This window comes from Pseudochaenichthys georgianus, chromosome 11 (assembly GCF_902827115.2).
Source record: "Pseudochaenichthys georgianus chromosome 11, fPseGeo1.2, whole genome shotgun sequence".
Lineage (NCBI taxonomy): Eukaryota > Metazoa > Chordata > Actinopteri > Perciformes > Channichthyidae > Pseudochaenichthys > Pseudochaenichthys georgianus.
Window position 1 is genome coordinate 27948237 of NC_047513.1, and position 288358 is coordinate 28236594.

The following is a 288358-nucleotide window of genomic DNA, read 5'->3' on the forward strand; positions in this document are numbered from 1 at the left end:
CTTTGGCCGTGCAGAACTACAACAAAAAACTCTCGGGTTTCCACAGCTGCACTCTGCACGGTCCACAACTTGGGAAACCGATTTGGAGGAAGGGATCCTAGATAGAGACACGATCAAGTGGACTTGATGCGACCTGGACTACCTCAGCCGGTGCACACTGACAGTGATGGAGAAGAAAAACAAAGCGCTGGAGGGAGGGAGAGGAATCACAGAGGAAATGAATATCTTACAGTAACACATGGTGTGAAAGAAAGAAATGTCTCTCTCGCTGACCTTGTGTTTTTCATTCCTCCCCTCTCATTCCCTCTCTCCCTTCCCTTCCTCCTCCACCCCTCACTTGCGCTCCATGGTGATTGAAATATGCAAGCATAATAGTCTGGGAATCGAGAGGTTTATGAAGGAAAATGCGTTTGGGCTAGGCCTGCTATGCCGTGTTACATCTGTGTTGAAGACCATGGTTTGGAGAAATATGCTCTCCAAACCATGGCAAAAAATGGAATCATCACTTTGAAACTGTAACACCATGGAGAGAAAAGTATGGAAAGGAGAAGCTGAGTGAGTTGGAGATGTGGAAAGAGCAAGATTTAAAAAAAGCAAATTATGCTGCTAAGAAATGAGTAATGGGAGACTTGCTTTGCTGTGGTTTCTCTACATGTACTGAGTGCAGACCTCAGACCAATTTCACTCAATTTGGCCAAATCATATCTCCTCTAATCGACTTTCTCCCATACCTGATATCTTTAGATAGCCAAAGATCTCCCTGGTATTTGTCTCTCCAGTTTCACTTAGAACGTGGCTACGGTAATCTGGGAAGTGTCATGACCGATGTTCTCCTCCTCTGCAGAAAAAGCTGTGTTACTCATCCAGACAAGAACAATAGAAGCCAATTATCTTGGACCAGCGACTTCATAATTATCTTTGGGATCCGTTCCCACCAAAGAGAAACCAATTTGGACCCTCAATTAATTTAGATTGATGAATCTTAAAATGTATTTTTGTAAAATCAAGAGGAAAAAAGTGTCTCTTGAAGCGAAAATAGTAAAGCCGTCAAAATATTTCAACTCAATATGTACGTTTTATCTAAAAGAGTCTAACAATATGAACGATCTCAAGGCATAGTGTGCTCTACAATTGTCCTAATTTGAAATATGCTGCCATTAATCTAAGATGGCTTTCTAAAAACTCATCATGCAAACCAGTCTTAAGTTGTGCCAACTGTCCAAAGATAACAAGTTGTACCTAGTTAGGCTCCACAATGTATTACTTTAGGTTTGGATCGTTTTTACAAAGTCCTTTTATGCTGTTACGCAATTGGACTGATCTGAATTGACCACACTTCCTACGCCATGTTGACAAGTGCATCCCACTTCCTTTTTCCTACAGTGTCCTCAACTGTCAGCTGTGGCAGGCATCCACAAATCTCCCAGTCCCTCGATGCCCTAAAACAGCAACATTAGACCGGAAACATTGGTACCATCCCACTTTCAAATATGTAAGTGGCTTTTTGAAGGTTAACTGATGCGTGCTTGTTGCAATATACATTCAAATATGAAGATGTTTGATGATTCCATATTACTGAAAAATATGGACACATAAAAAGAGAACAAATATGGATTTGAGATCTATCAAGATTTGGAAAATATTTCCTTGGGCTGCTGGTTAGTGTTACAAGCATACTTGTCCTTTATATCACCAGTAGCAAGGGCGGGGTCTCCAGATGGTGTTGCTCACATCACACCACCATCCTTTTAGTTTCAAGCCCACCACACACTTAACATAAATGCCAAATACGGGAAAATGGAAACATCAGATGCAATTTTCCAAACATGTCACGAGCTCCTATTTTTAGATACAGTGCACCTTTTATAAAGGAGGTAAACAACTATAAAGAGGTGCTAATGAATGACGCACTCTCCGTGAAACCCTCCACTGCACTTGTCATTCTTTCCTTGCTGATTCAAGCACCACACCTTACACTACTGACCACAGTCATTCTGTTATTTATGTAGTAGCCAAACATATTGGTGGTCATGCTTATTCTCAATTTCTAACTTGACAACCCTCTCTTGTTCCACTCTTTGAAGGGTTCCCGGGCATAGACTGGAAAAAAACATTGAATGATTTTGGATTTTTTTGATTATTATAGCAAACACAAAAAACTATTAACCGTATAAGTACCTACAGTTTAATATTTGGACACTATAAAAATATCTTCCTAATATTACACTTGCTTAATATAATCATTCACACTGTGAGCAACATTTTTCAGGTTCTGTTGTAAAAACATGTTCATGTGAGCTCTGTCAAAAAGTAATGTGTCTGCCAAAAAGCATCTTATTAGCAACTGTGTTATCATCGATAAATTGTGAACATTTAGCAAATTTGTTCAAAGCATTTGTGTTGCATTATTAACATCTACAGTGTACAAAGCCTGCTTGCAAATGGCATTATTACACAATGTAAGTTTTTCAACATAAATAAATTAAAAGAGATTTATCATCTCTTTTAATTTATCCACAGTGACAGATGACCATTTCATGTCCATTTTGCAGCCAATGGTAGAAAAATTCAAACTTCACGATGCTCTAAAGTATATGCTACGATTATACAGTATGTTAAATATGAATCTACTGAGGTGCCTCATGTAGAACACAATGTGAGTGTTGTGTTGCATGCAGGGGGGTCAGGGGTCACTGAGGTGTGAAAGGCACTGGTTTAGGGAGGTGAAACTGTAGCACCTTGTTATAATTACACACTTACGTTCAAACACAAATTCCTTCTGAATACATTCACCCCCTGGGTTCTTATTTTATGTTATTTTCCTCTCCTCACCGGTGTCCGCCAAACTCCGTTATATCCCCCCCCACTGACATGTTTTCCCAGATCTGGTGTTGTTGCTAAAACGGTTAGAGCTGGAAAACCAAACAAAGCATGACACAGCACTCCATCACCTGGCCCGATGATGTCATGACATCATAAAAACGCTGCCGAGCCTACAGCCCCACCCTCCTGACAGCACATGTCAAAGATTGGTGAGCCATGTGGGCAGGTGTGTGTGTGTATATGTTAAAATCAGTGACATATTTTGAAGGTTGAGTAGTGACAGGGCATGTTTTTAAGACCCCCCCCTCCCCCCCCTTCGTGTTGTAAAGTTGAACCAGACCATGCAGCACCGGAGCTGGGTGTGAATGGGGGGTTGTGTCTCTGAACAGTCCACTCTTTGAGCCACCATTACCAGGTCCAGCCTAGCGGATCGAGCATTCATAGCGGAGGTGTCGCCATCAGGATGGTAGCGGTCTCTGGCCTCAGGTGTTGGAGTACAATTAGTGTTTCAACTGAATTCTGGTTGCAGGATATTCCATTACTACAGCGCCATCAGTGAGATCACTTATGAATCACTTTTAACCATTAGAGTTTTGAACCTGCTGTCAAGAGGATTTAAGATTTGGGATTTGTTTAGTGTTGCGCAAGTTACTCTGATCAATATACAAACCAAGCAGCTGTTTTAATAGTTTCTATTGGGAAAACGGTGTAAAAGCTGTGGATAAATCCAAACATAAATGTCAAATGTCTCTTTCCGTTAACTGTCAAGTGGGAACTAAATATTTTTTGTAGTAAGTTTTTGTGTTTCTCTTATTTTCCTACGATACTGTTATGTTTGGCTGTGAATAAGAAATATGTAGAACAGACCATCTATTTCTATTTATTTATTTATTTTTTAGAAAGGGGCGGGTCATATAAGATTATTTTCTTCTCCATGCTCCTTTTCGCTCAATGGTGTGTATACAGAGACATGTTTTGTAAACAATTATTAAACATTAAGTTTTGCAAACCATGAACGGAACAAATTAAAATTAAATTAAATGCCAAGTTCCTGCTGCAAACGTTAACATGCTTATGTTTAGCAGATGATGTTTACCATTCTACTTTATGCGAATAACATGATTAAGCTGATTCGCATATAATTTGTTCAACATGTTTTGGTCATATACGGAAATGGTGCTAAATGAAAAGCTAATAGATTCCCAAAATGATTATGAATCATCCTGAGACAATACACGGTCAATTCCATATTTCTTGGCAATCAATCAGCCCCTTGTGCAATCGACAGCAATACATCAACTAGTTGTCAAGGAATCAAATTTGAAACCCACAAAGTGACCATTATGGTGGTATCAAAGTCATGGGATAACGGAAATCAACTAAATATATCCTACAGGGACGACAATGTCTGCACATAATGTTTTGGCAATCCATACAACAGTTGTAGAAAGTGTTTAATCATCTGTTCAATGCTCTGATTTGTGGAAGGAATAGTATGCATAGAAAGGTTTTCTTGGATGCATTACAATGTGGACAAAGACATGAACTGGTTACTCATGCCAGATGAATGCTCTGAGAAACTAAGAAAGTGGCTACGGTAAGTCTTCATTTTTTTACTCACAGCATCATCGATTTGAAGTCATTCACACCTGCCAAGAAGGAAATAAAACAGAGGACAAAAAACAGATAAAAGTGAAGAGAAAAATGTGAATGTTGGATGCTCTCTACAGTTGGAGTCATACTTTTTTCTTCCAAAGCACATCTCTGAGGACATTCGAGTCTCATTCAGTCGGCTCGACTGGTTTTTATATCCACTAAAAATGTCTCCATGGTGCATACCGAGAGCAAAAGAAACCAAATGTGGTATTCTGAAAATGGATTGTTTTCAGTTATCATGTTTCCTCTTTCCTTTGTTTCTTTGGAATATCATTTTGGTTTAACTGATTATAGCTACATTTCTGAATCAAAGGATCGCCTTGATGGAATTACAGACGCGGAAATAGGAAATAATGCCATAGTCTCATAGCATATTACCAACAAAATCGGTTCATAGTTACTCTGAAACATAAACCACATTGTGCTCAGGGGCCTCATTTATAAAGGGATATACGCTCAAAAAATGGCGTACGCCAGCTTCTACGCAATGTTTGCGATTTATAAAATACTAACTTGACGGGAAAACATGCGGTCCTCCACGCAAACTCTGACCCATGCGTACGCACCAAGCACACAAACGGGAGAGACGAGAAACTGCGACGCCGTTGGCAGAAGGAAGAATGGAGAGAAATATGTGGAAATAATACCATAAATAAAATGCTACCTCTCATTTATCATATATGAATAATTCATGTTCAAACATTGATTAAAGCCAATCTTAAAATGATTAAACAAACGCCTGCTTGAGACTCCTCAGTGCACACAAACACATAACTTGGAGAAATAAATAAATACGGATATGTTATTTAAAACCACCTCGAATATGTTGTGCTAATGTTATGAAATGTTTTCTCATAAATGATGCGGTTTTGCATTTCTATAGGTTGTACGAGCATGGTTTTATATACTACCATGTTTAATCATGTTTTATGCCGTTTGCTAAGACTTGATAAGTCGCTCGTAAAACACAGGAGATCTGGACACTAACAACACCATAAGTGGTCAATTATACAGCTAATATAACACAACACATTAGTTGTATTTCCTCTAACTGGTGGATATAGAGTTGCTGCGGGGAGGGGGGGGGGGGGGGTTGAGATGCACAGGCTGCAGTGGAGACGCTGCGCACAGCTGATCGACAGCTGGGACGCAAACCACCAAATACGAAAACATAATTCAGATCCAGTCGTCATGACTCCACCCCGGAGGGATTCCCCGATCACTTCTTACAGTTTCTCATCAAGCGGGGTCTCCTGTCCCCGGTGCAAACACACTGCCTGATGAAGGCTATGATGATGGCCGGAAAGACAAACACAAGGAGAATTTCTCTCAGTGACAGTTAAGGCCCGGACACACCAAGCCGATTTTGGCCGTCGATAGATGTCTGGCCGTCGATGAGCGTCCTGTCGCCCTGCTCAGATTGGTGTGTCCCGCACCGTCATGTCTTTTCGGCCGCGCCGACACCTTCCGCCGTCGATTCGACATGTTGAATTGGGAGGCTGTCGGCTCAAGGCCGTCGGCCAAAGAAATCACTGATGCGGCTTTCACACCAGCGCTTTTCAGTTTCTAGCTCCGAGCGGGAGCTTTTCTGGTTCAGCTCCGGTTTCCCTTTTCAGCTCCCGCTCTGTGCACACCGCCCACTGGCGCCCCAGAGCTGCCCCTGCTGCGTCATGACGTCACCGTTTACATCGCTGATTTGCTCCCCAACGGCAGCTCACAACAACAACAACAACTGCGTCGGGTCGATGATCGTGTTGCTTTTAATCACACGAAGCCAGAATAAATTGAATAACAACTTCTCCAACCTTATGCTTTGCTCCAGAGTGCCGTGGTTCATTGTTTATTCATGTGTTTCTGCGGCATTTACCGACCGCTGCAGTGCAGCTCTTCCACAGGAGTTTATTCTCCCGTTAGCTCCCGGTTAGCTCACACTGCAGCGGCCGCTCTAAAGTATTCACTGTCCGACTCACAAGCAGCTGATGCATATCCCCAGTTCCCCTTAGCCTAAGTGAATGTGTGTCAGTCTGAATTGACGCTGTTTGGTATCACAACGCTGTTATGAAAGTTTCTCTGGTATAAAACGGGTGATGTTGGCATAGCAACCGAAGCTAAACTGACTACTTGCATCCGATAGCTGCAATAATACAAAACAACACGTCTGCCTCTCTCCACAATGATCGATAACAGTGAACGGATGGTCAAAGTAAGGCACAAATAAACAGAATCACACGAAGCCTGGTTAGTGTTGCCTGACTTTATAAAGTGTGTTTATAGGCACTACTGCTTGTAGGCAGGCATAACAGTCGACCCATGGGAGGTGGGTTTAGTTTCCTGCACGCCTCGACGTAAGAGAGACGTAAGCGACGTCGCCTCTTAGCTCCAAAGCTCTTGCCTCTGGACCGACAATTTTTTGGAGCTGGAAATGAAGCGGATTCCGGAGCTAAGAGCCGGCGCCGCTGCGGTGTGAACAGGAAAACCCGGCGCTTTTCAGGCTCTAGCTCCGAGCCGGAGCTGAAAAGGCGCTGGTGTGAAAGGGGCATGATTGGCTGTTCAGCTTTGCGAATTAGTGCATGAGAAGCGAAAAGGAAGTGAGGGACCCAAACAAACAATTAAGAAGGCACACAGACGGCTATTCTTTTTCATTTTCATCTCACCTGGAAGGAAGAGTTTCTTTTTCATCATGGCGATCTGGAAAGAAGAAACCGAAAATGGAACGCACACGCTATTTGTTGTTTGTTTATATCACTGTCTTCCGGTTGTTGCCTCTGACGAATACATTACATTACATTACATGTCATTTGTTAGACGCTTTTACCCAAAGCATTCAGTACTGTGGACAATCCCCACAGGAGCAATTTGGGGTGAAGTGTTTGCCCAGGGACACAACGACATGCTGACTGCAGTGGGACTCGAACTTGCTATCCCCTGATTCGAAGTCCAGCACACTTCTACTGAGCCACAGCCTCCCCCTTAATACACACTACCGCCGCCTGCTGGTAAGGAGAGTTATTGCCACTTACACATGCGCAGTTCGTACGTGCTACTTGGCCGTCGGCTGAAGTTTTTGCGGTGTGTTCCAGTGCCACTGTTGGCCAAGACGCAGGAGACGTGAGGCGACACAACAGTCGTGTTCCGTCGGGACGTGTTCTTTGGTGTCAGTTTGGTGTGTCAGGGCCTTTAGAGACCCACTCATTACAAATAAATGCTAGAGACCTTTATTCTGACATGAGGCCTCCTTCTCGTTAGACCGAATATTTGATATTTGCGTAAGGGACCGTTTGTGGCTGCATGTGGACATGTGTGTGGCTGTAACATGGCCAGAGAGATCCGAATTGGTCTGGCTTTTTAATTGTTCCCTGCATGAAACCATATGGCTGTCCTTAAACTGGCTAATTGATGCAGATGCAGACAGTCAGAGGGCAAGACTCTGACATCTAGCACGAGAGGCCCGGAAACACAGCTTCTGACAGCTTCCTCCCTCTTCCTCTCTGCATCCGTCCCTTTGGAGTAGGACCCAGTCGGGTTGTGTCTGGGTCAGATTTACAGTAGATGTAAGCACCACTGAGCCCAACCTGGCCGCCCTAATTGGAAAAAGGTTTGTGCGTTATGAGGCCCACAGAGAGCGCTTTCAACACCTCTGCACTGAATGAGTTACAAAATCACAAAGGGAGGCACATAGGTTAAGCAGACGAACACGTGTACACATGTAGGGAGAAAACCTTCTACAATATGTAGGCACGCACACAGAGATCACAAATTCCATGCCTTAAAAATTCCATGCCTTAAAAATTAAGACGAACTTTTGGCGTAGTGCTTACAATACTGAATGGCATGAACGAGGAAATGGGAAAGGCAAAAGTTGAACATCCAAGCTACACGTGTTTGGCACGACGAGGCCATTTGAGAATACAATCCCATTATACAGCCAAACATATGTATGCATGTATTTTAAGGTCAATGAATACACGCACATATGTCCCCTTGCACTCTCTCAGACAAAAACACAATACATAGTGAAGTACAAATAATGTCCTGTTTTACCAACATGCTCTCTTATCCAATCCAACTTTATTTATATAGCACTTTAAAACCTCCAGACCAAAGTGCTGTACAGAGAGATAAATTGTGTTACTTATGCTAATGCTGCTCGAAAAACCCACATTATTAGCATAAATCCTACTGCAGTTAGATCCTTTTAAAACTGTGCAGACGTCTTGCCCCCGAGAGCACAGGACAGCTGTACTATGTTGTGTGAGTACTGTACCTTTCACAAGCATTATGGATCACTAAAGAGGCCTGCTCTGTGCATACTGCCCTGTCGGATGAATACGACCCAATCACCCTGAGGCCTTTGTTTCACTGCCGAGCAGGTTATGAAAGGTTTTACTTGGCAACAATAGAAAGACTCTGAAGGCTTTACAGTTGGGTACACAACAGACTCCAGCAATAATGGGATGGAGAAACACTAAACCTGATAATAATAATAATAATAATACCTGGAGTAGCAATGTGAACACTTTGCTGACTTTTTCATCAGGGACAAAAGGTCAAAGAGCAGAAATGATTATGAAGTATGCGATCAGTATAGTTAAAAAGACACTTTTTATTAGCTGAACCAGCCGCAGTCAATCCTCTGCGAAACGTAACCATGGTTGACCATGGTCACTATGGTATTCCATTGCCAACCATGGTAATACCATGGTTGGCAATGGAATACCATGATGGTCACAGTACCATGGGGAAGAAACCATGGTCCACCATGGTCAGCCTGCCATGGTCACAATGTCAACTCCGGAAACCATGGTCCACCATGGTCCACCATGGTCAGCCTGCCATGGTCACAATGTCATCTCAAGAAACCATGGTCTACAGAAACCATGGTCGACAATCATTCTAATGAGGCTCATGCAGGCACCGTCACCTGATGAATGTATATAAAATAGTCTTTACATTTTCACCAACTGTTTAATGAGCATTTAATGAGTGTGTGTGCAACTATAGAGTGACAGTGTACTGTAGATGAAATTAAGTGCAATTAACATGATCTATACAAATATTTTAAAATTAAATGCTTGAAACTATTGAAAAGCTTGTATTAATTTATATTATTTCCAGTCTGGTGGACCATGGTTTATATCAGTGCTCTACCATGGTTGACTGTGGTGCCATATCCCAACCATGGTCTACCATGGTAGACCATGGTTAAATGAACCATGGTAGAACATGGTCTACAATGGTTCATTTCGCAGGGGATGCCCTGTTTTCGTCCAGACTGAAATATTTCAACAAGCAATACCAGCAGATCAAAGTTAACACTTGTTCTTAATTATGTATCCTGATGACCTCCTGATGGCCAAGCAGCATGTTGACATTTCTGCTTATGATTGAACAACTATTAGACAGATTGCAATGAACTGAAAGTCACCTTTGCGGTCCAAAATCCAATAGACTTTTTTGCTATTTAATGTATTTAAATTACATTAGAATGGGTTAAACTATTAGCTTTATAGGAAACACACAAAACAAGGGTTATATTACTAAACATTTCCAAGTGTGCTTAAAAATGTACACCACAGTATGAATCGAAATATATCTAATAATGCCTTTACCACACTGGGAACTTTATCATCGACCTCCAATCAGCATATTACAGTCAGTGTGTCCTTGCAGTCTTTTCCAGTGTGACAGCTTGAGGTGTTTTATATGGAAACTCACACTTATAGTAGCCAGGATAATGGGACACCCAGACCCCTTACAATCACATTGCCTGGTGTGAAAGGTGTTTGAAGTGGGCAGATAAAAAATGATTTGCTGAAGACATAAAAGCTTTGGGGTGCTTTCTTGATTTATGTTGTGATAATAGCTCGGATAACGTTCTCTTAAAGTTAAATGGATGACCTGCTAGGGAGACGTGTGTCATCGGTAGTGCTCTAATCAATGTATGGTGTTTGTTTTGTCACTCCAAACTTTTAATGTGATACACACACTCGCTCGGGTCTTGCTTGGCAGCGGTGAGCGGTGATATCCCGTCGAGTGCAGCTGGTGTGCAGCCTTGAGGCAGCCCTGTGCTCTGGTTGGGAAGCCTGGTTTGATTTTAGTCCAGGGCAAACCAGGACTTTCACATTCCTGCTTTTCAATTGGAGTTAACGTATTTGTTACTGCCTCGGAGAGCGATGTAAATATATGCTTACATATGTGCTTTTAGAAGGAAAGGCCCTGGAATAATGAAGTCTAAGGTGAGGTGCCGTTTGCCTTCAGGACTGGCCAGCGTAATATCACATGACACTTTCTTTTTTTCTTTCTCTCCCCCACTCATTCTCCATCTTCAAGTGAGGCCGTTCCAAGCTGGAAAGTTTGCGGCTGTTACATAAACTCCAGCTCCAAGCGGCTGCAGGGTTCAGGAAAAAGGGAAGAAAAGCGGGAGAAGACAAAAAGCTGAGTGTATTGTGGGAAAATGAGGCTCAAAGATAAAGAGGATCTGGAACGGGTAAAACCTGAATCATCAGGAACGTCTACAAACTCCTCTCCATCAGATCCTGGAGAAAAGAGGAAGAACAAAAGAGCAGGAGGAAATTGGAAGCAGAGTGAAGGCAGCTTAGCAGCTCCCATCCAAAAAGCCTGGAAGAAAGGCAAGGAGAAAAAACTCAAAACAAGGCATTAAATGGCTCGGCGGCGTCCAGTTCACTCCCGAGACACAAACTAGACGATTCTCAAACTGCCATGTCTTCCTGATTTCATGGTTAACACGGTGTCCTTTATGACACTTGCAATCCAGGATTTTGTTTAGCATGTTAGCTGGATTGTGATCCATACTTTTGTCTTTGAAGTCACCCAACACTCCTGATGAACAAAAGACAACTTCAGGAGTCCTAAAAAATGTTTTCACTTTCTATTGGTTGAGCTGTCAATGTTAAAGATTGAGCATGATTTATTAGAGTTATAAGAAGGGCTTAAAGTTTGTCTGTAAGTGGTTGGTGAATCATATTCCAAATGGCTTGCAGATGCTGTGGCAGCTTTCAGTGGGTACATAATGTGACTGGATACCATATCGACTCATAATTACCTCTCAAAACCACTTCCATGTTTATTTGATGAGGTGTTTCTGCACATAAATCCCCAAAGAACATCCCCCTAAAACTCAATTTCACCACAAACAGGATGTTTCATAACAGACAAGTGTGACTTATGTAACAACAAGTCCCATGGTCACGAGAGCATCCGTTCAGGTGCAGAACAGAGACAAGTTCATGAAGTCAAGCACCTTTTTCCCATCGCTTCACTGCCAGAGAGAATTATTAGGTCCATAAAAATGTTTTTCTGATCATGAACAGCCTTGTTTGCTGACTGCATTCTCTGATTTGAGTGAGTGCTGTTCATCCTGCTGTAATGTCTTCCTTTTCCACTGATCTGACACAAAACACACATTCCGGAAACCTCTGGAAACCCGGGGTGAGCGCATCCCCAGTCAGTTCTTACCTCACCTGAGAGACAGCACATTTCCCAACAGGTTTGACTATCACACATCCTTCATTTGATTTAGAGACTGCTAGATTCCCTCAAGTAAATCGGTAAAACATTACGAAGGGTAAGAAAATGGAAAGAAGGAGGAGTGGCTGGAACAATGAACAAGAAAATAAAGTGGGGAAACGGTGAAAATGGAGTGGAGGTAGAAGAAAGGGATGCAGTATTCAATAAGATCAGGTCAACACCAGGCTGTGTGCTGGGCTTTACTGTCACAGCGTGCCGTTCACCATTTGTTTCCTATAAAGACCACATGGAAACGTTTAGCTGACTTAAAGCAGATCGCCGCTCGTTGTCTCGGCTCGCAACATTTGCTACTTGTTTTTCAGGTCCGTCTTAATAGAGTTTTATACTAAATATAAGGCAATAAATATTACTGATGATAAAAACATAAAATACAAAATGATGCTAGTGCCCATGGGAGAAACCAAACTGTATCCACGTGATGAAAACAGTCCTTCTCCCAGAGGGCATGTATGTACACAATAGATAAAAATAGCATCTTCAAAGCAATTCCTCATGGATCAGATAGTCTTAACAATCACTCCTTTTTCTATGGGGTTTTCTTTCTGCCACAACACACATCTGCAGTCTTGCAAAGAGAATGGAAATCACAGAAGGGCATGTTATGAGGAGTGAAGTCATAACAGAGCATTAGCTAGTTTGTCGTCTTCATACGTTCTTGTTTAATGGGTAAAACTGCAGAAACAATCAACAGATCTCTCACCAGTGCTGGGAGACAGTAAAACGGCCTGTTTGGACAAGGTCCTTGTGTGCATTAACACCTATTTGTGAGTAGATAGGTTGTAATAAATTCATCGTGCACTTTAGCCTCTGTGTACACTATGTATGTGTGTTTGTCAAATCAAATTCCTGCGAGCATATGGCAGAGTGATACAGGTTTTCACAAGTACACAAATCCAGCTGTGCGTGCATCCCCTAGATACACGGCTCTAATTCTGCCAAGTAATTTACATTGAGCTTCTGCACAAAAAGCTATTTCCTGCTCGCTTTCCATTCAACATCCACATCAGAGGCCTACAAGGTGCATAGATATGCGTACGTAATGTGTTGAGAGCTCGCCTAATGGCCCACCAGGCTTATTGCAAGCCGCATGCTGTCAGGGCGCTTCCACTTTCCATTTGTTATCCTTTAAAATGAGCACTACCCCAGAAAAGAGTGGGCAGATGCCTAAAAATAGGCAATGGAAGTATGAAATCCTTAAACATTTTCCCTGCCATTTGAAATAAAAAGACAGTTTGTCTAATCTCCAGCCAAAGATATTGGCATCGTCCACTCCATTGCTTAAATACTGCACATTTTCTGCTCCTCCCATATTTAAAATCTGAAAATTAACCTTTTATTTATATTTTCTGGCAGCTCGAGCCTGCACTCCCACATAAAGTGAATGGTTTTTTCCTGCAATGCCCAATTAAGCCTTATTCTGGGAATGATGCTGCCTACAGCTGAATGCAAACAGCGCCCTCTGGTGGCTTTGTGGAGAATTTGCCGGGATACTAAAACAGTGAAAGCAGAAATGGGTTCATTTAATTGCAGCTGTAATATTGGATGTGTAGAGCCCGAATGTTTCCAGCCAGTAATAGCGGACAGGTTTTTGCAAAAAGGAAATCCGTATCTGACAATCTCTTCCTCAAAGTGCTTTCAGCGGATTGATGACTTTGGTTTAGATTTTATTGTTCTGTTACACAATAAAACAAAAAAAAAATAAGAAAAACATTGCTAATGTCCTCAGTGTATTCAGACCAGATTTCTGCTTCTAAAGCAAGGCCAGGGATGATGTAGTGTGTGTGTGTGTGTGTGTGTGTGTGTGTGTGTGTGTGTGTGTGTGTGTGTGTGTGTGTGTGTGTGTGTGTGTGTGTGTGTGTGTGTGTGTGTGTGTGTGTGTGTGTGTGTGTGTGTGTGTGTGTGTGTGTGTGTGTGTGTGTGTGTGTGTGTGTGTGTGTGTGGCTGCCTGTGTTTTCGGTTATTGACGAGGTGTGCAGTAGGTCTAAATGAGAAGTTCTGTTACATTACTTCAGGGTGATGTCAAGCCATTCACAGGTGTGATAACGAGAACCAAGCACAGGGGATACAAACACACATATGCACACACACACAACCACACAGATTACTTCCATGTACCCTGAACAAACATAAGAGAGGCATTAGGTCTGTTATTGTTTGCCTTTGGAAAGCGGCTGCGGTTCTCTCAAGAAATAACGGTCCCACAGTACTGACAGGGTGGTACAGAGGACACAGAGTGTGTGCGTGTGCGTGTGTGTGTGTGTGTGTCATAAAGTCTCTACACTCAAACACACGAGAAAAATCATCATATTAAATACGTCGCTTTTATTTGACATATCCTTCTACATAAATTAATTAACATGCCATATAATTGGCAGCGATATAGTGTGATTTCCTAAAAAAAAAAAGAGAGATAACCAACAAGACAAACATAAAGACATTACGAGGTCAGGCTCTCCAGCCATGCACCAACAAAAGAAAGTCTATACAAATGAAAAGCCATCATTATTTTCAAGAAAGATTCAATATTTTAACATTTAATGAAAAGAAAAAGTGACTTTTCTCGAGGGATGCCGACGGATAAATGGCCCAGCCTTACGAAACTTCTCCCTCAAACTGGAGCACAGATCGGTGCCAAGGAAATGTTAGTTGAGATGTACCACTCATCTTGATGTTCTGAGTTCAGTTCATTGTCTGATTTTGTTCCTTGTATGACTCAGTCCTCCATCTCGACACAAGAAGGGGAGGGAAGGATCTCTTTTCCGATCACTCGTCTCCTGCGGGGAGATTTTCTTCGATCCTTTTTATGAACTTCATGCGGATTTCTGTCACATTGTCTCCTCTCAGAGTGTCCTGAGCAAATCTCACATCCACGGCCATCTGGACCTAAATCAGACAAATAATAGGTCACGTTCTTATGCAAAACATATGTTCTAAATGTGCAAAGGAAATCTATTAGAAATTGAGTTCACAGCTATTCAAAGTCCAATGTGATGACGTCTTTTAATATCTTGTTTGGTCGGTCTTCAAAACTAAAATGTTCAGTTGAATATAAGATTTAAAAATAAGAGAAACAGGGAATTCTTCTGCCATCTCATTGTTGTAGCTCAGAAATCATTGCCTACTTTTTTTTACGACAACTTGATGCATCTGAAGTGTTGTTTAAATCATTGAGTATGTTGACTTTACCATCTCCAAGGCTCCTCTGAGGACTCCACACAGCAGGTTGGAGTAGACCAGCGTGCTGTGGTTATCCGGCAGCTCCACAAAGTCCACCAGCGGGTTGTTCTCCAGGATGAGAGAGAATTCATCTCCTGCCGGGCTCCAGTTGGACACACTGGGGGTGGTTCCCAGATACATCTTAAATGCAACCTGAAAACAACCACAACACGTTCACAAGTGGATGAAGCAAAGACAGAATCTCCAGGGTAACTCAACTGAAAGCAATAATGTTGGATTGCACATTAAATTAACTCGAATGCCTCGTCTTTTTCGCACACACACCTGATATCTGATAACTTGGTCTCTGTTGCTTCTTTTCCTCTGCAGCACTGTCCCTGTGATGTGTCGGCATGCTTCCTCATGCAAGCACAAAGTTTGCTCGCGCTAAAATATTCACTGACACAGGGCGGATGTTTCTTATCTTAAATAGTCTGAGTCCGCAGTGCAGACAACAGTTTCTTTAGACACACTGAAGCTAAAGAAGTAGCAACACAACTTAAGAAACCATTCATGAAATGGAATGAAAATCTGTTTTTGAACAATAATAATAGCTTGGATTTATATAGCGCCTTTCATGAGACCCAAGGTCGCTTTACAAGGAAGAACAGGGCAAAACAAACAAAACAAAAGGCAGTCAGACAACCAGACAGACAAAACAACAAATAGATTAGGGGCCAAAGGCCTTGGTGAACAGATGGGTCTTGAGGGCCCTTTTGAAGGCGTCAAGAGTGGGGATGTTGCGGACCTCCGCAGGGAGAGCGTTCCAGAGGATGGGGGCTGCCACGCTGAAGGCTCTGTCCCCGAAGGTTCGCAGTTTGGTGCGGGGGGTGGTAAGCAGGCCAGAGTCTGAAGACCGCAGACCTCCAGATACATTTCACACAAAGTCTGAGGTGGTTTCAGAGTTTGGCTCGAGCTCATAACATATCCTCGGGCAGGGCTATCGCTGCACGTTGCAAACCACTGTCCCTCAGTGGTCCTCCATTTACAGGCATGACCCTTCTCTTCATGACCAAGAGCCAGGATTAATACAGACAGACATATTAAAGAGCAACATATAACTAGGGATGCTCCGATCGCCAATTTTGGGGCCGATCGCCGGAATCAGTATTGGCCGATACCGATCGCCGATCCGATCGAGTGGGCGGGGCCTATGGGGATCTTCCATTTAAAGTGATGTTTAAAACTCAGTTAATGGGGCTCATTCACTGGCGCTTCCACAAACAACAACCAACATAATTATTACATTCAAATGAAGTGCATTATTCAAGTTTACATTAACTTTGGAGAATAACACGGGAGAAATGAGCGGAAGCGTCTCATGCAGCTCACTGATCCAGTACTGAGTGACCCGACAGTGAAGAGTAAATATATGTATAACTAGTTTAGCTAGTTCCAGAGGTGGATAAAATAGCTAAGTGTGTTAGGTGTAACTCTTAGTGTATGTTTCGCTCTGCTCACCGGTCCGTCACAGCGGGCGGAGCTGCAGGATTTCTGCTTCACACACGTTGCATACCGCTATTTTACTGTCTTTTTCGGACACCTTCAAATCCTGCCAGACTGGTGAAGCCATTTTGGCGAGCTTGTTTTGCCGCGCACAGAGAAAAGTGCATGTATTTTACGTCATTATTTTACGTCATCATTTTACGTCATGCGATCGGCTCTCGCGATCTGCATTTTTAGAGAGCAGCGATCGATCGGCATAGAGTGAGAATCGGCCGATCGATCGTAATACTCATAACAGTACTAAGATCAGCCAGGTTATTCAGTAAGGATTCCTTTCGGCAGAGTTGCGTTGTGTAGCATTGCTGATTCAGAGCTTAACTCAGAGTATGTTGACAGTGTTACTGAGAAAAGGGTGTCACTAAATGTCACCTTTCTGAAGAGTGATATTAAATGTCAGTCCACATGTAAGTGAATCTTGGCCTTCTGAATGTAAAGGATACCATCACCAAAGCAAAGAGGAATGGGATCTTGGCCTCAAGTTTAGAAGGAAGCACACTGGGACTTTAAGTTTTTATGCTCATTCACAACCTTTAGTTTCCTCCAACCTCGAGCAACATCCTTTCCTTCTTTCCCTCATCAATTATTTGGATCTGTCCTCTCTCCTTCCCTCTCTACCTTTGTCTTTGGGTCAAGACCACAGTCTCGATCAGATTGGCCCGAAAACATTTTTGAATTACCTTAGCGATGACATCTGCGGTTTCTCGGAAATCCTGACACCTGCCAATGCTGGAGCGCGCCAGGAAGTCCTCGATCAGACGCACTCCGATGTTATAACCCCTATGAAGACAGAGAGAGATTAGCAAAAGAAACTAATGAAGTCAATTTTCCTTTCCATAGTAGAAGAAAAGTACTGAGGAGATTATAGTAAAAGAGATATTAGACATTTCCAAATGCTCCAAACATTTTAGAGTCATATGCTTGGCAAATGATGATAACCGTGGTAATAGAAGGTCAAGTCAACTTAACATAATATAGAATCTAGAGACAACTGATGCATCCCGATCCTAAAAAGGTCTGAATCTGACCGGTTGGCAGAGTGGGCCGTGCGGACTCACTGCCTTCTAAGGACAGGTAAGACAATCCTCATCATGTATAAGCTTGGGGAGAGCTTAGGGTAGACGCACAACCAACAAGAAAAGTACATCAAGTCCAAAGTCCTGTCAGCTTGACAGACTGTTTTGAATACCTGAATTATAAAACCCATCCATTTTCATTAATCTTATTTTGCGGGATGACAGTATGCAACATTGCCTTCCGGATATTTAGTTCTCTCATAAAAAAAAACATATGAACTTCAAAATGACAAGATCAGAGGGAAACCTTTGACACAGAACTGTGAATGTGCGTGCGTATTATGAATAGAGGGCAGCAGAATTTGTCAGAGCAGTGTTAAGGTGCAACTTAAAGGGAGAGATCCAAGAGGCCAGAAAAATCCCTTCCCTTCTGTTGGTTCAACAAGCAACCGATAAACCTTTACATGTTGAAATAAATTAACTCAGTTTATGTACTCAAGAGGAAGGTTATATCTTGAAATAGTTAACATACACTAGTTCTGTATGTGTCACTGTCTTTGGTATTGGTGTGCTTTAGTATTTTGAAGTTGGTATGTGATATGTATTGTAATGTGAAACCTATTAAATTGACTTTTACTGGCATACACAAATAACTACAACAAAATATATTAAATAAAGTAAGGACAAATGCACTTAATAAAACAATTTGGGATAAGAAAATATAATGCTTTGTTTGTATAAAATATAGCAAAAAGTTATTGTGGTTGCTAACTTGCTAGGCATCTACATCGTTAACTAATGTTGGGTGTGAACAAAACATATCATTAACCCTAATTTACCATTAAAAAGGCTTAAAACACTGGAACACATGACCAACAGAAGTCACAATAATGACACAGAGATGTACACTTTTTTACTACAAAGGTGTATTGCTTGCTGAAAGGCAAAAATAGCAGTAAGCATTTTGTGAAATGTCAAATTAAATGTGGTAACAGTGGAAGTGTGTTGTCTGAGTGTTTTTTATAATGCACATCAGTTCTCTGAATTGAAACAATGTTAAATTGCATTCTCGCTGTCAAGTTACATGAATACAAACACAAGTAAATGACACGCAATGTTGGTACTTACATCTTGTCCAGTTGTTTATTGACTTCCTCGTCGTTCTCGTAGTCTTTACAGAGCTGGGTGACCAGGGCCCCGTAGGTCAGGGTGAACAGCTCAGAGTTCTACAACAGGAAATTAAAAAGGTTCATTTTATTCCTGCTGCTAAAACCAAATGAATCACACTGGAATAAGGGCATAAAGGTTAACTGATCGAGTCTGGCAAAACAGGTTTCCTCCTTGTTGAATGGGGAAAACTACTGGGGCAAACCTTAAATAATACATAGATCTATATTGACGGTGATGTGACAAACAGATAATGATAAAATTAGGTAAGAAAAAATTGTGTAAATACCTCTATTTGATTCTATTTTTATATCATGAGTCATGACACAGCTAAAATTAAACAAGCAAGAAGCATGCTAGTCAATTATAAATAAATGCCTCTAATGTGTAGAGGTGCATTCAAATACAGGGCTACTTCTGCACCATGTCTGCAACAGATCATACTGGGGAAAGCGTCTGGTGCTGAAATGACGTGTGATTGCATAATAAAACAATTGATTAATTAATAATAATTGTACACTTTGAATAATAAACATGACGTATATACATGGGCGTAATTTCCACTGGGGACAGGGGGGACATGTCCCCCCCACATTTCAAAATCCTGTTTGTATCCCCCCCCCCCCACTTTTCAAATGGTTTTTTTTTACGCAAGTGGTCATCGTCACGGAGGAGCGTCTGTGTGTGTGTGTGTGTGTGTGTGGTGTGTGTGTGTGTGTGGTGTGTGTGTGTGTGTGTGTGTGTGTGTGTGTGTGTGTGTGTGTGTGTGTGTGTGTGTGTGTGTGTGTGTGTGTGTGTGTGTGTGTGTGTGTGTGTGTGTGTGTGTGTGTGTGTGTGTGTGTGTGTGTCAGGAGCGCATTTTGTGTGTGTGTGTGTGTGTGTGTCAGGAGCGCATTTTTTGTGTGTGTGTGTGTGTGTCAGGAGCACATTTTGTGTGTGTGAGAGAGAGAGAGAGAGAGAGAGAGAGAGAGAGAGAGAGAGAGAGAGAGAGAGAGAGAGAGAGAGAGTTACAGGGTTGTTGTTAGCATCTGCTGCTAGCTCGGAGCTAACGGAGATTAGAAGCTGTTTCAACAATAAGGAGAGAGAGTCCTATCTATTCGGACTGAGAGGCTGAGATAACATCAGCTCAGGGAGGTAAAGGACTCGCTGAGTGATTATATTGTAAACTTGTCTTAAGTTATCTCAGTGGGTCTCAAACGGTTTGGTCTAAACAAATATTTCCATCTATTTAATATAGTTGTTCAAAATAAGTAAAAAAATAATTCCAATGTCAGTAAAAAATTAAAAACACAGTTTGAAAGGGGAGTGATTAGTAAAATATGCATAAATAAAAGAAAGAATGCAGACTAGGTCAAATAAAGATAGGAGAGAGGAGTATATAAATGATGTGTTATTGGTTGTGAGCATATTCTAATGGCTTTTTGAGTATTGAAATATATACAGTTCTGTTTCATATGAGTGTTGAGAGCTGTATCCATAAATCTCTTCATTTGTGCACCAGATTGATGCCTTCAACTTCAATTTAAAGAAACAAATCTTACCGGGGGTACATGCCCCCGGACCCCCCTGTAGGATGTGAGGTCATCACAAATAAAACAGGTTCATTGATAGATACGTTTGCACACTCATTATATACACTACACATTTTTCTTGGATTAGTTAACACCATAGTCACTAGTATATATTTGTAGAAAGGCAGGACATGGAATTAAATCGAGAACAATGTTTCATTGCGGAGGACGCGCTGTTTTGTGTGTCCCTCACTTCTCAAACCAAAGTTACACCCTTGCATATACATATGTTTAGTCGACTCTTCACACACTTGAGTCTGCACTGCAGCTATAAGACGTTAATGTCAACCCTTTTAACAGTGCAAATAAAACTGAATTGACTGAGCTGAACATGAAAACAGAAATATATACAAGGTTTTGTTAAAAATGTATACGTTTTTTCATTTGGAAAGTTATCGTAAATATTACAATGGCTGCAAAGTGAGCATGAAAGCTAACTTTAGAGAGACTATTTAGCTCGTGCTACAACGAACTAACGTAACACTTCCTGTCAAAGTTAGCAGTACTTAACAATGAATGAAGAACTCATTCACCAGTTTCAAAAGCTTGAAATATATAGAAACATCTGTCAAACAAATACACATGACTGACAGGTTATTTTGCTAGCAGAGTTTGCAGAGAATGGACAGTTGGTGTGTTAGCTACAAGGCTACGGTTAGCATTTTGCTTGCTAGGTTAGCTAGGTTTGGTTGACGTTGAATCTGCGGGAGTCGCCTACCATCTTCTTGCTGTCTGTTGTTCGGTTGGATTGCCTGGACATTGTGGACAGTGATACAGGCTTACACAGATAGCGACTCGAATGTAATCCTTTATTTATTTGATTCTGGCGTAGCAGTTATTTCCGTAATCACCAGAGTAGACGCAAAACCAGAAGTATCAAACTAATCCACAACTTCCGGTCATACTTCAGACTAAAGGATTTATTTAGATATCATGAGTGATACAAAGCACGGATATGAAGGGGAAACGAATTCCATTCAATACAAACAGCAGTTGTTGGTCCAATTTCCTTACATATAGCTATAAAGGTCACTTGTTTTGCTTCCTTTGTCACATTGCTAACTTTATTTTGAAGTCTCAATGAATGTACTTCCGGTAATGCTTTGGTAGCTTTACAAACTTAGTTTTTATGTCAGCTGTCTCACCAAACATTTCCTCGGCTGTTTGCAGGTTGTTCATCGCCGTCCTGCGTCTTGGAGGGGAAAAGAGGCACTCTACTTTTAAAACTATTCTTATAGTTGACCACAGGATGGCAGTATATGTAACTTATTGGCAGTCAAATAAACCAAACGACCTGGTATGTTCTTGATAAAGCGAAAATACAGCTTTTAAATATATTATAGCATGCAAAACATAAAGTAGTGGCTATTCATATCATATACATAAATGATGAGAGAGAGAGAGAGAGAGAGGAGAGAGAGAGAGAGAGAGAGAGAGAGAGAGAGAGAGAGAGAGAGAGAGAGAGAGAGAGAGAGAGAGAGAGAGATAGAGAGAGAGAGAGAGAGAGAGAGGACGGTCTGAGAGCTGGAAGAGAGTCAGATCAGTGTTGGGTTACAGATGCGGTTTAAAGTCGACCTTGCATTACATTTTACAGCTTGGCAATCAGAAGTTGTTTTCTCCAGGTTACGTATTGATTGGTATTAGTAGCCAATTTGCATAACCCGCATGCCGGTTGGCTGAGAGACAATCATCCAATCTTGTGAAACAAACTCGCCCTGCTTTCCGGGGAAGAGGAGGAGGAGTAGGAGGAAGGGAGTGCATCGGCTCTTACACACACTGCTGTGTTGCAATTGATCAAATAAGAAGCTATTTGACAAAAGCCGGCTCGGACCGCAGGGGCTGTGGAGGAGGAGGACCAGTGCAATGATGACGGGCAGATCTGTGAAAGACGTTGACAGATACCAGGCTGTCCTCAACTCTTTGCTGGCGCTGGAAGATAATAAATTCTGCGCTGACTGCGAATCAAAAGGTAAGTGATTGCCGATGCTTCCCAGTCCAGTCCATGCCGGTAAATAGCCAGGGCATAGATCGACTCTCTTGCTCCTTTACTACGCTAGAAAATGCGGCGGTGCATTCATCCTTCCTCGACCAATTACCTTGTACTATGCTGCAAGACACGGCAGCACATCCTCACAAGGCTGGAGCTCAAAGTGTATCCATCACCAAGTCGTTATTATATATGCATATTTAATGTGGAATACCTTTCATATAATAAGGTTTTTGTTAATGATGAGAATTAAGGAACTTTAATACAGGAAGGAACGAGTAAATTAGATCATGTGTACAAATCAGTCTAACTACTAATGGGACCTCTGCAAGACACCTGAGGCTCCCTGAACTCCAGTATGGAAACCACGGGGGTAGAAGGGATGGAAACACAGATAGATACAACATCAGCTGACTTTGAGTCACCCTGAACAGCATGTTCCTGCCATCTGAGGGCAGACAGGTTACAGGGACAATATTAATGTGGATGGATTATAAGCGTGTCATCCTCCTCACTTATTATTATAATGATATTGTAAAGTCATTTGAGTAATTGGTAGTGTGTTAGTGCTTCATATCGTCTTTCATGTTTTACTTTTTGGGAGATTGTTGGTATAGTATCCTTGAATCATTCTAACATGTATTATAGGATTAGTATATAGTTGTTTAACTCGATCACAACCAGTGTTTGTGCAACTTTCAGTCTATGTAGCCTCGTGCTGTTTGATGAACCTGTTTGGCCATGCTGGTCAATAAACACTGATGTTTTGGTCACAAATACACTGAGTTTGAGACGGAGTCAATAAGTTGTTATGAATTGATGATATCTGTGAATGCAAAATGCCACTAGATGTCCATACATTGGCAGATAAATGCACATAAAACCACACTCAGGTGTACGTAAACAACTTAGGCCTACGTCAAAACTTTTAAAGAAAACCTTTAGATGTACCATGCAGTATTCCAAACTGGTTTTGATGCAACTCAGTTAAGCTGTTTAGATTGATAAAACTGACCTGTCCACACCATGTCAGAGAGATGATTGAACAGGGAAGCTACATGTCACGTTTCCACTTCCACACGACTGAAACTGCTCCCGCCTCATTCATAAATTCTCGAGTGAAGGCTTAATGTACGTAAATCACCGCAGGATGTCACACCGGAGACACCCTTGGGATTCCTCATGAAAATGTTGTGAATTATATGAGTATGCTGCTTTCCGTATTCTACGAGGATTATGTTGTATTCTATAGTGCCGCATTCGGGTTTGGATCTGTGCTTGTTTGCTTCACAGTAGACAAATGGACAGGCAAACAACCGCAGAGAAATCGGATGTGTACAAAGCACCCTCAGAGGAAAAATCAATAAGTTATAGTCGCTGTTTTGTGTACCATGGCTGCTCCTAGCGGGAAACATTTCTTATGTTTGGTGCACATATAAGGACAGACGGACAGACCTTTTGACATCCAGTAATTTAGCTGACCTTAGCCTCGGTGCTAACTCAGATTGTGATTGTTATTGGGCCATGACTACCTGTGTGTTTGTTCTGCATCTTTGATTAAATCTCTTTGTCTTCGTCTGCCTCCCCAATACTAAGTCTGTTTGTCTTTTAGGAAATTATCCAGGGTGACGATGCTCGCAGCACAAATGTTTTATTAAAAAATCACATCAGGTGGGTTTCTCTCTGGACTTGCTTTCTTACGTAAACATAATTTCACTGGCACAATTTACGGCCTCAGCCTACAAACAGCCTCAATTAAAAAAGTATTTTGTAAGTCAATAACTTAATCCATCTGTGACAATTGTAAAAGCAATACCTTCTTACATATACCCTTTTTAAAGATTGATTCTCCATGTGTTATCGAAACCTTGCTTCCACACACTTGCACATATCTAGTGGCTATTTTTACAGTTATCTTTTGAGTTGACTTCAAGGTCTTGGTTGGGTTTAAACTGCTTTCGTCAGCAGGACACAGTGCTTGTTTTTTTTAGTATATGGCCTGTGGATGGTATTTTTAATTTGATATAAATAGGATTTCAGGAGCTGTAAGACTTCAGGCGAAGAGACTTGTGACTGTTCAGAAGTCAATTTTAAAAAAGCACGCTGTGATCAGACTCTTGCAGCTTATCTAAAAATGTGACTGCTCGTCTAAAACATCGACAAAAGCAGAGGAACACAGATGATGAGGCATTATTTCTGATTTTGTGCAGTGGTGGACCTTTCTGGACCAAATCAGAGACATGTAAAAAAAACAGACATTTAAAATCTTTAGGTTTGATTGTTGCCATTGATGTATTCAAATAATCAAATGGTGTTTATCAGGCATCGCTTCTTTGATTGGCTTGACCTTAAAGTGCAGCAGACTGGTCCAAATGCAGATGAGATTAGGAGTTAGTGGAGAAAATAGCCACACACGTACACACACACAGACACACACACAGACACACACACAGCTTTATTTTTAGCTTTATCTTGAAGAAAAAATATCTTTTGAACATTCAGGGACCTTTCACTATAATCTGAAGCGAATTTGCTGGCGGGTAGCAGAAGCCTGTTCTGCATTTATTATTTAACCATTTCATTACATGTGGCTCCATACTACAATTGATAAGGTCACACATCACTCTCACTTCCCACCTTTTTTTCACGTAACTCTGCTAATGAGCTGGCACTGTAATGTAGGTTAATGCTTGAAGAGATGTGTTTCATCTCATACCTGATTAGCACACACTCTCACTAAACTACACGCGAGTGCACACATAGTGCACACCCTTAAATCGGTTGTCCCCTCCCTTCCTTCTCCAAAGGCTTTGACCATATGGCCTGTGATGAGGTTCGGTCTAATCTTGTTTGCTTTGACATAGATCTCCGTGGGTTTATCACCCTCCTCCCTCGCTGTGATTCAAGAGGAAGTGGTGAGATGTGTGGAGCCAAGTGTGTGCTTACACCAGTGCATGAAAACACACACAAACACATTAGCAATGCTATTAGATCCTCACTGTCTATGCTTGCTATACAGACTGCAGCAATTAAACCATATCTCTGCCTTTTGACTGCAGCTTACTGCCAGGTCTGCACAACTTCCCGTTTCCAATTTCTCCTATATCGCATGACGTACTGTATTATTAGTTTTTTTATTACTTCCTCAGAATGTGACACTTCATTGTACATACTCAAAACTGCCAGGAAATAATGAAAAGAAGGGAGAGAGAGGGTGAGGCAGGTGCATAATGTAGTCAACACTTCAACCTCTGGCTTCCATCTCAAGAGGCTGGTGTGTGTGTGTGTGTGTGTGTGTGTGTGTGTGTGTGTGTGTGTGTGTGTGTGTGTGTGTGTGTGTGTGTGTGTGTGTGTGTGTGTGTGTGTGTGTGTGTGTGTGTGTGTGTGTGTGTGTGTGTGTGTGTGTGTGTGTGTGTGTGTGTGTGTGTGTGTGTGTGTGTGTGTGTGTGTGTGTGTGTGTGTGTGTGTGTGTGTGTGTGTGTGTGTGTGTGTGTGTGTGTGTGTGTGTATAAAGCCTCCCTCCATTGATGTCCCCATTGTACTTGTGTTTACGTATATACCGGGCCCTGGTTGCCGTGGAGATATCACCTGGTGATATCAAGCTTTATCCCTCCACGAACACTTTAATCTCATCCAATCAGACGCCAGCAGGGATTTACCTTGTAACAATCAGGTGATTGGTTGTTTGTGTGCCCCGGCTGTCATACAGTTCAGACTCAGAGTACCAAGGACAGCGTGTACTGTACAATATATTATGAAGGGCCGTGTAGGCCAAAATTCAAACTCACCTCACACACACACTACTGAAAACATCTGGCCTTGCACACACACTACTGAAATCCTCTCACACACACTACTGAAAATTAAGCCTCACACACACACTACTGAAATCCTCTCACATTCACTACTGAACACCTCACACATACAATACTGAAAATTAACCTCACACACACTCCTGAAAAACATTTTACTGAAAGGTTCTCAGTAGGGAATGTGCATGTGTTTCACCTATGTGTGTGTGAGGGGATTCTTGCTGTAACGGAAGTCATTCTAATGTAACGGGTGTCATTCTAATGTAACGGGAGTCAGTGGTCTCTTTGCTAGCCCCGTTAGCTTCATTAGCTCCAGGCTGCTACTCCGAAGTGTTTGTTGTGTTGATGCCTGGTGGAGTATTCTTCATTGAAATATCGCACTTATCGTATGGCTCTGCGGTTCAAACAGACCGTCCATGAATGCAGTTTATTCGGTAAGTGAAATTCAAGCACTTTATTTCTTACTTGTCTTTTTATTCATCCAACAAGCGAGACGATGCTACATCTGTGCTAACGATGCTATCCGTAGCATACAAGTTAAAACATAAGGGAGAAGTGTAAAACATTAAGAAGGATTATACTGTAAAACATCAGGCTTCTCGGTGAGGTTGGTAAAATAAGGTCATGCTTGTACATTAGTTGGCTTGCTAGTTAGGTAACTATGCATTGTTATTGTTAATTTAAAATAGCTATGCTCGACGATGCAGACAGCTAGCGTCACATTAGTACGGTGGCCCTGAAGTGCAAGACACCACAGCATTTCAGAAAACACAACAGCATTTCAGAAAACACTACAGCATTTCAGAAAACGCCGCAGCATTTCAGAAAACACAACAGCATTTCAGAAAACACCGCAGCATTTCAGAAAACGCCGCAGCATTTCAGAAAACCCTACAGCATTTCAGAAAACGCCGCAGCATTTCACATTGGACGGAAAGGGTATTCCTTTAGGGAGAACACTTCTTGTTTGTGATTGGACAGAGCCAGCCAGAGAAGCACTGCTGTGATTGGTTGTTTTTGCTGCCAGTCAAGAAATGACGCTTCGTGATTGGTCAACACCCGACAGCGAAATATGTCCCAACCATGGTCCCACAATGTATGGTCCCAACACATCAGCCGTTAGCACACACTCAGATCTCACAGCTCCTCATATCTGTTCAGAAACTGGACAAAAGTTAAACATGTACAATCCACAGACTGTCTATGTCATGGCGAATACAGTCGCTGCTTTATTTATGTCTGTATGATGTTGTTGTGAGTGTGGACGGAGCAGCTACAGGTTAGTTTAGCCTGATGAATCAGATTCAGAAAACACGCATTTTAAAAGCTTTTCGCCTGCCGTCTTATCTGCAGACTTGTCAAAGCGTTAATTCATGGTTTTTACTAACCGTTATCAGTATGTAGTTACTTCGGCATCACTTTGAAACGTGTATTACAATTAAATCACGGTCAAATATGTTCATTTTGTTGTAGGATTTACATGGAGATACGCCCCGTCCCCTCTCCAGCGCCTCTTGTTTGAATGACAGCATTGACAGGAGCAAACACAGCTGACAGCCGCGGTGAAACTCGAGCGATTAGAGCGATGCGAATATTGGGTAGTCTACCATAGTATTTACATGGAGATAAGCCCCTTAAAAACCATGAGTTAATAAAGCATTAATTCTGTGTTTACTCCTGTCATTCAAACAAGACGCTGGAGAGGGGGCGGGCCGTATCTCCATGTAAATCCTATCGGAATCGGATCCATCAGGCTAAACTAACCTGTTGCTGCTCCGTCCACACTCACAACAACGTCATACAGACATAAATAAAGCAGCGACTGTATTCACCATGACATAGACAGTCTGTGTTGTGTATATGTTTAACTTTTGTCCAGTTTCTGAACAGATATGAGGAGCTGTGAGCTCTGAGTGTGTGCTAACAGCTAACGGCTGATGTGTTGGGCCAATCACGAAGCGTAATTTCTTGACTGGCAGCAAAAACAACCAATCACAGCAGTGCTTCTCTGGCTGCTCTGTCCAATCACAAACAAGAAGTGTTCTCCCTAAAGGAATACCCTTTCCGTCCAATGTGAAATGCTGCGGCGTTTTCTGAAATGCTGCGGCGTTTTGTGAAATGCTGTGGCGTTTTGTGAAATGCTGTGGTGTCTTGCACTTCAGGGCCACCGTACTTTAGTGTTGAAGAGCAGAGTACTGTATGAGATTAACCTCACTATAAAATCTGTGTATCTGAAACATATGAATCTCACATTTCCAGTTGGTTCCAGAAATAACGTTGACGTAGATATTGCAATATGGTTTGAAAATAGCTGGAAATAAGGTCTGTGGTTGAGACACATTTAAGAGACGGGTCACGTTTTGTTCAGCCGGATAATATCCACATGTCTACCCTACTTTTATAATTTTCAAATCATAAATCTCGTAGCCAGAAGCAAAATGCTAACGGTATGCTTAAAGGAACTGCAGCTGCTTCAACGTCACGCCGATTTAAGATCCATATTCAAACATACAGATTATAAATGGTACAAGTTGAGGCGTTTGTTTGAACAGTTTGCAGGAACTTGCTTTCAAGCAGAACTTGAAAATGTACATAAATAGCTGACGTTAATAATGCTAACTAGCGAGCTATCTGTGTAGATCTGCTGCACTATTTACTACAGCCCGGCTGTCCGCAGCCGACTTTATAACAGTATTAAGTGAAAACCATTCAAAATATGTTATAGAATAAATCCGTTATCCAAATCCCATAAAAACACAAGACAACCAGCAATTAGACAATACCCTGTGTCGTAGTTTTGTCGGATGAATGCAAGCTGATATTGTCACTTTTTAAAAAACCTAAATAAGGGTTGTTCCCTATTGTTTTCTCTTTGTTAGGATAATACTACAGAAAATGGGCTCCGCGGAAGGTGACACCCTTGCAAACCAAAAGAGAAATACAAGTATTTGTATTCCCCCCGATCTGCACGTTTTACGTTGCTTAAGGTAAGTGAACATGAAACTATTCAGCATAACTTTCAATAATAATCTACGGTATTTATTGAGTTTTAGGATATTACTTGCATACAAATCTATAAATGCCTTAAGGTTTCTAAAACATACAATATGTGGTAAATTCAACAGTGGACCCAGCAAAGATTCACATTTTTGCACGATTTGTTATTGATTTGTTGCTGTTACTTAATTATACTTTTAATAAATTCAAGTCAAGCTTAGTTACATGTGATGGTAGCTATATGCTCTTACCTGTGTGCCTCCTCCGCAACCAGACTGTATTCAAACTCTTAAGTACCAGTTCTATCTACTTTAAACAATTAAAAAGACACAATCAACTACATTTATTGATATACCAATCTTTATTTTTGGGGCCTCTTCTTCTTTTAAATTAAACTTTCAGACATGAGATATTGAAATACAGTAATAGTTTTGTCTATTTAAAAAAGAATGAGCCATTCCTTACAGTTAACTTCATATTTCTTATTGTCTAAAGCATTTATGACACACATTTCCCCCTCATATTCACAGTGTGGATCAATTGAGACAGTGTGGAGACTTTGGGAGAAACCTCAGCGTGACGGATGTCCTGTCTGTGGGTTTGGCTGGAGAAGGTGGAGAGGTCTTTCTCTGGGATGAGGACGTGGCCTGATGGAGGAGGACGACCAGGTCTGATGAAGAAACCACCTAACTGCATCTGTGAGCCCATACTGGGCTCAGCTGTCACAAACAAATGATGGTCCTGTTTGACTTTGTGTTCACAATAAAAGTGTAGTTTCTTAGTGAGTATTGGTCTTTAATCTGAAATCAGCTTTTCATTTTCTTCTTGCCCCTCTGAGAAAACGGTGAGGCAGTTGTGTCCTTCAGGTATGTCCTTTCCTAACAGAAATGACAAACATATGACATTATTGCAGAGCAAGTGTGTTATTTATGAAACGTTTGTTTATTTAGCGGCTGTAGAAATAATGTATTTTTTAAATGTGTTTTTTTAATTCATCACTTTGTACTACAAAGATAATCAGATTATGAATGAACAGTCTGCAGTTAATCAACATTAAAATATCGTATTAAATAATATTCAACTGCTCGGTTGTCTCACTGCAAGAACCACTTTTACCACGTCTTTTACAGACAATATGTAGAGACAAATGGTAGCAATTCTCACAATGTAAAATAATAATTGCCTTAAATACATTGAAATGTGAAAGCTGATTATAGTTGTTACTTTATCTATTTAAACCAGAACGTTTCTCGATTCCTTGTACCTTTGAGTCGATGCTGAAGTTCACTGATGTTTGGAATAGGTCTGTCTCTCGTGGTTTAAACTTTAAACAAAACAAAATATATATATATATATATATGTAAAGTAACAATGTGATGGTCACAGACTTTTTTACATGCAAATGTCATGTGCTAATCTTTTTGTTATCCTTAAAGAAAGTGCTGGATATCAAAGCCCTTACTGTATCTTATCAGTTGGATTGTGTATTATTGTATAGTTGTGGTCCTTTTTATTTTAGAATCGTTTTTCATGAGACAGTCAATTTAAATATTTGTCCTATGCCATATTCACATTCATTTGTAACACACACACGTAAGGGTAAAAGACAAACATCTTCAACAAATGTAAAGCAATGAATAAGCTTCATTGTCACAGAAGCACACATAACGTCATATCTAATATTTAAACAAATCATTTCCTTGTCCCTAAAGCATTGACTGAGCTATTTTTCGTCCTCAAATGCAGGCATTAAGTTACATGTTCACGTTCTGCTGCCACAAGCAGCCATAAGTCGGTTTCTCCAGTGTAATGGTAATAAAATGCTAAGTAAGTATTGGTAATAATATTAATAAAAACAACAAAGTTTGGGTTCGTTCGTTTAATATGATGAACGTTAACCAGTAAGCTTCAATAATCAACTCCAGCTCAACAAACCATATTGCAATATCTACGTTAACGTTATTTCTGGAACCAACTGGAAATGTGAGATGCATATGTTGCAGATACACAGATCTTATAGTGAGGTTAATCTCATACAGTACTCTGCTCTTCAACACTAATGTGACGCTAGCTGTCTGCATCGACGAGCATAGCTATTTTAAATTAACAATAACAATGCATACAGTTACCTAACTAGCAAGCCAACTAATGTACAAGCATGACCTTATTTTACCAACCTCACCGAGAAGCCTGATGTTTTACAGTATAATCCTTCTTAATGTTTTACACTTCTCCCTTATGTTTTAACTTGTATGCTACGGATAGCATCGTTAGCACAGATGTAGCTTCGTCTCGCTTGTTAGCTGAATAAAAAGACAAGTAAGAAATAAAGTGCTTGAATTTCACTTACCGAATAAACTGCATTCATGGACGGTCTGTTTGAACCGCAGAGCCATACGATAAGTGCGATATTTCAATGAAGAATACTCCACCAGGCATCAACACAACAAACACTTCGGAGTAGCAGCCTGGAGCTAATGAAGCTAACGGGGCTAGCAAAGAGACCACTGACTTCCGTTACATTAGAATGACATCCGTTACATTAGAATGACTTCCGTTACAGCAAGAATCCCCTCACACACACATAGGTGAAACACATGCACATTCCCTACTGAGAACCTTTCAGTAAAATGTTTTTCAGGAGTGTGTGTGTGAGGTTAATTTTCAGTATTGTGTGTGTGAGGTGTTCAGTAGTGAACGTGAGAGGATTTCAGTAGTGTGTGTGTGAGGCTTAATTTTCAGTAGTGTGTGTGTGTGTGAGGTGTTCAGTAGTGAATGTGAGAGGATTTCAGTAGTGTGTGTGCAAGGCCAGATGTTTTCAGTAGTGTGTGTGTGAGGTGTTCAGTAGTGAATGTGAGAGGATTTCAGTAGTGTGTGTGCAAGGCCAGATGTTTTCAGTAGTGTGTGTGTGAGGCTTATTTTTCAGTAGTGTGTGTGTGTGTGTGTGTGAGGTGTTCAGTAGTGAATGTGAGAGGATTTCAGTAGTGTGTGTGCAAGGCCAGATGTTTTCAGTAGTGTGTGTGTGAGGTGTTCAGCAGTGAATGTGAGAGGATTTCAGTAGTGTGTGTGCAAGGCCAGATGTTTTCAGTAGTGTGTGTGTGAGGCTTAATTTTCAGTAGTGTGTGTGTGAGGTGTTCAGCAGTGAATGTGAGAGGATTTCAGTAGTGTGTGTGCAAGGCCAGATGTTTTCAGTAGTGTGTGTGTGAGGCTTATTTTTCAGTAGTGTGTGTGTGAGGTGTTCAGTAGTGAATGTGAGAGGATTTCAATAGTGTGTGTGTGAGGCTTAATTTTCAGTAGTGTGTGTGTGAGGTGTTCAGTAGTGAATGTGAGAGTATTTCAGTAGTGTGTGTGTGAGGCTTAATTTTCAGTAGTGTGTGTGTGTGAGGTGTTCAGTAGTGAACGTGAGAGTATTTCAGTAGTGTGTGTGCAAGGCCAGATGTTTTCAGTAGTGTGTGCGTGAGGTGTTCAGTAGTGAATGTGAGAGGATTTCAGTAGTGTGTGTGCAAGGCCAGATGTTTTCAGTAGTGTGTGTGCGAGGTGAGTTTGAATTTTGGCCTACACGGCCGCTCATAATATATTACTGCGTGCACTGTATACTGTATATTACTATATTTCCCTCAATCCTCAACTCTGTGTGCAGTTTGGACATTATTTCTGAATTATAACATGGTCCTAACTTTAGGATATATTGATTTAATCATAGTTTAAACCTAAAGTCGTTCAATTACATTTTGAAACAGAGCCCTAAAACTGTGACTGAAGACATTGTAATACAGTAGGAACCCTTTAAAAGAATAGTTTGGATTGATTGAAACCTAATCTATGTATACCGTATAGTAGGCAGAGTGAAAAAGATATGTTTGTGAATCCAAACCAAGTCCAACAATAACAGCCACAAACTTACCGGTCAGGCGTTAGTAAACCAGCAACTATCGTGTTCAGAGAGGTGACATGACTGTTTTGGTCAATGGTGTCTGGTGGGTTTGATAAGAGCATGGCTAACAGCTTCATTCCCCTGTCAGAAAATCATGTCTGAGAGCTGAGTAAAGCGGTGACAATGTTCTAATTATGGTAATTATACCCTAAAAGTTGTATTGTTTTTTCTTGTTCTGGGGCCTTTTCAAAACACAATTTGCTGCTTCCACCGTCGACATCACTACATTGTTTTAATGGCACAATGTCGAATGCAATTGAATATATTGCAAATAATAAGTACCTCGTTCAATCTCACATTAAGGGTTGTCTTACAGTGAAATGTAAACAACAACAATACACCTATTATTATATTGTTCCCTTTTGGTGTCAGTAGCAGTAAAGCGAAAAACAGAGTAAAAGTGTATAGAGTACTGTGGGTAGTGTTTTAGTTGAAGTTGGGCATTGAATTATTTAATCTTTAATGTTTATAGATCAAGGTAAAGGATAGTTAAAACATTTTTATTACAAAGTTCTCTGAGAGTTGTTCAAAATGTATATTCAATACAAGAATGCTCTGTCTTTAACCAAGCAATAAAATAACTACAGAGATTAAAATAACAATAATGTCAGAAAACTGATTAAATGAAGCATAAAATCATGTCTAAGATTTAAAGCTTACAGTGACGGCGTGTTTTACTGAGCAATTCAAACCTCAGTGACTCACCTGCAGAATCACAGTCATGACCCCGCCATTGTAACACAGATGGTGGGTGTGTATTAGTAAATTATCAATAGGGTCCATCTGCGTAGCTCTGACTGGTTCTGGGTCACTGTTTGGCCTCAGGGCTTCTGGATTGTTTTAGATGCTGAGGGGCTTGAGCATGGGACAAGTGTGTGTTAAGATGAGTGTGTGTTTGTGTGCTGGTGTAGGAGGGCGTAGGATTCGCCGATGACTGAGGCTCTGTGGGATTTAACTAGATGCAGCAGAGAGGCTGTTATCCATGTGGGATATAGGTTAATGAGCCATATGCACCTGCTTGTGTGTGTGTGGATGTCAATGGCTGTGTGCATGAATACGTATGTTACCGTGTGACATTTGCAGTCCTATGTGTCATCATAATTGTCGGAGTCGGAGTCAGAGAGCTCATGCTAATTATATGTGTGCAATATTGTAGGATTCTCTTATTTACATCCAACAACAACAATCTCACTTAATGCACAATAATGACAGGAAAGTTATTTCCATGTGGTCCTGGGTTGGGATGATATGCAGATTATAGTATGTACAACTGTTACGTCCCGACTAGGGGGAGAGGAAAGCAACTTACACCAGATTGGAATTGGTAATAATTATAAATGGTTTTATTATAAAGCAAGGTGAAACAAAATGGCAGGCAGGCAGCCTGAAACAACAAAAGGGCACCGGTTGACAAATAACCGAACAAAAGGAGGACTCAAAAGGAGTCTAAAGGCATACAGAAGAAATAAATACTAATATAGAGAACGAAACAAAACCTCACTCTAAAAGTGGTACAACTAAATAAAGGAAGCTGTAAGAAAACACAGCTAAATAAGGTAACTGAACACTCTAAACACATATCAACACGACACTAAGCACATACGAGTTATCCCCTGCTAACAGAATTGATCACAATCAATAAGACCACACAAGTCAAACACAGAACGACGAGCAAATAGCGAGAGGCGTCTGTTCCTCAACAGAGCCTCCAGAGTGAAGATAGTCCGCGGCCTTTGTACTCCTCCCCAGCAGGTGTGCGCCGGCTGTGCTCTGCGATTGGACGACGTCAATCCAATCACCATCTTCAGAGGCGGACCAGAGGATGGGCAGCCAATGATGTTGGAGCAACCACACAGCTCATTTACATAATCACACACACAGCTGAAATCACTCACAGGCAGATTAATGAGCAGACAAACAGCAACCGTAACAACAACTCTGAATCGAACTGTTGGAACTTTTGGCATTTGTTGTTTTTCCAGACATTTAAAGGCATGTGCAGATTGAGTCACAGGGAAGAGGATTACAATGAGAAACGTGATGGGGATGGAAAGAATGAATAGCTTCAGTGGAGACAATTAAAAGCATGAGTGGGAATAAAGAAAGGTGGGATTGCTGAAAACGCCAACAACACACACTGACACTGTATGCACACGATATTGTGTGTGTGTGTGTGTGTGTGTGTGTGTGTGTGTGTGTGTGTGTGTGTGTGTGTGTGTGTGTGTGTGTGTGTGTGTGTGTGTGTGTGTGTGTGTGTGTGTGTGTGTGTGTGTGATTAGATAAATGCTTCCTGGTTTAGGTAATTTATTTCCGTGTATAATCAAAAATGGTAAAATCTATTATCAGGCTGTTGCAATTTGCTTTAGTTGTATCATTTACCAGTGTGAACAGTTAGTCTGTTTTATTTGTTGGACAAGGTGACATTGTCATTATGAAGTATTTAAGTTCACTGTTCCTATTTCCAGTTTTACATCGACCAAAAAGTATGCAGACTTAACATTTACCATGGTGGATTACACGAGTTATAGTTATATATATTCAAGAGTTAATGGTGATTAACTGAATGGAAAAAATGATGGGAATCAATAGCAACCATGAAAGTGGATAACATGCAATCAAAATCCAATATCAATACAAATTTAAATTACACTGGCCATAAAAATGTTACATCATGGATTAAAGTGTAATGGAGGGTTATATACAAAATGGATGGAGTGAGTAAAGGTCCTCACAAGTTTTACAAATACAGATAAATGTGTGTGGGTGAGTGACAGAGAGGTTCATTATAGATCTCAGTGTGCTCTCACTCGCTGCTCGTCCCAGCAGGCCACCAAACGGCTAACGTCCACCATTTGATGGTGGAAATCCCCTCTTGTTCGTCTCTTTTTCTCTCCTCTGCCTTCTCCTCCCCTGATGTGCTTCAAGCTGCATGTTTGACAACCACAACCACACTCGCCCGGATGATTCATCAATGTGCTATTCAAACCCTCTACTTTTGGAGTTTGCCCGATAACAACCGTGGAAAGATGTACAAGTCAAACCTGAAGTGTTTAATTATACCTCAAAAGAAGGTGTTTGTTGGCATGTGTTCTTTTGATTACAAAAGAAGAGAGGAAGTTTACTCACAGCTCTTACTCAACTGTGGAGGAATGTGCATTGCAACATGGTAACAGAGAATCTGATTTGGACATACTGTTTATCCAATCTGTCCTTCCTTTTTTAGAAGTCTATTCCTCCTACTCTCTGTGTCTGTTCAAAGTACCTGTAGGTGTGCATTGATGCTGGACATATGCTGTATGGCTTCTTACTCAGGCACTGCATTGATTAGAACCAAAGAGAGAAGGTGTGTTTCCCTTTTAAAAAACTAGCCTTCAACTCTCTCCTGCTCGCTGTTCCTTGTCGCCACCCTCCTGTGCACACCTGAGCACCAGGACTCCACACATCCATAATACCCTGTTAGGAGATTACATTGATGCTTACACCACTGGACACATGGACACACAAGGTTTCGGAAAGTAAAATATATAACCATGTGTAATTTCATTAGCATTTGTTTGTGGGACTTGACAGACAATCTCATGGTGGCACTAGAGAAACAAAAAGTTCCCTTGGATACATCGTCTACAAACTATGAACATATTCGCCAAGATTTAAGGGCAGTTCATCAAATAGTTGTCAAGCTATTTCACTATTAGCCCAAAATGTCAACTCATGGTGCTAGAGGATAAGCAAGGGGGAGATCCAAGTCAATAGCATTCATCCTCTGGGCCCCACGGATATTTGAACCAAATCCAATAGCTGTTGAGATACTTCAGTCTGGACAAAAGCACTAGACCAACTTTGCCAACACTAGAGCCATGCCACTTGCCTGGCTCAAAAGAGATTTAAAAAAAAGCTACCACAAAATGCAACAAAAAACATTGGCAGCAATCAGTCAAAGCCCCAGAGAGTGAGGGTGGGGAAAGTCTGAGAAAGGGAGAATTTGGACTGTGAGCGAGAGATATGGACAGGCAGGGGAGAGGAGGAGGGAGGCAGCGTTGGTGAATGAGACAGATAAGAAATGGCGGCCAGGACACAGCGGAGCATTCGAGTAAAGACAAACTCATTCCAGCACAACAGGGAGTTTAACACAATTGCAAATCTCACTCTTTCTCTCTGTCGGTGCCAATGTCGACAGCGGCTGAGCAGAGTAATGCTACAGTGATTAGCCGCCGTCAGAGCTAATGCTGCAGCCAGACGCTCAGGCTGATGGACATCCTCTGTCTGTCTGCTGACCTTCTGTCATTGCTTGCTTTCTGTACTTTTGTTTGCATTATATTCCCTTTAACTCATTTAAAAGAAATGTAGCCTGCAAGCTCTGCAAACCAGAAACACTTAAACATGCAGAACACGGCCTACGATAGCCTTCTAATGCTTCAAACAGAATAACCCTTTTAGCCTTTAAAGTGCAGGATGCAGCCAAGACAAGGAGCTATGATTTGACTCACTTGCACCCAGATACAGTGTTTCTGCAGCTGTCTTTAAGAGGAAAGTTTTGCATGTTTTCTCTTCTGAAGTTTCCTCTTTCATTTGCATATAATGGCCTTTCGGTAACACTGCACAGTGACTTTGGCGGCCAGGAGAGGCCAATGAGTGATCCAACTTGCAAGCTGCTCCTCCATCTAGTGGTGTAAAGGCCACAGTGCACCAACTTGTAGCAAGGTTGCAAGCAAGGACTCATAACAGAGATGAGGCAGAGGGTGGCTGGGTTCATCCAGGGAGGGGGAGCAGGAAGAGATGGAGGAAGGAGAAGAGGAGGGGGGGGCAAGAGGAGAGTGAGATGTAAGGAGAGACGGGGAGAGAAGCAGCAGTATTCTCTTTGAAGCTGATTGTATTCTCTGAAGAAGACGGTTGCATAATTTCAGCAGGAAAATAACCTGACGGTGTCGTTTGTATTCCCCCCCCTCTCGGAGTGGTCTGGAAAGCAAAGCACAGACAACATAAGATATATTTGAAACCTATAAATACATGGGGGCACTCAAATGTAACCGTTAAGACAGAAATGGCAGCAATATAGACAAAATGGCCCACTTACTGTAGATGACACACACACACACACACATACACAGGCTCATGGCCATATGAGTAATCATCCCTGCAGGTATCGTGTGTGTGTGTGTGTGTGTGTGTGTGTGTGTGTGTGTGTGTGTGTGTGTGTGTGTGTGTGTGTGTGTGTGGTGTGTGTGTGTGTGTGTGTGTGTGTGTGTGTGTGTGTGTGTGTGTGTGTGTGTGTGTGTGTGTGTGTGTGTGTGTGTGTGTGTGTGTGTGTGTGTGTGTGTGTGTGTGTGTGTGTGTGTGTGTGTGTGTGTGTGTGTGTGTGTGTGTGTGTGTGTGTGTGTGTGTGTGTGTGTGTGTGTGTGTGTGTGCGTGCCGTTCTATTCCCTCTCAGTTATGTAGGCTAACTCTCCTATTGGATCGCATTATCGTGTCACTGCAGGACTTACACTGGATTAGCCGATTCCCACCTGGATTCAAACTAATTATTGAATTTCAGGCTCGTCTCTCTATAATTGGACTTAAATTAATCAGAGTGTTTCTCATCATCCTGCATCCAATCCTCTCGCCTGCTTACTCTCGCTGTCTGTTGTACTTCTAGACGGATTCTACATCTTCATCTCTCTTGTTAGTTCTTGTTCTGCCGCCCAATTACTTTATCAGCCTCCTCTAAAGACTGTTTTCTCTAAATATTAAACATTACCTCACTCTCTCTGCCAGGTCCAAGATGGTCATCCTGGAATTTGGGCATCTTCATCTGTATCCGCTGTGCCGGTATCCATCGAAACCTGGGGGTCCACATCTCCAAGGTCAAGTCGGTCAATCTGGACCAGTGGACACAGGAGCAGGTCCAGGTCAGAGGTCACACTACAGATACGAATACATAGAGAAGATATGTTAATGTCTGACAAATACAAACACATTTCCATGCCCCTGAATGTTTCATACTGGCATCCATAAGCGTCTGTATGAGACACAAGACATTCATCTACCTTTAATGGAACACACTTCCAGAACAACCTGAGCTCTTCACCAAACATGACTTTTTTTCAGCTGCTTACCCAGAAGCCTTTTAACTGGTTTTAGCACCTACCGTATTTACAATGTTGTTTTTAAACTATTCTGTATCTCTTTTATGCATGGTTTTATGAATCTGTTATTCCATTATATTTATTTATTGTATTCCTTTCTGTTGTCTTCTTATTAAGTGTTAATGATGAAGCACTTTGAATTGCCTCTGTGTCTGAAAATGTGCTATATAAATAAACGTACCTTACTTTACCTTTAATGTAAGCCTTTACGTTACAATTATAGATGCTTCAAGTAAATAGGATACAATGTGTTCATTGGTTAGCTTTAGAGGCGCTGATAAGCAGAACTTTAAAGACACATATAAGCTTATTACACATGTATTGATTACATCCCACAATGATAGCGTACTCACCGATACGTGGGTAGATTCATGTAGTTTGAAAGTAGTGTGCTCTTGTAGAAAAGCTGGAAGAATCTTGGATAAATCAGGGATGTGTTAATCATTAATGGATCGATGCATGAACATATTTATTTAGTAAGGGACATTACAGGTTAAACATAAGACCACAGCATATACCAGCTTTGGATAGACATTGTACGTGCTTTTACTTATGGATGAGGTACAATAAAAACGAATGCTTTAGACCAGGGGTGTCAAACTCAAGGCCCGGGGGCCAAATCCGGCCCGTGACTTCATTTTATGCGGCCCCACAAGAGCTTGCAAAGAATATAATATGTTTATTATACGGTTACATGCTACTTTACAGAAGCACGTTGCCCATAAACTACATGTCCCACAATGCATCTCATATTAGACTTTTTTCTCAGAATTAGATTTTTCTTCTTCTAAATATGCCTTTTTTCTTAGAATGTGCCCGTTTCTCAGAATTTGACTCTTTTTTTTAAATGTTACTTTTTTTTAAATGTCACTTTTAAATCATTTTGTGACATGCGTACTGAAGAGACTTGCAATGATTTGCCCCAGACTTCTGCTTTCAGACGTAGTTAATTATGAAGTTATTAGCCTATCCAATAATAATCCAATGCAGAGGCAATAATGTAATATAATACATTATTTTATATATATATTTATATATGTATTTTATATAGTCTTAAACTTACAACCGGCCCTTTGAGTGCAGCCATAATGCTGATGTGGCCCGTGATTAAATTGAGTTTGACACCCCTGCTTTAGACTATGCTTGGTACAGCGCTTTTACATAAGATGCCCAAACAGGAAATCTGCTATAGTTGTATAGTTGTTGTGTACGGAAAGCCTGGTCAGTGGATTTGGTTATTTTATATTTATTTGTATACATATATTCCTCTTTTCGACAGAGTAAACAAACATTTCTGGTGGCTTTAGCTGTGTCTGTCGGGGCTTTTTAAATGTTGCATGCTCACATACAGGAGAGGAAGTACTTTCTCAGAGTATGCAGCTCATCTTGTCTGGGTCTGATGGGCCAGACAGTCAGCATTCATCTCCCTTTTGTGGACGTTTTTCTATAGTCAGCAATCTTTTGTCTCTTTTCTCATGATCCACAAAATGAACTCCTTTCGTTTTATACACTGGACTCTGCCTATATCAGAGAGAGATTAACAATGTTAACATGTTTTCTGTGATTTGGTGTCATCAGTGTGTTCAGGAGATGGGAAATGCCAAAGCCAGACGTCTCTACGAGGCTTTCTTACCTGAGTGCTTCCAGCGCCCCCAGACAGACCATTTAGCAGAGATGTTTATTAGAGACAAGTATGAAAAGAAGAAGTACATCGATAAAGTCATTGACATCCAGATGCTCAGGGTGAGTCCTAACACACACACAAACAAGGCTCTGTGCCTTCGACAGGATCATTACAAAAATTACATCCCTTCTTTTGTCTCTTCCCTGATCATCTACCCCCTCTTGAGCAAGGCCATTTCACCTTTAGTGTCTGTTTGCTAAACAAAACCATTTGTTTCTGTGTACAGAAAGAAAAGAGCTGCGACAATATACCCAAGGAACCAGTTGTGTTTGAGAAGATGAAATTGGTGAGTGCAGCATTGATAGAGAACTGATGTTGTCCCTATGTTGTTAGATTTGTAACATTAAAGGTAGGGTAGGTCATTCACTTCAGAAACACTTTTTGTTATATTCCCGATAGCAATGAATAAATTAAATGCTTTGACAATAAATATATACAAATATGTCATCTGTGGAAGCCGTGGCGCTGTAAAAATCAAGTCCAATTATTTGCCTCGGCCCGCGGCAGATAACTGGATGGCCGACCTGCCTGTCAGCCTTCCATCTCCTGCCCTCATTGGTCATGTGCGCGTTCGTGTGTGTTGGAGGAGGGGCTCTGTGAGGAAGTCTGAAGGAAGGGTTGTGTACTTTCAAATTCGAGCTTACTCAAGCTGGTTTCTCCATTCTTACCTACCCTACCTTTAAACTGATGCTCTGAGTAAATTAGTGCAGTATTCAATTGAGGTATAGAGTGCTAGAGGAAGATTAGGTGCTAAAGAAAAAGTAAAGAGCATGTTAGTGTGTGAGGAGAAGGTGACACGACAGGAAGCACGTCATGAGGATAACAATCTTCAGCCAGTAGAGGGAGATTGGGAGTAACTTTGCTGGTCAGACATAGCAGGAAGGTCATTTCACCACCAAGGACTCTTGATTCAAGCTCATTTTTTCCATGCAGACATATTGCATTACTTGCATCGGCTTTCTCTGTTGTGACAGAAAAAAGACGTCAGCCCCAAGACAAATACCCAGGCTGTCACAGACCTGCTTGGATTAGGTAATGCAGCTCAAACATATGCACACACGAACACCCATTTACAGCAAGAGAAAGAGATAGACATAGATAATAATCGCGTATAATCAGACTATCTACCATCTACCCTTTCTTAGATCTCCCTGCTCAAAGTCCTGCAGTGTCTAACGGAGGAGGATGTGTTTCAGACTTCAGTAATGGGAGGCCAGCGGTGTCCAATCCGGTTCTGGCACACTCCGCTCTGGATCTCTTCAGCTCCCTGCCAGCACCGGCCACTGCTTCCTCTAAAAGAAACACGGTAACACACTGCAAATACATCACAGGGGGCTATTCACAGAATCCCTAATGCTTCTGCTATCAGCGGGCCTCTAGGGACGGCAATTGGTCCACACTGAAAAATGTCCATTACTCTTGGATGGATGCCATAACATTTTGTACAGATATTCATGGTCCCAAAAGCATGCTGAACTAAGTGAACATAGCTGCTACACATTGATGTTAGCATTTTCGTTGTGAGCCCTCGGCCTTATAGAGCCGATAGCGTGAATATGGACTTTTAGGCCTAATTATAATCTTGCCAATGCACCCTCCATGACATAGAGAAATTACACTTCTTTAACATGTATGGTCTAAATATACGTACACATAGATGTACCGACAAGCTTTGAGGTGGACTTGCTTCTTTTTGGAGGAAACCGTCTTCACCCTTTTCTAATTCCTAAGCTTCTTTGGTGGCATTTCTTTTTTGTAAAAGGTTACAATAGAAAGGCACACATTCTAGACTAGACATGTTCTCAGTTTGAGTGGGTTGCGAGATAATATTTGCACAGAAACACCGTGGTTATTGCACCCTTGTACTGTTGATGATACAGGGATCCTCTCTGTCTCTCTATTCCCGCTACCCCTGTCCTCTCCAGCCTGTTTCCAGCTCCATGCCCCAGAGTAGAGTGACTGCCTCTGTGCCTGAAAACCTCAGTCTGTTCCTGGATCGAACACAAACAGCAGAGGGGGGCGCTGTCAAGAAACTGTCCAAGGACTCGATTCTCTCCCTGTACGCCTCCGCCCCATCAGTACACGCCAGTATGTCTGCTCATGGTAAGAACTGGAAAACTTTCTCTTAGATGTTGTTGTCTCCTTAGTGTTCATTTGATATCAAAGGGATTAGAGAATTCCAATTACAGAGTGCTTACCAATGCTAAAATGGCCGCTTTCTCTCTGTGAAAACTGTCAGCAGGCTTGTACATGAACCAAATGGGATACCCGACACATCCATATGGATCGTACCACTCTTTAGCCCAGGCAGGTGGAATGGGAGGCCCCATGATGACGTCACAGATGGCCATGATGGGACAGCCGAATGGCCCAATGGGTGCTCAGGGTGTCATGGCACAGCCTAGTGGCGCACCTTATATGACAGGGATGACCCAGGGTATGATGGGACAGCAAAGCGCAATGGTGATACATCAACAGAATGGGATGATAGGACAGCAGCCGCAGAATGGGATGATGGGACAGCAGCAGAATGGGATGATGGGACAGCCGCAGAATGGGATGATGGGACAGCAGCAGAATGGGATGATGGGACAGCCGCAGAATGGGATGATGGGACATCAGCAGAATGGGATGATGGGACAGCAGCAGAATGGGATGATGGGACAGCCGCAGAATGGGATGATGGGACAGCAGCAGAATGGGATGATGGGACAGCAGCAGAATGGGATGATGGGACATCAACAGAATGGGATGATGGGACAGCAGCAGGTTGGAGGTTTACCTCAACAGCCGGTGTACGGAGGGCAACAAACTCAGCAGCTACAGTGGAACATTACCCAGGTGTGTGTGTGTGTGTGTGTGTGTGTGTGTGTGTGTGTGTGTGTGTGTGTGTGTGTGGTGTGTGTGTGTGTGTGTGGTGTGTGTGTGTGTGTGTGTGTGTGTGTGTGTGTGTGTGTGTGTGTGTGTGTGTGTGTGTGTGTGTGTGTGTGTGTGTTTTTGTTTTGTACTAAATGAATTTCAAGGTAGCAAATGTTCTGTTAACAACATGTGTTTTGTGGTTTATAGATGACTCAGCATGTGGCCGGTGTGAATGTCAGCAACCCCAGTGGCATGATAGGATACAGCAGTCAACAAATGGGGGGCTCGACAACTCAAAGCTCAGCGCACATGACGGCGCATGTTTGGAAATGATCTCATCTATCAAATATGTGATGTCACGACAATAACCCTGGGAAAAGAGGGGGACTGAGTTGTACGAACCTTTCAATCACTCTCCAGGAGACATTTTCGAATGAAAGGGGGAAGAAGAAGATGATGAAGGAGGAGTAGGAGGAGAAGAAGGAGAAAGGTGTGAAATAGCTGAAGGTTTCGAAAACCACAACTACCTCTTTCTCTCTCCTCTCTGCCCAGGCTTCCTATTCTCTCTTCCATCCATGGCCATGTTTTGCATATTCCCATTCTTGCCTTCAGAACAATTTGGCATGATGTCCAAGACAACAGGGTTCAAGGTTAACTGGTTAGGACGACACATCGTTGTGTGTAGCCTGTAGGCTATGCGCCAGCGTTGTACACATCAGCTATGTGTGGGTGTTAACCAACTGCACGACTTAAAAGAACAGATTTGATTTATTTTACAATTGATCATAATCAGAAGAAAATGCAAAACTTACCTAGCTTAAATCCATTGGTTGATGTGCTATTGAATATTGAGGTTATTTTGTAAGAAGACACATTTCCCTGGATGGAGACATACATTATTTCAAGACTAAAAGTGAAGGCTAATATTTAGTTTCATTTGGTAAATAGCCTAATTGCCTCTTTTTGCTGTGAGTGAGACGAATATGAAGCTACCCCCAGCAGCTGGTTAGCTTGTTTTAGCTTAGCCTAAAGACTAGAGACAGGGGAAACAACAAGCATGGCTGTATCTAAAGACTTTGACTTTGTCAGCATTCATTAAATGAGATATAATGTGTTTAACAGTGAGCTTTATATGTACTGTTAGGCAGATTGTTCTACCTTTTAATAGACCGAGAATAGCCACATTTCCAGTCTTGGTGTTAAGCTAATTGACTGCTGTGGTTAGCTTCATAAATACCATGGTATTGATTTTCTAAGCTACATTTTGGCAAGGATAAGCATTCAGGTAATGTCAAACCAAAATGTCAAACTATTGTTTTAACGTTGTATTAACAAATAATTCACATCAGAATCCAACAATTAGCTTAACTTTAGCCGCAACCATTTCCAAGCGCACAGGGGTAAAGATTTTCAAAGTAAGGTAACAAAGGGATTAAAACTAGATTCTTACTAGAAAATAATCAAGCTAGGTTAGGCTACGCTAATCTATTATTCTATCACCCCTCAAGCTGCACGTGGAGGGGTAAATAAACATTAATGAATTAGCTTGGCTTTGCGAAGGAAGAAATACATTTATCAAATCTTTCAAAAAACATTGTATCCCCTTCCTAAACACTCAAGTCGGTTTTTAGATCCTTTGTCTCACAAGTTATAGCAGCTTCAAAACGCCATTTCAATCAGGAGAGACGGTTTTGATGTGATGATACATATTTAATGCGCAGATACACAAATGAATGTGACAGTAGTTTTGGCGATAAGGCCCCGTTGTGCAGGAAGTATCATTCGGGAGGGTAGAACCGATCCGATGAAACCCCCCCGGGGTCTAGACACTGGTGGTGGTGAATGGATGGTCGGGGTCGGTCTGAGGAGGAGTGGTTTGGCTTGACCCTGGATTCGGAGGGACGGGAGGTGAAAAGGGGTGGAGGAGGGTTGCGTTGAGTCACCTGAAATGACAGCTGTCGGGAGTTTAAAGGGTTTGACGGCACGCTATGATAGGCTCTTGGGAATAGAGCGAAGTGATTGGCTAAGCTGAAGAGTGAGGAGAGAGAGTAGAAACATAGAGATAGAAATACATGAATGAGTAAAGACGGTCTTCCTGGTTGAACTTGCGCTAAGCTTCATTATTATGATCTCTTCTACTCTATTTACAGAGGGCTTCTTTGAGAACACATACTGAAACTCCACTTCATTGTCTAAAGTCCTAAACTGGATTTTGGGAGACCAAAGATCAACGCTAGCTTTATTATGGTTGTACAGTATTGCAATGCTTTGCTACATCTGTAGCCACATAACTAATGATAAGTAGAACATTTAAGTCAGCCATCCTTTAACAGTCTGGTCAAACCTGCTCTTAATCAATGAATATCTGGGCATATCAATTCACTGTGCTATTTCCTCAGACAGGGTGGGACACTTAAAAAGTCACTTGCATGCATGTACATGTTGAAGTAACACTCACACACCTCAAGTTAATCTACCTTGTACAATAGAGGCCTCAAAAGTTGTTGTTATATAAGAGAGAAGGCGGTGAAGGACAGAGACAAAAGACGACCGAGGTACAGATCATGTTTCAGATTCTTCCACTGAATTGCATGAGGACAATGTTTATCTAACTCTGATTGTATGTTTTTCTAAATATCTGAATGTGTCTCTACATGTTGATCCGCTTCGACCAAGACCAACGAAAATGTTTAAACGACTGCGCGTCTTGAATGTGTCACAATGTACTTGACTCATTTTGAATACACACCTCAGTAATACTGGCGTGTGTTTGTTTTTGATATTCTACCAATGTACACTTGTGTCTTCTGAATGTCCCGTGGTCAACAGCGTCCTGTCTGTTTTTGGTGAATTGTTGAATTCCAACCAAGGTTTAATGTCCTGTCGTCCAATTAGGATCCAACTGTGACCAGGCTGACACATTATCAGGTCACTCGAGGGAGTGTGAAGCGAAAAGTGATAGCACGACCACTCACTTCTAAGCCATCTCTATGTCCTTGCCGTTTTGTTCATTCTTATAATAACACTTGCATGAAGCCATTAGTGTAAATAATTCTGTTTTGTCATGGAGAAGCACAGACATGCTTCTAATGTGAGAGCTTAAAGAGAATTAAATGAATATACTCTTGTGTAACAAGATTACAATTAAGTGCTGCCACTAAAAAAAAGCAGTACAGCCTTTAAAAAAACTCAGAATTTTGTCTATTCCCTCCGAGCATTTCTTTCAATTGTATCTCCTTTGGTGGCAGTCTGTGTGAGAGCAGCAGTCACTTTCTCTGCTCAGAGCAATATCTGCCATGTCACAGCACATCTGTCAGAGAAGCTTCTTAAAAAGCAGTACAAATACATTCCTGTGGGCTACCGGCTTAGTATGCTTCAGTTCCTTCTTTTGTCTGGTATATTTTCTGTGAAATAAAAGCAAATAAAAGGAATGTATCTTTTGATGTACTTGTTAATCAAGATATTGCGTAGTTTATTCTTTATCAGAATGTCTCTGTATAATAAGTAACACGATTGATAAACATGTGATATATATTAGTTCTGCATTTGTTCCACATGCTTTGCCCCTTTTTGATTTGAGTCACTTTCATTTGAGAATATGTGATACTTGCCTCTGTGAAAATATCAAAAATAAATATTGTTTTGATTAAATTGTATGTATTGTTGAGATTTCAAAGATGTTCAGTTTGACCCAATTGTTTTAAGGTGAATGTATGACATGAGGCAGATTAATAAAAAAATACATTTAACACATTATTTAATCAGAATATCTTAAAATACACAGCTGACAAATATGTGTGATTCAAATAAACTTTATTGACCTTGCGTCCAGATGTCAAAGGGCATGCAAATACAGGCTTCTGATTCAGAAATAGTTTTTTTTTGTTCTCCGTTTGATTCTATTTTCTTACAAAACTACGTGCACCTTAAGTAAATAATTCTGCAGCGTACAAACCACAAAAATACCAGTTTTACATTATCAAATACTGCACATAGAAAACATTTACAAAGCACAGGTATAAAATTACAGCTCCCTTTTTCCTCTTCATAAGCATCCTTTCAATAGACGGTCAGCTATGCGTTGCCCTTTAACATGTACTCTGTGAACGCTCCTCGGTGAAAAGGTTAAGGCCGGTTTAGAAAAGACAACCAATCATCCAGCATCACCCGCAATCCAATTTGAACTGTGCTGAATGTTTTCCCGCAGCTTCAGATTTGTGTTCGAGGCATCTTTTCACAATATGTGCTCCTTTAAAGTCAACGCTCTTCAAAGCGGTTCCCTACGTTTTGGAAGTTCAAAATGTTTGCTGGGCTTTAAGATGAAGGTTGTCTTGATACTGGCGAGGGGGGCTACAGTGGTCTTAATATAGTTTGACAAATATCTAAACAAGGACAGGATGGCTACTAAGGAGACTTGTGCTGTGATCAACAACATGTATAGACGTGGATGAAGACAAACCCATTCGCCCATCAGCTCAGCAGTAATGTCTCGTTGCCCGTTGCTACATCTGTAAACAGATATGTGGAATGCATGCTTCATTAGGAAAGGAAAGGAAATTTAAAAAAAGAATTTGTTACTCATGGCGGCTTTCAGAAAGTTATTCACAATGCGACGCATGCTCTGCTGAGTCGACATTGCTTCTAGTGCTTGAAATTGTGATCTGACTTAAAAATAATATTTGTCATGGTTGTGAGCGGATACAAATTTGGCCTGAGGTTCCCACAACCTTACTCTAATGAGTGACACAAGGCTACAGCCAAATGGTTATTGCAAGAAGTATGTCAGAAAGTGGAAAGCTAACACCATGCTACTTGAAGATACAGCATTTTCTTTTTGCATCTCAATGAATTAACATCGTACTGGGTCTAATTGACTTCCTCAACTTGTGTCATTATCATAGTTATTGTCATCGTAATCAGACCATCGTAAAGATTAAATACAGGAAAAGTGTTAATCATGAAACATGTTCAAGTTCAAAGCACAGACATGATAACTCGATCAGCTTGATAGATACATCGAGTTTCAGTTACAAGGGGAATAGCAATCGTTTCTGTTTTAAACCCATCGTGGCATTTTAAATACATCAAAAGTGCGTTTTGGCCACGCAGAATTCATGCTTGTCCCAACCACAGAGCTGTTCTTTTGAAGTGAGCACACAAAGAAAAGGACACACAGGATACGGTAGAAGGGGCAGCCTGAAACAATGCAGGCGAGATCCCTGGAAAGTCCTCAAAGAGACAGTATAGCCAACAAGATGACAAAAAGGTACACTCAGTTCTGGTGTAAGGATTAAGAAATACATTCATAAAACTATACATATACACATATATAACTTCGGTAGAATATTTCAAGCAAAATACATTTGTCAAAACGTTCAGTTGTGTGCTACAATAGTGAAGCAATGTCTCCTACACAAAATAAGGCCATTGTAAACCGAACAAGCCCTCGTTTTCGCGAAAAGCAGCTTTGTGCCTCTCTGACTCTCTCTCCTCTTCTGAATAATAACGCTCTCCTTACAAAAATAAAACACATTTCCAAACATTGCACTCAAGAGACAATTCAGGTTGATTGAAGATACATTAGAAAAGTTTTGCACAAGACAAAAGTGGTGGGTTTTACAGGGGCAAAAAGCAAGCGTATCATGGGTGTACATTACAATCTTTACATTCAAACCCTAGATCCGGTCTAAATCGAGCTAATGCTATCTTTACCTGTATCTGGAACACCGCGTTATCGAGCTCGACATGCTCCACGCCGTCTCCAATAAACCGCTATAGTCTGTAATGGACACTTTGATCATTCCATCAATATTGCAACCCGCCTGCATCCACATGTACAGAAGTCGAATACTCTCGTACGACCTGCTGATACTCTGCCCTGCCATAGGCAACCCTTTTTAATCTCACTTAAAACAGTTGTCGACATAAGTGAAACATGATGAGACGATGCATTTTAATCACTAGCTCTAATCTAAGTGTTAACGGTCATATCGGAAAACCCTGATCCTTATCTTCTCCTCCTCACTGTTGTCCACGACTTGAGTTAACAAGGGGCTTTTTCATAAATATTTACACGTTTAAATCTCTCCGTCACATGCTCATTATGAAGCATCACGCAACACAGTAAATGCATTGAAAGACACACACCCAAACTACACTTTGAAGAAAGGCAGTATGAAACATGTCCCTTTGGTTACAGGACTCAAAAGATGTGGGCAATGCTCTCCGTTAAAACTCTCCTCAAAGGATCATTCAACTTCCTAATGCATTGTCTCTTACTTTACTTGTACTCTCATAATAACTGCTTATGTTCAGGGCTACTCGGGAAACAGCAAAGGGAAATATAAGTTGTCCTTTAAGATTAAGAATCACATGGGGAAATAAACATTTGTAAGGAGTTCACCAATGACTTAACGTTTAGGAAAGTTATACAGGTCTATAAATGTCTTTTTAAATATTCTTTCCATGTATTTTCCATCTCACAAACAAAGCTGTTTTGTTCACACTGAAGACAATGTGTGCAAATACCAAGAGTATAATCCTCATTTTGACATCATGACAGCCGTTAAGAAAAAAAAAATAGATACAAATTTAAAAAAAAAGGTACATTAAATCAATTACGACACAGTCACAGCTCCAGCACGGACTAGCTGCAAAGGGTTACAAAAAACCTCCCGTTGTGTACATGAAGGGACGGTCAGATTTAATGTCATCCTCCTCCAGAAGAAGAATTCTAAGTTTAAGTGATTAAACAAAATGTGAGCTTGTAAACACGCACAAGCTTTTAGTAGCCTGTAAACTGGGACTATTATCTCTCTTAACACTTCTTAAAAACCTATCCGAGTTGGTCCTGAAACGACAGATTGAAGAAACACTGAAGGGAATGACGACATGTTTTAAGAAACAGTAAACACCTTTTGAACCTGCTACTCCTCAATGAAGACTCAACTATTGTCCATCTTAACTGAACCAGGTCAGACTTGTACTTCTATTTTTTTTATAAAGAAAGTTCACTAGAACAAAGTGGCATTGGTCCTTTTTGGTCATTTTAAATATATCTAATAAACAAAAGCAAACTGTTAGATGTGTTTGGGACCTGTCTTTATCCCGTTAGAGAGCTACTCCAAAATCAGAGTGGATTGATACTCTTGGTTTATTTTCTATTAGCCCGGTTCGGTTTCACGTGCCAAATATAAAAGGATTTGCCTTTAGTATCATTAAAACGTATTAAAAGCTGGCTTGTGAAACACCCTTAAGTTTACCTACGGACAAAATATAAATGCTTTTGAGCAATCCAATGTTGATCAAGAAAACATTATCCTTTTGTTCAGATTTAAAGGTCCCATGTCATGCTTTTCTGGATATCACCCGTCCCCTTGTGTTGTGTAGCTTTTCCTGCATGTAAACGGTCTGCAGGGTCACAAACCCTCAAAGTACCCCCTGTAGCGAGTCAAACTCTAACACAGAAAAGATGCTGCCCCAGAACGCCTCGTTGGGCATTTCTCTTTTTCTTCCTGGGTACAGTGACGTAACGTAACAGCTCCGCGGATTGGTCCATGAGCCGTTACGTTAAGTCAGCGGACTTCCTCACACACACACACTCAATCTTTTCTCAGCTGCAGCTCCGCCGATTTCGCGGTGTCTCGCTGACGGCCACTGGGCTCACAGGGAGGGGGGGGGAGGGGGCAGGAGCTCCAACAAGCCGTTTAGGACAGAGAGTGAATACACATACTATACAGAGATGCTGTTTGAGGAACCAATGTGAGTTTAGAAAATTGCACAGTATAAATCTATTCTACGTCAACAATGGAATTATGATCAGTAGAAGTGGCCATGACGCGGGACCTTTAAGTCATCTGTGGGAAACTGACCTGTTACATGCCCATGCTGGAATTCAGTTCATCGATTCAAAGATGTACACTGGAGTTTGATCAAATAAAATAAATAAACCACTGCATGTAAATCAAACATAATATTACAGTAAAGAACCGTCTTAAACTGGAGAGATATGAAGAGTGACATCTGAAGCGAATGAAACTGGCGCACATGGCAGGTGAACAATCAACCTGCTGGAAAAGTAACTCTGGCATAAACAGTCAGATATCGAAAAGAAGATCCAACAGGTGTAGAAACATGTAGTGAGACAGAGTGTGTGTACCGAAGAGAGGAAGGGTGTGTTGTTACCAGCTGTGTGCGCTCACCACCTTCTCTTTATCAATGAGGAACATCAGAAGGGGGAAATCAACAGGAAGTTCAGACAGTCTGGCTGCTGGTATACAGAGAGAGTGGCACCCCCTGGACGTGGAACACAAGACACCCCAAACTGGAGCTGGACACATTTCCCAGAATGCCTTGTGCTGTACAGTCCTTTCTAAAGATGAAGGCAGGATCATACATCTTGTTCATCAGCTAATGAGTAGCTGGCTGAATCATTTGTTCTCTTCTCCTGCAGATTGTGACGACGCCCCCCCCCCCCCTCTCATCACCACCCTCCTCACTAACTCGGTGCCTTTTCCTCCGGACGGATTGCAAAATAAAGCAGCTCCTGTTACATTGGCCGAAGCAAGCAAAATCAAACATATTGAAGCACTTTAAAATGTCTCTACAAAAGGTTGCAAGCAAACATGCAGAATGCAGCCCATACATACATAAACACAAGTAAGTATATAACTATCTATTTATATATATATGATATATTTATATCTATATATAAACTCTGCCGTGTGAAAATTATAGAATAGCAGTGTTGCTACCTCACATAATAGCCATTATGTGAATATCCAAGCCTGTTGCCCAGGTGTGTGTGTGTGTGGCCCGCCGCTCTCAGCTCATGTGTGTAGAATGTGTGTTTTTTTGCATTACATCTAAGTCATCGACTCTGCTACATTTCCATACTTTATATTATATACTATTTCACCTACGACTTATAGTTATCATAACAACATTACAATTGCTTTGGTTTTTAAAAAATAAAGTGTTTTTCCCCTTAGTTTGGCATAGAGAGTTCAGAAACTGGCATTGGGAGGGGCCTGGGTGAAGTCTGGGAATGCAGAATTGCTGAGTCATGGTAGGAAAGGTTGAAAATGGGAACGGTGGGAAATGCTACATGTTCTGGTAAATTAAGTCTACTTCAAGTTAGATTTGCTCAACTAAAATACTGATCAGTGTGTGTGTGATTATGGACGTACTGAAGGATATGGCGATCAGGTATTTGCACCTATATGTGTGTTCCTGCACAGATGCACATGGGTATATATATATATATATATATATATATGTGTGTGTGTGTGTGTGTGTGTGTGTGTGTGTGTGTGTGTGTGTGTGTGTGTGTGTCTACCTGTCTTGCACTTGGAATACAGTCGTTGTGTATTTACAGTACGTGTGTCCGTGTCTGCATGACTCTCTGTGCCCGTGCATGTGGGGTTCTGCTGGGGGTCTGCTGGGGGTCTAGGTGCACGAGGGGCTGGTGGCGCTCTCCAGGCTGGACTGAGAGAGGCGCCTGGTGAGCGGTCCGATGCTGGGGTCTGCCAGAGAGGAGGTAGGGAACAGCTTGTACCAGCCGCTGACCGTGGCAGACAGGTCCAGGTCCTCCAGAAGGATCTGGGCCATTCCCATGAAGCACTTGTGGTCCATACGCCCGTAATCCCCCCACACGATTACCTTGAGGAGAGGTGAGAATAAGTTATACATAGACTAAGGAGGCGTGTGGCGTAGTGGATTAGTGGGTTGGTGTTCGGATCAGGGGGTCACAGGTTCAAACCCCACTGCAGTCAGCATGTCGTTGTGTCCCTGGGACCCTTCACCCCAAAGTGCTCCCGTGGGGATTGCCCACAGTATTGAGTATGTAAGTCGCTTTGGATAAAAGCGTCTAACAAGTGACATGTAATGTAACTAAGATTTCAGTCTCCCACGAGAAGGAGAAGACTGCGCCACGACTAAACATATTTTTTTAAGTTATACATTCTTAATAAATAATATGGTAAGATATTTTTTTCATTTAGTTCTTTATGCTTACAGATAATACTTCCACACACCTCCAAATGTATCTTTCTGTAAAGTATAACATTGTTTTCTTCTGAATACGCCAAATATAACATTCCTGTCATTTGAAACGTACACATTACTTTTCCTTTTTCATGCAGAGAAAATACAAATGTAATGAGGAACATGGCAAGACTGTGCAGTAGGACATTTTACACTAAATGAGGATAGAAAACAAACTAAAACCCAATAATATTTGAAACCACAGAGGGATTCACGAGTTACAAAAACAAGGAAGAGAATGAAAGAAGTCACATACTTGTAGGACTTTGCCCTGAGGACTCTCATCGAACAACAGAGCCTGCTGGTAGGTGGGGTCCAGATTCTTCTTCACTACTTTGGTTTTCTTTTTGGCCAAGCACATGCCGTTCTCCAGCAGATACACCTTCACGTAGGTAGCTGCAGCAGAGAAACGCAACACATTGAAACCCCCACACGAACACAGCTCGGACAAAGGAGTCAATACATTTGAATGCAGGGGGTGAGGGGAGTACCTGGTGTGTTCTTGGAGCCCGACTTAGGGGTCAACCTTCTGGCCTGGTTGACCTCCACCTCCAGCTGCCCTCCTCTGTCCACCATGCCTACATGGACATCCCCTGTGGAGGGAAAAACACCATCAATCACAACCCAAGAGAAACTTGGGGAACACTTTATATGAAGGTACACTTATTCACCATCAACTAGTTGTTTATTAACATATTAGAGACAAACTACTAGCTTGTTTGTTATGAACAAGACTTTACTTTAAAATAGGGAACATATTCTGAGTTAGAAACAACACGGTTTTTTGTTATTTTGACACAAGTAACACTTGTAGTTTCATTTCTTGTTACATAAGAATTGATCATATTTGTTTGGTCTTATTATGGGAGAATTCATATTCTTGTGGTTCTGCTGCCTTATTAGGCCCATATTGAGCAGCGCCCATACATTTTAAGACCTCATCGCCACTTTGGTTACCTTGGCGACACACTTCACCTCACATTCACTATACACAGTATTGATTGTCCTTCCTCCTTATCTTCCAACCATTTGGACGCAGACTTGCATTTCCCCATAACGATGCTGTTTAACAACCGGCGTAAATGGAGCTTCGCGCTATCAAGCAGTGAGCGTGAGATGTCCTGTTCAGATGACGTCAGATCCAACGGGATGCCATAAATAAACTCCACAGAATCACACTACACACCTACGCCATGATTACATTCAGGCAGACTGTAGAACACAACCTCTTTGGACCATTTATATACTTATTGAAAACAAGCTACAACATTTAATACCTTGGAAAATGCCGTTTAATACTTTTTAATAGCCTTAATTTTCGCTAAATTGATTTATCAACTTGTAATACTTTTTAAGAGCCCGCGGACCCCCTGTATTAAGGACAAAACTCATGTACAACAACTTCCTTACTTACAGTAAATGAGCACTTATGAGAGGGTTATTGAGGAAAAACTCTTAACTAATGGCTTAGTACTGGGAGAATATGGTCATGTAGAATAAGGCATTAATAAGTATTTTATAATGACTAATAAACAGCCAATATACTGCTAATATGCATGTTAATTAACAACTAAATGATGGTGAATATACGTACCTTAATATAAAGTGTTACCGAAACTTGTATAATCAGAACGAGAACATAATCTCACTAAGGTTGCAATGGCCAGAATGTAACTGCAGAGGGCGACACCGAGCTGTGAACGCGCCTGAGCCGCCAGGTATGAGCACAGAACGGTTGTGTTGATTCTCACAAGCAACGACCTTTTGCATGAAAGATTCATACCTCCGTGCTGAATACACTAGTATTGTGCAGTACTTTTAGACGCTGCTGTGCATTTAACAGTTAGTATGCTGGTGTGGCGCGGGAGATATTTGTATCTGATTCTCCGCCGTAGTAGAGTCCAACATAAATGTACTCTTGTCTCACAACTTTATTAACCTATAACCGTTTAATTTCCATTGGTTCAAATAATGAATCCCAGTGCAAAGCATCTCATGAGATCTCAGAAAGAATCAAACGATACCAGATGAGAATGAGACACCGTTATCGATCTTTCTTGTCTTACCCATGGGGGGTGTAGCTAACGTTTGCCGGCCTACGATCTGAGCGGGGCCGAGTCCATCCAGGAAGTCACTGAACTGGCTCTCCGGGCCCAGGCGTGTTGTAGGGAAGACAAACCTGAGAGAGAGCAAAGCGTTATGATGAATATATGTATGCCGTGTGTGCCATGAGGAGATGCCGGGTAAGGCAAGTTTATTTATAGAGCACCTTTCAACGCAAGGCAATTCAAAGTGCCGTGCAACAATGAAAGACATTAAAAGCATATTATATAATAGCATTTAAAAGCAACGATGATTAAACATGAATATCAAAGGTACATGCATTAAAGTAACACTGCAGTGAGATACACACATCTGAAATGTTTAGGTCTGACTCTCAATCATTGCTCACAGTTTTCTTTGACCTCACTTTCTTTCTACTTTCTTCTAAACCTATCCTTTCGTTATTTCAAGTGTGTCATGCTAAACGAACCCCCCTTTTGAAGATTCTAATCTGCAACCCAATATTCCGGATCCGGGCCGTATTTGTGTAGCATATCAAATGTATTTGCTCCCAGACATTCATGTGGCTTGCTAGTTGTGGACCCCATCTGTAACCCCAAGGGTAGATACTCACGTTCCATCGGAGCTGTTGGAGTTGGTGCTGCCGTCGGTCGAGTCCTTGCTTCCTTGCCGCGTCACTCGGTTCCTCATCTCCACGGCGATGCCGGTCTCTGTGCTCCGTCGGATGGTGCTGCGAAGCTTCTTCGTCCCACCTTCTGCAAAGAGTTCATAGATCCAAATAAGTTTCCTTATTTTCAGTGTGATAATACTCTTAGCGTTATAATCAGATGAAGTCGTGGAGCAGTCTGATAAGTAAGACAGGTATTAAACAGGATCAGTGTGGCCTTACCATTAAAGATCACCTATTATGCAAAATCCACTTCTTCATGTCTCTTCTACATCAACATGTGTCCCTTCTGTGTAAAGACACTCAGAAAGTTTCAGGAAAAAAGATTCTCTCTCTTTTTGTCCTGATCCATTTCTATAAAAACCTGTCTGAAAATGAGCTGATCAGATTTTGGCCACTTTATGATGTCATAAGGATGTGTTGTCTTGTGTAACCATTAGCCAATCAGCAACCAAGGTAACCCCCCCCCCTCCTTATCACCTGAATCTCCTCCTAGAGCACCATTGTGTTCTTTGTAACCAAATCTCTCTCAGAGGGGTGTGGGGAGGGGCTCCTTACTTTCATCTAAAGTAACAGACAGAGAATCAGCACTTTGGAAACAGGGCTGAAACAGAGGGGATTATGGGTAATGCTGCAATGCATGTTGGGTATTTCGAGCTAAACACTTCTGAGACATGTTTTGTATATATCTGAGAACTATGTTATATTGATGAAAAACAGTGTAATAGGGGGCCTTTAAGGCACACAAATATGTTATAAATGGATCCTCACATATTTAGTTTTGCAGAGGTTATGATAAAAGCAGATTTTTCCTCAGGCGAGAAGTCGTCATGCTGTTTCTTAGTTACTGTGTTTGCATGAAAACAGACGGAGGATTGATGTCTTTTATGTCAGTGAGACTTGGCTTGACAAGAAATAACAACAGTGTTTTTTGTTTTTTTTAAACTCAAAAGAAATAACGACAAATCCAGGTTTGCCTTGAGCACACCCAGCTCTACAGTATTTATTTTGAAGCAAGTCCACTCGGGCAAGAAGACAATCTGGCCTAATTTCCACTGGGACATTCCCGCACTATTGGAAAATATGTTCAATTCGCAGGTCACGGCCCATTTCAAATATGGGAAGCACGTTTTACAATAGCTGTTTCGAGTACGGTGCAATAAGCTTTTAGGGGGACTTATGAGCCTGTCTCGGGAGGTAGAAGCAAAATGGTAGCTTTAATAATAGTGAGCATAGAGAGAAAGTGGGGAGGCAGAGCTAAGTGGGGCTGAGGGGGAAAGTATTTAGGCTTTACAGCTCTGCAGACGAGGCGAGAAGCTAACCCCACACACAGCTTTAAGGGCGTCATCCCCTTTAAACACTCACTGTATCTCTGTGGGTCTTAACATGCTGAGTTTTAAGTAGTGCGGCACAGTCAAAGTCACTTAGGTTAAGGGTTTGTGACATGTACGTTGATGCAGATTTAGCAGAAAAACCTTCCCTTTAATATCACCTCCTTGTCCTGCTATCCTCACTGCAACATCTCAGCGTCCGCAGGAAAACACATCACTTCAAACAGTCGCACAAAGACTCAAACTGGTGCACGGAAAAGTGACAACTATTGGAGTAGGAGACATCATCTCGGATCCTGCGAAGATTCGAAATATTTTCAGAAGACAAAACAATGAATTGATTGATCAAGAAAATAATCTAAAACCTGAATCTAAATTAAAACAGTTAATTAAATAAAAACCCACACTGTAAACACACACTGCTTGTGAACACTAAAAGAAGATGCTAATTGTTCTACTACCAGCTTCTCACCATTAATAGAAACTCCAAATAACAGAGGAACGAGATGTAAAAGACAAAAAGAGAAACACTTATTCACCCCGAGGTCTACAACTGGAAACAATAAAGCAATATAAAAACTTCAAATTCCCAGAGCTGTTTAACACAAAGCTCGACAGAGACGTGTGCACACATTCCCACACTGACACTAGGAAAGTAGTGTCTGTACAATCACACCTCTGCTTACTCTCTCACAGTGTCAACACGTGTCTGAGCCACATGAGGACAGTTTAGTCTGACAGGAGGATGACAGAGCTGCTCTCAGTCGCTTTAAAAAGACCTCTACATATTTATGTACTTATTTCCCAGACTTCCCTTTGACCGGGGCTTTCTAAGCTGCTTTTTAAAATCCTGCAGTAGGGGGTAAACGCTTGAAAATGTCTTAAAGGTCCCATGTCATGCTTTTCTGGTTGTTACCCGTCCCCTTGTGTTATGTAGCTTTTTCTGCATGTAACCCGTCTGCAGAGTCACAACCCCTCAAAGTACACCCTGTAGCGAGTAAAACTCTAACACAGAAAAGACCTGTCTAGCTGCCCCAGAACGCCTCGTTGGAGATTTCTCTTTTTCCATTGTTTACTTCTTGGGTATAGTGACGAATTTCGGGTATAGTGACGTAACGTAACGGCTCCGCAGATTGGTCGAAATTGACCAATCCACGGAGCCGTTACGTTTGGACCAATCCTCGGACTTCCTCACACACACACACTCGGTGGGACGTTGCAAGGCTCGCTGCTGCGGGGAGCGGGACACTGTGAGCTGGCTCATTGGTGTGGGGTCGGCGAGACAGCGAGACACCGCGGAACTCAGCCTGGGCATACACACAAACTCCCAGCCAGGCTGCGGGGGTGTGTGTGTGTGTGTGTGTGTGTGTGTGTGTGTGTGTGTGTGTGTGTGTGTGTGTGTGTGTGTGTGTGTGCCCAGGCTGAGTTTCGACGGCCACTGGGCTCACAGGGAGAGGGGGGGGGCAGACGCTCCAACAAGCCGTTTAGGACAGAGAGTGAATACACATACTATACAGAGATGCTGTTTGAGAAACCAATGTGAGTTTGGAAAACTGCACAATTTAAATGTATTTTAGTAAACCTCAACAATGGAATTATGATAGAACTTAGACCTTTAAACCTTCTTACAGACATCTATAACTTTACCCCTTTAGTTTTTTAATCTGGAAGTAAATCACTGGTAAAATAAGATAACATAAGAGGTACTTTATTGATCCCAAATCTGGAAATGTTTGCGTTGCAGCAGCATAAAAAACAAAACAAGGCATCCCACATAAGTAATAATAATAGATGACATTTGTATAGTGCCTTTCAAGGGCCCCAAGGCCGGTTTACATGGTGAACAAGCAAACAAACAAAAGGGGCAAATAATAAAGGAAGAAAATGTGTAGAAATTAAAGAGTAGAAATTAAACAATTCTAGAAATTAAATATCTCAAAAAATAGTATTAAAATAGAAAATATACAGTAGACCATGAAGATAAAACATCTATAAACTTTACAACGGTTAACAAAGCACGAGAAAACCAACAGATGTTGAGTGCTTTGTTCCTACAGCTCATTATTTAGCAGTTGCTGTCGGAGCTCGAACTGTATGTCTCTCCTCTATAGGATCCAGGTTAGTTAAATGGGGGGAGGAGACTTTAAACAAGCACTTTCTCCATCTTGCTTTCTGTGAAGCTCACACTCAGGTACAGCCGTCCAACTTCATTAGCATTGTGCAACTCCAAGCTCATTAAGCATCCTCGCTGTTCCCACATCATCACCATCACTACGGAGGATACACAGATTGCAAACAAAGCCACTTGATGAGACTGGAGGAGGGTTGGGGGGGGGGGGGGGGGGTGAGATCTGACAAGAGGAGTGAGGGATGAAGACAGAAGGGAGAGGACAAGTGTTGAGGGGAAATAAGTGAAGAGAAAGATGAGAATGATGGGGGTCCTTTGGGTGGCAGAGAGGAGAGGGGTGCTGCCTTCTATTAATAATCCTGCAGTCAAGAAGATTTCCAAGACTGTGTGTGTGTGTGTGTGTGTGTGTGTGTGTGTGTGTGTGTGTGTGTGTGTGTGTGTGTGTGTGTGTGTGTGTGTGTGTGTGTGTGTGTGTGTGTGTGTGTGTGTGTGTGTGTGTGTGTGTGTGTGTGTGTGTGTGTGTGTGTGTGTGTGTGTGTGCGTGTGTGCGTGTGTGCAGCACACCCAGACAGCCAAATTCCATGCTCTCCAGCTGCCATGGCAACACCCGCCCTCAGATCTGGACCCAGACAATGCCACCTGAGACAAATGGCGCCATGGCGACGGGCTCATAACCCATCACTTTTTTTTCTTCTCACAAATCTTATTTTTAGAGGCAAAATGTTACTAACACTTTTGAACTGTCGTCTGAAACGTGACCTGACATCCTCACAGCAACATTAACATGAACTCTTCCCTGTCAAGTATACAGTGTGTACACTCAAGTATACATCATTTAAAATAGTTAATCAAACATAATTAGCTGTGTACACTCTTAGGGTGCATTCACACCTAATAGTCCGCTCTCTAACAGTTTGTTACATTGTTTCATTTTTCAGAAGGTTCGGTTTGCGTTCACACGGGCAAAACTCAAACGGACTATAAACTTTAAACACAAGTCATGTGCTCGGAAATGCTGTTCAACCATTGGTCAGACATTAAGGGGGTAAAAACGCAAATCCCGGCAATTTCTACCGGAGCCTCCGCCATGGAGCATCGGCACTTTCGGCAGGTTATTCTCATGCTGCTGTTAATCTGGAGATCAACAGACACTAGCGGCCCGCGCATATGATTATATAAATCAGACAACGTCCGTTAAAAAACATTATAGCACATACACAATGAGAGACGTTCTGCAGTAAGGAGGGGCGTTTCACCGACGACAGGTGTTCTTACTGACACATGCATTTCAAAACATTTGGACTACCTATGTTGCAAATGTATTATCTTTTCAATTTACACGCGGACCAGAGTCCGGTTGTTTAGTTCACTAAAGAGGTCTCAGATTGTGTTCACACCGACCCAAATGAACCGCACCAAGCGGCTAAACGCACCAGGTTTCGATTCAACTGGACTATACAAAGCAGGTGTGAACGCACCCTTAGTATGACGGTCGAATGGGTTTATAATGGTGGTAAATCTTCTTTAAATACACATCTAGTGGTTAATTCATCTAACTTCCCATCCACACTTGTTACTCATTTTCTAACCAGCCCATCCCATCTCATCAAATCACCCCCCCCCCCCCCCCCACGGTGCGAAGCAGTGATCTCTTCCTTCCCATTTAATCCCCTCCTCCTCGTCTGCGCTTTCCCTCCATCCGTTTCCATGGCAATGCCGTCTGCATTGCACCAAGAGCCCCGGCTGGTGTGTTCGCTCACAAGCCTTTCCCCTCTCTCTGTCTTTCCTCGCTCGTATTGTCCTCTCTATACGAGCCTCCGTACTTCAACAGACACCACTTGTTTTTCTCTTAGTGTCTTTAAATCAAATGTTAAAACACTCTTCTTGCATTTAGTTCTTCTCGTTGTTTCCCACCCTATTTGAATTACTTCTCATACTCATTTCCCTATACATGCACTCACATAATAAAATGCTAAAGTACAAAATTGTGCAAGAAGTCTACACATAAATCAATATATACAAGAACAGAATGTAAAATTAAGCATTGTACAGTATGATGAAATTAAATACGGTTTATTACGGCGATAACTAACTTTGTTGTATAGTGTTAACATTGAATGCACACACAGTACACACACACCCTGTAAGACATGATTAGAGGTAGTCTGACATGTATGCTGTTTATACAACATTACATAAGCGTGTGTGCTTCAGCATGCTTGAAGAGAGGGGTCTTGGTCTTTGTTCTCCTACGATGCTGTGTAGGGTGTCTGCTGTTTGCTGCACTATGATAAGTAATAACTAGTCCCTAAAGACACACACATGAATATGCAGCCCAGGAATAATTCACAGTCAGAACTTTCTTTTTGTGTGTTCAAATATAACTAGGTAATCATTGAAATTAGCCTTTTGATGCACGCCCCACGTTTCATAGTCATGTCACAGGGGTACACGATATATAGCTTGTGTGTGTGTGTGTGTGTGTGTGTGTGTGTGTGTGTGTGTGTGTGTGTGTGTGTGTGTGTGTGTGTGTGTGTGTGTGTGTGTGTGTGTGTGTGTGTGTGTGTGTGTGTGTGTGTGTGTGTGTGTGTGTGTGTGTGTGTGTGTGTGTGTGTGTGTGTGTGTGTGTGTGTGTGTGTGTGTGTGTGTGTGTGTGTGTGTGTGTGTGTGTGTATTCCTCAGTAGATCATTAAAGCTGCTCTGACATTTGGAGAGAACACTGATGAAGCCCTTCTCATTATCCGCTGTAATATAGAAAGCTGTTTTTAGACTCCCTGGCTGCGACGACATGCCTATTGGATGCACCGGTGACGGCAACGATCCGCCATGCCTAGCAACAGTAACTAAGCAGGTGAGATATATGTTGTGGTATCTTCACCGCCGGACCGCCGGAAGTATCATACAGTTACATAAGAGTTTAGAAAAGTGAGTTGCAGTATGTAAGGACTGCAGTTAAATATACTGAAATGGTACATTTTCTGAATCGTTTGTATATGTATACACCTAGGTACTAAACTATGATTATCATTCAAAGCTTTAGGGAAATTAAAACAGATTTACTGCACTTTCTACGGCAGGTACTACGAAGTTACAGTTTGCAAATAAAATAAACAAGCAGATGGATTTCAATGCTTTTTCCATCCAGGATTCCTCTGGTTAAGAAATGTTATAACACTGTGAACACATAAGTGCCAACAATCGGCAGCCTTACTGTAAGGCAGTAGCGCAGAAATGTACTTTAGGGCGGGCCTGTATAAAATAGGGTGGGCCAGGGGGGAAAATTACTTTAAGGTAGGACTGGCCTATAATAATAATATAATAATGCCCATTGCCAAGCATCGTTGTAGCATTTCCCTCCGAATAATGGTCGAAGACTTGACTGATGATATGAATTCATTGAAATCTCCAATATCAACATAAGAGCTATAAAGACACAAAAATAACAAATACATTTAGGCTCCATCCGTATTAGAATCACTTTAGCATACTACCAAAAGTGAACTGTAAACAGACAGCAAAGCTTTAAAACAGCAAATAAACAAATTAGGACACAACCAACATGTTTATATTATAGTTAATAACAACTTTGTGCCTCTTTGGGGGGTGCTAAACTTAAACATAAACTTTATCCTTTACTTTCTCCGTCTTTATATGTAGATTAAAGGTGGGGTAGGTAAGTTTGAGAAACCGGCTTAAGATACACTTTTTGTTATATTCCATGGAATGCTCTCAACATCCCGATAGCAATGAATATCTGAAGTGCTTTGACAACAAATCCATAAAAAAATGTCATCTCTGGAAGCCGTGGCGCTGTAAAAAGCACGACCAATCATCTGAGCGGGCCGGCTAAAATACCTGGATGGCCTACCTGCCTGTCAGCCTTCCATCCATGGGCGTCACAGCCATTATATGAGGGTGGACACCTTTTAAAATGATTAGTTTAGACCCCCCCACTTTTACCATGTGGAAAGTCCGTGCATCGGTCTATCCACTCGCTCTTTGTAGAGCGCTGTGTCAGTGCTTCATTATCCATTCCACTTGCTTATTGTGAGAATGCCCAAATCAATGAAATTCCGTACCATGTTTTCACTGCTACTTTGCACCAAGGCAGATTCTCAGAGCCGTACACATGCTGCGATTTTTGCGTAGCTGTGTCTTTAGTTGTAAGCCCAGTGGCGATCTGTTCACCTGTCATATCATACAATAAAGCCATCGAAAAGAATAGGATACAGCATTAAAAGTTATTCTGGGTCATTGTGTGTCATAGCTTGGCTGTGTGTGTGGCACGACGAGCGCATTTTGTGTGAGCGAGCGAGCGAGAGAGAGAGTGAACGAGAGAGCACTAACGTAAATAAGGAGTTGTTTCTACAACAAGGAGGAGGAGAGCTCTCTCCTGTCAGACAAATCTTATAACGTCAGCTCAGGGAGGTAAAGGACTCTCTGAGTGTTTCGATCGTTGACTTTAGTCTAAGTTATCTCATGGAAACAAGTATTTCCACGCACACCTTTTATATGATCATTATAAAAACAAGAGAATAACAGGTATGAAATAATTCCAACTCATACTATAGTAAATTGTAAAACAAAAATACAGTTTAAAAGGGGAGTGATTTGTAAAATATGCATATAGATAAAGTAAGTCTGTTTTAAACAGTACTGTTTCACATGGGTGTTGAGAGATGTATTCATAGATTTAGTCCCTAATTTTGCTCTCAAAGTGCACCAGATAGATGCATTTAACTTTTAACTTAATTTTTTCCGGCTGTGTATTTTCAAATTCTAGCGCACTCGAGCTGGTTTCTCCAAAATGACCTACCCCACCTTTAATCTCCGCTCCTTTTCTCCGTCACGTTGTTTCCATAGCAACAACAACTTCCTGTCAACAGCGCAAACTCACCTTCAAAATAAAAGCATCTTAATAACACAGGAAGTTAACCTAAATTACATTTAAGACATACAACTGCAACGAAAGTAACAAAAACAACGTAATATCCTTTTCAGTTTCACAGAACACAAATTGGGTTATTTACAATCGTTATGTAACTCTTTTATTGCACTAGGTAACAGCAACAATAGGTTGTAGCATTCAAACCTGCTCATGGACTTGCAGTGGTCCTCGCTTTTATGTCTCTCCAACGAGTTACGCTGTGCATCCAGTCTACATATCCATCCCTCGTAAATGCACCTTCAGCTCCTGGGCTGGGGGAATGTCTGCACTATTTACAGAAAAGCGCGTCCCTGCAGGCAGCTCTCTGCCTCTCTCACGTTACTATAGATGAGAGTAACACCTACGTCACTTCCGGGCAAAAATTATGGCCCCGTCCACCTTTGGGGGGAAACAACGCTGTCATTTGAATGGCGGTCAATACAAATTCTGAAGTTTTTGCCAATCCGATCAAATTTAGTTTGAAAACCGTGGATTTTTGGATCTTCAAAGAGCTCGATTGCGATGGCCAGTCAGGCAAACAATTACATTCGATCATTGGAAATCGACAATCGGTCTTGATATATGATTAAATTAAAATCAGTAGGCGAGGCCGTAATTTCTCCAGCTGTTACTCTCATGAGTGAGGCAGAACATAATAGTTTTATCATGCCAAAAAGCTGCTGTGTCGTTTATTGCACCTCAAACATTAAAAATAATCCAGAGTTACGTGTTTCTGTACTTCCTCTATGAAGAAAGGACAGTAACAGAAGAGCTCTGTGGCTTCAGGCTCGATCGGCGTTCAAATGACAGCGTTGTTTCCCCCAAAAGTGGGCGGGGCCGTAAAGTCACGTAGATGTTACTCTCATCTATGAAAATCGATAGCCTACTGCTATATTTAACCATATATCGAGCCCGATCGTCGATTTCTAATGGCTTAATGCAATTGTTTGCCTGTCTAGCCATTGGAATCGGGCTCTTTGAAGATCCAAAAATCTTCTTAAATTTCTGATCGGTTTGAAAAAATCTTCGGAATTTGTATTGACCGCCGTTCAACTGACAGCGTTGTTTTCCCCAAAAAGTGGGCGGAGCCGTTATTTTTGCCCGGAAGTGGCTCATTTGTTACTCTCATCTATGGCGCGCCGGAACCAACAACCAGTTTTTACCGTAAATGAGTTCGGTTCAGAGGATAAAACACATACAACATTAATTCAACTCGATATTTGTTCACTTGAATTTCACTTTGAATCCTTGTTTATTCTCAATGGGTGAATGCATTTTTTTATAATAATAATAAAAAATTACACCGAAGCTTTCTCAGGGTGGGCTAATGAGTAAACTGTGTGGGCCTGGGCCCACCCTGGCCCTATGGTGGCTACGCCACTGGCTCAAAGGCACATTGGGAGCCTGAGGAGATTCATTCATGCAGTGTAGCACCAATACCAAACAATGCCTCAACTTATCCCGTCTGTCGACCAAAGTTAATGCAGCTATGATTTTGACATGACAGATGTATGTGTTTCTGTGTTCTGTGTGTTACCCGGGAGAAAATGGACGCCATGTACTTCTGGGCTAGTCTGGCTGGCCTCCTGTCTTTTGCAAAAGTTGACCCTGAGCAGGCTGAGTTTCCCTGATGTAGCATTTGAATCGGAAGCTGATGACTTAGGTTGCTTCACCACTGTCAATCAAATCTGACAAAATCCCCCCCACTGGGTCCTGATGAGGCAGGTTGACTAAGTGCTAAAAGGTGTGATATTTTGGGAAACGTGCTGAAATGTCTTTCTTGCAGAGACTTAGATGAGAAGATCAATACCACTCCTGTACATTACAGATTAGCTTAGCCCAAAAACTGGAAACAGCCAGCCTTGATCTGTTTGAAGGTAAAACTCCCTGTAAAGCTCATCAATAATCAGCAAATACAGAGACACTGGGGGTAGGGTTAGGTTTGTTTCAACGGCTACCATCGCTGGAAGATATATTGTTCCAGAAATAATTGTGATATACAATCCTATTTGATCATTTTATGCCACACATGATCAAGTAATAGCATATTAAACGCTAAAAGCAATTAATTCTTCAGAATACAAATACAAAATAAAATAAAACAACACATCCAAATAAATAAATGAAATACCCTCTTAGCCTTGGTTGACAAAAATCACAAATGAAATATTTATCACATATTGGCACAGAAGCATAGATAAGTAAGTAATTCATAAGAAATTCCGTCTTGAATAGTCTGCCTTGTCACTACTGGTCCAGTTTCTTAAAAGCTAGTATCTTTGTTAACAGTAAGGTAACAACAGTTCAGTGTTAGGGGTTTGCTGCAAATCCATAATGTTCTCACACTAGAGCCCTCAACAATAATTCAATAACAAGGATGATTGAGGTAAAGCTTTTCATCTAATTCTCTGCAAGGCAGCCAAAAAACGATTTCCCAAAATGTGAAACGAATCCTTTGAGGGCAATCTGAAGAAAATTATTAATTATACTAATAAAAAAGAATGCCAACAGTTTAGGGAATAGCTCAAAACCTTTCATTGCTCGACATTAATCTTGCCAGGGGCCAGTAAACTCTGTGTACAGTAAAGTGGATTGCAAGTGTTTTCTTTCTCAGCTGCTTTATTCTCTACAATTCACCCATTTATGGGACACAGGCAGGAACTTAGCGACTTAGACCGTTATTTAACTCCAATAGAGCATGCAAAAACAAATAAGTGTAGCAGAGAGTTAAGTGTAGCTTAGTATGCTAAGTGTTAGGGTCCTTAATGATAATGCTGGGAGGAAAACAGAACTAATCTCACGTGTCGTCTTGATGTGTGCAGCTGTGTGTGTGCGACATTATCACATTAACAGCTGAGGAGGGGACAGAAACCAGGGAGTGGTCAATGAGAGGCGATGAGCCTCTTTAGCACCATGTTGCAAAGGAAATGATTTCTTGAAATCGAAAACCTTCATGTATGGCAGGATGTCTGTCAGAGAGTTAATATGCCACACGGGCTCCTGTCTAATGACAATTCATTACAATGAGGAAAAGAGTAATCTAATTCAGATGCAATTTCCTCTTGATTACTCAACAAGCCGGCTGATGGGCGAAGGATGCAAGATGGCCGAATGATTTGAAGGAGAGAAGAAACAGATGAGTAAAACCTATTAAGCATTTTTACAAAACCACCGGTTACATTTTAAGCTTTGAACATAACGGTACCATCTTGTACACTGCAACAAAAATAATTTAAATTTGGACTCTGTTGCTCTCCCAGAGATTTCTTCCATTTTCCCCATTAAATGTGGGGTTTCTTTGGGAGTGTTTCCTCTCTGATGTGAGGGTCTAAGCACAGAGGGTGTCCTAGTCGTATTCATATTCTGCACAAACTGTAAAGTCCCCTGAGACAAATGTAAAATGTGTGATATTGGGCTATAAAAATACACTTTGATTGATTACATTCTACCAGTCTGATGAGAGATACCAATTCATTTTTTTAAGATGAGGATGGCTTTAGTTCAAAGCTGAATAATGCAGCCAATTCCACTTTTAAAAAAAAGAAAAATACAGGGACTAATCTTAACATGTCAGCAGATTTGTGCTCTCTGATAAGAGACCATATTAACAATCAAAACTAAACAAAATCTCCGTGGTAATATTTCCTGAAGTGCAGCAGCAGCAGCCTACCTGTGACCATAACACCAATTCAGAAATCCCCCTGTGTGTTAAGATTGGCTGAGAAGGAACTGTGTGTGTGTGTGTGTGTGTGTGTGTGTGTGTGTGTGTGTGTGTGTGTGTGTGTGTGTGTGTGTGTGTGTGTGTGTGTGTGTGTGTGTGTGTGTGTGTGTGTGTGTGTGTGTGTGTGTGTGTGTGTGTGTGTGTGTGTGTGTGTGTGTGTGTGTGTGTGTGTGTGTGTGTGTGTGTGTGTGTGGCTCCTATGCACCACAAGCAGCTCTCTCGTCCAGCTTTTCTATAAGAGCACAGCAGGATGTGTACGTTCAGTAAGTGTGTGTTTAGTGCACTGAATGTCGAGAGGAGTGGTAATGACACCCTCATTAGCCTGATTATAAGCCTTTTACACACAGACATCCCCCAACCCCGAGCGTACACACACACATTTATTTTTACAATAAATGTTAAATCATGCCTTTTGAATATTAAGGGCTGCATCAGATTGCAGGTGCAGTATTTTACAAGTGAGAGTAGTTCACACTTTTTTATAAAGGCAGGATTTTACAGGCATAAGCTATATACACACACACACACACACACACACACACACACACACACACACACACACAGGTTTACAAGCAGCACAAAGACAGGGAGAGTAACCGCTGAATGGTTCCCCATCTGCCTCTCTAAGAATAGAGCATGGAGGAGTCGGTGGGCGAGATTGGGATAACGTGATAGTGAAAGCAAAAAAGATAGGGGGGAGAGATTGAGAGAAAATTGAGATGTCAGTGAGCTGGGGGAGACAAAAGAGGGAGATAAGGGAGTAAGTGGAGGGATGAGGAACGGAAAGAGGATGGTGTTTGGTAGCCTCTAAGCACCGGTGGGGAGGGGAGAGCTTTTAGAGACATGAGTAAGGTTTCAGTTTGTGTGTGAGGAGAGCCAGCGACTCTATACGCTTCCAAAGAAAAAAAGACTGGTGGAGCAAGAGGTGGGAGATGCACAGCAGCCGCCTCACCTGAAATAGCAGCTCCAAAGACTCAAGGAGGATTTTTCCATGAGTCATAGTGAATATAAATAGCTGTCGTCGTGTATAAGCTTCTGCAGTGAGGTTCATGGCTGGTGAGGCACTGGAATATTTACAAATATTATATTTCGACCTAAATCAAAATATTCTATTATTTTCAAAAGCTATTTTAGTCTGATGCTTTGATTACTTTTAAACAGACAGTGGAACAAAAGGATACCCAAAAAATGTAACTTTATCATTTACATATTGAATTGTTCTCTCTTAGTAAAATCCCATTTTCAATCAAATTGCAGTCTTACCTTGACTTGAAGATGAAGTCCATTTGCCTATCCTTCTGGACAAAAATCTCTATTACTTTTTTGTAAAAGTCCTCCTTATCTTCTTGTAGTTTCAAAATCATAAATCTAATCGATAGATTTATGATTAGAACATGATAAAAGTAGGGTAGACATGTGGATATTATCCGGCTGAACAAAACGTGCATTTATCTAACAGGTTCGTTTCCCACAGATCTTATTTCGCCTTTTCTAAGCTGTCTTGACTTGTAAGAATTTCTCTTTGGAGGTACATTTCACCTCGGAGGATCGGATCACAGTAAGCTCTCCAATGTAACAATTCCTGAAGTGTGATTTCTAGCTGTGACTCAAACAGACACACCCTGCTTACTCAAAGGTCTGTTCTCTGGTCAGGGGACGAGTGGAGGCTAAATGCTTCCAAACACTGGACAATCTAGTCTGCAGCCTTTTGCTGTATCATTGTTGAGTGTCTCTCTAACCCACACAAAACTCCATCATACATTTCAAATGATTACAAAGCCACTCAAATATTAGGATTGTTGAGATACAGCATTATCAAGACCCAATAGGTCTACAGCTCTCTACTTGTCTGTTAGCAGGAATATAGAAAAACCAAATGCCCCATTTTTATGAAACTCTGAGCTCGGGGGTAGCATGGGTCAAAGAAGAACCCATTACATATTGGTATGGATCCAAAGAGACATGTGCTGTCTTCATGTAGTATTGTAAAGAGCTTGGAAAATGTGCCTGAACTGAACGCATCTGAACTCAAGAACAAGAATACACGTGTTTAAAATGTCCTGCGAAATAAAAAACTAAATATCTTTTAGCAGTTTGGTCGCACCTAAAAGCTCATGAACCCCACACTTTGCAAATGTCATCACCATAGCAGCAAGGGAGTATACCAATAGACTTGTAGGAGGTCTACGAATGCCTTTCTAGTGTTAGGATAGACAGAGTCTCCAAGACTTCCTAGCTATCTACCGTCTACTGTACATAACATCATCGAGCCCTGCAGAGCTATCTCAGTGTGGGAGAGCCTCATGTTCACTTTGAAAAGTATGACAACAAAGGGCTTCTATGTACCCTGTAGTTCAGGTAAACCGACAGCTAAACTCTGTCCTGTCTCGGTATCAGCAGTGCTCTTTTCTTATCTGATATATCTGACATAGTTTTCAAAGCTGTTTAGGAGGCTTTTCTGTAGAAGTCAAAACAGTTTTGATTCGGTAAATTAGCTTTTAAAAGAGAGACAAAGTTCACGATTAAATTTACAGTATTTTGAAAAGCAAACTAAATTCATGGCACCATACTGAAGTTTGTGAAACTGAATTATGCCGTTTTTAACGCCAGGCAAATACGCAAACAGAAAGACCCGTGTTATTTTATCGAGAGGCAAAACAAAACTGAGCCGGAAGAATGGAAAATGGGTTTCATCACATTACTGGCAATGCTGAAAGCTACAGCCCAAATCTTCACTCCCAGGTCGGAGCTTCAGTCACACTTTGCCAACTCGGAAATGATTCGCCTGACGAACGCACACGCAGAAATGTGGCTGCGATTGGTCCCAGAACAAAGTTGGAAGCATTTCAATAAGCAAACTAACAAGTATGCTCTTCCTGTGTCACATGTTTCCTTCTGTGTCTTGTTTCTTTTCCGTCTCTGGTTTCTATCCAACAGCACCACAGAAATAAACACGCAGATGACGGAAAGATTTAAACAAAGGATATTTTAAAAGGAGTTATAAAGTGAGGGTGAGAAACTAAAGAGGATGCGTGTCGAGTGAGATGAGGGATCTAAATAGAGAAGAAAAGGGTGAGGTGATTGAGTGGCAAGCCGCGTCCCACCGTGCAGACTGACAGTTTGCTGGGAGACGCTCACACACACACACACACACACACACACACACACACACACGCTTGGATGGCCCTGTTTTCACGGTCCTGGATAAACCTGCTCAGGAGATAAGACCCAATAAACCTGGAAAACCGTGTGTGAGTTCTATCTCCTCACCAGTACCAATCCAATAATAGCACGTAATAAATAGCACTGACAGAACTAAAATGCCACCCCCAACTCTCGCCTGTTACAAAACCCTCAATGACGCAATGAGACAGTCTATGAAAGGAACTACACGAGGAGAACGATATTAAATACACAATCATTGTACAAATGCACAAAAATAGCCTTTATCAAAAGGATCTATAAGGGGGAACACACCTTCTAATAAAACCCCAGTTCTGTGAAAGTGCACCTCGATACAACATGAAGGAAAGTATATAACCTTTTCTTCTGAGCTACCTCATAGGGTTTGTTCTATCGCCTACGGCTTTGACACCTTTTTTCAAAGAGTTATCTTTGGGATATTACTGCTGAGACAAGCGAAATAGAAAGTCAGGGTATCTGCACATTTTTTAAGCACAAATGTAATGACTTTTAAAACCTTTTTAAGACCTCTCCAAGGAAAAAATAATACCAATACAAAAAAAGGGAAAAGAAAGTTTGGGGCTCTCTGCTGGAACTGCTGCCCCCGCGGCCCGACCACGGATAAGCGGGAGAAGATGGATGGACTGCCTTCGCATTAACAAAAATGTATGGCAGTAGACCAATGGAAACCAATGGAGACCAATGTCACCCCCTGCACACTCATTCATTCTGCCCCAGATACAATGTAATACCTCCCCTCCTAAAATTCCAGACCTTTTTAGACCTTGAATATCAATGTAAGACTTTTAAGACTTTTTAAGGATCTGCAGGGACCCTGAAAGTGTAAAAATATGAGACGCCAAATGGATTTATTATTAATTTAATCTTGGTTATAATTTTTGGGGGCACAATTATGTCATTCATTAACCCTTGTGTTGTGTTCAAAAGCTGTTACCGTTCATGGTGTTCGCGGGTCAATTTTGACCCATGATTTATTTCAGTCCAAAACACAAAAAATGACTATCATCCAATATTGTTTTAACTACATCATAACTAACTTATTATGCATTCATAACCGTACAATCCTGTTGTAATCTTATTGAATGGCCCGAAAACACATTGCACCACATATTGTGTGCATGTTCAGGTTCAGGTTCAGGTTAGTGTACATATTCTTTGTGAAAGGTGGAGTTCCCGTGGGGGGAGGGGGGCAGAGGGAGGGGAGACCAGGTGCATGTTGCGAAAAATTATTGTTACAGTTGATGAAGGGGGGGGGCGTCTAAAGTCAAAGATGAATCTTGATTCGGCCAAATTTGACTTCGAGTCACCCAAAACAAATCTGCTGGGTCTCCCCAGACCCGAACACCAAATGATACACTTTTTTTTTAAGAGACCTTCAGACTTGGCTAAAATTGTCAAAATCTGTTTTGTAGTGTTAATATAGCCTTAGTGGAGGATATCATGAAGCCTTGTTCCGATAAAAAAAACTATATATAATATATTATATCATTTGAACTTGAAACGGGTCACGGGAGACCCGAACACAACATAAGGGTTAACAGTAAGAACTGTGACAGGTCTGAGCGGCTATTTAAAAATGTTAACAACGGCTGGAGGCTGTTAAGAAATCCGTTTGTGTGTGGCCCAGTGAAAGCAGCATGCTGTGTATTAGGTCAGACATTTCCTCTTCTGTTTTTGCGCTTAAACTGAGCGCACACTGTACACTGGGAAATGAAAGATTGATGCTGTGATTATGCAAGTGCTTAATATATTGTTTTCATTCTGGTTATATCCCCAAATGAGGACCACCGTGAAATGCCAGATTATCGGACAATAATCAAGCCAGTTGACAAAAGGTTAAAGCCCACTAAGAACCCCAACCTTTTGGATATCATGATATTTAAAAACATGCAGTTATTGGCCCAGATACGTCTACACTTATCTGATTGAATAAGAATTTACCGAAACAGATTCTGCTGATTGTTGGGAACGGACTGGATCCGATTCACAAAATGGATCACAGCTAGAACGTACCCTGCAGGAACCCTGACGGAATAACAACACCATAACCACATTAGTTCCTAATAGCGCTTTAATAGTGAGATGCTGACTTATTCCCCCACTGTCTCAGTTCACTTTGTTGTTAAAGGTGGGGTAGGTAAGTTTCAGAAACCGGCTCGAGATACACTTTTTGTTATATTCCATGGAATGCTCTTAACATCCCGATAGCAATGAATATCTTAAGTGCTTTGACAAAAAATCCATAAAAAAATGTCATATGTAGAAGCCGTAATACTGTAAAAAGTGGCCCGGCTAAACGGATTGGATGGCCTACCTGCCTGTCAGCCTTCCATCGGGGCACACACTTATCTCGTGCCCTCATTGGTCATGTGCGCGTTCGTGTGTGTTGGAGGAGGGGCTCTATAAGGAAGTGGTAAGTTTTTCTCCGGTTGTGTATTTTCAAATTCTAGCGATCTCGAGCCGGTTTCTCAAACTTACCTACCCCACCTTTAAGTACATATTTTTGTCTCTATAAGCTGCCTAAATGTTTATTCACTTTCTTTATACCTCCCAATTCCTTCTGTGTAATCATCTACAGTAAATCACATTATTAGGAGTAGGACAAACTGACTTTTAATCACTTACTAACAGATTGCTTATGATCTGGTCCTAAAAGTCATAAAACAGATGCAATGCATTTAGAATAATGTCTCGAAAAACTGAATTAAAGCAGTAAATACAATTTGCGGAGTGCTTTCGGTCCTTTTCCCTCAAGGTTCCCATTGCAACCAGATTAATATTCAACACCAAGTTATTCAACAATGAATCTATGGCCACAAGAGATCCAGTTTGTCTCTTACTCTGCAGGATGTACTTTAAAGGTCCCCTATTATACTGTTTTTCATCAATATATTATAGCTCTCAGATATATACAGAACATGTCTCTGAAGTGTTTGGCTCCAAACACCAAACAGATCATTGCAGCATTACCCACAATCCCCTCTGTTTCAGCCCTGTTTCCAAAGTGCTGATTCTCTGTCTGTTACCATCCATCCATCCATCTTCTCCCGCTTATCCGTGGTCGGGTCTCGGGGGTAGCAGTTCCAGCAGAGAGCCCCAAACGTTCCTTTCCCCTCATCAACCAGCTCTGACTGGGGGATCCCAAGGCGCTCCCAGGCCAGCGAAGAGATATAATCCCTCCACCTGGTCCTAGGTCTACCCCTCGGTCTCTTCCCAGCTGGACGTGCCTGGAACACCTCCCTAGGCAACTGGCTCCTTTCGACGCGAAGGAGGAGCGGCTCAACTCCGAGTCCCTCCCGGATGACCGAACTTCTCACCTTATCCCTAAGGGAGACGCCAGCCAGCCCATCTCGGCCGCTTGTATCCGCGATCTCGTTCTTTCGGTCATGACGTCTGTCTGTTACTTTAGATGAAAATAAGGAGCCCCTCCCCACGCCCCTCTGAGAGATATTTGGTTAAAAAGAACACAATGGTGCTCTAGGAGGAGATTCAGGTGATAAGGTGGGGGGGGGGGGGGTTACCTTGGTTGGTGATTGGCTAACGGTACGTCCACACAGCAGCTTTTCGAAAATCTTGGAGCTGGACGTGTCTGACAGCTTGGGGATGCGACCAACAACCAATCACATGAATCTCCCGCCCCCGACATACAAAGCAAAAAACACCGGGGATTTTATGCGAGCAATATATATATATATATTAGTGCTGTCAAAATTATCGCGTTAACGGCGGTAATTAATTTTTTGAATTAATTGCGTTAAAATATTTAACGCATGTGCAGAATGGCCCGCCCCATACGTGCGCCAGGGTATGGCTGGGGTAGGCTACACCCATACCAAGAAATGGCTTAGCCCCACCATGAACAATGATGTTAAAGTAAGCAAAATAAAGTCTGCCAACTCGCGCGGAGTAAATTGCACAGACAGCAGTTAGTAAGACTGATTTCAGTAGCCACGGTTTTGAAAACTTTTGTCACGTAGTGATCGTCTTCTCAATAGAACATCTTTGATAACGGCGTGGTGTTGTTGCAGGAAGTCCCGACGCAGAATACTTTTGCTGGAGTACAGGGCAGAGCCATATAATAGTAATAATATGGCTCTGGTACAGGGGTGCACAAACTGGTACGCAGGTTATGTGCGTAATCTGAAATGCGTACCGTCACTTGTGTCACAAAGCGCATTTGCGTACCGACGTACTTGTGAAGCTTTTCCAGAAGGCGGTTAGATCACCGGACGACAGAGTCGGTCTCCGTGTGCACAGACAGGGCTGCTGTTAACGTCGGTCTGTACAACGGAACTGTGCCAAAACTACGCCAACCGGCTGCGGAGGGAGACTCCCCTCTTCACTGGAGAACTGCGCTAAAACAGCTGATCACAACGTTCACACTCTGTGGTCACGAAGTACTCCACTAGCGCGCCCCCCCCCCCCCCTCTGTCGACTTTCCTGAAGTACTCCCCCGTTGATAGAAATCAACACGTAATGAATTAAGACCCCACGGTTTGATGATTGATAGGTGTGTGGGTTGTCATTCATTTTGACATGCAGAAAAATGTTATAATAAACATAGATACTGTATGTTAAATGGATATATCCGCCTGCTTTCATTTATCTTTCCATTCCCACAACAATATACATAAATAAATGGCATATTTTGGACATAGTTCGAATGGTGATTAATCATGATTAATAAATTTTTAAGCTGTGATTAATCTGATTAAAATTTGTAATCGTTTGACAGCCCTAATATATATATATAAACTCCCCAAACAGGCGAACACCTACCAGTTTCACCCACTGTCTCTGCCACCTCCCTCCATGCCTGGTTCCTCCGGTTTGTATCCCGTTAATAGTTCTGGTCGTAAAGAACCGGGTGATTTGCTACCGTAATTTCTCGTTTGGAATATGAGGAAATTAACTGCGGTCTGGTTCTCCCTGCTTACACGCGGTTTGATTGGCTAGCGCTTCTACTGTCAGATTTGCATAAACGTGTTTGATTGGCTGGCGCTTCCAGCTCAGCTTCAAAAGTTGAACATTGCTCAACTTTTGAATCCTGGAGATCCTGGACATCCTGGAAATCTTCGCTTCGCTCCCCCACAATGCAGTTCGGGGGAAAGCGAGGCAAAGTGACGTCATCCCCATTCAAAGTCAATGGGCGTTGGAAGCAGTGGAAGTTTCTTCTGAAGCTGCTGTGTGGACGTACCGTAATGGTCACACAAGCCAACAAATCGTTATTACATCATATAGTGGCCAAAATCTGATCAGCTCATTTTCAGACAGGTTTTTATATAAATGGATCAGGACAAAAAGGTGAGTGAATCTTTGTTCCTGAAACGTTCAGAGTCTCTTTACACAGATGAGCCACATGTTGATGTAGAAAAGATGTGAAAAAGTGGATTCTGCATAATAGCTAGGTGACCTTTAACTTTAACCATTTCTGCCGCCAAAGTCCAAATGACTTCCCTCAGCCTTCTCTTCTCTGGGAACCAAATCAAACAGTGGCTTATCGGCTATAAGGTGAGAATCCGAGCACCTGGGCCGAGCCGCTCCATCAGCCAATCAATGTCCACGTCACTCTGAACATGGAGCAGTGACAGCTGGCCAGATTGGGCCGGTAACGACCGCCAGGAAGAAACCCAGAGAGGACCTTAATTGAACTCGATCGGGCGAGAAGGAATTTTTACCTGTCGCTCTATTCGTGTCAGTGTGACCTTTTGTCTCTCCGTGCGGGTCATTCAATTACTTACATGCAGCCTTATTTTGTCTCTACCTGGAGTGAATTATGAAGTAGGGAAAACATAGATTAGGGTAGCCCATGTCGGTCTCACTGGGTCATTTAGTAAACAGCCTTGTTTGTCTCCAGGAACAGATTTTCAGGCTTGTGAGGAGATTCATAAAGGAGCATTGGCATAATCGTGTCATTGTTTCTGGATATCGCAATGTGTGGTCTTTTCCTGGTTTAAAAGTCTGTATTACGGTACAATTATGCAACTCTTTTTCTTTCTTATATTTCCTGTTACCCACTAAATCATTACATCTACATTACTGATGATTATTTAATACTTCTAATTGTGTAAATTAAGTTTAAGCATCAATGGTAAACCCTCATACATGTATATACCCTTATTAGTCCCACTGAGGGGAAATGTCCACTACCAGTCAAAAGTTTGGACACACCTTCTCATTCAAAGTTTTTTATTTATTTAAATTGTTTCTACATTGTAGATTTATAAAAGAACTACAAAAGAACACAAATGGAATTATCTAGTAAACAAAAAAGTGTTAACAAATCCAGAATATAATTTATATTTTGCTGGCTACTGCAGAATGCTGAGAAACAAAACCTTGAATGAGAAGGTGTGTCCAAACCTTTGACTGGTACTGTACATTTGTCCCATCCTTGTGTTAGGAGTATATTTACAGTGCCTAGGAAACAGTGCCTTGCTCAGGCATACCTTGGTAGCACTTGGTCTTTCTAGGACTTTCTGTGGCCTTTGGGTCGTCGGAGGAGGTGAGTTAGTAGCTGTCTTATCGTATGTTTTATCCTATGTATTACCTGCTGTTGTTTTATGCCTTTTATTCTACATGTTATCGTTGTACTGTGAAGTGTGTACTGTACTGTAAAGCACTTTGTACATCCGTGTTGAGAAGGGTGCTATATAAATACAGTTTGACTTACTTACTTGAACTGGTGACCTTCCAGTTCCCAACACAAGTCCCTATGGACTTTCCCACCACCGCCCTATCGTCACAATATCGATGGAGGTATTTGGTCAAAGATATTTCGATGTCTAACTTTGTCCATATCGCCCAGCCCTACTGGATTGTGATGAAATGTACACCTGACATCAATTGGAACTTACATTTTAGCCAACATAATAAAAAATCCACACATTTTAAGTCAAGATCCAATACCAGTGTTTCTTATTTTACTAAATTTCACGAGAAAACTATCAACCCACGAGCTGCAGATGATACCTCTCTCCCAAGACGAGGTATAGATGGAAGACAAAGGGAAGCGGTGCATGATTCCGTGATTCTGTTCCAGGAGCGATGTTGTGTTCCTCCCTCGGCTGAGAACATCTAAATTTAGACACACCCTTCGTCTCCCCTTCCTCTTCTCTTCATCGTCAGCCCCTCCTAGCCTCCTCATCCACCCTTTCCCCTCCATTCTGCTCTCCTCATCGACACCAACACAGAGACATGAAAGCCCCCGTGGATACAATATTGACAGCTCTCCCTGCGTCAGACAAGTGTCAGCTGTGCCTCAGTGCACTGTGTGTGCGTGCGTGCGTACGTACGTACGTACGTACGTGCGTACGTGCGTGCGTGCGTGCGTGCGTGCGTGCGTGCGTGCGGTCTAGCATTACTATACTTGTGGGGACCTAAATCTGTTTACATAGTCACGTGTGGGGACTGGCTTCCCTTATGGGGACAAATTGGAGGTCCCCATAAGGGGAATCATTCATTTTAGGGTGAAGACTTGGTAAGGTTTAGGGTTAGGCATGTGTTGGTTATGGTTAAGGTTAGGATAAGTCTCCAGGAAATGCATGTAAGTCAATGTAATGTCCCCTGAAGTGATGTATGCATGGTATGTGTGTGTGTGTGTGTGTGTGTGTGTGTGTGTGTGTGTGTGTGTGTGTGTGTGTGTGTGTGTGTGTGTGTGTGTGTGTGTGTGTGTGTGAGAGAAAGAGTATGTGTGTGTCCCTGTGCTCACTGCCCATTAGCCATATGGCGACCATGTCAGAGCTGGCATGAGAACATATATGGGACCTGCTCTATCAAAATCAGTCGCATTGACCCGAAGACACATTTTCAGTTGTATACACTGTTGGAAAGAGGAGACTCCTAGCTTTCTAATGATATCAGGATTGTTTTTGTACTCCAAATATTAAGCGAAATATGTCCCGTTATATAATGATCAAAGGAGAACGGAGGGAAAATATTTTCGTTTGGATTACTGGTCTGGGGGAAGCTCGCGCGCGTGTGTGTGTGTGTGTGTGTGTGTGTGTGTGTGTGTGTGTGTGTGTGTGTGTGTGTGTGTGTGTGTGTGTGTGTGTGTGTGTTTTGTGTTTGTTTGTGTGTGTGTTTTGTGTTTGTTTCCCGGGGAAAACACTCACGAGAAACACCGGCTGTTGTTATGCCTGCTGTGACCTCAAGTCACTCCGTTCTCCGCTTGTAATTATGCCGAAGCTTCAAAGCTGTATTTATCATCTGAATTTGTCGAAACAAGTTTAATATTCTGAAAGCCAAGACTTTGTTTATTTGAAATCAGATGAAAACAAACTGTAACGGACCCTGCCGTGTTATCTATGATTACTATACGCCTTACATGCATAACTTCAGCCGGAGGGAGGGGGGCGGCGTGTGGAAGAGCAGGGTGCGAGTGAGAGCTGTCTTCGTCCATTTACAAGCTTCAAAAATGTATTTATCGTGTGATTTTGGAAATAAAAGTTTCATATTCTGAAAGCCAAGACTTTGTTTATTTAAAATCAAACAAAACATTCGAACCCCGAAAAACAAAAATCCACGTTGATTTTGAAATGAGTCGTTGCGACTTCCGACGGATTTCGATAGAGCGGGTCACATATGAAGTAATCTCGCATTCTACACTGTCCTTGAAAGCGATCTCTTTCCTCTTGCTTATATTTCTCAAATAAATTTGCATTTGTTTCCCAAAACAGTGTTAGAATCTGTTGTGTGTGTGATTTCGAGCTGCAACTAATGATTATTGTTCCCATTTCTTAACAGTGTAATATGCAAAATATCCCAAAGATAAAGAAAAACGCTCATCAAAAAGTTATTGGAAGGTGACTTCCTCCGAATGTCGCTTTGTCTGACCAACAGTCCGAAACCCAAAGGAATCCCGTAATCTCACCGATGACAAAAACCCTTAGCAAGTATTCCCATTTGAAAAGCTGGAACAAATGAATGTCAAACATTGAAATGACATTTTAAATAAAGAATAATATTTTGTTGATACCTCAAACGTGAACTGTAAGCGAACAAGCAAAGAAAGACAAAAGCAGACTCGTTCGATGTTTCGGGAGGAGAGACCTAGTGTGCTGATAGGATATGGGGAGATGAACACAGCACTCGTTATCAACAAAAACAGAAATAATATAATTCAATTGAAATGAGAAACATTCCCCGTCCCTTTTGGCCCTGCCTCTCAGCCTTTAACAAGCCTTGAGTGCAACCTGTTTTCCCCATTTCCCACCAGGAGTCACTGGCTTTGTGTTTGTTACCGAGGCTCAAAGCAAGAAACACTTCAGCTGCAGCTCTGCAATTATCCTCACAGGAGACTCATAGCAGGACATAGTGCCACCGTCATTGCTATTCAGCTACCATTCAAACAAGCTGCCACTGCTGCAAACCCACTTCAGAGCGCAACACAATGGTGCTTCAGGTTTTAAGAAAGACTCATTACCAAATGCCACAGAAGGTGAAGCCAGTGAGAGCTTGTTTAATTAGATATTACAGGTATAAAGGCAGTGCATCAACTACCCTTTGGGGTATATTAGGCTATTATTATTGTGCTTAAACTGAACCGATCACTGTCCTGCTAGACCAGAGTTGGAACATTTTGTTAGGGCGATTAACATTCAATCTTCATTTAGAAATGTATTTGATTTGCAGTTTTAAATCACAAATTGAAAATGGCTTCAATTTGGGTTAGAGGTTTCGAAGAAAACATAGGCCAAGGAGGGAAGAGAAAGAGAAACAAGGGAGGTAACTGAATGCTGAGAATCAGAAGAATGGAAGTTGGAGGCATGAAGAGGAATTAAATGGGGAAAGGTACAAAAGGAGTGAGAAGTCACACTGACCGAGCTCCAAAGGTCCAAATGTGGGAAATCGGATACAAATTGGATTTGAATGGTTCTCAAAGGTCATGTGGAGAATCCAGGAAACAACACTTTCGCTGGCAGTGAGACTAAGGGCGCGTTCACACCAGCCTTTTAGGGTGCGTTCACACCAGCCTTTTATAGTCCGGTTGAATCGAACCCTGGTGCGTTTAGCCGCTTGGTGCGGTTCATTTGGGTCGGTGTGAACGCAGTCCGAAACCTCTGAAGTGAACTAAACAACCGGACTCTGGTCCGCTAAAATAGGTGGTCTCGGACCGCTTGCTAGTGAACTCTGGAGCGGATCATCGCTGGTGTGAACGCAGTCGGCACCAAAACATAGGAAGCGTAGTATTTATGTGTCACAAGAACGCGGGTGTCTTCATTTCTTTAGCGAAAGAGTGTTGACCAGTGTCGTGTAAAGTAAAAACAACTATCAAACAAAAAACTCTACATACAAGTCAGAGCCACCTGCCGTCGGTGAAACGCCCTCCTTACTGCAGAACGTCTCATTAATATATGTGTTATAATGTTTTGTATCGCACGTTGTCTGATTATATAATCATATGCGCCGTTGCTGTTGATATGCTCTCCAGATTAACAGCAGCATGAAAATAACCTGCCGATGCTCCAAGGCGGAGGCTCCGGTAGAAATTGCCGGGATTTGCGTTTTTACCCCCTTAATGTCTGACCAATGGTTGAACAGCATTTCCGAGCACATGACTTGTGTTTAAAGTGTATAGTCCGTTTTGCCCATGTGAGAAGCGGACTATTAGGTGTGAATGCACCCTAAAGTACAACTGGATTATGTTGTGCAACCCTGTTTTGCATAATGACAACAAATGATAATTGAATACTTAAATGAATTGACTTATGGAGGTTGTCCCAATATTAGAACAGTACATTGAAAACATTTGAAAAGTAAGTAACAACTTCTACTACCAAGCGACATTGGAAGTGGAAGTCATTAAAACTTAGATATTATTTAATTTAAACAAAAGAGAACCAAATGTGGAGTCAACAACTTTTTTACAGCACCCTTTCCCAGAATGCCCTTATGCATCTCGTTAAATAGACCTTGAGAATTAAATTAGAACATCTTATTTAAATATACTTCCCATCCAACACACCGACTGTAAACTGACCTTGCTGGTTGAGCTGCAGTGTGCTCTTGCTCCACTGCGACAACCCCACAATGGCCACCATCTTGGCGCCGAGGCTGGAGCGCCGCTTCTTGTTTCCAGCAATTGAAGTGGAGTCCGCCCCCCCGCCGCCGCCTGGACTCTTCTCCACGTTGTACATCGTCCCCGAGATGCTGGAGGAGCGCACCACGTTACGAGCCGCCGCGCTCAGACCGCTGAGGCCGCTGAGGCCGTTCATCCCACCCGGGCTGGGCACCTCCACAGAGCTGCTGAGCATCATGGTCCTGCTGGAGGGCCGAGAGGCTGGGGGGGAAGGATGTAGAGTTGGAGCGGGGCTGAAGAAGGAGAGAGGATGAAAAAATACGCTTAGGTGAGGGTTGAAGGAGAGAAGAGAGCAGCTCAACTCAAAGGACATCTTGATAAACATGCTAAGAAATAACAATGGGAATCCATGAGAGCGATCTGGTGGAAAGGAAAAGTAAAGTACTTCTTAAACTGCTGTGGCTATGTACACTTTTTAGGATAATGTTGCTACTCCCCAATTGTTTTTTTTAAATTTAATTTAATTTAATGTATTTTATTTGTATTATATATTTAAATTGTAGTTCTTCTGAAATGATGTCGTGTCTTGTCTTTGCCTCTGTTTCTCACATTATTATTTGTTTGTAAGTTTGTGTAAGGAATGGCGTGTTTAAAAGAATGACAAATTAATAAACATATTGTTTAAAAGGAAAAAGGACATCTTGATGTGATGACATACAGGATAATCACTCGTCTTACAGCCGCAGTGACTCCCCGAGGCTGGGGAAGGACACAGTTTACATTTCAACCACAGTTCGGTATCTACTTATTGCACAGACAGCATAAATGACATCCTATATACCATAACATCAAAAGTGAAAAGCTCTGAACAGTCTTAGTTTGTAAACGTAGAAAACAAAGAACCCAAAATCTCAGCCAGTGAGGACAGTGAGGACAGTGAGGACAGTGCAGATGGCAGCGGACTGTTCCAGTGAGTTAAGAAACACACACTAACACAAATGTCAGGGCTGACCTGCTGTTGAGAGGTGACCTTGTCAGCTGGTATTTTTCTTGTGTGGGTTTTTTATATCTTGTTCTGTGTCTGACCTTATAAAGTGACGCACGATAAACTTTACAGCTATGACAACAGAGTCATCACTGGTTGGCTGAATCCATGGAGAATATCAATGTGTGTGTGTGTGTCATCTTCCTAATTCTAACTGACGCACACAGAGTCTCACAACAGGCGTTATTCTCACAGCAGGTATTTTTACATGTCACGGTAGGAAAAGCTAACGGGTTACGTATAACTCGGTGATGGCTTCATTGAACTCAGCAGTAACGGACTGACAGTGCGATAGTTTGAACAAAACCAGGACCCTGAAACTCAAGAACCAAAAATAATTGTATTATTTGCACCGGTGCTTCTGCTAATGTGATCTCCAAGATGTCTTTTGTGAAAAGAAGGACTTCGACACCTCTATCACGCGATATCTCTCTCCTTCACCCTTTTCTCTCCCCTTTACAAAGTGATTATACTGAGGCAGTTAAATATGTAGATTATGCTGGCTCTTTTAACATTTCTCCATTTTTTTCTTTCTGTAAAGAGAAATTACAGCAATGCAGTATTTTGTGCGTTGAGTGTCTCGCACAGTTCAGCTGATTCCAAGATTCACCTCACGTTATATGCATGATCATTTAACAACAATAGGTCCTAGGAGCCACACTATCGGCTCTGTGAGGCCACAGCACTGCCTAGAGCTGCTAACATGCTAACATGCTAACGACAATGCTTACGTTTAGCAGGTATATTGTTGAACAAGTTGTGCTTTCTATTAAAGTGTGCAAGCATGCTAACATTTGCTAATCAACATTAGTTGATACCGCTGAGGCCGATGGGATGTATTCAGTTTTGCATGAGATCGTTGGTCATAAACTGAAGTATTGAAAAAACTCAAATGTGGACTTGATGATGGTTCCACAAGAAAGAGATGCGATCAACAAAGTCATCACAATTCATCCCTACTTTAAAATTATTTGGTACCAAACTTCATGGAAATCTATCTGGTAGTTGCTAAGAATTCCCATTTTGAAACTGTATATGTTAACCTTATGTTGGTAGAATAGGAATTAAGATTACTAAACATATGTAGCATTCATCATTTGGGTTCTATGGATGTCTGTAAATGTCATAGCAGTCCAACAATGCCATCTTCCGAGACTGCGTCTATCTAACGTGACTTCAAAACATAATCTTTACATAATCCGCAACGAATCGCAGGAAATGGAGCACACATTCTTTATGCTACTAAAACACTCACTCCCATGACTGGAAGTCATTAATAATACAAATACAGTACAGGGAAGTTGCCCTTAATGCGTCGTTCCAAATGAGGCTGTAAGTGCGCTGTGCTTCAGATGTCTCTTTGAATCACCATCGGTCCCTGCTTGTCACACCAACACAGACATAATGCTCACAGCCCAAAACATGTTGCTGACTGGCTCTTTTCATCGGGATGCATTTCGCAAAAACAGCAGTGGCTGCTCTTGAGGAACGTTTGACTTCTGAAGCAAAGGGCAGATTTTGGCATTTTGGAAAGAAAGGTATCCTAAAAGCCAAGTGGAAGAATGCATGCTTAGTACAAAGCTACTGCAGTGGCATTTGCTTGGTGTGCAAAAGGGTACTGAGAGAGAGAGAGAGAGAGAGAGAGAGAGAGAGAGAGAGAGAGAGAGAGAGAGAGAGAGAGAGAGAGAGAGAGAGAGAGAGAGAGAGAGAGAGAGAGAGAGAGAGAGAGAGAGAGAGAGAGAGAGAGAGAAGGGGTTTAAAATCGTATGCCCGTTTTTTTATTCTCCTCTCTTTCCTGCACACCCTATCTTTCCTATTGCGGCCCATGCGCACTTCTCTCCTGCTCTCTGGGGGGCGTCTGTACTTTGAACACACATCGTGCTTGAGGGTAGGGGAGGGAACGAGAAGGCTGCAAGAGAAAGGAAGACAGAATAATTCTGCTTTTAGAGAGCCATGAGGACAGAGTTGAACAAGAGAGGGAGGCGAAGGACAGGGAGAGAGAGGGGAGGATGCTTCATAATGAATGGACACACAGAAAAGTCCTGCAGGAAGCCGGGGTCAGATCTGGGAGGAAGGATGGAGTGAAAATGAGAGAAGAAGAAGAGTATGACATTGATTGTGACAATAATGGATTCATCCTCCTCCCCTCTGAATGATGAGATCCTCAGAGTGAGTGAGTGAGTGAGTGAGTGAGTGAGTGAGTGAGTGTGTGTGTGTGTGTGTCTTTGGCTGAAGACGTGCAAAAGTGAAACAGGGTGAACTCAAGTGTACTGCGTATACGCTTTGCCCACAGGACAACAACACGCTTATTAGCCTACGCACGCTATACCATGAAGCGAGGAGAAAGAATGCCACAGAAGAAAATGTAATCTTTTATTAAAGTAGAGAATGGAGTACCCATGAACATAATAACGTAAGTTAGAGGAAACATTTAGTATTACATTTGTGGTAATGATGGATATGAATACTCTTGGAATTCAAACTAAATTCCCAAACTAACAACTGCACTGCGATTCTCAATCTTTGGAGATGCCGCCATGTACCTGTCCCCACATTGTGTTCTGTTGGACCTAAAGGAACATCCCGCAGCCAATCAAACTTCATCTCTGTGCACGACAGCTACCCTGCCGTGTGTCTCTGCTGCCTAACTCCTCATCTCAGAGCTCATTTATTTCTCCTCCCGTCAGCAGTCTGCCCCCCCGACACACCCCGCACCTCCTGCACCGCTCAACATCACTGGTGTCCACCCAACTCTGACCCCTGCTGAGTAAGATCTGGCCTCTTAAAGGTCTCCTATTATTAGGCATATATTATGGGTCTCAGACATATATCAAAAGATAGAGATAAATGCTGCCGTGATTAGACGCCATATCATGTTCCAAACCACATCAAGGATTATCTCTGAAACAGTCTGGAGCTCAAAGGCTTTCTCTCTCGCCGGTTATACCACAAGGTGAGTTCCTTTTTACTTCCTGCTTCTTCACACACATGCTCTCCAGTACAGGTTAGCTCTGAGTGTTAGCGATGCTAATGTAAACATGCACCGACCATATTACGTCCAAAACAGTCGGGCATTGTTTCTGATAGCAACTTTCTGATTGGGCAGTGGGTCCACATTTCAGATATGACGTCATATCGGATGCAAATCTGGATCAGCTCCGTTGTAGTCCCGTTTTTAGAGATTTGCGTACGGAGGAAAAGAGAGAGGGTTTTATTTTCTGACGCTGCGTGAGTTCCCCGACACACCGGGGACACATACTTATGTATAAAAGACATAAAAAAGTGCATTTTGCATGATAGGTCCCCTTTAATATGAATGAATGTTTACATAGGAGCCTTGCATTAGCTGCAACCAAGTCTTCAAGATGCACATATTTAAAGACGGACATGCCATACTTTCAAGTAACTTTTGATAAGAAATGTACGCAACAGATAACTGCTGGTAGATCGATATTTCACAGATTAAATTGGGAAGGGAAAGCCCCAGTGCATTTCATATAAATGAAAAAATGCCCTCAATGGTTGGATCCTTTCCAAAGTTTAATAACACCAACTCTAGCAGAACACTCTGCTGGCAAGCTACAGCGTAGAAGATCACACACCTTGGACTTCAGCCAATAATTACCGCCCGCAGAGAATCAAACAGTAAAAATGAAATATCCTTTCAGTTTCTCCATAAACACAAAGGCCGCAACCCTGTAATTAGATATGGCGGCACGATCCATTAATGGTCTCTTGAGAGTTGCCCTGTATGCAGCCACACTGTTACTGCGGCTTAGTTAATTAACCTACAATTCAGCTGCAAAGTAGATGGTAACGATATACTGCAAGAGTGAGCCAAGGCGAGTAAATCTTATATATCAACATCCATTTGAAACACTCAACAGATACATCTCCTTTGGTGTTATTATTTACTTTGTGTGTTTGCTGTGGGATGATTGGGTTTTGCTGCCAAGACAGTAAAGAGTGAACTGGGCAATTAATCTGGGTAATTAAAGCTAAATCAACAAAAGACCAAAAGTATCCATCAGCAAAACACTGGTCATTTGTTACAATTTTGACATTTGAACATTTTCAGCTTCTTATTATACTGGATTACATCCGTCTGGTCTTATTTCGTTGCCATGCCGTTTCTGACTGTCAGCCAATGAAAAGATCCAGTATGTAACTCTTAATTTAATATGAGCTGTCCTTTTTCAACCCTATTCATATTTTTTGTTCAAATAAGGACCTTATATTTGCCGGCCAAGTTGGCTTCCTATATTTCTCCCAGGTAATTGGTATAAAAATCTGAGCTATGTAATACAATAGATTAAATACTGTTCCAATTTAGAAGAATGACGATGTAAAAACTCAAATCTCAGCTTTCTCTGTGCAGAAGAAAGGCTGTGAGAACATGGCCAATTAACACCTATAATTCGTTATGGGAATTGTACTTCTATGTTTCTGCAAAATGCATTAAACAGATCTTCTTTAACCTTTGATATCCGTCACATGCACCTCACATCGAGTGCAATAGTCAAATATATCTTTAAATAAGAATAAAGTCATGATTAACAAGCACCCCGGGAGTGCACAAGAACAGGCAGTAAGTGTAATGCACTTCCTGTTGAGGTTACCATGGCAATTTCCCAGGTAATGATAGAGAGTGTAAAGTGCGTGTGCGTGCGTGTGTAACCGCACCTGCTGCCATTGAGTTGTGTTTGGGGCTGATGGATCTGTCTGATCAGAAGGTGTCTCTTAAGGTGAGAAATGGGCAGTGAGCACACACACACGAGCACACACACACGCCAGAATGCAAAGGAAGAAAAAAGCAGAAATACTTTAATGACAGGGCTGTTAACACCCAGGTCTTGGCAGACGGATTGGAAAAGGCATCCAAGTGTTCTGTAACACTCTGCTCTGACACATATTGATTTTGTATATTATTGGCTGAGCGAGTGCATCAGGAAAAAACTGACCAGACACATCGCTATAACATATTCACAAATGTCCCATTTCACACTTAGCTGAGCAATAGTACGCATGGTGCACCGTGCACACACTCACAAATCTGAACTGGATGATAAGAGCCGTGAAATGAAGAGAAAAGGAACTCATGAGCAGCTTTGCCTCTCCCATTGGCCCAATCAAATGTTCTATCCAATAAAGTATTTAATGAGGTGAGTCATCGAGTCCCTCTCTCTACATCACCTTGTGACAGCAGACGTACATTCGATCTGTCACACCATGTTTTCACACAAATTGCTTGGATCGTGGTGAATCAGCCGAATTATAGCTGCGATTCAACGGTCAGATGAGTGTGTCTGGGGGGGATTGAAATGCAAGGCTGGTGTTGATATGCTTAATTAAATCTTGCAGCACACATTGATTGCAGTAAACAAGCAGATAGATAAACTGTAATGTCTTCTAATCTGAAGGGAAATAACAGTTCACCATTTGTCATTCAAACAAAATGGATTAAAAACAGATTATTTTTAAGAACATGTGACACTTTAACTACTATTGGTTTACTTGCATAATTCAGCAATGATTAAAATACAAAGCACAGCTGACATTTTAATTGTGTCATTTATTTGGTGTTATCCTATTCAATTATTTATTTATTTACAAGGAGATCAACATATGTTTCGTTCAAAAAAGTAGGTAGTTTAATGTATACATAAAACTCACTTTTGTTAGCATACAAAAACATTAGACATGTGCAGTTTCCAAACTATTATGCTAATATAAACGCATGTGTGGTGGTTAACATGCTAACATATGGTAATTAAAACAATCATGTGTTTAGAAACTGAATATGTAATGCTGTTACACTCACTTAAGTGACTTCAGAGATCTGGGAAGCCAACAACAACAACTACCACAAAATCTGTTGGCACTCAGCCACATGGATAAATCACTACACTGTGGAGTATCATTTTAAAGTTCAATCACTCATCCCAGGACCTCCTCGCCTCGCCACACTAATCCCTCCGAAGCTGAGCCAGCAATACAATGTTTTTGCCAGCAACCTTATAAAGCTTATAGTTAGGGCTGATTAGATTCAGCCCCTAGTTTTGCTGATATAGGCTTAGTTTGTCGGGGGACATCTTCCTTCTTCCTTCTCTCTGTCTATACCCGTGTACACTCATGTTCCGATTAACCCAGCTTCCCCACATGTCTTTCTTTTTGGTGTCTATATACGCCGGGATCCGGAGTCATGGATGATCCTGCGGTCCTGTGTCCTGGATCGCGAGCCCTGGATCTTGAGTCGTGGCTGTGGTCCTGGATGGATATCCTCATGGATTCATCTTCCTATTATACACACATGCATTTCCAAACATTTGGACTACCTATGTTGCAAATGTATTATCTTTTCAATTTACACACGGCATCTATTGCACGTCTGTCCGTCCTGGGAGAGGGATCCCTCCTCTGTTGCTCTCCCTGAGGTTTCTCCCATGTTCCCCTTTAAACTGTGGGTTTTCTCCGGAAGTTTTTCCTTGTACGATGTGAGGGTCTAAGGACAGAGGGTGTCGTATTGTCATACTGATACTCTGTACACACTGTGAAGACCACTGAGACAAATGTAACATGTGTGATATTGGGCTATATAAATAAACATTGATTGATTGATAACCTTTAAGAGAAGTGCGACCTCTCATATCATCACTTATCACCCTCCAGCGGCTCACAGTGTTTCTCTCTACGCAACACTGTCGGGAATCTGTGTGAAAATTAGAAACACTATTTCATCTTTGTCTCCAAAACGGTGATAAAGTTTCAAGTTTCAAGGCTTTTATTGTCATGTGTACATAGCTACAGTGTAGTTATGACAATGAACATCTTAGGTCACAGGCTCCTCCAACAGCGCAACACAATAAAACAAGTAAATAAAATAAAAATTGAATATAATAGAAACAGAATATGATAGAAAGTGTGCAGAATAGACTATACACAGTAACTGGAATATTGATATATGCGAGTTGCAAACAGATGAATGTTATGTATGTTCTTTCAAAAGTTCAGGTGTTCAACAGTATTATGGCCTGTGGGATGAAACTGTCCCTTAGTCTTAGTCTGGTGGTTTTAGAATGAAACAAACTCATATTTGTTTCTAATATATCTCTGTTAAAGTCCATATCCTAGCCGTGTCCCTTGCTGCACTCCAAAAGGTGGCCATTTAATCTCTCCTGGCTCTCATCTCTTCCTGCCACCCGTCCGGCACGGAAGCATTCCCTTTGTGCCCTCTGCTCCTTTTCATCAAAGGGGAAAGTTACTCCGTCAGCAGCAAGGGGGATGGAGAGCTAGCAGAAAATAGCAAAATAAAAAGCCAGAGTGGCTGGACTGGAAGGAAAGTGGGTTAAGGGGGTCGTGATGGATGAGATTGGGAGCTTTCCTGACTCATGGCCTCCTTTCTCTGGTGACTAATGTGGCCAGTGACATCTCTCTCACTGCCCCTCTCACTGCTCCATCTCTCCGTCCCACCTGGGAGGCTTGTAGACGACCGGGAGCGGGAAATGTACATAATCTAACCCCACTCCCCAAGTCCTGGCGGCTTTCACACCAGCGCTTTTCCCTTTCCAGCTCCGAGCGGGAGCTTTTCTGGTTCAGCTCCGGTTTCCCTTTTCTGCTCCCGCTCTGTTCACACCGCCCAGAGCTGCCGCTGCTGCGTCATGACGTCACCGTTTACGTGCCTGTTTCATAAAATCCAAACTGCGCGGAAATCCCTCACATCGACGACAACAACAACAACAATGGCCGATTGTATTGAAGCGCTGTTCGCTTTGGTTATCCTCTTACGAAACGAAATGGAAGGCATCGGACGACTTTACAAGGGTCGACTTTACTTGGAACTTTACAAACATCACATGCGAAATGCAAGACTTCTTTGTGGTCTTCAGCATCTACTTCAACGACGAATCTGCCCCTGCCCCCGCCTCGACGTAAGAGAGACGTAAGCGACGCCGCCTCTTAGCTCCGAAGCTCTTGCCTCTAAACCGACAATTTTTTTCGAGCTGGAAGTGAACCGGATTCCGGAGCTAAGAGGCGGCGCCTCTGCGGTGTGAACAGGAAAAAACGGTACTTTTCAGGCTCCAGCTTCGAGCCGGAGCTGAAAACGCGTTGGTGTGAAAGGGGCTGTGTGCTGAGGTCAAACAAGCCTGTAGGGAGCCAGCAGGGGTCAACCAAAGAACGCTCTGAAGCACGTTACTGCACATAGATCCTAATGGAGGACGAGATAAGAGCTGTACATTTATCTCTCCCCTCGCTTGTGTTTTTAAAAATGATATCATAGGCTTTTAATGCATAGATCTCCCATCTTCTTTTTATATATGACCTGTTTTTTGGGGTTTCTTTCGGTTTCTTACGTGTTTGGTTGATCTGTAAAACTTGATCTTTTGGTACAGTAGCATATTAGCTAGTCTGTGTAATGAAGCTTTTTTTAAATTCTTTATTGTAAAATTAGAGCTGCAATGATTAGTTGTATAATCGAGTAGTTCATGGACAGAACAACAATCGCCATTTTGATAATTGATGATGCAAATATGTATATATTTCCAGTTTTTCTCCTTTTCAAATCTTAGTAAACTTTAGCTTTTTTACTGACAACAAATACCTTTCGAGACACCATATTTTTTCCACTTTGAGATCTTGGATGGACATTTTTCACTTTTCTGTCTGTGGCCAAACCAATCAATAAATTGAGAAAATAATAAGCAAATAATTAGTAAAGAAAAAAATCGTTGCAGCCATATTGTACATTTTCAACGCAGATACCGCTAAATAATGAACAATTACAAAGTAATAAGTAAGTCAAATTTCCTTCAGTAAGTCTTCACTTTAAATTCTTATTGAAGTTAAAGGTAGGGTAGGTAAGAATGGAGAAACCAGCTAGAATTTGAAAATAGGCAGCCGAAAAAAATCTGCCCCTTCCTTCAGACTTCCTCACAGAGCCCCTCCTCCAACACACACAAACACGCACATGACCAATGAGGGCACGAGATAAGTTTGTGCACAGATGGAAGGCTGACAGGCAGGTAGGCCATCCAGTTACTTTAGCCGGGCAGGCTCAGATGATTGGTCGTGCTTTTTACAGCGCCACGGCTTCTTCCACACATTTTTTTAATGTATTTATTGTCAAAGCATTTAATATATTCATTGCTATCGGGACGTTAAGAGCATTCCATGGAATATAACAAAAAGTGTTTCTGAAGTGAATTATCTACCCCACCTTTAAGTCTATTTTGAGAAAAACAACGTAAACAAATTGACAATAAATAAACTTTAGAGATTGTGACGATTCTTGTAATTATTAACATATCATTTTTATTTTTGTAGAATTTATCTTAGGAGAAAGCAAAGCAGACTTTTGTATCAGACAAGATTTTGGTTAACAAGAGAGTAACTGGCGCATCTGATGAAGGTCACCTTTTCTGCTGCAGGAGCAACACGTATCAGTTGTTGAGGGGAATTGATTCTCTGAGGACTGCTGTTGTAAAGTCAGAAATAGCTTGGTGATTTGTACAGTGGAATTCAAGTGGATACTCTCCAGACTGTATTTATAAAGACACACTTTAAAAACATCGGTTAAATCCGAGTGGGCAAAAATAATCTCATAAAAAACTAAAGAAGAAGAAAGAGAAGAATACTAACCAAGCATTCATTTTCTAACAATCCCCGCTTCTCTCCGTCATCATACCAGTCCAGAAGGGAATTGTGCTTTGCAGATGGTTGTCTACAAGTGTACACAGCCACATATGGTGGCAACAGCAACACACGCACATATAAAAAGATGCACCTAGACTCACACACACACGTCTAAGCGTCTTTGGGTTCGAGAAAAGCGCTATAAAAATACAATTTATTATCACACACACACACACACACACACACACACACACAAGCCTGCTTATTATGGCTGTCAGCCCCTCACCTTAGTTGTTTGCATTGTATTATCATTTCAAAGAAGAGCAGGGCCAGCAGCTGCCAGCTACAGATCTTAAGTATGATCAGAGCGGTGTGTGTGTGTGAGTGTGTGTGGGTGCAGCACTTGTCTCGCCTTTGCCCTTTCCAGCTATCAATGTGAAAAGTGTGTGTGTGTACGCATGTGAGCAGAGACTCTTTGATGGAAGGAGATATAGTTCAGGCTGGCCCTTTGAGTGGCTTGCTTATATGGTACAATCTGACTCAAACACATACTTGTAGACACACACATGATATTTCACCCTGGTGATGAATATGTCAAAAGGACAAGGTTTTGTCTGTCCTTTGAACTTGTAAGCTGCACATCTCATATCTGCATGGTAGCCCCACACCCATCTAAAAAAAAGGACTAAACTGCGACACAAAGAGCCATGTGAGCTGTGTGATGGCGCTTTTTAAATATGTCAAATGAGATGACAGATTTTTCACTAGTAACGAGTGCAGACTGTGTAATATGGCCTCTGTTTTCAAATGTTTGAGTAATTCTTAAATTGAGATAAAGAAACATGGTTTTCAACAGAACGAGGTTGAGTCTCTCTCCAGCTTTCACTGTCTCCATTTATAATTCAGAGGATCAAGTTTGACTTAAGCAAGGATTTCAAGAGTAAAGCACATGGATAATTATTCTCTTTCTCCTCAAGACGGGCCAAGGATGGCGCACTTCTTCAGTGCAACTTGATGGACTCACTTTATCCTTCTCACTTTGTGCCTAACAGGTGGGGGAAATGTTCTCATATAGGAATCGACCTTTTTAGGTTACGGATCGCTTCACAAAGGTTTTTTAACAAATAAATAAAACAACATAAGCTAGAGATTGCTACTGATGAACAGAAACACATACATTTGAAGTTGTGCAGTGTTATTTTGTGTACAGTTTTTGAGAAATAAATAAATCAGTTGGCCTTATTTTACAAATGTTATTTATGTAAAAAGCAGCAATTGCATTTTTCAAAAAAATGAAAAATACTAACATCCCTTGTGGAAGAGTCTTTAGCATGAATAAAGTGTGACTTTACTCTGCACCCTTTGTACTGAATCAGGAATCAATGTTGCTTTGAGCATCCTGATTGAATGAAACCAAGAGATACCGAAAGATACTATGAATAACACGCCAGAAACATTAAACAGCTTCCGACAGTTTTTCTGAGAGAAAGACACTTGAATCTCGAGCCCCATCACATGTTTCTGCCTCCATCCACAGATGGGGAGCACAGCTTGAGATCTGGACATTGTTGTGTTTGTGATATAATCTCACACCTCAGCATGCACTTGGCCTGGAAGCTGGCAAAGTACCACTCTCGTAAAATATTCTTGTTTTTTGCCCCACACTCCCTTCCCCCTACTTTTACCATCACCTTCGCTCACATGCACTCACACACAAACGCATCCAAAAAGGTGAGCTGTGCGTAGGTGACTTTATGCTTTTGATCCCAAACAACCATAATACAGATCACCAGCACACAGTGGCCACTGACACGCTGAACTTTGTCCCTATACCTGAATCAACAGGCAAAAAATGTACTTCAGTGACTTTGTTAAAATTCCCAGTGGAGCCTATTTAAATATCTAAAAATCTTTAGGCCTTTCCTGCTTATAAAATGTAAAATAAAAATAATTGAGTATTTAGGTCAGAATAAAATCCCTTACTGATAGGCTTAATCTGCATTATCTATATAATCTTGAATCAATCAATCAATCTCTTTAAACAGTTAAAAAGAGTAGGAAAAATGCATGAAACTGCAACCTGTGCATTGAGTCTTCTACAGCTAAAAATATGAGTGTAAAAGGAAACCAAGACTTCCCAAATGACACTTATCATCTAATCTGTTGCCTCTACAACAGGCATATATGTATTAGCAATACAGACAAATTCACATGACTGCACCCAGTTTGAGCCATGCTTCTCCTATCACTGACCATCTGCTATTAATTGCAATATTCAGAGTACAGTGGTGCTTTCACTGCCCTGTGCAAAAGAGCACTGCGATATGACTGCAATTAAACCTGAATCAGAGCACTTACCGCGTACAGCAAGGAGCGGCGAAGGCAAGATGTGCGGTCGGAAGTTGTCAAATAATTGTTTGCTTTTGTCGTATCTGTAGGAAGGTCATCGTTTGGGTTGTATTTTGGCTGTGCTGGTTGGCTGTTTGCTGGACGGTTCCTCCACTCTCAGTGCTGCTGCTAGTGATCGCACGGTATCCAAGGCGCGGTGATAGACGCTGTGGAGAGGGAGGAGAGGAGAGGGGAAATTGGCTCTGGTAATGGCAAACAGCGACCACGTGTGGCTTGTGGAAACGTGAATACAACCTGTTTCTGTATCGAGAAAGAGAAGAGGGTTCATGTAACATGGATAAAACCAGCAGGTGGATTGCAATGAATGCCTGCGTAATCATAGCTGCAGGTAGTTACGCAACACACCAAACGGTTAATCATCATGTGTGGAAGCTTGGTTAAACACACATCTAACTGTAAATATGCAGAGGTTGAAAGTAACTACATTTACTCAGGGACTTGTACTTTACTTGTATGTCCATGTAATGCTACTTTATACTCCACTATATTTAAAAGGGAAATATTCTGATGTTACTCCACTACATTTAATTAACAGCAAAGCTACTTTTAACAAAATGCATCTCTAAAACATTAACTTTTTTTCAGAACCTTGTTTCAGTAAAATGATACTTGATGAGCGATATTATCTAGAAATGTCACATCAATATAAATTGTCTGCAAAATAATTACTTTAACTTTGTATACTTTAAGTAGCCTATCTAGCTGATAATACTTTTGTGCTTTTGCAAGGAGGACTTTTACAATGATGTAGCCTATTGGTACTTTTACTCAAGTAAATCATCTGAATACTTCTTCCACCACTGTAAATAGGCCTATGTAGAAATGCTCCCTAAAGACACAGCTGTGTAAGTCAAAACTATGTTTAAAAATCAATGTTGACTTTTAGGGAAATATTGTATTCGCCTTTTGCCCAGAGCTAGCTAGTTCAGCTAACTTTCGCTAACGGTTAATGTGAAGCTAAAGCTAGTTAGCAGAGGGCTAGCTTGTTTAAGCATACATACTGAAAGCAGAGATAAACAGCTAACCAGCCGTTGTCCACGGGTTAAAAAATGTATACATGATGTATTACAGGTAAAGCTAAATTAACACTTTACTGTTTCCGGTCACTATCATTGCTCAAGCTATTTTCCACCTGCTGTGCACCAAAAAGCAGACAGATACAGTTGGCAAGATATAGCTAAAATAGAGTTACTTACATTTGCCATGTTGCCAGTAACATGACATCAAATTAATGACAATTCCTTGTTCTGTCAATGTTGTGTTCACAACCTGTTTCCCCTGCAAACAATATTCAGGTTTACTAATTCATTTAACATGCTTTTTCTTTCATCCAATACCTGAAGGACTACTTCTGTACATAGTTGTTTGAGAGATTGAGAATCTGATACCATCGATTTCACAGATTCAGTTAGGATTAATAGTTGTTGACAGTAGTGCTATTTGTAACTCGCTGCAGAAGTAAAAATGTGGTAATAAAAGTATTTTGCAGTTTAATACAGAACAAAGGAAGCTCGCATGGAAGGAGTGCAGCATAGTTTTCTTGCTTAGCCTTTTAGTGCCACTACAGTTCAATTGATTGTGACTCTGGTCTCAATATAGCACATACTTCTGCACTGACAGTATTTACTCACTACAGTATGTTATTACTAACGGTGTGTTGAAGAACTTGGTGCCCTAATCATAATATAAACCCATTACAATCTGCAGCACATAAACCTTGGTAGCGAGCCTTGCACGTGAGGTATTTGCCGGCAAGCCTCTTAAATAGGCATACATCGAAGGCCTTGGATCAATGCCCTGTTTCCCATAGGCGAACCACTGTGACACAACACAATCAATTCATGTTCTCTGCTGCAACAGTAAGGAGGGTTGACTGGGAATTAACAAGACAAACATCCCTGTTGCCCCAATGGAAAATTGTGTTAACTATATTGGAGCACCATATGCAGTGTACTATATGCCTGTAGCTGGAGTCAGGTCACGGTCAATTGAATTACAGCATACAACCGTGGTCATGTGACCGGGTTTGTATAAACTATCATTTGACAGGAGGGTGGGGCAGGTTGGGGATTAAAGGAGGGCAGTGTGTACAGGTCATGACAGGTGTGTATGTGTGTTCATACCAATTTAGATGTTGTCTCTCAAAATCCAGGCTTCCTCTTGGGAATAATGAACAATCCCCAGGAGGGAAGTAGGCAAAAAAGTACTGCATTCATAGATTATATTCATTGCTATTAATCACATAATGTCAAATGACTGGAATTAATCATTTCTTTAGTTACACCATAACCATATACAGGTCGTAATGTTCTCCAAGCTGATAAAATATTATGTGTGTGTACGTAATGTTGCTTTGATCCGCTCTGTGCAGCTCATGCACACCTTACATAAACACCGGCAGGATGCTAATGTGATGCCCATATTTCTCCGTTAGATGTATTTAAGAGTCATTAGATGGCAAATTTCACTGAACAGTGCCTTTTCAATCGTTCATTAATCTGTTGAATTATGTATGTGTTATCTGCTTTCTGGCGGGGGTTGGGAGGTTACTGCTAACAGAAAGAGAAGCAGGGAGAAACAATGCCTATACCTATATGCTAAATGCTTTGAACCCAACCATGAGATATTGATTTAGGATGATTTCACACACACGAACTGACACACACAGTAGGCACTTCCAGCTCAGCTTCACCTCTCGCCAATATAACAAACTCCCTGTCAGCGGAAAACATGCTGCAGTCAGCGGAGTCTTATGGCAGCAGAAGAGCTTATTGCGGTCTCTTTGTCGCTGTATTCCTCTACGTGTGGTCCCATCGGATGTTCAGCACCTAATGAATACATATTGAATGGCTCACTCACTCACTGTCATCTGTGCACTACCACACTTGCCTCTCTTTTATTGGATGTAAGTAAGTTGGTGTTGATGGATTGTTTTTGGACAACATTATTTACAATTCAAATCACAACTTAAACAGAGGTTTTTCTAAGGCAACAACCTGCCTCTTCTCTTAAAGTTGGCTCCAAGTAAACAGCTATTTTACACTTTAAAGCTTGTATTCTATCACCCTCTCCTGGTTGAGTTGTGTAATTACAACTTCTATGATGAAAGATTGCAGTCGATCAATGAGGATATTCTATAACCAATCATTCAGTGAAATACCCTTTTCTAGGATTGTTGTGCGGATAAAAGTGGTCAACATAGGTTCAAGGAATGTTTTTGGTTGTTTTGTCGTATAGGTTATCACATGGTCAAACCTTTAGAAACTTTAATCATCAACTGATGGTTCACTGCCAGTATTTCACCAAATGGGAAAAGGTCAAACTTAGAAAACCAGTTCAGAAAAATCCTTAGAAAAAACATTCAATCAATTGCAAACATCACTTTATATGACAAAAGGCCATCTAAAAATGTACTGTGTACTATACAGCTGAACATCAAGCTTTGTATAAACATTAGCCATATCGTAAGCATTACTAATATGACTTCGGTTTAATTAGAAGCACAAATCTTATGTTCCTATAAATTATCTTTTTATTTCAAAAGTCCCTTCCATCACACCACCAGCATGTCAGCAGGGGGAGGCTTTAAAGGAATCTGGCCGAGAGTAAACCTCTTAGCCTTAAACTGATTCAGTTCCTCTGCAGTCATAATGCTCACATGTGAAAACAGACTGTCTGAAGCTCCGCCCGCAGGCCCGGCTCCTGCTGCAGGGGGAGCAGCGGCCGCCCCAAACCCTCCACTTGCCGCCGCAGGTGCCGGAGCACCAAAACCGCTCCCAAATCCTGCTCCAGTGTTTGATGTCGAGGAGAAAGTGAACTCCGAGGCAGAGCCAAATCCTGAAGTTGCTGCTGGCTTATCGGTGGTCGGAGCAGCAAAGGAGAAAGTAGATGGAGAAGTGGCTCCAAATCCAGAGGGAGGTTGTGTAGGAGCTGCTAAGGCACTGCCAAACCCTGTGGAGGAGGGTGGTGCAGCCGAAGATCCAAACCCTCCACCCGGAGCAGCAAAGCTGAAGGAGTCGGCCGCTGCTGGAGCCCCGAAGCCTACATGGTCAGAAAGATTTAGAATGAACAAAGAAGCAATGGACTCTGCTTTCACACGAGATGAGGCGAACCACTGTCAGGTAGATATGACTCTACACTACTTCTATTCTATTGTATTTACCTGCACCATTTTATCTGTTTTATTGCGTTGCCCTTTTGGAGGAGCCTGGGACCTAAGATGTTCATCAACATAACTACACTGTAGCTAAGCACACATGACGATAAAAGCCTTGAATCCCGAATCTACAGAAAGGCTGTACGACATTAAAATGATTGTGTTTGCGAACACAAAACCTTTCAAATACAGGATTTGGTTTTTCTGAGGAGTTATTTGCCAGGATATTTATTGGCGTTGGCTTCCTTTGATCATATAAAGGAATGACAGATTCCCACAAGTATTGTAGTACTGCTGACCCTCTGCCTTTACAAAAAAACAATACTTATAACTAACCTTTGGTTTCCACGCTGGATGTAGACGATCCGAATCCAGTCAACGTTGCTAAACCAAAGCCACCTGAAGATGCCTGAGGTGCTGGGTTGTTTATCTCTGCAAGCTGCAAGGAATGGAAGTTATTTTAAAACTTATTTCATAAACATACAAATTGAATATAATACTCATTGTTACAGTGTGTGTGTGTGTGTGTGTGTGTGTGTGTGTGTGTGTGTGTGTGTGTGTGTGTGTGTGTGTGTGTGTGTGTGTGTGTGTGTGTGTGTGTGTGTGTGTGTGTGTGTGTGTGTGTGTGTGTGTGTGTGTGTGTGTGTGTGTGTGTGTGTGTGTGTGTGTGTGTGTGTGTGTGTGTGTTGCTCGATTATGGCAAAAATCATAATCTCGATTATTTGGGTCAATAATTGATATCACGATTAAAATTAAAATACGATTAATTGAGCAGCCCTAGTGTGTGTGTGTGTGTGTATTACTGGTGCAACAGCCATCTCACACTGATGGATGGGAGCCAAAAACAGGTACGGATACAAGATAATGATTTAGGGGTGTGTGTGTGTGTGTGTGTGTGTGTGTGTGTGTGTGTGTGTGTGTGTGTGTGTGTGTGTGTGTGTGTGTGTGTGTGTGTGTGTGTGTGTGTGTGTGTGTGTGTGTGTGTGTGTGTGTGTGTGTGTGTGTGTGTGTGTGTGTGTGCGCGCGCATCTCTCTCACCAAAGCAGCGCGGGTGGCTGGATTCATAACCTTCAGTTCCTGGACTCTGCTTCTCCACTGGTTGAGCAACTGAGTGATACCGTTAACCTAAACCCCAGATAAAAACATTTACATTAAAAGAACACCCATTATCTTTACTGCAAAGAATACTTAAGAGCCTAAAGACAAATATAAGGAAAGACTATAAGACAAAGCACTTACGTATCCCTGAAGATCTCCGGACTCTCTTGTGGAGTAATATTCCAGGCGGAGCTCTTCTGGAGAAAGATCAGTGAAACCTGTAGACAAGACATGTCAAACATTATCAGGTCTAGTGTCTACAAAGAAAAAAGCATTGGTGATTAGATGTGGATTTATACTGACCAGATAAAGGCGCCTTGGAGTAGGAATAACATGAGAAGCCCCACTGGCCCGAACTCTCCCAACTATCCATGTCCGACTGGACGATCTCCCTGAGACAGACATGAAGTTAATCATTCCTGATGCTCACATTTCAACATTGCTCATGCAAAACGTAATAATAAGAAACAAGGACCGTACAGTTTTTTGTCATCATCATCCTCTCCAACTGGCACCTGCTTTTCTCCTCCTCCTCTTCCTCCCCTGTCAAAGGTGCTGGGAGTATCAAGCGCTGAAAATCGGTTTTGAGCAGAGAAGCTATACTCGGAGCTCTTTACGTTATCACTCCTCCCGCCACCTCCTCCTCGGCCCCAATCATTGCCTCCTCCTCCACCTCCTCCTTTGCCCCAGTCATTTCCTCCACCCCCTCCTCCTTTGCCCCAGTCATTTCCTCCACCCCCTCCTCCTTTGCCCCAGTCATTTCCTCCACCACCTCCTCCTTTGCCCCAGTCATTTCCTCCTCCACCACTCCAGTCATTTCCTCCTCTACCTCCTGCTGCTGCTTCCTTTCCCCAGTCAGCTCCTCCGCTTCCAGCTCCTCCTCGACCCCACTCCTCAGTTCCGTGAGAGGAGAAAGATGACGGCTGGATGTAGGCTGCTTTTTGCTGGGAGGGATTCACCCACACTCTGTTTCCAAACCCTGAAACCAACATGCACACAGTTGTTGAATCATTCAAATAAAATCGGTTTCACCACTACGGCCACTTCTGCCATCTTTAGTATGACTGCAGGGATTTTGAGTCACATGACATTGATCTATTGAACAAACAAATGAAAGTGTGCCAGATAACACACATTACTATATATTTGTAGCCTTACTTTTGCAAATAGGGGCAAGTTAGCACAGGCAGAGGTTTTTTCAAAAACCACATTGGTTTTGAGTCAGTCAAATGGTAATTTGTCGAAGGCTGACTGTCTGTCGAATACCCAACCTATAACTCATTTTAAACGGTTTCACAGAGACGTTGATTAAACCTTATTGAAATGTTGCCAGACGAGGTGTTTGTTTGCAGCGCTGTTCAATTGCGCCATAAGGATTGGCGTTCCTAATTAGTTTTTAATCGTATTAACAGTGGTGTAAAGTGAATAAGTACTACTACTAAAGTACTGTACTTATGAATAATTTGTTGTTACTTTGAACTTCTACCCCACCACTATTCAGAAGTAAATCGTGTACTGTTACTCCACTACATTTATTTAATATACCTTTAGTTACTTTACAGATTTCTATTAATGATGTGAAATATTATCAAGTCTTAAATCAGACTTTAGTTCCACCTGGAGTAAATTCACAAGCTACCCTGCAGTATACAAAACCATTCAAACTAGCTGCTCCTTTACCAGCTTTGATAACACTTTAATGATCAATCATTATAAAACATATCATATATATTATTCTGAAATTTACCAAACTGCACAAAGACTGCTTATTTTTGGTACTTTAACTATATTTTGATGGTAATACTTTTCTACTTTTACTTAAGTTACATTTTGAATGCAGGACTTTTACTGTAACAGAGTATTCCTACACTCTGGTACTTCTACTTTTACTCAAGTACAAGAGTACTTTTACTCAAGTACAAGACCTGAGTCCTTCTACTTTTACTAAAGTACAAGATCTGAGTACTTCTACTTTGATGGCGGATGTTTAATCCCCTTCATGGTGATGCATGTTCTCGAGACTTTGAAGCAGCGTTTTGGGGATCCGAGTACTACTTTTACTCAAGTACAAGATCTGAGTACTTCTTAAAAAAGAATAATCTAGATGCTTCAGTAATGAACAATTACAGGGCCATATCAAACCTCCCATTTCTAGGTAAAATCCTTGAAAAAGGTTTTTCAACAGTTGAGTGACTTCTTGCATTTAAATAACTGTTTCGATGTGTTCCAGTCAGGCGTTCGTCCAAACCACAGCACTGAGACTGCTCTTGTAAAGGTCTTCAATGACATCCACTTAAACACAGACAGTGGCAGAACTTCAGTGTTAGTATTATTAGATCTCAGTGCTGCATTTGACACTGTTGACCACAGCATATTACTAGACCGACTGGAAAAACGGGTGGGACTTTCGGAAACAGTTCTAAATTGGTTTGAATCCTACTTAAAGGACAGAAACAACTTTGTTTCTATAGATATATACACATCTGAGTTGACAAATATGACATGTGGGGTTCCTCAAGGCTCCATCTTGGGGCCTCTTCTCTTTAACATCTACATGCTACCACTGGCTCAGATAATGAAAAACAACAAAATAAGTTACCATAGCTATGCGGATGACACACTAATGTACTTAACAATTTCACCAGGAGACTATGCTCCAACTCCAAGTAAGTGCATTGAACAAATCAATGACTGGATGTGTCAGAACTTTCTCCAATTAAACAAAGATAAAACTGAGGTAATGGTTTTTGGAGCCAAGGCAGAACGTATAAAAGTTAGCGCTGAGCTTCAGTCTGCAATGTTCAAAACAACAGATAAAGCCAGAAATCTAGGTGTAGTCATGGACTCTGACCTGAGTTTCAACAGTCACATTAAAACAGTTACTAAATCAGCCTACTATCACCTAAAGAATATATCTAGGATTAAAAGACTAATGTCACAGCAGGATTTGGAAAAACTTGTCCATTCTTTTATCTTCAGTAGACTCAACTACTGCAATGGTGTCTTCACAGGTCTCACTAAAAAATATATTAGAAAGCTGCAGCTGATTCAGAACGCCGCTGCTCGAGTCCTCACTAACACTAAGAAAGTGGATCACATCACTCCTGTTCTGAAGTCCTTACACTGGCTTCCTGTGTGTCAAAGAATAGATTTTAAAATACTGCTGCTGGTTTATAAAGCTTTGAATGGTTTAGGCCCAAAATACATTTCTGACCTCCTGCTAAATTATGAACCATCCAGATCTCTCAGGTCTTCAGGGACTGGTCAGCTTTCTGTCCCCAGAGTCAGAACTAAACATGGTAAAGCAGCATTCAGTTATTATGCTCCAAATATCTGGAACAAACTCCCAGAAACCTGCAGGTCCGCTGCAACTCTGACTACTTTTAAATCCAGGCTGAAGACTTTTCTTTTTGTCGCTGCTTTTAATTGAACTATTCATATCTTAAACTGCACTGTAACTTTTATCCATGTATTTTTTCTTTTAATGTTTATTTTATTAGCTTTTATTTTTAATGACTGATTTTAAATGTAATTTTCTTAATATCTTTTATTTTTTGTAAAGCACTTTGAATTGCCTTGTGTTGAAAAGTGCTATATAAATAAACTTGCCTTGCCTTCTACTTTTACTCAAGTACAAGGTCTGAGTACTTCTACTTTTACTCAAGTACAAGATCTGAGTACTTCTTCCACCTCTGCCTATTTGTATTAGTCCAGTAAAAGTACCTTTATGCTTGAATCGATTAACTAGCTAAGTAAGAATATGTTACAGCCTAAAAGGCACACAAATAAAAGTAAACAACCCTAGTGTTAAGTCAATGATGGAGAAACGAAAGTAAATGTTGCCTGCTACGTAGTTACGTTAACTTCGCCGGTATCTTACTGGATAGCTTTCAATACAAGAAGCAGCTACAGGCAATGTAAACAACTTTAATTGTTCTCCTTGTGTTCACCTCCTCCTCCTCCTCCTCCGCCTCCTCCTCCTCCTCTGGGCTGTTGCTGAGCAGAAGAGCGGTTGTTGTAGTTGTTGTTGTTGTTGTTGTAACCTCCTCCTCCTCCACCTCCTCCTCCACCTCCTCCGCCACCTTCTTCACCCGGGTGCTCATTCCAACATTTGTCCCCGTAACGACACCGTCCCTGGAGGAAGAAGTTGCACACGGTCATTTCCACACACTCCTTTTTCTCTGAGCGACCAAATGTCGGCAGCCACACTCGGCAGTGTTTTCGTGCGACTCAGGAATCTCACACAGCATTGTGTCGCAGGACTTGTACGTCATCGCTCACTAGTGACCCCAGGTGGACGGTGATGGATTTCCTTCAATTACTCCAATGTTGCATTTGGTAAATGTGGCATTTATGTGGATTTTGTTTATAATAATGTATTAGTGTTGTTGTGCCTTAATGCTTATCTTTCCCCCTGGCTCTTATTGGATGTATTATTTATGTTTCGTGTCTTATTGTGAATTAATGTCTAGTTTAAAGTAGCATATTGTAAAAGATTTACATGGTGGCTGTTTCTTCATGGTTATGGAGACCTTTCTCTTACCTTTTCTTAAGTACAAAGTCTGAGTGCTTCTTCTTCCTCGAAAAGGAGGGGGCCACACTTTGCATAGGGGGGGCCTCATCTGAGGCGCACCTATGTGCTTATGTGGCGCAATTAGGGTGGCGCTGCACGGTTTCGCCGCTGCAGGCTCCACTAGCACTCATCAAATAACTGTGGGTGGGGCCTCAAATTGACCCCTGACCCTGGTTATTCTTGAAAATACTTCATCTGCAATATCTTTTTGGGCCGTAAATCAATATACTTATATTATTATGTCATTTTAAGTTTGCACATCTTTATTTATAATTTCTTCAAAATATACATCTCTTCAGTTCAAACCCTGAACGCATAGTGTCCACCTGAGTGGACATATAAAATGTCTTTGAAAAAACTATATTAAAAAAAACTAAAGTTCAAATCTTGTTTTTCATGCCCCAAGAGCAATAATATCACTTGGTAAAAAAATCCTGACTGAGGTTTTCATAATTCATGCATGATTAGGGGAACATGGGAGAATCCTCAGGGAGAGCAACAGAGGAGGGATCCCTCTCCCAGGACGGACAGACGTGCAATAGATGCCGTGTGTAAATCGAAGAGATAATACATTTTACAGCGTAGGTAGACCAAATGTTTGGAAATGCATGTGTCTATAATAAGAAGATGAATCCACGAGGATGTCAACAATCCTGTGGGAGACATCAGGGAAGTAGTATGATGAGAGTCAGGCAGGACCACAGTGAGGTTCAGCCACGACTCGAAGTCCAGAACTCAACTCAGGATAGAGGATCCAGGACTCAGGACCGCAGCAACGGGATCAGCCACGACTGAGGATCCCGCGTAGATAGACACCAAGAATACATTTAGGGGAAGCTGGGTTATTCGGAACATGAGAGTACACAGGTACAGACAGACAGAAGGAAGAAGTCAGGTGTAAAGAAGTAAAATGTTTTTTAAAACATGAGATCTTTGACATCTCATATATGAGCTATCGTCCCTCTACTTTAAAAAAAACTGTCCATGATCAAAGACTAATTTCACTTCAGTGTGATAGCAGGCCACACCAAGTATTCACTCATAGGTACCTTGACTTTACTTGAGTATTTCTGCAATTGACATACTGTATCTCTGCTCAGGAACATGAACCTTCTGATTTCTAGTTTTTATCTTTATTATTTGATTCTTATTCATGCTTATTGAGTGATATTAAGCTATATTTGGCTCTTTGTTGTAACGACTGTTCATGTCCTCTCTGTAGGACAAGTACAGGTATTCTGATTCTGAATTTCCCCAATTTGGGATCAATAGTAGTTTGATGTATCCAGTAGTGGGCGCTAACGCCTGGTTGCCACCGGCTCTAAAAAAGAAAACACAGACGAAGAAGCTACTTCGCGCATGCGTTGTGACACTATAAATGCTAGCAGAGCAGAACGGATGTGTCTGACATTAAAGACTCGATTGACAGCTCGTAAACCTCCTGATTTAAGTAAGTAACTTCAACAAAATGTACCAGTAACTACCAAAGAGTGGATTGTTACTATTAATGTATTATGAGTGTTATTAGTGTGTTTACATGGCGCACAATGAGTAGTTCCGTGTTGCCTGTTAGCTAACGTAAGCTAGGCTAAACAACAACAAAGCGAGCAAATGCTAAGGATAAAATCCAAGTTATAGCCAGTGGTGTAAAGTAACTAAGTAGATTTACTCAAGTACTGTGTGTGTGTGTGTGTGTGTGTGTGTGTGTGTGTGTGTGTGTGTGTGTGTGTGTGTGTGTGTGTGTGTGTGTGTGGTGTGTGTGTGTGTGTGTGTGTGTGTGTGTGTGTGTGTGTGTGTGTGTGTGTGTGTGTGTGTGTGTGTGTGTGTGTGTGTGTGTGTGTGTGTGTGTGTGTGTGTGTGTGTGTGTGTGTGTGTGTGGGTGTGTGTGTGTGTGTGTGTGTGTGTGTGTGTGTGTGTGTGTGTGTGTGTGTGTGTGTGTGTGTGTGTGTGTGTGTGTGTGTGTGTGTGTGTGTGTGTGTGTGTGTGTGTGGTAGGCTCGACATGGGAAAAGGCTGTAAAGTGGTGGTGTGTGGACAGGCAGCGGTGGGAAAGACTGCCATCCTGGAGCAGCTGCTGTACGGAAACCACTCTGTAGGTGAGTAAAGCATTAACGTTAATAATGAGAAAATAACATAAATGCAGGTCACTGTGACTGGATTCACATGGGTTTAAAGTAGTAAAATGTGTGTAGACTCAAAGGTTTTGCAAATATTTAAACATATCTGCATATATACAAACAAACGGCACAATACAACAAAAATCTGATATATTACATCGATTTGGAAGTTTTTCTTAACTGTTTGTAAAATGTAAATCCACGCTAGAACATGTTGGTTCCGCAGTGGTAAATGTTAGGGAGATAATTACACATTATTTTCATTTACTTTAATTTAATATCTATTCCCAGATTTCTTTTTAAATCTTGTAGAATTCATTTGTATATTTTGCAGATCCCTTTTAGGCAAAGTTTACACATCTCAGCATTTGTGTGAAGGTGTTTTTCATTAAGAGATTTCAAATCAACACTTCAATTGTCGATCCTTTCTCCTTCCTTTTCTTTCTACATTTACATTAAGAGTCAGTTTCACTTTTACACTGACATGTCAAATGATAAATAACAACCAGAAATATATTTTTACTGTAAATACTTTGACTGTATATACAAATGTAACAATCAAATTGCTCTCTTGAACTACTCTGCACCTGTATCTAGATTTTAATTTGGCCAGAGGCTGTGCAATATTTTGGAAATAACCACATGACATAGTTTCCTCACAACTCTTCTGAATGGATGCCTGTGTATCATCCATTCCATACTCATGGCATGTCCATGTTAAAAGAGTATTTGATCTATACGAAAACAACACTAACGCATATATTATTTCTGTATTTATTAATGTCCTCTTACAGTATATGTATTTCTATATAATGTGTGCTCCAACGTCAGGTAATCAACATGATCTGCTGTAGATAGGCAAGGCAAGTGTATTTATATAGCACCTTTCAACACAAGGCAATTCAAAGTGCTTTACAAAAAACGAAAGACATTAAGAAAATGGCATTTGAAATCAGTCATTAAAAAGAAAAGATAATAAAAGAAACATTAAAAGAAAAAATACATGGATAAAAGTGACAGTGCAGTTTAAGATGTGAATAGTTCAATTAAAAGCAGCGACAAAAAGAAAAGTCTTTAGTCTGGATTTAAAAGTAGTCAGAGTTGCAGCGGACCTGCAGGTTTCTGGGAGTTTGTTCCAGATATTTGGAGCATAATAACTGAACGCTGCTTTACCATGTTTAGTTCTGACTCTGGGGACAGAAAGCTGACCAGTCCCCGAAGACCTGAGAGATCTGGATGGTTCATAATGTAGCAGGAGGTCAGAAATGTATTTTGGGCATAAACCATTCAAAGCTTTATAAACCAGCAGCAGTATTTTGAAATCTATTCTTTGACACACAGGAAGCCAGTGTAAAGACTTCAGAACAGGAGTGATGTGATCCACTTTCTTAGTGTTAGTGAGGACTCGAGCAGCGGCGTTCTGAATCAGCTGTAGCTTTCTAATATATATTTTTAGTGAGACCTGCAAAGACACCATTACAGTAGTCCAGTCTACTGAAGATAAAAGCATGGACAAGTGTTTCCAAATCCTGCTGTGACATTAGTCTTTTAATCCTAGATATATTCTTTAGGTGATAGTAGGCTGATTTAGTAACTGTTTTAATGTGACTGTTGAAACTCAGGTCAGAGTCCATGACTACACCTAGATTTCTGGCTTTATCTGTTGTTTTGAACATTGCAGACTGAAGCTCAGCGCTAACTTTTATACGTTCTGACTTGGCTCCAAAAACCATTACCTCAGTTTTATCTTTGTTTAATTGGAGAAAGTTCTGACGCATCCAGTCATTGATTTGTTCAATGCACTTACTCAGTGTTTGAATTGGAGCATAGTCTCCTGGTGAAATGGTTAAGTACATTAGTGTGTCATCCGCATAGCTATGGTAACTTATTTTGTTGTTTTTCATTATCTGAGCCAGTGGTAGCATGTAGACGTTAAAGAGAAGAGGCCCCAAGATGGAGCCTTGAGGTACCCCACATGTCATATTTGTCAACTCCGATGTGTATTTCCCTATAGAAACAACGTTTTTTCTGTCCTTTAAGTAGGATTCAAACCAATTTTAGAACTGTTTCCGAAAGTCCCACCCAGTTTTCTAGTCGGTCGAGTAATATGTTGTGGTCAACAGTGTCAAACGCAGCACTGAGATCTAATAATACTAACACTGAAGTTCTGCCACTGTCTGTGTTTAAGTGGATGTCATTAAAGACCTTTACAAGAGCAGTCTCAGTGCTTTGGTTTGGACGAAAGCCTATTTAAATGCAAGAAGTTACTCAACTGTTGAAAAACAACTTTTTCAATGATAGATACTCAATTCTTCCCAATTATTTTGTTCCAGCAGCTGTGTTGTCAAGCATTACACCAGTTCAGAATCTGAATCAGAAATCTTTATTTGAGTACCCGGGGTAAACCCTAAATGGAGAAGATGTTAAGCACCTCCTCCGCCTGCAGCTGCTGCTGTGCTGCTTCACCGCACCACTACGAGCACAATGAAGATAGCAAGCAGACCTGCAATGAACAGGACCTTGAGCAGTTCTTTCTTCCAGCTGGAGGAAGCCTTGGTTGCCAGTTGTGCAGAGAGTTGAAAAAATTGAACTCTGGCTTTTGACGCGGCACCGTTCAATTGCCTCAATCGCGTGATTCGCGCCGCGTCCACCACTTCATGCTCGCCGTCGAACCAAATTCGCGTCTGTCCGCGTCTCTGCATTGACTTTACATGTAATCGCGCCGCCCCCAAACATCGCATCGCGTCCGGTGTGAACGCAGCATCGCCCTAAATGCTCGAGTTTCACTGCGGCTGTCAGTTGTGTTTACTCGCATCATTCAAACAAGACGTGCTGGCTCGGGGGCTACAACAACTACAACAAAATGAACATATTTGACCGTGATTTAATTGTAATATACGTTTCAAAATTATGCCGAAGTAACAACGTACTGATACCGGTTAGTAAAAACCAGGGGCGGACTGGGAGGAAAAGGTGGCCCGGGGATTAATTGACAGACAGGCCCACTTAATGCGCGGCATGTATCGGCCGGCCAGCGACGAAAGTATGTTTCTTAACAAAAAATCCTATGCATTTAATGTTATTTTGGACCATTATTCATATAGTAATCACATTACTTGAGCCCTTGAGTTGCCTAGAGCAAAAATAGTTACAGCATATATTTATTCATTTTAATGTTAACGGATCATTGATGCAATAACATTTGGACCCAATTTGCCTGACTTGACGCATGGAATAAAACATGGGTGTAGGAAGCATCCTCAATGTGGGTGAGACCATTTAACAGGGGGTGTGGGCAGGTGGTGGACCTCACCTCCTCTAGGGGCATGCTCCCCCGGGAAGATTTGTTTTTTTAAATGTTGAAGTTAAATGCATCAATCTGGTGCACTTTGAGAGCAAAATTAGGGACTAAACCTATGGATACATCTCTCAACACCCATATGAAACAGAACTGTAAACAGATTTACTTTTTCTTTCAACATTTATTTGAACAGCAAGTGGAGGCAAAAGTGACTGCACCCAAAACAATAAACCTGCTCGCTAGCTAGCCTAAACTCAGTAACAGAATGTGGGCAATGCGTTCTTCTCCACAGCCGCGCAACCTCTGAGTCAGACGTCACTTCCCCCTTTTCTATCCTACGGGTACAGCCACTCCCCCTGAACCCCGTTTCCCTGCCAACCCCCCCCCCCCCCCCCCCTCCCATATGCAAGCCCCTCCCTCTGAACTCGGGGCTCGCTACAATACTGTATACACAAACCATACAAAAACGCCTTGGAGCTTGTTTATCCTACTGTAAGCAACTGCCAGCTAGGTCTATCAGTCACTCACTCCTGATCGTTCACTGCGCAGTGACATCTGCTACGGGCCTGATGTGTGAAAGTGAAACTATCTGATAGATAGAACATAGATAGCCTATCAAAACGCCTATCAAACACCCCTCCAGGGAGTGGACGGAACACTTACAGATGTGGGCTGGTAGGATTTAGGTAAAGAAAATTTACATTTTGGCCCACGCACAGCACCGGCCCACCGGGAAAACTCCCGGTATTCCCAATGGCCAGTCCGCCCCTGGTAAAAACCATGAATTAATGCTTGACAAGTCTGCAAACAAGACGGCAGGTGAAAAACCTTTTTAAAATGCTTTTCTGAATGAAGATCGGATCGACCAGGCTAAGCTAACGTTGTATATGCTCCGTCCACACTCACAACAACGGCCTACAGACATAAATAAACCAGCGACTGTATTCGCCATGACACAGACAGTTTGTGGTTTGTGCTTGTTTAACTTTTGTCCAGTTTCTGAACAGATGTGCTAACAGCTAACGGCTGATGTTTTCTGGTTGAACGTCAGTGACGGCAGGCTGAGATCCTCACCGCTGATTGGCTACCGCGAGTTCGCATCACGGGAATATGACGCTCGAGTTGAAAACATTGAACTTGAGCGTTTGTTGCAGCCCCCTTCAATCGCGCCGCGGAATTCGCGTCCACCGCTTCATGCTCACCGTCGGAGCGAATTTGCGTCTGTCCTGTCGAATTCCGCCTCTGCATTAATCTCGCCGCCCCCAAACATTGCATCGTGTCCGGTGTGAACGCAGCATAAGAAGAAGCTTACATTGATCTATATTTTCTTCAATACAATAAAACGCTTAATTTGCAATGTGTGTTATAAAAAACAAAACACTTTTGAAATTCAAAATTATTTGAGGAGCAGGTAACATTACCAAAATGAAAAGTAAATGGCAAAAGTGTTTATAAGAGAAACCTTCTCATGTATATGCTAACACACATGTGATCACTGTACAGATACCAATGGAATACACCATCATCTGTGCCTGCTGATACACCATCAAATCAGACGTCCTGTTGCATGCTTACACACACACACACACACACACACACACACACATGCAGAGTGTGATGCCCGAGCCTCCTCAGTGCTGCATCTGTCTGGATCCCTTTCTCCTTCCTGAGTGTGTGTTGTGTTTCCTGCAGGCTCTGAGTCCAGTGAGACGCAGGAGGATGTGTACGTGGCGTCGGTGGAGACGGACCGCGGTGTGAAGGAGCAGCTGAGGCTTTACGACACCAAAGGTCTGCACGACGGACAGGATCTCCCCAAACACTACTACTCTGTGGCGGACGGATTCGTGCTCGTCTACAGCGTGGACAGCGTGGAGTCCTTCAAGAAGGTGGACGTCCTGAAGAAGGAGATAGACAAGTCCAGAGATAAGAAAGAGGTGGGGCTTTTGCTGCATTTAGCCTTGGATATAATATTTGTATTGTCAAAAGCTTAAGCTGTAGGTTTTGTACATATGACAATAAAGCCTTTGAATTCTTAAAGGTCACCTATCATGCAAAATCCACTTCTTCATGTCTCCTCTACATCAACATGTGACCTCTATGTGCAAAGAGACTCTGAAAGTTTCAGGAAAAAAGATTCTCTCTCTTTTTGTCCTGATCCATTTCTATAAAAACCTGTCTGAAAATGAGCTGATCAGATTTTGGGCACTTTATGATGTCATAACGATGTTTTGGCTTGTGTAACCATTAGCCAATCAGCAACCAAGGTAACCCCCCCCCCCCCCCCCCCTTATCACCTGAATCTCCTCCGAGAGCACCATTGTGTTCTTTGTAACCAAATCTCTCTCAGAGGGGCGTGGGGAGGGGCTCCTTGTTTTCATCTAAAGTAACAGACAGAGAATCAGCACTTTGGAAACAGGGCGGAAACAGAGGGGATTATGGGTAATGCTGCAATGATCTGCACTTCAGAGACATGTTTGTAGAGACCTATAATATATTGATGAAAAACAGTATAATAGGGGTCCTTTAAATCGTGAAATGCTTTATTGTGTCATATCTCTTGCATCATCTAAAATCTGTAAAACAAAATGAATAGTATTTGGTGCGTTTGCTCGCAGGTGACGGTCATCGTTCTCGGGAATAAGACGGACCTTCGGGAGCGTCGCCAGGTGGAGCCGGAGGCGGCGCAGCAGTGGGCTCGAGGCGAGAAGGTGAAGCTGTGGGAGGTGAGCGTCACCGAGCGAAACTCCCTCATCGAACCGTTCACGCAGCTCACCAGCCGGCTCACGCAGCCGCAGAGCAAATCCACCTTCCCTCTGCCCGGACGCAAGAGCAAAGGAACGCCGTCCAACGACATCTGAGAGCCAACAACCCTGGAACGAGTCAGCATCTTACCACTTCCTGTCCTCTCTTTTTAATGGTTTTCTGAATGTGTTTTGGCCTGAAATAAGATCTGTGGTTAACACAAACTGAAGATATTTTGATTCTACGATATAAAATCAGTCGGTTAATACTCCTCCTTGAGCTTAGCGGTGGTGACGTGAAGTCATGTGACCCTGCTGTAGTTCCTTTATAGCCCAACAGTAGCTACCTTTAGCTTAGCGGTGGTGATCTCATCCTGCCGAACAAAACGTGTAAGAATCATAAAAGTGTGTTTGCCACAGAGATTATTTCCCGCAATAATCCAAGATCACATGGAGAAATCCCATTGGTTCAGGGAGATGCTGCCTTCAGGGTCAACCTAAAATAATATGACATCCCTACACCACTCTATAAGCAGCATAGCACACATTAAATCAGCTATATACTACATAATTGTAGGGGAAAACATTTTAAGAAGAATGCTAATCATCTTTCCTACTGAGAACCCAAGTCTGTATGATTGATATAAGAAGCTATCATAGTCGGTGTATTACCGCCACGAGATACAGTTTGTGGAAACAGACAGGAGTACCAGAAGGAAGCTAAGCTATGTATTGTTGTGCACATATTTTAGACACATAAAAACACCATTATGTTGACGCTGTATTTAGAATATTAGCATCCCTTTACTTTGCTCGCCCTTTTTCGATAAAGAACTGTAGCCGATATCTCCTCTCTTCAAAGCCACCAGACTCCATTGGCAAAGCTGTAATTGTACACAAGTAGGTCGAAAGTGAATCCTGTGTTGTTTACTAATCCAATGAGGATGCGTGTTGTATTTCTTTGTTTACAGCAAACCAAACAGACAGAAGTGTCACCTGTAGCTTCGTCAGTGTTTTTCATTGAAGGTGGAAAACTATCGTTAGCACTTTAGTACCAAAGATTTGACGCAACTCAAACACAGATCTTGTGGATTTACCTTTTATAATAACCACTTATGTTTACTTACCATTTCAACTGAACTGTATAATATAGGTTTTGTCCACTCTATTCAAAGTTGAATGATAGTTTAAGTTGTTCTTTGAGACAATGCCCGTATATTTTAAAGAGTCAGTGGTTGCTGAAATTATCTTTATTTATCCCAAGAGATCCCAATCTAGGAGCTCAGTGTGTAGGCATTTGGAAACTCAAAGGTCGCCTGTTCAAGTCCCATTTCCTAATGATCGATACTCCACTTTATTAGTATAACTAAGCCTCTTATTACATTTGGTGATTGTATTTTAGCACCATCTGCAATCTCGTTGTATCTTATCCTAACACTAAACTGTGTGCTGTACATGTGACTCAAAAAGACTGATTCAAATCCTCCATTAACAAAAAAATACTGACCGCTTAATGTATTTAATCCAGCGTGTAATTAGCCCCATTTCTTACATTGGATTGCACTAGTATGTACAGGAGAGGATTAGGGCCACGTGTTTTTTTAAAGATCTGACCAAAAGTAATTCTTTAAAAATGTTTTATCGGAAACCTTTTTCTCACTTTGTTTACAGAGATAAGTCAAAATTCTGAGATAAATAAAAAGTTGGTGACAAAAAAAAAAAAATGAGAACAAAAGTCAAAATTCTAAGAAAAATGTCAAAATTCTGAGCAAAGTCAAAATCTGATTTAAAAAAGGACAACATTAAAAACAATAAAAAGTTGGCCACCAAAACATTTGAAAAAAGTAAAAATTCTGAGTTACGTCAAACAAGGAGAAAATAAATTGCCTTAATCCTCTTCCGTAAGTATGCAATGTTTTTGTAGCCAGTATAGATAATTACAGCTACCTGTCACTCTTTCAACATAAACATCATCTCGTTGTATTCAGAAAAGCACTTCAGAAGTATGTCCTTAAATCTGTGGCACCAAACTCACAAAAGCTGCACTCCACCTGTCTTTTTTTCAGACACATCTGTGATGTTATTTCCCACGCGATGTGAATGCAATGCCGCATTCGTCCAGTCCATCTCATATGAATATATATGTGTATATATATTAAGGCCTGGCAGCAATAATACTCGTGGTGCTGCGTTTACTTGTGATGTAGTTGCACTTCTGTATTTCCCAGCCTGTTTAATCCAATAGGGCTAACGTGTCTAACAGTAGAAAATATTTATTTTTAAACTAATTTATTTTTGTCACTTTAATGAACCACATTCCTCGACTTGTTTTGAAAAAATGATGAATCAATGTGAAGGATGATCTGCGCTGTTTCTCTTTGTGTTTCCTTAAAGTAATAATGAATGTGCTGCTAGTAGAACCGAGGGCGTGCATTATTCTAATAAGATGCACTGAATAAAATGTAGCCTCGTATTAAACCCTGTGTGTGTGTTTTTACAAACTACAGATGATGAAACAAAGTCAGTCGGTCATTTTTTATTCTTAAGATTCTGCTTTTTGCCTCAATTTAGAATTTGATCTTGAAATTGTGACTTTTCTCTGACTTTTGAGATTAAAATCAGAATTTCAAGAAAATAATAATTTGGGCCCAGTAGTTCAAAAACTATTAATCCTTATCAAATCAGATCAGATTTGGATTTTGGGGAGTTCAAAACCAAAAAACAGGATTAGGATCACTTTGATATCTGATCAGATCAGGAAATCAAATCCAAGCTTTAATCTGGATCAAATCTTCAAACCGACAACACAGGATTGGGATCAATTTGATCCCGAAAACCTGGATTATCTTGATCCCACCAGAGGGGTGGATTTCCAGAGCAAAATGTACTGTACAATTTATTTAAAAATATGTTTCAATATAAATAACATGGCAACGTTTGTTAACTGAAATAATACACCATTTTTAGCCTTCATGGGAAATGTATTTTATTTTTGCTCACGTTTGTGGTGGCCAATTTTGTTTTCAACAAAATGTTGATGACAAATGTTTATGCTCATAAATGTAATTTAGATTAAAGAAAATATATCTTCAACCAAAAAAAAGTCCATCATCTGTCATCACCTTTCAAAAGTAATTGCGGACTACAGAAGTCTCTGCAATGTGGTCTCTTGTCTTCCTTGTATTAATTTTCATGTCCACTAGATGACGATCGGTAGGATTAAAGCACTGATATTCAGGATCTAGAAAAGTCTGAATCTGGATAAGGGTCATCCTATCCTGAATGGCTTTGAAATACTGGGACAAAATCTGTCCGAGTTGTCGAATCCTGGATCACAAAAAAAAGGGATTTCAAAATATTGTTGAGATTAAAAGTTTTGAACTCCTGGGCCCAGATGTTAAAATCAGAAATATCGTTTTTTTTTTTTTAGAACAAAATAGATTTCTTTCCCCTCAGAATTCTAATTATTATGTTTCTATTTCACTGGCCCCACCATTGTAACGACTATAACCCACTCGTAAAAAATGTACCCCAATAACAAAGAAAATGAACAACTAACATGCAGTGGTAATTTATTTACACACCAGATTCAAATTGAACGAGTTCTTCCTCGACATACGTCACGGCTTCCTTCCTTGCTTTCTATCCAAGCCACCTAGACGCCTTAAACAGACATGTCTAACGTGTGTTCCTTCCATACGATTGGTTGTACTCAGTTTGGATGCCTTGCTTGGCCCCCAGTCGGTGTGTTGATATTGTGTTTTGCGTTTACTCAAAAAAATAAGTCTCTCCTGATTGAAACAAAGGCAGTTGGTAATGTTTAATACTGAAGAGAAACCGAACAAGCTAGTCATCGGAAGAGAACACAAATCACAACCATCCGTATCTTAACACCTTTTCCAAAAACAGGGAGAATTTAACACGTGTGAATATGTTACACTGATATAATTGGAACTGGGATTCATGCTGTGACAGTTAGCATATTAGCATTAGCATCCATCTTCAAGCACAGACAAAAAACACATTATTTCCAGGTTTGGGAATAACTGGGTCGGAGATAACTTATAATAAAAATACAATAAACAACAAAAACGTCAGGATTAAGATTTTCATTTCAGAGATAAAAATCCCCCCCCTGCTGTGGTTCATTATGTGGCGTAGCGTTTGGTCCACTGTTTGGCTATCCGGTCGTGCTCCACTCTGTTGGTGGTGAACTGTGTGGCGATGCTTCCCACCAGAGGGTCGGCTGAGAACACAGACAACACCTCACCATTATAAACAGGAAGTAACAATGTGTGTGTGAGGGGCTGCTTTAAATGTAAGGCAAGGCAAGTTTATTTATATAGCACTTTTCAACACAAGGCAATTCAAAGTGCTTTACAAAAAACGAAAGACATTAAGAAAATGGCATTTAAAATCAGTCATTAAAAAGAAAAGATAATAAAATAAACATTAAAAGAAAAAATACATGGATAAAAGTTACAGTGCAATCTAAGATATGAATAGTTCAATTAAAAGCAGCGACAAAAAGAAAAGTCTTCAGCCTGGATTTAAAAGTAGTAAGAGTAATGTAGTAGAATGGAGAGTGTGTGTGTGTGTGTGTCACCAATGATGCAGTCAGTGAGCAGTGTGTGTATGTGAGAGTGTGTTTGTCTCACCAGGGTTGCAGTCAGTCAGCAGTGTGTGTGTGTGTGTGTGTGTGTGTGTGTGTGTGTGTGTGTGTGTGTGTGTGTGTGTGTGTGTGTGTGTGTGTGTGTGTGTGTGTGTGTGTGTGTCTCACCAGGGTTGCAGTCAGTCAGCAGGGAGCAGATGGACAGCAGCACCTTGGAGATGGTGAGAGCAGGACTCCAGTTGTCCTTCAGGATGTCCAGACAGATCACACCCTGACTGTTGATGTTGCAGTGGTAGATCCTGGTGCGGAAAGTCACCTACACACACACAACAAAAAATAACACACACACACACACACACACACACACACACACACACACACACACACACACACACACACACACACACACACACACACACACACACACACACACACACACACACACACACACACACACACACACACACACACACACACACACACACACACACACACACACACCACTCTCTTAAGCTAAACTCAAACTCTAATGACAGTTGCATTGTAAACTTTGTCATTCCAGTCAAATTTAAATGTATATCAAAAACATTGAAGCTCAAATGTAATTTATTTCTGACACGTCCTTCACAAATGCACTTATAGACATGTAGTTATTAAATAAATTAAATATATACTGAATTTAAGAAGATTGGCCGGTGATTAAGAAAAGCTTTCAGGTCAGATTTTACGAGGTGTTTAAGTTTGGATATGTGGGAAGTCAAAGTCAAATTGTGAGGTTTGGTTGTGTCAAAAAGAAGAATTTGTTTTGGGATTTTTACAACATAGAAAAACAAATCCATACAGCATGAATAAAACAAAAAGGAACGTGCTTTATCGTATGCCTAAATCCATTTAAATTAATAGAATTATATAATATAACAGAGGAACCCAGGGAATAAAGACGATCCATTACAAACTGCTGATTGGCCTTACATTTCAAAGTGCATTGCTGCCCTCTAGTGGAGAATATGAAGTATGAAAGTGACACCTCTGGAATAGAGACATCTGTCAAAATGCTTTCGCTGCAAGCCAACAATACTTCTGCTCTCACCTTGGGAGGTTTGAAGGGGTAGTCTGGTGTGAAGGCGATGTCGAGGAAGAACACCCCCCCCTCGTACGCGGAGCCGGGGGGGCCGAGGATGGTGGACCTCCACTCGTAGATGTTGTCTCCTTTAGGACCAGCACTGTCAGGAAACAGGGAACATTAGGGCTTTCAAAGAGGCTCTGCTTTTTGGAGGGTTTCCCCTTTCTGTTCGTTTTAGTGCATGTAAACGATCTGCAAAGGCTCAAATCCCCAAGTTCTGGAATGTGATGACATCACTATGTAAAACTCACGCTCCTATTGGCTAGCGTATGTCCCAATAGACAGGGGTGTCAAACTCAAATACACAGAGGGCCAAAATAAAAAACGAGTACTAGTCGAGGGCCGGACTGGTTCAATGTTTAATGCAAAACGTATTGAAATGAACTTATTGCACAAATTAAACCTGGAACTAACAAAGCTTAAATTATTGCCTATAAAAACAACATTAAATAATCAGTTGCATTCATTTCTTATGGCTCTATCTGCAGAGTAATTTCTTATGGCTCTATCTGCAGCTTTTCCAGAGTCATTTCTTATGATTACATTTTTCCACAGGCCAACAACAGCTTCAAAAAACTATTTCCCTCAAAGAACAAACCAAACATGCCCTGTTGTCGTGAGAGAGAAAGCGCAGAAGGAAACATCCATGTAAACTCAGTGTGCTGCTCTGTGATGCTAGCTCAAGCAGATACTCATCTTGGGTGCAAGGTCATCAATGTGTGGGCTCAGGCTCTGAGCTGAGGAGACCCTCAGGATGGAGTGAAGGTGTGCGTGCAATATACCGGCGGGCCAGATCTAATAGTAATTACAAATTATCCTGCGGACCGAAATTAAATCCACCACGGGCCTGATTTGGCCCCCGGGCCTCGAGTTTGACACATGTGCAGTAGAGTCACCGCATACTGATATACACCTGAACATCAGCAGGAGAGGACTCTTTAAAGTAGAGACACTACATACTGATATACACCTGAACATCAGCAGGAGAGGACTCTTTAAAGTAGACACTACATACTGATATGAACCTGAACATCAGAAGGAGAGGACTCTTTAAAGTAGAGACTCTACATACTGATATGAACCTGAACATCAGCAGGAGAGGACTCTTTAAAGTAGAGACTCTACATACTGATATGAACCTGAACATCAGCAGGAGAGGACTCTTTAAAGTAGAGATGCTACATACTGATATGAACCTGAACACCAGCAGGAGAGGACTCTTTAAAGTAGAGGCACCGCATACTGATATACACCTGAACATCAGCAGGAGAGGACTCTTTAAAGTAGAGACACTACATACTGATATACACCGGAACATCAGCAGGAGAGGACTCTTTAAAGTAGAGACACTACATACTGATATACACCTGAACATCAGCAGGAGAGGACTCTTTAAAGTAGAGACACTACATACAGATATACACCTGAACATCAGCAGGAGAGGACTCTTTAAAGTAGAGACACTACATACTGATATGCACCTGAACATCAGCAGGAGAGGACTCTTTAAAGTAGAGACACTACATACTGATATGCACCTGAACATCAGCAGGAGAGGACTCTTTAAAGCAAGACGAGGAACTAAATGCTGATGGCATCATTATTCTACACTCCAATTCGTTGTGCAATCATATTCCAACCCATATTTCACACTCAGCCTCCACCTCCTGGCTGAACCCCCTCAGCCCGAGGAGCCGAACCAGATTTTAATTATCGTGTTATTTTCCGTTTATCCTCCACATACTGAGGCTTATTGTGGTTCAGCTCTCAATCTGCTAAATGACCCCATCAGCACCATCTTTCTAATGTGTTGCAGTCGAAACTCCAGTCCAAGTCATATTGGTAATTCATTAAAAACAATAAAAAGCAATCGCCCGTGTGAGTCATTATGTGAGCACGGTAAGGGTGATAAAAGAAAAGATCATTAAGAGATAAAACTGAACAGAGTCAACACCAGCTTCTGCTAACACTAGAGATATTCTCACATAATGTCCTGCTCGTTGAAGCGCTCCAAACTTCACTTTGCAGTTTCAATTTAAATGATAAGCAGGACTCTTATTCAGATACAAACAAAGACTGAATTGCACAAGCAAAACACAGTGTACAGCAGTGTGTTTACATAAATAAGGAGACAATCTATTATTCAGTTATTCTGCACAGCGCTTCTGTGATCAGTGGTTTCTGTGTGTGGTTTGTAACAGAAGGAGGAAATGTCAGGACGTAATCTCTCAAACAAACGGTCTGAATCTGCACCTTATCCCTAATTAACGCTTCACACTGAAGTAAATCCTCACTTGTACACCGGACAGACTGTCGGGGTTTCACTAAGCCAAATGCCAGGCAGGGACAAGTGGACTTTGTTTCAATAGTGGCCGAAACAAGATGGAAATTAACTGATGTGCTTTAAAAATATAACACATCCCTTTATATTAAATCAGAATTCCTGCACTAAGAATATATTTTATACCCACTAAATCCATCAGACTGATGCTCCTCTGACTGACATTCAGACGACATTTATCTCCGTCTCATTCACTTCAGTATCTGAGGCACACACACACACACACACACACACACACACACACACACACACACACACACACACACACACACACACACACACACACACACACACACACACACACACACACACACACACACACACACACACACACACACACACACACACACACACACACACACACACACACACACACACACACACACACACACACCACACACACACACACACACACACACACACACACACACACACACACACACACACACACACACACACACACAGTAGAGCGCTGACATTTCAGCGGTTTCATTTTTACTGAGCTTTAACCTTTCAAACAGGGACACAGAGCTTTACCAAATCTGACTCCCCGAGCAGCAGAGGAGAACCAATAGATATTAAAGAGTCCTCTCCTGCTGATGTTCAGGTGTATATCAGTATGTAGTGTCTCTACTTTAAAGAGTCCTCTCCTGCTGATGTTCAGGTGTATATCAGTATGTAGTGTCTCTACTTTAAAGAGTCCTCTCCTGCTGATGTTCAGGTGTGTATCAGTATGTAGTGTCTCTACTTTAAAGAGTCCTCTCCTGCTGATGTTCAGGTGTATATCAGTATGTAGTGTCTCTACTTTAAAGAGTCCTCTCTTGCTGATGTTCAGGTGTGTATCAGTATTTAGTGTCTCTACTTTAAAGAGTCCTCTCCTGCTGATGTTCAGGTGTGTATCAGTATGTAGTGTCTCTACTCTGACGTGTTTCCATGCTTTAATGTTCAAAAAGCTCTTTATTTTTATCATACTGCCTGTGCTGCAGCACCTCTTTTCACCCTCTGTCTGAAACCAGAGAGACCCGAACACAACATAAGGGTTCAAAAGAAACCACCACACGGACACTGAAACACACACACTAGGGCTGAACGATTAATCGATTTTAAATCGAAATCGCGATTTGAAAGCCTTTTCAAAGATTTTTTTTAACATTCTTTTTTTTCTTGTGTGTCAGTCATTCACTCCATTCAGAAGTGCTGTGCTCCACATGTACCAGCCATTGTTAACCAATCAGAAGTGGCCCCTGATAGAAGGTGATAGACAGATTGATCCAATCACCTGCCAAGTGCTTTTGAAAGTGCCGGCCCTTTCCAAATGGCTTCCAATGGAGCTTCAGATGGTCTGGTGAAACAAACCATCTGAGTCAGGTTAGTGACGCTCCATCACATGTTTCTATCACAGGGTGAATCTTAAACTGAAGCTCGACTTTAAAGCAACCCAACGGAAGTTTCATGTAAGTTTAGTTCTTTCACTCGTAGCTCGGGCTGCGGGGGTGCTAGAGACGGGAGCACGTTGATACGACCTTCCTAGCCGGAGATATGGCCGCATTTTACCAGAGGTGGGGACTCGAGTCACATGACTTGACTCGAGTCACATGACTTGAGTCGCATATTTTTTGACTTGAGACTTGACTAACATTGATAAAAGACTTGACTTGACTTTGACTTGGTATTCATGACTTGAGACTTGACTTAAGCTTGGGATAGATGACTTGAAAGGACTTGACGGTTTAAAATTAAATATTTGCGTTTGTTTTTGTAGTGAGATATTACGTTTAGTTTTTTCGAAAAACGTGATTATAGCGCCGTGCGCGCAGACCTGGCAACCCACTAGAAGGCAGGAGTCTCAGGTAACATGGCAGCGGCTCGCGTTACTCCAAAAATAGTGAAGTTTGGATTCAAGGATTATTTTGTCGATGCCGGTAATAAGAAGAGAACAGCGGTATGCAGGGTCTGCAGCATAAAGATCAGTGACACGACCACCACAACATCCAACTTCATTCGTCACTACAAAAAAAACACAGAGAAAGGTGCGTGCATGTGTTGTTAGCTAGAATGCTAACGTTAAGTTTAAGCTACATTACACATGGTTTCAAATCGAATAAGCATTGCAAAGAGCAGACAACGGTAAATGAACACGAGAACCTCCAAGGGATTCATTTTTACTAACCCTGATACTGACGGGCTGTCAGGAGGGGGGGGGGGAGAGAGAGAGAGAGAGAGAGAGAGAGAGATGCCTCGTTTATTTCCCCTGTGTTATTATCAGAAGTTACTGTAAACTTTTGAATAATGTAGTTCATCTACTTTTAGTAGTTTCTTTAAATGTTTTAATTATGTTGTTTTTGTTTGTAGAAGTGCATCATTCTTTGATTTATTGTAAAATGAATCTGAACTCTTTGATCTGTTATGATCATCCACACTCTGCAGCTTTGGGGACAGAGCCTTCTCAGCGGCAGCTCCTAGGCTCTGGACTTCCCTCCCCCAAGATCTCCGTGACTCTGAGTCGCTCACAGTCTTTCAGTCCCGCCTCAAAACACATCTTTTCAACTCTGTCTACCCATAAGCCCCCCCCCTCTCAATCAACTTCCTCTTGACTGCCTTTTTATTTATTTTACTATACTTACTTGTTTGCCTGTCCTTGTTTGTCTACCCTCCCCCATACTGTAAAGCATCTTTGAGTTGTGAAAAGCGCTATATAAATAAAATGCATTATTATTATTATGATGATAAACTGAAGCAATTTCTAAATTAACCCAATTAAGTGAGTTTTAAATATCGTCCTACTTAAGTTTATAAGGAAATTATGAAGAGGAACAAGTAAAATGATTTGAAAATGATATCTATGTAGGTGCTGACGCTGTTGGCGGTTCTAGTGTTAACAGAAATTTAAATTAAATATGTGTAATGGCAAATGCAATATATGATTTTCTTACCTGGAATTCTGCCTTTTTGAACAGACTTTTTGAGTCGTAGCTATATTGTCTGCAGTTCTCGGGTTAATATGAATCTAATATGATTGTCATCGGTCTAAATTAGATTTCAAATGATTAACTGTGTATGTAATGAAGATCATAGTGTGGGTTGAATCCATTTTCATAACCACTGTCTTTTAACTGATTTAAATGCGGAAACTGGGCTTATTCATCAGAATGTCGAATGACTTGACTTGCTTGACCTAAGCAATGACTTGACTTGCTTGACTCTCATCACAGTGACTTGGGACTTGCTTGATACTTGTAGATCAAGACTTGACACTTGCTCATGACTTGCACATGTAGGACCTCTGCATTTTACAATAAACTTCCGTTGGGTCGCTTAAAAACAAATATCGCAAATCGAATCGCAATATTTGTCAGGAAAATCGCAATTAGATTTTTTCCCAAAATCATGCAGCCCTAACACACACACGGACACTGAAACACACACACATTGAAACACACACACATTGAAACACACACACACTGAAACAAAAACACACACACACACTGAAACACACACACACTGAAACACACACACACTGAAACACACACACACACTCACCTGCAGTTTGGTGGTGGATCCAATGTAATGTCAGCCAACTCCTTCTGGATTCTGCAAAATAAAACGCATGCATTAAATGCTAAACTCTTAACAAATGCTGTGAATGAAATATGGGAAAAGGATGCTTTGCAACTGATGTACTGAATGTTAAAGAAAATAAAACGTTTTGCTTCTCTGTGATCTAGTACAAACACGCCTACAAATGCTCACTCCATGTCTCCATGCTAAAATGTTCAAAAAGCCCTTTTTTTTCTCATACTGCCTGTGCTGTAGCCTTTGCAGACTGTTTACTTGCACTCAAACCTATTTAACAGAATACAGGAAAGGGAAACCCTCCAAAATCAGAATAGGGTCTCTTTAAAAAACCCTAAAAGACTGAAAATCAAGCCTGGAAATAAGTGGCAGAATATCCAAACGTGTGCTCCTCCTGAAAAACAGCCCACCTCTTGGCACTGGTGCAGAGGAGTTTGGAGGACTTGTTCATGCTGGCTTTGCTTTCTCGTTTCTTCGGTGTGTTTGAGTCCTGATGATGTGTTGATGATGAAGAGGAGGAAGAGTTGGTGCTGGAACGCGAATCTTCATCAGACATAACGAGCCTGGGGAACAAGCACAAACACGAGATGTAGAAAAAGACAAACCACCTTTGCCCCAACCCCCATTAAAAAAAACCTGGCATCTCACTTTAAAGCCGTGCTTAAGGGGTAATGACTAAAGCTTGACCAACACTTCAGGTGAAGTGGCACTCAAGAATTTTGGCATATCTCCAATACAATAATACTTCAATTAAAGTGTACTTTTACCGTCTTTCTGGACTAAAAGGCAGGTTGTGTTAACCAAATTGTTGTTTTGAAATATGAACCAGTAATGCTGAAGTTAACAGAGGACCCTTAAAAGTGTCCTCCAACATTTCTAACTAGAAACAGCCGTAAATAAGCACACTAATATCGCAAAAAAACTCACCTCTTCAATCTCGCTTTTAATGTGCGATTGTTTTTGTATTATTTGACTTTAACTATAATTTATATCTGTAAAGCGTCTTTGAGCACCTGTAAAAGCGCTAACTAAATAAATATATTATTATTAATATCACACTACTTCTACATGCTACACTTATTAATTTAAATACTGTAATTGTACTTATATTGTTGTCCACCTAAATGGGTGTTTTGTAAATTATGTCTCTAATATTTTATTTATGCCTCTTATTCAATATTTTGCCTCTTTACTTTCGCTTTACATTTCCCCATGGTGTGAATGATAAAGGTATTCTGATTCTGAAAACGTTAAAAATTTAGGTTTTCTTTTTAACTAAATGACATTTAGATTGTATTAAAAAGGTATACCTGTAATGCCGAATTTAACAGAAGGTCCTTACAAGTCTTCTTCAATCTTTATTTAGTTGTATTACCTAAACACAGCCGCAAATAAGGGCAAACACTTTTACATCTAAGATTTTTTGAATGGAATCTGGCACGTTGTTTTCCACACACGTAAATAGAACCTCGCGCGCCAATAGAACGTCACTAAGAATCAGAAACTCCGTTGAGTTTTACGTTAATTTAACAAAAATACCTCGATTTAAGGTTGACCCGAGTTAATTTGACACATCAATTTAAATGCGACACATTATAAATGCTAATGAGGAATGTATCGGCTGTGCTGTTTTTTTCTGTTTGCACTCTGCGGTTCTTTTTTTAACCTGCCACAAAGGGAAATAATATGATGATTAGTTGGGCTACAGGCCTACTTCTGAAAGACACCACAGACCACACACACAGACACACAACAGGAGGCTGTGTATGGAGTCAAATAGGTCGGGGATGGAAACATGCATCGATGTCGCAGCGTGCACATTTTACACCTTTTAAAGAAACTTTTACCTGCTGAAATCTAAATGCTACTGCAGCCCTGACAGCCTGTTTCTAACCCTTTAAAACCAAAACACACCACGCCGTGCACTTAAGGGTTTCCTCTCCTTGCATTTTTAAAAAGCTATATCCGTCGACATGCAGCTGATCTCAGAGTCACAGGATGCACCGACTCTTAAATCCTCATTTTAAAGGCAACCCGGAAACGTGTGGAGCCCCAGAATCCTGCAGAAAACACACATTACATCCAATGCTAACAATATGCTGCCCTGCAATACAAATGGTTAGTATTTTATACCTTTCTTTGTGTGTGCACAGCTTATGTGTGTGTGTCTCCGACGCCTGAACGCACGAGTGTCAAAGCGCCAACGGTGGATAGAAAACACACTTCCGGTCATCGTTTGAGAAAATAAAAGCCTACGGAAACTGAGAAGGTATTAATGATATATTGATAAGATAAGATCAAGTTTATTAGTGCATTCAAGAACATAAAAGGGCACCAAAAGAAACACAAGGTATAATAACAGCTTAAAGTGGACGTATTATGCTATATTTGAAACATATATTGTAGGGCCAGTGGGTGGCGAAGTCCCTCCTCTTCCGGTGGACCTCCATGGGACCTTATTTCGGAAAAAGTATGTATTGAAGTCAATGGAGAGAGAAAGGTTATCTTTTGATCCCGTTTGAATTGTGCAACGAATTACACATATGATGTTTGTCAATTTAAAAGATAATTTTGAAAGTCAACATTTTTTAAATGTACCGTAAAACTGTGAAGTAACAAAGGTTTTTGTGTGAAGTGCTCAATGAACAACAACTCTGGTCTTGCATACGTCACCAACACCAAGATGGCCGTCACGTTACATTTCACCTCTTTCTTTCAGAATGAAGCGAAAAGTATTAAAAGAGGTGAAAATCACTACAAGTGATGACAACTGTACATACACAAAAGGGGAGTTAGGTTCCAGCATGCGGGACCGGCTTTACAAGGTTTCGGTGAGTAACACGAGTGTAATGTGTAAGTTAATGTCAGCTAGCTAAATTCAGCTAAATTCAGATTTGTAGTCTTTCTAGTTGCGTATTGTTCATAGTCTTATATTTCAACAGTTTTAAGACAAACTGTGACTTTTTTGACATGGAAATTATTTTTTAAGATTGACAAACATCATATGTGTAATTCGTGGCACAATTCAAACGGGATCGAAAGATAATCTTTCTCTCCCCATTGACTTCAATACATAAGTTTTCAGAAATAAGGTCCCATGGGGCGGAAGTAGATGGGCGTGACTTCGCCGTTTAAATTGTGCCACGAATTACACATATGATGTTTGTCAATCTTAAAAAATAATTTCCATGTCAAAAAAGTCACAGTTTGTCGTAAAACTGTTGAAATATAAGACTATGAAAAATACGCAACTACACTGAACAAAAATATAAATGCAACACTTTTGTTTTTGCTCCCATTTTTCGTGAGATGAACTCAAAGATCTAAAACATTTTCTACACAAAATAACCATTTCTCTCAAATATTGTTCACAAATCTGAAAAAATCTGTGATAGTGAGCACTTCTCCTTTGCCGAGATAATCCATCCCACCTCACAGGTGTGGCATATCAAGATGCTGATTAGACAGCATGATTATTGCACAGGTGTGCCTTAGGCTGGCCACAATAAAAGCCCACTCTAAAAATGTTCAGTTTTATCACACAGCACAATGCCACAGATGTCGCAAGGCATGTTCACCTCCAAGATCGTCTGAGACCAGCCACTCGGACAGCTGCTGCAACAATCGGTTTGCATAACCAAAGAATTTCTGCACAAACTGTCAGAAACCGTCTCAGGGAAGCTCATCTGCATGCTCGTCGTCCTCATCGGGGTCTCGACCTGACTCCGATTTGTCGTCGTAACCGACTTGAGTGGGCAAATGCTCACATTCGATGGCGTCTGGCACGTTGGAGAGGTGTTCTCTTCACGGATGAATCCCGGTTTTCACTGTTCAGGGCAGATGGCAGACAGTGTGTGTGGCGTCGTGTGGGTGAGCGGTTTTCTGATGTCAATGTTGTGAATCGAGTGGCCCATGGTGGTGGTGGGGTTATGGTATGGGCAGGCATATGTTATGGATGACGAACACAGGTGCATTTTATTGATGGCATTGTGAATGCACGGAGATACCGTGACGAGATCCAGAGGCCCATTGTTGTGCCATTCATCCACGACCATCACCTCATGTGCAGCATGATAATGCACGGCCCCATGTTGCAAGGTTCTGTACACAATTCCTGGAGGCTGAAAACATCCCAGTTCTTGCATGGCCAGCATACTCACCGGACATGTCACCCATTGAGCATGTTTGGGATGCTCTGGATCGGCATATACGACAGCGTGTTCCAGTTCCTGCCAATATCCAGCAACTTCGCACAGCCATTGAAGAGGAGCGGACCAACATTCCACAGGCCACAATCAACAACCTGATCAACTCTATGCGAAGGAGATGTGTTGCACTGCATGAGGCAAATGGTGGTCACACCAGACACTGACTGGTTTTCGGACCCCTCGAGACCCCCCCAGACCCCCCCAATAAAGCAAAACTGCACGTTTCAGAGTGGCCTTTTATTGTGGCCAGCCTAAGGCACACCTGTGCAATAATCATGCTGTCTAATCAGCATCTTGATATGCCACACCTGTGAGGTGGGATGGATTATCTCGGCAAAGGAGAAGTGCTCACTATCACAGATTTTTTCAGATTTGTGAACAATATTTGAGAGAAATGGTTATTTTGTGTAGAAAATGTTTTAGATCTTTGAGTTCATCTCACGAAAAATGGGAGCAAAAACAAAAGTGTTGCATTTATATTTTTGTTCAGTGTAGTTGCGTATTTTTCATAGTCTTATATTTCAACAGTTTTACGACAAACTGTGACTTTTTTGACATGGAAATTATTTTTTAAGATTGACAAACATCATATGTGTAATTCGTGGCACAATTTAAACGGCGAAGTCACGCCCATCTACTTCCGCCCCATGGGACCTTATTTCTGAAAACGTATGTATTGAAGTCAATGGGGAGAGAAAGATTATCTTTCGATCCCGTTTGAATTGTGCCACGAATTACACATATGATGTTTGTCAATCTTAGAAAATTATTTCCATGTCAAAAAAGTCACAGTTTGTCTTAAAACTGTTGAAATATAAGACTATGAAAAATACGCAACTAGAAAGACTACAAATCCCAGAGTCGCGTAGGTGAATTTAGCTAGCAGACATGTTACTCACCGAAACCTTGTAAAGCCGGTCCCGCATGCTGGAACCGACTAACTCCCCTTTTGTGTATGTACAGTTGTCAACATGGCCAGACTTGTAGTGATTTTCACCTCTTTTAATACTTTTCGCTTCATTCTGAAAGAAAGAGGTGAAATGTAACGTGACGGCCATCTTGGTGTTGGTGACGTATGCAAGACCAGAGTTGTTGTTCATTGAGCACTTCACACAAAAACATTTGTTACTTCACAGTTTTACGGTACATTTAAAACATTTTGAATTATTATTATCTTTTAAATTGACAAACATCATATGTGTAATTCTTTGCACAATTCAAACGGGATCAAAAGATAATCTTTCTCTCTCCATTGACTTCAATACATACTTTTTCCGAAATAAGGTCCCATCTTTTAGATCTTTGAGTTCATCTCATGAAATGGGAGCAAAAACAAAAGTGTTGCATTTATATTTTTGTTCAGTGTAGAAAGACTACAAATCCCAGAGTCGCGTAAGTGATGTCATAACTGATGTCACAATTGTTTTCCTCCGCTAAATATAAGAGATAGCTAAGATAAGATAACTTTAACAACATGGCTGTGTGCTTAGTACCAGGCTGTAATCATACCAGCAATGGGTCTTGCTCGTTCTTTTGCATCCCGTCTGATGAAAGGCAGGAGTGTCTGGCTGGATCAAGTTAGCTACCTAGCTAGTAGCAAGCACGTTAGTTAGCATTACAGTCTTCGCCTTGTCATTTTTATTAGCCTTAACATCAAGTAACATCAAGTAACCCAAAATGTTAAACAGTAAGAGTAGTAGTCATATTTCGTGAACCCTTTGAAGAGTACTGTCACACCGGTGTGATCATTCTATATAATACACCATTTAAGCCCGGGGGAGAAATGCTAATGCTAAATTAGCATCGGCAATCTTTTCTACTTCATGCTATCTGCACAAATGGTTGACATTAAACATAAAAAATATCAGGCAGTTCAGAGAGAATCAAAGACAGGCAGGCAGCTTTCCATGACATTCTTCTGGACATGTTGATAGTGAGGGTAGTCAATCCCTTGTTTGGCAAGACAGTAGTGACGGCCATCTTGGTGACGTGTGTTGTTCTGCAAGACCAGAGATGTAGTTCATTGACCATTTCACACAAAAAAATGTGTTACTTCACAGTTTACAACACTTTTTTTTTTTTTGACTGGCAAAATTATCTTTTAAATTGACAAACATCATATGTGTAATCCGTGGCACTATTCAAACGGGACCGAAAGATAATCTTTCTCTCCATTGACTTCAATACATAATTTTTCTGAAATATGGTCCCATGGAGCTCCCCCGGAAGGGGAAGGACTTCGCCTCTCTTTAAATACCAAACAGATCACCCATTGTAGCCATGCCTCATACTGCTCATACCCCTCTTTTGCAGCCCTGTTAGAGAAACGCGGATTTTGGGTCCTTAGTTTAAAAAAAAAAAAAAAAGGAGGAGGCGGAGCTAATGCCTGATCAGCATTCTACCGGAGATAAAGTAAAATTCTGCTGTGATAAAACGCCATCCTGTTCTAAACCACGTCAAGGATTATTTCTGAAACAGTATGGAGCTCAAATGCTTTTTCTCTTGCGGGTTTATCACAAGGTGAGTTCTTGTTTTTATTTCCTGCTTTTTAAACACATGTGCTCTCTCCAGTACAGGTTAGCTCTGAGTGTTAGCGAGGCTTGCTAATGTAAACAAAGACGAGATAACGTCCAAAACACATCAGGCATTGTTTTTGATAGTAACTTTCTGTGGGTCCGCCGCCGATTTGACGTCATATCGGCGGCAAATCTGGATCAGCTCCGTTGTACCCCCGTTTTTAAAAGGTTTGGGTACGGAGGAAAAGAGAGAGGGTTATATTTTCTGACGCTGCGTGAGTTCCCAGATGCACCGGGGACACACATTTATGTATAAAAGACATCAAAAAGTGCATTTTGCATGATAGGTCCCCTTTAATATATAACCGCAAAGTTAAGGAAATACAAGAATAAAAGTGTATTATGACATAACATAACATCATCAATTAAATGTTATTTCAATGTTTGTACGATCATGAATTGCTATTATGGTGGAACATATTGAAATGATTGAAAATATATATATTTTCTTTAATAAGCCTACGAATGACAATAGTGACCGGCAGTGGCTCAGTCAGTATAGGGGCTTGGACTGTGAGCCGTAGGGTTGCCGGTTCAAGTCCCCGACCAGACCTGAATATGGAGTGTGGACTTCTACTTGGAGAGGTCCCAGTTCACCTCCTGCCCTGCCGTGGTGCCCTTGAGCAAGGCACCGGACATCCCCCTTCCCCCCCACTCCCAATGCTCCCCAGGCGCTGTACAATAGCTGCCCACTGCTCCTAGTACTAGACTCCTGGTACTAGGATGGGTTAAAAGCAGGGAACACATTTCACTGTGTGTGCTGTGGGCTCTGCATGTGTGACCATTCAATTTCAGGGTTTCATCCTGATTCTATTCTAAAAGTCTTGAATCTAAAGAATCAATCAATTATAAAATGCTTATATTAATTTGGTCTAAAAAAAGATTGGCATTGCCCTTGAAAAAACCATGTTACAAATAGTATATATAATTGTAAATTGCTTGAGATGTGAGTTAAATCTGCTGCTTTTATTTTGAAGGATATGAATTGTCTCATTTCCGGGTTTTTCGTGAACAAAGACGTGAACTTGCCGCGTGCCGCTGGACGCGTGCCGCTTCTCACCGGAAGTGAGGGTCCAGAAGCAGACAGACTGACATCTACATTCATCTTTATATTAAAAATATTGAGTTGCAAAGGGTGAGAGAGATAAGGATGTAATAATAAAAGCAAACTAGAGAAATATTACATTAAATATAAACATGGGCATTATCAGAAAACGGTCCATTAACTTACCTCACTCTGTTTTTTTCAACACGATGAATTACAGCCTTTTACATTCATATAATAAACACAAAATCACATTTTTTAATTCACCAGTTGAGCGTAAATTCAATATGAACATTTAAAATGCTCGATTAAATTCAAATATTCCCAAATCAAAAAGTGACATTTTACAAAAAATAACTAGCATTTTGTTGAGATTAAAAAAGGAATTTAAAGAAACATAACAAAATGAAATGGATAAAAATAACAAATGTCTAAGATTCAACATTTCCCATGATTATTAAGGTAATAATAATAATACATTATATTTATATAGCGCTTTTCTACAACTCAAAGACGTTTTACAGTATGAGACAAAGACAAACAGAAAAGGCAGTCAAGAGGAAGTTGATTGAGAGGGGGGGGGCGGAGCTTATGGGTAGACAAAGTTGAAGAGATGGGTTTTGAGGCGGAACTGAAAGACTGTGAGGGACTCAGAGGGTGTTTCTCAATGTCGAGGACGCTTCCATGGTAGGACAAGTCCCTTCGAGTCAGGTCCTTCAGAAGCGAGGCAAGAATCCTTCCTAGCCTCGGAAAACAGGCGAACAGATGGGCAGGTGTGCGTCAAATGCGAGGCCCCGCCTGAGATGGTGGAGTGCTTTGTAGGTGAGGACCAGAATGTTGTAGTTGATGCGATGGGAGACAGGAAGCCAGTGAAGTTCTATATCGTATAAGGTTGCGCCCTCTAAGGCTATCGCTATTGGGTAATCCCACTGCACGTGTGCAGCACTGACAGACTTATTCCATGCCCACCTATGACGTGGGCCCCACCTCCGGGCTCACTTCCGTATAAATAGGAAGTAGGCCCTACAATCCACTCCTACTTTTCTTCAGCACTCCGTTGCAGAAGCATTGACAGGCAAAACAAGTTCTTTTAAGAGCTACTTACTAAAAAGTAAACATTCCTGGTTCCCCTGGGCCCATCCTCCCTCTCCTCCGGACGGGGGAAACAGGGTTGGGGCCCAGTGTCAACCCGACATATGAGTTACGACCGGAGTTCACGGTGTGAGTTTTGCCGGGGATTAGAGCACGCAAACGCGGCTCTCACTCCCCAGGTGTCGTGCACTCATTGTGTCCGTCTCCCTCTGGTCCACAGGCAGTGGAGAGCGGACGCTCTCGCTGCTGCGGCCGAGGATGATTGGCTAGTCCAGGAGTTTTACTCTGTGGACCAAGCCCTTTATTTATTAGATCCGAGTGGCGGGCAGCAGTCAGGCGACTCCTTCCCCTCCATTCACGGATCACCATGTGGTCCTCCGGCGGGGGAGACGGGGCGGGGGTCAGCCCGGTAGCCGAGCCTAGGTTCGGCTGCCGGGCTGACGACGGGTCAACGGGTCCCTCTATCCGCCATCACGGCTCTGCCGTCGATAGGCGGTATTCTCCAGGAACTCCCGGAGATCATCGGAAAGGCAGCCGCCTAATGAGATCTCCCCGTTCCCCCGGTTCAGGAGAGCTCTCCTCCGGATGACATAAAAAAAGCTGCATAAGCGGCTGCCTCACAGCCTGTCGGTTGTTAGGCAGCAAAGCTTACGGCTCAAACCAGCTGTCTTTAAAACCTGTCGGTTAATTAGACAGCCCGGGTTTGTTTCCTATGTCACAGATGTGCCTCCTATCCACACCTCCGCTCATTCCTCAAGCAGGTTTGAGCGTGAACCTCAATGTCTGTTTTACGAGTTTTCTCCTAAACGGCGACATGAGGAGAGCCGCTGTGTAATACAGCGTGTGGAGGTGCATAAGCCAGCTGTTTGTTACCTGTACGGTTAATAGACAGCAGGGCTCGCCGTTTGAGCCGGCTGTAACCTGTAACCTGCCGGCTGTAACCTGTTAAAGACAGCTCGGATTTTTTTCCTCTGTCCCAAACCTACCTCCTACACACGGTCGTAATGAGCCACGAGTGCCATTATTACAGTGTGGACAGCACTGCACACACCTCCGCTCATCCCTTAGGGGTGTTGAGCGTAAACGCACCTTAAATGTCCGGTTTACGAGCCTTCTCCTAAACGCGACATAAGGAGAGCCTGTGTGAAATGCAACGTCTGGAGGGCTCTGGCGTGGCTCGTCACCATGACAACCACAGCACATCCAGAGCAGGTTCGCGCCTTGAGTGACGGCGCGTGGGTTAGATGGACAGAGGGAAGGTAATATGCAGCAAGGCTCCCCGGTTAAGCCAGCTGCCAATAGCCTATTGGTTACTTGGCAGCATGGCTCGCTGCCTAAGCCGGCTGGGTTTTTTAACTTATCGGTTAATAAAACAGCTGGGCTTGCTATTCAAATCCGTCTACCGTAAACTTTTTGGGTTTCGGCAGCATGGATTTTTCCTCTGCCTCAGACACCTCCTACCCACGGTCGTAATAAGCCCACGGAGGGCCATTATTACGCCTCGTGTGGACAGCACTGCACACACCTCCGCTCATCCCTTAGTGGTGTTGAGCGTGAACGCGCAGTTTCCGAGTATTCTCCTAAACGACGACATATTGAGAGCCTGTGTGAAATGCAGCGTGTGGAGGGCTCTGGCATGGTTTGTCACCAACCACAGCACATCCAGAGAATGTACACCCGGCGCTATCAGAGTACTGTATGGTACTCAGGGTGGCGGCGAGTGTGTCTGATGGACAGATGGATGAGCAGGTGGATGGGCAGAGGGTAGTCTCTGCAATTCGCCTCTCCCCCCGCAGTTCTACGGGATACAGGAAGTCCTGTCATCCCAGGAACAGTGTCTCGCACTCCGTGCAGAGCGGCAGGAACTCTGGTTAAAGAAAGCCTTTTCCCGGGGTTCCTCAAAGGGAAGAAAATCAGGGGTTTTTACTCCCGCTATTTTCTGGTCCCGAAGGAGACGGGGTGGGGGGAATGAGACCCATCCTCGATCTGTCAGTGTCCAACAAGGGAATGGCCTTTTCCCATGCTGACGATCAAACAGGTGCTGCAGTGTGTTCAGCAGGGAGGTGCACATCCATAGTCCTGAAGGATGCTTACCTCCACGTAACCATAATCCCGAAACACAGCAAATTCCTGCGTTTCTCATTCCTGACTCCACACACTTTTTTCAAAGTGGGTGGAGACAGTTGGAGCAGCTACTCAGAATGGGGATGAGGGTTATTTTGCCTGGACGACCGGCTGTAGCTGGTTCGCTCCAGGGAGGAAGCGGCGTACAGACGATACAGCTCGTATCTCATCTGTCAAACCTGGGTTTCATTATCAACTGGAAGAAGAGCTGTCCTCTTCCCTCCCAGACATTTAACTGGGAGTGGAATTGAACTCAGCCCGCATGAGAGCGCGACTCTCACAGCAGAGAATGGAGAAAGTGACAGCTCTCCTCCGGTGCAGCTGTTAACCTGTCGGTTAGCAGGCAGCACGGTTTTTCCTCTGTCCCAGATGTGCCTATACTACACACCGTAATGAGCCCAGGGCTGTTATTATGCACTGTGTGAATAGCACTGCACACACCTCCGCTCATTCCTCAGCGGTTTGAGCGTGAACGCGCCTCAATGTCCAGTTTACGAGCCTTCTCCGAAACAGAGACAGGATGAGAGCCGGTGTGAGATGCAGCGTGTGGAGGCCTCCTCGCAGCCTTTTCGGACCGGGCCCCTCTTGGGTTGCTTCACGGGCAACGGCGGCGAGGGCTCTGACGTGGCTCGTCACCATGACAACCACAGCACATCCAGAGCAAGTCGCTCGCTCTCAGAGTATTACTCAGAGTGGCGACGCGCGTGTTCGATGGACAGATGGATAATAAGCAGCCAGGCTCACCGGCCCCTGACCTGTCGGTTATAGGCAGCATGGCTCGCTGCATAAACCGGCTGTCTTTAAAAACCTGTTGGTTTTTAAGCAGCTCGGACAGCTCTCCTCCGGCGCGTCACACCCCGCGGGGCGGTGACAGCCCTCTCCGTGATGCAGCTGTTAGGCATGATATCAGCTGGTCACGTGGTGATTCCCCTGGGTCTCCTTCATAGTGAGGAGACTCCAGAGGTGGTTTATTTGCCTGCGTATCGACCCCGTGCGTCAGAGGAGACGTATATTCCTCCTTCCGTGGGTTGGGAGGATTTAACCTACTGGAAAAATCTCCACGTCAGTGGGGGTGCCCCTGAGCAGAGTGACGTCACACACCGCAGTGTTCACAGACGCATCTCTCGCAGGCTGAGGAACGTGCATGTCGCAGGCAGTGGGGGGACAGTGGCCGGGTCACATGTCTCTCCATATAAACGTGCTGGAATTACTATATGGAAAGTAATCCAGCACTTCGGCCTGTTGCTGTACAATCAACATGTGTTGATTCGAACAGACAACAGACAGCGGCGGCCTACATAAATCGCCAGGGAGGTATTCGATCAGCGCAGCTGCTGAACACACATCCTACACAGCCAAATGGACAATGTTCTGTTTGGTGTGTAGGGAAAAGCCTGGACCCCGTTGGCCCCCTGCCTCGTGCTGTCGTTCCTCCTGCTGGACAGGAATTGGCTTATAGCACGGTCGAAACATATGCTGCTGCCATTTCATCTTGCCACGTAGATTGGTGTCAGCACGGTGTGTAGTCACCCTCTGACAAAACGTTTTCCACGGGGAGCACAGAGACTCAGACCTGTGTCACGCGCTTTGGCGCCTCAATGGGTTTTGGCTTTAGTGTTACGCGCACTGAGTAAAGCTCCATTTGAACCTTTAGATCAGGTTCCCCTGAAGTTTTTGTCAGCTCTGCTCTTGGCTCTGGCTTCAGCTAAAAGGGTGAGTGATTGGTCTGCTCTCTCGGTGGCTCCGTCATGTCTCCGGATCCAAGGAGATGGCAGCTTAGCTGTTTTGCGCCCTAACCCGGTTTTTATGCCAAAGGTTATCACAAGCTCGTTTTAGATCGAGAGTGATACATTTGGATGGCTTCTTTCCTCCTCCTCACCTCCTTTACGGCGTTGCACGGAGGAATGACAGTGAAAGACATTTGCACTGCTGCATCTTGGTCTTCCCCCTGTTCTTTTATTCGTTTGTATTTGAGGGATGTCTCCCATTCCTCTCTGACACATTCAGTACTGAATAGTCTGCCAGAATGAGTAATGTCGGGGTTTTTCAATTGCATGCCGTCTCTCCTGCCTGTCGGCACTTAGAGAGCGGCCTTTTGTTCCCCTCTCTTGATCGTTTTTAACAAGTGAGACTCGATCTCTACTTTTTATAAACGACAGGTAGCCCGAGTAAGCCTACCTTTGTTCCCTGATGGAGAATATTCATTTTTTAATGCTATATTCCCTGGGAATGTGATGCGTTATTAACTGAGGAGGTGTGTTTGGTGCTTCTGGTAACGGACGGAACCAGTGGGGCGTGGACTACATCCTGCTTCGCCCTTAACCCAATAGCGCTAGCCTTAGAGGGCGAAGCCTTATACGATATATGACTGGGGTTACGTACTGTAACCCAGTTTCTATGAGTATAGGCGCAGCCCTCTAAGGTTCGGGCCCCACTGGCTCCGCGAATAGCTGAAGAAAAGCTGTTGGAGTGGATTGTAGGGCCTACTTCCTATTTATACGGAAGTGAGGCCGGAGGTGGGGCCCACGTCATAGGTGGGCGTGGAATAAGTCTGTCAGTGCTGCACACGTGCAGTGGGAGTACCCAATAGCGATAGCCTTAGAGGGCGGCGCCTATACTCATAGAAACTCATAGAGGACTGGGGTGATGTGATGCCATGATCTGGTATGCGCAAGGAGTCTAAAGTTTAAAAGGTAGTACATTTGCAAGAAAAAACAACACAAACAATTTCCCTAAGATAAAAGTACAATTTTATTTTCAGTGTTTCTTCTTAAATGTGTGATATTATTCCGTTAGTTTGAACCACTTTTGTTGTTTTCTGATAATATACACCATATCCCCCAGCTTTTTAAACATATTAATACGCCTAATTTGTCAAAAAGTAATCGTCAAAATATTAGCACTGTATTTTTTACTTTCACTAAATCAATGACCTGAAATTATAAATGGTTTCCTTTCACCATCTAACCGCTGCTCTCTGTGGTGAAGCTGTGAAGACTCATGTCTAACAGGAAGTGGTCGGACACACACACACACACACACACACACACACACACACACACACACACACACACACACACACACACACACACACACACACACACACACACACACACACACACACACACACACACACACACACACACACACACACACACACACACACACACACACACACACACACACACACACACACACACACACACACAGTAAAGAGACAGAGACTCGCTGTGACACGTTACAGCCAGTGTTTAATCGAATATGTTTATGCATTAAATGTACAGCAGACTTATAGCACTATCATGGTGATGGGCTCCCTCCATGCCAGACAAATAAAAGAAATAATAACAACACTACGAACACGTCCGCTGCATGAACACACACATCCTGAGGCCATGCACTAATATCCACCAAAAGCACTGGGAGAGAAAGTAAAAGCACTCACTCAGAATGATCCGTTTACAGAAACCATCACATGGAATGGGAATAATAAAGATAAGAGGAGCGACCATGTTATAAACAATGCAACAACATTACAACGATACAATAACAGTATTAAAGCTTTTCATGACCATATCAACATTCAGTGTATTGGAATCCCAATAGACTCTTTGTATAAAAAAGAAGCTTTTCAAGTCAGCATGGAACAAATAAGAGTTCATTTTCCAGGTTTTGGGGGGGGGGGGCTTCCATAGATTTGGGAGGTGTGTGTGAGTGTGTGTGTGTGTGTGTCTATGTGGCGTAGCGTTTGGTCCACTGTTTGGCTATCCTGTCGTGCTCCGCTCTGTTGGTCAGGTACTGTGTGGCGATGCTTCCCACCAGAGGGTCGGCTGAGAACACAAGAGAACAACTCAGTGAGAATTGAAACAACCAATACAAACAACCAATACGAACAACCAATACAAACAACCAATACAAACAACCAATACAAACAACCAATACAAGTGTCACAGTATCCTTATTTTGGTGTAAAAGGTTAAAACAACAGGGCCACGTTTCAAAGGGGCCCAGAAGTAAACAAAGGAGTCCAGTGGAGGCGTTTTCAGGCAGTTCGTGGGAGAGGAAACCAATGGTGCAAATGTGATCCACTTTTCCACTTTAATAAACTCAGTATTCAGATTTAATTCTTATTCTAATATTTCCTATATCTTTGTCTTAACGGGCTCTGTTCTGCTTTTCGTTGGATTTTTTCATCATTAAGCGGACATCTCTAACGGCCCCTACACACGGCGGCGTGCGTTGAAGCTTGCCGGTGGGCGTGTCTGAAGCTCGACCAACAACCAATGAATCTCCCGCCCCGGACACACAAGCACGCGGTTTGATTGGTTAGAGCTTGTACTGGCATATGATTCGATTGGCTGACGCTTCCGTCGAAGCTTCAAAAGTAGAACATTGCTCAACTTTTGAAGCGAGCAACGCGAAGCGACGGAACCACAATGCAGTTCGGCAAAGTGTGACGTCACCACATTCAAAGTGAATGGGCAGAATCGTTGAAGCTTCAACGCACGCCGCCGTGTGTAGGGGCCGTAAGAGGTTGACCAATCACAACAGAGCCGGCCAGCTAACCAATCAGAGCAGACTGGGCTCTGGTTTCAGACAGAGGGTGAAAAGAGGTGCTTTTCACCATTATGAGAAAAATAAAGAGCTTTTTGAACATTAAAGTATGGAGACATGTCCCAGTAGAGAAACTACATGATATACACCTACAAATTAACACAATTTAAAATCTAAAATAAAAAATGTCTTTCTGTATTTGTCCTCAAGTAAGTAACAATACTGTGAGTAGAGAAAATAACAACAACACCACACTCCGATTTCTCTTTACGGCACAATGTAAACAAGCCTCATAACTGCATTGTTCCTGACCACTTTCTGCAGTATGAATGTGTACAAATGATCTAATTATTGCAATACTGAGTAAAGGTAGGGTAGGTAAGAATGGAGAAACCAGCTCGAGTGCGCTAGAATTTGAAAGTACCGCAAAAAATCTGCCCCTTCCTTCAGACTTCCTCACAGAGCCCCTCCTCCAACACACACGAACGCGCACATGACCAATGAGGGCATGAGATCAGTTTGTGCCTCGATGGAAGGCTGACAGGCAGGTAGTATTGTATGTATTTATTGTCAAAGCATTTAATATATTCATTGCTATCGAGATGTTAAGAGCATTCCATGGAATATAACAAAGTCTTTCTGAAGTGAATTACCTACCCCGCCTTTAAGGAACTATTAAAAAAGGAACCATTGGAAAACGGTGCATTTAAAAGACGACATTACACTGGGTTAATGTAGATTCAAACACCTAACTACATATCTCCAGCCCCTTCAGAAGGAGCTTCACCAGCCGAGTCCATTAACAGTTTTGATCCAGATTGAAGATTTGATCCTCTGAGGCGGAGCGAGTGTTATTACAGCTCTGACACACTGACAGCCCTGCAGCTACAGAGGGGATAACGCAGACACCTTTATTATAAAAGACCGGCCTGAATATCACCACCGGCCTGAAATATGATCCGGCCCTGCAGGAGGAATCCCTGCGGCTTTGTTAAAAATCTTACATTGCTTTTTGGTGGTTGCAAAAGGAGGGAAAAGAGTAAAAAATAAAAACATTGCTACCAAAATGTAGGAAAGTAAAAGTATAAAGTAGCACAGCCTGAAAAATACTCAAGTGAAGTACATGTACCTTACATTTTCACTTAAGTACAGTACTGACAAGAACAACCAGACTCAGTGACAGCTTCATCGCGCAGGCAATAAGACTGTTAAACAACTGCTGAAACAATTTCATAACATTCATCTGCTACTTAGTAATTATTTATCTAATATATCATTCCAAAAACGTGTATATAGACTCGTATTGCACTTTTTTTTCTCTCAGTTTAAAAAAAAAACATTTTTCTTTTTGTATTACTTTTAATATAGTATATTTTAATATTGTTTTAATATTGTCTGCTTATCTGTATTATTGTGTTGCATTGTTGGAGAAGCCTGTGACCTAAGATGTTCAACGACATCATTACTCTGTAGCTATGTTAGTTTGACAATAAAGAACCTTGAACCTTGAACCTGAGTAAATGTACTTTACACCCCTGGGTAGAGATGTGATTTCGGGACGTGATGAGCGACGGGTCGATTAACTGTCATTCAATCCGCCTCCCCCACTTTAATGAGCTACATGCCAAAGATCTCCTCTCCCTGCGTGGGAGGAAAGCTTCTGACTGAAGGCGGAGTAGGGATATTTTTAGCGTTTTCTCTTTAGACATTCAGCACTTGAGGCATTTTTATCCTTCACACAACACCCTCCATTGTTCAGGAGCCTACAAGTGGTCGTTTGGAACAACTGTAAAGAATTTGGAGGAATCTGGGGATTCAATGTTAATCAGATTTAGAAAAATATGCTTGGATATCCAGGACTTTCATCCAGCAGAACGCTCTTCATACTCAATCACGTTTTGAGAGACACATATTCTTGGCACATAGCTGTAAAGTAAAACAAACATGCAGCAGAAAAACCTGCTTTAGTTCAGTAAAGCCTCAGTTTGGGTTGAAATAAGTATAAATGGCACAGCTTTTGAAGGTATGGACGTTAATAAAAATGTAATAATTTCAACTAAACGGCATAGTTGAATACTCGATGCTGATTGGTCAATTTTGAACAGACTGTAGACAGGAAGAGAACACTTTGTTCAAAATGGTGGGAAAAGTAAAAGTGAGATCATTGTGCTCTTGAGGCAGGGTTTAAAAGACAGACTTTGATGAGGCAAGAGGCAGAAAGAGATAAGGAAAGTCTCTCTTTTCATAGTGGGGACGGGGTGTCGATCAAATCTCTTTTGTGTAATAGTTTAAAGGAATCATTTGATCTCTGAGGAGGAGGAGGAGGAGGAGGAGGAGGAGGAGGAGGAGGAGGAGGAGGAGGAGGAGGAGGAGGAGGAGGAGGAGATGATTTTCTTTCTCATTTTCACCCACAGAGAGGAAGAATCTGCGCGGCTTAGTTATCAAACAGCGATCCCCGCAGAGAGGTCTTCACCATCAGGACTATCAGACCCCCCCCCCCTCACCATTTCCTGTCCCTTACCATCTTGTTCCCCGTTATCCACATGTCATTACTCTGCACCGCTCAATGATTCTTATCCTATTCATTATTTCATGCTCAACCTGCGACTTCTGTTCTGCTTTTTGCCCTCTGCTCGACATTCATTCCTGGCAGCTGAGGAACAGTCGTACTGGTTTAACTGGTCCATAAGATCCTCCTCTGCTTCTTCACCAGAGCCTGATGGATGTCATTAGCGTCAAGCGAGTTGACGTCTTGTCCTTGATGTTTCAGGTGTTTACAGGGCTGTGTTTATTTCACTGCCCAGGCTAATGGTTTATGGAACAATATCATAAGAGGATGAATGCAAGCGCTATGAAAATAATGTCATGTATTTGTTCTACTTTGAATGCCAACAATTGCACATTTACCTTATTTATATAAAAGACTTCATATATTTGGATATATCTGCTACAATTATATGAAGTATTTCGACCCAGATGATTTATTTAAGATTTCGAAGGCTAATGAATCTCAAGGTCGGTGCATGTGGATTTAAATCGTCCGCCCTCTTATCATCACCGTATTTAATTAGTAATCATTTATGCTTCGATAAAACCATTACAGAATATTACGTAATGGAGACGCTCTTCTGAAATCTAAGTAATGTTAACTTAAAGATAAGATTAAGATACAATTAAATGAGATTAGATAAGACACCGTACAGATAAAATAAAGGTGGGGGAGCAATTATAGTAAAACACAGAAAAAAGGACAGGTAGGAGTTCACATAAGGATATAAGGATGAAGAGATGTGAGTAACAAAAACATTAATAGGATTACGGTAAACACTGAGTAGCTGATTTGCAAATATGATTATTCTATAAAGAATATAAATGTATCTGTGTGCAGGAGCTGTGTTACACACACCTGCAGTCTGTCATCAAAGTGACACGCGTCCGTTTACATTACCCACACAGACAGGACCTGTCAGTCAACCTGCCACAGCTTAACATGGAAGGAGATATGAGGAGAAGTGTGTGTGTGTGTGTGTGTGTGTGTGTGTGTGTGTGTGTGTGTGTGTGTGTGTGTGTGTGTGTGTGTGTGTGTGTGTGTCTCTCACCAGGGTTGCAGTCAGTCAGCAGGGAGCAGATGGACAGCAGCACCTTGGAGATGGTGAGAGCAGGACTCCAGTTGTCCTTCAGGATGTCCAGACAGATCACACCCTGACTGTTGATGTTGCAGTGGTAGATCCTGGTGCGGAAAGTCACCTACACACACACAGACACAACATATGAGTTTCCTGTAAACTAGAATAAAACCCGACTCTTATAAGGCACTTTCACACCAAATACTTTGCCGTACTTAGTTCCCAGTACTTGGTTCTGAACTAAAGAGTTCTGATGAACTAAAGAACAGATCGCGTTCACACCGGAATAAGTTCCCTGAGGGAGGATTAGGCAAATGAAGCCGCTGACGTCACTTCTTCTTCTTCTGCTTTGGGTTTACTGGCAGGCCGCAAACAACTTACTGCCGCCCAAAGTCCCCGGCCGGAAGTCCCCGGAGATAGGGACTGGCTTCAGTAGAAGCTGCTGGGAGTCCCAGCAGCTTCTACTGAAGCCTTCCGAGTAAATCGCCAGAACGCCGACACCTCCTCATCTCCACCGCTCCCATGCTTTCTTTTGTGTTGCCATAAATTAGTCTCTCTCCGTTTGTGCGCTGGGCTAATGCTAATAATGCTAATGCAAGGATAATAAAATGGCGGCTTCACAAAACTTTTTGGGAGTTTTACGGGGCGTGGTTTGCAATCCGCCCAGCCAATCAGACACAGGAACCTTTTTCTCCCATGAAAGTACCTGCTCTCTAGCAGGGACGGAAAAGGGGGTGAAAAGGTTCTCATGAACTAAGTTCTAGTTCCGGATTTCTTTGGTGTGAACGCACTTTTTCAGAACTATATCGGAACTATACTGGGAAAAGTACTCGGTGTGAAAGCGCCTATAGAGGGCAGATGCTGCTGATGTTCAAGTGTATATCAGTATGTAGTGTCTCTACTTTAAAGAGTCCTCTCCTGCTGATGTCCAGGTGTATATCAGTATGTAGTGTCTCTACTTTAAAGAGTCCTCTCCTGCTGATGTTCAGGTGTATATCAGTATGTAGTGTCTCTACTTTAAAGAGTCCTCTCCTGCTGATGTTCAGGTGTATATCAGTATGTAGTGTCTCTACTTTAAAGAGTCCTCTCCTGCTGATGTTCAGGTGTATATCAGTATGTAGTGTCTCTACTTTAAAGAGTCCTCTCCTGCTGATGTTCAGGTGTATATCAGTATGTAGTGTCTCTACTTTAAAGAGTCCTCTCCTGCTGATGTTCAGGTGTATATCAGTATGTAGTGTCTCTACTTTAAAGAGTCCTCTCCTGCTGATGTTCAGGTGTATATCAGTATGTAGTGTCTCTACTTTAAAGAGTGCTCTCCTGCTGATGTTCAGGTGTATATCAGTATGTAGTGTCTCTACTTTAAAGAGTCCTCTCCTGCTGATGTTCAGGTGTATATCAGTATGTAGTGTCTCTACTTTAAAGAGTCCTCTCCTGCTGATGTTCAGGTGTATATCAGTATGCAGTGTCTCTACTTTAAAGAGTCCTCTCCTGCTGATGTTCAGGTGTATATCAGTATGTAGTGTCTCTACTTTAAAGAGTCCTCTCCTGCTGATGTTCAGCTGTATATCAGTATGTAGTGTCTCTACTTTAAAGAGTCCTCTCCTGCTGATGTTCAGGTGTATATCAGTATGTAGTGCCTCTACTTTAAAGAGTCCTCTCCTGCTGATGTTCAGGTGTATATCAGTATGTAGTGTCTCTACTTTAAAGAGTCCTCTCCTGCTAATGTTCAGGTGTATATCAGTATGTAGTGTCTCTACTTTAAAGAGTCCTCTCCTGCTGATGTTCAGGTGTATATCAGTATGTAGTGTCTCTACTTTAAAGAGTCCTCTCCTGCTGATGTTCAGGTGTATATCAGTATGTAGTGTCTCTACTTTAAAGAGTCCTCTCCTGCTGATGTTCAGGTGTATATCAGTATGTAGTGTCTCTACTTTAAAGAGTCCTCTCCTGCTGATGTTCAGCTGTATATCAGTATGTAGTGCCTCTACATGTCTCCATGCTTTAATCTTTAATCTCTTTATTGTTCTCATACTGTCTGTGCTGCAGCACCTCTTTTCACCCTCCGCCTGAAACCAGAGCCCAGTCTGCTCTGATTGGTTAGCCGGCCGGCTCTGTCGTGATTGGTCATAAATAATGACCAAGACTTTGCCATTGTTTATTTGGATATATCTGCTACAAACTAACATTACCCATAACTATGTATTCTCACGTTAAGGCTACAGAATCACAAGGTCAATACATGTGGATTTAAATCTTCGACCCTCTCAACATCACCATATTTAAATAGTAATCATTTATGTATCACTTAATAATTAAATTCAGAAAGGAGATAAACAGCCTTGTAAAATCACTATTCACATCCTACGTGCTGCCTGCCGGGACACATCCAGCTGTAGAAATACAATCATACACTGATTGATTTCCAAACAAGCCTTTAATGGATGTCTGCCAATACACCAATGCAGTGTAAACATTATGGCAGCTCCACGGTGAATGCACAGCTCGATACAGAGGAGCATTGATGGTGTCTCTGCAGAGTGAAGAGCCTCACATCAGCACTACATCATTAAGGATTGACCTCTGACCTCTGAGCTGCTGACCAGGCATGCCTCCCCCCTTTCCTCCCCCTTTCATCCTCATTAACTCCACGTTCCTCCCTTCACATCTCCTCGTTATGAGAGACAAACAGCCGCCAGCCCTCTCGCACTCACATGAGAAGCAAACGGTCTGCTTGTTCTGGCTTGTATTCCTGTTTTCAACCGTCATAATCGACCCTGAAGGCAGCATCTTCCTGGTTGCCTCCACAAAAAGCCACCGTGATATTTCCACTGGCTTTTATAATCTCACCGTTTGTGATACTTTGTCTATAAAGGTTGTTCACCAGTGTTGTATTTACTGACGTATTTGATGTAGTAGAAACAACATCTCTTCAGCTTGTGCTAACAACCAAAAACACATTCAGAACACCATTGAAGAGGGGAAAGGAAGCGATAAGTGCTTACTCATTTCAGGGTTTTGTTACAAGAAATATGGCATGGATGGTCGAGGGCAGGTTTCGTGTCCAGGTTAGCGTTAGCATGCTAAAGCAGCCAGTGTGGTTTCATTAACAGCTTGTTGATGCTAACAGATACTGATGCTGCCTCCCCGCAACAACAGTCTTTTTTTACCTCTCCCTGTTTTACAGATTCCTCTTCAGCAACAACCTCCTCACTTGTTAGCTAAACAGCGCTGATTCTGGGTCAGTACAGTTTAGGAGAGAACACTTCTCCATCTAAATATCAAAAGCAAACAGAGTGGCTAAAATTACCTTAGATATACATGCTTCCTACAGCACGGTTTATTTAGCTGTACGTGTCAATATGACTCTTAAAAAACACTTTTAAACCTTAATCCAACATCACGCCTCTCCTTACTGAATGGTCCATATTGAAGCAGGGTAAACACGGCAGACATCCTGAAATACTTTTCCTGTTTATTTTTGCAACACGTGTCTTTAAATAGCTGAGAGAGAGAGAGAGAGAGAGAGAGAGAATTATCACACTCAGAAACCAAAAACCCCGCTGTAAGCGCGGCTCAAACCGAGGGAGGATGCAACCGCGTGTAATTACTGACACACAGTTGCATCAGCAGAACACACACTCATACACACACTGGTCATACACACTCATACACACACTGGAGGGAAGCCAAATGCTGCTGAACGGATATCAGACGAGGAAACAATAACAAGAAACGGCTAAGTCTTGTGATATTCTATTTCAGCAAATCCCATGTCTTTACTATGTGTGTGTGTGTGTGTGTGTGTGCGTGTGTGTGTGCGTGTGTGTGTGTGTAGCCTGATATATGCTTCCTCTTTACCACAGAGCTCCATTGTGAGATTACATCGTTGAGCCTCCGTGTTGACATCTTCCTTTATTGACAATGACAGTGTGTTCTAACTTCTTCTGTATATGTCATACAGTGTATTTTAAAAGAAAATAAGGTCCCATCATTTATCTTCAGTGCGGCTGTCTCCATTATTTTGTAACGAACATTAGACTGTGTGTGTGTGTGTGTGTGTGTGTGTGTGTGTGTGTGTGTGTGTGTGTGTGCAGTGTATCGCTCACCTTTGGAGGTTTGAAGGGGTAGTCTGGTGTGAAGGCGATGTCGAGGAAGAACACCCCCCCCTCGTACACGGAGCCGGGGGGGCCGAGGATGGTGGACCTCCACTCGTAGATGTTGTCCCCTTTAGGACCAGCACTGGAAGAGAAAAAAGGAGGACATTTTAGTGTTTAGAGAAACTACACTTCACATGTTCTCTGCAGCAGCAAAGGAGAGGATTCATCCGCCGTGGAAAATAGTCCCTCAAAAATATAGTATGAGGGCGATACTGTGGCGCTGATCTTGCATATATATGATATATATCAATTCTGGCGAGAACATGGCGCCCTTATACAAGATGGCGCCACGGACGTCAACAACAACGTGATGTCAGAGCTCCGTAAAAACTAAAATGTCTCTGCAGTCAATGTTCATATTTTTGGAGTCGTTAAATCGTTTTTGAAGAACAGAAATATTGTATTCTTTGCATTTTACGGGAAAAATCTGCATTTTGGTATGAGGGCACACGCCGAAGCATCGCCCTGGTTACCCGCTTTAAACAAAACCATGTGCTATTCATGTAGGTAACTGAGCCCTTTTTGAAAATTAAACTAGACATGTGAGAGTCTTTATCTAATATGTTAAGTGTTGCAATTCGTTTTGATTGTATTTAGTCTTTTTTGTCAAACATGTAATTGTTAAAGCCAGATTCTAATAAACTGGGTCAGGCTCTTATCCTGTAATTACTGATTCTCAGCTGCAGCAAATGAAATAAAATAAAGTGTCTGTTTGCGTGATAATCATCTGTTAAATCAGCCGCACTGAGCCGCTGTTTCAACTTCCTGTCATCAGATGATTGTGCTTTACAGCAGAGAGGATAACAACGAGTGTCTGAGAGCCGGAGAAATGAGGAGTGTGATCAATGTCATGTGGATGACTGATCTGTCTGCAGCCAGGCGAGCGGGAAACACACACACTTACACAGTAAGTGTTGAGCAGCATTGGTGTCCTCACTGTTCACCGGCTGCTGAGCTCCATTGCTGCCTTGATTCTCGACAATAACACACACCGGAAAAAACACACACAGCTGCGAGGAGGGAGGCACTAATCCAATTCCATCTTCTGTTGGAATTAGGCCAGATGCCCCTGTCGGTTTCTTGTATCACACACACACACACACACACACACACACACACACACACACACACACACACACACACACACACACACACACACACACACACACACACACACACACACACACACACACACACACACACACACACACACACACACACACACACACACACACACACACACACACACACACACACACACACACACACACACACACACACACAACACACACACACACACACACACACACACACACACACACAGGTCAGGCCACCGCCTCATGCTGAGCAGCAGAGTGATTTTATTTCTCGGCTATTTGCATCCATCCAGGAGGACATAACTCATACATGACACACAACTGTGTCAAATCACACGTGATTTTTAGTCGAACCCTATAGCAGCCAGGTTGTCTTTAAAATCACGCTGCGGGCTTCTAAACGTTCACAGACACAGATTTCTCTCTCGCTGCGTTCCCACAGCTCAGTGCAGCATCTGGAAATGTTCCTGTTCCTGCAGATTGAACGCTGCTCCGACAGGATTTTAGATCTGGTAGAGAAGTATCTTTAAGAGACATTTAGGCGTATTTCTATAAATGTTTATGTTGGAAAGAAAGTTGTGCATTTTATTTGAATGAATTGAATAACAAAGAATAAAAACAATACCGTTTCTATAGTTTTGTATGTACTGCGTTAGGTTTCTGTTTACTATTGAGTACGACCTAGTTTCATGCCGTAAAGCAGACTCTAGTACACAGGACCAAGAGGATGCACGCCTGAGAGTAATAGTACTTATTATATTGAGTAAAAAGTGTAGAAAGTCGGTAGTTGACCGCCAAGAGATAAATGGAATTAACATGAAGAAAACCCTCAAGACCCACCAATAGGGTTGGGAACCGAAACTCGGTTCCAGATGAGAACCGATAAGAAAATGCCGGGTACCGGGTGCCCATACAAAATACACAATTTTGGTTCTGCTTAACGGTTCCTAAACGTGGTAGACCCTGTATTCCAGCGGGTCCGTTTGCGCCGCTGTGACCCGGTGGAAATACAGGGTCAGGGTGTTCTGGAGAATCACAGAACGGCCGGTCGTCAGCGGGCTTGGTACGCTGACGGCCGGCACCGCCCTTCATTTTTTTAAACGGCATCATGTAAGTTGCGCTGACAGGCGACAGAGATCCACAGTTGCCCCGCAGCGAGGCTCCCCCGCCCTCCCGTAGACAGTTCACGAGCTCAGTCACTTCATAACACCTACGATGGGTCGCGGTAAACGCTCTGAAGTGAGGCTCCACTACACTAAGAAAGAAAAAGACAAGGCACAGTGTAATGCCTGTTAATAGCTTGCCACAGGCATAGCTCAGTTAAAATAAAGCACAGCTATTGTGCAATACATTTGTATTGCATGTATATTTTTTATTTGTAAAAATGTCAGTTAAAGCTTAAACGAATAAAGATATTTTTGTTAACTAAACGTTTGACCTCTTTCTTTTACAATTTTGGAATCGAAACGGGGAATCGATAAGCAGAACCGGAATCGATACATTTCAAACGATACCCATCCCTATCCATCAATGACTACATGTTCTTCGTTAAAGGTATTTGGAGGAAGCGGCGCCGGCCTGTGAACTATGTATTTTTGATAATGGGCACTCCAGCGTCTGTATTCCAGCAGCTGCCCTCGTGCTGTCAGACTGACGGAGGATCAGCAGAATCACCTGAGGTCTGAGTGAGGAGTTGTATTTAAGAGGCTGCTGCTGCTGCAGATACAGCGAGGAAGAGGAGAGGTGTTCGTAATGAAGGCTAAATGACGATGATGGCACCCGGCTATTTCACACCGTGTCAATTTCCACACCATAAGCCATTAATAAAGACCCTGCAGCAGCAGAGGAGCGCTATAATTGACACGAGGATGTTTCTCCCTCCTCCGTCCTGTGAGCTCTTTATACAGCCTCGACGTGACCACTGAAAAAAACAACGATGAGGATTTAACCAGTTGAGCCCCGAGTAGGGATGGGTATCAGTAAGGTTTTAACGGTACTACTACTTTTATCGATACCGCTTATCGGTCCGGTCTTTTAACGGTACTCCGTTAGAGCCAATTAAATCGAGGGGAAGTTTCTAAAATCCATCTAAACAGTACCCATTGGTGAATGAAGCTGTCATACACTCTCGTAGCAGCTAATAGGAATTCTCCGTTATTGACATAACAATGGAATGATGATCAGTAATCATTTCAAAGTGACACAGACACATTGGATTAACCTTCAGCAGCGTTTTTATCGTTTTAATGCCATTGAGCAAAAATCATGTCTGGATGGAAATAAACTGAAGATGTTGAGGCCAAGATGTACCAGATCAACGGCAGAAAGGTAGATTATCTGATGCCAAAAGAGAGGGAAATGTATGCAGATTGACTAAATAGCCAAGAGCATGCTGTGAGTCAGACGAAGAATAACTCTGGTTGTCTTATTGCATACTCTAAAAGGAAACACATTTGTCTATATATTGCTTTATATTTTGATAAATATCAGGATGCTATTTATTTGCACCTTAACACGTGTAACACTCGAAGATTTTCTCAGGAACCTTGTGGTTTTCATTCTGAACAAATCGAGTATTTTAAGTCTTTGATATTGTTGGTCATGTTGGCCGCCACCAACAGGTATCATCTCAACGCAGTTACACATTCAAACACAGCATGAGGAATGATCGGCTGCTAGTGAAACATTTAGCACATCGTGACATTTCATGGAGGAGCTTTACATTTTGTTCTGATAACGTTGTATTTCTTAGCGTAGAAGCCTGTTCAAATGAACAGAGTATAAGAGTAAAGATAAAGCTACCTTACATCCGTAACTATTATTAACACCTGAATAAAATCCCTGCTACAGAGAAAAAGAAAGTCCTGCTCTGGGAAACACTCCAGCTCTCTGAAGCCGCAATAATAATAAACACGCTTTCTAAATCTCTGTGCCATGTCGAGACCAGCGGAGCCACATTCCTATTAAACTTAAACACACACAGCGAGGAGGGGGCAGCTCAAATAAGAGCGTTTGCACTTCAAACACAGCGCTCAAACACACAGGAGCTGAAAGACAAACTGTCAGCAGAGTGTGTTCAGCTTCAATCGTCACATCAGCCCGAAACAGGACGGAGTCAACGTGAGAAACCGGACAGAAAAGGGTGACGACAGCTCATCATCTTCAAAAGATACACTTTCTGCTCATCTTCATCGCTTTGTTATTGACGAGAGTTTAAGTTGAAGAGAACACAGGTTTGGTGAAAAATGAATAAATGGAATGGTATAACATGTTAGTCAATACAGTCTAATTTACCTCTACCTTTCATATTGAAATATAGTTTTACAATAGAGAACCGCAGTGACGCGTCGTAAAACCTGGAAGTAAGTTAGCATTTTTAGCACTTCCGGTTCCTTCGTCAAAAAAAAGCAATGCATTTTCTCCATAGGGTTTTGGAAAATAGCTCGGAATAAGGTCTGTGGTTGAGACACATTTAAGAGATAAATCACGTTTTGTTCTACGACAGTAGATACATCAGCAGTGACCCCACTGGTGATTTTTGAAGAGTTTACGTGTCTGAAAAACGATGGTTGTTACCGAGTGGCTGAATAGGACTACAGAAATTGTCGAGGCCGTTGTACGTCATTACACCGAACACGTAAACACTCCTGCTAAGTTTGTTTCCCCCTGTGTTCTACTTGAAAGCAAGTACCTGCCTATCTTTAGTAGCCTATCTGTAGTATCTGTATATCTATATCTGACCATTAGAATCTGTATTTTTGAAATTGTCGTTTTTAACACCGTAGTTTTACAAATTATAGAATAATTAATTACCAGTGTTTTCCAATTTGACTCGGCAGTTCGTTTCGTTAGCTAACGTTAGCTAAAGCTAGCGCTACTAGTTAGCTACGCAACGGGTTGTTGCTTTGCTCCGGGTTGCAGCCACAGGTCTTCGCATGAAACGTGCTCGTTCTATCGTTTCCCGGCCAATGTTTTCCAAAGGAGAGTCTGGATTCGTGCCATGAGGTAAGCTGACGTTACATTTTTGTCCATGTCACGGTGAAATGTAAATGATGGGTAGTGACTGTATCGCCGTTTTAGAGATGGCGCTTCTGAAAAGACCGCAACATAAGTAAAGATAATGAATACATCCTATTACCAATCTTTATTTCAGACTCAAGGTCCATATCACAGAAAGACAAAACACACATCAATAAATAAGATAAAAAGCTAAACACAAAACAGATAAAAACAAACAGATAAAAACATAAAATCAGTCCAATCACAGCGAGCCTCACATGCTCACCGTCTGTAGAGGCTGCTGCGCCAATGTCTCCAAATCATGGAAGAGAACCGGGTAGAACTCTTCAGAGGGTTAATTAAAATCGAGATAACATGATTGTCCGAGTCTTCCAGGCGACACATGAATTTGTACATTAACTTTCTTAAAAGGGCTTGACAAGTAGGTACCCCCAAGTTAACAAACAGCTGGCTGGCACTGTGCCATCTCGGTACCCTCAGCAGCAACCGTAAAGCATCGTTGTTTTAATTTTTGCATGCTTCTAGCCTTGTAGTTACTCCACAGGTGAGCCGTGTACAATGGTGTACAGAAAGCTTTAAAAAGTGATACCATGACATCTACAGAGCACTTGTGAAACGTACGCATTAATATGTGTGCCTGGGCTTACAGTTTGCAGCGTTGTCTATGGATGTCTTTGTCATCTGTGAGATCATCAGAGATATAATGACCAAGGTACTTCATCTCACTGCACACAAGTAGAATGTTGCTACTGAGAATAAAATGAGGAAATACAGCCTTTTTATCCTCTTTACTTCTCACAATCATGATGCTACTCTTCTTGGCGTTATACTTAATATTAAAATCAATGCCATACTGGCTCAGAAGCTGTTGTAAGCCAGCACTGCATGGGGAGAAGATGATTAAATCATCTGCGTACATAAGGTGGTTGACAACAGTAGCTCCGATGACACAGCCAGTTTTACACAAGTTCAGTTTCCTCGACGGATCATCCAGGTACAGATTAAACAACAAAGGAGATCAAATCCCACCTTGCTTGACCCCATTACCAACATACAAATGTTCAGACACAGTATTGCCCCACTTCACCTGCATAGTCTGATGTGCATACCAAAAGGCTAAGATCCTTATTATGTACTTGGGTTCCCCTCTCTGGCACATTTGGTCAAATAATTTGTAATGATTCAGTCGATCAAATGCCTTGGAAGCTTCAATACAACACAGACACATGGTGGAATAATGGCTTCTATATTTTGCTATAATGTCTTTTAAAGCAAAAATACACATATCTGTGCCGTGTTTTCTTTTAAAACCGAACTGGTTGTCAGCTGTGGTAATATACCTTTCCAGCCGATCCAACAGAATTGTTTCCAACACTTTAATAATAATAATAATAATGAGTTCCATTTATAAAGCACTTCATATTTGAATGCAAATCCCGAAGTGCTACAAGTAGTGAGCATGAACAGTATAAATAAACATTACACAACACGGTAGAATTAATTAAAAAGCAATAAAAAAAATAAAATAAAAATAAATAAAAATAAAAATAAAAGGGTGATAAAAATCTCTAGGCAAAGGCTCTTTTGAAGAGATGGGTTTTGAGGCCTTTTTTAAAAGCCTCCACGGTCTGTGGTGCTCTCATTTGGTCGGGGACAGCATTCCACAGGCTGGGAGCAGCCGAGCAGAAGGCCCGGTCTCCCATAGTACGGAGCTTAGTCCTGGGGGGTTTGAGGAAATTGGAGTTGCTGGAACGGGTGGTCCGCAAGGAGGTAAGGGGGGTGAGGAGTTCCTTGAGGTAGGGAGGGGCAGTTCCATGGACACACTGGTGGGTGAGGACGGAGACCTTGAATTCGATCCTCAGTTCCACGGGTAGCCAGTGTAGTGCTTTAAGGATAGGGGTGATGTGATCATATTTGCGCACCCTCATCAGGATCCTAGCAGCGCTGTTCTGGATGTATTGGAGCTTCTGGATGCTTTTGTTAGGGATCCCGATGAGGAGTGCATTGCAGTAATCCAGCCTGGAGGAGACAAAGGCGTGGACCAGCTTTTCGGCATCAGACAGAGTGAGTGTGGGGCGGAGTTTGGCGATGTTCCTGAGGTGGTAAAAGGAGTGACTTTGGAGAGAATGCTATCTAAAGCAAAGGGTCTGTAATCATCAATGCCATTAATCTGCTTTATCCTTGATGACTGGCACAAGTAGCACAGATAACACGGAATTAAAACCTGTGTGGCTTATATGATAAGTCTAATTAGTACAAGCAGCATAACGTTTCACCATGTAACTAAAGATTGTAGTCAGGGAAATCAGTTTGACGTATTGAACTAATAACAAATCACCTCTGGCTGGCAGAGAACTCTCTGCTCCGTAGCTTCTCTTGGACGTCAAATCACATGTACATTTTACATTTATATTCAATTTAATATTCCATTCTTCACATACTTTTGTATATATAATAACTTATATTTTGTTTTTCTTGTTATCCTGCTGCAACACAAACATTTCCCAAATTGCGATCAATACAGTAATATCTTATTTTAATTAATTAATTAAGAAATATAACTATTATAATTAGTGTAGCAGCTGACACCTATTTTCAATATGGATTAATCTACCATTTATTTCTTTAGTTCAATTTTCATCTATAAAAATGTCAAAATAGTGAAAATGTTCACGAGACAAAATGCAAGGTCATATCTTTAGATGTTTTGTTTTAGCTTATGTACTGTATGTCTTAATGCTCTTATATGTGACGGTGTGACTTCCATGAAACTAATATGTTATATCTTCCTAACAGACGAGCTGACAGGAAGCCTAACACTCTAACAACCACAACATTGCAAAGGCGAGTAAATGTAAATTAAAAACGATTCACAATTTTTTAATTTCTTCTTCTTTCTTGCAGTGAGGTGAAGCTGACCTTGCACTTGGTGCCAGTAAGGATGCTCCTCACGCAGGCTGAATGTGTCTCCCTCCTTACTGACACAGAAGCCCTTGATTTGCAATGCTTCACTAATTGTCATTTCCCTGGCTCCGTAGGGACAATTTACCTCCAGACCATCTGGAGACCCTACCAGACCATCTGGAGACCCTACCAGACCATCTGGAGATGCCCCCAACACTCCTGATTGGGAGAGCCACAAACCTGACTCATGGACCTGCATCTGGGTTGCAGTGGTGAATGCCCTGACACCCTCACTTTCATTCATAGTCCCCCACTGTACAGACAAAACACCATCAAGGGCCTGTTGTTGCCCCAGCACCCTGGCAATAAGGGAAGCAGTCACACGCTTTGACCTCAGGACAGCTCCAAAGTTGCTGGCAGTCAACCTTCCTTTCCTGAACTAATGCCAGTTTGGGTTGGTTCGCTGACCAGTGGTAGCCACCTGAATTGCCCTCTGTTGCTCCTCAGACAATGCCATGCTTGCCACAATTGCCTCAGGTGCCTGATGCCCAACAGATTTGAGAATTTCAGGAACAGTAAGTGTTTCCAAGCTGTAGTGTTCCTCTTCTGGCTCGGGGGAGAGAAGCCAAGACATTCCTGAGAACCTGCCCCCGAGTCTGTCCCTCAGCCAGTCACGATCTTCGGAGGTGGGCTCTCTTGTCAGCGGGTTGAATGATTTATTGGTTGGAGGAAATAGCTCCTCCACTGGATGCGTACGTTTAGCTGCCGTTGGCTTCTTCCACTGACGGGGGGTGTCAGTGCAAGGCAAGGCAAGTTTATTTATATAGCACTTTATGACTAATATATAATATATGAATATATTCTTTGACACACAGGAAGCCAGTGCAGCTGAAATTGTGGATGGCAAAGATGGCTAATGCAGCCGCATGACTGCATTTCCATTCTCCACATGGGCATTCACATTCTGTGGAGAGAATTCCCTCTTCTCCTGTAGATACCTGTGGTGGTGGGATTGTTTTATTATTTAAAATATATTTACATTTGTAATGCCTTCGCAATTATCCCTTTAATTGTTTATAGCCTACTGTATGTTTATTTCATGGATATTTCTGTGTTTTCTGGTGTGTAATATTTGTAATCCTGGGGCCTCTTCTCTTTAACGTCTACATGCTACCACTCGCTCAGATAATGAAGAACAACAAAAATAAGTTACCATAGCTATGCGGATGACACACACATTTACGTAACCATTTCACCAGGAGACTATGCTCCAATTCAAACACTGAGTAAGTGCATTGAACAAATCAATGACTGGATGTGTCAGAACTTTCTCCAATTAAACAAAGATAAAACTGAGGTAATGGTCTTTGGAGCCAAGGCAGAACGTATAAAAGTGAGCGCTGAGCTTCAGTCTGCAATGTTCAAACCAACAGATAAAGCCAGAAATCTAGGTGTAGTCATGGACTCTGACCTGAGTTTCAACAGTCACATTAAAACAGTTACTAAATCAGCCTACTATCACCTAAAGAATATATCTAGGATTAAAAGACTAATGTCAGAGCAGGATTTGGAGAAACTTGTCCATGCTTTTATCTTCAGTAGACTGGACTACTGCAATGGTGTTTTCACAGGTCTCACTAAGGCTGCGGCCCCACGAGGACGAATTCGGTCGTTTGCGTTACTGTTTAGTGTCATATAGACCGTTCGGCCACACGAGGACGACCGAATATGGCACTAAACGACAACGGGTCCCAAGGTGGATAGAAATGCATACGCCACTCTCTGGGGGGTCAAACAGCTCCGTGTGTGCGCCCTATACGGACATTTTCAGATCACTGATAGTGATTGCGCAATAACCCCGCCTCTCCCCACCTCTTCTGCTCACCTCCGCTTACCCCGCGCCAGTGCTGAAGTGTTTCGCCACCAACAACAACAACAATGGCGGATCGCAGAGTTGCTATCGTGCTCCGGACGCTATTGACCATGCTACAGTTGTTTGTGCAACATCTACAGCAATAATGATGAGGCAATAGCCCCGCCTCTCCCCACCTCTGCTGCTCACCCCCACGTCAAAGTAAACTGCACCCTGAATTCAGATTATTTATCTTTCTCTCGCGAGTGAAGTCTAATCTGACAGGACGGAGACACGCAGCTCTGCTCACCTGCAGCTTCTCCCGCTGCAGCAAAACACACACTTCAAGTCAGATCATCACCCTTAGCTATTTTAATTACCTCTCAAACTCCCTAAACTAGTTATAAATATGTTTATTTTTACAGTCGGCCGGGTCACTGATTTTATAATTTTGTCCAGAAGATTTCAACTTTAATACACGCTGACTGGCGAAAAACTCTGCCCGGTTCCCTTGGCCCCCACCGCGGAGAATAAACAGAAGGGCAACCATGACAACCATGCTTCTTCGCTGCTTTTGTGGAGGAAGTTACAGCGCCACGTAGAGGCTCCTGCATATGTACTGCAGCTTCTCCAGTGGTTGGAGCTAAACGGAGCGGTCTCGTGTGGGCAGACACTATCCGGATAATTATTGCATGTGGACGGAAGCCGTTTGCGATTGCGTTTGCGTTAATCCTATGCGTTTAGCCGTTTTCGTCCTCGTGGGGCCGCAGCCTAAAACATCTATTAGGAAGCTGCAGCTGATTCAGAACGCCGCTGCTCGAGTCCTCACTAACACTAAGAAAGTGGATCACATCACTCCTGTTCTGAAGTCTTTACCCTGGCTTCCTGTGTGTCAAAGAATAGATTTCAAAATACTGCTGCTGGTTTATAAAGCTTTGAATGGTTTAGGCCCAAAATACATTTCTGACCTCCTGCTAAATTATGAACCATCCAGATCTCTCAGGTCTTCAGGGACTGGTCAGCTTTCTGTCCCCAGAGTCAGAACTAAACACGGAGAAGCAGCGTTCCGTTATTATGCTCCAAATATCTGGAACAAACTCCCAGAAACCTGCAGGTCCGCTGCAACTCTGACTACTTTTAAATCAAGAAAGAAGACTTTTCTTTTTGTCGCTGCTTTTAATTGAACTATTCACATCTTACACTGCACTGTAACTTTTATCCATGTATTTTTTCTTTTAATGTTTATTTTATTAGCTTTTCTTTTTAATGACTGATTTTAAATGCCATTTTCTTAATGTCTTTCTTTTTTTGTAAAGCACTTTGAATTGCCATGTGTTGAAAAGTGCTATATAAATAAACCTTGCCTAATAAAGATTTCATGTGACACATAAAATGGATTTGTTGATGGGAATTAATGTGAATAAATGAACTCTAGGTTAACGGTACTCTTGCTATAACTACTCACCGACACTCTATAAACCTTGTCCCTCATGCTAGCCCTGACAACACCGGTAAGCACACCTTCATCTAGGCTGCCCGTGTCCTGACTTGTAGTGGTTCTCTCCTCTATCTCCATTCTTCTTGTCATCTTTGTAAAACGATATCAGACTGGTAATTGACACAGCCATGACTTCTAGTTAAATTCAGTGTGGCTAAAATTAAAAGCTTTGTTAAAATATGCAAGCACGCGGAAGTCAAAGTCAGCTTTATTGTAAAAAATTCTACATGTGTTATACATCCAGAAATATTGTTTACCACAGTGTGACATGTATACATAAAACAAAACAAAAAGGGACTAGATAAAAGTGGTATACATAAAACAAAACAAAAAGGGCCTAGATAAACGGGGTATACAGTTTAAAATGTTAATATATTTAAAGTGTTCAAAGTGCAGTTTCAGTGCAAGTCAGTTGAAACGATCTTAAGTTGGCGTGACGTTGAAGTCGTGCGACCCTGCTGCTGTACTGGCTTGTAGTTCGTTTATAGCATAACGTTAGCATTTAGCTTTTGGCGACTAGATTTATGATTCAAAAATTATAAAAGTAGGGTAGACATGTGGAGATTATCCGGCTGAACAAAACGTGATCCCTCTCTTAAATGTGTGTCAACCACAGACCTTATTTCGAGCTATTTTCCAAAATCCTATGGAGAATTTGCGTTTTTCACGAAGGAACCGGAAGAAGTTTACTTCCGGGTTTTAGGACGCGTCACTGCGGTTCTCTATTGCAACACGATTAGAGTCAGATATCTACGGTGGCCGGTGCGTAGTAATCAGCAGCGAACCGCTTCAACACGTGTATTTCGGTTTATTCACGGCTTTCATGTTGTTATTCGACAGCAGGGGTCGGCAACAGGCGGACCGCGGCCCGGATCCGGACCCAGGCGCCGACCTCTACGGACCCGGACATATAATCAATACATTAATAGGGGATTTCAATTTTGACGGGGCGATTCTATTTTAACCGCCGCCGACAGGGAGCGAAAGAGACGAGTGAGCGATACAGGGAGAGAAACACAGAAGAAGAGACGAGTGAGCGATACAGGGAGAGAAACACAGAAGAAGAGACGAGTGAGCGATACAGGGAGAGAAACAAAGAAGAAGAGATGAGTGAGCGATACAGGGAGAGAAACAAAGAAGAAGAGACAAGTGAGCGATACAGGGAGAGAAACACAGAAGAAGAGACGAGAGCGCGGCAGAGAGAAGCGGAGAGGAAAGTGTGAAGAGAATAATTAGCGATACAGGGAGAGAAGCGGAGAGGAGAGTGAACAGGCGCATTATCGGCAGACAGGGAGAGACAAATAATTACACATGGCGCTCTCCAAGAAGAGGAACGTGGACAGTGAGAACAGAGCTTTTAACCCTGAGTGGACTCATTCATGTCCATCCTGCCCACTGGGAGCACAGAGCCAGTGTGTCTCATTTGTTCAGAGACCGTGGCGCTCATTAAAAGTGCCAAAACGCCACGATGAGACAAAACACAAAGTGTTTGACCAAACATTCCCTCTCAAGTCAGAACTGAGGTCACAAAAAATAAATATCGTTCCAGGGCAGGCTAACCGAGGCTAACCAATGAGCACCTGCATGTGTGTATGAGAATGGCCCTGACACCATTTCAGCCCAGATTTAAACTCCTGGCAGGACAAGCTCGAGCTCAATTCTCGCACTGAACAGCACAAAGTGAGTAAGGGACTGCAATATAAGAGGGAAAGAAAGAGAAACTTTAAAACTGTTAATTTGTTATGATGTGTAAAGACTGATATTGTTCTATAATCGTCTGAAACTGTTAAGTCATGATGTGAAATGGTTAACAAAGAAAAAGGGAAACTCAAGCTGTTGCTACACTTTATTTTATTTATCTAAAATTAAGCACTTTTAAGATGCACACATTTTCAAAAAGCTATTTTATTTATTTTCTCTATTTCATGTTTAAATGCAGCCCGAGAGGAACATTACACCTATCCACAGTATTTACTGTATATCTGTGTAGTTCAATGTTAATTGACAAAATATATATAAATATTGTTATTTATGAATTGTACTTTCTTTATTTGGCAGTCAGTTGTTGATTACATGCAGACGTTGATAAAGCTACAGGCTACTTCAATATATATCACACTAATTCATAAAGCAAGTTAAACATTTTGAATCTCCGGACCTTTGCATGGGGAGATTTTCTCTAATTGGACCTCGTCGAATTTTAGTTGAATACCCCTGTTCTACAGTATTGTTGTTTTATGGTTATTTGTTTATGTATATAACCCAATTTGTGTTCTTTGAAATTGAAAAGGATATCGCATTGTTTTGTCACGGCCCGTCCACACAGCGGCGTGCGTTGAAGCTTCCAACGCTTCTGCCCATTCACTTTGAATGGGGTGACGTCACTTTTAGCCGAACTGCATTTTGGGAAGCGACGTGGAGAGTTGCTGGCGTTGCTCGCTTCAAAAGTTGAGCAATGTTCAACTTTTGACGCCTCGATGGAGGCGTTAGCCAATCGAATCATATGCCAGTACAAGCTCTAGCCAATCAAACCGCGTGCTTGTGTGTCTGGGGCGGGAGATTCATGTGATTGGTTGTTGGTCGAGTGTCAGACACGCCCGCCGGCAAGCGTCAACGCACGCCGCTGTGTGGACGGGCCGTTACTTTTGTTGCAGTTGTATATGTCTTAAGTGTAATTTGGCTTGGCTTTCTATTTTTTATGAACATGCTTTTATTTTGAAGGAGAGTTAACGCAGTTGACAGGAAGTTGCTGTTGCTATGGAAACAACGTGCCGGAGATTAACGGAGAAAAGTCATATCTACATATAAAGACGGAGAAAGTAAACGATAACGTTTATGGTTAAGTGTTAGCACCCCCCGAAGAGGCAGAAATTCTTATGTTGATATTGGAGATTTCAATAAAAAATGAGAAAAAAAAAAAAAACGAATATCCGAATAACGAAATTGAAACCCGAATAGTACTCCAACGAACGAATATTCGGAAAGCTTATACATCGTAATAAAACAGCCCTTTTTATCCACAGTCTGACTTAATTTCGGCTTAGATCTCTGGAGGAAGCAGCGGCTCAGTGACCTCTGAGCGGCATCATTTATCATTTCCCCCTGTGGGTGTGTCAATGATTGCTTTAGCTAATCAATTCAGCTAATGAGGGCAGGTGACAAAGAGGACCACCAACCATCTCTCTCAAGTCACATTCACTCACAGTTTAAAGCTCGAGGTAGGGAGGCGTTTATTGATGGCTGCAGACAGATATCTACAAAACCTTATTCAATGTCTATGGAAAGCTGTTTTAATCAGTAAAAACAGTGCTGTGACTCGTGTGAAATGTTGATCTAAGTTACAAACGATTTCTTCATGCCTCAAACCCAATAAACACACGTCCAGGATGAAAAGAAAAGCGTTATTATGGCGAGTTGCACTTGTTCACCCTTTTTGGTTTTTGGCATTTAAGGTCACCTATTATGCAAAATCCACTTGTTCATGTCTCTTCTACATCAACATGTGTCCCCTCTTCTTCATGTCTCTTCTACATCAACATGTGTCCCCTCTTCTTCATGTCTCTTCTACATCAACATGTGTCTCCTCTTCTTCATGTCTCTTCTACATCAACATGTGTCCCCTCTTCTTCATGTCTCTTCTACATCAACATGTGTCCCCTCTGTGGAAAGAGACTCTGAAAGTTTCAGGAAAAAAGATTCGCTCACTTTTTGTCCTGATCCATTTCTATAAAAACCTGTCTGAAAATGAGCTGATCAGATTTTGGCCACTTTATGATGTCATAACGATGTGTTGTCTTGTGTGACCATGAGCCAATCACCAACCAAGGTAACCCCCCCCCACCTTATCACCTGAATCTCCTCCTAGAGCTCCATTGTGTTCTTTTTAACCAAATCTCTCTCAGAGGGGCGTGGGGAGGGGCTCCTTATTTTCATCTAAAGTAACAGACAGAGAATCAGCACTATTGGTAACAACTAACTCAAGTTTCCTTTTACCAAAACCTAAGTCTTGATTTAAGTCTCAATGTTGCATGCACCAGAATTCCCAAAACACCGTTGATTCCTCGGGGTGCGTTTGCTTACAGGTTATTTGATGGCATTATCTGCTCAATATCCAGCCCACCAACACACTGTTATTATTGCTGAAGCGCTTCAGCTATGTTTCGACGCTTAAGGGCACTGCGCAAATGTCAGTGACTCACCGGGGAGTGAACAGAGAGGCTACAACAGACAATCTATTACACAGGGAAATAAAGAAACACACACACACAGAGAGAGAGAGAGAGAGAGAGAGAGAGAGAGAGAGGCAGGAGAAAGAAACACTGCCAGGGAGTAGGAAGTGTAGACTTTACTGGTGTTTGAACTACTCTGTATATTCCCATAGTGGATTTGTTTGATCATGTGTGAACAATCCCATTTGATTGAGGCTTGATCCCTTTATCTTTAGAAACAACTATTTGCTCACAGAACCCTATCTGTAAAAAGTAGAGGCAATTATCTTTTAAAATCATCCTTTGCTTCGCAGACGACTCTATCTCTAGAACTGGATATTTTACCCAATATTTCCCCGTCAGATTAAAACTAAATCAAAAGATTTAATTCCATTTTGGCTTAAAAATGGATTCAAAGATGATTGTTCACCATCAAAATGATCCAATGATGGAATTTAGATGTGTTAGCCCTTTCCCCATTTATGTCCGACTTCAGGGAACTTTGGAACTTGGAGAGTTTCCAACAAGTGAACACTGTTTTTACAGAAATTGTATGATTGCCTTTGAGAAAGAACTAGAAGAGGCAATAGAAAGAGTACTTTGCGATGGATGGGATGGCCAGCGTGATACCTTTTGAATGATTTTCCTTTTTACAAAATCTGGTACAACCCTAGTTATTTCAAAAGCATCGACCCTTTTAAATCTAACTTTTCATTACTGAACCCCAACCTTAATTGGGCTACAGTGTAATAACCCGAAACAAATGCATTTATTAATGACGAATTACCTACAAAGCACTAACTCCGTCACCCACGACTCTGAGAAAAACCTGCCAAACCTAATTAATAAAACCTCAGCAGGACGCTGGTACAACCATCAACTGGTTATAGCGGCGTTATCAAACCATAAACCTCTGGAGGCCGTTCCTTGCAGCTTAGCAGGATTTTAAAGCCTCATTAGCAAACACTAACCAGCGTCACCACGTCACGCTTTTAACGAAGGGTAAGCTCAAGGTCTCTGGGAATGATCCGGGCTGGAGAGAGAGGTGAACTGCTTAAGGCCCCCTTGAGATAAAAGCTCTTTTGATTCCTTTGTTGCTCTCGCTAAAAGGACTAAGTGTTGGCTGGCTCGCACTGGCTTTTGTCCCTCTTCACCTGGTTCTGCTTTATAACCACAATGCTCCAGTTCACCGGGAGCAGAGAAGACAAGAGCAGGCGACAGACGGCTGATTGGAGAAACTCCAACAGCCTCTGACCATTAAATCAGCACTAAACCAATTGCACCACCAACACCACCATTGTCTTGAACATGTCGCCTAGCAACATTACATCCCTGCAGTAAACCGGGGTGTGTGTGCGTGTGCGTGCGTGTGTGTGTGCAACGAGAGGAACTTCCATGGAAACGGCAATACAATCAGACTGTATCTGCAGATTAGTGCATTGATGATATATTTGTGTAAGTTAGCATTGGAAGCTCCCTTGACAAACAGCGATGTCATTTCCCCATTGGTGAAAGGTGTGTGAAGGTGTGTGAATGTTAGCTTACTTTCTCTGTATGAATGAGGTGTGAATTGGTGAATGATGAAGCAAAGACTGGATAAAGCCCTTTATAAATACAGTCCATTTACCATTTACTAGGTTTTTCAGATTCTTTGTAGACATCCCTAAACATATTCAACCATTTTCCCTTTCTAAAATGCAAATAAGAAGATCTTAAGTCAAGATTTGAACTACTTTTACTGACAAATTAACATATTTTAGTCGCCCTTGTTGAAACAACTCGAGCTATATTTAAACACATCTTTAACACATTCATTAGTTGCTGAGATGTTGTTAAAAGCTTCTGAAATGGTTACCTTAAGATACGATTTTCATAAAACAGAAACAACTGTTTTTAGGTGAGTTAATGGATTGAAAAGAGTCCAATTAAACAATTCACTTTTGTTCATGACGCATAATCTCCAAGTAGTTCCTCCAGGGACAAATCAACAAATATTAAATTAACCAGATCACATGAAAGGAATCAAGACGCAGATAACGTCCTGCATGTTAGTGACAGCTCACAGGCAGACATCAAATCTAATACACTGCCGTTGTAATGAGAGAAAGAGATATGCATCGATACGGAGCAGTTGGAAATGAATTAGGCCATTTAGGCTTTGTGGATGATTTGCTTTGATGGCGGGCACTAAGTGCATCATCCTCAACTCTCACGTCTTATCTTTGGATAACACACTGATGGGTCTTTAAGAGGAGGTAGTTTGGTTATTGCTTACTTGGTACCACACAACACTTGACTAGATGCTTATTAAGTAAAGGATCAGATACAAAGGGAAAGGAATCAAGTTTCTGATTGACTGACAATGTGCCAATAAAAGCAACAACTTAGTACTGACAACACATTTTTTTATTATTAAAAATTATTGAAAAAAGCTAAACTTGGGCTCCACTTACTTTTTCAGAAGCTTTTTAACAACTATTCAACACTTTTCAGCTTCTGAAAAGGTTAGTAAGAGGACCTTAAGTCAAGATTTTGTATGAACATAAAGTCTCAGATGTTAAACATTGTGTAAACTCAAGCAGCTGCACGAGAACTTTGCATAATTAAGGATAATAAGTAGGGATGCTCCGATCGGCCGATACTTACTCTCTGCCGATCGATCGGTGCTCTCTATAAATGCCGATCGCGAGAGCCGATCGCATGACGTAAAATGATGACGTAAAATGATGACGTAAAATACATGATACTTTCTCTGTGCGCGGCAAAACAAGCTCGCTAAAATGGCTTCACCAGTCTGGCAGGATTTGAAGGTGTCCGAAAAAGACAGTAAAATAGCGGTATGCAACGTGTGTGAAGCAGAAATCCTGCAGCTCCGCCCGCTGTGACGGACCGGTGAGCGGAGCGAAACACACACTAAGAGTTAGACCTAACACACTTAGCTATTTGATCTACCTCTGGAACTAGCTAAACTAGTTATACATATATTTATTCTTCACTGTCGGGTCACTCAGCACTGGATTATCCAAAGTTAATGTAAACTTGAATAATGTACTTCATTTTAATGTAATAATTATGTTGGTTGTTGTTTGTGGAAGCGCCAGTGAATGAGCCCCATTAACTTAAAATTAAACATCACTTTAAATGGAAGATCCCCATAGGCCCCGCCCACTCGATCGGATCGGCGATCGGTATCGATTGACCCCAAAATTGGCGATCGGAGCATCCCTAGCAATAAGGAACTATCTGAATAAAAAAACAAGAAAACAAAACACAAATCCGACCAGATTAACTTTCTGTATTTGGTGAAACGGACGCTTTTCCATTAGTTCCCCTTATACCCAAAAAAACAAGTATCCTGTAATAAACATAATCTTGTGCCGTGTATAAAACAAAACAGTTTTCCTTTAACAAACGCCATCTCTGTGTTAGCTTCATGAATCCCGAAGCGTTCTCAGTTACCACTTGGCGTATGTTCCCATGCAGCCCATTACGCTGCATCCACAGTGATGATTTAAGTAAATGATAATGTTGAATGCGAGTCATTTTCTCCCTCATCTTCTCTCACATTCAGCCACTAAAGGGAGGCAAATGTGTTTATGATAACCTTCACTGTGTCTGCAGCCAGTAATGGCTCCCATCGCGCTGCAGAAACGGTAATTCATTAACTCTGGGCCTTTCGCTGGGCGGAAAGTACAGACAATAAAGCAGAGAGAGAGGGAAATAAGATGAAAGAGAAGAAGGAGAAAACAACATAAAGAAAATAGAGTTTGGTATTAGGTCTTTTTCACTGAGTGGCTAGCCATTTCTCTGATACACCAATCTCATTGAAACTGCGCCGAGAGGCTGGAAATCTGTGGGTGTGTTCGGCCTTGCAGAAGAAGAGCTTTTATGCCTTTTTCCGATGAAAGGAAAGTCTGACTACTCAGACATTACAAGGTTTCAGAGTAAAACATATTTCATAAATGAACTTTCTGTCCTTTTTTTTAAGGGTTGGATCGTGGTTTTTGGGCAATAAATGATCCGTTATTATTTGGGTCTGTCCAAACTAAATATTTGGCAATAGTAAATTAAAGAGGCCCTATTCTGCTTTTTGGGTTTTCCCTTTCCTGTAGTGTGTTCTATAGATTTCTGTGCATGTAAATGGTCTGCAAAGGCTCAAATCCCTGTGTTCCCTCAAGAGGAAGTTTCTCTCACACATACCCCCAACCAATTTGCAATATAACAAAAAATGAAACAAGATATACGATTGTTTAAATAGGTACTTTGTATAAGAACAAGCCAAATGTTAAAAGTGAGTTAGATCTATTAGATTTAATAGCCACAGAGGTCAAACAAACGACATTGTTTTAAAAGATAAAACAAGTTAATTTGTCAGAATATGCTGCTGTCTTTTGTCCAGTATGTTACCTCTGTGGTAAATAATACGTTTGTTATCACTTGTACTGCACTACAGCAGTTCAGGGGAGAATTGGACAAAATGTCTTCATAGAGCAACCCTGCTGTGATTTGCTGCCCTCTCACGAAATCCACAAAAGTCAGTTCTAAGATAATTTGAGGTCACTCAAACTCCTCATCGCTTCAGTTTCAGAAACTCAGAGCAGTGTGATGTTTCCTTTCCCAGAGAAAACACTCTTACGGCCCGTCCACACTACAGCTTCAAAAAAAAGCTTGGAGCTGGGCGTGTCTGAAGCTCGACCAACAACCAATCACATGAATCTCCCGCCCCTGACACACAAGCAGCGGTTTGATTGGCTAGAGCTTGTACTGGCATATGATTTGATTGGCTGACGCTTCCACCGAAAGCTTCAGAAGCTTCAAAAGTTGAACATTGCTCAACTGTTGCATCCTGAAATGCCAGGAAAGCTTCGCTCTGCTTCCCACAATGCAGTTCGGCGAAAAGTGACGTCACCCCATTCAAAGTGAATGGGCAGGCACGTTGGAAACCGTTTTTGAAGCTGTCGAAGCTGTAGTGTGGACGGGCTGTTATACTTTCATCTTTAGCAAAACGTCTTAAAATCAAAGTGCTTTCATATTTTTTCAAAAAAACTGAGTATAAAATTCCCCAGTGGAAAGAGCGAGGCTGTGTGTGTGTGTGTGTGTGTGTGTGTGTGTGTGTGTGTGTGTGTGTGTGTGTGTGTGTGTGTGTGTGTGAGAGAGGTGAAGCGTCTGTGGAGAATGAATTTCCTCCATCTTACACGCTCTTCAAGCAAAACACATTTGACTTTAATGGAAGGTGCTGAGACAGCGCTTGCACTTTGAATAATTCTGGAGGAGTGACAGGAAACCGACTGAACACTCGTTTCTTTGTCTAAAGACAAAAATATATCCGACACTGAGGCGGAGTATTGTGTCCGGCGAATCTGAGCGTGTGTCGATAAAAAGATTACTTTCCAACCATATCATAATAAAAAAGTGTGGTCTCTGTTTGATGTCATGCCATTAGATCTATTCTTGCACCATAAACGTCTACCAGGTGTTATAGTATGGAGTGATGTTGAATTTCTGTGTTGGTCCCTGAAGGTAGCATCTCCCTGGTTCCCTCCACAAAAAGCCAATGTTTTGGTTTTCAATGTGATATTTGCAGAAAGAAATCTCTCTGTCAACCCAACACATATGATGTAGTCCTAAACTTAGATTCAGAACATCACCCTGATATTAGGGCGGTAAAGGATTTCATTTATATACATCCAAAGCAGAGGTTGCGCTAGACTTTTTCGCTGCCCGCCATTTTGACGGACAGGATCGTAAAACTTCCGTCAAAATCCAGAATTACCCGTTGGCCTTTACACAACTCTGCGGGGGGGGGGAGGAAGCATGCTCGTGAACTGTCAAAGGGGGGGGGTCACATGCGCCGTGTTATGCATGGCTGCTGCACCTCGCGGGAGCGTGCACAGCGTAAAGCCAAAACTCACAGACATTTCAATGATTTGTACGGCACAGTGAGGTTTGGAAACGGTATCATTTCCTTTTTGGAGGGCATGCATAACACCGGAGCCTCGCTGCGGGGAAACCTTGGCGCTGTTCCGAGTTTGTTCTAATCTGTCAAAATGACGGACTGCTTTCAGATTTGTCCGTCATTGTTAAAAAAAATCCGTCATTGGCGGAAAATATTCGGTTAACGCGACCTATTGTTTCTATTGAGGTTTTCAAAATAACCTTGTGACGTCACTATGAAACCCTCACGCTGCTATTGGCTAGCGCTCTAACACATTGTACGTGATGGGCTAAGGGGCAGGACAGCGGTTGTTTAATCAAAACAGAGCTGGTCAGCTAACCAATCAGAGCAGACTGGGCTCTGGTTTCAGACAGAGGGTGAAAAGAGGTGCTGCAGCACAGGCAGTATGAGAGAAATAAAGAGCTTTTTGTACATTAAAGAATGGAGGCATGTCACAGTAGAGACACTACATACTAATATGAACCTGATCATGAGCAGAAAATGTCCGCTTTAAAGAGTTAAAAAAAAAAAGTTGAGGTGAAAACTAAACTAACTAAAGCTAACATACTCAATTGAAACACTACTCCCCCTCTGTGACCCAACCTCATCTTTTCGATATTCAGTGCTGTATACGGTCCTTTTATTTCATTAATACTCAATGCACATACCGTGATATACTTCAGATTTCTTGTAAGCACTACTTCAAGTAAAGTGTGGCTATTATTATCTATACCAGATGAAGTCAAATAGCGTTTCAATAATACATCAGTCTCTTTCTCCGGCCCTTCTACAAGACCCGGCTGTGCCATTACACGGTCCTCAAGAGGCACAAAGAGAGACACACACACACACACACACACACACACACACACACACACACACACACACACACACACACACACACACACACACACACACACACACACACACACACACACACACACACACACACACACACACACACACACACACACACACACACACACACACACACACCAAGGTCACCTGCCGACTCAGCTCCTATTGTGAGTGAATGTCCTTCTCGTTAGCCAATATGCAGAGGCCACTTTCGCTAAAACGAACACATTCTCCTCTTAAGGGGGACTTAAATTAAATGACTGGGAAAAATTGCCAAGTTGCTGTGAGAAAAAAGGGTGTGAGAAAAAACACTGCGCTGTCAAAAATTGCAGCACCATTACATTTAGTGTAATAAATCACAGTGGCGAGGAAACGCAGGGCGACCTCCCCGGGCTAACTGAATAAAAGTGTCTCAGCGCCCCCCCTGTGTCGTCATCATGGCAGCATTGATTAGGTTGCACTCTGCACATTGATTTTATGTCTCTGCTCTATTGAGATGGGCTCCCATACACTGCAATCATTCACAGCCAGAAACGCTCAGTACATCTATAATTCACTCCCTCTCCTGCACGGATAATCTGTGCGTGGAATAAAAAAAGACTTTCCTCGCAGAAAATCAGAGTGGAAAGCGAGTTTCTCAGATATGCAATTTGTCACATTGCTGGCTTCATCTGTGTGGGAAAGTAATAGCTGTTAGGCTTTCACACACAGGTCTCCCTTCTGTAAATATAACTATAAAGATAGGGATCTGCGTGTGTGTGTCCTCCCATTGTCCTTCACATGTCTTGAGAACCGTTCGTCCGATCTACTTCACGCTTGGCGGGGGTTTTCCGTGGATTAAAGGCAGTGCCGTGTTGAATATAGTGCAATTTGGCCAGATTGTGTTTGTCATTTTTGAAAGGCTCAGAAACAGAATCACATTCTTGGATTCTGTCGGTTCCAACAAAACGAAGCCATGGCAATTTGTATCTGAATACATTTTACGCCGTTTGAAATATATCCAAAGCGGATTTTGGTTATTTTTCAGACACATTTTGACCAATCGACACCACATTTGAAAAAAGAAACATTTTCTTTTACTGGATTCTGTGGTTCGAGACAAATTCATTCATGTAATCAATGCCAATTTTACCCTTGATGGAGTTCCTACCGTTTTGTATTTCGCCCAAATCTGTTCTTCCTGTTACGTCTCCTGCACATTTTGACCAATCATCTCCAATTTTGGTACCCGATATTTGGACCAATCCAAATAAGTTTTGCTGTAGCTGGCCCTCAATGTTTGCTGAAACGCTCTGGACTTTCACGACATCTCCTTAATGTTTTGCGCTATAACAACCATATTTGGTGGACATGTGTAGATAGTATAAGACATGAAATAGTGCAATAGACTAACTAGTTCAATAAACTAACTTGAAGATTAAAATATAATTAAATAAACAAAATGTTAAAACACCAAACATGTTGCAATGTCTGACAGTACATGATCAAGAGCGCAATTCGATGTGCTATTTAAAAAATGGCCAAGTTATTAGACTAAATGAAATGTAGCGCCATTTGGCCAATCATCTGTGAAGTAGATTGGCAAAGGGTTTCTTGAGACCCTCTAATAAAGTCCATTGTGCGTGAGAGAGATGATTGCTCATGCTTTTATTGAATAGACAACACCGATGCTCTCTTCAGGAAGGGACAGAGTAAGCTTCTTCTTTTTTCACGCTTACCCTGTTGCTGCTTTGTACAACTGAATTTCCCCTCGGGGATTAATAAAGGTTCATCTTATCTCATCTGTGCACAAACTTATCTCGTGCCATCATTGGTCATGTGCGCGTTCGTGTGTGTTAGAGGAGGGGCTCTGTGAGAAAGTCTGAAGGAAGAGGCAGATTTTTTCCGGTTGTGTATTTTCAAATTCTAGCGCACTCGAGCTGGTTTCTCCATTCTTACCCACCCGACCTTTAACTCTTTTTAGGGTGCAGCTATATGTTTTATTTCTTTCAAAGTGGGCCCATTTTAATAATGTTTTTTTTCCTTCAAATGTGCAGAGGACTCCCCAAGGGCTGTGTTTAATTTATTTTAAAGTAGTCCTGTGTATTATTTTTAATTCTCCTTATAAGAGTTCTTTGTTTCTTATTAGAGGTTAACAGTTTTATATCATGTAATAAATAGCCTAATAAATGCAAAAAAAACTGTAGTTTTTGTCTGATATAACGATACAAAACTATGAAATATGTTTTGCGGCTCCAGACAAAAAAATGTTTTGGAAAAAGGAGCAAAATGGCTCTTTTGGTCAAAAAGGTTGCAGACCCGTGGCCTCGGTGAAAGCAGGTGTGTGACAGTGAATGAGATCAGGCTGTAAGGGTACCCATCGTCCTGCCGCCGCCCCACGGTGCTAGCTGCTGGGGATTTGTCACCTGAATGTAATGAAAGCCCCGACAGGAAGCTGATCCTGTGTGTGTGTGTGTGTGTGTGTGTGTGTACACTTGTTCTTCCGCTGCTAAGATTTACCCACACATGAGGATTTTCCCCCTTGAAAATAAAAGAGGTGACCCCCCCTTTTTAAGAGACACTTTGAAGGTGATAGCTGTTGAAAGCTGAACCACTAAAAGGTCACATTAACAATTCAGCAGCCACATCAGCTGGAAAACCAACCGAGGCACGGAGACAATTAACCCGAGATTTACTGCAGGACGAAAAGATCCGGCCAATCTGTGGAACTCACTCTGAGATGAACAGAGCCAGCAGTGATGCAAAGTAACCAACGATACCACACCATAATATCTTATTATCACATCGAGTCTGACATCGTTCTTGCATCACAGCAGCTCCATTTGCAACATCAAATAAGGACAAATATTAAGACACAATACAAGGGAACAAACATTTATTGACTACAAAAACATTCTACTCATATACAAAGCTGTCCATAACCTTGCCCCCATCTACATCTCTGACCTCGTAGGACTTCTCACAGTCCCAAGCTATCGCCTCAAAACCATGGGTGCTCGAGCTTTCAGCTGCTCGGCTCCCAGACTCTGGAACACCCTGCCACGACGCATCGACAGTCTGATTCCATAACAACATTCAAAACCCAACTCAAAACCCACCTGTTCAAACTGGCATTTTCTCTATAATCTGTACCCTGTGTCCTTCTGTGTCCTTCTGTGTCCTTCTGTGTCCTTTTGTAGTCAATGTCCTGTTGTTTGTCTTGTCTTACCCCGGCTGATACTTCACTAAATCCACTGTTTTAATTTGTAAGGTAAAATTGTAAATGTAAATTGTAAATCTGTAACCCTGTAAGGTGTCCTTGGGTGTTTTGAAAGGCGCCCCCCAAAATAAATGTATTATTATTATTATTTAACAAAACATGACATTCACTGAAGACAACATGCTCAAGACCCTCTAACGCAGGGGTGTCAAACTCAAGGCCCGGGGGCCAAATCCGGCCCGCGACTTCATTTTCTGTGGCCCCACAAGAGCTCTGAAAGAATATGATATGTTCATTATACGGTTACATGGTGATTTACAGAAGCACGTTGCCCATAAACTACAGGTCCCACAATGCATCTCCAATTTGAATTTCCCTTTTCTCAGAATTGTTCTAAATGTCACTTTATTTTTTACTTTTTTTCGCCAGAATTTGGCTTTTCTTTTTAAATCATTTTGTGACATTCTCACTGAAGAGACTTGCGATTACTTGCCCTAGACTTCTGCTTTCAGACGTAGTTAATTATGAATGTATTACCATGTCAGATAATAATCCAATGCGGAGGCAATCATGTAACATAATGCATTATTTTATATATAGTAAATATATATGTATTTTGATATAGTCTTAAAGTTACAACCGGCCCTTTGAGTGCAACCATAATTCCTACGTGGCCCGTGATGAAATTGAGTTTGACACGCCTGCTCCAACGTATATTTTACCTGGGATTTAACTCTGTATTTCATTCGAGGATTGACTGGTGCACAACAGAACGCTTCAGTCGAACTTTATTAAATTGTGGGACCCTGTACCTCGGAAACAAGTCATATTGAGGACATGGTGGGGGGTCAAATATGTTGTTGGCCAGTCTCAATATGTTGTTACGGTAGGAAGTGTCTTACAGTGTTGACCTACACTCTATGAGCAGATTTACGAGATAAGTGCTTTTACTCACATACTTTCCATCACTGTGACGGCTCCCTGAGGCTCCATCGCGCTGCATCTGGAGCTCAGGTGACCTACAGTCGGCTTTCTGCAGTCAAACTACCTTGAAACTCTCAGTATGGTTGTGCTGAGCACTTAATTAAACGTATGGCAGACGTGAGTGCACCGAGGCCACAGCGTGAATAAAGACACTCTCCAGTAAGATAAGATACTTTCAGATAGAGGGATCAGAGCAAGGAGAGGGGATGATTTGGAGCTCTACCCTCGAGTGATAAAAAGGGAAACGTTCTCACGCCCGACAGACCCAGACAGAGAGAGAGGACGACATGTGGATGCAGGTTTGTGATTGATTGCGTGATTTCATGCAGCAGCAACAAAGGTCTTTTTAGATTACATGTAAAAAGAGCTAGGTAGTTAGCACCAGCAGAGATCGATATTGTCGATTCAAATAGATTAGATTTCAGAAACTAACTTGAGAAAAATGTGATATTTCTGACTGCATTTTGACAGGCCGGTGATCTTAAGTGTGATTTATTTAGGTAATTAAACGAGGAGAGTATACTCGCATATCTAAACACTCACACAAGAAAAGACTAAAAAACATGTTGCGGCGAAAGACTATAAGTGAGTATGAGGCATTGCTATTTTAAATCCTTCTTTCTCCCAATTGATTAGCCTCTGAGCGGTGTGCAGGTAAAGCAGAGGCAGATAAACTCTTCTCCTCCATCGGATACAGCTTTGGGTAAAAGCAAAATGAAATGTAATGTGATGTAACAGTATTGGAAGTGTGTGCTACAGTGCAGCCTGGCTCTCAGCGCTCTATTGATTCAGCAGCTCTGAAGTTTAAAGGAGAGTTGGCTGCGAATGAGAAAAGGAAAATAAACAGAGGAAAGTGGGAGCCGTTTCAGAAAACACACTCATGGTTAAAGTGCAAGAACTGTGTGAGACAGAGAAAATCATTGTTTTAATCTGAACTTCTTTTATGTCACGCTGTGGTTTTAAAGACTTGCAAACATTCTGCAGATGATTTACTATTCATTTAGAGTTTAATTCAGCCTATTAAAACATGTGTGTAATGAATACTGAGGCTCTGTGGGAGCTTTGTCAGGTCAGAGAGAGCCGCTTTCAGAGTTTCTTTTAGTAGATTGCAAACACAGCGTCATGCAAGGTGAAAGCATTGAAGATTTAAAGAAAAAAAACGTTTTTATGAGACCTTTAATGTGTAAGGAATAAAGCCCCTGCCATACTGTCCCGAAATTGACACCAGATGGACACACGATAAAGGAAATGTTCAAATTCGGCTCTGATCGTAGCAACATCGGGCCATTCGTGAGGGCATCTTAAGCCATCGTATGACCGCCGGTGGAGTTTCTCAGGCTCCGGCAGCAACTTCGTGAGCGGTGGCAAAAACTTTGGTATGACAAAAAATTGCCGAAAGACCTTGCGAAGGTTCATTTTCGTGTTGAATTTGTGTGTCCATTTTGCCCTTCGTAAGGCCATCTTGAGGGCATCTTGTCAAATCGTGTCATCTTCGTCTTTACTTCGTGTGATCATTGGTGCCATTGGGCATTTTTCGCCTCACGAAGACAATACGAAGGAAACAAGAAGCTGGCCGATTGTCTTAGGAAGGCAACACGACTACATGAAGCCCTCGCAATGCCGTTGTGTAGCCATCGTATTATAGTACAATTTGTGTTCTGTGAAACTGAAAAGGATATTACATTGTTTTTGTTACTTTCGTTTCAGTTGTATGTCTTAAATGTAATTTAGGTTAACTTCCCGTTTTATTTAGATGCTTTTATTTTGAAGGCGAGTTTACGATGTTGACAGGAAGTTGTTGTTGCTATGGAAACTGTAAGGGAAACTTCTGCAGCAATGGAGAGTCAGGACTCAGAGAGACACGAGGAGAGTTGGAGCTTTGATGTCAAACAATGATAGTTTATTGCAAGGATACGGCCGGAGAATTCATATCACAAGTCACAGCAGCAAAAGGTTCTGACTGCACGGGTGGGTTGTCATGTCAATTCTGCCCAGCCTATCTCTCGATAGTCCTTTTAACTAGTTTGCAGAGTTAATGAGCATATTGGGGTAGGCGTAAACATCTGTGGAGCTTAGAAAGCCAGTGTTCCCACAGCCGTAAACCATTTTGTGACCGAGAGTTGAACTGGTTCATCAAGATAGCTGGAGCCTCCCATTCCTTAAGAGAGATAACAGAGCCAGGCTTGGTCGTAAATGTCAACACACAGAAAGGGTTAAATATCTTAGGAGTAAAGGAGAATTATTCCCTCACAGAAACAACATGACGGAGTGTATGGTTCGGGTGCCATCGTGTGGCCTTCTGTAGGCATCGTACTTGCTTCGGCTGTTGCTTGGCTGTTGACCAAGTTCGGGGCCATCTTCGTGCGGAATTCACAATTCCATATTCGTGTGTCCATCTGGTGTCAATTTCGGGACAGTGTGACGCGGGCTTAACTGGGTGCATGGGTTTTGTGTGTAATGCCGGCAAGTTGAGTATCAAATGTAGTGACTCGAAATGACATTGTGTATTAGTAACATCTGTCCTTTTCCTACTACAACAAGTAAAGATGTTTATTACCAGGAAAACGGGACTAACAAGAGAAGAAGAATTTAGTTGGGTCGCGTAAAAGGATGTGGGTCAAACTCCAATTTTCATATTATTTAAATAGTTTAATATTCCCTGTAGTGTGTTCTATAGGTTTGTGTGCATGTAAATGGTCTGCAAAGGCTAAAATCCCTGTGTTCCCTCCAGACTGAGCTCTGGTTTCAGACAGAGGGTGAAAAGAGGTGCTGCAGCAGGCAGTTTGAGAAAAATAAAGAGCTTATTGAACATTAAAGCATGGAGAGATGTCACAGTAGAGACACTAAATACTGATATACACCTGAACATCAGTAGGACTATCATTCCAGTGAATCGGGGAGTATTATGTGGTGCACATTTCCTACAGTAAACCACTTTGTTCTGCTGTAAAACATTTCAACAAGCTTCAGATAGCATGATCTGTCAAATCACTGCAGTTGTTTGCAGCTGCACGGATAGAATCCCCCGGGGATTTGCACAGAAAAAATAAGTAGAATATCCGTTTAAGCTCACACTGTTTGAGGAGAAACATCGCAATAAAAATGAGAACTGAGAGACAGAAAGAGACATACCCATCCGCTTCAGAGAGGAAATAGATATTGAAATATTCTATATATATGTATACTTATTATTATCCATGTTATTCTCCATGTTCTATATTTGCTATTGTTCCATATAATTCCTCTTATGAACCATTCTACACTAGAGGCAACTTGTGTAAACCTACTTGGCAATAAACCTGATTAGGATATTTTACAATTAGATTTCATCACGTTTAATCCACGGGGGGATTGAGGGTGGATCTAATAGCTTTAAAATGTGTATTCTGATCATGTCCATGCATCTAGATGAATCACCCAAAAATGTTTTCCTCCGGCGGTTTTTGCTAAAACAAATTCCCTCTCTGCTCCTCCATCCTCTTGATTTCCTCTCATCTCTCGTTGACTAAGCCTGTCTCTGCAATGGTGTGTGTGTGTTTGTGTTGTGTGTGAATGTCATCATCAGTGTGTGTGTATGCATATCATGTCTGTGTGTCGGATGAATGATTAGCCTCTCACTGAACATGCAGTCAGTATCCTCCACTGCGCCATGCAGGCAGTTACAGATTCTGTCTATAGACACACAGACACACACACACAGACACTCAAACAGAAACACGAACACATAAATGTACCACTTCCTCTCGTAGGCTTAAAGAGGAAACTTCATTCATGTCAGATACACAGAAACACACGGTGACTTCCGGAGCATTTCCCATTAGACTGAACTGATACATGTTGCTGTAATCAGTGTTTTATTAAAGAGGCAGACATGTTGTCCTCTTCTGAGGTGATGTTTTATTTATGATATCAGCTACATGACATAGCAACAGTCTGATCATTCATTTAAGGGGGGGGAAACACAAAAGCAGAATAGGGCCTTATTCATTTGAAGACACACAATACCGGGAAGCAATGTTTCTCAATGTTGGGAGTGTGTGTGTGTGTGTGTGTGTGTGTGTGTGTGTGTGTGTGTGTGTGTGTGTGTGTGTGTGTGTGTGTGTGTGTGTGTGTGTGTGTGTGTGTGTGTGTGTGTGTGTGTCAGTTCCTGTAGCTGCAGTGGTCTTGTCAGATAAATGGGAGGAGGTCTGGTTTGTTATTAGGAAACATCCCGTCGAGAGACAGCCGGCCCGTGGGCACAGCAGCTGTTCAGTCTGCAGATACACACACACACACACACACACACACACACACACACACACACACACACACACACACACACACACACACACACACACACACACACACACACACACACACACACACACACACACACACACACACACACACACACACACACACACACACACACACACACACACACACACACACACACACACACACACACACACACACACACAGAGGGGTTGACTAATATATGAATACAATGATTTCTTCATTAGCTAAAGGCTATATAAGACTGGAGTGTGTGGGTTCTCCTTGTACATATTTTACTCACACTCTTCCTCACTGTACTACTTGAATCTGAAAGCATCATACAAAATAAGAGTAATAAAACAAATAGTCCCAGACAGATTATAGCACCAGAAACAACAAACGTTGCTGTGAATACGTCTTGGTAGGGCTGGGCGATTTTTTCGGTTTTCACGATTAATTTGCATTTTTACTTTCCTACGGTTTGTGAAATGGCTGAACCGAAAAATCGCGATTTTAAAACATTTCTAGACTCCGCAGATTTGTTTTGCTTTAAGGGACTCCGTAGTAGCTTACTCTCTCACTTTCCAGAACGCCCAAAACTCAGCCACATTGCCTGTGACTCCCCGATCTGCAGCTCTGCCCGATCTGCTGTTGTTATGCTGTGTTCGTTGTTCGTTGTTGAGCATAACAGAGGACTCAGACATTGTACATTACATATATAACTAAACACGCCTTTTCTCCTCCTTATCTCTTTCATGACTTTTCATTTAATATGGTTTTGAACACTGTAATCAATACTCAATACAGGAAAAACTTCACGGCTGGTTTCATTTCTGGTAGTTCCGGATGTTGTCTCATGCTACCCACGTCTGTAAACAAACGTATCCAAATAAACTGTACCTTCATTTAATATTCAGCAATAATAATATCTCGACGTCTATACAGTAGTTGTAGTGTTGAAATCAGTAGGTTTCGGTGTGCAACACTCCGTGTCATATCGCTACTAAATTCACCTCTATAGTAAATGGTATATTAGCCACATGCTAAATGCTAACCGGAGATGAAGGATTTTCAGAATAAAAGCTTAACAACTGCGCACGAGAACTTCTGGTTTTTCAGTATAAAACAGCATTTAAACTGACGGTATGTTTAAGGTACTTTATGCCATCAAAAACATTGATTTTAATTTATAACACTGTGCGCATGTGCAGAGCTGCAGATCGGGTAGTCACATAGCCTACTACAATCACATTCACCGCTTCACCGACAGACGTACCATAAAAATGTCCACAGATGAAGAACTCATTCCTAAAAAAGGTGCTACTCCCTCCTGGCTGGTCTACCTGCATGTGCCATCCGACCTCTGCAGCTCATCCAGAATGCAGCGGCTCGTCTGGTCTTCAACCTTCCTAAATTTTCCCACACCACTCCGCTCCTCCGCTCCCTCCACTGGCTTCCGATAACTGCTAGAATCCACTTCAAGACACTGGTACTTGCGTACCATGCTGCGAATGGATCTGGCCCTTCCTACATCCAGCACATGGTTAAACTGTACACCCCAGCGCGTGCACTTCGCTCTGCATCAGCCAAATGACTCGCTGCACCCTCACTGCGAGGGGGACCCAAGTTCCCATCAGCAGAAACACGTGGGTTTGCTATCCTGGCTCCAAAATGGTGGAATGAGCTCCCCATTGACATCAGGACAGCAGAAAGCTTACACACCTTCCGGCGCAGACTGAAAACTCATCTCTTTCGACTCCACTTAGAGCGATAGAATTACTAACAAAGAACTGCTAACAGAGCACTTATATACTAATAAAGGACTGGCTTATCTATAGCCAGTTGAGTAGCACTTGAACTGATTGGCTCTATGAAACCTAATGTTCTTATATGATTCTGTTTTCCTCAAGGTTGTGTCTTCCTGGTCGAATGTACTTATTGTAAGTCGCTTTGGATAAAAGCGTCAGCTAAATGCAATGTAATGTAATGCTACTTCAGTTGTATGAAGTGTTTCGGGTACAAGCGGTCATACATAGAACAAACAACTGTTCTGTGTAAGGTCTGTGGAAAGACAACTTCCTAGAAAGTTAAAGGGATGTTATTTTGTTTGAGGCTATTTTTTTATTATTCATTTCATTATCATTATTTATTATTTGTTGCATTTCATTTTACAAGTTTTTTCAGGGATGGCCTACAAGAGATTTTTTTCCCAGTTTGATTTAAAAAAAATCTTTGCACATTAATGACAGCCAAGTGCCGTGGTGCTGTTTTTATTTTATTTTTTTTATTCTTGAACTAATTTGTTCACATAGGCCTAGACTACTTGGTAATCTCATTTATTTTTATTGTGTTAATAAAGAAAATATGTATTGAAATGTTGCCTTGGTCTGGTTTGTTTAGAAAAAAACAGAAAAATCGAGGTTTAAATCGAAAATTGTCCATTAGTTAGAAAAAAAAAAGCTTCTCTGCTGATTCAAACAGTCGAGTTCAAAGACTCAGAAGCTTTATTGTCATGTGCACAACACCTGCAGCGCTGGCAGAGAATTCCTCCTCTGTTCTACTGCTTCTTGTTTGTGGAAAGTATATGTCTGCGTTTCCCCAGGATTTACAGACTTTTCTTTTAGTCAGAAATCATGTTTTATGGATGAGGTTCCCAGCACTCAAACACCTTATTCATGTTTGTGAGAAGAATCTGTCTCTCAGCAGCTTTTATGAGAGCTGTAATACATCAAAGTCATAAATATCATATCAAAATATATTTCTACTCCGCTCAAGCGTCCCATTGCTGCCACGAGATTTTAAGACGTCAGTAAAAATAGGCGATATGAATTACAAGGCTTCAGTTTTCTCTGAGTGATGGACAGATGAGGAATTAATGCCCGATGTTATTCACTCCTGGGCCTGCCAGCGCCTTTCCTGACGTAATAAATATAAAATAAATATAAAATCGTGCTTTTACTACGATGGGATAAATATAAAAGTGCCAAAACAGAAGCAATGGGAAATGATTTTATCCACGTCTCCTTCCAAACATTTAAGATTATTTTGGTGGTGTTTTCATCTAAAAATGTGGATTTACTTTTAACAAAAGAACATTTTAGCCTTTGCAGACCATATATTATAAATGCACCCACGCATCCACCCCCCCTCAAATGAGAAAATACATGCAAGTTCATAGCTACAGTAGCTGACAATGTTCTTGTTGCTCTGTGTCGCGTTGTTAATGAGTGAGACACACCGGAGTTGAGGATCTGTGGGGTTTATTCTCCCAAAAATATAATTTACAATTTAGGCATTTAGCAGACGACTTATTCCAAAGCGACCAATTACAGGGACATTCTCCCTGGAGTAACTGAGGGCTAAGTGCCTTACTCAAGGGCACACTAGTAGTGGTGTTCCAGGAAGGATTTGAACTCGCAACCTTACCGATCAGCAGCCCACCTCACTATCCATTAGACCAGGGGTTCCCAACCTTTTTTCCCAAGAGCCCCCCCAAATGACTACTGTTGGAAGATGCGCAACTGCGGTAATTAAAGTTTCAAAGTCTCAAAATGCTACAACTACTGTCACAAACTGGATGAATGTGAAGTATGTTGTTAAAGGAGGATGAAAGCGAAATTAAGGAGCACTATTGAAGTGATGGTTATTGGACTCAGGATTAATTCATTTGGATTCCCGCTGTATGAAGAAATTAAAGGACGGCGCAAGTGGAAACAATTCACAAAGGGATTAAACTGTTTAAAACTAGGGGTCGACCGATTATCGGCCAGGCCAATTATCGGGGCCGATATTCATCATTTGACCGATTATCGGTATCGATAACACTTTGGCTCTGATGCGGCCGTTTCTCTGTCTGCAGTCACCACTCTCTGTACACGAGCAATGTCCCGCCCACAGCGCTATCTGATAGGCTATTACTGAAGTGTCAATCAACACTGAAGATTTTCCGGGCGGGAGCCAGCCATAGAGGCGGGACCTTCTCAGATTACAGGCAGGTGCGAAGAACGCAGACAGAGGCAAGCAGCAGCGCTGAGCGGCAGAGCCATACATGTGTTTTGAAGGTAAATCAGTTGAAAGCCGAAGTTCAATAAACATCCCAATCCCCTATGCTGAAGTTGCAAAAACAGCACGATCTATTGATCCAATTCTATCGGCTTCCCAGTTACACAGGGACGCGGGAAGTCAGTCAGCGTGCAGCGTCTCGCAGCGGAACTGTGGTGCGGAGTGAAGCCTCGCAGTTTTTCAGGTTGATATGTGAAGCTCATTAGCTAATCAACATGTATTTAGCAAATGTTTAGCAAAATATTAGAAGTGAGGCTACTAGTCTAACGTTAGGTCTACTGTAATAGCCTCACTTTTAATAGTTTGCAAAACATTAGCTAGCACTAGTGTTTTGCAGTTGCTAGCAGCTTATTGGGATTTTATGCTAGATAGACAGGCATTGGTTTGACATAATAAATTAAGCATTATTGTTAGTTAAGCATGTCAGCCTGCTGCCCCACTTCTTGTCTCTCTCTAACTCATTGCAGATGGCTGCACTAAAGAAAAGGGCACAGAGAGGAAACCAGTTGTAAGATGTTTAAAAGTTCATTAAACATAATATAGGCTGTGCTTAAATGCATTTCAAAGAAGTTGTGTTGGAGTTTGTGTTATTCTACATTTTGACACCAAGATTTTCTGATTTTACTGCAAATGTATATCGGTTCCAAATATCGGTTATCGGTCTCCTTGATTACTAATAATCGGTATCGGCCTTGAAAAAGCCATATCGGTCGATCCCTATTTAAAACACATGCTCAAAGTGAGCCGGATTTTGCCGATGTGTTTATGTGGATTCAAAAGTCGTGAATAATCTACAAAATGGAGGAGACCGATCTGATCGGAGCAACTGTGACAAATAATCCAACTGAAACCGGCATGGACAATGACTATGTTTTAAAAATGCGCTTATCCAGAAAAGCCTGGTTTGGACACTTTACAGGCAGAAGAAACATTTCTATCAAAGAAAAAATTATACATTTCTGTCTTTTTATGCCTTTAATAACTTGAATTTTTATTAAAAATTAATTAATCAATTATTTGTTATTGTAATGTAGAGACAAGGCTTTTAGTGACAATCATGTATTGCGTTACAATTATACGTTAAAAAAAAAAAAAAAAGTCTAAATATGATATTTGGCCTCAAACATCTGTCTGAGGCCTGGCGCCCCCCCCCCTGCGGTCTTTGGCGCCCCCCCCCCCCCAAGCCAAAATGTAGATTAATAATTTCCGTGAGCTTACATCAGTTAAAGCCCTATATTACAACATTTCACAATACATTTTTGGACACCATCCTTTGAGAAACCAAACCCTTTCTTCCTGTCAGACAATAAAAGCCGAGTCAATCATCTCGACAAGCTGATAGTCACGGATGGATTTCCGTTCCTCTCATTCAGGAGATCATTCTGCAGCGACACTTTCTCGTGCCTTATTGCTTTCATTTCCTAAAATCTCCGCTGATATCCCTCTGACACACACAAAGTCCTGCTGGGATTAAGAAGGCGAAAAAAGAGCAAGAGAGCATGGCCAATTCCCCCTTCACATTGTTTCCCCTCCGCCGATGGGGGATTCTTATCATAACGCCCCACCAGGACTATCATGAAAGGATATGGTAATTACGGAAAACACACACACACACCGATCCAGGAAGGCCGAGCACAGGACGGGCTAATATAATGTGTCTGGTGTGTGTGTGTGTGTGTGTGTGTGTGTGTGTGTGTGTGTGTGTGTGTGTGTGTGTGTGTGTGTGTGTGTGTGTGTGTGTGTGTGTGTGTGTGTGTGTGTGTGTGTGTGTGTGTGTGTGTGTGTGTGTGTGTGTGTGTGTGTGTGTGTGTGTGGGGGGGGGCTATTTACATACCGTTCCTGAGTGCTTGTCACATTCAATTAATTACTCTCTGGCATGGTGACAAAGATGATTAAATAGAAGGATGAAAATATTCCTCATGTAACGGCTCCAACAAAATCCTTTTTAAATGATCTCTCAAACGAGGCAAAGGTGTTTCAATTTCATTCCCAGGAGGAATTACAGTCCTGTAACCCGAGAAGGGTTTTATTTTAGCGGGGAGAAAAAAGATAGAAGCTTGTGGGGTAATGAGAGGCATCACAGCGTCCCTTCATAACCCCTCACATCTGATGTCTTTTATTAATGCTGTCAGATCAATTAGCAGGTGAACAAAGGGCTCTGAAGACTTCATAGGATGCTGCCTGAATATGCTTCATGAAAGGCAGATTTGTCTTTAAAGAGATCCTATTGTATCGTGCTTTTGGGGGTTTTCCTGCTTAGGTTTTCTTTCCCTGTGGTTTGTTCTATAGGTTTCTGTGCATGTAAATCAGGGGTGGGGAACCTTTTTCCTCTCAAGGGCCATTTCGATGTTTTCAACATCCTCCGAGGGCCGTACAAATGATTGACCTCTGCTTAAAAATACTAAAATCACAGCCCACTCATTTCACTTTTCTTTCATGCTGTGCAAAGAAAAAGCAACCTCTTAATCCAGATATCTTTCCATGACGCATTTTACAAATCACTCCCCTTTCAAACTGTGATCTTGTTTATTAATAACAACTTTTTCTTTACTGTCATATGGTATTTTATACCTGTTTACTTTATTCTCTTATTTTTTTATAACTATAATGATCATATAAAGATGTGCCTTTACCTCACTGGTTGGAGAAAAAGCTTCTTATATTCGTTAGCATAGCTAGCTAACCAGATGCTAATAATAACAAAGTTATTGACTGTATGATCAGTATGTCGGATCGCCACTGGGTTTACAACTAAAGACACAGCCACGTAAAAACTGCAGCATGTGTACGGCTCCTTATGGGTACTGCCATTTTTGGAAGTGCCGGAGCGGAGCGGCGTTCTGGTGCTCTGCGTCAGAACCATGGTCAGAACTGCATCCCTGTCAGACGAGACATATACCACGTGATGACACGTTAGGCTCGTGTTGTGTTCAAGGACCCTAACCTTGGCCAGGAAAAACAGGCGCTCACTCGTTTAATTATTTTGCGGTCTAGATTTCTTTAATTTTTTTCTTTTTTGCGTGTGTTTATAAATTACCTCGAGGGCCACACCAAATGGTCTCGCGGCCGTATACGGCCCGGAGGTTCCCCACCCCTGATGTAAATGGTCGGCAAAGGTTAAAATTCGCCCCCAAAAAGTAATTAGGTTACATTTATATTTTGATAGTCAGATTTGATTAAAAAAAATGTACAGGTAACAACTCCGTGTAAAGCAGGGGTGTCAAACTCAATTTCATCGCGGGCCACATTAGAATTATGGTTGCACTCAAAAGGGCCGGTGGTAACTTTAAGACTATATAAATATACATAGATAAATATAAAATAATGTATTATTTTACACTATTCCCTCTGCATTGGATTATTATCAGATAGGGTAATAACTTCATAATTAACTACGTCTGAAAGCAGAAGTCTAGGGAAAATAATTGCAAGTCTCTTCAGTGTGCATGTCACAAAATGAGATGCATTTTATGGGCAATGTTCTCCTGTAAAGTGGCATGTAACATTATAAAAAACGGATTATATTCTTTGCAAGCTCCTGCGGGGCCACATAAAATGAAGTGGCGGGCCGGGCCTTGAGTTTGACACCCCTGATGCGAAGGAATACATTTTGAGCGTAACCCTCCCCGCCCCCCGTGTAAATCAAACACCAGTGTGTGGGAATGGGGAGCTGTTAGTGTGAAACACCCCCGAGGGGTCTCTGAATACAGGAATCTACATTTCAAGTATCTCTACCTGCCTACTCTACCTACACTCAAATGTTCCACATACGACTGAGGGCTCCCGACCGCTCCATCTACTCGTCTCTCCTCCTCCTTTCACTCTTCAAGGGAAGCGTGCATTTTCTTTGCACAGAAATGTCATTTTCTATTCAAACGTCGGCCCATGAAATGTCTCCCTTTTCGGCCCTTTGTGAGGAAACATAATGGTATCCTTCAGCCAGATTAGCCTCTGCTTTGAGACCCGAGAGCCGACAAACAGATTGCGACGTGCCGAGGAGACAGACTGTGACAGATACCACTGTGACAGATACCTTGATATAAAACACCGTGGTGCATTAAACCTGCAGGCAGCGTGCAAGAGAATGTGTACTGTGACAGGTGAGAGGCTGCATTTCTGTCTGCATATTTGAACTTTAAGGATAACAGCTTTTCTTTTTTTTTTAAGAGTTTGAAGATGTAACACCGTATGAGTTAACACAGTGAGCCAGCAGGTGCTGAACATCAAGCATCCGTCAAAGAATAAAGAAAACCGGAAAATCTTCAGATAATCCGCGAGAAAACAATGGATGCAGCGGTTCCCCTGAGAGATATTTTCTTAAAATCATCCAAAAATGAAGCTTTTAATTGTTGCCATCATCCTTAAGTAATATTAACTATAAATCATTTTTTATGTGGACCTTACTACAGTTGCCGAAACATCTCCTGCACTCAAAATAGCACATGTAAGGACAGACGTATGGGAATTGAGATACAACTAATGGCGCATTTCCACTGCAGGGCCTCGCACGGCTTAGTACGGTATAGTTAGGCCTTGGTAGGCCAGGCTCACTTTATGCTGCGTTTCCATTACAGTTTAGTAGCTAGGGCAGTAACTATAGTAACGCAGTGTAGGCGGAGCCGTGACGTCATCTTCAATGCGAACTACAAAACCAAAACGTCAGCCGTTAGCTGTTAGCACTCACAGCTCACCGCTCCTCATATCTGTTCAGAAACTAGACAAAAGTTAAACAAGTACAAACCACAGACTGCCTGTGTCATGGCGAATACAGTCGCTGGTTTATTTATGTCTGTAGGCCGTTGTTGTGAGTGTGGACGGTCGGAGCATATACAACGTTAGCTTAGCCAAGCTCCATTTAGAAAACACGCATTTTAAAAAGGGTTTTCGCCTGCCGTCTGTCTGCTGACTTGTCAAAGCATTAATTCATGGTTTTTACTAACCGGTATCAGTATGTTGTTACTTCGGCATCATTTTGAAACGTGTATTACAATTAAATCACGGTCAAATATGTTCATCTTGTTGTAGTTGTAGCCCCCTTGCCAGCGATTCTCTCTGACCAATCAACAGTCGAGCGTTTACGTCCCTAGTTTAGCATATTCAGCCCGGTTGTTGGCCCGGTAAGCACCTCGATTTTGGAGGGCCAGAAAAAAGGTGAAAAAGTAGCCCTGAGCCGGAACTACCCCTAGTGGAAAAGCAAAAACAAACGGGCCGTGTTTGGCACGGCACGCTTAAACCGTGCTACGTGCTGCAGTGGAAATGCGCCATTAGACTTTTTTAAGGGAAAAAGACCACTGAGTTGGGATTATTATTAGGATTGCTATTGAAAACATTGGATTAGTGCTTCCTTACTTTTTGCTTCTGGCAAAAAAACTTGGAGTGACTAACCCCCGGGCAGCTGTGGCCAACATTTCCCTCCAAACCCTAAGAGCGTCCATGCATCACTGAGTTCCTCTGCTTTCTCAGGAAATGCCTTGACTTCAGCGACTCGCTGCCCACACCGCCACCTTCGCCCAAAAAGCCATCAGTTTGAGAAGAATCCCAAACGCTGACTCAATGAAAATCCCCCACACAATGAGCGCTGTGACTCAGATGTTGACTGGCAGGAGCTTATTACTGTCTTTCACCGCGGGGACCAGTGGAGCCGCAGCAGAGTTCCCAGCCTCAGGGAGAGTGAGCAAACACAACACTGTTGCTACAGAGATCCTCGCTGCCAATCGGGTCACTGGCACACACATTTATTTATTCAGCGTGAGATCCATGCCTGCTAACACGGTCCATTCATTACGCTGCAGCCCGAGCAAACAACAGGATAATCACGTGACTCATCCATTCACAAACACAAGTGCCTTTGAATCCCATCCGCAGGCTCCTACCTGCAGTTTGGCGGCGGGTCCAGAGTGATCTCTGCTAGCTCCTTCTGGATTCTGAAACGAGAGGAGGATATGTGTTTTAATCACACTTAAAAACAAAACAGTTGTATACATCCTGCATGTTAAACAATAAATGACATACAAAACATGTATTTCGAACACACATTATTCAACTTTTTCTCCTCACAAACACAGAAAAACCACATTATGAAAAAGTAATCTGTTCGCAAATTGTCTGTAAAACATGGAGATGCTGTTCCACCTTATTTGCATTTCTTGTTATCTATGCAACTAACAATGACATTGTTTAGCAATTTATGTGGCAATTATTTATGTCAGAAAATAGTCAATCAACACGTTCCATCTCGCATGTCTTGTTTTGTCTAACACCAAAACACATTTGGTTTGAAACGGAGAAAAGGAGGACTTATTTATATTTGAGAGGTAAAAAACACATTTCTGATATTTGTGTTTGCACTGAGGCTGCAACTAAGAATTACTTTAATTAGAAAGTAATAAATTATAGATTCAATAATTAATAACTTGGACTTATGTGAGAAAATAGTGAAAAATGTCCCTCCCAGTTTACAAACTCCAAGGTGACGTCTTAGTCCAGGGGTCTGCAACCTCTCTGACCAAAAGAGCAATTTTAACCCCTTTTCCACCAATTTCTTTTGTCTGGAGCCGCAAAACATATTTGATAGCTTATAAAGTTGTATATATTGTTATATCATAGACAAAAACTACAGTTGTTTTGCATTTATTATTTATTACATTATAGAAAACTGTTTACCTCTAATAATAAAAACACACAGGCCTACTTTAAAATGAATTAAACACAGCACTTGGGGAGTCCTCTACACATTTGAAGAAAAAGAATATAATTAAAATGGGCCCACTTTGAAATAAATACAACATATAGCTACACCCTAAAAATAGTTAGGTGATTGAATTATGACTGAAGATCGTCAGCTGTCCTCCTCTCCCGTGTTGTTCCTCGATACGTAAAGGCTGCAGGACCTTTGACAACTTCTCTCCACATATCAAACATACCGGTAAGCCAGCATCGTTTGCTGTGAAAGCAGATAACTCTACCCGCGCAGAATGAAACCCTCTGTGTTCCTCAGATACTTTTATTTTCTTTGATTTATCCATAGTTCGCTCATCGAGCCGGGGGTCAGGTTATTCGCCTGAAAGAAAAGGCGCTGGTGCGGGACCGTAGCAGGATGTGACGCATATTTCAGTTGACCTAATTAAAACCGTTTTTTTTTTATGTGTCACGGTATCACCTCAAAATACAAGATACGAAACATTTTCAACCGTGCAACAAAATATAAATAATCCTACAAATACTTTTATTTTATTTCCTTCTTATTTTTGTCTAAGCTCAAGGCAGCCAGAGTGGAGCACACCTGCCGACCCCTGTAAGAAGTCTTGTTTCGTCAGTCCCAAAACCAAACGTACTGTATGTGATATACAAAAAGTAGTGGTGCACGATAATTATTGGTCCGATAATTATCGGTCCGATATTAGGAATTATGACGTCCAGCGCTCCCCAACTCATGCCTGGCTGTGACGTAAATGGTGTGCGGCCGTGAAGCCAGGACAGTAAACAAACATGTCGTCGGTAGTATGGGACTATTTCAACGTTTCAGAGTTAGATAGTTCGCTTGCTATTTGTATTAACAAATGCAGAAGTTCCACGAGGAGGAAAAAGGCAACGAGCGATAATACTTCCAACCTGAGTAGTCACCTGAAACATCGCCATCGCTACGATGGTGTGTTAAAAGCGTACGAAGACGCCCGCGCTGCTAAACTAGCGGCAAATCCAAAGCCAGCTGCAAAGGCACCGGGGCTTTTACCTATCGACGAGGCTTTTGAAAAAGGCAAGAACTTTATTTGGGAAAATAAATATGGTCACTTTGAAGAGTCAAAACTGTTCTTGGCTTTGTTTTGTTCATAGTAGTAATGCTCATGTCATTTGCTCACTACTAGGCTTTTTTTTACCACCAGGTGTGCAAAAACTACAGGTACATTTAATATATTATATTATTATCGGTTATCGGTCTTGAGAAGCAGGAAGTTATCGGTATCGGTTTCAAAAAACCATTATCGTGCATCCCTAACAAAAAGCAATTCATATATATATTTAATAGGGATGCCAGCGATTATTCGATTATTCAGTCTCCATAATCGAATATTATTTTTAAAAATCGATTTTATTTATATATATATTTTTTTATTATTTATGTATTTTTTTTCTTTTTCTGGCTTAGTTTCAACCAAAATATATATAAATATATATATGCTAATAATAGTAATAGTATTAATAATTGTAAATGGCCATTGGTCACACCACCAGTTTGTTTTACTGTAAACTTGGAGGAAGCCTGCGTGCAGAGCAGACTGCTGCTGCAGCACGCTACACACCGCCCCCGACCCCGCCCCCACCCCCCTCTCCCTCACACGTGGTGCGACTAAAGATGAACAAAGCGGCAGGTAAAAAGAGTTCCTCCTCGTGGAACTACTTCGAACTTACAAGTCCAAAGGATGTTAAATGCAAGCTCTGCGAAAAGACGTTGGTCTATCACAGCTCAACAATGCGTTGGCATTTGAGTGCGAAGCACGCCACAGAGGTTACAGAGAAAGACGCAGCAGCCGGCCATTACCAACTTCACTTCAAGGCCACGTCGTTGTGATGACATGCTTGTTTGCTGTTTGTACTGTTAAACATGTTTTCCAGTAAAGAAAACAACGGATTTCCTTTTGTCTGAGTATTTTTTTTCCTCTCTTATTATTCGCCAGGGCTGCCGAATAATCGATTTTGATCATGGTCAGTTTCTGGCAACCCTAATATTTCAGAGGCTGGAAACAAGAGACAGATATGTGTTATGATCACACATACAAACATAGACAGGTATATAAATCCTGCAGGTCAAAGTCAATATGTCCATACTCTGAATACCTCACTGACTTTCTAATGAGCTCCTGATTGAACACAGCAGTGAGCTGACGGGTCGATAGAGAAACTCACTTTGTAAGGAAAACAGGGATATTAGCCTTAGCGGACCATTTACATGCACTAAAACCTATAGCACACACTACAGGAGAGGGAAACCCTAAAGAGCAGAATAGGACCTCTTCAATAAAAGCCTCTGCCCCTGACACTTCCTGGTGAAAACACCCAGAGTCCACGGCAGACAGGTTGATATAAACACAGCGTTCCTATCAGGATGGCTCCAACGTAAAACCAGAACCTTGAGGGTTACACTTGTATCTTAACGTTGACAGGCACAGTGTTATTCAGCTGCTGGTCTCTGTGATAAATCACCGTTTGCTCCACACGCACAGGCGCTGGTGTTTTCCATCATAAAAAGCTGCTGATATTTGCATTCGTCGGGGACGCAGAGAGTAACCGTTTAGTGCCTCGGGGGATTATCAATGAGCTGTGGAGCATCAGAGGGCGAGTGTTTGGTTAAAGAGGCCGTGCAGAAGCATGAGGAGCCGGCAGTATAATCAGTGTCCCCCCCCCTTTAGGATTCCCACGGCCTTGTTCATTGCACCACTCCCTCTAACTGTTCCCCTGCTCCAGACGTCAGAATGTGCCTCCTCAGGAAATACTGCGGATAAAATTACACAGCATGCACTCGAGCTGAGAACGACTCCATAACCGAGGAGATCGTATTTCAGGCTCCTTTGCAAATATATGTCTCTTTTTCCTCCTTCCTCGAGTGAGGAGTGTGCAGACGCTTCCTTTAAAAAAGGAAAACCCTCTCTTGGATACTCCAAGTTATGTATCATCAACTCACCTAGGATTTAGACATCATTTAAGGAGCCTTTTTCTATAAGGAAGTGTTGTAATTGGCCTCCTAGGTAGGTAGGTAGGTAGGTAGGTAGGTAGGTAGGTAGGTAGGTAGGTAGGTAGGTAGGTAGGTAGGTAGGTAGGTAGGTAGGTAGGTAGGTAGGTAGGTAGGTAGGTAGGTAGGTAGGTAGGTAGGTAGGTAGGTAGGTAGGTAGGTAGGTAGGTAGGTAGGTAGGTAGTGTGTCAGATAGATAAATAGATAGATAGATAGATGGTGTGTCTTGCAAAGAGTTTGAAAAGTGCATTGCGTCCCCACATTCTTACAAGTCTACACTCCTGAATTAAAGTTTAAACTCCCAAAGACACGCATTCAAACACAGCATATCTTCTGTACAGAGAAACTAAATAAAGTATATTTGTTGCCATACTATATTCCCCTTGCATCTTGTTTTCCCTGCCATAACTCAAAATGCTCATGCATGTCATAACAACAGAATAATTGACGACTCTTATTGATCACGCCGTCTGTTCGCTCAGCTGTTTGTTAGACGGGACATAATAATAATTTGTTATTGCAGGAGAAGGACAAGCAGTCGATGGTGAAGTGATGGACTGTTTTAGCATCGACGTGAGCAATATTCACCCTGCACAGCAATGAGAGGCTCATTTACATCCCACTGCAAGTCCTCCGCTGCTTATGAGAAGACAGGGTCTGCACAGTTTTCAAATACAGATTTACAACCTCAAGAACCAAAGTCTCTACAAGGAGGAAGTAATACATCTCATTAACGTCAGGAAAAGCTGTTTTCGGCCGCTCCAATATGTAGATTTGGACAGAAAATGCATCTTAAACCTTTCAGATATGGAGATGGCCTGCTTTTCTTTGTTTTAAACTGATTGTAGTTTGGAAGTAAGCAACATTTGAAGACATTGGGAAACTGGGACGGATATTTGTTCGTATTTTCTGACATTTGTAGATCAATAAGTGGCATGTAGATTGATAAATAATGTCTGTTGAAAAAGCATGGAAATATAGATCCATCACGTCCATGGTCTGAAACAGAGTTGCTGCATCAATAGTGTGTCAATGAGGTGTGTGTAGATAGATAGATAGATTCAACTTATTGTCATTACGTAGTACAGGTACTATGTAACGAAACGGTTTCTCTGCATTTGACCCATCCTAGTGTTAGGAGCAGTGGGCTGCCATTATGTACGGCGCCCGGGGAGCAGTGTGGGGAACAGTGCCTTGCTCAGGGACACCTCGGTAGCACTTGGTCTTTCCGGGGCTTGAACTGGTGACCTTCCAGTTGCCAAACCAAGTTCCTATGGACTTCGCCACCACCGCCCTTGTAGGTGGTGTGTTTTAAAGCTGAGTGCTTGTAGAGTAAACCTGGCTACTGGATGCTTGTTGGAAAATCCCCAACACAGACATGGAATTAATCTTCAACCAGAAATCTGACCTCTCTACACTCTGTTTGTTAAACCCTTTTCTATGTGGAATGCTTCCAGGTCTGAGACTGACACTTGAATGGAAGACATCTCATTGGCTTTTTGTCGTAAGCACTCTTGCGATGCTACTTATGGACTTAGACTCTCACTGTACATTTTACATTTATATTCAATTTAATATTGAATAATCCATGTCTTGCACAATAATATCCTGCATTATATTTGTTACTGGAAATTTGTATTTCATGTATATATTTTTTTTTACTTTTTAACGCTATTATTTCAGGAATATTTTGGAATTTATTTCTAGTGTCTTCATTTCTCTTATGTACATTGCCTTGTTTTTTATGCTGCTGCAACGCAAAACAAACATTTCCCAAATTGGGATCAATAAAGTACTAATCTGTCTGTCTGTCTGTCTGTCTGTCTGTCTGTCTGTCTATCTGTCTGTCTATATCTGTCTGTCTGTCTGTCTATATCTGTCTGTCTGTCTGTCTATATCTGTCTCTATATCTGTCTGTCTGTCTGTCTGTCTGTCTGTCTGTCTGTCTGTCTGTCTGTCTATATCCGTCTGTCTGTCTGTCTGTCTGTCTGTCTGTCTATATCTGTCTGTCTGTCTGTCTGTCTGTCTGTATCTGTCTGTCTGTCTGTCTGTCTGTCTGTCTGTCTGTCTATATCTGTCTGTCTGTCTGTCTATGTCTGTCTGTCTGTCTATCTGTCTGTCTGTCTGTCTGTCTGTCTGTCTGTCTGTCTGTCTGTCTGTCTGTCTGTCTGTATCTGTCTGTCTGTCTGTCTGTCTGTCTGTCTGTCTGTCTATATCTGTCTGTCTGTCTGTCTGTCTGTCTGTCTGTCTGTCTGTCTGGTATCAGCATCAACTCAGAGCTCACCTGGCTCTGCTGCTTGTTGCCCGATCAGATAACAACTGCCTGATCACTAGTGCTGTAGCGACGCGTCGACTTCAAAATATCGTCGACGACATATTTCCGCGTCGACGCGTCGCTACACACACGTGGGTGTGTAAACAAAGCAACAAGCAGTTCGCAATCGCACTTCAAACACAATGGAGACTGAAACGGTTACCACCTCCTCCTCACAGGATTGCGCACGAAGCCCTCAAACGAAAACATCTCGCCCTAGGTCTTCAAAAGCATGGGAATATTTTAAAGTTAGTCCAAAACGCAAAGATATTGTCCTTTGCAGTCTTTGCCAAATGGAGTTGGCATATCACACAAGCACAACGGCTATGTTGGAACATTTAAAGCGGCAGCTAGCTGTGGTGGCTACCATTAGCAGCTAGCATTTGCTCTCCGATTTTTACATAAAAATGGAATTATGGATTATAAATTCAATCATTTTTTTATACATAGACGTTAAAAACCTATGGATTAACCGATTCAGCCGCGTTTTTTCTCATTTTAATGCCATTGAACACGTCTTTTGATCAGATTGACAGCTACGGTGGTGAGACGATCTCCCTAGAAGCTCTGTAAAGGTACGTGTTGTGATGACTGTATTTGCTTCCCCTGTCGCGAGTCCGGATGACTCAGTGATAATACTATATACCTACATAATCTGTGGAGTCTCAGCTTTAATCGGATATCTTGTATGTGCAGCTACGATAAGTAATAAGGGTACTTTTATCTTGAGTTCTGTGCCAATGTCCGTTTGTCATTTTTCGCTCATGGGTCATTTAGATGCTTCTTATGAGACTTGTGTTTTGTTTTGGTAAACATGGTTTGTATCGTCAGTTAGCTGAGATTATTTCCGTTAATCTGGTATAACACATTACTAGGTTCTTAAATATTAAGATCCCCTGAGACACAGTATCGTAAAAAAAAAAATGTTTACATTACGTTTTTTATGAATTGAACAACAGAAAAATAATCGTTAGATTAATCGACTAATCGATCAAATAATCGCCCGATTAATCGTTTTCGAAATAATCGTTTTCGAAATAATCGTTTCCCCCCCAGCACTACTGATCACCACATGATGCCAACCTGCATGACCTGGCTCTAAACTGAATCAGTGCTGTCACATCAGGTCACATGTCCGGCAGTGGCTCAGTCAGTAGGGGCTTGGACTGGGAGCTGTCGGGTCGCCGGTTCAAGTCCCCGATCAGACCTAAAATATGGAGTGTGGACTGCTACTTGGAGAGGTCCCAGTTCACCTCCTGCCCTGCCGTGGTGCCCTTGAGCAAGGCACCGGACACCCCCCTTCCCCCCTCACTCCCATTGCTCCCCGGGCGCTGTACAATAGCTGCCCACTGCTCCTGGTACTAGGATGCGTTAAATGCAGAGGCCAAATGTCACTGTGTGCTCTGCATGTGTGACCATTAAAGAGGGTTTCATCCCTCCCATTATATTCTATGTCTACAACTCCAGATAGTCTAGTTGCCAGCAAAGTGAAACCGGAACATTTGGAGTGTTTTGTTTTTGTTATTGCTGAATCTATTTCTGACATTTTCAGGATCAGAAATAGCCGTTTTAATCAGAAAGTGGCCATATGTGTGCTCTCTGTGGGCTGATGTTGACTACCATGAGTAGTGTTGCATCCATTGGATATAGAGAGCACAAGATGGAAATTATTATCTCTGCTGTGGACTATTTGTTTTCAAATAAATAGGCCAATCTGTCCAATCAGATCCATTGTGAGGGACTGCGGATGGAAATGAGCTCAAAGCTAAATCTGGCACTGTTACGCTTGATACATTTGAATGTTTTAAGTGTTCATTACTGTGCATTGTCCCTGCCAAATAAACGATTAAATAAATAAACAATCCAAATTATCCAGAGTTCCCTAAATCTTCCAAATAGACCCACAATTCATCAAAATCAGCCCACAGAGAGTACAAATATGGCCACTTGATTGTTAAAACTGTCATTTTTTTATACTGAAATGTCAGAAATGGAATGAGCATCCTCGATAACCCTGAAAACCCCTCCAAGCCAAGCCATTTTGTTACTATTGTCCACACTCTAATGGTAATTGTGGAAATTGCCCAACATGTTATCTTCCGGCAGTTTCTATGTGCTGTTACTCAACGTTTCTGGCTGCACAATAGGACTCTATGAGCTGGCAACTACTAAGAGGGTGTTTCAAGTATAATAAAAAACTCTGGCGTTGGCTCCTTCTCGATGGATTTATGTGCTTCATCCCCCAGGGCCAAGCAGCCTTGAAGACCTGTGTGGATATGAAGTTGATATGCTTGTGGAAAAACCCAACAAAGCAGTGAGGTGTGTAAAAACAACCGACTTCCAGACAGCTGTCAACACATGAAGAAGTTTTTGATTTAATGATAACCTATTTAAACCATCACTTTCACTGTTTTCTTAATAATAGCTTAAAAAGGACCTAAAGAGGTGTCTTTATCGCCTGCTGTAGTAGAAAAAATTAGCGCACAACACATTGTACGTGATATATCGGCTGAGATATCTCTAAGGGTTTGACCAATCGCAACAGAGCCAGCCAGCTAACCAATCAGAGCAGACTGGGCTCTGGTTTCAGACAGAGCGTGAAAAGAGGTGCTGCAGCACAGGCAGGATGAGAACACTTGTTGAACATTAAAGCATGGAGACATGTCCCAGGAGAGCAGACCTACCTCTTGGCGCTGGTGGACAGCTTGGCGGCCGTCTTGCTGGAGATCTTGGCCTCCTTCTTCTTGGGGGGGGTCTGGTCCCGCTGCTCGGGGCCCGCCTGCTCCTGGGGGGCCGCCTCCCTCTGCTCCGCGTCCGAGCTTCCCCCGCTGGTGTTGGGGCTGTTGTCCGGCCTCGGCTGCACCTCACTGGACATGCTGACTCTATACACACACACAGACACACCGACACACCGACACACCGACACACCGACACACACACACACACACACACACACACACACACACACACACACACACACACACACACACACAGGGTTATCAGGACTGCACGGTTTGACAAGGGTCTATCTGATCGAAGTATTTCATTTTACATTCTGCAATCTCATTCTATTTTTCTTGTATATATTGTCTTTATTCCTGCATTTAACTTGCACTGTTTTATTTCTTGATCTTTTTCACATCTTATGTATGCAAATAGTGCAGGACCTGAGACTTCAGATTGTTATTGCCGAAACTACATTTGACAATAATACGTTTGCATCTTGTACAGATTTGTTATATCTCAGAATGTCTGCTGCTCACAAGCCTCAATAATGAAAGACACCTACAACACAAGGTCATGTTCGCTGAATCCAGCTCATCCATCTGTCAGTGTGTGTGTGTGTGTGTGTGTGTGTGTGTGTGTGTGTGTGTGTGTGTGTGTGTGTGTGTGTGTGTGTGTGTGTGTGTGTGTGTGTGTGTGTGTGTGTGTGTGTGTGTGTGTGTGTGTGTGTGTGTGTGTGTGTGTGTGTGTGTGTGTGTGTGTGTGTGTGTGTGTGTGTGTGTGTGTGTGTGTGTGTGTGTGTGTGTGTGTGTGTGTGTGTGTGTGTGAATGTCAAGGTGAATGCTTCTATTTACATTCCCGGGTCCCGCTATGAAAAATGTATGACACAGATGACTGGCTGCTAGAGCCTTTCTGCTGCCGAGCTGAAATTAATATCAAATCGGACACAGGTAAGGACAGATTGTTCAATAAACACGACGGAGGACTCGGATCCTGACATTTGACTAACAGCCGCTGCTCACAGGAAATCTGATGCAATTAGATGAGCAGCTGATATGGGAGATAATTGGGGGATTAAACGGGTTATAGGATGACACAGAGCGGTGTGATTTCAAAAGGTTAAAACATGCATATGCTGGAATCCTCAGGGTATCAGCTGCTGCTGCTGCTGCTGCTGCTGTTGTTGTTGTTGTTGTTGTTATGGTGCATTTCCAGTTTAGAATAAACACAGGGGAAGTAAAAGATGCTGACACAGCAGAGCCCTTCAGGTGTCAAACTGTCAGCTGAAATGTAACCATCAACACGAGGGGAAGCTTCCAGAAGTGTGTGTTACTGAGCAGGCCTGCAGAAAACCACACTGCAAAGAGAAACCACATGTAGATATCATATTTATTTTACTTTAGACTTGGATTAAGGGGTGTTTGGGTTTGTTATTTTCAAGGTAGCTTCCACAAAGGTGTACCTGCTAAGTGTGGCCAGTGACATCCTGCTTTAAAAAATGTCTAAATAGCAAACTTAAAAACAGATTTATACCCGTTTACTTTGCTTATTTTAAAGCCCAGACAATTAATTGTTTACTGCTTTTAAGTAATATACTGATAATATTTAGTCTTTAAGTTTCAAGAAAACCAATAAAACTAATGACAAATTAAGCTATACCTTTTTAAAATAAGTCCCAATACACTTCACTACAAACATTTGGCAGCTAATAATAGATAACTGAATACAGCTTTGCTTTCTTATACACATGCAACACATTGTTGTATGTATTTGACTTTTAACAATTTATGGATGCAAGTATTTTGAAAATAACAATTGTTAGTTGTAGGGCTCTTTTGTATTAAAATAGTAAGATTGTATTGGATTTAAATGGCTGTTTGGTGCAGTGTGTACACGGAATGAAACAATGGTCCTTAATTAATTGAAAAGACCAACATGTCAAATTCACTAAAAATAGCTTAATGCTGCTTTGCTTGTTGGTAAACACGTTGTTGTATTGCAATTAACTTAAAACGTTTTCTAAATAAATGCACATATGTTGTCAGGCTTATTTGACGGTTTTTACTCTATTTGGATAAAATAAGTTAGATTTAACTGAATTTAAAGGGTTTTTTGGTGCAGTGGGTGTACACCGGATGAAACAGTGGATGTCAGCAGTTTTTTAATGTCTTTTACGGCATCCTCGAGGACTTTATTTACACGGTTTGAGAGGATTATGTGTTAAATTATGGATTTTCCGGACGGAGTTCGGGAAGGAGATAATGAGGATGAATCCCCGGACTTTGGTGGCTCTCTGCGGGGAGTTAAACACAGCAAGACAGCCTCTCTGTGAGACATCGAGATGTGTTGCTGATGGTAGATTGTTGTGTTGACTTGATGTTGGTTTCATGTTACTGTAAGTATGTGTAAACAACTGTAGCTGACAGACCATCGATTTCTTTCCTCTTTTTTTAATAAGGGGCAGGTAAAATAAGACTTTCTTGTCTTGTGTACATGTTTTGTTGTATAATAATTGCCATGAGTGGAATAAACTAATAAATAGATATTAAGCTCGACAACAGTTATTTTTTAAATGTGAGCAACCAGTGCCTTTAATGTAAACTCTAAATGGGGAACCAGAGGTGGGATTCGAGCTCGGTTCAGTATGGTTTCGAGCCGAGTTCCGACCGTCTCTGGACATTGTTCGCCTGTTCACCCGACTGAGCTAAACTTCCATAAACCATAACAACACACTTATTCGAAGTGTAACACCAGAGCCAATATACTGACCTCTGCCAAATATGCTCCACAGCACAAAAGGCAGAATGGATGCCCCCGCCGCCACCGCCGCCCCCTCCCTCTGCAAAATAACCTAATAAATCCTTAAATATCTATCTGTAGAGTTGAGAATACGGTCGGCTCACCTTTATACGCAGGCTGGACGCACCTATGCGGGGGAAATGTGTGAAAATGTCCACTGTTTATTCCGTAATCCGTACCGCTGGGTGTCCGCTGCTTTGACTGACTGCGAGAGAATGTGCCAAACCGCCAACCGTCAGGTTACCGCGAGGTTACACGAAGAGCTTCCGGTTTCCTGGTTTCAAAATAAAAGAATGAGGTGAGGTGATACATTGCATAGAAAAATGTGACTGCATAAATAGGGAGTTTTTTCTTACTTTGACCTTCCTGTACTTCAGCATATACATGTTTGCACAGCTATTTATAATGTGTACAGTGTCAAATAAAGGAAATTAAACACATACGCATACATACAGTATTTAACAAAGCATCCAAGGACACCTTCTTTGCAAAATTAAAAACAATTAAGTAGCCTATATACCAAGACATTTAACAAAACATTTGCATTTTTCTGGTACTATTTTAAAGCCTTTAAATGCAATTTTCTTAATTTTTTGAGAATGTCCGCTCCTCGGACCAATAACGTTGCATATTTTATTATCCTTTTATAAAATATATGCTGTTTGATGAACAGATGGTCAGATCACCAAAAAACACATCATTTTAAATCATAGTTACCAGTGGTTTAACTATACTGTCTGTTAAAGGGGACCTATCAGAGGCGGATTTAGGATTGTAGGAGATCCAGGGCTTAGCCCAGGAGTTGTTGGGGGAGGTGCAGGGGTAAAGTGCTATTTTATTACAAGTGGGGGGTGGACCAAACATCCTTTAGGGTGTCCGGGGGCATGCTCCCCGGGAAGATTTTTTTTTAATATTGAAGTTAAAAGCATCAATCTGGTGCACTTTGAGAGCAACATTAACCCTACCTCAATAATACCTTAAAGGGGACATATGCTATATTTGAACAATATATTGTAGGGCCATACCTATATAAAGTATATAAATTGTTTTTCTTTCAAAATACCAAACAGATCCTGCATTTTAGCCATGCCTCATTTCGCTCTATTTGCTCTTTCCAGCCCTGTTTTTGCAGGGGGCTGATTCTGTGAGCTGCACCACGCCCCCCTGCAGGAGAGGGGAGCGTGCTCTGAGATCAGCTGCTGGGCTGCAGCTGGGAGAAGAGGGGGAGAAAAAGAGATCTCCGTCCTCCGTGTTTTATTCTTATATTATTATATAGAGTCGTTATTCATTTGTTTTAAAGCTCAATAAATAACAAAGAAGACCTCTGACCGGCACTTTTCTAATTTTGTCCGGAAGATTTAAACTTTAACGGACATGTTGACCGGCGAAACTCTGCCGCCCGGTCCCCTCGTCCCTTGGAAGAGCCGGAGAGGAGGGTGTTTGTCATCTGCTGGTGGACTACCGGAGAGAATTACAGCGAGGGAGGGATTGCATTGAATTACAGCAGCGGGAGCAAACGCTTGCCTCGGGGAGGGAGAAAAAGAGCCAGAGCGGAGTATAAACAGAAGGGCAACCATGGCAACCATGGCAACCATGCGCGGGAAGTCTTCTTCGCTGCTTTTGTGGCAGACTACAGCGCCACTTACAGGCCTGGCATATGTACTACAGCGTCTCCAGCGCAATGGCCGGCCGTGGCCCAACCCCACATTCCCCTGATTGGTGGAGAATTGACCAATAAGCGGAGCACCACTTCTGTGACGTAGAAAATAATTCAAGATCAGTCTGTATCAGATCCGTTGCAGCCCCGTTTTTAGAGATTTGGGTATGGAGGAAAAGAGAGAGGGTTGTGTTTTCTGACACTTGGTGAGTTCCCTGGAACACCGGGGACTAGGGGTGTAACGGTTCACAGAAGTCACGGTTCGGTTCATACCTCGGTTTGGGGGTCACGGTTCGGTACAACAAGAAAAAGCAAAAAAAAGTCCCAAATGCATAATTCCAGGTTTGCTGTTATTTATTTTTGAACAGTAGTGCAAGTTTCAGTTTAAAAATAAGGAACTCTGACATTTTGAATAATTAACTGTATTAAACAGTTAAAAACAAACCACAGACACTCAGATGGCCATATTATCTATAATGGTTGATGTCAAACAAAAAGGTTTCATCAAGCTGTAAAACTAAAAAGAATGTCTTGAAAATATGACATCATAAATAATAAGAAAGTGTTTCAAGAGCGCAAAGTCGTTGAAAACATATGCCAAAAGCTTCAGTTATTTATTTTGGTCTCTCGGCTTTCATGTCTCTTGGCTTCTTAAAAACAGCGGGGATCAGCTGCTGAACTGCTGTTGTCTTTTGCCGGGCTCCGGTGATTGGCACATCTGGGTGATACCTTCTGATGTGATTTAGCATGTTTGGCGTGTGTTCCCATTAGCATACCGCACCGCTATCGAACAACGCCGACACACCGTCCTCTTCCGATCCACTGCGCATTGCTTATCGTTTTATAGATCTATTCTCATCCACCATCTTTGTTTGTGACGTAAAGAGTGTAAGAGTCACGTTTCTGAATCGGGCACTCTGAGTGGATGCAGTCACAGCCAATCGGATTCAGAGTGTCGCCTGTCAGTTCCGTTGCTATGGTTCCGTTGTTATGTGTACTGAAACGAGAGCCGGTATAATTCCACGCGCGAAAAGAAAATACAAATTGGAATATGTTATTTTAGTGTCTTAAAAGTAGACTGAGGTATGAAGGGTTAATGTTACATCTTAGAATAATTTTTAGTCATGTTCTGTAAACATACTAACATATAAGAGTATTGACTTAGTGTGGTTTATCTTTTTGTCGTTGCTTTTAATTTAAACTGAGCTGTTGTGTTCATCAGTAAAGTGGTACTTCTGTGTGAACTATTCATATCTTAAACTGCACTGTAACTTTGTATTCATGTATTTTTTCTTTTAATGTTTCTTTTATTATCTTTTACTGTTTTTAAATGCCTTTGTCTGAATGTCTTTCATTTTTGTAAAGCACCTTGAATTGCCTTGTGTTGAAAGGTGCTATATAAATAAACTTGCCTTGCCTTGGTTACTCCATGTTTACTAGCTATAAGATTAACGTTACATCACTCTTTTTCACTTGTTACTCAGTCAGCCAGAGTGCAGATATCACCATTAGATTCACAAACCTCAAACATCATCCATTTATTCACTGCTGGTGATGACATTGTTGTCAGCTGCTGATACTGCTGCTGCTGCTGCAGCAGCAACAGCTTGTGGCGCCGGCTAATAATAACTTTCTAATATCCATAACTTTATAGGCTATTAGCTTAAAACTCGTCAGGGACTAGGAAGGGTCACTTGTTCTTCAGGGCAGGGAAGGCTACGCAGTACGCAGGCTAATGTCTCGCAGCGGCTGCCTCTCTGGTGGACTCCGGTGCTGCACATTACTCCAGAGACATTTAAAAAAATAAAAAAAAAAGTTTACATTTTTTTTTTTTAAGTGAAACATCCGGGGCTTTTCAGAAAACATCCGGGGCTTGAGCCCAAGTAGCCACCCCCTAGCGCCGCCCCTGGGACCTATCATGCAAAATGCACTTTTTGATGTCTTTTATACATAAATAGGCCTATGTGTGCCCGGTGCGCCGGGGAAGTCAGCGTCAGAAAATAAAACCCTTTCTCTTTTCCTCCGTACCCAAATCTTTTAAAAACGGGAATACAATGAGCGGATACTCGCCGTGTCCCGCTGTCTCAGGCTGAGTCCAGGCTGAGAAATCCGCGGAGCTGCAGCTGAGAAAAATAAAGGCTGGCTGAGTGTGTGTGTGTGTGTGTGTGTGTGTGTGTGTGTGTGTGTGTGTGTGTGTGTGTGTGTGTGTGTGTGTGTGTGTGTGTGTGTGAGAGGAGCTCCGCGGATTGGTCCATTTGACCAATTGATCAATTCGGTCGTCGTTACGTCAATTGGTTCCCGGAAGAAAGAAATGGAAAAATAAAATCTCCAACGAGGCGTTCTGGGACAGGTATTTTCTGTGTTAGAGTTTTTAAGGGTGAGTACTTTGAAGGTTTGTGACTTTGCAGACCGTTTACATGCATAACAACCTTCATAACACACAAGGGGACGGGTAATAACCAGAAAAGCATGACGTGGGACCTTTAATAATCGTAGCCTATAATATATATATATATTTTAGTCTTTAATTTGATACCTCTGTTGTTCTTTTAGGTTTTTTTTATTTGCTTATAAATGACAGTGACACAATTGTAGTCGGTTGTACAACTTGCACAATCTGTTTTTCAAAAATAAAAATAGACCATGAAAAATATATAGCCTACAAACAATGTCATTTTTTTGCTCACAATCACACGCTATGGGCAGGGGTGCACATAACTTTTTTGCCCTGGTTCTCAAAGGAGCACCTGGAGATGTTGCTTGGTGCTCATCCTTAAAATGAAATAAACCGTAACTTTTGAGGGGGTCTTGAATTTATTTGCCAGACACACGGCACTGAACACACGTGCAGAGGTGAACACAGAACACACATGCAGAGGTGAACACAGAACACACATGCAGAGGTGAACACAAGACAACATTAGCACGACCAGTAATACAAGCTGTCATCACTACCCTCCTGACTGTTCTCCTCACTGTCTTCCTCTCTGTCAGACATGGTAGCTGATGATGTAGGCCTACTTCTTCCTCTTTGGTTGAGTCTGCGATTAGCTGCTTGCCACAAGTCAACAGCTGGTTTTGGGTCGAAAGTCTCTGTTGTCATCTTAGACAAGTGGATGTAATCAAATAAGTATGTGAACCAATATCCTACCATAGCCAATAACAAATTCATGTAACTTATTTTATTTGTGTTGTTCATTCATATCTTATTTTACCTTAACATTTATTTATGCATTGCTGTGGCGCAGTGGATTAGAGCGTTGGTGTTCGGATCAGGGGGAGCACAGGTTCAAACCCCACTGCAGTCAGCATGTCGTTGTGTCCCTGAGACTCTTCACCCCAAATTGCTCCTGCGGGGATTGCCCACAGTATTGAGTATGTAAGTCGCTTTGGATAAAAGCGTCTAACAAGTAACATCTAATGTAGACAGCCAAGCCTCCTCCTGTATGTTCGGTGAAGCATTATATGCTTGAAAATCAAATGTAGGATATAAACTGCAATGATAGCAAAGCTGTGGCTTGTGTTTGTGGGGTAATAAAGTCCAAATCATAGTTGAGCTGTCACCCAATGAATGACGTCTGAGGAAGAAGAAAAATGTAACTTAAACATTGTTGAGAAAATGCTGCTTTTCTCTTGCATTTATTGAGGTAGAGGAGCCTTAATGTTTACCTTTTTAATATAATTGTTTGTAAGTTTCAATTGCTTGGTTTTCGTGAAATTAGCCTGTTTTCCTCTTAAAGTGTAACAGATTGATGCATCTCCACAGATCATCTTAAAGGCTTCGGAATCCCCCCATTGTAAAAAAACTGTAAAAACTAGCATCCTGCATATAGGGCCCCCAACAAGCTAGAAACGGCCCTGGGTGTATTTTAATAAAGCGCCTGTTTAATCTTCTATGTTTTTGCACAGTTTCCTCATTTCCGATGATGTCTTTTGTTTCCTGCAGCTTGACGAATCAGACCGCCTCCGTGCGCGCTCCCACGCGTGTGCACGCAGACGGTGTGCTCTGTGGAGCGTTATGGCAGCTTTGATGATAGTGTGTGTGGAGAGAGAGAGACTACAAAGGAAGTACAAAACACAGGAATATATACACTAAAGGCTGCCAATCCATCCTGCTTTAGAACAAAAGCCTGCAACAGAATTTCACATCTGATTTCTGAGATGTTAATTATTTATGGTCCATTCACTGTTCATACAGGCTCAATTTGTTGTATTGAACAGACAGAGCTTTAAAAACAACTCAGGTCTTTATCTCACCAAAATATAATCTAAATAACTTAATTGACCAATCATTACATATTTTTTTACTTAAAATGTCTGTTTTTATATTCTATTTTGAAATGTTTTTAGTTGTTTATGTCTGTTTATTTTGTACTCCTTTATTTTCACATTATGTGCAATGCCTTGTTTACATGCTGCTGTATCGAAAACAATTCCCAAATTGAGATCAATAAAGTATATCTTATCATATGTTATACATTGATAATTGAAGTACTGTTTTCTCCAGTGCACGTATTTTTTAAATATCTGAATTATATTTTCCTTCTGAATTTAACTTCTTAGAAATAAATAAACACTATAATCCATGAACAGCTTTAAAAACACCTTATCTCTTTATCTAATCTTTAAATATCATCTAAATAACTTAATGTACCAGTGGCGAGCGGTCAGGGCCCTCCTCTAGGCCCTCTCTGAGGTCCTATGATATTCTAAAAAATAATATTTGAAAACATTAAAAAAAATATTTAAAAAAAAATATTTTGTTAGTTATATTTTTTCATTAGTTTTACCAACATAACTTGCTTTAATTGTATTTAAAATAACATTTCCAAGGAAATAAATCCTTCGAATCTGCCTGTTCAGTTTCTGTTTGAATGTGAAGGGTTAAATGAAAGAAGCTCGTCTCTGCGAGGTGAAGATCGGAGCTGATTGGTGGTCCTGCTGTAAATTCACAGAGGGCCCGCTATAGTAACTCAACGAGACACTAATGTCAAATGACATTACAATTGCATGGGTTCCCTCAACAAAAAAGCAATGGGATTTCTCCATAGGATTTTGGAAAATAGCTCGAAATAAGGTCTGTGTAAAATGAACGTGTTAGATAAATGCACGTTTTGTTCAGCCGGATAATATCCACATGTCTACTCTACTTTTATAATTTTCGAATCATAAATCGAATCGATAGATTTATGATTAGCATACATTCGTTCATGATGGCTCATGTCAGTGATAGTGATGACATCGTTGCGAAATTATTAACCAAGTCATTTTCAAGATTGAGTTACAATGATAAATTGGAGTGGCAAAGGATCAGCTGCATGACCCGCCATCAAGTGCTTCATCCAAAAGGACAGGAGGATGGACTTTGTATTTAATTTATTTGATCATCAAAGGTAGGCCTGAATCATTTTCAATGTGGGCCGCCGTGCTGACTTAATTCATTTTAATTGTTACTTGGCTGTGGGTGCCCTGTCATGATAGGTGTTTATATAAATGGTGTTGCTTTGTGTGGTAGAGGGTCGCTATCATTTATGCGTTTTACTCTTCTTTTTTTTTGTTCGTGGGAAGGGAGGGCCTAGGTATAAAAGTCATGGCTCGCCACTGTAATGTACTATATATTTGTTTACTTAAGTAGCGCTATTTGTTCCAGTGTGGTATTATTAGAATATCGTTATAACATTTATCTTTTAAACTAATTAATTGGAAACGTATACACACAATTGTCCATGGTTTTCTGTCACCCGGAACCTTTTATTTCCATGTTTCACTGTACCGAGTTCAGCGACCGACCTTCCCTCCTCAACATGCGCCATTGAAAACAAACGTCTCTTAAACGGCTGTTGGTTCATTTTAATGCTAACTAGTTAGTAGCATTATCTCTTCTTTTTATAAACGGAAAACACATTAATAAACCATGGAGACGATTTTAGAGCAACAGCGTCGCTACCACGAAGAGAAGGAGAGGCTAATGGATACTAAAACTAAAGAAATGCTACACAAGAAATCAACGGTAAACTAGCTCTTCTGTTAGCATTAGCTTAGCATTAGCTTTATATGCTAGGATGGGAAACCTGTGTAAATTAACTTGTGTTTTCACATTGTGTTTATTTTTCGAACAGCTGCGGGAACAGATTAACTCGGACCACAGAACAAGAGCGATGTTGGATGTAAGTTAAAGCTTTTATTTGTTAATAAACTCCCAACGTTAGCACCGGTTAGCTAAGATAGCTAAGATTTACTGTTGTTTACATTACTTGTTTTCAGAGTTACATGTTCATAGAGGATATAGTGACAAATAATCCACACACTTAAAATCTATCAGCCTAATGTCTATTCAAATGATTAAATATGCCTGCATTCTTACTTAGAACGCTTTAGGGTAAAAAAAGAAAGTGAGTTACATCTCAACATATGATCAGATTTACTTTATTGATCCCAAATTGGGAGACTTTTTCGTTACAGCAGCATGTAAACAAGGCATTGCGAATAATGTGGAAATAAAAAGAGTAGAACATAAACAAACATAAAATATATTCATGTTGATCGTGAAAGATATACATCTGTAGACTATCTGACAAATAAACATATGAAGGGACAAATTACTGCTAATTTAAAGTGTAAATATCAGTATGTAAAGTTCTTAATCTTTGTTTTTACTTAAGGCCCATTTCTGATTATTAAAAAGAAAAATCGATGTCCAACTAACTAAACATAGCATTCAATATGTGTAAGGCCATTGCAGCTGTAATGATCCACACACACATATTGTGTCATATGCAGAAACGTGCTTTTTCTGGTAAATATTGATGTATAGTAAGTACTGATGTTTCAGGGTCAAATTCCCTCCAATCTTTCTGAATCCAGTACATTAAACCGTGGCTATAATGCTAGACATGCGTTACATTACATGTCACTTACTCATACTCATACTCAATACTGTGGGCTATCCCCCAAAAACGTTCTCACTTCTGTATGAAGCATTTAGGCAATGCAGCAGTAGCCCTTTTAAATTGTTTGGCTTATTAAAAGATGATGTACTTGCAGTATTCTTGATATTTATCGTTGCTCCGTGCTTCTGATAAATGTCAGCTAAATGAAATGTAAAAACAAAGACAGTCTGACAGTGCTTTTATCTTTTCACAGAGGTATATGGACGTCAGCTTAACTGTCAGAGACTCATATGAAGACAAAGACGGGTAAGTGACTAAATGACATGTGGTAAAACGGCTCTTCTCTACATTACAGGTGTTGTTGGAACCGTATTCTCTAAAGTAACACACAGGTAGTAACATGTGTATTCTTTTTCTTGTTACAGAATGAGAAAGGACGAACTGGCTGCGATCTCAGGACCAAATGAGTTTGCAGAGTTCTACAACAGACTGAAACAGATAAAGGAGTTCCACAGAAAACACCCCAATGAGGTAGTTAACGTCTACGTACTTGTAAATTAGACTAGCTGTACTATGGGATAATAACAATACTGTTTTCATGTGTTTCCATAGATTTCCATCCCCATGTCTGCAGAGTTTGATGAGCTGATGAAGGCCAGAGATAATCCCACCGAGGAGGAGCAAAGTATGTCTCAATTAGGGCTGCACGATATAGGAAAAAACTGACATTGCGATTTCTCCCCCTTGCGATATGAAAAAAATACAGGAATTGAAGAAAAGACAGTTTTTTATGTCCGCAAACCATCCTTTCTTGAACTTTAATGCTATACAATTGGTATTTTTCTAACTGTTTAACCGGATGAAGGATTTTAGTCACGGACGTCTGGATCTTAAGTTATCAGAGCAACAAGCTGAGCTAGCTCGGTTAGCAGCGCCGAACTACCCTGGAGAAACACATGAAACTACTTTATTCAGTGTTTTTACCTTTAATCACCGTGTCCGTTTGCTTTGGAGATTTTATTGTGATTGGTGGTTTGCTGTCACTCACTCAAGTACCCCTGACATGAGAGCCGCGCAAGTTTTTTCTTTTGTAGCAAGCAGCAAAATAATTGTAACATGACGTGTTTGAGTTCATTTGCATACTTCATATCGCACGTCCCCAAAAAAAAAAGTATTGATTATCGTCACGACACGATATATTGTGCAGCCCTAGTCTCAATCCAGATCTAATATTTTTATTTTAGGCTCCATCTCACAACAGGATTTAATCAAGGCTATCTTTTGCACAACTAAAACGGTACATGTCAAATTGGGATAGACTTGAAATCCAAAGCATGTCATAGGTGCAGAAGAAACACATTATAGAATGGCATTTCATTAAAGGAAACAGTCGTTAAAGAGCCAAGATAATATGAATAAAAACCTGCTCAAAGGGAATTAAACGGGTATTAAATAGAAGACGTTTTCTGTAACACTCGGCTCTGATTTGATTCACCTTCCTCAGACCTGGTGGAGTTCTCTGATGAGGAAGGATACGGCCGTTACCTCGACCTCCACGACTGCTACCTGAAGTTCATCAACCTGAAGGGAGCCGAGGTGAGGATCTTTTTAACGTCCACATTACTCAGACTTACTCCAAACATAAGTCACATTTATTTGTAACCACCACCTTTACTCTTCCTCCTCAGAAACTGGAGTACATCTCCTTCCTGTCTTCATTCGACCAGCTGTTTGACATCCCCAAAGACAGGAAGAACGCAGAGTACAAAAAGTAGGTCCACCTGATTTATTACCATCAGAACCCGGGTTGCACTAACTGAGCAGGCACCGACATTTCTTCCACCAAAGTTAAGGCCGTCCATCATTTTTGACAGATTTCAACACTGAGAGCAATTTACAGCTTTCTACGGTATTTTTTGGGCAATTGATGCCGTTTTAATTGTAGATAAATGTACAGAGTTGTTAGGGGGAGAAAGACGGGATGACATGTAGGGATGCTCCGATTGATATCGGCCGATTCTCACTCTCTGCCGATCGATCAGTGATCTCTAAAAATGCCGATCACATGACGTAAAATTATGATGTAAAATACATCACACTTTTCTCTGTGCGCGGCAAAACAAGCTCGCCAAAATGGCTTCACCAGTCTGGCAGGATTTGAAGGTGTCCGAAAATGACAATAAATTAGCGGTATGCGACGTGTGTGAAGCAGAAATCCTGCAGCGCCACCCGCTGTGACGGACCGGTGAGCGGAACACACACACACAGCTATTTTATCTACCTCTGGAACAAACTAAACTAGTTATACATATATTTATTCTTCACTGTCGGGTCACTCAGTCATTACTGGATCAGTGAGCTGCATGAGACGATACTGACAGGCTGTCAGGAGATTGAGGGAGAGAGAACTTGAATAATGAACTTCATTTGAATGTAATAATTATGTTGGTTGTTGTTTGTGGAAGCGCCAGTGAATGAGCCCCATTAACTGAGTTTTAAACATCACTTTAAATGGAAGATCCCCATAGGCCCCGCCCACTCGGTCTGGCGATCGGCCCCAAAATTGAATCTTTCCCACTTCTGGTCATTTCCCTAAGAATAAAGTCTCCCAATTAGAAGTTATGTTGATTCAGTCTGAAGAGCACCGCACGTCTAGCCCTTATCTTTATTCTATATGCTGTTAAAAATGCACAAATTAAAAGCTAATTCTGTATATTTATTATTTAAAAAGACATTTAAATGGATGAATGAGACTGTAAAGCTGATAAATATGCCTTACATATACAAGGAACTCATATTGAACTTCTTTCCTTCTATGAATAATGTCTGTGTGCAGGTACCTGGAGATGCTGCTGGAGTATCTGCAGGATTACACAGAACGGGTCAAACCTCTGCTGGATCAGAACGAGCTCTACGGGAAGGTGCTGGGGGAGTTCGAGAAGAAGTGGGAGAACGGGACGTTCCCAGGCTGGCCCGTGAGTTCTTGTTTCTCATTTCATTACAGAGAGATACCTGAAGATATTTAGAGTGACCTCTTGAGTCCATGCCAAATGAAGTACTCACAAATCAGCCGCAGAACATATTGCCCAACGGATACACAAATGCTCCTGTAAAAACGTCCAATATAATACATTTATCACGGATGCTCCGGTCGCCAATTTTGCGGCTGGAATCGGCCGATTGTCGGATCGAGTGGGCGGGGCCTATGGGGATCTTCCATTTAAAGTGATGTTTAAAACTCAGTTAATGGGGCTCATTCACTCGCGCTTCCACAAACAACAACCAACATAATTATTACATTCAAATGAAGTTCATTATTCAAGTTTACATTAACTTTGGATAAGAACACGGGAGAAATGACGGGAGTCTCTCTCTCTCTCTCTCTCTCTCTCTCTCTCTCTCTCTCTCTCTCTCTCTCTCTCTCTCTCTCTCTCTCTCTCTCTCTCTCTCTCTCTCCCCTGACAGCCTGTCAGTATCTCATGCAGCTCACTGATCCAGTACTGAGTGACCCGACAGTGAAGAATAAATATATGTATAACTAGTTTAGCTTGTTCCAGAGGTAGATAAAATGGCGAAATGTGTTAGGCCTAACTCTTAGTGTGTGTGTGGTGTGTGTGTGTGTGTGTGTGTGTGTGTGTGTGTGTGTGTGTGTGTGTGTGTGTGTGTGTGGTGTGTGTGTGTGTGGTGTGTGTGTGTGTGTGTGTGTGTGTGTGTGTGTGTGTGTGTGTGTGTGTGTGTGTGTGTGTGTGTGTGTGTGTGTGTGTTGCTCCGCTCACCGATCCGTCACAGCGGGTGGAGCTGCAGGTTTTCTGCTTCCCCATCGATCGGAGCATCCCTAACATTTATGAAGCTGTTTTTAAGAAACCACGGTTACATGTCCTGTTTTAAAGACCAAGGGTTGAGTACAGGCCTTCATATGAGAACATTTGACCCAGGAGGATGTTCTAAATTGAAAATCTGTGAAGTGTGATTCTTGTCTCATTGGACCATAATAGCAAATGAAAGTACAATATAAATAAATAACAATTGTTCTGCTATGAGATATGGTGACTCATCTAATCTGACCTGTTTTTATTTCCAGAAAGAGACGAGTAGTGCTCTGACTCACTCCGGAGCTCATCTGGACCTCTCTGCCTTTTCTTCCTGGGAGGTAAAAATATAAAACACTCATATTTTAAAGAGTTACTGTTTACAGAGGCGTGCTTATTTATGTATATGATGTTCATGGTGAATTCTCATACAATATTACAGTGAATGTACATGTGTGCATAGTATGTAAAGCCCTCTTGTTTACACAGTATGATAACTGTCTATTTGTATTTGACATACAACCCTAGCTTCCACTGATGTGCTTTTGCTGGTTGTTTTCTTCCACAGGAGTTGGCCTCTTTGGGTCTGGACAGATTGAAGTCTGCTCTCATGGCGTTGGGGCTGAAGTGTGGAGGGTGAGAAAGACGTTTGCATGCTGAACAAAAATTACGTTTAACTTAATTACTTAACTTCTTCTGGCTGTGGTACACCTGGAAAACAAACTGCAAATTGGTTTTCTGTACAAACTGGTGGTGTGTGTGTGTGTGTTGCAGGACTCTGGAGGAGCGAGCTCAGAGGCTGTTCAGCACCAAAGGTAAATCTCTGGAATCACTGGACCCGTCTCTGTTCGCCAAAAACCCCAAAGCTAAAGGCCCCAAGAAGTAAGTTGGTGTAAAGCTATACATCTCATGCAGACGGTTTCTTATCATACGGTTTCTTATATCATTAATGATCATTTCCATCCTCCACTCCTGCAGAGACACAGAGAGGAACAAAGAGATCGGCTTCCTGGAGGCTCAGGTCTATGATTACATCGAGATCCTCGGGGTGAGTAAAATATACATTTGTATTTATTTAAGTTATTAGTATGTAGTGCTGCTCAACATGTCCGTTAAAGTTTAAATCTTCCGGACAAAATGAGAAAAGTGCCGGTCATAGGTCTTCTTTGTTATTTATTGAGCTTTAAAACAAATTGATCCATCTTCTCCCGCTTATCCGTGGTCGGGTCTCGGGGGTAGCAGTTCCAGCAGAGAGCCCCAAACTTCCTTTTCTGACTGGGGGATCCCAAGGCGCTCCCAGGCCAGAGAAGAGATATTATAGTAGATTAACTACACTATTCAAAAGTGAACAGTAATTACAATAACACGGGAATAATAAACGGAGCGCTCTCCCTCTCCTGACAGCCTATCAGCATCATGCAGCTCGTGGATCAGTAATGAGTGACCCGACAGTAAAACTAAACATATATATATATAACTAGTTCAGGTAGTTTGAGAGGTAATTAAAATAGCTACGTGTGATATTCTAACCTGAAGTGTGTGTGTAGCTCCGCTCACCGCTGCATATGATCATGCAGAGCTGTGTGTCGACTCGTCAGCAGCAGCTGATCTCTCTCTCCCGTCAGATTAGACTTCACTCGCGTTTATGTCCATATCGATCAGATCCAGCTAGTTCTAGCTAATGATAGGACTACCTGCTTATTAAAAGACAGCTTAACAATAAGCGTCGCTATGCAACCGGGTGAGGCCGCAAAGTAGATGCCCACCAGAACCCCGAGGCATTACCAACAGATCAACGCACAATCAACCCACACAGGACATCTCTTTCTCCACATTAAGTGTTAGACATTAGAATTGATTCTTCTTGTCTGTCACATAAGTGGCGCAACTGATGCGGTGATGCGCAAAGGATTATTTTGACCGGAGAGATTTAGATTTGCCGGTCTTCAGCATGCTTTACCGGTCATAGTCCGGTAATTTCCAGCTAACGGGAACTCTGATGTAGTGTCTCTACTGTGACATGTCTCCATGCTTTAATTTCCATACTGCCTGTGCTGCAGCCCCTCTTTTCACCCTCTGTGTGAAACCAGAGCCCAGGCTGCTCTGATTGGGTAATGTGGATTAGAGGGTTAATAAAGCTGAATAAAGGGGCCGGATCCAACATTTCATCAGAGGTGTCTTGTGTGTTTCTTCTAGAATAAACCCTGACCGTTTGTATGATTGTTTCCGGTCACAGGAGCAGAGGCAGCTGACTCACGAGAACGTCCAGAGGAAGCAGGCTCGTACCGGAGAGGAGCGCGAGGAGGAAGAGGAGGAGCAGCTCAGCGACAGCGAGAGCGAGGACGAAGACAACGAGATCATCTACAACCCCAAGAACCTGCCGCTGGGCTGGGACGGCAAGGTGAGGACACACACACACACACACACACACACACACACACACACACACACACACACCTAATACACGCACTTAATACACACACACACCTGCACCTAATACACACACCTAATACATGCACCTAATACACACACCTAATACATGCACCTAATACACACACACACACACACACCTAATCGATTATTATTCGCCAGGGCTGCCGAATAATCGATTTTGATCATGGTCAGTTTCTAGCAACCCTACTTGTTACGCAATAGAGCACATTGCAAATAAGCTGCAATGTCTTCCAACAGAGATACCTGTGGAAAACCCATCTCCTTTGAAAAAGTGCTTCACTAGATACTCAACGTTGCATTTTTAACAATAAATACATTTCATACGAACATTGCACATGAAAACACAAGATGCCATTTGTGTATTTGAAATGCTCTACCTCGACGTGCTGCTTGTTTCTTTAACGTGTTCCTCCCCTCTTGTTTTCCTCCGTGCAGCCGATCCCGTACTGGCTGTATAAACTCCACGGTCTGAACATCAACTACAACTGTGAGATCTGCGGGAACTACACCTACCGAGGGCCCAAAGCCTTCCAGAGGCACTTTGCCGTACGTGGATGTGACAGAGAGCCTGACAATCTGCACTGTCATTGTTAGAAAAAGTCAAATAACTAAATACTTTTTGTGTTGTAGGAATGGAGGCATGCTCACGGGATGCGCTGCCTGGGAATCCCCAACACGGCTCACTTCGCCAACGTCACACAGATCGAGGACGCCGTGTCCCGTAAGAGATTGAGTCTCGTTAGCTTGTTGGATTTTTTTTTTAAAGGATTTGAAAAGTTTTTTTTTATGAATGGTTTGTTTGTTTCTCAGTGTGGGCGAAGCTGAAGTCCCAGAAGGCGTTGGAGAGGTGGCAGCCGGACACAGAGGTGAGGAAAATGATCTGCATATATTCTGGTTATTTATTCAGGACTTTGGAAATAAAACAAAATGACATCTGTATCGTAATAAGAGAGTAGAGATCTTCTGTTCTGGTTTTAAAGGCAGCGTTGCAGTAAAGAACCGGACATTACTGATGATTATTACAGTGTGAAAGCTTCAGTGGTCAATCTCACAATATCATCACAATTGTTATAATGGTGTTTTACATTTCTTTTGTTATAATGGTGTTTTAAGTATCGTCAACGTTTGAGAAAATGCTGTCTTTAGCTTCCTTAATATGGATATTTACTGCTTCGTTTCTTAGTTTTTAACCCTTGTGTTGTGTTCGGGTGTCCCGTGACCCGTTTCAAGTTATATAATAACTACACTCTAGTTTTTTGTGTTGGAACCAGACTTCATGATATCCTCCACAACAGATATATAAACACTACCAAACAGATTTTGACAATTTTAGCCAAGTCTGAAGGTCTTGGGTGTATAATTTGGTGTTCGGGTCTGGGGAGACCCAGCGGAATTGTTTTGGGTGACTCGAGGTCAAATTTGGCCCAATCAAGATTCATCTTTGACTTAAGACAGTTTTACCTTTACCCATGGATGCACTATAAGAATGGATTATATGAATACTTTCGTGACGTTTCGCTCTCTCAAAAGTTGGGCCATTTTGTCTTCATGCGCCAATGAGCAACTCTCATAGGAATGAACGAGGCCCCGCCTCCCACGCTGTATCCAGTTCTTATTATACATCCATGCATGCACCTGGTGAGATGCATTGTGGGACATGTAGTTTATGGGCAATGTTCTCCTGTAAAGCGGCACGTAACATTTTAATAAACTTATTATATTCTTTGCAAGCTCTTGTTGGCCACATAAAATGAAGTGGCGGGCCGGATTTGGCCCCCGGGCCTTGAGTTTGACACCCCCGGTTAAACTGAATATATGTGAAATGTTTTGCCTGAAAGAACAAGACATTTAAAAAATATAATACTTTTCTCTATTTTCTTACATTTTATTCCAAATTCTTAATTATTATTAGACATAATTCATTATTGAACCATGCATAAACATATTATATTCAAAAGAGAGGAGATGGTTTAAGCCAGATGTAGCTATTAGCTCATTTCCACACTAAGTAACACATTCATCTACCAGGCTCCACCATCACATATTCTCTATCACCTAAATTATTTTACGTAGATATCAAAGTAAGGATCAACTTATAAATACCAGCACATTTATAGAAAAATATATTCAGATTGATCATTAATTGAAGTCCTAGTTATATTTGTAACCCTGGCGTCCCTGTCTGTGTTTCAGGAGGAGTACGAGGACTCCAGCGGTAACGTGGTGAACAAGAAGACGTACGAGGATCTGAAGAGGCAGGGTCTGCTGTAGACGCACAATAAAGAAAAAACCATCCAACGATCGTCCTCTAAGATTTGCTATATTTTTTATCAGCCATGTTTCTTTTTATTTGTAAGTAGAAATGTTGTTTTACAGTCTCCACCCCCTTTGACAACTTTCTAATGTGGGGACCATCGATCACTATAATAAACTTTTGTCACAGTGAGTTTTGTCTTCATCTCTGTTTGTTAATGTTCCTCTGAGCCGGCCAGCTAACCAATCAGAGCAGACCGGTCTCTGGTTTCAGACAGAGGGTGAAAACAGGTGCTGCAGCACAGACAGTATGAGAGAAATAAAGAGCTTTTTGAACATTAAAGCATGGAGACATGTCCCAGTAGAGACACTACATACTGATATACACCTGAACATCAGCAGGAGAGGACTCTTTAAAGTAGAGACACTACATACTGATATACACCTGAACATCAGCAGGAGAGGACTCTTTAAAGTAGAGACACTACATACTGATATACACCTGATCATCAGCAGGAGAGGACTCTTTAAAGTAGAGACACTACATACTGATATACACCTGAACATCAGCAGGAGAGGACTCTTTTTAAAGTAGAGACACTACATACTGATATACACCTGAACATCAGCAGGAGAGGACTCTTTAAAGTAGAGACACTACATACTGATATACACCTGAACATCAGCAGGAGAGGACTCTTTAAAGTAGAGACACTACATACTGATATACACCTGAACATCAGCAGGAGATGACTCTTTAAAGTAGAGACACTACATACTGATATACACCTGAGCAGAAGGGGACCCTCTCTTTTCTCGTTGGACCTTATTTCTTTTTTGTTTTAAGTGGCTTATGTTTTAATCTTTGCAACTTTGATTGAACGGGTTTATCTCCCATTCTTCATCATGGCTCTTGAGTCAGGGATCAGTTTGTCATACGTTTTAGTAACAAAATACTAGCAAGTACAGCTTTTTGATTACCGATATATCATTAATTGACTTTACCAAAATCAGTAAGATAATTTAAAGGGGACCTATCATGCAGAATGCACTTTTTGATGTCTTGTATACATAAAGATGTGTGTCGGGGAACTCACGCAGCGTCAGAAAATTAAACCCTCTCTCTTTTCCTCCGTACCCAAATCTCTAAAAACGGGGCTACAACGGAGCTGATCCAGATTTGCGTCCGATATGATGTCATATCTGAAATGTGGACCCACGGCCCTATCAGAAACGTTGCCATCAGAAACAATGCCCGACTGTTTTCGACGTAATATGGTCGGTGCATGTTTACGTTAGCATGGCTAACACTCAGAGCTAACCTGTAGCCTACTGGAGAGCATGTGTGTGAAGAAGCAGGAAATAAAAAGGAACTCACCTTGTGGTATAACCGGCAAGAGAGAAAGCCTTTGAGCTCCAGACTGCTTCAGAGAGAATCCTTGATAATCCATGATATGGCGTTTCATCACGGCAGCATTTAGTTTAGACAGTAGCTGCCGGGTCCCGCATGAGCTCAGACGCCTCCTTTTTTTATCAATTCTTTTTTTAAGCCCAAATCAGCACTTTTGAAACAGGAAGTGAAATAGAGGGATATGAGGCATGGCTAGAATGGGTGATCTGTTTGGTATTTTGAGCAAAACACTTCATAGACATGTTCTTTATATATTTGTATATATCTGAGACCTATGCTATTGCCTAAAATAGCATGATAGGTGAGCTTTAGGTTTACGTTTTTTCTTCTTTCCTGTGTATTCGTACAAAATAGTAAAAGAACAAAATCCAATAAAAGGAAGTGTCTTTTTTGTCCAAGAACTTAAAAGGCTGTTCTCTTCGCCCCCCTTTAGTCATTGTTAGCATATTTTCAACATTTTAAATATCATTATCAAAAGCAGTCTTCAGTTTACGTGACAGCCTGCAGAGGGTACTGCTTTACCGTGATGTCGTGGTGGAAATCTTAGAGACTGATCATTCGGTCAACACACAAACATATCAGCTTTTATATTTGATTTAAACTTTCTAATTTGTATTAAAATAACTTATCCTCCCTAAAATGTTACATGAAGAATTATAAAACAATTATAAAACATGTCCTCTAATTTAGGAAAAACATGATATTGTGATTTAAAAATAAATATTCCTGAATTGCCATGGCTGTAATTCTGTAAGCATATCAACTCTATTCTTTTTTTCTGCATGTATTGTCAAGTTGGTGAAGATGTCTCTTAATTTGCACCTAAATAACATCTTAAATGTGAAAAAAAATGAGAGAAACAGTTTTCAAATTCCACACTGCATATTAGCATCGATTAGCTGCTCTAAGGTTTTCATCTCAGTTTTATTTTCGTTTTTTTTTTTACATTCAAAGCTCCTTTTCCAGTTTTCTAAAGAACACTTAGCTCCTAAATTATGGAACGCTCACCTACAGTCCGCTGAGATTGTTTTAAATGTAATTTAAAGACATTCCTGTTTGGGTAACTTCTGTTTTCGTATTCTATTTTTATTGCATGTTTTTATTGTTTATTGTGTCAAGCACTTGACTATGTCTGTGAAAAGCGCTTTATAAATAAATGATACTTACTTACTTCAATGTCCTCATATTTCTTGACAAATATTTTGGAAAAAATACAGGTTTTGTTGGTTGTATAAAGGCCATTTGCTGTCCTTTTCGGTTGCTGTTATTATGCCTCACTAACACAGCTGCACGCCTCCCTTTGTGAGCACCAGTGGGAAAGCAAAAAGACACTCAGTTAGGCTGCGCTGACAGCAGCCTGATTCGGACATGTCACTTTGTGGGCTCGAGCAGGAGCATTACAGCGTGGCACTAGAGAGTCCTGAGGGATCAGCTGCTCCACTGACTCCTCTTTCACACGATGTGCTCCACTTACTCAGGCTCCACTTCTGAATCACACAGCAGCACGCCAACAACCATTGTCGTACACCTAAAGTCAGGTCTGCCCACTGAGAGCTGCTACTCCAGAGGCTTGGGAATATAATGAGATACCGTCTGACTAGGAGTGCTCTAAAAATGACTAAATGTCAGCGGGATGTACCATCGAGCGCATTCCGGGGGTTTACACTTTTGAACCTTTCCTTCTCTTTTCGTTAGTTTCATTGAATTACTTTCCATACAATATAGAACTTAGTCCTTTTTTATTGCTGTCCCGCATAGTTTGCAGCAGCATTCATAGCGTTTCATTTTCAAAAATAACCATTTTTACCGCGGTTAAATGACTGTTTGCTCTAATGCGCGTAATAACAGCAATCTATCAAAAGTATAAATACAATTTATAAAACAAACAAAAATGTACTTGAACCCCATACTCTTTAGGTGATTAAGTCATGAAATGTAATGAAAAACATTCAAATAGCCTCAATAGAAGCTTTGAATGAAAAAAATAAACATGAATTCTGTACAAGCCACTCTTTTCATTTAGGGAATGCATGATTGGGAACATAATTGGAATCAACAGCTGGAACCAGCGGTGGCTGAAAGGTGCAAACGCATTACAACGGCCAAAACATTTCCATAAGGATAATCGCACTGCCGTTTCAACAGAGACAGATGTCCATCTTTATAATCCTGAACGTCACCGAGCGCTCCGGTCCCATCTGTGTGCGAAACCTTTTAGTATCCCCTGGTTTCCGTTGTGTTTCGAGCTTCTTGCCGCCTTTTTGTATTTGCAGCGTTTGGTTTCCGCAGCACTTTTAGAAAGCGCCGCTCGGGTTTCCTCCAGTTGATCAATGTTTTTTAAATGCTGCATGTGTTGTCAATGTGCGGAAGATGTTTCTTCATCTGCATGTGATTTGGTACATTTGTGTTTATATATTTGTATCGTGTCTGAAGCTGCAGCGCGTTTCTCTTAATGGAAGAGTTTTGATACGTTGTAGCTCGTTTGCACCGGTCGGCCACCGTAGGATCAACCCAAAAACACAGGTTTTATTGTAAAAATATAGCTTTAACAGCCTAATTTACCGAACCAAGCAATGACAAAGCAGTCTGAATATACATTTAGGTGCCTCGTGTTTTTTTGTTTGTTGGATTATAATGAGATAAACTCATTAAAGCTTAAACAAGACTGCACGCTGAGCCTTGCTCTAATTTAATTTCCTCTGTCCGATAGGCCTTTTGAAATAACTTCATTTATTAGACAGGAATAAAATGATATTGTTCAATTGCAATTATTTCTGGGACAATATCCTGTCTCAGGATATTGTCCCAGAAATAATTGCAATAGAACAATATCATTTTATTTTTAGGATGATGATTGTCCATGTTCTCTGTAACGTCTTCTACACTTTTTAAATATCATAACTCATGCTAATGTGTCTCTGACATGTCTGGCCAGGGATTACAGATGAAGTAACCTTAAACACATGTACAACAATGTTTTCTAATGTCCCTAAACAAATCTTAATTAATAAAGAAAATTAAAAGACAAAGGATAATGCAGCCCCGTTTTAAATTGGTTGGGAAAAATAATAATTATGGAAATGTTTGTTGTACTCAATTAAGGTTGTATCACCAAAAACCATAATTAATAGCAACTAATACCAAAAACAGAGGAAAAAATAAGCCCAGTTGTAATAAATTACATTTTCCAATGCTTCTGCTTCTCTTTGGCCAACTACTGCACAAACAAGTACTTGAGAGTCTGTGTTATTCTTTTTTTGCACCCTTAACAGCTTTTAATTTCACAGCGTGGTCAAATTAACCAATTTAAAAAAAATGTGACAAAGGACTCTAACCCAGGCACTTCATCAAAACCAATAATTTCGAGCAGCTGCAGCACAAGCTTCTGTCTTGTTTTTGGTTTTCTGCACACGCTAATTATTCAACCATCTGCAAACAAATATAAACCCTAGACTCTGAAAACCATATTCCTGCAACCCACACTTCTTTAACTATTTGTAATCTTTCTCGGATGTTCTTTTTCAATGACTCACCGACAGTAACCAGACACACATTTTAATTTTCACTTCAGAGAAATACAGGAAAGAACAGTCTCTCATCATAAGAAAATAAGAAAAACGTCTCTACAGGGCAGAGTTACTGCATATAAGCCGCACACAGATACTGAATTATCAGGAAACAATGATTATTTGTCCTTCATAGCTTCAACATACCAGGTGACATTTATAAGCTGTACAAAAAAACGGATTAAAAACAGTAAATGTAGATTGAACATTTAGAGAAAATCTTATCAGAAGTGCTAGGAGATGGAGATAAAGGAGCTGATTTCATGTATTTTCTGGTCTGATCTACCAGGTAATAAAGTTCAACCATGTGTCGTTTTCCTTGTTGAAGTTCTCCGGCCATTGAAGAGTAAACACTAAGTGATAGTCCGTCTGATTGGGTTTGTAGTCCAGTTACAAACTTGGGAAGAGCCATTTCTATCTGCGTCCCTTCCATCGGTTCAAGGACTTAATGGTGACGCTTGCAAAGACGTTTCCACGGTTGAACAGCCCTTCCCAAGTAACTCGGACCAACGCTGGGAATAAAGAGCAGATTGTTGGCTTTGCAGAAGTTCTTTCTTTCTAGTCATAGTTGAACGAACCAAAGGAAAGCCGTTGGAGGCAAAGTAGGTGAAGATGCCGTCAAAGTAGTGCTCAGAGTCGGACATAAAACAGTTAGGGGGATAGATATAAAGGTTTGGAGATGTCTTTTCTTGTCGAATCAGTCACATGTCCTTCTCCTTGAGCTCTCGACCCACTGGCCTGTAAGCACTATGTAGTCTAGCTAATTGGGTTGGCAGTCCAGGTACAACACCTCACAGTTTTCTTGTGTACAGCCTTCTCTATCTGCGTCCATTCCTGACATTGGTAAAAGGACTTAATGGTCAAGATTTCTGGCCTGAAAAGATGTGTCCTAATATCGTCCGTTAACATGCTTTCTCGTTCCATGGTTGTGCTACGAGCGAACAGCCAACACTGGACCAAAAGAGCAGATTGTTGGCATTGCAGAAGTTCTTAATGGCTTTCCAGTTCTGGTAGTACAAGCCAAAGAGAAGCCATTAGATTCAAAGTAGGTGTAGATGCTGTCGAAGCAGAAAAACTGGTATTGAAATGGACATAAAGGAGTAGGAGCTGACTTTTTGTTTTGGTCTGATTCACTAGGGAAATTAAGTTCACATCAGCCATGTGTCCTTCTCCTTGTTGTAGTTCTCTGCCCATTGGCGAGTGAGCACTAAGTAGTGGTCCGGCTGATTGGGTTGGTAATCCAGGTACAAACGCGTCACTGTTTTCTTGGGTACAGCCTTCTCTATCTGCGTGCCTTCATGCCATTGGTTAAAGGACGTAATGGTGACGATTTCCGGCCTTACAGACAAAGCCGCCTGCAAGGAAGTGTCGTAGTATCGTCCGTTAACGCGGTTCCTCGTGTTGTGGTTGTTCCACGGGCGAACAGCCGTGTCCACGTACCCCGGACCAACGCTGGGAATAAAGAGCAGATTGTTCCCATCGCAGAAGTTCTTGATGGCTTTCCAGTTCTGGTGGGACGAGCCAAAGGAGAATCCGTTGGAGGCGAAGTAGGTGTAGATGCCGTCAAAGCCGCTAGCTAGGATGTCGTGTTTGTGTCGCTCCTCCACGATAAGGGCGAGGAAGACACCGTCGTAAGGTGTGCCTCGGATACTGTGGGAACCTTTAGGGCTGAGGAGATCGGCCCAGGACTCGGCTGGCATCAGGTAGGAGTCGTAGACGTAAAACAGAGGCAGGACTCGCCCCGTGCTGGACCTGAATCTGTAGAAGGCGCCATGCTTTCCATACCTGAGGAAAACAAGAGAGGCGGAATTTCAAGCTGTTGCAATATCCATGGAAAAACATTTTGAAAATAGTCGCTTTAATGTCTTTTTCAATTGCAGGCTAAAATTAAGTAAAATTAATATTTAGTGGCTTGCATTGTTCTTTTGTGGGCTGGTAAAGGGTGTTTTTTTCTACAACTGGGGGTAGCCAAAGTCATAAAGTTACCAATTCCTTCAAGTTCTTTAAAATGTAAAAAGTATTGAGTTGTGAAGCTTTAAGGGCTGAGGCTCTCCGGCTTATCATATAGTCACTGCAGTAAAAAGACTGCAGCCTCCGGACATGTTCTCTTTTTAAATGACAACAATGCGAGTCACTTGCATGTACGATGTAGGATGATGGACATAAAGTTAAATTGCATCGGTATCAGTCGGTCAGATGCCTGAGCGACCAATCTTCTTCTTTGTAGTCTTGTTTGATTTATTTTATACTAGTATATTCAAATAAAAGTATGCTTAAATGCCACATGTAGCACATTTTATAACAAGAGGTTTTACAGGCTTTCAGACACTGAGAAAATATGTATGCTTTACTGAAAACCATCATCTCTTTTTCTGGCCCTCCAATTTTCTTTCATTTTATACAGATGGCCAGCACAGTGGGTTTCTGAAAAATATTGGCAGGAATATAAAGAGCAAAAATGGGACGCCCTCTAACCTTTGCTTTGAATTTACTCCAGTATTTATATGAACATTGTAAATGTGCTGCTGCTGAGAGTCAATAGCCGCGTTCACACCAAGTACTTTGCCGTACTTAGCTCCCAGCACTTAGTACCCCCATGGAACTAAGAGCCGACCGCGTTCACACCGGAATCGCAAATGAAGCCGCTGACGTCACTTCTTCTTCTTCTGCTTTTGGTTTACTGGCAGGCCGCAAACAACTTTACGGCATATACTGCCACCCGAAGTCCCCGGAGTTGGGGACTGGCTTCAGTAGAAGCTGCTGGGACTCCCAGCAGCTTCTACTGAAGCCTTCCGAGTAAATCGCCAGAACGCCGACACCTCCTGATCACTCCACCGCTCCCATGTCTTTTTTGTGTTGCCATAAGTTAGTCTCTCTCCGTTGGTGCGCTGGGCTAATGCTAATAATGCTAATGCCAGCAAATACAATGGCGGAGTTTTACGGGGCGTGGTTTGCAATTCGCCCAGCCAATAGAAATTGGTACTTTTTTCATAGTCCCACCACTCGCTCTCTAGCAGGCACTACAAATGGGAGTAAAAGTTCTCTGAACTCAGTTCTCTTTTTGGTGGAACGCAAAATTCCAGGCACTAACGAAACGGGATAAGTACTCCGGTGTGAAAGCGCCTTATCATAGCGCCTAGTCACAGTGTGAGATCATGGGCTTCTATCAGACTGCTAGTGAATATTCTATGAGGTGAAACTCTATCTGATACCCATACAGCCTGTGACGATGGTAACTTCGTCACTGTGGACTGATGGCTTCGGGCCTTGTAATATTGCACATGTGGTTTAGTTTGAAAGTGTTCCCCCTCCCGTTTTGTCTGTGGCTGGTGATTGTGTTGTCTCCTCCCCCCCCACCTGTGTCTTATTGGCCTGATTAGTGTGTATTTAGGCTCTGTTTTCCCTGACAGGACAGGTAGTGTGTGTGAGATCCTTGTGGCTGGTGACTGTGTTCACACGAGACAGTAAGATTGAGGCTGTGTCATGTACCACAAGGAGTAATAAATGCCCACACCGGGTTATATTTGAACTCTCTGCCTCTGCCTCCTTGCTTGGTCGGGCCTTTCAACGGTCAGCTTCACACAGCCTTTTAACATGTCTGTTAAAGACACACTTTACATGTTGCTTGAGTTAGGGAAGAGGATTGGGATTTTCTGACAGTCAGACTGGTAAAAGTCAAAGCAAAAGCTACCTCCTGATCTATAACAGCAGGATCACAGGGGAGACATCTATATGTAACAAAAAGTTCCTCTATTCCCTTCTCAAACTTCATGATTCACCACACCTCTAGACTTCACACATCAGATATTGAAATCAGAGATCCCGTTGTGAAAGGAAACACGTCTGGGACAAAGGAAAGTGAAAACAAAGCCGAACAACTTACTTGTCAATAATGTATTTGATGTTGTCATGCATGCTCTGGTCCGTCCGTCCTTTGTACGGCTGTATGTGAAAGGCCACCTGTGAAAACACATTGAGAAAAAGATCATGAAAAAGAACAACATAAATGCACAAAACCCTAAAAAACAAGGGGTTATGCAATGAATTTCATTGTCAAACAGAGCTCTTATTATTTCAGCATATAATTTATTTTGATGGACAGCCAGTATAAGCAACCTTCAATTAGTGCAACCTCGCTAATGATCTGGCCGCGCTGCCTGTGAGTCACAGTGTTGATTGGAGTGTCATTATGTTCTGGAGGTGCTTGTACCACTGTGTTTGAATGCTTTTGTGTGCACACTCAAATATCAAACTACTCAACACCAGATTCATTTTAATGACCAATCAAAGCTAATATAATGCCAGTCAGCGGGAAACAATCAAAGGTTTAACCGCAAAGTTTTAACGAGGAGCTTTCTGCGCAATGTTTTTTAAATGCAGCTGCAGCTTTACACTTAATAACATGAATGTATATTGCATTTCTGCAATGACGGGAAATATATCATGTTATAATCTGTTATATTACTATATTATATTTGGACTTTTGGCTAACTTTACTAGCTTACTGTTTGCACTTTGCTTTATCAGCTCACATTTAGCAAACATTGGCAGAACCATTAGTTACAACTAACTGGCGAATCTAGTTTAGCATAGGTGGCTGCTAACTAGCTAGCTGCTAACTTAGCTTGTGGTTAGCTAGTTAGCAGCCACTGCCTTGCATTGCAATTGGCTAATTTCTTAGTTGACACTTTTCCTTGTACATTATTTATGTTGGCTTAAACAAACACTGTTGGTCATCATCAGTTAGCCGTCACATTGGCTGGTTAAGTAATTTGCAAGCTAGCCTTCCAACATATTAGCAAGCAAGATAAGGTTAGCAAGCTAGCTCACTGAGCTTTGTTGTATGGATTTGGTGTTGTGATGTTAGCTGATAAAGCAATTTAGGCCCTGTTTTCCAGACAGAAACAAAAACAATCCTTATATTCTATAGAAATATAAAATAATCCAATGTTGTTCAGCTATTGTACAGTTTATTTGTGTTATTTTAGTAGTTCGCTGCCTTCTGCCTCTAACAAATAAAGTTATATTAAGGGACTTTTTTGACTAAAGTTTGCAGTGAACGCTACGGATAATGTGACCTTAATGTTAAGAATAGCCTACAATTGCAAAATTAGGGCTGTAGTGAAACCACAAGTAAAAAACGGTCAATATTACCATATTATTGCGTAAAGGCCAAAAACGTGTTAGAGATCCCATAACCTTTGATATTTTTTTAGTCCAAGTAAAGGGTTTGTGCCTTTTTAAAAACAATTCCCTCCAGTTGTCTTTAAAATATTGAGTTCACGAGAAAAGGTAGCATATACAATTCATAAATATAAATATATTAGTGGCCTGGAGGTTGAACATATACCCATATAGTGACAATCTCTGAAAATAAGGTCTGTAAAAATGAGTTTAACACGAAGTAGCCTTTCTCAAGTGTCCCTATTTTAGAACATGCCCCAGATGGTCACCTTGAATTTTGCATAAAACATCCTGCTTGTTCAGTTTAGTGGCCTTGCGTTTCTTGTATAAATGAAACAGCACATTGCTATCTCGTTCCTGAATCTTCTTTTTACTCTGCGTAGGTTTTATTAACAACATTTCAACCACATGATTGACATCTCTTCGACTACAAACAGTGATTCAAATGCTGTCAATCATGTCCTTGTGGAATAAATGGAAAAGATACCAATGTGCCGATGCTTTTTACATTCTTTTGTGCAGATACAAAGAGTTTGTGGATGTGTGTGTGCCTCTGGATGATTGGCAAAGGAAACGTCTGACATGCCTCTGGATTTCTATTTATAAAGATTGTATACCTGCAGGAAAAAGAAAATAACCTTCTATGGTTGAGTGAAACCGATTTCTCCTGCTGCTCAGTGGAGTGTGAATGCTGCAGGATTGACTCATTTGACCTTTTATTATATACGAGCTGTGTGCCAGCTATAATATCTAACGTCAGCACAGTAAAAACACTGAAAAGCAAAAAACGAATTACTTTCAATCGTTAAAAACAGATAAGTGCTTGAACACAAGCTGTTACAAACACATGTTATGTCTTTAAATATGCGTCACTGTGTTAATTGTTCAGTTATGTGTTGGTGTGGTCCAAAAAGGATGATCAGAAAGGGGCTTTGAGTATCCTTACATATATATCCTTGTACATTGCAGTTCTTTTGCCTTTCCCTTCTTAAGATGTGATCCATAGATATATTAACTTTATTAATCATTGGCATTTTGCAGCAGCAGGTTATCAGGCATAGTTAAAAGTTAAAAATACCCAGTAAATATATATCAGTACTAGAAATGTATAAATATGTCAGAATCAGAATCGGAAACAGGTTTATTGCCAGGTAGGTTCGCACATACTAGGAATTTGACTTGATGTCATGGTGCAGACATAAAATATAAAAAACAAGAAATATAATATGTACAGATATGCTTAGATTCGAAACATTTCATTAAATGCATTTGGTCTAAACGCCGCTGTTGAACATGTATTGTTTCTAATATAGAATGTCGTGTTGAAATCTACTTTGTTATGGAATACAATTACAGATGTTTTTGCCTCTTATTATTTACTTTTTTAAGTGCATATGCATTGAGGAGTGTGAACCTCTGCTAATCATAACCCTTGATGGTAATCAAACACGGAGAGAATCTGAAACGTGTATTTCTCTCCTTTTTGGTTTAAAATGTTCCTAATTAAAGGTGTTCTCTCGTCTCGTGTTAAGACCTGAGGACAGAAGCCAAGTTTAGCCTGCAGGACCCTGAGGATTTCTAGAGGAGAGGGGAGGGGAGGAGGAGGAGGAGGAGGAGGAGGAGGAGGAGGAGGAGGAGGAGGAGGAGGAGGAGGAGGAGGAGATTTATTTCCTGCTTCTTCACACACGGCGGCTTTTCTCAATCTCGAGTAAAGCTGCTCCAGAGCCACTATTTCAAGCATGCTACGTCATTGAGTGCCGCCGAAGGACTGTTCCAATGTCCAGCATACTTGGAAATCTACCGAGCCCGGCGTACTTCGTTTGGAGACATTTCGAGGCTGCACATGTGTAGACTCCGCGGTCTTAAAATCCCCACAATGCTTTGCGCACGGACCAATTTCCCCAAATCTGTGGTGGAAAATGTAAGGCGGGGCCTCTCATATGACGCACACTATTAGCCAGTATTAGCCAGCAGGCTAATTTTCAACTGTTGTCCTTGGCAAGATGTTAAATGACCACAACACGACTAGAAAATAAAAACATAATTAAATAGAGTACAGCAGACAACATCAGTACAACAATAAATAAATAGCAGTACAACAATAGAGAGGAACAAACAAACATGCAAACAGATGAAATATCACAGTTAATAGTGTTCACATTTTTGATTGTTTAAAAACCTGTTTAAAACCTGCACACTTGCTAGCCTGTTCCACTCTTTGTTTTCCGAAAGCCAGGAAGTATTCTTACCTCGCTTCTGAAGGAAGACGGTCGGATGACATGTGCCACCAAGCAAGCGTACTTGACATTGAGAAACACCCAGGATCTAATCCACTGACCCAAGTGTCTCAGGTCTCTGTTTAGCATATTTTTAGGAACAATAAAATAATATGTTTATAGATCCATTCCTCCTCAGGGAATGAGAGCTCATCTCCAGGAGAGATTACTCTACTCGCATACTCCGCAACATTATAACTGCTATATTTATTGACACATCGCTTATTTGCACATATAAAGGCACATGATATCAGGGTTGCAGCCCAGCTTTGACTGAGCTGTGGAGACACAAACACCCGACGCCCACGCATCTTTCAAAGAGACAGCAAGATCTTTTCTAAACAGTTGCTATGGTGACGCGGCTGTGTTACGCCAAGGTAAAACGTCGCTCAATCTGCGGATGAAGAGTGTGTTTGTGTGTGTGCTCAGATCATATTTACCCTGAGCTGTTTGCATTTACTCTTCAGATGATGACAAACACCAACCTGAACTCATGTTGCATCATTACGTTGTCGTACACTGCATTCAATCAGATAACTCAACGGATGAATTCAAAAGTGCAAAACGCCAAAATACTCAAGAGGTCTGAAAATGGCAGAAAGTGTTCCCAGAATAACCTGATATGGAGTGATGCAGGAATGAGTCTGCCTTATTGTCTCAACAAGAAGTTATTACACATCCAACAGGAAGTCAATTAACGCTACAAGTAATTACAACTTTAACAGGAAGTTGCCAAACCCTCCAACAGGAAGTCTGCTTTGTTTCGGATTATCCAGCTGCTCTACCTGACCAGGTGCAACGCTATTTGTGTCCCTCATGAAACATGCTGTGTACAAATGGGAATTCCCTCTTCTCTGCGGTCCTCTGAGTCTGTAAAATGGCGTTGCTTGGCAACAATTACTGTTTGGCGTGTATTCACGTGGACGCGCATCTTAAGACCAGGCGCAGCTACGCCCGAGACTAGTCAGGCTTGGTGCACTCGGTGTAAATTCGAATCACTACGTCGGACGTAGCTAAGCCCGACGTTAGAGTTAAGCCCTACTTTTTTACGCCCATCTGGTGCACTCCACTCCAAGTGCTCAGGCAGAGCTGCGTGTCTCGGTCAGACTCAGCAGCTGATCTGATCTCTCTCTCGCTCCGCTTACACTTCACTCGCGTTCATGTCCATATGGATCAGATCCAGCTCTCCTCATCGGCCTTTATAGAGAGCACCGATCAGACTATTAAGAGTGAATATCGGCCGATAATGACCGGCGGCCGATCGATCGGAGCCTCCCTAATTATTACCAGACATTTTGACCGTCAGGTTTTGAATTTACCGGTTTTTTATAAATTTTACCAGCTAAAAACCGGTAATTACCGGCTAACGGAAACCCTGACACACACACACACACACACACACACACACACACACACACACACACACACACACACACACACACACACACACACACACACACACACACACACACACACACACACACACACACACACACACACACACACACACACACACACACACACACACACACACACACACACACACACACACATCACTTCAGGGGACATTACATTGACTTACATGCATTTCCTGGAGACTTATCCTAACCTGTGTGTGTGTGCGTGCGTGCGTGCGTGCGTGCGTGCGTGCGTGTGTGTGTGTCAGATCACCTTTCACCTTTCCTCCAGAGGGACATCAATCAATACATCTGATCAATAGTAAATCAAAAAGATGCCATGTTGTGACAGATCTCCTCCTCGCACGCACGCACGCACACACACCTCAGTGTGACCTCCATATAAGAAGCATCAGTCGTCTTAACGCTGATGCTTCAGTGTGTGTGTGTGTGTGTGTGTGTGTGTGTGTGTGTGTGTGTGTGTGTTTTGTCTCTCATGCATCTTCAGCATGTTGTGGCTTTAAGACCCTTCTGTGCTGAAGTGGATCTGACTGTTGGAAGGAGCGCTGCACTGAAGTAGATAAATACACGGAGGCAAAACGATGTGCTCAGAGAGAGAAAGGCAACATCTCTCTGCTTCCTCCATATCACGGTAAATGTCAGGTTTTGAGATCAGAGATTTTAAATTGAAGATGCCGCCGGGTCCCACTCGCTTGGCACTCTCACTTTTATTCACTGTAAGAGCCTCAGTGGACCACAATGCATTGCAGCTGCAAGACATGTAGAGGTATAACAACAACTGCCATCGAAAAACAAGAACAACAGATCCTTTTGTTCAATAGCTAATAATACTAACATTTAAACCTATATGCACAAGATAATAACTTGTCAAACACTATCATACAAATAATAATATTGAGACGTTTGTTGCTGTAAAGTCATTATCATTCAGTAAATCAGTAAAAACCGTTAAGGGATCAAGCCTCTTTAACTTTAAGTATATTGTGTTGTGTTATTGTTGGAGGAGCCTGAGTCTAAACTGCATTTAGCTATTGTGCGTACAACAATAAAGCCTTAGGACCTTTGCATCCCAAAAGTATTGCATGTTCTTAATCTTACATGCACAGGATTACTTACTACTCACACATGATTAAACGGAACATCGTGACTCCGCTTTAACGTTAAACTGTCACGTTGAGTAAATCGCCAGGAAGTAGAAAACATACCGGTTGTCTCACCAGTTACCTTGATGCTGTGCCTGTGGGCGGCGTCCATCACGGCGGGAACCAGATCCTCGCTCGGCTCCCCGTGGTCGTCTGCCACGCCGGGGGGGTACCAGGACAGAACCAGCACCCCTAACACACCACAGAGAGGCAGAGAGTGGGAGTTCAATGAATGAAGGTGGAGGTTAAAGCAATGATTGGTTAATAATCAATAAAAGCTGTGGGCACTTTTATTGGGTGTTTCCAACAGTTATTCTCTCAGAGCATGGATCAAAAGTAGGTAAACAAATCTTCACTTTATAGAAACATAGAGTAACAATGTAAATACTGCTTAACAAACCTGTGGTAACTTTATTTACACCAGGGCTGCACAACATATATTTTTTTAATCATTCTCCCATTTTTCCCCCTTAAACTGTGGGTTTTCTCTGGAAGTTTTTCCTTGTACGATGTGAGGGTCTGAGGACAGAGGGTCTAAGGACAGAGGGTCTAAGGATAGAGGGTGTCGTTTTTCTCATACTGATATTCTGAACAATCTGTGTTGTTGTATTTGCTGTAAAGTGTCTCTACTGTAGGCTATTTTTATTATATGTACAGCACTTTGGCTCGACCAAAAATCGTTTATAAATGTGCTATATAAATAAAACTTGATTTGATTTGATCATCTCTTGCACTCAATTTTGTTGAGTTATTTAGATTATCAGTAGAAATGTGTACTGTTACATTATTATTATTTTTATAAATTATAATGTTTGTTTTTTTATTTGGGAAGTTTTATAATTGATATCCCAGGACAGAACCACATGTGAGTAATACATTGAGGGTGGAGGTTAAAGCACTGATTGGTTAATAATCAATAAACCTGTGGTAACTTTATTTACACCAGGGCTGCACAAAATATATATTTTTTAATCATCATCTCAATATTGCACTCAATTTTGTTGAGTTATTTGAAGCAGATTATATTTAAACTATTATATGATTATTATTTTTATAAATGATAAAATTATTAATTAGTTGTTCAATATTTGGGCAGTTGTATAATTGATATGTCTGTTTACCTGCTGCAGCCTCCTCTATCTGCGCCATGTGGGACTCCAGCACCTTGGGGTCTCTGGAGCTGTAGGGGCCGAGCTCCGGGTAGAAACTGGAGGCTATGTCCTCCGGAGGCGTGTGTCTCCCCTGGGCGTGGCTGGCTGCGATCTTAGGGTCCCAGTGCGGCACCAGCACATGGTCCCAGTGGATGTACTTGTTGTCGGTGGCCGGGTCCCCGTACCACAGGTAGTAGAAGATGTGCACGTCGTAAAAGATGCTGTATTCCCGGTCAGATTTAGTGAAAACCACCTTAGTGTCGCTGCTGATGCTGCCGCCGTGAACCTGACCCGGAGACACCACCACATCCTGCAGGTCCAGACAGAGGGGGGAGAAGAGTTCAGATGCTCTAGTAAAAGTACCAATACATTATGGGCTAAATGCTTAATTACAATTAAAAGTCCTGCATTCAAAATCATACTTAGTTCAAAGGCTTTATTGTCATATGAAAGGCTACAGTGTTATACGATTAAGTTCTTCAGTCCCAGGCTCCACCAACAATGCATCATAAATACAGAGCCGGGAGAAGTACTTAGATCTGGTACTTGAGTAAAAGTAGAAGTACTTAGATCTGGTACTTGAGTAAAAGTAGAAGTACCAGAGTGTAGGAATACTCTGTTACAAGTAAAAGTCCTGCATTCAAATGTTACTCAAGTAAAAGTAGAAAAGTATTATCATCTAAATATAGTTAGAGTAGCGACAGTAAAAGTAGTCATTGTGCAGATTGGTCCATTTCAGAATAATATATATGATATGTTTTATAATGATTGATCATGAAAGTGTTCTCAAAGCTGGTGAAGGTGCAGCTAGTCTGAAGTACTTTGTAGACTGCAGGGTAGCTTGTGGATTTACTCCAGGTGGAACTAAAGTCTGATTCAACACTTGATTATATCTCACATCATTCATCCAGATCTGTGAAGTAACTAAAGGGATTAAATACATGTAGTGGAGCAAAAGAACAACATGTATCTCTGTGACTTACCTCGGTCGTGTAGTGGAGAAGACAAGTAACATAACATTCAAATACTCCAATAAAGTACAAGTACAATACACATTTTACTTAAGTACTTGACTAAAGGTACTTAGTTACTCCCCACCTCTGCATCCAGCCACCTCCGGTCCCTCTCTCTCTCCCGGATGAAGCCCATTCCCGGGGCCAGGTCCGAGAAGCCGTCGCTGGGCTTCAGGGTCCGGAGCCCCATCATGGCCCCGAAGATGAAGAGGGTGAAGAGGAAGAGAGAAACTAAAGCCTTCCTGCGGAGCCGCGTCATGGTGGCTGTCCGCGGTGCTGAAGACCGAAAACAAGCGCTCCTCTGGTCGTCTTTCAGTCAGTGCAATGGAGACTGTGAAACATGCATGTTATTTCCCCTCCACCCGGAGATCTCAGGCTTCAGTAACCCCCCCCCTCTGCACACATGGTCGCTGTCCCTGGTGCTGAAGACAGGAAAACAAGCGCTCCTTTTTTGATTGTTTTCAACTGGCGAGATGAAATCAGTCAGTGCAGCTGGAGCGTAATGGAGACTGTAAAACATGAGTATTCTTTCACTTCCATCATCCCCGAGATACCCTGCAGGATCAGGCTGCTGCAGACAGTAAAACAAGCGCTCCTCTCTTCGTTTTACAGCAGGAAATAAAACGCGTTGATTTAGTGCGACGGGGACTGTAAAACATGCATGTTATTTCACCTCCATCCTGCAGTGAAATACAAATAATAAATCCGCTCCTCCGCATATCCGCGCTGCGCACTTCGCCTTTTATTCCCCTCCATATTTTCCTCCAACATCTATGTCACCTGTCAGCTGTTCCCTCATGTCTCTACAGGAGCTTTAATATGTTTAGTTTACCCGTGCAATGCTCCTCTTCCGGTCACCCCATCCTCATATGTCCAGGGGTCACATCTGCTTCCTAAATCCATCCCTGCAGCACAGAAAGGTTTTCTTTTCTTTTGACGCTTCAGGAGAGAATGAAACATTTGTTTGTGCAGGAGGAGAGGGTGGGATTAACCCCCAACCGGAAATGCAAGTATGAGGGGTGATTAGTGCCAGAAGAAAGGCAGGAGGTGGAGCTGAGATATATGAAGAATAATTTATGTGTGTTGTGACAGATATGTATAGTAATGTGTTGTCATGTATAGAAGCAATCACACTTAGGGTGAGGATTAGGGAAACATGTGATTTTTTTAAATGATTATTCTGACTTAAATAGACAATAAATGCAATTATTTTGCATTGAAGATCTCCATTTTTTTTAAATCACATGTGGCACCAATCCTCTTCCGTACTTTATGTGTGTATTGAAACACTCTTAGTAAATCTTAAATTAAATATATATGATTTATCCTCAATAAAAATCAATCATCTGTAAAATGTAACAAGGAAACAAATCCCAGTGTTGCACAATTAAAAAAAAACCGTATACTGTATATTGAATGTGGGGTTTTTTATGTCCAAATTCAATCGTAACCATGGTTTTTGTGCACCAGTCAGTGTGACATTATTCAGAATCAGAAACAGGTTTATTGCCAAATACAGTAGGGCTTAACATACGAGGAATGTGTCTTGGTGGTACGTGCATAATGTGTTTATAGGTACCACCAAGACACATTCCTAAAGACGATAAAAAGTAAGAAAAAACAACCACAAAATAAAATGGTATCTACGTTAAGATATAGAAGATTATTTACATGAAATCTGGAAATACTAAAGAACTACGTGCAGTATACCGTTGCAAAGTACTTGAAATAATCAAATCAAACCAAATATGTGCAGTGTTGTTATGGAAGTGCAGTATTGGGGTCAGTGGCGGTTCTAGACCAATTTGACTGGGGGGGCCACTGGGGGACCAGTTATTTTCTGAGGGGGGCACAATAAATGCAGGACGAAAAAGAGAACTAGACAGTATGAAGTAATTGCGCATAAGAAAACAATGCAATACAGTTATTGGTATTTGTTTCAGTACACTTATTTATTTCAGATAGATCTTATAGTTATTACTGTTAGCTGCAATGTTTGCACTAACACCATATTTATATAAAAATAAAGGCAATGAACAGTTACATCTCTACTTTACATAAGGGTGTCTGCACAATCTCACATTACAGCAACACAATCCTGCGGCTTTTGGCAAACCGAGTACCAGAAAATATACATTTAAAAAAAAAAACACTTTTCATTGTTAGGGGGGCCACAGGGGGGTCAGAGGTCAGTGTTAGGGGGGCACTGCCCCCCCCTGGCCCCCCCTAGAACCGTCCATGATTGGGGTGTTTTCAGAGAGTAAAGGCTTAAGGTGACATCTAGTGGGAGAGGGAACATAGTGCATGTATTATTTGCATGCTTTTAATTGGTTGGAGGTTAATGGTCAATATTTTAAGAGAGTTTTCCACTACGTCATGCAACACTAACTCATTTTTTTGATATACTGAATCATATGCATGACATTTATTTAGGACATACATATTTTTAATAGCAATAGGTAAATGTGCAGCTTTGTTAAACAACCCCCCAAATCTTGTTATTGTTCTTTAACAGATAAAACATCTTCAGTCTGTCATTTGCCACCTGGAGGCTTGTTGCGTGTGTATGTGTTGCGTGTGTATATGTGTGTGTGTGTGTGTGTGTGTGTGTGTGTGTGTGTGTGTGTGTGTGTGTGTGAGGAGGAGATCTGTCACAACATGGCATCTTTTTGATTTACTATTGATCAGATTTATTGATTGATGTCCCTCTGGAGGAAAGGTGATCTGACATCCCTCACACACACACACACACACACACACACACACACACACACACACACACACACACACACACACACACACACACACACACACACACACACACACACACACACACACACACACACACACACACACACACACACACACACACACACACACACACACACACACACACACACACACACACACACACACACACACACACACACAAGAAGAGGAAGAAGAAACCATCTGATGTATAAATGTCACTTATTTATTGAATCATCATGGACTTTATAAATACAGCTCCAGTTATTGACTGCTCATGCAGACACTGCAGAACAGGAGTTTCCTCTAAGATGACCAAAGGTATGTCTCACTCTTTATTTCACTTTAGATATCAGATAAGTTCACATATTCATATTTTTGTGTTGTATTCCAATGTACAATATTTTACATTGAATTATTCCTGCATTTTACTAGCACAATTTTTAGCCCTTACATAACACTTTCAGTCATGTGGAAAATGTGTGTGTGAGATTACATTACATGTCACTTGTTCGACGCTTTTATCCAAAGCGACTTACATACATTCAGTACTGTGGACAATCCCCACAGGAGCAATTTGGGGTGAAGTGTATCAGGGACACAACGACATGCTGACTGCAGTGGGACTCGAACGTGCTACCCCCTGATTCGAAGTGCAGTGCACTATCCACTGAGCCACAGCCCGAGATGGGGGTTACCAGAGGTGGGAGGGTCAAGAGGGCTTCTGCATATTGTGTAAGAAGAGAGCAGGAAGCAGGCAGAAGGTATTATATCTCCTGCAGGATTGCACACACACACGTTCATTCAAGTGCATTTTAACAGCAAACATAAATATTGCAGGGGGGATATTCAGAGTGATATGTGCATTTTGAGTTTTATACCATTCTCATACTGCCTATTTAATCACAGTGACCAGACAGACAGACAGACAGACAGACAGACAGACAGACAGACACACACACACACACACACACACACACACACACACACACACACACACACACACACACACACACACACACACACACACACACACGCTTGTATTGTAAGGATGTTAAGGATGCATTTCACAGTTTTCATCTGAAATTGTGAGAATGTTCTGCAGACGACTGAGGGGAGTTCCCAGCATGGCAGAAGGTTTAGCTTTTCTGCAGATTTTACTCCCCAAAAAAGGTGGTTGAATAGAAAAGCAAAAAGGGAGTGTTTGATTTGATTCCACTTACGTTATATTTCTTTTTTTTTAAACTAGGTTCTTATCTTTACAATAATGTCTCCAAAGTACTTGTTTTTGTGCTTTGGGCATTTACACTGTGCACAAACACGTTTGCAAAAAATGTATATTAAGTTACCATTTTGATATCACAAATGTCATACTGATTAAATGTGTTTTTATTGGAGTTTTACTGATAACTGCTGGTATTTATGTGTTTCTGTGCTCTGATCTGTGTTTAATTATTACAGTAAAGTGAATAGAATATAACATATTTTTTGCCCTTAGGAAAATATGTGATAGTGTTGTTGAAAATCTTGATCGTTGAAATGGTGTTGATTGTAATAAATAAGATATGACAGATATCAGATAACACACGTTGTCAAAAATCTCCCCTGATCTGAGATAATTTGAGGAAACAGAAAAAGGGGATTGCAAGATTCGCTGTCTTTAAAATGTGGATTTTAATGCACATTAATATTGTCGGGGAAGAAGCAAGAAACATTTTATTTGGAAGGCCTGTTGGTAATAGAGTATGACATTAAAACTTGATGAATTTACAACTCAAATGTTTTTTTAGACATGTACAATTGATAATATCTAAATTAAAGTGTTTAATAAGCTAAACTCTGAGTGGATGTTTTCATTCGTCTCTCGTATTTTTTAAATTCCTCATAAAACATGTCGACTTATGAAACTCTAAATAAGTTGACTCATCTCCCCTCTCCCTGCTTCTCGTGCAGCAGGAAGTGGATGTGGCGATGAAGAGGAGAAACAGGAAGTGGATTTGGGCAGCGGCATCTGCAAGTGGTTCAATGTGAGGTTGGGGTTCGGCTTCCTGGCCATGAGCAGCCGGGACGGGGTCCCGCAGCAGGACGTGTTCGTGCATCAGGTGCAGTATTCATATCCTGTACTGCAGTAGAAGTTCTTATGCACTGGCGTTTCACATTTGGCACTTATCACCTTCTTTCCAAAATTCCGACTTTTTTCTCAAATTCTGAATTTATTTTTCAAAACTATAGCTTTTTTCAGATTTCAGAGATTATCAAAATACTTCAAAATTCTCACTTGTTTTCAAAATGCTCACTTTTTTCAGATTTTTATAGATTTCAGATTTCATCAAATTTTAACTTTTATTTTGCAAATTCTCACTTTTTCTCTAATTCTGATATTTGTCTTTTCGAAATACAAATATTTTTAAAATGTCAACTTTTTCCAAAATCCTCTCTTTGTCTCACATTTAGTCTGGATCAGATTCTATCTCTTCTCTGTAAGCTTAACTGTTCTGTAGGCTAATACTTTATGTGTGAAATACGTCTACTGCCTGAATCTGCTTTATGATATTCACTTTCTTTGGTTCATTCCTTCTGTTTTTAATTCAGGAGGTGAACCTATATGTTCACAAAACAGTGTGCGTGAGCTTACTGTAGCCTACTGTGTGTGTCAAACAAAAACTGAGCATTTTCTGTTAGCTTATTTTCCTCTTAATTTTAAGTGCAGTCATCAGAGCTGAGGTCACATTGGTCAGCAAATATGTATTATAACCAACATGATGACCATTAATGCTGGTTAGCTTGCAGCTGAACACAAACACTGCTTTTATTGTTTGTTGGATGGATTTGTTTGCTGGGAAAATGTGATATGAATTTGCCAAAACGCCCATAAAAAGCAGTCCTGACCCTCTCGTTAACAGAGCAAACTGCACATGGAGGGTTTCCGCAGCCTCAGAGAAGGAGAAGCTGTTGATTTCACCTTCAAGAAATCCTCCAGAGGTCTGGAGTCGGTGCGGGTCACCGGCCCAAACGGAGCCCCGTGTCTGGGCAGCGAGAGGAGGCCGAAGAGGAGCCCGGGGATCCAGAGGGGACAGGTGAGACTGAATGAGGACGTACGACCCTCACACTTAGCACTAGTAATGTTCAAGATTTTGCAAACTTTGGCCACTTACCATCTCCTCTCCAGCCCACTAATGATGCCTTTTGTTTTGAGTTCGTGAAATATAATGCCAGTCTCTGCAGCTCTGATTGCATTCACATGTATTCAACATAAACGCAGAGTTCAGAAAAAGGAAGGAGTCCCCCCAGAGAGGGGGGGGGGGTTAGAAGGCCCGATAGCCATGGCAACAATGGGATGTGGTGTGCAAATGAGGTGCAGGGGAGAGGGAGCTGAGGTCAGGGGTCAGAGGTCAAAGTTGTATTGAAACAAAGGAGCTCCATCTCAGGGTCAAGCTGATCGATACTGAGGGGGGAGGTAACACTCTGAAAATCCAATGTTATTTCTCCATGGGATTTTGGATTGTTGCAGAACTTAACCTCTGTGCCAAACACACATTTATGATACTTACACTTTTTGTTAAGCAGGATAATCTCCACATATTAACACCACTTCCTGATTTCTGAAGTAAAAAGCTAATGTTTGGCTATAAAGCAACTACAGCGTGGTCACATGACTTCACGTCACCACCGCTAAGCTAAAGGCGGCTAATGTTGGGCTATAAAGGAACTACAGCACGGTCACATGACTTCACGTCACCACCGCTAAGCTAAAGGAGGCTAATGTTGGGCTATAAAAGGAACTACAGCACGGTCACATGACTAAACCTCACCACCGCTAAGCTAAAGGTGGCTAATGTTGGGCTATAAAGGAACCACAGCACGGTCACATGACTTCACGTCACCACCGCTAAGCTAAAGGTGGCTAATGTTGGGCTATAAAGGAACCACAGCAGGGTCACATGACTAAACCTCACCACCGCTAAGCTAAAGGTGGCTAATGTTGGGCATGATGACGTTTAGTCGTCTCATTTAGACACTTGTTAGCAACTCAAATCTCACCTCTATTTAAGTGGCCAGTGTCTTGTGTCACACTGCATTTGCCTGATTATGCTACCATGATGGATTCACCAACAGGATTTCACTTAGCTACTGATTATCTTTAGCAGCATTGATTTATTAATACCAGTACACATCTTCTAGATGCAGGACCAACAAAACACAACATGTTTTAGTGCAGTCAATGGGCATATTTGTTGTCATGCGTCATTACGTGCCGGCGGCGGCTGAGTACCGGTACTCAGTAAGTAGTGCCGGTGCCACATGGGTAAAAATCAGAAGTACCGGTGAGTACCGGCCAAATTCAAGCACTGGCAGTAGGGGGACTATAGACACTCTGCTGAGCCCTTTACTTTGTATTGGTGTAAAACTAAGCCAGTTTTAGATTTGGTTGTCAAAGCGTACTTTATATTTCCCCCTGAGGGACTGAGGAGATCAATCTTAGCCCTCAACATTCAAAGTGCACCAGAGGCTGCATGGTGACAGATCTGTTAAAGAGAGACAGGAAGCTGGAACTAAAGCTGCCATCTTATGGTGGGAGTCAGTCAGACTTATTTTAGCTTTTAGATTTCTTTACAGATTGATATCAAATGTAATACCTGTCAGAAGTAATATTGTATAAATGTTTTTTTCGGATGGTCCTGAAATTAAAGTCAGAATTCTGAGAAAAAAAGTATACATCTGAAAATAGTCAGAACGATATATATATTTTACACATTTAAAATATTTTTTTTCCTGAAAATTATCATGGCAAAATATTTTTTTCATCACCGGTTTTCACAAAAACCAAAAGGTAACTAACAAATCGGAATTTGTGGCAAAAAAACCCCCATTTCATTTCCTTTGTCCTGTTTCGTGTCAGCTGCCTCCTCAGCCCAAAAAGTGCCACATCTGTCAGAGGCTGAACCACATGGTGTCCAGCTGTCCAATCAGAGCGCAGCAACATCAGTCCACAGCTGAGGAAGAGGAGCACCACCCTCTGTAAACTCAGAGAAACTGTGAGGTTTTTAACTGGAACAATGTTTAAAGATAGAACAACTCAGGGTTTATTTATTGAGATATAAAATGTGAAGTTTAAGGTAGTTTTAATGTCTGGATATGTGTCTTAGCTCTGGGATAAAACAATCAGATTTAGTGTGAATTCATCCAAAAAGGTAGCAACAGAAATCAACTTTCTTTTATTCCCAAAATTCAAAAACAGATAATTTATTGATATAATAAACATTATAACGTATGTGCAAGATAGGAAATATCCCCGAAAGGCCTGTCAAGTTGACAAGATAATAAAATAGTTTAAATCTTGTCAAAGTTTCTATCTATTTTGACTTTATTGTCATACTATTAAGTTATATATTTATGAAAATAACAAATGAATTCTCCCGAGACAACACTGAGATGTTTTTTCCATTTGCGAAATAAAAATTCAGATAATATTATAATAATAAAGCCAATTATTTAATTTCTTTTATTGACAAGATCTTATCTACTATGACTTTATCCTTGCAATATTCCAAGTTATTTTCTCCCAAAATATAAGGAGAAGATAGAAATAAAAATGTAATTGATTACAACTCTTTCTTCAAATATTTCTATATCATTCTCAAATGAATGTCCCCAATGCTCTGGTAAATTGTCGATTGAAACAAGAGTAACTTTTTATTTGTAATCAACTTGATGAAGATGAAGACAACATCCAATATGTGAATGTATACAGAAACTTGGTTGTTATTTGTTTTGCTTGTTTCTGCCTTTTTAGGAAAACCTTTTGAGGTATTTTATTGAAAAGTGAATGTAGATAAGTGAACTTTTTAATGAGGTTCTTGATGTCTTATTTACCAAGCCGTCATTTATGTATTCAAACTTTTATGCAAGACCTGTATTGATTGTATGCTAAACTCTAATATGTGTGTCAGGGATTGTATTTCACACAAATAATATTCTCTCAATTTAAATTATGGTAATTTGAGTGGAAGCTGAATGTATTTCAATCAGAAGAGACTTCGAGTTTGGTAGGGTTAGGGTTATGGGTAATGACATGAAAACCTTCACAGATCAGTAGAAAGCATTGATTGATTAATAATGGAGATTTAATGCTTTGCTCAAAGGTTACATGCAAAAACCCCTTCACAACAGTGCTGCTGTCACTTCATACTTTAGGTGCTTTTATGAGTATCTTAGATTACTAATTTGATTACTGCAAACAGGCCCGTACCCAGGATTTCGTAAGGTCCAAAACATGCTAGGGGAGCAGGTGAGAAACTAAACAGGGGGTTCTACATCTGGCAGATCAGGTGTTGGTGCTCCCGGATTTGGTACCCCCACTATAACTCTGTCCAAGAGTCGTACTTTCACCAAAATCACACTGGTGTTTGCTGTTCAGCATATATACATACATCTCTTTTTTAATTATTCTTTGCCTTTCAAAAGCATTACACCATTATTTACACAACACGAAAATAACTTAATAAAAAGTATTTATTTTACCTTCCCTTATTATACATCCATACATGTCCGGACTGCGGCTGTTTGTTGATACATTGATGTTGTCTTCTTCTGTTTGCTTTAATGTAGGCTACCTGCTTGGGAACTCACAGAAAGATCAGACTGTTGAGATGTCTGCCTACTTTGACCAATAGGGGGGTTCAGATGAAGCCTCATGAGATGAACCCTTTTGAGAACCAATTGGCTGGAAAGCTTCACAGCTTCGTCTCGCCATTACTAGGTATAAGTTGTGCAGCTCGGTGACGGTGTCTTTCGGCTTGTTTTGATAACGTTGAACTCCTCATCTAGCGAACATATGGTTGTTAAGAGACGTTGTTCGTGTTTTGTGAGCGTTTTGGATTTGAGTCCTTGAACCGTCAATATCTTTCAAAAATAAACCGAACTATGTAAAGCCCTCAACGCTAGTCTTATCAATATAGACTCTAAGAGGGCATTAAAGACTGTCTCTACGGCCTCTTTGTTGTAATAACAATTATATCTTAAAATCGGTATCGATCATTAAATGTCGTGTGTTCTATTTTATACAGCCATGCGTTTACCAGACGAGGGCTTTTATTTTGAAACTACTTCCGGGAGATCCTCTGGCCATAACATTTTTGCAGTAGCTTTTTGTTTGCTGGTTTGAGCAAGAATGATAATCGAAACGAAGGTACACGGTGCTTATTATGTTTATTTATTTTTCCATATTAGCATTTTCCGTTCGGTATAATAGTTATTTTTGGAAAGGGTCGTTTTGTTATGTATCCAGTAGTGGGCAGTAATGCAACATCTGGATGCCAACCGCCTGTAAAACCAAAATAATAATAAGAAGAAGAATCAACGGTTAAACATCCAGGGTTTAAATGGCAAAGCTAACAAGCTAATGGTTACCAGTTGGTCAACGGCTGGATTCTATTGCGATGGCTCTCTGGAAAAACAAGAGGAATAAGTGAAGAAACATGGAGAGTATCTGGGATTTGATTTCGAGCACTTTGGGTTATTTACACCTGGATACCCATAGTGTAGGATTGGCTTGTTTTCATCGTAGAAAGATGACGACGTCTGCGGCGTTTCAGTGCCTCAATCCCGGGCGTCGGTGATGCTGTTAACCGCTGGTGAAATGTTCTCAGAATTTGGATAAAGAACTAAAATCTCGTTATTATAAACAGTCTTGGGAAGTAACGAGATTACACGTAACGAGATTACGTAAACGGAATACAAAAAAAGGTAACTGTATTCAATTACAGGAAAATAATAATCAGATTACATTTATATACCCTACATTTTTAAAATAAAGGTCCATATATTATAGGTAGACGTACTGAATTAATTATCTTTATATTTAGGCTACTTTAATTCTCCTTTATTTTAATGTTAAGCTTTAACAGCATTAGTAATCTATTACTGTTACTACATTTATATCATAACGTATATCTAACTTTCTGAGGTTAAATTGTAACCTGCAACACATCTTATTGTTTTTTATTTTATTTGAATTGCATTTTCATATTGTGGTAATACACAATTAAAAGAAAGTAGTCCGATTACTTTGATTACATTTGTTGACATGTAACTAGTCATTTTAATGGATTACATGTTTGAAGTTACCCTCAAAACCCATGACAACCTTCATTATCAACAAACTGCCTAATCTAATTTCTTTATAAACTACCTTCTGCTCAGTGGCTTTAAAGTACATCAAACTTCAATGAAACACTATTTTTGTCCCAGTTTTCACACTGTTTTATTTATTTTCACAGCAAAACTCACAGTTGAGATTAAAGGCATTGTTCTCGGTGGGATTTCATCATCAGTTTCTCTGTTTCTAGTTAACTTTAAATGATGATGACTTTTTTGGTGCATTAAAGGGTCCCTACTCCACATCATGAACAACTGCGAGTATCAGCAAATTGATCCCCGGACACTTCCAACCCCGACCCCTCATCACGGGCCGGTTGGTGACAGACCAGAGGAGCCGAAGGGGAAACCCAGGAGGAAGTGGCACGTGTTCCCTGGAAAGAACCGGTTCTACTGCGATGGGCGGATCATGGTGGCCCGGCAGAGCGGCGTGCTGCCCCTCACCCTGGGCCTCATCCTCATCACCAGTGGATTATTCTTTATTTTTGAGTGAGTATGGGTTTGTTTTAAGGTCCACGGTTCTGTCATGTCCCCTGTGAGTTCAGTGGAAATACCAAAACATGTCAGCTTCCACTATAGTAAAGCAATATGAAGCATACTAGCATTGAACATTATTATTTTGTTGAGTTAAATCTTATCTGATGAATAAGATCTTTGCTGAACTGTAAACCAGGTTCTACTAATTCATAAAATGTCCTTATACACAGTGGTGGAAGGTAACTAAGTACATTTCCTCAAGTATTGTACTTGAGTAAAAAATGTAAGTACTTTCCTTGAGTCTTTTCCCATTATGGTACTTTATACTCCCCTTTGCACATGTAGATTATAAATAGAATACATTATCATATATTATTAGGTTTAGCTTCCGATTGGTATAGAATGAAACTCTATGCTAAAATATATGGTTCTTAAATATCCCATTCTGCAAAATTAGTGCTTTTACTTTTGGCACTTTATATATATGTTGATGCAACTACTTTTTAACTTGTACTACTACATTTTGAATGCAGCACTTTTAAGTAATTGAGTATTTTTACCCTGTAGCATTGCTTTTTTTAATAAAATAATGAGTATTTCTTCCATCACTGCTAATACATACTTCATGAAATGTTTGTTATCACAGTGTAGTGAAATGTATGCTGTGTCTCTATGGATCTGAGATTTTGATTAAAGGCACTGCATGTTAATTAAAACTAGATCCCCTGGTGGGTTTGAAATAGAGAGACAAAGTCCCGCCCATCTACGTCAGAACATTGGACCTTATTTCGGAAAAATTATGTATTGAAGTCAATGGAGAGAGAAAGATTATCTTTCGATCCCGTTTGAATTGTGCCACAAATTACACATATGATGTTTGTCTTAGAAAATTATTTCCATGTAAAAGAAGTCACAGTTTGTCTTAAAACTGTTGAAATATAAGACTATGAAAAATATGCAACTAGAAAGACTACAAATCCCAGAGTCCTGGTCCCGCATGCTGGCTCTTACGGAACCGACTAACTCCCCTTGTGTGTATGCACAGCTCTCAACGTGCCCAGACTTGGAGTGATTTTCACCTCGTTTAATACTTTCCGCCTCATTCTGAAAGAAAGAAGTAAAATGTACCAACGTGATGGCCGTTTTGGTGTGTGGTGCGGGATGGGAGATGTAGTTCATTGAGCATGCACACAAAAAAAGTGTTACTTCACAGTTTTACGACACATTTAAAAAAAATTTGACTTGCAAAATTATCTTTTAAATTGACAAACATCATGTGTGTAATTCGTGGCACAATTCAAATGGGATCGAAAGATAATCTTTCTCTCTCCATTGACTTCAATATATAATTTTTCCGAAATAAGGTCCAATGGAGGAAGGGGAGGGACTTCGCCTCTCTATAGCAGCCTCAGTTATATGAGACTTGGATTTCTTTATATCCTTTCCCTTTGTTTGTCATGTCTTAGTAATCCATCCCCTCTCTTCCTCTCCTCACAGCTGTCCCTTCCTGGTCAAACACCTGACCAGCTGCATCCCTGTGATTGGAGGCTTCCTCTTTGTGTTTGTGGTCATCACGTTGCTCCAGACGAGCTTCACGGACCCCGGCATCTTGCCCCGAGCGACGCCCGATGAGGCGGCAGACATCGAAAAACAGATCGGTAAGAGCCAACTCCAGTCATAGAAACATTGTTGTCTTAAGTGCTTCTGACTACAGCTGCATAAAAAAATCAATCTGCAGCAAAGTATCGCCAACTGTTTTGAGTTCTAAATGTTTTTTCATGAAAGTATGCAGAAAATACAGTTTTCAGGCCCTCAGAAAACGGATTCTCTCTGTTTTATGTTATATTTTTAAATGAGTGAAACTGATAAAACAAGACATTTAAACTTTTAAAGACATCACTTTTGACCTTAAGAGACTATGATGGACTTTTAAAGTATTTTATGACCTTTTTAAAAGACAAAAAATGTATCAAACCGTCTAGAAAATAATCTGCAGATTGACAGTAATGTAAGAACCAGCCCTTATTTTGCGTCCAGTATCATTAAAAAGAAGCCTTTTTAGTGTCTCTTTTCCCCGCAAGGTGTTTTTCCTGCCGATTTATGACCCAGGTTTCGAGCATCATTTGCACAATGTGATACCTAAACTCAAACTGCTTGATCTCAACTAATTTCTTTATAAACTACTCTCTGCTCAGTGGCAATAAAGTGTGTCAAACTTCAATGAAACTCCATTTTTGTCACAGCTTTCACACAGTTTGTTTATATTCAGAGCATAACTCACAGTAGAGAATGAAGGCATTAAGCACTTTCACAGCGGAGTACTTTTCCCGTGCTTTTCCCGTTTAGTTCCGAATTTTTTTTTAAGCCGCCATTGTATTTGCTGGCATTAGCATTATTAGCATTAGCATTAGCCCCGCGCACCAACGGAGAGAGAATAACTTATGGCAACACAAAAAAAAACATGGGAGCGGTGGAGATGAGGAGGTGTCGGCGTTCTGGCGATTTACTCTGAAGGCTTCAGTAGAAGCTGCTGGGACTCCCAGCAGCTTCTACTGAAGCCAGTCCCCAACTCCGGGGACTTCCGGCCGGGGACTTCGGGTGGCAGTATACGCCGTGAAGTTGTTTGCGGCCTGCCAGTAAACCCAAAGCAGAAGAAGTGACGTCAGCGGCTTCATTTGCCTAATCCACCCTCAGGGACTTTTTCCGGTGTGAACGCGATCGGCTCTTTAGTTCCATGGGGGAACTAAGTGCTGGGAACTAAGTGCTGGGAACTAAGTACGGCAAAGTACTTGGCGTGAAAGCGGCTATAGTTCTTTTAGCTGTTTTACTGGAATACAGACATCAGTTTTTCTGTTGCCATTTTATTTTAAACGATGAGGATTCCTTTAAAGACGTATTTACCCTGTGTAACGTATGTCTCATCGGCAGCTTTAGGGCATTTTTTGTGAAATCAATGTGTCTGTAACTTGGACCGGAGGATTTTCTGTCCCTCAGTGTTTCCTTTTTTCACCAGGGTTCAGTCCATCACTTATATGCACTCTCAGTTTGAAGTCCTGCCAACATACCTTTCCTTTAAATATGGATTACCTCAATATATTGACCACCGTGTCTAAAGCTGGCTCTGTGCACCTTGTTACTTCCTACTCAGGACCAAAGTTTGGGCAGCGATGATGTAAGACGTTCACATTGCACAACTGCACTGCTGCTGCTCCTGATATTTTTAATACAGACGCTCCGACATAAGTCTTGCATCTTTACCCACCTGGCTATCTTAAAGAAACAGCTTTGGATATTCAGTTTGACTTCTTATTCTCTTAGGCTTAATCTCATCACTGATGCCATTACACGTTCATTTAAAAAGCACTTTATGTTGGAAATCATTACATTACATTTCATGACGGACAATAACGGACAATAAGTACAATCAAAGTGCATAACGTTCAAATAAGCAGCGCATTTCTTTATATTCAAAATCAAACTAGAGCTGTGATACTAGTCTAAGAACAGTACAGTGATACGGTAAGCAGGTGGTGTTACGTTGTTTGTCGTTCCTAAATGAAGCTATGGATACTTTTAAGTAAACTTGTCATCATTTTTCGTTTTCGAGCTTTAAATGCACTTATTTTTGAGCACCACAAACCATATAGTTCCATTATATTGGAGAGCAGTCTATATCTATATGACCAATACCTCCAAGACTCAGCAACTCGCACCGAAACAATCCAGATATCCAATAATTAGATTATAAATAGCGTTACAGGTAAGAAATAATGTTTGTTTGATTTTTTTCATTTAATCGTTTATTTGGCGGGGACAATGCACAGTAATGAACACTTAAAACATTAAAATGTGTCAAGCGTAGCAGTGCCAGATTTAGCTTTGAGCTAATTTCCATCTGCAGTCCCTCACATAAAACATTTAAGAAGTTTACATTTTACAAACATAGCAAAAACAAAATACATGATATGCAAAAGAGCAAGAGCAGCATACACAAGTATTTATGACATGGTAATACAATATAGCAGCAACGACATGTAAAGTGCAAGAGGAGATACCCCTGTGTTAAAGTGCATTTAGCGCTGATTGCAAGTCATCTTCTGAACATCCGGTTTTCAGAATAAAACAGTTTTAAGTTAAAACAGTCTATTTAATTTAAATTACGATATATATGAACTGATTAAATTGATTTGATTTCTTACACCCCAAATAAAGGATTTTAAAAGAAGAAATCTCTCCTTTGATCAGTGAATACATGGAATTGTCTCTCTGTCCCTCCCTGTGCAGACAACACGGGGAACACCAGCTATCGGCCGCCCCCCCGCACTAAGGAGGTGGTGATCAACCAGCAGGTGGTGAAGCTCAAGTACTGCTTCACCTGCAAGATGTTCCGGCCCCCCCGCACCTCCCACTGCAGCCTGTGTGACAACTGTGTGGGTGAGCTGACATTCACACACCATGAATAATAAATACATCATCCCATCGCCGGGGATCAGGCTGGGTCCATTTATAGGGAGGGATGATTGATGAGGAATGAAATAACTAATAATTGACTATTTTGACTGATGTTGCAATTATCATTTCAAATATTGGAGGGAACGACTATTTTTAAAACGTTATGATTGAAACGATCATTACCTTTCATATTGTATTAAAGGTCACCTATTATGCAAAATCCTCTTCTTCATGTCTTTTATACATCAACATGTGTCCCCTCTTCTTCACGTCTCTTCTACATCAACATGTGTCCCCTCTTCTTCACGTCTCTTCTACATCAACATGTGTCCCCTCTTCTTCACGTCTCTTCTACATCGACATGTGTCCCCTCTTCTTCATGTCTCTTCTACATCAACATGTGTCCCCTCTTCTTCATGTCTCTTCTACATCAACATGTGTCCCCTCTTCTTCACGTCTCTTCTACATCAACATGTGTCCCCTCTTCTTCACGTCTCTTCTACATCGACATGTGTCCCCTCTTCTTCATGTCTCTTCTACATCAACATGTGTCCCCTCTTCTTCATGTCTCTTCTACATCAACATGTGTCCCCTCTTCTTCATGTCTCCTCTACATCAACATGTGTCCCCTCTTCTTCATGTCTCTTCTACATCAACATGTGTCCCCTCTTCTTCATGTCTCTTCTACATCAACATGTGTCCCCTCTTCTTCACGTCTCTTCTACATCGACATGTGTCCCCTCTTCTTCACGTCTCTTCTACATCGACATGTGTCCCCTCTTCTTCATGTCTCTTCGACATCAACATGTCCCCTCTTCTTCATGTCTCCTCTGTGTAAAGAGATTCTGAAAGTTTCAGGAAACACCTTATCACCTGAATCTCCTCTAGAGCACCATTGTGTTCTTTGTAACCAAATGTCTCTCAGAGGGGCGTGGGGAGGGGCTCCTTGTTTTCATCTAAAGTAACAGACAGAAAATCAGCACTTTGGAAACAGGGCTGAAGCAGAGGGGATTGTGGGTAATGCTGCAATGATCTGTTTGGTGTTCGGAGCCAAACACTTCAGAGACATGTTTTGTATATATCTGAGAGCTATAATATATTGATGAAAAACAGTATAATAGGGGACCTTTTTAAATAGGTTTGTGTGCATGTAAATGGTCTTCAAAGGCTAAAATCCCCGTTATCCCTCCAGAGGAATTTCTCTCCCACTCATCAATTCATTGTGCATCCCTTTTCATCAACATGCGTTTGTTTTTCAGAGCGGTTCGACCACCACTGCCCCTGGGTGGGGAACTGTGTGGGAAAACGCAACTACCGCTTCTTCTACACCTTCATCGTGTCGCTCTCCTTCCACACCGCCTTCATTTTCGGCTGCGTGACCACACATCTGTCTCTGAGTACGTGTGTTTCCTTGCTCCGGTTCACAGGTGTTTCATGGTTTAAAAAGTGTGTGTGTGTGTGTGTGTGTGTGTGTGTGTTCTGGTGGGCGGGGCTAACCACATCAGAGCAGGGTAGCTATCTGATAAGAAAGATATACAGTTTTTACAGCACAATGTTTTGTTTTTGAAGGTGTAAGGTGTCTGTGTCCCACTAACCATTCACAGAGTATTCAAATGTTATTTCATCCAACAGCCAGTTTACATAAGAGTCAGAATATGCGAGCGTGACCTTGGTGCTCTGCTCCCACATCAAGAAGATTAACCAAAACAGTTTTTAGGAACTTCGAACTTTTTCTATTTGATGGAATTGAGTCAGTTATTTGATTTGCTGCTCTGAATAGCTTCATTCCTGTTTCTGCACCGTTGATAAAGATTAGGCTACAGTTATATTATTTGTATTTTACGGTTCAGTAATAATAGTACATGTTATTTATAAAGGGATTTGTATGGTACTCAGTTTAAATGTACAGGGGAAAATTCATTCAAGAAATGACTAAAGCAACAGAAAAAGGATTACATTTCTGTGGTTGGTGCGTGGGATCGACTCGTGTGCTTCAAACATTCATATCATGTTTCAACAAAGTTTATATTTGGTTTAGTCTATATGTGTTAGAGTTAAGCTTTTCAAAGACAGCATTTCTATTGCAACCACAAACTGGTTTTCTCTCCAACTTGTTGCACACAGTTCCTTGTGTTTCCCACACTTTTATAGTAAATAACTTTAAGTTGTAACAAAAAAAATGTATATATGTATCTGCATTTGTTTGGAGATACATCACCACTTTCATACCAAACAATAATTGGAGAAAAGACATGGAAGAAGTGGCCAGTTTGGGATTAGTTATTGGTTATTTAAAGGGGACCTATCATGCAAAATACACTTTTTGATGTCTTTTATACATAAATATGTGTCCCCGGTGTGTCGGGGGGAACTCACGCAGCGTCAGAAAATAAAACCCTCTCTCTTTTCCTCCGTACCCAAATCTCTAAAAATGGGGAACAACGGAGCTGATCCAGATTTGCGTCCGATATGACGTAATATCGGAAATGAGGACCCACGGCCCTATCAGAAACGTTGCTATCAGAAACAATGCCCGACTGTTTTGGACGTAATATGGTCGGTGTTTACATTAGCATGGCTAACACTCAGAGCTAACCTGTACTGGAGAGCATGTGTGTGAAGAAGCAGGAAGTAAAAAGGAACTCACCTTGTGGTGTAACCGGCAAGAGAGAAAGCCTTTGAGCTCCATACTGTTTCAGCAAGGTGTCCGCGGGGTCTTAAAAAGTATTAAAAGTTGATAAATCAATTTAGCAAAAATTAAGGCTATTAAAAAGTATTCAACGGCATTTTCCAAGGTATTAAGAAGGTCCACAGCAACGACAACATGAAACACCCTTTAATTTACTGAAACAACATGTCGGGAAACCCCCTCAAGGTGGCCCCATGCATCTCGTGCCATAAAATGCTGCTTCTTATTTTAAGTTTCGCTGCCTTGCTCCGCCGCTCTGTGGGGGGGGGGGGGTTTATCTGCTGGTGGACTACCTGAGAGATATACAGCAGGAGAACACGCCGTCCACTGCGGAGAATTAACAGAAGGACAACCATGCTCCGGGGTCTTCTTCGCTGCTTTTGGTGTATTTTGTGGCAGCAGCAGCGCCACTTACAGGCCTGGCATATGTACTACAGCGTTTCCAGCATTTCCAGCATTTCCAGCGGTCTAGTGTGAACGGACACGTTAATGAATCGAATGCGTGTGAACAGAAGACTTTTTTGCGTTTGCGTATGTGTTTTACTGTATGCGTCCTCGTGGGGCCGGGGTCTAAGCCAAACTATATCCGGTCACAGAGATCTGATATTTTAAAGTAAGGGCAACACATATCGACCCTAAATATAGTCTATATTAAGAACGAGAAAAGTCTTAACATATATATCGGTTTTTGTAAACATATGACAAATGTGTGAGGGTGATGACGTCAGAGCATCGTCCTATGTGCCGGGCTTAGCCCCGGACAGCCCCAGCCCAATTTAACCCCTGTGTATTTGTGAGGGAGCTCCTATGGCATTACCCCGCTGAAGCTCACCAAAGTTTAATATATTTCATAGTTCAAAGTTTTGTCAATTGTTTTGTTTATTGGTCAAACACTGGTTTCTACTGGTTTCTGAGGAGTTTTACTGGAATGAAAGAGCACAGAGTACAGAAGCAACAAAGCAGCATGCTGCCTTAAACCTGACCTTCACAGAGAGGTTGAAGTTCATGTGGAGAGGAGGCTTCAGTCGTCTGTCTGTCTGCACTCTGTTCAGTTGTGCTATCTTACAATCAATATAGTAAATGTGAGGTCAAGTGTGTCGCCAATGTAACCGGTTAGAACTCGAAGTGGCGATGAGGTCTTAAAATGTATGGAAAGGGTCTTAAAAAAGGTCTTAAAAGGTATTAAATTTGACCTCAGGATTCCTGCATATACCCTGTTCAGAGATAATCCTTGATAATCCATGATATGGCGTTTCATCACGGCAGTATTTAGTTTAGACAGTAGCTGCCGGGTCCCGCATGAGCTCAGACCCCTCCTCTTTTATTTATCAATTGTTTTGTTTTTTAAAGCTTTATACCCAGAATCAGAACTTTTGAAACAGGAAGTGAAATAGAGGGATATGAGGCGTGGCTAGAACGGGTGATCTGTTTGGTGTTTTGAGCAAAACACTTCATAGACATGTTTTTTATATATCTGAGACCTATGCTATTGCCTAAAAATAGCATGATAGGTGACCTTTAAATAAAAGTCAAACGCATTTCATCAAAATGACTTTAATCAAACTTAGAATATTGTTTGAGGATGTTAAATGTTTTTAGGGGTGATGCCACACTTTGAAAAACCTTGAGAAACTTTAAAAACATATATTTTATTTTCATTTTAATGTTGTGTTGCTGTTTTAATATTTTAATTGAACTTTTAATATTTTATTGTATTTTCTTTTTATCACCACTGTAAAGCATCTTTGAGCACCTGAAAAAGCGCTTAGAAATCAATTTTATTATTATTTTACAATTATTTTAATCTCGTAATTCCTCCTCTCTTCCAGGAGCTCAGGGGGGGAAAGGCCTGGTGTTCGCTCTGCAGGAGAGTCCCGGCAGATATCCTTTAGTCATGAATGCGCTTTGATAAGGTTTCTCTCAGTGAACATGTATTATTCACATTTCTCCCTGCTCTAACAAACCTCCTTGACTCAGCCTCTCACTGCAGTGGAGCTGGTCATCTGCTTCTTCTCCGTCTGGTCCATTTTGGGCCTCTCAGGCTTCCATACATATCTGGTAGCCTCCAACCTGACCACCAATGAGGACGTGAGTACGCTGCAATAACAGAGAAGCTTTGAAAGGGATTTTTTTGGTTTGTTGTGGGTCAACCTCAAGAAAGTTTGGGATATTCCTAAAATTAATTATTATTTTTGTTAAAGGTAGGGTAGGTAATTCACTTCAGAAATACTTTTTGTGTATATTCAATGGAATGCTCTTAACATCCCGATAGCAATGAATACATGAAATGCTTTGACAATAAATATATACAAATATGTCATCTGTGGAAGCCGTGGCGCTGTAAAAAGCACGACCAATCATCTGAGCCGGCCCGGCTAAAGTAACTGGATGGCCTACCTGCCTGTCAGCCTTCCATCTGTGCACAAACTTATCTCGTGCCCTCATTGGTCATGTGCGCGTTCGTGTGTGTTGGAGGAGGGGCTCTGTGAGGAAGTCTGAAGGAAGGGGCAGATTTTTTCCGGCTGCGTACTTTCAAATTCTAGCTTACTCGAGCTGGTTTCTCCATTCTTACCTACCCTACCTTTAACTGTCAGTAATTGTCAAGTCCTCTCCGTTTTTTGGTGCAGTTTCCCGACTTGAAAGGGACCTGAAACATCTACTGGACTTTTAACAGGATTCCACTCCAATGAAACGGCAACTGCTACTTTCTCAGTTTTTTATTTCAGTAGTTTACTTCAAAACCAAAGGTCCATTCGGTTGCTTAACGGGTCTTTAGGTGAAAAACCTTTGAAGACAAGAAAGATGCATTAGACAACTTGCAATAGTCATTAAAATGAATAAAGCATGCAAACAATACACTGACACTGCTGCCTTGTTTACGAATATTTTACAAATAAACTGGGCAGACTAATCACAGAAATATATATTTTAAACATGAAATCAATTATCTAAAGCACATGTGTCAAACTCAAGGCTCGGGGGCCAAATCAGGCCCGTGGTGGATTTAATTTCGGCCCGCAGGATAATTTTTAATTACTATTAGATCTGGCCCGCCGGTATATTGCACGCACACCTTCACTCCATCCTGAGGGTTTCCTCAGCTCAGAGCCTGAGCCCAAACATTGATGACCTTGACCCCAAGATGAGATGCCAAGTATCTGCTTGAGCTAGCATCACAGAGCAGCACACTGAGTTTACATGGATGTTTCCTTCTGCACTTTGTTTCTTTGAGGGAAATAGTTTGTTTGAAGCTGTTGTTGGCCTGTGGAAAAATGTAATCATAAGAAATGACTGGGGGGGGGAAAGCTGCAGATAGATCCATAAGAAATTACTCTGCAGATAGAGCCATAAGAAATTAATGCAACTGATTATTTAATGTTGTTTTTATAGGCAATAATTTAAGCTTTGTTAGTTCCAGGTTTAATTTGTGCAATAAGTTCATTTCAATAAGTTTTGCAATAAACATTGAACCAGTCCGGCCCTCGACTAGTACCCATTTTTTTTATTTTGGCCCACTGTGTATTTGAGTTTGACCCCCTGGTCTAAACCAAACTCTTTTAAAATCTCATCAGATTTAATTAACTGGATTTTATGAGAAATATTTTTAACAAATCAAATGAATTATTTTTAAACAAGAAAGATTCTTAAACACTCAACATATAACGGTTTTATAGAAAATGGAAGAATCTCTTTTGTTAGTATTCACAGGGTTAATGAGAAGTTCCAAATCCAACCCAACACCTGGGACACTAACCAAGTATCTAATGACGTGGATGTTGAATTAAGCTGGTAATAAGTAGGTGTTCTCATCCTGTGTGTCCCAGATTAAAGGCTCGTGGTCGGGGAAGAGTGGAGAAGATGTGACTAACCCTTACAGTCAGAGAAACATCTTTGTGAATTGCTGCTCTGTGCTCTGTGGACCCATGCCCCCCAGGTCAGTGGGAACTTGGTTTTATTGAAGTAACACATATGCATGTACATAATTAGGAATGAGCAAAAACCACATCCTCAATCAGAGACTCATAAATCCAACAATCAATTTAGCATTCTGCATTTTTGATGATGAATCATGCGGGGCGAGACCTCTGCAGCAACAGGAGTCAGGACTCAAAAGAGAGACACGAGGAGAGCTGGAGCTTTGATGGCAAACACTGACGGTTTATTTGGAGCTTCGGCCGGAGAATGTCACGTGCCACAAGGTTGAGATGCCACAATCAATCCTGAAGAACCCTCCTCCTGTAGCTCAAGGTTTAACGAGTTCAGAGTGTAACAATCAACATTCTTCAATAGATACACTAAACAGCTGAGGACACTGAATCACATTTGTTGTCGCTTATGGCTCGGGGTCATCTCCACCCCGAGAAGGATGTGTTCCAGGTGTCCCACAACAATAACTATCTCTGACCCACAGTTGCCCGGTCATAAACTGGTAACAACAACAGCATGCTAGGGCAGCCCGTCCTTAAGGGAGATAGCGGCCGCCCAAGGTTGGGCATCTGCGTCGGAGGGCAAAAGGTAAACATGTATACAGAATGATTCCCTGACAAATCAGTTGTTGTTGGAACATCTTCTGTCGAGCTCTAAGCCTTGACTCTTTAATTTGAAATCCCTGACATTAACAATAAATATTACATTTGGTTATCTTCTCCACTAGAGCGGAACAATTATTCTAACCTTTAACCCTTGTGTTGTGTTCGAAAGCTGTTACCGTTCATGGTGTTCGCGGGTACATTTTGACCCATGATTTACCTCAGTCCAAAACACTCACAAAAAATAATGACTATGATCCAATATTGTTTTAACTACATCATAACTAACTTATAATGCATCCATAACCGCACAATCCTGTTGTAATCTTATTGAATGGCCCCAAAACACATTGCACCACGTATTGCGCACGTGCATGTGTGAGTTCAGGTTCAAGTGTTAGTGCACATATTCTTTGTGATAGGTCGAGTTCCCGTGGGGGAGGGGTGCAGAGGGAGGGGAGACCAGGTGCATGTTGCGAACAATTATTGTTACAGTGGATGAAGGGGGCGGGGGAGGGGCGTCTAAAGTCCAAGATGAATTTTGATTGGGCCAAATTTGACCCAGAGTCACCCAAAACAATGCTGACCCGAACACCAAATGATACACTTTTTTTTTTTAAGAGACCTTCAGACTTGGCTGAAATTGTCAAAATCAGTTTTGTAGTGTTTATATAGCTGTTGTGGAGGATTTCATGAAGCCTTGTTCCGATTTAAAATAAAAAACTAGTGCGTAGTTATTATATCATTTTAACTTGTCACGGGAGACCCGAACACAACATAAGGGTTAAAGAAATTGCAAAATGGAGAAGTGAAATTGCAAGTGCAATACTTGAAAAAAGTAAAATATGTGGGGAAAAAAATCTGAATTCTGCAGAACCAATTTTAAAAAACCTTGTTTGGTACAGAACCAAAAAATAAGACTGACTTTTTTGGATATAAGCCTTTGTAGACCATTTACACACACTCCTATAGAACACACTGCGGGAAAGAGAAAACCCTAAATTGCATAAGAGGGCCTCTTTATTATTTCTATATCACTGTAAATTAGAATAATATTTAACAAATGATCATTCCCTTGTATATTGCAAATCATATCGCAATCAGTACGAGTCAAAAATAATTACAAATATTTTTTCCCCCCAAATGGTGCAACCCTGATCTCCATCCCAGTGTCTTGTTTGACTTAAAGAAAATGTGCTTGCCAATAGGATGTGACAGAAGGCACGGCAAGATTATTTATATAGCCCCTTTCAACACAACGCAATTAAGTGCTTTACAAAAATGAAAGACATTCAGAAAATTGCATTTAAAAACAGACATTAAAAAGCAAAGATAATAAAATAAACATTAAAAAAAATACATGAATAAAAGTTACAGTGCAGTTTAAGATATGAATATATCAATTAAAAGCAGCGGCCAAAAGCAAAGTCTTCAGCCTGGATTTAAAAGTAGTCGGAGTCGCAGCGGACCCGCAGGTTTCTGGGAGTTTGCTCCAGATATTTGGAGCTTAAGAACCGAGCGCTGCTTCTGCAGAAACATATATCTCTAAAGTTGTAGATATTGAGACTAAGAGCACGCCTGCTGATTGAAATCTTTATTGTTTCTCAGCCTGATCGACAGGCGGGGCTTCCTGCCGGCGGATGAATCTGTGCAGACGACCGGCGCTGACATCGAGCTGCCCGATCTGGCCAATAAGAGCGAGATAAACGTGGTAGGAGGACCCTCACAGCTGCCCCCCCCCTCCCCTGCACCCCCCTCCTCCCAAAATAACTCCTCCTCTGCCTGACGGGAGCCTTGTTGCCTGCTGTAGCTCAACATCTGTCCGCTGCCTGTTGTTGAAGGGCTAATCCCTGCATACACTGTATTAGTTCAACCAGTATTTATGACGTTACTCACTGCAACAATAGGGTGACATTCGGTGAACGCTGGCATGATTTAGAATAGCTGGAATGAAATTGAAAAGCAGGCGTTAAGACTAAGCTAAAATGCATCAAGTGCTCATAGACTTGGTAAATAAAGTACACTGTTTGCTTCTTTCATGTATGCCAAACACTGGAATCTGTCACTTTAAGGAGTCACTTTGCAGAGAGTGAGATGAATATCCATCTAATGTCTGCGTGTGAAAGCTAGCCTGTTAGCTTGAGCTGAGCAGCAGTTAGTCATGTGTGGTAATGGGGAAATGGAAAAAAGGGTAGAAGTAGCACAAGTACAGTTAAACTGATTCAGATATGGCATTGAAGCAGCTGTATGCCCTCGTAGCTTTGCTAACATACAAGCTACTGGTCTTACTAGCATACGTTGTGCAGGACTGAGTGCTATTTCTAATGAGTTCAACTTTTCAAAGTTCAGCATTGGAGTCGGGATCAGGAGTCAGGCATTTGATCTTACTTTTTGATGGGCAATGTTGTGCTGCACCCATCACCCCTTCCAGTTTTTTGGCAAAACAAAAAGCCTTAACATGTAACTCTAAGATCAGAACTTGGTTTTGTTACAATCTTTTTTCAGTATGGGCTAAAGTCACTTTGACCACAACATTGAGAAGTGACGGGAGCGGTAATCTAATATTTCCCTCTTAGGTTAACTCGTCTCTTATCTCAAGTGTTTGTGCTATGCTACGCTAACCAGCTGCTGGCTGTAGCTTCATATTTAGCAAACAGGATTGAGCGTCTTGCTCTCGGGGTAAAAAAAAAGCAACAAAACATTCCTTTAAATTGAGATGTAGTACTCTGTTGTGTTGCCTTGTTATTGTGATGAGTGTACACACCTGCTTCAGGCAGCTGATATAAATACCTCATGGAAATGAACACAATAGTTTTGAATTGAGCAACAGGGATACTGTTCACTATATTTTATATGACTAGTGGTTACCTTTTGTATCACACATCTCCACCTCAGTATCTTGTCATGTGCAGTACGTGGGGTGTTTTAAGAGGGAGGAGGAGTTGTATTAAGACTCTGAGGCTGTGTCCTCTTCCCTCTCTGGTTGTCTTTCTGAAAGTTAGTGATATGAAGTGTGCGGAGAGTTGTATAGAAACTTTTGTTTACATCTGCGGTTCTCATATCAAGTGGAAAAGAGAAGCTGCTTTTCCTTCACACCCAAAGAGTCGGCTGTAAAGGGTTGTACCGATGTGTGTGTACGGAGTAGACTCAAAGTGTGTTGAGGGAGTGAGCTGTTTGTTTTATAGTTTTAATTTAACGTGTTACTTGTTTGCATATAAAGTCAAAGTGCCAAATCATTTCATACTTTCCTTCATATCTTCATTTCACTGTTTTTGTTTGATTTGTCCATCTTGTTTTTATACATCTGTTTTGTAAGTTTCTGACATGTATAATAATAATAATAATAAAACATGCATTTTTATATCCATGCATTTCATCATCTGTGTCACTCATTTCATTGTCTGTCCACCCTCAAGATTTTAATCGACGTGTTGAGTCCATTGTAGGTGAAAAAGAGATTAGACAAGGAAGGGGACACTTTTGTAAATTCCTAGACTTAAATTGAACGTTGATATTCTTAAGAATTAACGTGCTAGATTAATGAAAAAAACTCACATTTAAAGATGTAATATGCTCCGATGTTAAGTCATAAATTCAAATATTTTCTGAAATTGAAATGCTAGATTTACAAAAAAAAAATCTAAATTTAGAAGCTTGAACATTCTGCAACATTTTAAGGTCAAAATTCCGAGAAAAAAAGACACTTGGCTTTACAACTCAAGGTTTAATCAACATTGCTCCAAAGATGAAAACCCCTCCCACATAGTGTGTGTGTGTGGCTGTGTGTGGCTGTGTGTGTGTGTGTGTGGCTGTGTCAGAGAGAGAGAGAATGTGGGTGTGTGGGTGTTCTGAAAGTCACCGTGGAAATGGAAAAGCCCAGCGGAACATGGGGGGGCTTCTGGGAACAAAGCACCGTCACGCTTCTTTGTAAACACACACACACACACACACACACACACACACACACACACACACACACACACACACACACACACACACACACACACACACACACACACACACACACACACACACACACACACACACACACACACACACACACACACACACACACACACACACACACACACACACGGGCTGTTATGTCACTGTGATTGAATAGGCAGTCGATGAGAATGGTATAATACTCAAATTTCACATATCACTCTGAATGTCCCCCTGCAATACTTATTTTGTGAATGTAATGCTGTTAAAATGCACTTGAATGGACGTGTGTGTGTGTGTGGGGGTGTCAGATCACTTTTCACCTCCAACCTTTCCTCCAATCAATAAATCTGATTAATAATAAATCAAAAAGGAGTGTGGACTTTGCAGTGTCCTGCGCTGTCTGAGCAGCCTCTGTTAGAGCAGGGAAAGCCTGTTCAGAGGGAGAGAGCGCAGAGTCCGAGCACCCTGCTGTCTGCCGGCTGAATCCTGCACGGCTCTACTCGCACTGCTGCCACGTTATACGCACTGTCCAGTGCATCATTTAACACAATACAGTGCATGCTCGATGGAACACGTACTCACAATGCTCTGATGTGAAGATATTCTGTTCCTACTTCTGATGTGCTGCATCAACATCAGAGAGATCAATGGCATGAAACACCTGCCCATGGTAGCTTCAGTTATAGAGTTTCTCATCTTGTTGAGCCACACACTTTGAGCAGATTCTTTATTTGATGGAGCAGTGTTGTCCGAGATGTCCAATCAAATATGATTCCCGAGTTCTGAGCTGCGTCAACATCAGAAAGCTCTACAGTATGAAACATAAGCCTATGGTAGCTTTATACATAGTTTGTCAAAGGGCTGCGCTACAACCGTTCAGCAGACTCTTTAATTGGTGGAGCAGTTTTGTCCAATACGATGTAAGTTCTGTCTAATTGGGCAAATTCAGAGGTTTTTCAGCTGTTTATCTAAAAGGATTCCAGTTCTGATGTGCATGGACATCAGAAAGACCTATGGCATGAAACATCGGCCTAAAGTTCATTTTTCTCAAAGGGTTGACCTACAACAGTTACAGATTGGTAAAGCGAGTTTTGTCGGAGATGTTGTACCAAGAAGAGTGAAAAAGGAGAAAGACGATAGGGGTGGTGGCAAATGAAACTGACTGGAGACTCTGTAGTCATTTGTCCTGTAGGAATCTGACTAAATCTCAATATTTCAATGTGAACGTGACATCTTCCTCTCTTGCCTTCCTGTCAGGCGCTTTCACGTCACTTATATTGTATCATCTCACCTGACACCTGATCTGGTCGTGTTCATTTAAACTAACAATCTTTATTTCTATGTGGAACAAATCTGCTCAAATCATCAGTGTTTTAATCAGGATCTAAAATCAATCTTACTTAGAATTGACTCTCGGATGTTCTTCAAGGTTTTTTTCAAATATTATTTTTCTAGTGCTGATCGACATTAGAAAGATCTATAGCAGGGGTGTCAAACTCAAGGCCCGGGGGCCAATTCTGGCCTGCGACTTCATTTTCTGTGGCCCCATAAGAGCTTGCAAAGAATATAATATGTTTACATGCTACTTTACAGAAGCACGTTGCCCATAAACTACATGTCCCACAATGCATCTCAAATTTGACTTTCTCAGAATTTGACTTTTGGCAAAATATGCCTTTTTTTCTCATAAATAGATTTTGTTTTCAAAATGTTACTTTTTTTGTTTTGTTTTTCCAGAATGTGGCTTTTCTTTTTAAATCATTTTGTGACATTCTCACTGAAGAGACTTGCAATTATTTGCCCTAGACTTCTGCTTTCATATGTAGTTAATTATGAAGTTATTACCCTATCCCATAATAATCCAATGCAGAGGCAATAATGTAATATAACACATTATTTTATATATATTCAATATTTATATATGTCTTTTTTTATATAGTCTTAAAGTTACAACCGGCCCTTTGAGTGCAACCATAATGCTGATGTGGCCCGCGATGAAATTGAGTTTGACACCCCTGATCTATAGCTTTAAACACCTGGGTCGGTTGGTTCATAGAGTTTTAATTGGTGCAGCAGTTTTGTCAAAGAAGTCGTACCACATTCTTCTAACTGGACAAATGGCCAAACTCTCGAAGGATAATTGAGCTCTTCTCAAATATGAGTGGCGAGTTCTGATGAACCTCGACATCAGAAAGAACTGTGAGTTCATGAAACATCTGCTTGCAGGGCAGCTTGCCTGTGAGTGTGCTTCCTCCAGCTGTTACTCCTCTTCCTCGGCTCATCACTTCTTCCCAAAAATCATAACATTTTTACTTCTTCCTAGGTTTATATATTGCAATTTGTATTCTATTTATCCTTTATTGTGTAGGTTAACCTTAACTAATGTTATTCTATTCTATTTCATCCTTTTTGTCCATTTTTACTTTAAAGGGGACCTATCTCTTTTATTCATAAATATGTGTCCCCGGTGTGTCGGGGAACTCACGCAGCGTCGGAAAATAAAATAAAAAATAAAATTGTTATCCTTTCCGGCGAATATACAGTAACTTTCTTAAAATATATATATTTCAATACTTTATTGCAACCTTTTAACTTTAACATCTTCTGTTAATATAAACATTTATATATATATATATTTTATATTTACAATAACTTTCTTATAATGAATCTATTTTTTATTTTAATTGATCCTCATCTTATACTTCTTATGTATTTATGAAAGGTGCCCTGAATGAGCTTTCTGTGTCTCATACTCCAGCTGTTACACCACTTCCTCGTCTCATCACTTCTCGTCTCTTTCCTTGTTTCCTCAGTGCACACAGGGAACTAAAGGTCTGCTGGAGTCGGCCACTCTCCCCCCGCTCCTCTCCACCTCGTGTCCTCAGGTGAAACCTCCCACTGACCCCACTGTGAACTTTGACCCCTCGCCGGAGATCTCCACGAGTTGCAGCGGTGCCCGACACGTCCATCACTCCCGAGGCCGGGCATCTACGCCTCGCCACACTAAGACTCGGTCAAAGAAAAACAAACGAGCGGCTTTGCAAATAGCCAACCCTTCCTTCGACGTCCCCGTGTCCCCCTCCTCTCCGGACGCTGGCCCCAGCTCCAAAACCAGGGGCCACAAAGGTGACAGCTTTTCACATTTGCAATGACACAAAAAGAAAGAAAGCAATGGCAGCTTTTTTCAAGTGATTACACACATTGTTTGAAGCTTGCATGCTGTATCACAGTCAGATACAAGTGTTATGAGTTCAAATTGTGTTGTTGTTTAGTTAGTTCTTTGAAAGCCCTGGAAGATATGCATTTGTGTGTTCAATAGAGTGCTGCGGTGATGACGTATTTTTGTAGGCAGACCTGGAAGTAAGCATTGCAATCAGAATCAGAATCAGGTAGGTTTACACTTACGAGGAATTTGACTAGGTGTCGTGGTCCATACATAAAAGTAAAACGACAATTAAAGCACACAAGCTCCCTAAACAAAAAGCAATGGGATTTTTCCATTGGATTGTGGAATGGTGCAGAAACTAGGACCTTTGGCAAACACATGTTCTCCACGTTCTCCACATTTTTGCTGCGTAAATGCAGAAGTAAAAAACGAATGTTAGGCTATAAAGGAACTACAGCACGGTCACATAACTTCACGTCACCATCGCTAAGCTAAAGGTGGCTAATGTTGGACGTGATGATGTTAAGTCGTCTCATTTAGACACTTGTTAACAATCGCAGTTTTTAAATTCACCAGTCGGGTAACTACTGACGTGTTTAATGTCGTAGAACAAAACGTTAAAATCTCTTCAGCTTGTGTGGGGTAGGTAAGTGTGGGGTAGGTAAGTTTCAGAAACCGGCTCGAGATACACTTTTTGTTATATTCCATGGAATGCTCTTAACATCCCGATAGCAATGAATATCTGAAGTGCTTTGTCAAAAAATCCATAAAAAATGTCATCTGTAGAAGCCGTAATACTGTAAAAAGTACAAGTACGATGGCCTACCTGCCTGTCAGCCTCCCATCGGGGCACAAACTTATCTCGTGCCCTCATTGGTCATGTGCGCGTTCGTGTGTGTTGGAGGAGGGGCTCTATAAGGAAGTGGCAGATTTTCTCCGGTTGTGTATTTTCAAATTCTAGCGATCTCGAGCCGGTTTCTCAAACTTACCTACCCCACCTTTAACCACTGACCTTATTTCAGGCATCTAACAGCTTAAAAAAAACGTAACTTCGAGACACGGGAATCTCAAGTGCTAAAATGCTGACTTATTTCCGGGTGTTAGGACTCAATCCTGCATCACTCTATTAATCGTTGAAATAGAAAAACTAGAGCAGATTGGAAGATGTCTGTCGGTAAAGGATGCAAAAAGCACATGAAAAGAGGAGATGTGTAAGATGGAGGAGCTGCACTGGTAGAGCCATATGCCTTTCTGATGATCCTCATGTCTAACATGAATTTTACCAGCATGTCAGATCCATCACATGTTGTGAAATAGTAGCTATGATGAACAAACTGAGCTTGAAAGGCTTTGTGTGGGAAAGTCCTTGAGAAAAACTGAATTCACATGTGTACTTTTCTATAACATTGTGCGATTTATAGCATTGAACTTCAGCCAGTTTTGTGCTTAAGCTAAACGGCAGAGAGACAGTCTGTACTGGTGAGGTCACCCGGAGACAGTGGATAATGGAACAAGTCGTTGGAGCGTTTTCAAGGATATGAGGAGAGTAATGCACAGACGAAACTTCCCTTACATATACAGATGGGTGACAAATTAAATTCATTTCAACACTGGGCTGAGAAAACCTGAATGTTTTTTATTCCCGTGCAATTACATATAAAGTCAATCTTAAAACGCGATGGACGCAATAAATTAGCCCCTGGTTCCCCAAAAGACACAATAACGTGGTAGTTAAACACATCTGCAGTATTTGCACATAAGTTTAAATGTTTTCAGCCCAAGCAAGTGACGCTAAACCAATCAGTGTTAAGGGCCTGATGTTGATAAATCAGAAATGAAGGGGAAAGCTACTAATAATATTGAGGTCATTACCATCTTAAATGCTTCACGTTTACATCCTATTTTAAAGAAACAAAGTATGTAGTTATCTTTGCGTATAAACAGTAAGATTGCGGCTGTTTTAATTCCTTTTTAAGATGACATGATGATGGACCAGCTGCCATTTTAGCATAGCCCTGATTGTTCCAAACTCCATTCAGAAAACACACATTTTAAAAGTCGCTTGTCGTCTCATGTAATGACCCGACAAAGTTTAACTTCAGACTTTTTACGAATTGGCATCATGATGTAGTTAATTTGGCATCCGTTTGACTCGTTTGTGGCAATAAAACCTCTACAAATGTGTTTATTTTGGTTTCACACAGCTGTGGTAAACCAGATCGACACACCGCTTGCCAAAAGCTCCAGTGACTGAGCATATCATTCCCATTAAGCTTGTTAGGTTTAATACACATGTATCCAAGATTGATTTGTCGCCTATCTGTTCTATTTCATACAAAGGTATACAGGTCCAAGTTTAGTTATCATTTGACCGGCAAACTACAAGTATTGTCCCACATTTCATTGTTTAATAACTATCCGAAACGTTAAAACTGCACATGTGAATTCAGTTTTTGAGGTGGTTTTCCCTTTATCTTTGTACAAAAAGCACAGTTGTATTGATGTGTACAGATTTGTATGCTTCCTAGATGGCAGTGAATGCAACAGCATGATAATGACTTAACACATATTTTAGTTTTTCTTATTCCCAAGATCACTTCATACTCCTGAGAGACCCTGAACCACTCTTTGTAGGAAAGCTGTGATTTGTGCACCTGAACTAAAGAAGTGTTTGTCTGTGCTTCATCACCGCCTACTTATGTTTTAATTTTGTTACCACACAATCATGTAAAGATTTCACTTCCTGCTCACACTTTGTGTCTGAAAACAGCAATACCGGTTCTCTCCTCCTTAGAGTTGTTTTACTTTCTGTGCTTTGACAAATCTAAGAATGTGAACGTTGGGTGTATGGAAGCCCGTAAGGTACTTTATTCAAATGTAAACTGTACAATTTAAAAAGAAAGTCGAACCGGGAAGACGATTCCTATTTCCTACCTGAAAACCCATCGTGGTGAAAGAAATGACAGCATTTTCATTTTGACACCACAAGGTAATATTGTAATGGTAAATGCAGTAGACAGGGGGCGCTGTTTAGCTATTGCATTTGAATATTGTCCACTGTAAAGCAGACAAGTGAAATGAAGATCAGACTTCAAAACGCAAAAACATTTTGAAATGTGACTTTAATATTGCTTGCATACATGGAAAATCAGGTTGCATAGTTTACATTGAATTACAATTTCCAATTTAAATTGTCCACTGTTAAGCAGGTTTTATCTTAAAAAAAGAAAAATCTCAAGTTCTGTTTTTATTTTTAAATGATTAGAAAAATTGCATTTAGATTTTAATTGTGTTTTAAATAATGCTTACATTGAAGCAAATAACATTAAAGTGTTTATATTGGATTTTACATTTTCAAAATTGATGTAAAGTAGGCTACTAAAACTTTCCAATGCATGGCAGGTAAATATTTTATAATGTAATTTGGGTATTTATTTCCAATTGTTAGAGCATATTTTTGCTTTTACTTGAACATTAAAGGTGGGGTCGGTAATTCACTTCAGAAACACTTTTTGTTATATTCCATGGAATGCTCTTAACATCCCGATAGCAATGAATATATTAAATGCTTTGACAATACATAACAAATGTCATCTGTGGAAGCCGTGGCACTGTAAAAAGCACGACCAATCATCTGAGCCGGCCCGGCTAAAGTAACTGGATGGCCTACCTGCCTGTCAGCCTTCCATCTGGGCACACACTTATCTCGTGCCCTCATTGGTCATGTGCGCGTTCGTGTGTGTTGGAGGAGGGGCTCTGTAAGGAAGTCTGAAGGAAGGGGCAGATTTGTTTCGGCTGCGTACTTTCAAATTCTAGCGCACTCGAGCTGGTTTATCCATTCTTACCTACCCTACCTTTAACTTGCAAAAATGTTTAAAAAAACAAGATTGGATTGACATAAAGCGACGTTTACATCATCATTGAAAATGGCCCTCATAGGCTTCCATAGGTGTTCTGTTTGTTCTCAGGTGGAAATCTGTAGTTTAGATTTTCAATATGCAAGTTTTCTGTGACATTGATCATTGAAACTGGTGGCAATTGGCTCCGTGATGCTACAGCACACACACACACACACACACACACACACACACACACGCACGCACACACACACACACACACACACACGCACGCACGCACGCACGGACACATTCTCTCTCTGACACACACACACACACACACACACACACACACACACACACACACACACACACACACACACACACCACACACACACACACACACACACACACCACACACACACACACACACACACACACACACACACACACACACACACACACACACACACACACACACACACACACACACACACACACACACACACACACACGCAGTGGATGTCAGTGAGTGAATGTGATCAATGCATCTATGAAGAGAAACACAATGTTTGTATTGTACGCCGTTGTAAGGTTGTTTAAGAAAATGCTCCTGTCATTGTAAAGGAAAAGAAAAATAAAGTTCAGTGAAATAAAGAGACTCAGTTTTTATTTATCACTGTAAAAAATAACAGTTGTTGTGAGTCATTGCTCACTTCTTTGATGGCACCCACAGGATTGTTGACATCTACCTGGATTCATTGTCTTCTTATGTATACACACATGCATTTGGACTACCTGTGTTGTAAATGTATGTCTTTTTAATTTACACACGATATCTATTGTCAGTCCTTCCTGAGAGAGGGGTGCTTCCTCTGTTGATCTCCTTGAGGTTTCTTCCATGACCCTCCATTAACTGGGGGGTTTCTTTGAGAGTTTTTCCCTGTCCGATGTGAGGGTCTAAGGACAGAGCGTTCAAAGGTTTTATGCACAAAGCTACAGTGAGTGTAGAAATGGCAATGAAATTCTTCTGACCTGAGCTCCTCCAACAATGCAACATATATAATAAAATACAAAATAAAAAGAACTGCAAAAAGTCTATATTTTATATTAAGGTGTCGTATTCATTCTGTACAAACTGTAAAGCCACCTGAGACAAATGTAAAATGTGTGATATCGGGCTATATAAATACACTTTGATTGATTTGTTATTCTGCAATTGACCAGGTTGTTAGATCTATTCCAGCAGTAGCCCACTAGAGGTCAGTAATGATCTATACACATGCCGCTGCAGTCTGAAACATTTAGGTGCAGCCATTTTTTAACTCTGTCTCTTCTCTTATTACGTAACTTTACTTCACTTTGTCTCCCTTTACTTCTTTTGTTAAAGCCCCTGAAATATGTGTTATTTTATATTGTTGAACATGAGTAAATAAGCATTACAAAACACAAATGTAAAACGCTGTGTTGTGAGACAAAAACAATAAAACCTGTTCCTTCTTTAAAGGTCCCCTATTATACTGTTTTTCATCCATATATTATAGCTCTCAGATATATACAAACATGTCTCTGAAGTGTTTGGCTCCAAACACCAAACAGATCGTTGCAGCATTACCCATAATCCCCTCTGTTTCAGCCCTGTTTCAAAAGTGCTGATTCTCTGTCTGTTACTTTAGATGAAAATAAGGAGCCCCTCCCCACGCCCCTCTGAGAGAGATTTGGTTAAAAAGAACACACTGGCGCGTTCACACTGCGGTACTTTTCCCACAAAGGTTCATGCGAACTTAGTTCATGCGAACTCTTTAGTTCGCATGAACTAAATACAGATCGCGTTCACACCGGAAAAAGTCCCTGGGGGAGGATTAGGCAAATGAAGCCGCTGACGTCACTTCTTCTTCTTCTGCTTTGGGTTTACTGGCAGGCCGCAAACCACTTCACGGCCTGCCAGTAAATCGCCAGAACGCCGACACCTCCTCATCTCCACCGCTCCCATGTTTTATTTTGTTTTGCCATAAGTTAGCGTTTCTGCGCTGGGCTAATGCTAATGCTAATAATGCTGATGCCAGGATGATAAAATAAAATGGCGTCTTCACAACACTTTTTGGGTGTTTTACGGGGCGTGGTTTGCAATCCGCCCAGCCAATCAGAAATATAGCTCTTTTCTCACAAAAGAGCCGCTCGAAAGTCCCTGCTCTCTAGCAGGGACTTTCGAGGGGGTAAAAAGGTTCGCATGAACTGATTTTAGTACCGGCTCTTTTTGGTGTGAACGCGATCATGAACTAAGTTCGCATGAACCTTTGTTGGAAAAGTACCGCAGTGTGAATGCGCCTACTGATGCTCTAGGTCTAGGAGGAGACTCAGGTGATAAGGCCAGGTGACTTGGTCATGATGGTGCTGAGGTGTGTTTCGGTGACAGCTTTATTAAACAGGTTCCTGTCGACATGTAATTTATTGCATATCACGTATCGCGTGTGAGTCAGTAAACACAGGCTTTCCCTAACCTGCATTTTTTAGAAAGAATGAGGAACGGCAGGGTTACCTTTCTTATCTTCAGGCTGTTCAAGGAAATAGTTTCCTTTCTGCGCTGTGATCTTTTAACAACAAAGATAAGTCAACATTTGTTCTTCAGTGGTGAGAAAAACTGTGTCCTCATTGCTGTCTAAATGCTGGCAGCAGTTCACTTCCTCGTTTTAAAAGAAGCTCAAATGTTGTTATCGCACCTTATTTACTTTCCAATTCTGCTAAAACGTATCCGCATTGATTTCAATAAGCATTTATCAATATCTTTAATCAGACAGCTCCTTGTTTTGGGTTTGATGCAAAATTAAAAGAAAATAATATACATAAGTTTAACACATTTTTACTTGATCTTCTCTGTGGCATTGAGCGTCGACGGGAGCGGTGAAGGTGGGCGCTAGTGGAGCACGCGCCGGAAGTTGTGGCACAATTCCGTACACACCAACGTTAACAGCAGCCCCGTCTGTGCGCACGGTGACCGTCTCTGTCGTCCAGTGATCGAAGCGCCTTCGGGAAATGCTTCACAAGTCCAACAGGGCTGCAGTCGGATAGTTTAAAAATCAGCTCCTAAGTTCTAACCCTATCGTCTATTCCTTGACCTCTGAGTGAAACGTCACGGGGTTAAGGGATAGTGGATAGGAGAATTCAAAAGGATTTAGGAGAAGAGACTGCGGTACTTTAGAGAATCCGAATGCACTTTCACTATCCGACGTGTTTATGATGCGCCAGCGGACGTCATTGTGTGCGTCTGCTGCTGTGGGGGAACTATGGAAACCACAGTTTTCTATACAGCGGACTACAACATGGATGTTCAATAAGAAGGAGGGACTACTGTGAACTCATCTAGAGACTCTGCACCGTGCTCTGATGCTGTTGCTTTATGAACGTGGACAACAGAGAAACATATTCTTCATGACCAAAGTTGGAATTGAAATAAAAAAGGAAAGTGAAACTTCTGCTCGTCTCCCTCTCCCTCCAGTCCACATTAATACTAATGATCCCAAAGATTGTATGAACTATGAAAAGATCTTAAAATCAATACAAATGTATTTATTATAAACGTTAGTCCTTAACATCTATCACTGTGTATATCACCATTCAAACATCTTTTAAAAGTTGAACAAACCCCACACAGCTCAGTGAAGACTGTGAAATGTTGACTTTATTTGATCATTTCAGTAAAAACTAACGTTCATATTTCTCTTTTTGATTATAATACTGATGAACGTTCAAAACAAAGCACTTTGGCAACTTACCACATACGTTTTAAAATGCTTAATAAGCACCGTAACTTTCATGATATCATTTCTCATAATCGGTTGTTTCCGTGAACGGCCGACTGTTGAGTGACGGCAAATGCTGCGGCTGCAATGCATTGTGGGGCAGCATTTTCTCCTCTCCTCTCGTCAAGGGAGATCCAGTGGTTCCTAAGCTAAAGGAGGTTATAAAGGAAGTTTGAAACCTCCTTTCCTTTCATTCTCATCATTCTAGAGAATTCGAACGGCACTTATCATGGCTGCCACTGAGGGACTTCCGGGTCATTTCACTCCTTTAGGAAGGTTCCTAAGCTAAATGGACTATTCGACTTCAGCCCAACAGTACGCAAATGCGCTTAGTGAGACAAGTGACGGTACGCATTTCAGATGTTTGCCGCACATGCGTACCAGTTATGTGCACCCCTGAATATAAACGTTTTTATTCTATTAAAGAACCCTGAATAAATGGCGTATTATGATGCATAGTGAAAAACCCTTATGACGTCCTGCTAGAATTTACCTAATTATACCTGCTTGACTGCACCTGTCTCAATTACCCGGCATGCTTTTACACGCTCTGAATGAATGCAAACGCGCTATGTACATTTAACATTTTGTAAAGCAGTTTTATTTTGTTTTAGCATCTTCTTAAACTTGTTTCTCAGGTTCCTGTGTTGCTGAAGATGTGGTTAGTAGCTACAGAAGTATTTGCAGTGTGAAGGTTGCAACACTGTTGTTCTCTTTGCATTTTAAGTAGTAGCATTGATTTTTATTTTGTACTTACTTTTTTTTTGGGATGGGTATTTACCATCTTTGATAACACTTTAATGCATCAATAATTATAAGCAGAACATGTCATATATTTTCAAATGGACCAATCTGCAGAAGGACTACTTTTACTTTTAGTACTTCAAGTATATTTTGATGCTAATACTGTTCTACTTTCACTTAAGTAACATTTTGAATGCAGAACTTTTACTGTAACAGAGTATTCCTACACTCTGGTACTTCTACTTTACTCATGTGATCTGAATACTTTAACTCAAGTACAATATCTGAGTACTTCTACTTTTACTCAAGTACAAGATCTGAGTAATTATACTTTTACTCAAGTACATGATCTGAATACTTCAACTTTTACTCCAGTACAAGATCTGAGTATTTCTACTTTTACTCAAGTACCAGATCTGAGTACTTCTACTCTCACTCGAGTACAAGATCTGAGTACTTCTACTTTTACTCAAGTCCAAGATCTGAGTACTTCTACTCTCACTCGAGTACAAGATCTGAGTACTTCTACTTTTACTCAAGTCCAAGATCTGAGTACTTCTCCTTTTACTCAAGTCCAAGATCTGAATACTTCTGCTTTTACTCAAGTAGATGATCTGAGTACTTCTACTTTACTGAAGTTCAAGATCTGAATACTTCTCCTTTTACTCAAGTAGATGATCTGAGTACTTCTCCTTTTACTCAAGTACAATATCTGAGTACTTCTCCCACCTCTGTATCCACTGTGGTTAAAGATAAAATAAAAACGTAATTTATTGTCCCTTTCCCCTTCCCTTTGACCTCCTTCTCTTTGTATTTTATTTGTAGGTTTTTATAAATGTCTTCATTAGGTGTCAGTATAACTCATGTTTGTAGTAAACACTTTTCATTCTCCCAGTCTGACTTACATGCTTGCAGCTCATGAGCAAAGCAGGGCTCTCCTCTCGCCATATGCTCTCAGGAATGCCAAGACAAATTAGCGTGGCCCCGGGGCCAGAGAGAGTCTGCCATGTTTAATGAGTTCCTCGGAAGAACAAGTAAACGTTTATGGATCTCCCCTTCCCTGTCTGCTGTGTACGGCTGTTTCCAGGGAGATCCCCCCCGCGGTTAATGAGTGGGATCTTTGTCTGCGCCGCAGGCTTCAGGTTAAACATTTTCATCACCCTTTACTATGCATTCACTTCTTGGCACGGATAACATCTCATCAGACGCCGTGCCTCACTCTCATTTAGAGGAGACAGTGCCAAAGGGAACATTTGAGTTTTTACATAAGAGTTAATCATATCAGCAGTACTGGTGTTAGCTTAGGTTCCGCTGACATGGGTTTAAAGGCTCCATGTTCAACGGTTAGAGGGAATTTGTTGCTTAATTTGTGCTTAAATCGTACATATATTCCTGTATGTATCTAAGACTTGAACCTGCACTTGCATATAGACATGTATATATTTTTTACTTCATAACAATACAATACAATACGATACATTATGATACAACACAATTGTTACAACCCTTCTCCCTACTTAATAGTAGTGGCTCGTGAGGCAGTCCGCAACATAAAACAAAAATACACAACACGTAGGCACTAAACTGTGATCGTACATTTATTGCCATAATCATAAAACATTACGCTGGAGGACAGGTAAAACAAACAAAAAGACGGAGGGGACTTGGGCCAACCACACCACGGGCCGTAGGATCCAGAGCCTTCCTCCGCTACCCAAAATCACACAGAACCTAACGGGAGAAATAAAGCCGCGAAAACCTAACTCTAACACGTCCTCCAGGAAACCCAACAAAAAGCAAAAGAGCTCTGCCACAGCAGAGACATCCGGAGTAGTCATCGGCCTCCTCCTTCTCCTTCAGTCTCCTCTTTTATGCGTGGGCTGATTGGCAACTGGGAACACCTGAGGAAGGCGGAACCAGGTGTACCTGCACAGCAGAGAGAACAAAGAGGACAACAAAAGGGGGGGAGTACGTAACAACAATACAACACAATACGATACAATAGTGGGGCAGAAATTAGTCTTTAAACCTTAAAATGACTTAGTATTTTAACACTTTCAGTTCCCTCATCTCAGTCAGTATTCCTGAGTGTGATTTTGGTTGTCAGCCTGAAATAAGGTTTTAACACAAGCTGTGTTTACCCGGAGCAAATGCAATCGCGGTTCGTCGCATAGCCGCCATTACGTAGCCAATATGGTGGTGGATGAGTTGAGTGTAAGAAGTATCCAGCTGTTATTCCTCAACTTTTGAAACTGTTATCTGTTTTATTGTGTTGCACTATTGGAGGAGCCTGTGACCTAAGATTTTAATTGACATAACTCCACTGTAGCTATGTACGAATGACAATAAAAGCCTTGACACTTGATTCAAGAGCATTATGCCATGCTTCACACCGGGACACACGTGCACTCAATAGCACATGTAAAGGTCCTTACACACCAAGCCGATTTTCGACAAATGTCTGGCCGTCGATGAGCGTCCTGTCGCCCCACTCAGATTGGTGTGTCCCGGCCCATCGTGTCTTTTCGGGAGGCTGTCGGTAAAAGGCCGTCGGCAAAATAAATCACTCTGATTGGCTGTTCAGCTAGCGAATCAGTGCATGAGAATCAAAACGGAAGTGAGGGACCCAAACAAACGATTAAGAAGGCAAATCTGAGATTTCATTTAGCTCTCGACACAGGTTCGGGAAAGCCCCATGAGCTTCTCGCTGTAGAGTGAAAATGGAACGCACACGCTATTTGTTGTTTGTTTATATCACGCAGTCTGTTCTTCTTCTCTCGGTGTATCACGCAGTCTGTCTTCCGGTTACCTCTTTTGAATGACGAATACACACTACCGCCGCCTGCTGGTAAGGAGAGTTATTGCCACTCACGCATGCGCAGTTCGTATGTACTACTTGGCCGTCGGCTGAAGTCTTTGCGGTGTGTTCCAGTGCGACTGATGGCCAAGACGCAGAGACAGTCGGGTCCGTCGGGACGTGTTCTTTGGTGTCAGATTGGTGTGTAAGGACCTTAAGTATAGATGCACTAATATCGAGAAACAGCCTAACCTTTCTAAAAAGACGCTGTGAAAATGTTCTTCCTTCATAAGAAAGAAAGACAGGTTGAGTTATGTTGCAGCACTATATGTTTTTGAGGTTGGGGTTGTGACCAAAGGAATGAAACTGCTGATGCAAACAGCTTTACATTCTTGACAGGCTCACCTTTGGGATGAAAGTAAAGGGAACCTGCTGCTCCTTTACGTAGAAAGCCAGATGAGATGGTTCAAGAATCTGATTCGGATGCCAACTGAATGCATCCTTGTAGAGGTGTTCCATCATATCCAACATTAAAGATCTCCCGGGTGGAGCCAGGACATGCTTTAGGGTCTTACATCCCACCTGGCCCCAGAAAGCTCTGGAATAAGTGGCGTCTGAGCTCATGTTAAACCTAAAGGCACCAAACTTAAAAAATACAACAAAATAGATGGATGGACATTCGGCAGGCCACTGGTTTGAGGTATTTGACACTCAAAATATAAGCTTTTTTCAATGTCAGCGTTTTAAAATACTTCTCACATTGGAAGAACTCTGTATGGCGACATGACATGGCTTCAATTGGCTGTAAAACCTGCACAAATAAGACAAAGACAAACCCTGTTATTATCAAAGCACACGTAAAGAGTGAGATTTGATGTGATATACAGACATTTGGGGAAAAATTGGCCCCTTTTTATGCAATCCATGTGAACTCACAACAAATTGCACTAAAAGTCGCACCCTGTTAAATAATTGCGTCTTCAGAGAACTGATGGTTAGATGAGTGCATTTACACTGACAGACTTGGAAAATAAATCACAAATATGGTTTCTCATTTCACTTTTAAATTCCGTGCCTTAAGGAATGCTTCTCCACCTCGTCGGCTTGCAATTAAAGCTTGCAGTCTAAAATGAGTTGTGGTAGAGAATAACAAGCACACGAGTGAATTATGCAAAAGGTAAGTCTCTGTATGGTCTTTCCCATTATATTGTCACTTATAATAACTGTTTGCAACAAAAAACCAAGAACCCTTAGTGGACATAGAGTGGTGCAGTGATGACATATTTTTTGTAAGCATTGCAAGGAATGCCCCGACAAAAAGCAATGGGATTTCCCCAATGGACTTTGGTATATTGCAAAAAACACATTTATGACACTTACCATGTTGTGCTCAGCAGGATAATCTCCACATATTAACACCACTTTGTGATTTTTTAAGGGTAAATGCAATTGGTAGAAGTAAAAGCTTATGTTTAGGATATAAATTAACTACAGCACATGACTTCACTTCACCACCGCTAAGATAAAGGAGGCTAATGTTGGGCTATAAAGGAACGACATCTCGGTCACATGACTTCACGTCACCATCGCTAAGCTAAAGGAGGCTAATGTTGGGCTATAAAGGAACTACAGCACGGTCACATGATTTCACGTCACCACCGCTAAGCTAAAGGCAGCTAATGTTGGGCTATAAAGGAACTACAGCACGGTCACATGACTTCACGTCACCACCGCTAAGGTAAAGGAGGCTAATGTTGGGCTATAAAGGAACGACATCTCGGTCACATGACTTCACGTTACCACCGCTAAGCTAAAGGCGGCTAATGTTGGGCTATAAAGGAACTACAGCACGGTTCCATGACTTCACGTCACCACCGCTAAGCTAAAGGAGGCTAATGTTGGGCTATAAAGGAACAACATCTCGGTCACATGACTTCACGTTACCACCGCTGAGCTAAAGGAGGCTAATGTTGGGCTATAAAGGAACGACATCCAGGTCACATGACTTCACGTCACCACCGCTGAGCTAAAGGAGGCTAATGTTGGGCTATAAAGGAACGACATCCAGGTCACATGACTCCAGGTCACCACCGCTAAGCTAAAGGAGGCTAATGTTGGGCTATAAAGGAACGACATCCAGGTCACATGACTTCACGTCACCACTGCTGAGCTAAAGGAGGCTAATGTTGGGCTATAAAGGAACGACATCCAGGTCACATGACTCCAGGTCACCACCGCTAAGCTAAAGGAGGCTAATGTTGGGCTATAAAGGAACGACATCCAGGTCACATGACTTCACGTTACCACCGCTAAGCTAAAGGCGGCTAATGCTGGGTGTGATGACGTCTAGTCGTCTCATTTAGACACTTGTTAGTAACCGCTGTTTTTAAAGTCACCAGTGGGGTATTTTCTGATGTATTTTATGTCGTAGAACAAAATATTAAAATCTCTTCAGCTTGTGCTAAGAACAGACCTTATTGTAGGCCTTTAACCACGAACATGTTCAAAAACCATTGGCTTGAGACGAGGGAAATGATTAGATGGTAAAAAACATTGGGAAAATTGGGTCAGGTTGACAGAATACAGAAGTCACCTTTTAAATTAAAGTCAATTACATTGTAAATGGTTTTGTTGATGTTGGCAGGACACTTCCTGTCTGCTCTGTCAAACCCCAGCAGAGTCCTTAGCACTTCCTGTTTGACCAGGTGTTTAAACTATAACCTTTTAAATCAAGCATGACAACTCTGATTACTGTGTATTTCAGTCAACACCTCTAACAGATGCTTCCCTAAGTACATTTTGTATTTCACTGTAGCTATATGATCCAGACTCCACTCCATTCAGATGCTGGAGAATATTTCGAGTTATTCATATTTCGGTTACTTGATTTATTCCATTACACCTTGATTTTATCCTCTTTTAAAAGCCGATACGCGTTATGCTTTCTGCCCTGGTTCATATTCAGAAGCTGTCTGACTCCAGCTGTCTGACGTAAATTGTGATGAAGCACCTGGAGGCCACGTGTTGAGCTGGAGAAAGTATCAAATCAAATCAAGTTTTATTTATATAGCACATTTATAAACGATTTTTGGTCGAGCCAAAGTGCTGCAAAAGTATTTATTAAAGTGACTGTAAGTAATAGATGAGCGAGAAAAAGGCTGTTTCTAAATTCGAATTTCAGGTCCAGGTGCAACGTTTCTCTTATTTTTCTCCGACTTTTAAAACCCGGCCTCTTGCAGTGTGACAGAATTACAGTGTCAGGTTTTTTGTGGTACAATTAGTGTAAACTGTGGGCAGTTTTTACAGCGAGGGCTGGCATGGCCTCACCCTCCTCACCACCGACTGTGTGGGGTCCGCCACGGGAAACCCTGCAGAATGAATGGACGGCTGCAGGTGAGAAAGGAGCTTTTATTTCCTGCGGTGAGAAATCACATGGAGCCGCTCGACTTTCACAGCATTAATAGATTTCTGCTGAGATGTGAGAGGATGCTTGTGCAGTTTCTTGGAACCATATAAAAAAAGAAGCTTTCAGCACATAATCACCATCTTGAGTTAAAAGCACTTCAGTATTTCTATCTGAAAATGTGTTCAATTGAATAGTAATGAGGGGTTTGTTTCTCAGGCTATAACCGATTTTCTTGAGTTAATAATATCGATATCAGCATCTAAAATTGTAGCTTTCAATCTCATTGGAGTTTTTTTGATTCTTTGTAGTCATAAAGAGCATTTCTCTGTGGTTTTGTTTCTCTTCGTGGTCATTTCATGCCCTTGTGTGGTCATTTAGTGACGCTTTGAAGCCACGTTGTGTCTTTTTTAGTGATTTCATATCCATTTGTAGTCATTTGGAGTCCTTCTGTGGTCTTTTTGAGTCCTTTTTTGGTAATTTTGTGTAGCTTCTATAGTAGCTGTGAGTCTTGCAGGTGGTTTTTATGGTTGTTGTTTCTCTTTGTGGTCATTTGAAGTGATGTTGTGGTCCTTTTGAGTGTCTTTTGAGTGTCTTCGTAGTGTGGAGCAATTTCGTATCATTTTCCAGAAATTCATATAAGTAGACAAATTATTGTGATATCTCCGGAGGTCATGAGCTTTTCTCCTGGAGCTCTGGAGGCGTGAGTGCAGAAAATGATTGCACTCTGGAGGAGGACGGACATAATGCTGAGTGCGGTTTTGACCTTGGGAGGTTGCTGGCCATCATGAAGGCTTCAAACCGAAAACCAGAAAATAAGAGGCCTATAATACGGCAAAGGACTGCAGTGCTGTCAATGAACCGTGTTGTGCGAGTAGAAATAACCCAGTGGGAAAATATAATCAAAGGGCTCTCCGCTCCTTATCCACATTTGGCTACATTCAAGTCAAGAAATACATGAGGTAGAAAAAGCCAATACGAGCAGAAGAAAAGCAGGGGGAACTTTACACAATGGTCACGATTATAATGAACACATTTAACTTCTCAAATCCTGCTATTTAACAGGACGAGAACAGCTAGATTAAAAAAAAGAAATCATGCTTTTAGAAGCGTTATCAATGAATTAGCTAATGGTTATTTTCATTTCCATTTAATGGTCTTTTCTGTTAAAAACGAAGCTCATCACATTTGCACAGTTTGGTGGGAATGGAGAAGAAAGGACGTTTTTCATTGCACATTATTTTAAACCAAAACTTCAAAAACAACCTGAAGAAATGTTGTACAATTTAAAAAAGAAAGCATTTGACTAAAAATGTTTCCTAAAATAAAAGAAGTAGTCCAACACTGAGGAAGCAGAGAGTACAGTAAGGGTGTTGTGTTGGGTGGGAAGATGCATTGTGCTTTAATTCATGACTTTTACCCAGAGCACACTGTGAGTCAAGTTTAAATTCATACCTAAAGGCTATGTTGTGTCACCATAACCAAAGCCATGGCCTAACCTTAGCCAAACTTGTTTTAGTTTCCTGAGCATAACCATAGCCGCGCCCCAACCATAAATATAGTTTTTAACTCGCCAAAACTTTAGCCAGCAACAGTTGTACTTAAAATGTCTCAACTGTAAAATGACTGCAAATCATCGGACATTTATAGAAAAAATAGTATAAATAAATAAAGAGTATATAAATAAAGAGTATGTTAGAAACATCTCACTCGTCGCCTGAGTTTCAATATCAGAATACATGTATTCATTTATCCTTGCAAGAATGGAAGTAGTCATTCCTCTAACTCAAACTCCCTTTTCTGCTGCTGATCAATTCAGAAAAATCACAGGCTTCTGAAAAAAAGTAGGACACTGAATGGGAATACGACATTTCTTGCAGTCATTTGAGGAAGTTTTGATCTGCCACCATCGTTTGTGGAGAAAACGCGGTCTCAGTGAAAGTTAACGTCACATTTATTTTCTTAACATGTTTCAATGTGTCCACATTTGCTCTCTTGGGGACACCAAATCCTCACCTCAGCTAAAAGGTAAAAAAGTGATATTTCAAGACTTTTTTTCAACGCAAATTTGATATGCTGAGAAAAAACGGCCACATTTACTAATTTGATTCAAAAGGAATTTAATCGAGAGCATAACAAAAGGTTTTTCTCCATTACACAACCCTGTAGAAGGACCCCGTGTCACTTCTGGAGGACTTTACTCCAGATTTCTCGTCATTTTTTCCATTCGCTCTCCACGCTACCATGAACACAGTGTGTAGCCGTGGTCCATATCATCTGCCTTCAAGGTTTGTGAGAGTGTACTAAATCAATGTGAAGACCACCCCTGCTATGTCATTAAGTTACTTTCCATATGTAAAACTACACAAAGGGATATTGTTGTAGCTATTGCCCAAGGTGAAGTTTAATCAAACCAATAATGCGTCTGCTCGTCTCCAGACTGTCTGATTGCACACATTTATACATTTTCAGGGTTAATGCATTTTCCACGGTTGATTACATGCATAGATCATGTCTCACAGGCATACATGTGAGCACACGTGTGTTTAGCTGCAGCTTCTCCTAATTGAAGAACTGATTCAAAACAGGCCAAGTTAGCTGGACTGCTAGCTAGAAAAACGTTTTGCACAGACTTTATCTAGGTGCGGCGGCAGTGATTTCATCCGATAGCCTTTTAAAAATACCTGGATCATCACAGCAAGACTTCAAAGACCCTCACCTTGTCAACCTTGTGACATATACGGCTCTCGGAGAACATCAAACGAATGGACTCTGATACATTTATGTGGTTGTAAAAGAGGCTTTTGGGCCGAGCGTAAACTGCCTCACATCTGCGCTTAATCTTCAGTGTGTAACGAGAATCACAAGGCCTTTGTTCTCCCCGCGAGGAGAGGGGGAGCCATGTAGGGGGCCTCAGGTAAGCCTCTGGATGTGCCTCACAGCTAATGGGAAACATTATTGGAGGGCTATGCTGCTGAACTGGGGGTCTTAAGGCCCCGTCACACCAAGCCAACATCAAAAACAAGACTACTGTGTTCCCTTCTTCTTGGTTCTCAGTTAAACGCATCGCAAAGACTTCAACCTACTGCTGTTTACATCTGGAACATAGTGACATCATTATGTAACACTCGCTCTTCTAGTGGCTAGCGCTCCAACACATTGTACGTGATCGGCTAAGGGGCGGGACATGTCTAAGCAGATTGACAAATCACCACAGAGCCGGCCAGCTAACCAATCAGAGCAGACTGGGCTCTGGTTTCAGACAGAGGGTGAAAAGAGGTGCTGCAGCACAGGCAGGATGAGAAAAATAAAGAGCTTTTTGAACATTAAAGCATGGAGACATGTCCCAGTAGAGACACTGAATACAAATATGAACCTGAGAATGAGCAAAATATGTCCTCAAAAATGTCTTCAATGTTATGTTAAAGGCTTCTTGTTTCTTGTCTTTAATGTTGCAAATGGAACTGCTGTGACTCAGGAGCAATTTCTCGCTTGATCTAACAGTAAAATGTTATCCTGTCCTATCGTAATTGCATCCATACCCTGGTAATGAATACATCGCTGCACGTGCCGATATGAACAACTAAGCCCCTGTGAATGGAGATTGTAATCTTATAGAAAGTCCCCAAAGGCCAGGAGCTGCAATAACCACCACAGGAGGATCCAATGTCAAACCATAGGAGGTGTTTTTATGTTATATAGAGTATTAAAAAAGTCCCGACACAAGCCACATCTCGTCCCCTGGAGATGGACCAGCGGTGCTTCTGCTGCTTCAAAGGATCAGATGCAGATGTGCAGGGATCAGACTCCAGGCGTGACGTTACGTTTGACGAAAGCTATTGGTTGCTTAATGGAAATGTCTTAACCCCCAATGGAGCGTTCATTAGTTTTAACTGCTATTACACCTCATAAAGCACGGTTTGATCTCCACTGATCATGTGGAGTGAAGTGGGGGTTGGTACTTTTTTAATTAATTTGATTTCATATTTGCGCAATGCAATGCAATAATGTGATTTACTTGATACGTGCGTGATGAGATTCGCAGACGCCCCATACAGTTTGCTTTTGGTAGGTATATAATTTGATCTGGGTATAATAAAGTAGAAGAAATTACCTCAAAAGGTTCTTGCATGACTTAATCTATTCGTGATGAGGATAAACACCACTCTTCTTCTCTTTTAATTGAAGCTTAATTGCGTAATTGGAGCAAACCACCATGAAACATGCACTAACCTGGTTGCATTACAACACCAGTGCAAAATATGTACCCAGCTTTTCTTTTGCCTGTATCTTCTTTGCAGTAAAACCAAATCATAAAATCATAACTTTTAACAGTTCAAGCTGAAAAGATACCATCTTCTGCCATCTTGAATTGTTTCTAAACCCAATCGATATTACGTTGATTGTGATTAACATCTACATTTAACTCAAATGACTGAAAGATTTGAGGAGGTTTCTTGTGAAGCACTTAATGTTTCTTTTGTACTTGAATGTGCTTCCTAAATGCCCTGTCTTTTATTGAACACCAGGTCCAATATCACACATTTTTTGCTCTGTTTTTGGTCTCTACTATCTTACAAAAAAATAGTATTGCTCTTAAGCAGATAAGTGTTCAACTTTTTTGTATACGTCTGTCCAAAAATGACACATTTGGAGCGATGAAAGCGAACTAAAGCAGTCAAGTTGAAAGTCAGAACTCCCAAATGAGCCAGGTTTCCATGGCAGGATAAAATGCTAACCAAAACTAAAGAAAATTGTCATGAAGAAGTATGCTTCTTTCCACCTACATCCTTTATGGGATTGTGGGTTTTTAAATTGAGATGAGCAGTATCTAGTAACTAAGGACTAGCAGTGGATCTCATAAAAGTGAAGAACTGATGGTAAGCAGGACATTTTTGTTGGTTTAAAACTTGATGTAAGGAACAACTGAATGGAAACATATCAACGGACTTGATATGTTACAAATACTATTTAGAAAATAATTAGACATCTAGTTTGCATTGACGCTGCAAAGGCCACATTAAGAAACAGACAATGTTTTCTGGTATTATTTTCCATGTTGGAACACATTTATTTACATTCAAAGACATCATTGTTGAAGGTTTGCTCCCTGTAATGTATCAATCAATCAATGTTTATTTATATAGCCCAATATCACAAATGTTACATTTGTCTCAGTGGTCTTCACAGTGTGTACAGAATATCAGTATGACAATACGACACCCTCTGTCCTTAGACCCTCACATCGTACAAGGAAAAACTTCCGGAGAAAACCCACAGTTTAAAGGGAAAAATGGGAGAAACCTCAGGGAGAGCAACAGAGGAGGGATCCCTCTCCCAGGACGGACAGACGTGCAATAGATGCCGTGTGTAAATTGAAAAGATAATACATTTGCAACATAGGTAGTCCAAATGTTTGGAAATGCATGTGTGTATAATAGGAAGATGAATCCACGAGGATATCCATCCAGGACCGATGATCCAGGACCACAGTCATGACTCAAGATCCAGCGCTCGCGATCCAGGACACAGGACCGCAGGATCATCCATGACTCCGGATACCGGCGTATATAGACACCAAAAAGAAAGACATGTGGGGAAGCTGGGTTAATCGGAACATGAGAGTACACAGGTACAGACAGAGAGAAGGAAGAAGTAAGATGTCCCCCGACAAACTAAGCCTATATCAGCAAAACTAGGGGCTGAATCTAATCAGCCCTAACTATAAGCTTTATCAAAAAGGAAGGTCTTAAGCGCACTCTTAAAAACGGATAGGGTGTCTGCTGCCCGAACACAAACTGGAAGCTGATTCCACAAATGTGGAGCTTGATAAGAAAAGGCTCTGGCTCCCATTGTACTTTTAGAGATTCTAGGAACAACCAACAACCCTGCATTCTTGGAACGCAATGCCCTAGTAGGACAGTAGGGTATAATGAGTTCTTTAAGGTAAGATGGCGCCTGCCCATTAAGGGCTTTGTAGGCGAGAAGAAGAATTTTAAATTCTATCCTGTGTTCTATAGGGAGCCAGTGTAAGGCAGCCAGAACAGGAGTAATGTGGTCCCTTTTCCTAACTCTGGTTAGTACACGAGCCGCAGCATTTTGAATCAGCTGAAGCGACTTGATTGACTTCTTGGTACTCCTTGATAATAAAGAGTTACAATAATCCAGCCTAGAAGTAACAAATGCATGGACTAGTTTCTCTGCATCGTTTTGAGGCAAGATATGCCTGATTTGTGCAATGTTACGTAGATGGAAGATGGATTTTATGTGGGCGTTAAAGGATAAATCCTGATCAAATATAACACCAAGATTCCTGACAGTCTCACTGGAGGCCAAATTAATGCCATCCATAGTTAGTATATCTTTAGATAATTTGTTTCGTAGATTCTTCGGGCCAAGTACAATAACTTCAGTTTTGGTCGTGTTTAACATCAAAAAGTTTAAGGTCATCCACGTTTTTAAGTCCTTAAGGCGGTCTTGAATTTTATTTAGATGATTAATTTCATCAGGCTTGATTGATAAATATAGTTGAGTATCATCCGCATAACAATGAAAGTTTACAGAATGATTCCTTATAATATTGCCTAACGGAAGCATATATAATGTGAACAAAATAGGTCCGAGCACTGAGCCCTGTGGCACTCCATGGCTAACTTTGGTTTGCGTGGAAGATTCATCGTTGACACGTACAAACTGAGAGCGTTCAGATAGATAGGACCTAAACCAGCCTAAAGCAGTTCCCTGTATGCCAACTAAGTGCTCTAGTCTTTGCAATAGGATATCATGGTCGATAGTATCAAATGCAGCACTGAGATCGAGCAAAACAAGAATAGAGACAAGTCCCTTGTCTGAGACTATTAGAATGTCATTTGTGACTTTAACCAGAGCTGTCTCTGTGCTATGATGTGTTCTAAAGCCAGACTGAAAATCTTCAAATAAATCATTGTTTTTTAAGTAATCACACAACTGTTTTGCGACCGCTGTCTCAAGAATCTTTGAGAGGAACGGAAGATTAGAAATAGGTCTATAGTTGGCTAACACCTCTGGATCGAGGTTGTGCTTTTTAAGAAGCGGTTTTATCACTGCTACTTTGAATGATTGTGGAACATAGCCTGATAATAAAGACATATTCATAATATTTAATAAAGAAGTGCTAATTAATGGAAAAACTTCCTTCAACAGCTTAGTTGGAATTGGGTCTAACATACACGTTGATGGTTTAGAAGAGAGAATCATTGAATGTAATTGTTCAAGGTTTATGGCTGAAAAGCATTCTAGTTTACTATCTAGTGTAATATTAGAACTTACGTTTCCGGGAGCTGTTGATAACACTATACTGGTCAAAGGCAAGAGGTCATTAATTTTGTTTCTAAGAGTAACAATTTTATCGTTAAAAAAGCACATAAAATCATTACTACTGAGTGCTATGGGAATAGAAGGCTCAGTCGTATGTATGCTTATTCTCTTAATTTAACTTGTTGCATAATGCATTTTGTCGTTTCTACAACTATACTGTATTTTTGTAATATCTCTGTTTACTGTTATGTGCATATGCGTAAACGTTGGCATGTTGACATGTTGACATTTTAAACTGATCTGATCCCATCAGATAAACCAACGAAACCGAATGAACACAGAGCAATACGTTTCGGATATAACTTGAAGGGCACATGTTGTTCCTGTTTTAACTTGTTGTTAACACAACTAGTACACAGCAGTCACTGTGACCGCCAAAACAATACCACAAATATGTAATCTGGGTGCAGTTAATGTGCCATTATGATTACAAAAATATTCACAGTTCACAGCTGTTAAAACAATATGTGACACAATGACAGGTGCGTGCTTA

At 41.4% G+C, this 288358-nt stretch overlaps 11 protein-coding genes and 2 long non-coding RNA genes across 17 annotated transcripts; 6 read left to right on the forward strand and 7 right to left on the reverse strand.

The window, feature by feature from the left end:
• Positions 1-14329: 14329 nt before the first annotated feature.
• trappc3 (trafficking protein particle complex subunit 3) lies at positions 14330-21376 on the reverse strand. The gene is made up of 5 exons (XM_034095204.1): positions 21219-21376; positions 18891-18988; positions 17427-17526; positions 15214-15396; positions 14330-14910 (listed from the first exon to the last, which is right to left on the reverse strand). The coding sequence occupies exons 1-5, from the start codon at positions 21258-21260 to the stop codon at positions 14791-14793; spliced, it is 543 nt and encodes a 180-aa protein (XP_033951095.1). The 5' UTR covers positions 21261-21376; the 3' UTR covers positions 14330-14790.
• Positions 21377-22064: 688 nt separating this feature from the next.
• On the forward strand, positions 22065-47539 carry smap2 (small ArfGAP2). 3 transcript variants are annotated; one of them, XM_034094490.2, is made up of 9 exons: positions 22065-22469; positions 38985-39118; positions 40934-41098; positions 41266-41325; positions 42014-42071; positions 42185-42345; positions 42965-43142; positions 43279-43880; positions 44106-47539. In XM_034094490.2, exons 1-9 carry the CDS (start codon positions 22364-22366, stop codon positions 44229-44231), a joined length of 1590 nt encoding a protein of 529 aa, XP_033950381.1. In that variant the 5' UTR covers positions 22065-22363; the 3' UTR covers positions 44232-47539. The 3 variants fall into 3 exon arrangements, with proteins under 3 accessions (XP_033950381.1, XP_033950382.1, XP_033950383.1); XM_034094491.2 differs by having other exon boundaries at positions 43282-43880; XM_034094492.2 differs by lacking the exon at positions 41266-41325.
• Positions 26584-30150, forward strand: LOC139434842 (uncharacterized). The gene is made up of 3 exons (XR_011644153.1): positions 26584-26733; positions 29179-29286; positions 29827-30150. It is a non-coding gene; the product is annotated as an uncharacterized lncRNA (long non-coding RNA).
• Positions 29639-30621, reverse strand: LOC139434843 (uncharacterized). The gene is made up of 2 exons (XR_011644154.1): positions 30561-30621; positions 29639-30174 (listed from the first exon to the last, which is right to left on the reverse strand). It is a non-coding gene; the product is annotated as an uncharacterized lncRNA (long non-coding RNA).
• Positions 47540-47694: 155 nt separating the features above from the next.
• Positions 47695-97341, reverse strand: LOC117455396 (regulating synaptic membrane exocytosis protein 3-like). Its single transcript, XM_034094909.2, is given in 9 exon segments — positions 47695-53558; positions 54199-54338; positions 54434-54535; positions 56009-56121; positions 56620-56761; positions 82966-83297; positions 96045-96132; positions 96135-96234; positions 97285-97341. Coding segments are annotated over 9 exon segments (1239 nt in total). The 5' UTR covers positions 97294-97341; the 3' UTR covers positions 47695-53345.
• A 1998-nt stretch (positions 97342-99339) lies between these two features.
• Positions 99340-105619, reverse strand: nup42 (nucleoporin 42). The gene is made up of 7 exons (XM_071204744.1): positions 105293-105619; positions 101823-102321; positions 101646-101734; positions 101484-101560; positions 101283-101369; positions 100581-100683; positions 99340-100129 (listed from the first exon to the last, which is right to left on the reverse strand). The coding sequence occupies exons 1-7, from the start codon at positions 105501-105503 to the stop codon at positions 99642-99644; spliced, it is 1554 nt and encodes a 517-aa protein (XP_071060845.1). The 5' UTR covers positions 105504-105619; the 3' UTR covers positions 99340-99641.
• A 1660-nt stretch (positions 105620-107279) lies between these two features.
• nkiras1 (NFKB inhibitor interacting Ras-like 1) lies at positions 107280-116551 on the forward strand. The gene is made up of 4 exons (XM_034094647.2): positions 107280-107365; positions 107910-108010; positions 113025-113266; positions 113948-116551. Exons 2-4 carry the CDS (start codon positions 107917-107919, stop codon positions 114188-114190), a joined length of 579 nt encoding a protein of 192 aa, XP_033950538.1. The 5' UTR covers positions 107280-107365; positions 107910-107916; the 3' UTR covers positions 114191-116551.
• Positions 116552-117868: 1317 nt separating this feature from the next.
• Positions 117869-127950, reverse strand: LOC117455608 (ubiquitin-conjugating enzyme E2 E1-like). 2 transcript variants are annotated; one of them, XM_034095175.2, is made up of 6 exons: positions 127856-127950; positions 126133-126285; positions 125690-125740; positions 119776-119908; positions 118854-119001; positions 117869-118319 (listed from the first exon to the last, which is right to left on the reverse strand). In XM_034095175.2, the coding sequence occupies exons 2-6, from the start codon at positions 126276-126278 to the stop codon at positions 118222-118224; spliced, it is 576 nt and encodes a 191-aa protein (XP_033951066.1). In that variant the 5' UTR covers positions 126279-126285; positions 127856-127950; the 3' UTR covers positions 117869-118221. The 2 variants fall into 2 exon arrangements, with proteins under 2 accessions (XP_033951066.1, XP_033951067.1); XM_034095176.2 differs by lacking the exon at positions 127856-127950 and adding an exon at positions 127570-127757.
• A 12048-nt stretch (positions 127951-139998) lies between these two features.
• On the reverse strand, positions 139999-201785 carry LOC117455540 (ubiquitin-conjugating enzyme E2 E2-like). The gene is made up of 6 exons (XM_034095078.2): positions 201644-201785; positions 198701-198898; positions 189849-189899; positions 149051-149183; positions 144921-145068; positions 139999-140597 (listed from the first exon to the last, which is right to left on the reverse strand). Exons 2-6 carry the CDS (start codon positions 198889-198891, stop codon positions 140500-140502), a joined length of 621 nt encoding a protein of 206 aa, XP_033950969.1. The 5' UTR covers positions 198892-198898; positions 201644-201785; the 3' UTR covers positions 139999-140499.
• A 7197-nt stretch (positions 201786-208982) lies between these two features.
• On the forward strand, positions 208983-218795 carry sf3a3 (splicing factor 3a, subunit 3). Its single transcript, XM_034094423.2, has 17 exons — positions 208983-209206; positions 209316-209363; positions 210340-210392; positions 210512-210617; positions 210699-210771; positions 211591-211682; positions 211775-211857; positions 212923-213061; positions 214168-214236; positions 214464-214531; positions 214670-214777; positions 214874-214943; positions 216132-216296; positions 216785-216895; positions 216980-217070; positions 217160-217215; positions 218543-218795. The coding sequence occupies exons 1-17, from the start codon at positions 209111-209113 to the stop codon at positions 218618-218620; spliced, it is 1506 nt and encodes a 501-aa protein (XP_033950314.1). The 5' UTR covers positions 208983-209110; the 3' UTR covers positions 218621-218795.
• Positions 218796-223576: 4781 nt separating this feature from the next.
• maneal (mannosidase endo-alpha like) lies at positions 223577-236743 on the reverse strand. Its single transcript, XM_034093965.1, has 5 exons — positions 235849-236743; positions 234721-235060; positions 233682-233791; positions 227463-227539; positions 223577-225364 (listed from the first exon to the last, which is right to left on the reverse strand). The coding sequence occupies exons 1-5, from the start codon at positions 236020-236022 to the stop codon at positions 224728-224730; spliced, it is 1338 nt and encodes a 445-aa protein (XP_033949856.1). The 5' UTR covers positions 236023-236743; the 3' UTR covers positions 223577-224727.
• A 2079-nt stretch (positions 236744-238822) lies between these two features.
• lin28ab (lin-28 homolog Ab) lies at positions 238823-243534 on the forward strand. Its single transcript, XM_071204764.1, has 4 exons — positions 238823-238832; positions 240465-240613; positions 241415-241588; positions 243412-243534. The coding sequence occupies exons 1-4, from the start codon at positions 238823-238825 to the stop codon at positions 243532-243534; spliced, it is 456 nt and encodes a 151-aa protein (XP_071060865.1).
• Positions 243535-245630: 2096 nt separating this feature from the next.
• Positions 245631-270095, forward strand: zdhhc18b (zinc finger DHHC-type palmitoyltransferase 18b). 2 transcript variants are annotated; one of them, XM_034095100.2, is made up of 10 exons: positions 245631-245700; positions 246899-247157; positions 248643-248803; positions 251430-251579; positions 252857-252994; positions 256116-256167; positions 256272-256374; positions 258111-258220; positions 260424-260526; positions 265577-270095. In XM_034095100.2, exons 2-10 carry the CDS (start codon positions 246916-246918, stop codon positions 265913-265915), a joined length of 1398 nt encoding a protein of 465 aa, XP_033950991.1. In that variant the 5' UTR covers positions 245631-245700; positions 246899-246915; the 3' UTR covers positions 265916-270095. The 2 variants fall into 2 exon arrangements, with proteins under 2 accessions (XP_033950991.1, XP_033950990.1); XM_034095099.2 differs by lacking the exon at positions 245631-245700 and adding an exon at positions 245710-246257.
• The last annotated feature ends 18263 nt before the right edge of the window (positions 270096-288358 follow it).

Coding starts and splice junctions, on each gene's coding strand:
- maneal (XM_034093965.1), bottom strand. CDS start 236,022: ATGACGCGGCTCCGCAGGAAGGCTTTAGTTTCTCTCTTCCTCTTCACC. Junction 233,792..234,720: donor GATAGAGGAGGCTGCAGCAG/GTAAACAGACAT, acceptor GTGGTGTGTTAG/GGGTGCTGGTTCTGTCCTGG. Junction 225,365..227,462: donor ATCAAATACATTATTGACAA/GTAAGTTGTTCG, acceptor TGTTTTCCTCAG/GTATGGAAAGCATGGCGCCT.
- LOC117455540 (XM_034095078.2), bottom strand. CDS start 198,891: ATGTCCAGTGAGGTGCAGCCGAGGCCGGACAACAGCCCCAACACCAGC. Junction 189,900..198,700: donor CTGTCCACCAGCGCCAAGAG/GTAGGTCTGCTC, acceptor CTCTCGTTTCAG/AATCCAGAAGGAGCTAGCAG. Junction 149,184..189,848: donor GACCCGCCGCCAAACTGCAG/GTAGGAGCCTGC, acceptor TTTCTCTTCCAG/TGCTGGTCCTAAAGGGGACA.
- trappc3 (XM_034095204.1), bottom strand. CDS start 21,260: ATGTCCAGGCAATCCAACCGAACAACAGACAGCAAGAAGATG. Junction 18,989..21,218: donor CAACAGACAGCAAGAAGATG/GTAGGCGACTCC, acceptor TTCCTGTTGTAG/AACTCTGAGCTGTTCACCCT. Junction 17,527..18,890: donor AATAAACAACTGGACAAGAT/GTAAGTACCAAC, acceptor CTGTCTTCATAG/GGGTTATAACATCGGAGTGC.
- smap2 (XM_034094490.2), top strand. CDS start 22,364: ATGATGACGGGCAGATCTGTGAAAGACGTTGACAGATACCAGGCTGTC. Junction 41,326..42,013: donor TGTTTGAGAAGATGAAATTG/GTGAGTGCAGCA, acceptor CTGTTGTGACAG/AAAAAAGACGTCAGCCCCAA. Junction 43,143..43,278: donor CGCCAGTATGTCTGCTCATG/GTAAGAACTGGA, acceptor GAAAACTGTCAG/CAGGCTTGTACATGAACCAA.
- LOC117455608 (XM_034095175.2), bottom strand. CDS start 126,278: ATGTCTGATGAAGATTCGCGTTCCAGCACCAACTCTTCCTCCTCTTCA. Junction 119,909..125,689: donor GATCCACCACCAAACTGCAG/GTGAGTGTGTGT, acceptor GTTTCCTGACAG/TGCTGGTCCTAAAGGAGACA. Junction 118,320..118,853: donor GCTGACTGACTGCAACCCTG/GTGAGACACACA, acceptor CTGTGTTCTCAG/CCGACCCTCTGGTGGGAAGC.
- nkiras1 (XM_034094647.2), top strand. CDS start 107,917: ATGGGAAAAGGCTGTAAAGTGGTGGTGTGTGGACAGGCAGCGGTGGGA. Junction 108,011..113,024: donor GTACGGAAACCACTCTGTAG/GTGAGTAAAGCA, acceptor TGTTTCCTGCAG/GCTCTGAGTCCAGTGAGACG. Junction 113,267..113,947: donor AGTCCAGAGATAAGAAAGAG/GTGGGGCTTTTG, acceptor GTTTGCTCGCAG/GTGACGGTCATCGTTCTCGG.
- nup42 (XM_071204744.1), bottom strand. CDS start 105,503: ATGACCGTGTGCAACTTCTTCCTCCAGGGACGGTGTCGTTACGGGGAC. Junction 101,735..101,822: donor GATGATGATGACAAAAAACT/GTACGGTCCTTG, acceptor TGTCTGTCTCAG/GGAGATCGTCCAGTCGGACA. Junction 101,370..101,483: donor CCGGAGATCTTCAGGGATAC/GTAAGTGCTTTG, acceptor TCTGGGGTTTAG/GTTAACGGTATCACTCAGTT.
- zdhhc18b (XM_034095100.2), top strand. CDS start 246,916: ATGAACAACTGCGAGTATCAGCAAATTGATCCCCGGACACTTCCAACC. Junction 247,158..248,642: donor GGATTATTCTTTATTTTTGA/GTGAGTATGGGT, acceptor CTCTCCTCACAG/CTGTCCCTTCCTGGTCAAAC. Junction 260,527..265,576: donor ATAAGAGCGAGATAAACGTG/GTAGGAGGACCC, acceptor TTGTTTCCTCAG/TGCACACAGGGAACTAAAGG.
- sf3a3 (XM_034094423.2), top strand. CDS start 209,111: ATGGAGACGATTTTAGAGCAACAGCGTCGCTACCACGAAGAGAAGGAG. Junction 214,237..214,463: donor CTGCCTTTTCTTCCTGGGAG/GTAAAAATATAA, acceptor TTTCTTCCACAG/GAGTTGGCCTCTTTGGGTCT. Junction 216,297..216,784: donor CGCTGGGCTGGGACGGCAAG/GTGAGGACACAC, acceptor TCCTCCGTGCAG/CCGATCCCGTACTGGCTGTA.
- lin28ab (XM_071204764.1), top strand. Junction 240,614..241,414: donor AGGACGTGTTCGTGCATCAG/GTGCAGTATTCA, acceptor TCTCGTTAACAG/AGCAAACTGCACATGGAGGG. Junction 241,589..243,411: donor CGGGGATCCAGAGGGGACAG/GTGAGACTGAAT, acceptor GTTTCGTGTCAG/CTGCCTCCTCAGCCCAAAAA.